General features: G+C 48.9%; 5 protein-coding genes, 2 long non-coding RNA genes and 1 other non-coding gene across 28 annotated transcripts; 2 read left to right on the top strand and 6 right to left on the bottom strand.

Moving 5' to 3' along the window:
* Window positions 1-6,325: 6,325 nt before the first annotated feature.
* On the bottom strand, window positions 6,326-50,424 carry ZC3H11A (zinc finger CCCH-type containing 11A). 7 transcript variants are annotated; one of them, XM_058701724.1, is made up of 19 exons: window positions 50,275-50,424; window positions 44,373-44,426; window positions 42,901-43,356; window positions 35,527-35,725; window positions 34,287-34,406; window positions 26,133-26,256; window positions 24,962-25,165; window positions 24,728-24,844; window positions 24,384-24,464; window positions 23,464-23,574; window positions 21,868-21,930; window positions 20,665-20,763; window positions 18,425-18,493; window positions 13,513-14,016; window positions 13,092-13,171; window positions 10,573-10,903; window positions 9,182-9,348; window positions 8,750-8,817; window positions 6,326-8,313 (listed from the first exon to the last, which is right to left on the bottom strand). In XM_058701724.1, exons 4-19 carry the CDS (start codon window positions 35,578-35,580, stop codon window positions 8,055-8,057), a joined length of 2,451 nt encoding a protein of 816 aa, XP_058557707.1. In that variant the 5' UTR covers window positions 35,581-35,725; window positions 42,901-43,356; window positions 44,373-44,426; window positions 50,275-50,424; the 3' UTR covers window positions 6,326-8,054. The 7 variants fall into 7 exon arrangements, with proteins under 7 accessions (XP_058557707.1, XP_058557709.1, XP_058557708.1 ...); XM_058701726.1 differs by having other exon boundaries at window positions 42,901-42,960; XM_058701725.1 differs by having other exon boundaries at window positions 50,294-50,416.
* On the bottom strand, window positions 10,081-10,184 carry LOC131496651 (U6 spliceosomal RNA). The gene has a single exon (XR_009254592.1). It is a non-coding gene; the product is annotated as a U6 spliceosomal RNA (small nuclear RNA).
* LOC131496281 (uncharacterized) lies at window positions 43,742-43,849 on the bottom strand. Its single transcript, XM_058701728.1, has one exon. It carries the CDS (start codon window positions 43,847-43,849, stop codon window positions 43,751-43,753), a length of 99 nt encoding a protein of 32 aa, XP_058557711.1. The 3' UTR covers window positions 43,742-43,750.
* Window positions 45,394-49,466, bottom strand: ZBED6 (zinc finger BED-type containing 6). The gene has a single exon (XM_058701720.1). It carries the CDS (start codon window positions 48,538-48,540, stop codon window positions 45,598-45,600), a length of 2,943 nt encoding a protein of 980 aa, XP_058557703.1. The 5' UTR covers window positions 48,541-49,466; the 3' UTR covers window positions 45,394-45,597.
* Window positions 50,425-67,946: 17,522 nt separating the features above from the next.
* LAX1 (lymphocyte transmembrane adaptor 1) lies at window positions 67,947-78,218 on the bottom strand. 7 transcript variants are annotated; one of them, XM_058700518.1, is made up of 7 exons: window positions 77,976-78,217; window positions 76,603-77,528; window positions 76,197-76,374; window positions 73,420-73,529; window positions 72,868-72,978; window positions 72,212-72,297; window positions 67,947-69,930 (listed from the first exon to the last, which is right to left on the bottom strand). In XM_058700518.1, exons 3-7 carry the CDS (start codon window positions 76,289-76,291, stop codon window positions 69,136-69,138), a joined length of 1,197 nt encoding a protein of 398 aa, XP_058556501.1. In that variant the 5' UTR covers window positions 76,292-76,374; window positions 76,603-77,528; window positions 77,976-78,217; the 3' UTR covers window positions 67,947-69,135. The 7 variants fall into 7 exon arrangements, with proteins under 7 accessions (XP_058556501.1, XP_058556502.1, XP_058556506.1 ...); XM_058700519.1 differs by lacking the exon at window positions 76,603-77,528 and having other exon boundaries at window positions 77,976-78,218; XM_058700523.1 differs by lacking the exon at window positions 76,603-77,528 and having other exon boundaries at window positions 76,197-76,368; window positions 77,976-78,218.
* Window positions 78,219-86,159: 7,941 nt separating this feature from the next.
* ATP2B4 (ATPase plasma membrane Ca2+ transporting 4) lies at window positions 86,160-184,527 on the bottom strand. 9 transcript variants are annotated; one of them, XM_058701359.1, is made up of 22 exons: window positions 183,108-183,229; window positions 137,446-138,106; window positions 125,943-126,140; window positions 125,051-125,308; window positions 124,480-124,605; window positions 123,397-123,522; window positions 122,242-122,277; window positions 120,493-120,654; window positions 117,026-117,240; window positions 116,451-116,693; window positions 115,676-115,917; window positions 112,097-112,328; window positions 110,984-111,163; window positions 109,805-109,892; window positions 107,910-108,016; window positions 104,253-104,444; window positions 103,566-103,779; window positions 102,523-102,734; window positions 101,412-101,519; window positions 99,043-99,219; window positions 95,699-95,806; window positions 86,160-90,844 (listed from the first exon to the last, which is right to left on the bottom strand). In XM_058701359.1, the coding sequence occupies exons 2-22, from the start codon at window positions 137,636-137,638 to the stop codon at window positions 90,530-90,532; spliced, it is 3,732 nt and encodes a 1,243-aa protein (XP_058557342.1). In that variant the 5' UTR covers window positions 137,639-138,106; window positions 183,108-183,229; the 3' UTR covers window positions 86,160-90,529. The 9 variants fall into 9 exon arrangements, with proteins under 9 accessions (XP_058557342.1, XP_058557335.1, XP_058557336.1 ...); XM_058701355.1 differs by having other exon boundaries at window positions 90,672-90,844; window positions 95,626-95,806; window positions 183,108-183,228; XM_058701352.1 differs by lacking the exons at window positions 95,699-95,806; window positions 183,108-183,229 and adding an exon at window positions 184,394-184,527.
* LOC131496124 (uncharacterized) lies at window positions 138,104-140,177 on the top strand. Its single transcript, XR_009254327.1, has 2 exons — window positions 138,104-138,404; window positions 139,861-140,177. It is a non-coding gene; the product is annotated as an uncharacterized LOC131496124 (long non-coding RNA).
* Window positions 184,528-201,416: 16,889 nt separating the features above from the next.
* On the top strand, window positions 201,417-207,442 carry LOC131495441 (uncharacterized). The gene is made up of 4 exons (XR_009253948.1): window positions 201,417-201,699; window positions 202,144-202,271; window positions 206,780-206,867; window positions 206,997-207,442. It is a non-coding gene; the product is annotated as an uncharacterized LOC131495441 (long non-coding RNA).
* Window positions 207,443-276,352: the final 68,910 nt, after the last annotated feature.

The raw sequence follows: 276,352 nt of genomic DNA, 5'->3' as shown, positions 1-276,352 counted from the left end.
TCCACCCACACCCACACCCACACCCACCCACCCACACACACACACCTGCCACTAGCAGCCACAGATGATCTGAATGCAAAAATCAGGCCCTGTGGTTCGCTCTGATCCCACTCTCGTCCCCTTTGTTTTCTGAACACTGTAAGTAAGGGGTTACTGCAAGGTGGCCGCAGGGCCCGGCTGGCGGGAAAGCCCTGAAACCTGAGGACTAGGCCCAAATAAGGGTAAGTTCCTCAGCCTTGCCCTGTCTCGGCGGTGGCATCACCAGGATAGAGATGAAAATGTCCTTCCTCACCGGGTTGAAGATGCAGTGAAGCGGTGCCTTGTGTGTGTGCTCAGCAAGGCCTCCGTGTTGAAACACACTGTCGCCCGGGGGACAGAGCTGGAAGGAGAGGAGCTGGAATTTGTAAGGTTTTGTCAGGGGCTTGTGGCCTGGCAGAAATGTTATTTGATCGGGATACCCATTTCACAGATGAAGAAACTGAAGCTCAGAGTTGCGGGGACTCCTCTAAGGGGACACCCCTTAGGCAAGTGGCAGAATCATAACTTGCCTGAGATCATCTGCTGAGTAGAATATCGATGCTTGTCCTTATAAAATGTTGTGATTAACAGATGTGAAAATGAGCTTTACACTATAAAGAGCTGGAAAACGCACAAGATAATTACTTGTTTTAAAAAAAAAAAGGTGTCCCACCCAATCCCAGTAGAGGGTTAGATTGTCCGGAGAGTAAACAGGAGATTTGTTGAATTCAAAGATAGCATGGGTGGAATAGACTATCATACCTGTCTCATCTCAGAAAACAAAGATGCTTAACTACTTTTGCAACTTCCTGGCTCTGACGTCATGATGCCTAGGCTTTTGGAGATCGATCCCTATAACCTATTATCACACAGTTCGTGAGAAGCGATTTTAAAAAAAAAATGAGTTTGCTTGGGCGCCTGGTGGCTCAGTTTGTTGAGAGTCCCACTTCAGCTCAGGTCACATCAGGGTCACTGCTGTCAGTGGGGAGCCAGCTTTGGAGCCTCTGACCCTCCCCTGCTCGCGCTTCCTCACTGTCTCTCTCTCTCTCTCTCACAAAAATAAACATTTAAAAAAAAGTAAAAATGATTTTGCTTTTTTACATTTAAATTTTTGAACCATCTAGAATGTATCCCAGTATATCCTGGAACGGATACAACTTTATAATATCTAGATGGCTACCCAGTTTTCCATTACTATTACAAAAAAATAACCCATTGTTCCCCATTTAATTTAAAATGCCACATTTAGGGGCACCTCGGTGGCTCAGTTGGTTGAGCGTCGGACTCTTGATTTCTGCTCAGGTCATGATCCCACCAGGGGCCTGTGATCAAAGCCCAAGTCAGGCTCTGCACTTGGGATTCTTTTTCTCCCTCTGCCCCTCTCCCCTACTTGCACTCTGTCAACCTCTCAAAATAAATAAGCATTAGAAATAAATAAAATGCCACGTTTATAATATACCAAGTGTGTGTGTGTGTGTGTGTGTGTGTGTGCGCGCGCGCGTGTGTAGTTTATATTTTGCTCAATTGATCTTTGTGTCTATTTATGGGCCAGTGTCACTGTTGCAAGTATTGTATGATGTTTATTTGCTAGGACTAAAAGTCAGTAGAACTTTGTTAGCTATTCTTGTTTGTTTCTTATAAACTTTAGAATTAGCTTATCTGATTAAAAGAATCCTTTTACAATAAACTTGAGAACAACTTAGAATCAGTTTTTTAAAACTAAGTACCTGATGGCTATTCGTTTAAATTTTCCTTTTGAGTTTTTGAAAATTTTCCAGTAAACTTTTTAGTTCCTTCTTGCTAGCTTGTCTGGTGTAATCATAGATATTTCCTCTTTCTTGTACTTAACAATTGCCTTTTCCTTGCTTGTATGCTCTAGCAGGGTTTTAGAAGAAAAAGTGATAGATTCAATTACATAAAAATTACATAAAGTTTTGGGTGACTAAAAAGCCACTGTAATAAGCAAAGACAAAAGATCTGGGAAAAGTATGTTTGCACCACATCAAACTAATGGCTAGTTTTATTAGTATATAAAGAACTTTTTAAAAATGCTCTTCTGGTTCTCTATTGCTGTGAAAGAAATATTTCAAATAGTACCTTAAAACAACAAGTATTGTTACAATTCATGATTTTGTGAGTTAAGAATTTGGGCATTGCTCAGCTGGGCAACTTTTTTGCTTCAGAAGACAGACATATTCAAGGGCTTGGCGTGTGTATTTGGAAAGCTGGTCTCACTTGGGTCCCCCTCCATGTCTGTGTAGCCTCGGGGCCTCATCCATGGTCTCTCTAGCAGACTAGATGCTTTTCTTTTCTTTTCTTTTCTTTTTCTTTCCTTTTCTTTTTTTAAATAAAGTTTATTTGGGGCGCCTGGGTGGCTCAGTCGGTTAAGCGTCTGACTTTGGCTCAGGTCATGATCTCACAGTCCGTGAGTTTGAGCCCCACGTCAAGCTCTGTGCTGACAGCTCAGAGCCTGGAGCCTGCTTCGGAATCTGTGTCTCCCTCTCTCTCTGCCCCTTCCCTGCTCATGCTCTGTCTCTCTTGGTCTCAAAAGTAAACATACGTTAAAAAATTTTTAAATAAAGTTTATTTATTGATTTTGAGAGAGGGAGAGAGAGAAAGCATGAGTGGGGGAGGGACAGAGGGAGAGAGAGAGAACCCCAAGCAGGCTTCATGCTCAGTGCAGAGCCCGACAAGGGCTCACAGTCTCAAAAACTGTGAGATCACGAACTAAGCCAAAATCAAGTCAGATGCCTAACCAACTAAGCCAGGCACCCCTAGCAGAGTAGGATGCTTGCTCACATGAGGATTCAGGCCTCTAAAAAAACCAAGGCTGAAGCCAACAGTATCTTTTAAAGGCCAGACTCGGAACGAGTTTATGGTCCACACCCCCGGTCAGGTTCAAGGGCTGGAAAAATAGAACCCACTTCTGTTAAAGGCTAAAGACTTTGCAGCCCCAATCTGACCCAAAGATCCAAAATACAAATTGGCAGAAGTGAACAATTAGTTTATAGTAAAGGAAATACAGATGATCTTCCCACATATGAAAAGATGCCCAACTTCACTCATTATGAGATATGCACACTAATTTCCCCTGAGAAGCATAGACAAAGATCAAAGAGTGGTGGTAATGGCAATCATTAAGCTGCACTATTAGGTATTTAATCCTATAGATAAACTTACATGTGTGATATAATGTAATCACAGCAGCATCATGTCTATCAACAGGGAGTATCTCAATCACTGCATATTCATATAGTATGATACTGTGCAACTGTAATTAAGATCAAAGAAGCTCCTTGTGTCCTGATATGAAATGGTACCCCATATACAGTAAAGAGAAAAATCAGGCTATGGTATATCTGAGATTTATTTCAAAATGATTCCATGGGGGCTCCTGGGTGGCTTAGTTGGTTCGGCGTCCGACTCTTGGTTTCGGCTCAGGTCACGATCTTGCGGTTCGTGGGTTTGAGCCCTGCGTCCGGCTCTGGGTTGACAGGACAGAGCCTGCTTGGGATTCTCTCGCTCCCTCTCTCTCTGCCCCTTCTGCACTCGCTCTCTCACTCCCTCTCAAAAATAAACATTAAAGAAAAATGATAATCCCATGGAGCGAGCAGAGCTGAATCTCGGATGGGGTAAGCCTAAGGAGCAAAAGTAATCAATTTATTATTATTATTATTTTGTAAACACTGCCCTCAATGTGGGGCTCAACCCCAAGATCAAGAGTCACATGCTCTACCAACCGAGGGAGCCAGGTGCCCCTAAGGAGAAACATTTAAGGATTCACACTCACACATGCAAATATAACCCTGGGAGCGAGCACCTCCTTAAATTGCGCCCAGGCACCTTACCTGCCTCATCTTAGTCTCAGCCCTGGGGCCCAGAATAAGGGGTGGATAGTGGGTATGGGCGTAGATGAAACAGGATTTGTCACGAATTTGTAATTCATAATTTAAAACTTCATAGGAAAAAATATAATAAGCAAGGTGCAGATCATGGATTTAAACATGATACTGTATGTAAATGTATTTGCATATATATTTGCATATATATGCATATACATGCATATATGTATATATATGCATATATATATATACACCTAAGATCTCTCTGGAAGAATACCAACTGATAACATTGGTTTTGGAGGAGAACTGGGTAGCTGGGGCAGGAGTAGGAAGGAGAATTTTTTATTGTATACACTTAATACGTTTTCAATTTTGGTAATTGTAAATGAATATACAGTTGATCCTTGAACAATGTCAGAGTTAGAGGTGCCAACACCTCAGCCCCACCGTGCAGTGAAAACTCTGTGTATAACTTTTTACTCCCCTGAAGCTTAACTACTAATAGCCTGCTGTCGACGGGAAGCTTTGCTGATAACGTGAATAGTCTATTTATGTATTATATACTGAATTCTTAAAATAAGCTGGAGAAAAGGAGATGTTAAGCAAGTTGTAAGAAAGAAAAAAAGAAGAAAGTCACCAGAAAGAGAAAATACACTTACAGTACTGTGCATACATTCACTGAAAACACCCAGAGTATAGGCTGGCTAGGCTAGGAGGGGATAGGGTGGTGGCAGGCTGGCCCCGGCATAGTGATATTCTGCAGCCTGGTGGCCTTGGTTTAGCAGGGGTAGCCACCGGTGGTGGTGGTTGGCGGGGGGGGGGGGGGGGGGGGGGCCTGTGGGTGGCCACAAGGGCCTGAGTGCACAATACATCTGCCCCAACCACCTGGAGGTGTACCACGGGCCCGTGGCCACCAGCAGCTGCCTCCCCGAGCCCAGTGCACAGAGGACTGTGTGGCCAGGGCTCCCTCTGCAGTAACGTCCTTGCCCTTTGGGCCTCTGCCTCAGCCCAGCCTCCTGCCTGCTAGCGGCCCCCAGCTCAACCTGACTACCTTGTAGGGACACAGGGCGACCAGCCACCCTGCCCAGTCCTGGGGCTCCCCGAGGCCACGGAGGGCCCCGGAGGCCTCCCCAGGAAGGGCAGCAGGTTCAATCTCTGCATCAGTGGCCTTCTCATGGGTCCATTGAAGACCGGGGTGGGCATCTGTAAATAAATGCCACGTAGCTTTCGCTGTCAACTCAAAAAAAAAAAAAAAAAAAAAAAAAAAAAAAAATGCACGTGTAAGTGGGCCTGTGCAGTTCAAACCAGTGTTGTCCAAGGGTCAACTGTATCACCAACTCCATCAATTCATTAAATAGTGGAAAGTACTATGAAACCTGTTTCCCTTTTTAAATTACAACTAATGTTTTCAATTACAGCTAATCGTAATGTTGTTGGAAAACGCTGAGATTTTCACAACGCTCCCCGAGTGTCTGCAAAGTGGGCTTGAGAAACACTGGTCTAGAGAAACACACCCTGAGTGAAGAGTCAGCTCCAGGCCTCAATAGTCAACAGCATCCTTCCTCTCAGCTCAACTTCCCTGCGTCTCCACCAGAAGCCTCACAGCTTGCTGAATGACTAGGACAAATGAGCATTCCTAAGAGTGGGGTTGCAAAGCCAGGGGCAGTCTAGCAAAGATCAGCAGCCCCTGATATGGCTCAAGAGCTTTTTCATTCATCTGGCCACTTATTTTATGCCTTTTGTCATGGGCTGAAGTGTGCCCCCTGAAACTCCCATGTTGAAATTCTACCCATTCCCCAACGGCAGCTCAGAATGTGACCGTAGTTGGAGACAGGCCCTTAAACGGGGTAATTAAGGTTGAATGAAGTCAGATGGCTGGGGCCTATCTTGAAATTTCTGGCTGTGGCCAAACTCTGCAACATTTGGGCCCTCTTCTGTTAAAACTGCAAACCATCATCACTCGAACCTCAACACACAATCTGTTTGCTATTTGTGAAAAGTTGATTGGACTTGTTGGAACTACTTTTAGACTATTAGAAAAAATCTATGTTCTCTGGTAACAAACTTATGTGTATTCCCTTGACCAAAAAATTGGCATATTATATGAAAAAACTTGTCTGAAATTTTTAGGACCTCATGCTTGAAAAAAAATTTTTTTTCATGCTCGAAAATTCTTAATGGAACCCATTTAAGATCATTTCTAAACCCTCTCTAAAAAAAACAAACGGCATTATTTGAGTTACAATGATAATGGAACTCAATTCAATTAATGTTGGGCAACCCTATGCAGCTAAAACTGAGCATACTTGTAAGTTTGGCAATACGTCCTTGTGAGAGTTTTCTTAAGCAACACAGTCATCTGTGAAATTGGAGCATTTAAACAAGAGGCCAACGACGTTCTGACTGGGGCCCCTATCGAGACAGACCCTAGGCTGAAGTGACGTATGACCGCTTGACTCACAAGGTCCAGACTTTCCTACGCCGGCTTTATTTAAAACACAAATAAGTATTTCTCTTTCTTGTAATGGCAAATGGTTCAAATAATGCTGAACATGAATCATTGACTAATACAAGGACTTTAAATATGAAACAAAATTATTTTTAAAAAAGCAAAAGAATAAAGGTTATATACAAAAGGGACCTGGAATCTTTAAGCTGATTCCAAAAATGAAATGAGTAGAAAATCTGTGGTGAAACCAGAACATTCCACCCCTGCTTTGGAGAAGGGCTATTATACAACATTCAGTCAGCTGAAGAAGGATTGGTAGAGAGGTGTCTATACATAAGTTTCAAGTCATTTTTGCTTGTGCAGAATCATCCAGATCTTCCCAAGACTGAATGGGCAGTCCTGTGGCTTTCTTCCTTTTCCATATTCCCAACAAGGCTACATGAAGTTCAACTCTTGATGAGCCGCTTACAACAGCAGTTCCTTAGGAGCCAACACGACAGGTGGGTCAGATTTCCCTATGAGAAACAAACTGGCCACCCACAGCAAAGTATCAAAATGGACAAGTCCTCCTTTCCTCTTCCTTCCGATTATGTACAACATGTCTCCTTTTAAGACTCTTCTCCCCATCACGCTTGTTCCTTCACACGTCTAAACCTTGAGGTGATACGAAGGAGACCGACATCAAGAAAAGAAAATTCAATTCCGAAATGAAGAGAACTGGAAGGTATACAATACACCCCCAGAGCATCTCAATAATCCCTGCTACAGTACGGTTCGGCGTACTGCTACAGTTCGTAGATAAATATTGGCAGCTTGGAGGAGTTCCATTTTTTTTCCCCCTGGCGGTTAACGAGTACCAAATAAATACTGGGCGAGACGAGTTTGCTGGGAGAGTTAGAAATAAAAAATTAGCCAATTTTTATCCCTGTGATAATTCAATGCCAGTAGGAGGCAAGTACTGAAGAAGAGAAGGGACAACTTTCGTGCTAAAAAAAGAATTTCTCTAATCATTCTGTCACCATCTCTTGTTAAGAATCCAGGGAATCCCAGAAATAGAAAATTAGTTTCAGAGGACCCCTGAGGCACTTTAAAGCCTTAAAAAATTACAGTAATAATAAATTAGCTATTGCTCTTTAGAGGCTTACAGAGCAGCAGAAGCATGAAAATCAGGTTGAAAAAGTGATGTCCAGATTACAAGCTTTCTGAGCTGCTCAGCCCTCTCTAAAGCTTAGTTGGATCTCCAAATACCTTTAAAAAGACATACGATTTAACACAGACTGAGTGGATTTTTTGTTTAGTGGTAGTGTGAAATTTGGTCCTTAATGGCAGCAGCTGTCTTCATCCTTTTCAAACTCAGGTAACATTAAGTACATTAAGACAAGACATAAAAAGAAATCTACAGCAAAGGGGAAAAAAGCCCAAACTGACAAACACCTCAAGGAGTCACTAAGTTCTCTCGCACCCTTCGACTTGGAACTCCCTCTCAGTTTTTTTGTGGAGAGGTGTAAGACAAGACATTTTTCTTACAGATGCTAGACAATGGCATCGAATGGACAATGGTTATCAAGGGACTTTAAAAATCTGACCCCAAGGAATCCAGGACAGGTAATTCGGAGGTATACTTCTGATACGGGGCAAATTCTAGACTAGAGAAATGATCATCTTGGGTAAATGTCATAACAGAGGAAACTAAGTCCAGTTTTTCGTTTTTTGTGGTTTTTTTTTTGTTAAGTGTTCTACCGCCTTCAGCTATCAATCATCTCTGACAGCTCAAGCAGAAGGTCATCTTCATCTTTCCCAGGATCCAAGTCGATCTCAGCTTCTAATTTGCCTCCCGAAATCTCCCATATTAGTTTCTCAAAATCATCCTCCACTGAAAGCGGGGGCTTTCCTGTTGAGGCAGAGCTGAGTCGGCGAGTTTTGGTAGCCACCTGGGATGAAGAAGGGCCAGATACTTCCGGCGGGGAGGGATCAGAAGAGGACTGGACCGGAGGCAGCGCAAGACTGTAAGAAAACCCCCAAAAGATTATTAGAAAACTGCCTTGTCAGTGGTCGGCTGAATGGTCCCCCCATTCAATGGTCCCGCCCACTGAATGTCTCAGGAACGCGAAGAGTTAGCAAAGAGCTGTTTCTGATAAAAAACGTAACACAGAACTGTTTTACTGATTTGGGACAAAGCATTTTCATCCTTTAAAGAAGCGGAATTCAAACAGATATTTAAAACATCAAAAAAAAATAACATAGTCAATATATGAACAATGGCACCAAAGGAGAACAGCGACCCCGAGTATCATGTTTTCTTGCGATTAACTGGAAGCTTACATTTACTTAGACGTGGCTAAATCGGCAATGTTCAAATGTTTATTAAGCAGTGTTATTCTCCAGAGCATAAATAAGAAGAGTGGCCTAACGTCTGCTTAGGAAGAATCGCAAGCATTACCTGTCTCTGGGTTTTTCTGTCTCAGGCAGAGCGACTGACTTGTCCTCAGAGAGGAGTGGGACGACAGCCTGCAAAAGGAAAAGTAAGGCGATTCAGTGGGAGGCAGGCTTTTTTTATTTGAACATATTCACGTTCTTTTGCCACTTTCTCAGAATCTTGGTTATTATTCTGGAAATCCAAGAATAAATAGTCCCAAGGCTGAGTGCCGAAACAGACAAAATATCTTGCTGCCCAAGAATTCGCTTTAAAAAAAAAATCCCATTCTGCCTCCCCATAAAGGTGTGCTTGTAGACGGGAGACTACGGTCACAACCTAAACTACCAAGATGCGGAGGCAACGGCAGAAGCGCCAGAGGCAGGGAGCTGGCAGAGCTCTTCTCCCGGCTTTCCTCCCACACCGCTCACAGCAGCATCTAGTTGGATCCACGCTTACCACAGCTGCTTTCCTGGTGGGGCTTTCCTGTAGGACGCTGCTGGAGCCGAGTGGCTTCACAGCTGCAATGACAGCAGGGTGCACCTCCGCCGCCTTGCGCTTGGGGGCCAACTTGGGGGATGAGACCGCTTTAACGACAGATGGCTTCACGTTGACTTTGGGTTTAGCTACAAGGGACAGAAAATATCTGATTAAGAACTAGAGTAATTCCTCTTTTACGTGGAGAATAATTTAGAATATCGACCTTCCTTCACAATACTGGAAATAACACACACACCCCAAAATGAAAATAACCCATGAACGATCTGCACTATACATGTGGGCATAATGTAGATGTATACTCAAATAATCCCTTCCAGTGGCTCTTGAATTTGCTGTTCTTCCATTCCCTGGTGTTTTCCTTCTTCAAAACCAGAGGAAAGATACACCACAGAAAGATTTTTCCCCCCACGGAGATGTAACTGACATATTAACATTATATTAGCTTAAGGCATACAACATAATGATTCAATATACTGTGATCGTATGACGGCCATGGTAAGTCTACTTAGTACATACACAGTTACAATTTTTTGTGTGTGAGAACTTTTAGGATCTACTCTCCTGGCAACTTTCAAATATGCAATACGGTTTTTTTTTTTTTTTTTAATTTTGTTTTCTAACGTTTATTCATTTTTTAAGAGAGAGAGTCAAAGTGGGGGAGGGGCGGAGAGAGACGGAGACACAGAACCTGAAGCGGGCTCCAGGCTGTCAGCAGGGAGCCCTTTGCGGGGCTCGAACCCATGAATCGTGAGATCATGACCTGAGCTGAAGTTGGACGCTTAACCACCTGAGCCACCCAGGTGCCCCTGCAACACAGTAGTAATTAACGATGGTACGTTACGTCCCATGACTTGTTTAAAAACATGCAATCCTTCACAAATCTGCATGCCAGCCTTGCCTGGGGGCCATGCTAGTCTTCTCTGCAGCGTCCCAATTTTAGTTACGTGCTGCCGAAGCAAGCTTTAGATAAAGCTCTTTCTCTTTTTTTTTTTTTTTTTTTTTCCAGTTTATTAACTGATTTTGAGAGAGAGAGAATCTCAAGCAGACTCTGCGCTGTCAGCACGGAGCCCAATGTGGGGCGCGAACCCACAGCCCGTGAGATCACGGCCTGAGTCGAAGTCGACGGCTCAACCGACGGAGTCAGGCACCTCTAATAGCAACTTTAGATTCTGAGAAAGGAACTCCTCTAGTTTTGTCTTTATTTTAAATAGAATTATCAAAACTCCTACTCTCCACCTGTGTGACCAGCATACAACACAACCGGAATCTGATTCAACTGTTGCCAGGAGTTACTAGAAACTCGGTAATTGTGAAATCCTAAAGCAACACACTTTAGCAAAACCACTCACCTTTACCCCTTTTTTCCAAGGTCTGTGCTGCACATTTCACATTCAATATTGAGTCCCCAATTCCTGAGGTTTCTACCTCTGCTTTTTGGGACGACTTTGTGGGCAGCCGCTTTGTCAGGTGCCGTGTGATGCCTGGCGCAGCCGCGAGCAGGGCCTTCTCTCCTATCTGAGTGTTGCAGGAGTCTACATCTCCCCGAAGGGGTGTCAAAACTGATTTTTCCTTCTGCATCGTTCCCCTCTCCAATTGTTTCTGCATGTGCTTCTCTCTCATGGTCTCACATCTCTTGGCTTGAATTTTAGGGATGCCAACTCCCGTGGTCTCTTCTGAAGCCTGTGGATAAATTTAAATGACAGATTTGAAAACTTAGTACCCCCAATAATCTGCATGATAATTATTATTTGTAAGTTACCAGGCTTTCTTTAGATCTCAAAAACAAAAACAAAAACAAAAAACCAAAAAACAAAAAACTTAGGGCACCTGGCTGGCTCAGCTAGTAGAACATGCAACTCTTGATCTCAGGGCTGTGAGTCTGAGCCCCACATTGGGTATACAGGTTACTTAAAAATAAAATCTTTATCTATCTATCTATCTATCTATCTATCTATCTATCTATCTATGTATCTAAAAGTAGGCTTCACACCCAGCACAGAGCCCAACGTGGGGCTTGAACTCATGCCCAAAAGTCAGATCCAACTGAGCCACCCAGGCACCCCAAAATTTAAATCTTTAAAAAAAACAAAACAAAAAACTTGTTTCAAAGAAAAAAACTAAAGCTGAAACTAATATAATACTATGTCAGTTTTATTTCAATTAAGAAAATCTTATTTATAAGTTACTAGGCTGACCTCTAAGTCTAGCAGAGTTTGACGTGATCTAGAACACAAGAGCTGATATTAAACGGAAAATGCCAAGCTGAAGATGAACGTTAAAGATACATGGAACAAGGGGCACCTCGGTGGCTCAGTCAGTTAAGCGACCGACTCTTGATTTCCACTCAGGTCATGATTTCCTGATTGGTGGTACTAGGCCCTGCATCGGAGTCTGTGCTGACAGCACGGAACCTGATTGGGATTCTCTCTCTCCCCCTCTCTCTGTCCCTCCCCCGTGCATGTGTCTGCATGCTCTTTCTCAAAATAAACAAACATTAAAAAAAAAAAATGTGTGGAACAAAAACCCCAATGTTATAGGATAGATGATCTTGACCCTAAGTCAACTACAAATGCCTCCTAATCAGACACTGGCACAAAGATTTATGTTCAATGATATTCATCCTCTTAACTGTATAAAACTACATCTACATGTCCAGAAACAGACAATATTGACATAATAGAACATTATGTGGCCAACTAATGTCTTGAAGAATTATGAATACAGCATAATTAAAGCAGGCTGCAAAATGATACACTGTAGAGTTCTCAATTACTTTATTTTTTTAATGTTTATTTTTGAGAAACAGAGAGAGTGGGGGAGGGGCAAGAGAGACAGAGAGAGAGAGAGAGAGAGAGACAGAGACAGAGAGAGAGAAACAGAGAATTCCAAGCAAGTTCTGTGCTGTCAGTCCAATGCAGGGCTCAAACCCATAAACTGTGAGATCATGTGACCTGAGCCAAAATCAAGAGTCAGATGCTTAACCAACTGAGCCACCCAGGAGCCCCTCAACCATTTTCTAAACATGAGTTAAACACTGAACAAGTTCACATATACATGTGTATATAAACAAAAGGCTTGCAAGAAATCCATGAAGAAACCTAATGGTTACTACATCTGAGTTGTGGAATTATAAGCATTATTCTTTATTAAAAAGATAAAAGTTCCCAAGTTTTGTACAATGGGTGACATTATGCTTAATTTAAAAAATATTAAATGGGTGGCTCAGTCAGTTAGGCGCCCGACTTTGGTTCAGGTCATGATCTCACGGTGTGTGGGTTCGAGCCCTGCACCGGGCTCTGTGCTGACAGCTCAGAGCCTGGAGCCTGCTTCAGATTCTGTTCCTCTCTCTCTCTCTCTCTCTCTCTCTCTCTCTCTCTGCCCCTCCCCGGATCACACTCTCTCTCTCTCAAAAATAAACATTAAAAAAATTTTTTTTTAAATATTAAATGGGGGTGCCTGTGGCTCGGTTGGTCAAGCATCCGACTTTGGCTCAGGTCGTGATCTTGCAGTTCATGAGTGAGAGCCCCTCATTAGGCTCTCTGCTGTCAACATGGAGCCAGATCCTCTACCCGCCCCACCTCCCCCGCTTGTGTGAGCTCTCCCACACTCTCTCTCTCAAAATAAACATTAAAAAAATATTAAGCGGCCAATTAAAAACAACTTTAAAGGGGTAGAGAACACGGATATACACAGAAGTACAGAAAACTCTCACAGAAAATTATAAGCACAGTGAAAGCTTGTTTCCCTAACTTATCAGTGAAATGTTACATAGAAATTTATTATGCTAAAACTAAAAGGCACATTTTACCATTCATTTGGCCTTTGCTTGCCATGAACAAAACTATACAATGATCTAAAATAAACTCACCTCTTTAGCCTCTGTTCTAGTACCAGTGCTCTGAGAAACCACTTCACTTCCTTCTTGAAGTTTCTTCTCTTCTTTTATACCTATATTCACATTAAACACATCATCAATTCTCTCACTTAGGCTGCAACTTCAGTAACAGATTAAAGCAAAACTTTTCTTCATAAAAATAAAGATAAGATAGAACAACTAAAATTGTAGATAAAGCCCATCGTCCTCATAAAGCTTAGAAATGCGTTAAAATATCAAAGGTCTACAGAGCGCTCCTGTAAAGAAACAGCTTAACTTCATCGGATCCAGTGGTCTTCAGTTATCGGAGTACAGTTCTGGCAGAACTCCTACGAACACAGCGCGCACCACCACCCTCTGACACACGACTTGGGGAAATGGGGAAATGGCACCACAGACCGAACTGTGTCCTTACCTGGTTTTTTTGTGATTCGGAGAAGCCGCCTTGCCCCGGGGGTGGCCTCGGGTTGCTGCTGGGAACCGAAGCTGCTCTCTGAGCTCAGCTGCCCCCGCAGCGCCTTCTCCTGTTTAATCTCCTCCAGCGTCTTGATGTGCACTTCCTGCATAGACTTGGTTCTCCCTGCGGGCTCCTCCGACGGCACTTTGCTGATGACTAGAGGCGGCAAAACCACCGTTTTTTTCATTTCGCTGTCGGCCTTCAGCTTGATGCAAGTTACATCCTTTTTGTTTTTTTGTCTCTCTGCTTCCTGCTGCCGATGTTTCTTTTCTGCCAAGACCTCAGAGAAGGTTTTGATTCGGATAGTGGAGGGGCTTCTTGTTCCTAAAGTAGAATCATCGGCTTTTGAGGGTCCGTCTGTCTTGAGTTTAGGTTGTAATTCTCCACGTTTCTGACTAGCTTTTTCAAGAAGAATTTCTTCTAATGTCTTCACGTGAATCTCACCAACTTTAGTAACTCTCTCTGTTTTCATGGGGGAAAAACAAGTCACTGTATTTGGAGTTTATCTCTTAACAACTTACGATCTTTCTGTTCTTGGATCAGGACAGAGTCCTAATAGAGTAGTATCATTTAGGCACGTAATTAAAATGATCAAAGTATTATTAGTCTCATTTTCAGTTTCAGAATACTCCAAGTTTCAGGAAGTGGCCCTCAAGGAAAACTCTTAGGTGGCAAAAATTACTGATTTGTTAGAGTTCTATTCAGAAGCTTATTCCCGAAGAACCTCAAAGCCACTTACTAGCTGGAGAAATCTGTCATTGTAAATCTCACCAAACTAGTAATGAACTAATTCTTCCATTCACTTATAGATCTAAACATGTGCTGGACACCGTGCCAGAAAAAGAACGGTAAGCAAAACACAGTATCTACCCACATGTAATTTAAAGTCTGAGAGACCAAACAGGCAACAACAAAGTGTGATAATAACATTGTGATATGTTGTTGTTTTTTAAGCAATAAGCTCTACACCTAACACGGGGGCTTGAACTCATGACCCTGAGATCAAGAGTCACACTCCCTCCCCTAAGGACTTAGCCAGCCAGGCGCCCCTACAATGACAATCTGATACAGGAAGTGTGATGCTAATACATAGGAGCAGACAGCAAGAACCCCAACCTCTGCCCAGGAACCGGTGAAGGGAAGCTTTTCAGAGGAAGTAATATTTAAGTGATATGTGAAGGATGAAAAGGAGGTGAGACGGGTCCAAGACAGAAGAGAAATGGGAAAGGCTCAGAGAGTGGCATGCCCCTGAAGAGCTATTTTTAATGACACATTCATCATTCTACATCCGTGTGAAGAGCAAATTCACACTGACAGATACGCCTGTCCTCACTACTGAAGGCTAGGCTAAAATAAAGAATGATGTAATGTGGGAAAATTTGGAGGCTGTACACACACATTTGATAAGTGAATGACAGCTCTTCATGCAAGATCAAAACCCAAAAATATCCTTTAACAACCTTAAACACATCACACTTGGTTTCACCTTTTGAACCTTTGAATGTGCCGTCCCTTCTACACAGAATATTCCCTACTGGTCTCATTCTCCTGCTGCCTAGTTAGTTTTAACTGAGTTCAGTTTAGAACCTGACACCCTCCAATCTAGCTGATTTCTCTGATCACAGCACTGCTCACACAGTACTTCAAGTGTGTGTATTTCCAACCACACCAGATAGATACTTCATAAAAAGGGGCTATAGTTATCTGAAATATGTCAGTACAGTAGCTGTACATAGACAGCACTCAAACAGATACTGAATCACTTCCTTAGGTTTCTCGAATACAAATTCTTCCATTTGAAGACAGTGGGCTGATCTCAGAATTACCACTCCAAGGGAGCGTGTAAACGGGGACACGAAGACCTTGTTTCCCCACTCTACCAACATTTTATCAAAACGACAGAGAAGATAATAAAAGTAGAAGAAATCCACAGTGCTGGAAAACAAGGCTACCACTGGCAGAGCATAAATCTTGAGGGATTTCTGAGATAAGACAGCAGCTGTCTGAATTTACAGAAAAACAGAAAAAGAACAACAACAAAAAAAACTGTAGGAGTGAGATCTGTTCTTCCCAGCAGAGCCAAAGAAAACCAGCCAAACTAGCAGGAAAAGCAACAGTGGGTAGAAATGTAAGGATGGGAGGCACCTGGATGGCTCAGTCAGTTAAGCATCCGACTCTTGGTTTCAGCTCAGGTCATCATCTCAAGGCTTGTGAGATTGAGCCCCACATTGGGCTCTGTGCTGACAGTGTGAAGTCTACTTGGGATTCTGTCTCTCCCTCTCTCTCTAACCCTCCTGCTTTCACGCTCACACGCTCTCTCTCTCAAAATAAATAAACTTAAAAAAAAAAAAAAAGGCACTTTCATGATGAAACTTAAAAAAAAAAAAGGAAAAAAGAAATTTAAGGATGACTTATAGAACAGCTGGACCAGTCATGACCTTCTCCTGAGAACTGCTCCCTAAAACGAGGAGAATCCGCTGGGGCGGGGAGCACATTAGGAGGTCGGGGCTGAAGGGAGAAGATGAAACAAATGACAAGCAGAAAAAGAACAGGGGACAAGAAGAAAAAGTACAACTAGGGAAGGAAAGAAAGTGGCTGTGCTCTGAAAGTAAAGAAACTTCTTACTGCGGCAATGGTATGAGCCCCCAGTCTTCTAGCCTGCAACCCACACAACTGCCTTTCAGTACACCTTCCCCACTTAGGCGGACCTTACTTGTGTCTCCCAGTCAGGAGGGAGGATCACCTGAGGACAAGGTGGTTAGAACCCACACAGGAAACCCAGGCTAGAAACTTACAGCTATGAAAAAGCAGTAACATTAAAAGTGAACCAGAGACGCCTGGGTGGATGGCTCAGTTGGTTGAGTGTCTGACTCTTGAATTGGGCTTAGGTCATGATCCCAGCGTTGGGGGACAGAGCCCTATGTCTGGCTCTGCACTGAGCGTGGAGCCTGCTTAAGATTCTCTCTTCCTCTCCCCTCTCTCTGCTTGTGCACGCTCTAAAACTAAAAGAATAAATTAAAAAAAACAGTGAACCAAAATAGAAGCGACGAAGATGACCAAATAATATACTCACACATTTTTTAAAAGGTTCAAATTAGAAACTCCAGAGCAGCCTGAAATCAGGCTGTAAAAGACGGAGAAATCAGAGAACCAAAAAAGGGTCTTGGAAAACAAAAACCCAAGTGCAAAAATAAATCCAACAGAAGGAACTAATAAAAAAAAAACCCACCAACCTGGTCAAAAATCAGCCATCTAGAACAGGTTTAACAAACTATAGTTGCTGGGCCCAATGTGGCCATGATCTCAATTTTATAAATACAACTTTATTAGAACATAGCTGCACGGACGCATTTACATATTGTACAAGGCTGCTTTCACACCACAACGGCAGGGTGGAGTAGTTGCAATGGAGACCACAAACCTTTGCAAAGCCTGAAATATTTACTATATTCCTGACCTAGAAAATAAAGCCAAGCAAAGACCATAGAAGGTGAGGCAAACCCCCAAAACCCAAAGGAATGGAGAATATGAAGACAAGATTAAAAGACATGAGAGGCCTATGTCCAAAAGTTGCAACCTCTGTCTAGTAAGAATTCCACAAAGAGAAAACTAAAAAGAAGGGTGGGAAAGGCATACTCAAAGAAACTGGAAGAATGTTTTCTAGAACTAAAAAAAGGTAAGTCCTTAGATTTGAAGGGCCCACCTGAATACTGGTCTGAATGAACAAAAAGTTCCACGTTTAGAGCCACCGTACTAAAGTCACAGCATAGTAGGGAAGGGTAAAGAAAATCCCAACTAAAAGTTTCTGAAGAATAAATTCAGGTTCTTTACGAGGGTAATAATGTTTGACATCAGACTCCCTTTTTATGATGCTGGCAAAATCTTAACACACAAACCAGATGAAGACAGTATGAAAAAAGAGCACATGCCAACACGATTCATAAACAGATATAAAAACTAAAAAGCATCAAAGTGAGGAGCGCCTGGCTGACTCAATCAGTAGAGTGTGCAACTCCTGCTCTCTGGGTTGAGAGTTTGAGCCCGACTTTGGGTACAGAGAGTACTTAAAAAACAAAACAAAACAACAAAAAAAAACAACCAAACATCAAACTGAATCTAGCAATGTATAAAAAAGCTGAAGGGCTAGAGTACACATTCATTTTACTATTCATTAAACTGTATACATGTATATGCTAAGTAGTTAGACTTTCAAATTTAAAAGGTTTAAAAATTACGGGTGGCTCAGCTAGTGAAGCATGTGTCTCTTGATCTCAGGGTTGTGGGTTTGAGTCCCATGCTGGGTGTAGAGATTACTTAAAAATTAAAATCTCAATATAAGGAAGAAAATTAAAATACTTAAAACCTCAACACCCAAATAAAACAAATGTTAATATTTTGGTGTATTTTTTGCAGTGTTCTTTGTAGGCATATACTTTTATCTTTACAAAACTGGAGTCATCTCATATATATGGATGCTACTCCCGAGAATAAGTTTCTAGAATAAGAAAATAAATTTCATCACTCCCATAAAATAAGGTTCCTACCCTACATCAAAAAGTCAAAAGCACTATGTGTTCTTTTGTAACCTTTCTTCATTCAATATAATGTGAGAAATTTTCCACATCATTATTGTTAAAGCATGACTTATGACAATAATTACGTTAGTACATAACTAACTACCTTAATTGAACTGGATTTCTTTTTGTTGGCTATTTAGGTGGTTTCCAGTTTCCTACTACTAATGCTATGGTGAACTAATGATTTTGCCATCTTTTAAGAAGAGGATTCATACCAGTGAGTAATTAATTACTTAGATTTGTTACGGCAAGGAAAAAAAAAACAACAGAAGCTGGTTTTAGAGTTCACTTACCTGCTGCCTCCTCACTGTTTGGACCAGCTGACATGCCTAATCGCTCCTTCAGAGACTTGGAAAAGTGAACTGTAAAGAAAAGAGAAAAAAAAAAGCTGAACCCAGACTTTTTTCTTCATTATTATTATTATTATTTTTTAATTTAGAGAGAGAGCATGTGCACGTGAGTGGGCAAGAGGGAGAGAGAATCTTAAGCAGGCTCCATTCTCCATGCAGAGCCTGACACAGGGCTTGATCCCATGATGTTGGGATCATTATCAGAGCTGAAATCAAGAGTTGGACACTTGACTGAGCCATCCAGGCGCCCCAGAACTTTTCCCCCCAAAGTTTACAAATTGGGCTTATGCTTCTCTTCTAATGCAAATTCTTAAAAAACAAACAAAAAAAACCCTCTTAAGATCTTAAAATTTTTCTTTTCCACAAAACAGACCTATGTGAATCATGAATTCCCTAGAGTATTCCAGAAAGCTTAAAAAAATTTTTTCTTAGATCTGAAAAGCAAAAACTACTGAATTCAGGGAAATAATTTTGTTATTGTACAGCCTTCTAAAGTCTTAGTGGCATCAAAAGGCTCCCATCCCTCAAATCTATTTTACTTATTTAAAAAAAAGTTTTTTTTAATGTTTATTTATTTCTGACACAGAGAGAGAGAGGGGAGGGGGAGAGAGAGAGAGAGAGAGAGAGAGAGAGAGAGAGAGGGCATGAGTGGGGGAGGGGCAGAGAGAGAGGGAGACACAGAATGTGAAGCAGGCTCCAGGCTCTGAGCTGTCAGCACAGAGCCCGGCGGGGGTCTCGAACTCATGGATAGTGAGATTATGACCTGAGCTGAAGCTGGATGCTCAAATGACTGAGCCACCCAGGTGCCCCTCAAATCTATTTTAAAATAGGCTTCTTAGTTATGAAAATTTTCAATATGATCAATAGGCCAGGAGAAAAAGGGTATAGCTGCATAGAAAAAGAATAACTTCTACTCGCTCTGAGAATGCAAGGAAGACTCTAAATAAGAACAGCTACCCATCAAAGCCTCTTGGAGGGTGCCTGGGTGGCTCAGTTGGTTAAGCGTCCAACTTTGGCTCAGCCCATGGTCTTGCGGTTCGTTGAGTTCAAGCCCCGCATCAGGCTCTGTGCTGTCATTGCAGAGCCCACTACAGATTTCCTGTCCCTTTTTCTCTCTGCCCCTCCCTGCTCATGCTCTCTCTCTCTCAAAAATAAACATTAAAAAAAGAGAGAGGGGCGCCTGGGTGGCGCAGTCGGTTAAGCGTCCGACTTCAGCCAGGTCACGATCTCGCGGTCCGTGAGTTCGAGCCCCGCGTCAGGCTCTGGGCTGATGGCTCGGAGCCTGGAGCCTGTTTCCGATTCTGTGTCTCCCTCTCTCTCTGCCCCTCCCCCGTTCATGCTCTGTCTCTCTCTGTCCCAAAAATAAAAAAAAAAAAAAAAAAAAAAAAAAAAAACGTTGAAAAAAAGAGAGAGAAGTTAAAACTAAACACAATAAAAAAAAGATTTTTTTCTTTAGTAATTAACACCAATGTTTCATTGCTAAGTCATAAAAGGAAAAAAAAATTCCAACCTTGATTTCTTTCCATAAATAGAACTTCAACTAGGTAATCACTCTAACTGCCAAACATCCTCAAGTTAGTCCATATCTCTCCGTACCAACTTCCAGGACCACTACATCTATGCCACTAACTCCTCTCCTCCAGATTATTTTAACATCCTGCTAACTAATATTCTGGACAGCATTCTTGTCTCCTTCTAATCTTTCTCCATATTTTAGGCAGGGTGATGGTTCTAAAATGCATATCTGAGCTTTTGATTCTCCTTCATAACCTTCCCATGGATTGCTCCTAAGCCCAAAGGCTCTACAATGGCTTAAAAAGCTTTATATGGGGGTGTGTGGGAGGCAGGAGTCGGACACATAACCGATTGAGGCACCCAGGTGCCCAACACCGTGTACTTTTTCTGTCACAGAATTTATCACAATATATAGAAATATTCCCATCTGCCATTATACTATAAACTTCTGAGGACTGTGATGGTATTTATTTTATCCAGTGGCATCTACCTAGAATCTAGCAGAGTAAACACTCAAATGTTTGTTGTTGAATACAGACACACGATAATCTGATTTACCTGAACAACAACCACAAAAAATACAAACCATCCTTGATAACATTACAAGAGAGAAGCGTCATGATTACACACACACGCACACACGCACACGTGTATTAGAATGAAGGTACCTTTCTTTGGTGCTTTGTCAGTGTTTGTTTCTGTAGCTTCAACTTTCTTCCCTAACCTCTGTGCAAGGCTACGCTTTAATGGAGGATCGCTGTCACCACCTACAAACAGACAGAACTTAGTTTAAGAGTTTAAATCCATCTTCAACAAGGTAAAGAACTATAAGCAAACAGACAAAACAGAATAATTGTTAAGTTTTCTGCGTTTATATGGTGTGTTCATTCACTAGCTTCCTTAGAATTCAGTGTTAGAGAATACAAAGGTAGCAGAAAGAAAAAATAAGGAACAAAAAATTAGAACACACAAATCAACACCTACCAAATAACAGACTAAAACTACAAATGGCCCTGAATGATAAGCCCTGATTAAGGCCAAAATTCAGAATTAGGAATATGTGGGGAAAAAAACAAAAACAAAAACACGTACAAACAAAAATCTTATTTGGCCAACTGCTGAATTCTAGGCCTATCTGGGGTTAAATGCACCTGTGATGATTAGGTGACGAGCAAAGCAATCATTACATTTTCCTGTGACATGAAGGCTCTGAAGACTAAATAGCCCTCTCTTCTAGATAAGAAATCTAAGGTTATGAAAGATTCTGTAGGTTACTGAATATCAATTAGTGATGGAGCCAAGACCTGAACCAGGTTTCCCGCCCCCTGGTTTGCTGTCTTGTACTGCTCTACACAAGGTGTCTACGTGTCACCAGCTGAAAGTTGTTTTTCAGGTTGCCCGACTGAAGGTATCATCTTTGCAGGGTCCCATTAGAAACTGGAGAGACGAGACACAAGGTAGGATTTTTCTCTCCATTCTCATTTGTAATTTAAATGTGAAACCATAAAATCACAAAATTTACATGTACGCTGACATTTAAATAAAAAGTCGTATTTTTTAGCTAAAAAACCCAAGTTCCAATCTGTCCATAGAAACAAAGAGATATCTTCTTTACTGTTTTTTCAACACAGTACCTTCTAAAAAGCTGGTTATAGTCTAAATTGTAACACTACAAATTTCTGTAATCAATAAAAGGTATTAACGCATACGTGAAAAACATCAAGAAATTCTGTAAGTTCTTGCAGCCAAGAATTCAGAAGGACCAGCAAATCAGTATCGACAGGACATTCATGCAAAGGGAGTTCTGGAGGACATATCATGTTAATGCACAAACAGAAAACCACAAAGGATCTGCCCCAAATTTATCTCACCTACTGAAAATTTTCGTTTTCCCAGTCTCTCGGTTAGACTCAATCTTACCAAGGGTTCTTCTCCTGAAATGGCAAAAACAGGATTTCTCTACCATTAGTCAATTTTTCTGTATTCAGTAACTAATAATGGGTTACAACGTATGCTCTGATAAGTCCACCCAGGAAGTCTCTTGAAAGTCAGGTCTCAGTATTAAGACTATATCTCACCGGAATTAAAAAATAAATCAATTATTTAAAAAAAAAAGACTATATCTCATTGGGAAAAAAAGATTTAACCTGTTAAATAATTTTTTTTTTAAACGTTTTATTTATTTTTGAGACAGGGAGAGACAGAGCATGAACAGGGAAGGGTCAGAGAGAGGGAGACACAGAATCTGAAACAGGCTCCAGGCTCTGAGCTGTCAGCACAGAGCCCGACGCGGGGCTCGAACTCACAGAGTGCGAGATCATGACCTGAGCCGAAGTCGGCCGCTTAACCGACTGAGCCACCCAGGCGTCCCTATTAAATAATTTTTTAAAAAGTTTATTTATTTGAGAGTGAGAGCAGGGGAAGGGCAGAGAGAGAGGGAGAGAGAGAGGATCCCAAGCAGACTGTGCTGTCAACATAGCGCCTGATGAGGGGCTCGAACTCATGAATCATGGGATCATGACCTCTAAGTCAAAACAAAGAGTTGGGTGCTTAGCTGACTGAGCCATCCAGGTGCCCTATTAAATAATAATTTAAATAGCCAAATGCGCAGCCCAAAGGGAATTAATAACACAGTCCTAATTCTAACAGTAGCCAAGCATATGAACACAGGCTGTGTTCTGACCAACTGATTATAAAACCCAAACTCTTCTTTTTGCTTGTGCACCTCGATACGCTCAATGAAACCACAGTCTACTCCATTGCTAACCGTTGTCCAGAACTTTGATTACCAGCAAGAAGTGAGCTCTCTTTCTTCTAATTCTTTGTTGTTTCAACAGCACATTTAAATGTATCTACGCTACACTTACTTAGGTTATTATTTCTTACCACATTTAAAACTATTAAGAGAGGGGCGCCTGGGTGGCGCAGTCGGTTACGCGTCCGACTTCAGCCAGGTCACGATCTCGGTCCGTGAGTTCGAGCCCCGCGTCGGGCTCTGGGCTGATGGCTCAGAGCCTGGAGCCTGTTTCCGATTCTGTGTCTCCCTCTCTCTCTGCCCCTCCCCCGTTCATGCTCTGTCTCTCTCTGTCCCAAAAATAAATTAAAAAAAAAAAAAAAAAAAAAAAAACTATTAAGAGAAAAGACTTCCATTTTTCTACAGCTTAAAGACTTTATTATAGTTCTTTACTCACAATGGGCGGTCAATAAATTTGTTGAATGGATACAGATAAACGGTAAATGTAAAACTGAAACCTACATAAATGTGAGAGCTGCTTGAATAAGAATTTTAACCTTTTATAAGTAAGAGTCAAAGGCACTGATTTTTCTTCTCATCCTTATATGTGACCAACATACTAAAGTCTTCCTGCAAATCCATCGAAGGTACACTACACCCTAGGACTTAGCTCTCTCAGTTATACGGTAGTAGTAGCCTGACAACTCTCAACCCAGACCGACCTATATCTCACCTTGTTTGCTGGAAAGAGTTACTGTCCTCACTACTGTCCGGACATTCTCTTTTTCAGGACCAGGAATGGGCTGAGGTTCGAGTAAAAGACTTGAAACTCCGGAAGAACCTTCTGAATAAAGCAAGTCAGAGAGCAGCAAATAATTTAGGAAAAAATAAAGCCATTACAAGCCAAGAAATTTTGTTTTTGTGACCAGTTACGTTCAACACAGACCACTGGAGGACTATGGGCCAGTCTTGTATAGGCAAACCTAGTTGCCTTTGGTGAATTAGGGTGGGGCAAGAGAGGGGAGAGAATCCCTATTTCTTCTCTGCCTTGGTCACAATGTAAAAATAAAATATAAAATTGTTTCCAGCGACTCAGGCACTGAATCTACTTTTATTTACCAAGAAGGCTAGCTCCTACAGTTAACCTCAGAAGCATGCCAGCCACCAAGTGTGTCGACTCAACCTTTTAAAATCTGTCTTTTAATCATCTGCAAAACACAACTCCAAGAACAAGCCTTAGCAACGGAGTACTTAGAACCAACCATGTGATCCTCTCTAAATACTACTTTTCACACTGGATCTGTAGTTTTTAGGGTTGGAAATATAGGCCAACCAGGCTGAGGCAAGCTCTAGAAGACAACAGCTCCTGAGAAGAAGTCAAACAACTCAAAATAAAGTTTTTCCTCGCCTTAGTGTGGTTTATATGCCATTCTTTGGAGTTGTCTTTCTCAAGACAGAGCAGTTCTTCCCAGTACACTGTTGTCCACGTCTAGCTCTGAGTTAAAAAAGCCGCCCTGATTTCAAGAAGTCTGTGCTTAACTTCAAACAGACCACATGTGCTCATTCTGGCTGCTGCCAAGTGTCCTCATCAGAAGGTTCTTGTTATTCTCCTGTAGTAAAATCCGACCACCCGTGTCAAAACTGATGACTTACCACCTTGCTTCTTGGATTTTTCCTTCATTTTCTTTGACTTAATTTCCTCAAGGGTTTTTATTCCAAAATTCAAACATTCACCTGAGAAACCCAAACAGAAACCACATGAGGAAAGAACACCTCACGCCCTCTGTGTTTTATTTGAGCACAGCAAGCAGGCAAATGTTTTCTGGATGAATAAGAGAAAGTATGTGTAAATCCGCTTGTGCGTACAGTGGGGGTGGAGGAGAGAGAGGTGGCGGTGATCGTGATCCATTCCCAAGTTATTTAAAAGAGTTCGGGCATATTCAACAGCGCTGCAAGACTCATGAGCAGGCACCAGCAACCAGACGGCCTCTTCTTACCTTGCTTCAAACTGACCCCAGGTTTGCGGGCAGAAGCTGCTCGTAATCCATTGTGAACTTCGGGAGTTGGTTGCAGGATGGGCGTTTTGCTTTCATCGCCTTCCTCCGAAAACTGATCTATGTATCAACATGTAAGGCAAATGTACAATTAACAACAGGCTCTAATTCTGATTTCTAACTCACTAAATGACCCCCAGTCACTTATTTGCCTTAAAGGAAGAGCTAAAAACTCACCATCATCATCTTCGTCATCATCTGCAGCATTGATTACAACTGGTGGATGGGTGGGGCTGGGAACATTTTCCGAACTTTCTACTTTCATGACACTTCGCAGCTGGGGGGAGGGATTAGACTGGACAGACAGTTTGTTCTGTTGAACTGTGAGCTGGTTAGCCTTCACTTCCTCTTCTGGTGACTCAGGCACACTGGGGAGCACAGCTAGATACACAACATCAGTCAGAAGTTAAAAATAGAAGATAAAGTCCCACTTCATCAAAAAATCTCCAACCGCATAGAAGTTTGGTGCACTTTCCTTATGAGCACTTATGTCCTTTTATACCGATTTCCCCATTTTCATACTTAAGTTGCATACTCCCAGGGAGGGAAAACAGGGCTTTTAGCTAGTAACTCCTCACTGTACATAAACACACTCGAAGTAGGTGTTCAAAACACAGATTAATCTGGAGGCTAGATGTATAAAACTGGTTGCAAATTCTAGACATTTAATACTGAAATCTGAGGCTTTTTGCTCAGCAAATAAGAGACAGTAGATATAACACTTCTGAACCAAACCAGAGAGGAGCAAAGCCACTTTTTTCTCTTAAACAGGGGCCAAAATGTGTAGCCATCAAATTTTAATCACCTAAGCAGGGTTGGCAAACCCTTTCTGTAAACAGTTGGACAGTAAGTATTTCAGGCTTTGCAGATGGCTGTGTCTCAACTATTCAACTCTGCAGCAGGAGCATAAAATCTGGCCATAGAAAATATGTGAATGAATGGGCATGGCTTCCTTCCAATAGAAGGTTATTTTATGAAACAGGTGGGGGGCCAGTTCTGTTGAACCCTGGCCTGGAGAATCAAGTTTCTTTTGGAAAACTCATTGGGTCTGATAAGAAAATGGGAAATGAAGCTATCGTAATCTAAACTGTCATGCCGAGAAACATTTGTGAGGCAGCATGGCTTTTGGCGACAAAAGCTTATGATACTTACTGGTTTATGAGCAGGGCTATCTAGGTATAAGTCATTTAACCTTAAAGAAGAGTTCAGCTCCCTCATCTATAAGGTGGAAATAAAACTGTTCTCTTGCAGGACTAAAAGGTCACATATGTAAAGTACTCTATATACTGCACACAGCAGGTGTTCATTAAATAGTAACTATTCTTTTAAAACTAAAAACACATCTCACTTTTGCTTGGAGGTAGGAAAAGGCCATCAACGTAACGTCCTCTGTTGTGATGGAAAGCGCAGTTCAGCTTCTGGCATCCCATTGGCTGATTTTCCCAGTAACACGGAATCTCACTACGTTTTTTCTAGAGGAAAAAACACAGTGTTTTCAAATAAAAAATGTTGTGACCTGTGTTACTTTGGTCATTTGTGTTCTGAATAATAAAGTTCATCACAGGCTTCAAAACTCTGAGGTATGTGAGCTGACTGTGAGCACGAGGGTTGCTGAAAGTGACGCTCTTCATGCTTGATGGGGAGAGGAAGTGGGTAGGGAAGTAGTTCCTCTGCTGTTGTCTCATCCTAGAACCTCTAAATGCCTACACTTAACTTACAGATGCAGGGTAATATATTAGTTAAGATTATGGAATCAAAGATAGTATTATGCTACATACTGGCCATGTGATGGTGGACAGGTAATTTAATGCCTCTAAGTCTTAGTATCCTCAGCTATAAAATGGCAAGAAGAGTAGCTATTTAAGTTTCGTGTAAGGATTAAATGAAATAATGTATACGAAACACTTAGCACATAGAAAGGACTCACTAAACTGCAGTTATTATTTGAAGCTGCGAGTTCATAGCTTTGAGATCGATTTTCCCTTTTGTGACTTCTCCAAGGAAGGCACATGTAACACACTAAGGATCGGTATTTTCCTTCGCAAGCTACCGCACCCTTTTGAAGGGGAATGAGAAAAGAAATACCCTCACATCAAGAATAAACTGCTGGGTCACAGGATATATGCTCGGCAGAAATACATACGTTACTGCTAATGCATACACTAGATGTGTACATGTACACGTGTGTAGGTGTGTTCAAAACAATACTGTTTGTTAATAGCTCCAAAATGGAAAACCAAATGTACACAAACACCAGAATGGATAAATACACTGTAGTTTTTTCATACAAGAGCACTCTACCCAGTACACAGAAGGAATAAACCAGTGCTACACTTAACATGACAGTGCAAAAGGAAAGAAGCCAGACACAAGAAGAGTACACACTGTGTGGTCGCACTGATGTAGAGATCAAAACAGGTAAAATTTCTCCGTGGTAGAGCAGTCAGGTTAGTGAGGAGTTTCGAGGGCACAGTTGGCGACAGTCAAGAGATAAAGGGGGAACACAGAACTGCATCTGTTGGATTATGCTGGATCACTCATCATAATAAGCAACCTAAGGTTTAAAACTGTAGGAAGAGTGGGGCTCCTGGATGGCTCAGCTGGGTCAGCATCTGACTCTTGATTTCGGCTCAGGTCATGATCTCACGGTTGTGAGGTGGAGCCTTGCATCGGGCTCTGTGCTGGGCAGGGAGGCTACCTAAGACTCTTTTTCTCTCTCTCCCTCCACCCCTCTCCCCCTCGAGCATGCACACAGGTGTGCTCACTCTCTCTCAAAAATAAATTTAAAAAAATTCTACGAAAGAATAGCAGCATTGCTTCAGAAAGCTAAAAATATGGGAGAGAGAAACAAAAACAATTACCATTATAAAAAGATCCTTAAATGTAGCAAAAAGGGCAAAGATAAAAATAGACGATTTTGAGAAATTATTTGATAATACACTGTGTCAGTGGGAATGTGGAAGGATCATACAGCCCTGTGTACTGATAATGGAAATGAAAATTAGCTCAACATCTCTCAAAGGCAGTTCGGTTAGAAAAAAAAAAAGTACTTACAAAACTTATGTCCTGAGTTTACTGCCACATGTATAATTACCTATTTTTGTTTTATTTATTTATTTATTTATTTATTTATTTATTTATTATTTTTACATTTATTTTTTGAGAGGGAGAGACGGAGCACAAGGGCAGGGAGGGGCGGAGAGCGAATGACACACAGAATCTGAAGCGGGCTCCAAGCTCTGAGCTGTCAGCACAGAGCCCCATGCAGGGCTCAAACTCACGAACCATGAAATCATGACCTGAGGCAAAGTTGGACACCCAACTGACTGAGCCACCCAGACGCCCCTATAATTACCCATTTTTAAACAGTACAGCAAAGGGGCGCCTGGGTGGCTCAGTCGGTTAAGCGTCCGACTTCCAGCTCAGGTCACGATCTCATGGTCCGTGAGTTCGAGCCCCGCGTTGGGCTCTGGGCTGATGGCTCAGAGCCTGGAGCCTGCTTCCGATTCTGTGTCTCCCTCTCTCTTTCTGCCCCTCCCCCATTCATGCTCTGTCTCGGTCTCAAAAATAAATAAAAACATTAAAAAAAATTAAAAAAAATAAACAGTACAGCAAAAACCTTTACCTTTCAAAGAAATGGACAGAATTTATTAGTCTCCTGGCACACACAAAAGGGAAGCATAATAGTACTGTTCTCTTTTAGACAGAAGTAACAATTATTCAATTACTCCTTCCTTAAGGCAGAACCTCATGCTCCTGGGTCTGTCTTTGCTTAAGTTTTTACTTCTTTCCTGGAAGCAGTTTTCAAATTACTGGATGACTTCTGTAACGATATCCTCTATACACATGACACATGTATATAGTCACATGACATTTACTTGCTCTGTTTAACACACTTACTGGATTTTGTTTCTTTTTTAAAAAATGTTTATTTATGGGGCGCCTGGGTGGCTCAGTCGGTTAAATGTCTGACTTTGGCTCAGGTCATGATCTCGCAGTTCATGAGTTCAAGCCCCGTGGCGGGCTCCCCGCTGACAGCTCAGAGCCTGGAGCCTGTTTCCGATGCTGTGTCTCTCTCTCTCTCTCTCTCTGTCCCTCCCCTGCTCGTGCTCTGTCCTTCTCTGTCTCTTAAAAAATAAAATAACACGTTAAAAAAAAAAATTTTTTTTTTAAAGTTTATTTATCTTTGAGAGAGAGAGAGAGAACACACAAGCGGGAGAGGGATAGAGAGAAAGGGAGACACAGAATGTGAAGAAGGCTCCAGGCTCTGAGCTGTCAGCACAGAGCCCAATGTGGGGATCGAACACATGAATCTTGAGATCAAGAACTGAGCTGAAACCAAGAGTTGGATGTTTAACCAACTAAGCCACCCAAGCACCCCACTGGATTTTGTTTCTAAATGAAAAGTAATACACAATGAAAACCACTTGGAAAATGGTAATAAATGCTTGCTATGCTATTACCCAAAAAGAAATACAGAATTCTCTCTCCAAATATATATCTATATCTGTATCTATAACTAAAGGTGTGCCTGGCTGACTTAGTTGGTAGAGCAACTCTGGATTCTGGGGTCATGAGTTCAAGCCCCATGTTGGGTCTAGAGTTTATTATTTAAAAATAAAAAAGAAGAAGAAAAATTATAAATGTCTACATGTATACTTAAAAACTTAAAAGTATTCCATAAGTGTACCCACTTTTCACTTAGCAACAGATCCTCCCTAGTAACATTCTCCTACAGAATTTTTTTTTTTAATATTTAAAAGGTAATACAGCACATCGTCCAAAGACATACAGCTGATTCTCATTATTTGCAGTAGTTATAATCTATGAAGTCACTACGAATACTAAATTAGCTAATAGTGAACCAGACTGCTCCTAAGGGAAATACAGAGTTTAAGTTAGTCAGGTTCCTGCAAGTTTCTGGTCACATTTTTATCAAATAATCAATATAGCACGGTTGAACGGGTGTTTGTGGTTAAAGACACCTTTTTTAGTGTATTCATTAACACAGAACTCAAGGCCAAGGGCACTATACCTCACAACTGAATGAAGCTTATCTAATACAGGTATTTTCTACATAAGGCACTTTAAGAACTTTGTTGCACTTAGTCACACTACACAGCACTTCAGCACCACACTTGGGAACCATTTTAATCAGCAAAATCACCCAAGAAAAAGGACAAAAATGCAAAACACGTGGCTTTAAACAGACCACAAAAAGGACACTTGCTAATGGTATGAGAACTAAAACAAGCCAGCAGAGTGTCACCTTGTTCCATCTCAGCTGGGAGTGTGTAGGTCACGTGACTCAAGTTTTTTAATGCTTTGCACATGTCTGCAGATGGCCCATGAAACACCACAAGTATTGATTTGGGGGTTACAAATAAATTTTAGCAAGGAGGTGAATTTGCAAACATGGAACCCATGAATAATGAAAATCAACTGCATGTAGAGGGGGTTACAGTAAAAACGCTCCTTTCCATTCCTGTCCCCACTCCCTGACGACCCATGTTTTAAGTTTCTCTTTTATACCCCCCGAGATTTTAAAAATACATATGCAAATGAAAAACAAATATAAATTCTTCTCCCCTTTTTTTTTTTTTTTACCAAATGGTAGCATATTATGCACCTTATTCTACCCCCTTGCTTTTTCACTGACAATATATCCCAATCTTTCCTTATCAATAAAGTTTCCCTTTTAAAAAATTTTAACAGCTGTCCAGTACTCCACTGTATGAATGTAGCAATTTACTTTATTAACAAAATTTTTTTCATGTTTTATTTATTTTTGAGAGAGAGACAGACAGAGTGCAAATGGGGCAAAAGCAGAGAGAGAGGGAGACACGGAATCCGAAGCAGGCTCCAGGTTCCGAGCTGTGAGCACAGAGCCTGACACAGGGCTCGAACCCACAAAACCATGAGACTCATGACCTGAGCCGAAGCCAGACGTTTGACCGACCGAGCCACCCAGACGCTCCTAATTGTAGCAAATTTATTTTAAATGAGGGTTAGATTATTTCACATATCTTATCATTACAAATTATGAGTAATTCTGCATCTATCTCCTTTTGCACATATGAGCACAGATGACACAAAGCTAAAAACACAAAAACAAAACAAAACAAAACAAAACAAAACCCCAGCATACAGTATTTTTGAAGATACAGCCCAAAGACTGCTATCCTTAGGTAGCCTGCTTGCTAAGTTGGCCCTTGGTTGGCATGTGGGAACTTGGCTCTTGGAATGTTCCTAGTCAGTTAATTGATCACGGTGCCTAGACTGTGCAAATAACATGTCTTAGGCTGCCATCCTTCTGGGAGTCTAGAGTTCTGGAATGTGATAGGTAGAGGGTGCTTACATGATTAGCCCCATTAAAAATCTTGGATGCTGAGTTTCTAATGGGTTTCCCTGGGCAGGAACATCCCACACGTAGTGCTGCACTTTCATTGCCACGGAAGTGTGTGCTCTGTGTGACCCGTCATGAGAGGGAGATCATAAAAGAAAACCGCACATGGATTCCTCCAGACTCTGCCTGTGTCTTTTTTTCATTTATAATCAGTGTACCTCCCCATCACTGTAATAAATCTTAGCCATGAAATACAACTACATGCTGAGTCTCCTGATGAGTTCTAGAGTATATCTAAATGTAAATTTTTTTTTCAGGTTTATTTATTTATTTTGAGAGAGACAGAGAGAGCATGAGCAGGGGACAGGAGAGAGAGAGGCAGAGAGAATCCCAAACAGGCTCCGTGCTGTCAGCATGGATGACAAGTGGGGCTTGAACCCACAAACTGTAAGATCACGACCTGAGCCAAAACCAAGAGTCTGACGCTTAACCAACTGAGCCACCCAGGTTTCCCTCTAAATGTAGATGTTCTTAGAGACTCTGACACACCACGCCTTTTAGGGAGTTGTGCCAATTTATACTTTGCCAGTACTACATTAATTTTCAAAAGCTGCAGAGTATTTCTCTGAATTTATTTAGTGAATTCCCTGCTCTTTGGAAGATAGGCAGCACAGAATGCAGTTAAGAGGCCATAAATCTAGAACCTACCTGGAGTAGCTCTGTAACCCCAGGCATATAAAGTGCATGGTCAGTCTTCCTTCCTTCCCCACCTCCCCTCAAACAATGTAGTCCAAGGGCATTAGGTGAGGCTGAGAGATGAGAGGTAGGCATTCACGCTGGGCATGTGGCCCAGAGCAGGGTGTTGGAGCCTGACTGAATGAGGAAGGCATCACGTGACAAGGTGGAACTGGCCTAAGGTGTCAGAACCCAGAAGGAGTTGGGAGGGTGGACAGCACAGTGATGGAGCCCAAGCAGGGTGAGCAAGGCTTCCGTGCAGAAGGGATCCCAGGGAAGGATGGGGAGTGTGTGTTTATGGAGGGCCAGCGTAGAATGGGCAATGACCAAGCAGGGTAAGGAAGGTAGGTTCTTCCTAAGTGGGGACCTGCTACAGAGTCCGAATACACGCAGGGTGAGAAAGTAGGCATCTCACATAGGAGGGCTCTCCAACACAGATATCAGAGACCAAAGGTGTGAAAAGGGCATCCGCGGGGAGAGGAGCAGTATGTTGGGGTCCAAGCACGGTGAAGATGAGGTCCTCACAGTGGAGCAAGGAACAAGGCCTGTTACAGGGTTGTCGGAACCAACACAAGGTGAGCAAGATGTCCCTGTGGAAGAGCAGCAGCCTCATGTGTGATGTCAGAGCCTGAGAGGAAGGAGGAGGCTGTGATACGACACTGGCTTACGGAACCAGGGGACTGATAAAATCAGCTGATGTTAAGGACAGTGGGAAGCGACTTTCTTACTTTTGGAAAAGAGAGTTACAAGTATGGAAAAGGAGAGCCTAGACTAAATAAACTCTGCAGTGCTGGTGAACTGAAGGCATCTTTGTGAACTCTTGATTCAATACACAGACATAAAAAATAAATAATGAGGTAAATGTGTCTATATGAATACACTTATATACTCCCCTGTTCTGACCATTGCAGGCCTGGAAGCAGTGAGACTCCAGGAACTACCCAAATCTTATTTCTATATACATATAGCATTCTTCACTAATAGGATCCAGGGCTCCTTAGAGAAATGGTTGATTCCAGGGCTGGAGGAGGAAAAATACAGGATGAGCCTAATAAAAAATCTTGTTAGGCTAGAAAGCAAAAAGGTGTTCAAAGAATGATGTAAACATCAAAAGGACACAAAAGTCAGCTTGAAGGGCAAATCTGGGTCAACTTGATAAAAAAAAAAAGATACTAATGGAGTGTAACACATTGAATAAAAGAGAAAACCTTGAGTTCACACAAATATAGGTAACTAAGTGGAAAAAACGGGTAGTTTGGTAGGAAATGGGGCAATGACAGGGTCTCAAAGTACCTCTCCACAAAATACATATTAGGTACAAAAAGAAAAACTTTATAGTGAAGCAATCCGGTACCACCTTAATGAAGGGATCAGGGTTAATTTAACATCACCAGTAATGGGATAATTAAAGACTATAGGACTGTGTCACTAATGACATGCAATGAGAAGAACTAACACTCCCGTCAAAGATACATAACTCGAAGTTAGTAATGAGGAAATACCAGACAAACCCAAACTGCAGGACATTCTAGAAAATACCTGGCCTATACTTACCAAAATGTCAAGGCAAATGAAAAGTAAAGAAGACTGAACAACTGTTTTAGACTGAGGGAGAGTGAGAGCGAGGACAACTACATACAACACTAGATTCTGGACTTGCTCCTTCTGTGTTAATGGACGTAACTGATACAATGGCGAAACGTGAATGGGGTTTCTGGATTAAATGAAGGTAATATACCAATGTTAATTTTCTCATTTTTAAAAAACATATATCTACTTATTTTGAGAGAGTGAGAGAGCGCATGTGCATGTGTACGTGAGAGCAGGTGAGGGGCAGAGACAGAGGAGAGAGAGAGAATCCCAAGCAGGCTCCACGCTGTCAGCACAGAGCCTGATGCGGGGCTCAGTCTCATGAACCACGAGATCATGACCTGAGCTGAAATCGAGTCAGATGCTTAACTGACTGAGCCACCCAGGTGCCCCAATTTTCTCATTTTGATGGCTGTATTATGGTTATGTAGGAGAACGTCCTTCTTGTTTGTAGGAAATACTCATGAACGTATTTGGAGGTGACAGTTTACTCCCAAGTGGCTCAGAAAGACGTTTTATACTGTACTTGCAGCTTTCCTCTAAGTTTGAGATGGTTTTAAAATAAACATAGAAACAAAAATACTCCCCAGTGACACATACAAAATTTTTACACTTTCGACAGATTACCAAACTGCCTCCTAGAAAATGATACCAATACTCCAAAATATCAAATTAGGTGAGCATTATGACAGAAATTTCACTATCTCATCAAAAAAAAAAAAAAAAAAAAATGTAACCTGCGTATTACATAAAATGTCATTTCCCCCCTGTATTTTGCATTGGCCCATCACAACACCAGACTATACATTACAGTACAAACTGAAACCTTACATCAATCTCCATGTGCCGAAACCTGCACACCTGTCGAAAACAGCGCCCCTCTTGCCACAGTGTGCAAACAGTTTCATTTCCTAGTGCTGCTTCACAGTGACGGAATGGACAGCTGTCACCCTGTAAACAAAGAGAATACAGAAAAGAACTGTGGTACCAAAACAGAGCCTACGTGAAATGTTCATTGTAACAGTTTCCTGGCATCTAGACAAACACAAAGGAGTAAGGAGACAGGCAAGGTAGAACACAGTGCAGGGGGAAGACAAGAACAATCTGAGGTCAACAAATTTATAACTTCCTTGACAGTATCCTTCATCTGATTTTATAACATAAGTGACATAAGCTGAGAGATGGGGTTCAAAAAGATAAGTGGGAGTATTTAAAGTGGTACACTTTAAAAATACATTTTACAGTTCTTCAAAACTGTTTCAATACATCTTGACTTGTGTAACTAGCTTTTGATGGAAAATCAGAAAGTTAATAGATTAGCATTTCAGTTTAAGTCTATGCTTCATTATATACTTTATACAATGGTAATATCTTAAACAGAACACTACTGCTGTGCAACCTGCGATGTGATCAGGGCTTTGCTCAAAACTGATCATTTTAAACACAGCACCAAGATGATTTTAAAAAAGGTTTTTTTTAACAACATACACAATTATAGAATTAGTCATAAAGGCGCAGAAAAGTGGATAGATCTGAATGAAGCCGCAGAAGAATCAAGCAGAAAAACAGGAAGTCTGGACACAGAAAAAGCAAAAAATGCTGCAAAAGTGTATTTGGAAGAATGGCTTGATGACTCAGCAGGAAATCTGAAGAAAAAAAGTCAAATTCAACCCACGATAGTTTCTAGAAGTATAATACAACCCACACATTCATTTAATGCAAAGTAAATAAAATCAAAGTTTGCAAGCTGGGCCAAAGTGCTCCTCATTCCGAAATCGCCCCGAACAGATTAATTATCAATAAGAGAACAGTGAGTGATGCCTATGCGCTGTAAACCTTTCCACTTTTGTAGAACGTGAAGGGCAGTGAAGAGCATACGAGAGGAGCAAAAACAAGGATGAACGATGAAGTCTCCCAGGACTGCTATTCTCTTTTTAAACAATGGTAGCAGGTAGCAGACAATGAACAGTTGAGGAAAACAAAACATAAAAACTTAGTATACGGGGTAAATCTTATCAAATTTTATTAGAGAAACTGTAGAAAGAACTGATTTAGAGATGCCAATTCTTACTTTGGTACATGTAGAATAGAAAAAAAAATAGCAGTCTTCTCCTTGATTAGGCATGCTGGGTAGATCCTCAGATTAGAAGTGGCTTCTTGAAAACAAGCCACTGCTTCCTCAAGGCGAGGACCAGCTCCAAGTCCTCTTGAAATGGGTTTAATCTTCCAAAAGACCACTCAATCACAGAAATCGTCTTTAAAATGTAATCCTAAAATGAGGAGACAATGAATTAAAGTACTTCAGATAAATTCTGCCAACTTCCTCCTCCAAATCACCTTGACTGAGATCACGTTGTTAAAACCAAATTTTAATTGCATGAATATGTCCTTACCTGTGCAGGGCTTAGTGAGCACTGGTTAGTATTTTATTCTTATGTGAATATTATACTTTCTCATTTATAATGTAGAATTTTTGTTAAGGATAGCCATGCCCTTCTTTTGTATTCTCTACGGTGCTCATTACATGACTTCAGCATAAAATAAGCATTGCTAACTCAATAAATAATCTACATTTTATTATTTTATTTTTAATGCTTATTTATTTTGGGGGGGGGGGGAAACAGAGCACAAGAGAGGAGGGACAGAGAGAGAGGGAGACATAGAATCCGAAGCAGGCTCCAGGCTCTGAGCTGTCAGCTCAGAGCCCGATGAGGGACTCGAACTCACAAACTCCAAGATCATGACCTAAGCCAAAGTTGGACACTTAACCAACTGAGCCACCCGGGTGGCCCAATAATCTAATTTTAGATTATTGATGGGATTTACGTTATTTTACACAAGATATTTGCTAAATCTACGTATCTGACAAACTAGGTTTTTTTCATCTGACAAAAGTCCCAATATTTTCACAAGCATTTTTAATTCAAAAGTATACAAGTAGGTGGGAAAAGCTGTCTCACTAGAATAACTGATGAAACAATTACCCCTGAATACATCTGTAGAGCTAGCTTATGGAATTAAGATGGCTAAAGAGTTGCACCCCAGGGCGCCTGGGTGGCTCAGCGGGTTAAGCATCCAACTTTCGATTTCAACTCAGGTCATGATCTCAGTTTGTGGGATCCAGCACCACATCAGGCTCCACGCTGACAGCGTGGAGCCTGCTTGGGAGTCTCTCTCTTCCCCTTCCCCACTCACACACATGGCCTCTCTCTGTCTCAAAAATAAACTTAAAAAAATTAGGCAAAATTAAAAAAAAAAAGAAATCATGGTTGACAAAAACAGAGTTGCACACCAATTGTAACAAGGTGCAAGTCGTCCTTGGGATTCCTTCCATAAAATACACAAAACTACCAACACCCCACCCTCTGCTCTTGCCATACCCTGGCCCTCACAGTGAAGTACTCAAGAAAGCTTCTGCAGAAATAAAAACACACGGTAAGAGCACCTGCCAGAATTTGGAAAGGGTTTCTATAAATTCATATATACCAGAAGACCAGGTTTCAGAAACACTGATCTACAACTTGAAATGAAATCAAACTCAATCATATCTCCCACTAATAATCCTAATCCAAGAATAGCAGACCACAATAAAAACCAGCCTTGAAGTCAGCAACCTAGGTTAGGAATTAAGAGTGCCACTAAACATATACTAAAACCTTTAAATGTGCATATGCTGTGATGCACAGTTTCATTTCTAGAATTTGTCCCGAGGTAAATATTCAATCAAGTTCATCATCACTTTGCTTCTAATAATGGAAAAAACACCCACATGTTCAAAAACTGGAGTCGTTTTAAAAAGTTATAGTACTTCCATGTGACGTGATAATATGTAGCGTTATACAGATTTGAGTACTGGGAAATGGGGTGTGGCTGAAAAACCACCTACAAATGTGGAAGAAGCTTTGAAACTGGGTCATGAATAGAGACTAGAAGAGTTTGGAGGCACGCCATAGAAAAGCCTAGAAGAAACTGCTGCTGGAAATATGAATGTTAAAGGTGCTTCTGGTGAGGCTTCTGTGGAAACACTGTTAAGAAAACGGGACACAAGGGGGTGCCTGGGTGGCTCAGTCGGTTAAGTATCTGACTTCGGCTCAAGTCATGATCTTGCAATCCATGGGTTTGAGCCCCTCATCAGGCTCTGTGCTGACAGCTTGAAGCCTGGAGCCTCCTTCAGATTCTGTGTCTCCCTCTCTCTCCCCCTCCCCCACTTGTGTTCTGTCTCTCTCACTCTCCGAAATAAACATAAAAGAAAAGAAAACGGAAGACAAGTGACTGGCAGAAAATCTTTGCAAAACATGTAACTAACTGAGGGGCGCCTGGGTGGCTCAGTTGGTTAGGCGGCCGACTTTTGCCTCAAGTCATGATCTCATTATGAGTTCGAGCCCCACACTGGGCTCTGTGTTGACAGCTTGGAGCCTGGAGTCTGCTTTGGATTCTGTGTCTCCCTCTCTCTCTCTCTCTGCTCCCTAGCCCCTGCTCACACTGTCTCTCTCTCTCAAAAAAAATAAACATTAAAAACAGCAACAATACATAACTCACAATGGACTGGTATCCAAAATATAAAAAGAACACTTAAAACTCACCAATAAGAAAATGAACAAACCAATTATAAACGGGCACAAAGGCGTGCCTGGGTGGCTCAGTCAGTTAAGTGTCAGACTTCTAACTTCGGCTCATGTCATGATCTCACAGCTGGTGGGATTGAGCCCCGTGTCAGGCTCTGTGCTGACAGTGCAGAGCCTGCTTGGGATCCTCTCTCCCTCTCTCTCTCTGCCCCTCCCCTACTCAAGTACACAGGCTCTGTCTCTCAAAAAAAATACGTATTTTTTTTAAATGGGCAAAAGATCTAGAAAGACAGTTCACCAAAGACACACAGATGGCAAATAAACACACAAAAAAATGGTCAACATCATCCCTCATTAGGGAATTGCAAATTCCTTTTAGAATGGTGAAATTCCAGAACACTGACAGCACTAAATGTCGGTGAAAATGAAGCAACAGGAAGTTTGGAAGAACAGAGACCAAACTATTAACAGTAGTTACCACCAAGGTGATTGGCAGGATTACAGGTGGCTATTTATTATATTTTATTTTATGCTCATAAGAACATTAAATTTTCTAATACAATGCAACACAGACATAATAAAAAATTTAAGTCTGGGGGCGCCTGGGTGGCGCAGTCGGTTAAGCGTCCGACTTCAGCCAGGTCACGATCTCGCGGTCCGTGAGTTCGAGCCCCGCGTCAGGCTCTGGGCTGATGGCTCGGAGCCTGGAGCCTGTTTCCGATTCTGTGTCTCCCTCTCTCTCTGCCCCTCCCCCGTTCATGCTCTGTCTCTCTCTGTCCCAAAAAAAAAAAAAAAAAAAAGTTGAAGAAAAAAAAAAAAAATTTAAGTCTGTCCTAACCGGCCCGCCCATGACAGATCCACTACAGAATTGGACAAGGATTGGACCCTTCATAGCACCTCACTGATCCACTAGTAGGATTCCCCTGACCCTAAACACGGGGAGTGCATTCTGTAATAGCAGGTACACCAAAAGGTAATTTAAAACACTACCTCCAATGGGATCAAGTCTCTAAGGGATATCCAAATAATTACAATGATACATATACAAAAAGAGAAAGTATTAATGAGACAAGAATAAAAACGTTTTACAAAAGAAAAAAAATGTTAGAAAGGAAAATAAAGGGTTCAGGGGTCAATTTCATTCCTGAAAACATCCCAATCAAACAAAATGGTACTTAAGAAATAATAGCAAAACAGCATGAATTGTTGCAAATTAGAGTGGTTTTTTGTTTGTTTTAGTTAGGCTCTACAAAACTCCCTCACAGGGGCACAGAGCACGGAGACTGAACGTTGAGTAGATGGGCACTGCCTTACTAATGTTTCAACAGAACAGTTCCTTCATATATCTGTTTTACACACTGAACTTCTGTAACTTTCACTAGGGGGGAAAAAAAGAATATAACTGCTATTCAAGAAAACAGCCCAAAACAAAACAAAAGCCATCTCCAGAGATTAAAAAAACAAAACTTGACAGTAATCAGCACTACCCCAACTTTGCAAGGACCTAAAACCAAGATGCACACTGATAAATTTCTTAAGTTTTAAAAGAAAAAAACTTTTCATGATGCCAAGAAAAACCGGATTACTTTTCAATAGTGAAAGGAAGCCAAGAGGAGTAACTCTCCTATCCCACTCCTGAATTAATGTAGGAAAAAGAAATTCTTTTAAAATCTTCATGCTAAGGACACAGCTTGATACAAATGAATATATTGCTATGAAACAGAGGAGAAGCAAAAGAAAGTGCAAAAAATAAGAAAACGCAAATTTCTAGCTTCTTCCCCCGAGATTTCAAAAGAAGAACAGGAAGCAGAATAAACATTGATGAAAAACACAACTCAATTGTACAGTATCACCGTCAGGATATCTTCCAGAATGAGGAAAGACATCAACACAAGAAAATGTATACAACATGGAAATAATTCCAGGAGATTCAATTTCTATACAATGGAAAATCTTAAAAAAAAAAAAAAAAAAAAAAAGGAATTGGTAGAGATAATAAAATACAGTAAAATTTCCCTACACTGAATAAACTTGAGGTTTTTTTTTTTTTAATTTTTTGAACCTGAGTCTGTAAATTAAAAGGGGTTCATCAAATGCCAGGCAGAAAATTTCTTTAAAGACATCTCTACTGGGGCTCCCGGCTAGCTCAGTCAGTGAAGTGTGCGACTCTTGATCTCAGGGTTGTGAGTTCAAGCTCCACGCTGGGTGTACATATTGCTTAAAAAAAACCTTAAAGATATCTCTACTGTACCAGAGATAAGCTGAAAATGTCAAATTCCAAGGAGTGAAGATAGAATCACACAGATTTCTAGGAAAAAGCAGACTGACAACAAAGAAAATCAGACTTGACGTGACATCATCTGAATCTCTAAATGACGAAAGACAAAATGCTATGCACCAGAATTTAAAAGGAAGATTATGACCTTAGATATGTCCTTTCAAAGTACACTTCAAGATCTCGGGACTTGAAAGCTTTAGATAGTAAGTCTCCAAAAGTAAGGAGCCTGCTTGGATTCTCTCTCTGTCCCTCCCCTACTCGTGCTCTTTCTCTCTCAAAATAAACAAACGTTAAAAAGAAAAGAAAGAACAACAAGACTTATTGCCATTACAGAGTGAAATAGAACATTTAAATGTAGCATTCCCAAACAAGTGAATGTAAGATCCACAGAATTCAAGCAAGTCCATGGATAAATGTGACTTATGAAAAAAGTGGCATTTGAAATTTAAAAAACTTTGGCCTCCCATTTGAAAAAACAACAACAACAAAAAAACCTTCTGCTTTATACAAAAAGGTTGCAGGGTAATAAAAGCAAAGAGAGCAAAGAGGCTTTAGCTCGCTAATTAAAGCTCTATACTAATAAAGATTCTAAATTGGTAACTGTGCTCGGCAAAAAGGACAGCTGCCCTGTTTATGGGACGGAGAGGCAATGCCACATTAGTATAATCCCTAGATTACATTTTTGGTTTTTAAGTTCCTATTTAAGTTCCAATTAGTCAATGAACAGTGTTTCATGTATACAAAAGTGACTGAACACTTCCATACGTCACCCAGTGCTCATCCCAAGTGCACTCCTTAATTCCCATCACCTATTTCACCCATTCCCCCACCCATCAGTTTGTTCTCTATAGTTAAGAGTCGGTTTCTTGATTTGTCTCTCTTCCCACCTTTGCTTGTTTTGTTTCTTAAATTCCACGAGTAAAATCACGTGATATTTGTCTTTCTCTAATTTTCCCTAGCATAATACTCTAGCTCCATCCATTTTGTTGCAAATGGCCAAGATCTCATTCTTTCTTATGGTTGAATAATATTCCATTGTATACATTTACCACATCTTCTTTATCCATTCATCAATCAATGGACACTTGGGCTGTTTCCATAATTTGGCTATTGCAGATAATGCTGCAATGAACATTAGGGTGCATGTGTCCCTTTCAACTACTATTTTTGTGTTCTCTGGGTAAATATCTAGTAGTCTGATCGCTGGATCATAGGGTAGTTCTAGATTACATTATTAATATAAAAAAATATAACCAAGCACTGGAAAACAAGTGCATGGTATTTTTTAAAAAATGTTTATTTACTTTTGAAAGAGAAAGAAAGCAAGTCCGAGCGAGCAAGGGCAGGGCAGAGAGAGGAGACAGAGGATCTGAAGCAGGCTCTACACTATCAGCATAGAGCCCAGTGTGGGGCTCGAACTCACAGACCATGAGATCATGACCTGAAGTCAGACGGTTAACCAGCTGCCAGGTGCCCCTAAGTGAGTGATATTTTTTTAGTAGGCTCAGGTTGGGCCGGGAGTAGTGGTGGGGGGGAACCTTTCCTAGCATCACCATAGTTAAAAGGATATATCAAGAACTTTTACAAATTCAAAAAACATCTTTACTCACGTAAACTAGTACACCCTCTTTAGAGAATTGTATTAATTCACATCTGAAAACTGTTTTTAGGGAAAGAGTTTACACAGATGTGTGTACAGGGCCGTTAACTGGATGGACGGTTATTATTTTTTTTAATGGCAAAGCCCCAAATGTCTATCAGTGAGAGATATTAAACTACAGCACTTCCATATAAAAGAACACTGTCACGTCATTAAAAAAACAGATGAGGCAGATCTACGTGCAGGGACATGGAACTATGTCATGATAAACTACAGATGGTGTTTTTGAGAGAGAGAGAGAGAGAGAGAGAGAGAGAGAGAGAGAGAGAGAGAAAGCACTCGCACAAGCTGGGGAAGGGGAGGGGGAGAGAGAGAGAGAATCTCAAGCAGGCTCCATACCCAGTGCAGAGCCAGATGAAGGGCTTGATCTCACCATGACATCACGACCTGAGCTGAAATCAAGAGTCCAATGCTTAAGTGACTGAGTCACCCAGGCACCCTTTGATAGTGCTTTATTAAAAAAAAACAAAAAAAACAAAAACAAAATTTAATGTTTATTTTATTTTTGAAAAACAGTGCATGCATGGGGAAGGGGCAGAGAGGGAGATACAGAATCTGAAACAGGCCCCAAGCTGAGCCATCAGCACAGAGCCCACAGTGGGGCTCGAACTTGGAACGGCGAGATGGGAGACACAGGCCGAAGCCGGACGCTTAACCGACAGAGCCACCCAGGCGCCCCTGATGGTGCTTTTTTAAGAGGACATGGAATCACCTCTTACTATTAGGTGGTATATTGTTTTTACTTTTTTAATAATGTGCATGTATTATCAAAAAAGGGAGGGGGGGGAGTTTTTCCATCCCCAAACCAAAAGCTTGTAAATAATTACAAGAAAAAAATGGCTTGACAATGGCTTTTTAATTTCTTACTGACCCAGGAAAATTATGCCTTAAATTACAAAATGTTCACTCCCTTAATAAGAAAAACCCCATTCCCACACTTACATTAGCTGCTTGCTCTCAACAGGAACCTCTGTGTCTTCACTGAGTTCCAATCTATTACGCCTGTAGGTCGAACCAACACTCAATCCATGAATTAATAATAATGAGGCAGAAAGAATTTTCCTCCTCACATTGCCAAGGAAACCTCTCAGCCACAATTCAAACACAGGAGGTGTTTTTAAAACATCTCCCAACTACTGGGAGATTAAGTCCATTTGAATAACCTTTGTCAGACTGGAGACAGCTAGGGTTAGTTATCTCCTCAAAAACAAAAACAAAAAACCAACAAAAAGAGAGTTCATTTAAAGATGAACTTGAGATTCAAAAGATTATTGGGAAAAAAAAAATCCATCTTCCATAGCCGAACAATATAATTTAAAAAGAAAGAAGAAAAAGAAAAAAGAAAAAGAACACCAAAATTCAATAAGATCCAATTTCTGGTCTTCAAGATTTCTTCACCTATTAAGAAAAAAACAGAAACCTTCCCCCATCTTTATTATCTGTATAATAAAAGCATACTTGTATGAAAAAATATAGTGTTTTATGTATATAATATACATACACATACATACTAACTGGCTTATACACACACACACACATATACACAAATGTGTAGAAATAAAACATTTGGGTAAGTTTTCCCTTTTAAAATACACTATAAAAGCCTTCAGATTTGGGTTCATTATAAAAATAGTGAACTTACTCTTATACCAAAGTATCATGATGTGTACCAGTATGTTACACTAAATTTCGCCCAGCCCACAGAGTAAACATGAAGGGAGATCCTTACACATGTATCAATGTGTATAATACTAATACGGATGTATGTACATCATTATCATCGTTATCATCTTCAGGGAGTGTTTAACCAAAAAAGATAGAAACGTATAGTTATCGAGTAACTACAGAGTGGTGCAGCAAGCTGTAGAAGGCAGAGCAGCATTATAGCCATCCTGAACTGGGACTGTCAAAATGCAGAAAGCTTCCATCCAAGGGAGGATTTTCTTTTTTCTTCTTTTACAGCAACACCAGTGTCACTGGTATAACATTCAATATTGGCCCTGCAAAGGCTTGCTTATGCAGCCCGGTTTCATTTTTTTTTCTTTTCTTTTTTTTCTTTCTTTTTTTTTTTTTTTTTTACAAATGATGGCTACAACTAAAGACTTGGTAATTATTCATTTACTCCAGTTAGTAAAAGGGTAAACTTTGGGAGTTGAAATTTCATTGCACAATGGTACATTTACCATTTAAGAATTTAAAAAACAAAAACAAAAACAAAAAAAACCCCAAAAACAAAAAAAGAACAATTTTGATACAGAGAAATGAGTTCTAAATTTTGAAACCAGCCCCGTAACAAAGCAATTTTGATTCTCATGTAATAAGTACTACATAGTTTCTAGGCTAAATCTTGCCAAATACTATCCAAGACAAAACTAAAATCAAAACTTAAAAAAAAGTGGACACCTTTTACTCACACTTAATACTAGTCAATTTTCCAGGAAATTTTTGGGCAGGGAATATCCCCAAATCTAAAATGAAAAAAAGGAAAAATTGGGATCTTACATTAGTTATTCAGTCTGAAACTTGTAATAGACTTTCACTAAAAGTCATCATTCTCTGGCCTCCCACTCAACCACAGAAACATACTTTAAGAGTGGAAAGGGACTTTAAAGGTCACTGAGATCAATTCTCTTATTTTACCAGTGAGGCAGTGATTCCTAACACCTGAAAATACTGAATGCTTATGTTTAGCTAAGATTAAAAGCCAAAGAACAATCTCACAGTTAAGAATACAATATTATGGATCATTCAGCATATATATCTTAAGACACTTAAGATCACTTACAATGAGAAACAGTCTTTGGGACATGGACACTGCATTTGTCAAAAGTATGCTCCTGGGGCTTCTATTCCAATTCCCATTCAATCTTTCTCAATTTCTGTAAACCTATTATGTCATTTGCCCGTATGTGTAAAAAGTACCCATACAATCTTTATTTTATTGTTTTCCCACTATTTTATAAAGCTTTAAAAAGGCAACTCAAAGACTAAAAGTAATTTTAGTAATTTTTCCCAATTGTTTTCTAATGTTCCCCTTCTACTTAGATCCAATCCCTAAATATAAAGGGTAACTCTATCACACTCAGTAAGTTGAAATTATAAAGCTGACCAGTATGAGGAGGCAATTAGAAATTTCCAAATTTCGTGAGTTTTGGTTTTGCCAACTTGTAAGTATGGATGAGGGTTTTTAAAGGAACAGAAAAATGGGAGAGACGGGGAGGAATACCAGCTTAGTATGTTTTCCCTTCAATTTCATTGGTTTCAGAGAAATCAAATTTCCCACGATGGGAGAAATTTTTTTTTACTTAAAACCAATTACAATTCAATCTACCAGCCAGAAATAGCCTAAAGCCTTTCAATGCTGCACTATATTTTTTAAGTTAAAAAATGCCTTTTCTCTAATTGGTATAAACAAAATTTCAAGTAACAGCTATATTGAGTTACTACTGTGAAATTTTTAATCTTCACTCTGTCAACATTATTACCTCTGAGGAATTTTCAGCACTTTTTGTGTTTTCAGGTTTCCCCAGATGTGTGTATTAAGAATAATTAGTGTAACTATGTTTAACAACTATAGCAATTAGGATACAGTAACATAGCAACAAGTTGCCCATTTCAAATGGAAAAAGGAAAAAGAAATTAAGGTAATATTTCTTTTTCATTGCTTTGAATAACTTCATTCCCAGGATCCCAGCTCAGAACCAATGTAGAATAATCATAGTTAACATTTTTCAAGTTCATTTTCAAAAACATCAGCTGTTCTATATTGTCAAAGTCCAGGCTCATGATCTGTTTTGGATGAAACTGGCTATTTGCAGTAAAGATACATTCAGATTGCCAACTACACATGGGGCAGCTCAGATACTGAATGGCAACTTGGGTCAAAGCTGGCCATATGCTCACCTTCCTCTGCCAGTAAATCAAAGGGTCACCACCTCCTGAGATCTCTGAATACTTCTCTTTGAAGTATTCATCCACTACTGCTATGGCAGAAGGAAACATGAAGCTTTTGCTTCCAATGGCAACATTATCTGCAGCTGAGCTATCAAAAGACCCTGAACTGGAGGTGCCTTCTCTTATAGATGAGGTAAACGAATCAGCTCCTACGATGCCTGAGGGACCAGAAGCATCTGAAGTCGCAATATGGCAGACCTCTGACGATTCCATATAGTTGCAAACTTCTTCTGCAAGGATCTGCTTGTAAGTTTCTAAATCAGCACCTTGAGGGAAAAAGTCTTCCAAACGGTTTTTAAAGCAAGGGTCTAACAAAGCAGCCAAGATACAAGGCTTGGATTTGAGCATGGCGCTCAGGAGGGAATCAGTTTCAAGTTTCAGAGATAAACTGTCCACCAGATTGAGTGCCTGAGTAATACCTCTTATTTGAAAATCTTCTCTGAGTTTCTGCAGAGAAAGAAGTAGATGATGGATTAGGGGTAGCACCTGATTCAATCCTGTGGTCCTGACACTCACTTTCTGGGTGGCCTCCTCAAATGGTTTCAGAATATCGCAAACGTAAGTCATTAGAGTCCACTGAAGGGAGGTGAGCACAACTCCACTGGCTCTGCCAAGGCTATGGTGAACTGAATAGCAATGCTCCAAGAGCCATTTTAACATATAAAAGGTAGAAATCCAATGGCCAGTTTCATCCTGCTTCAAATTCTTCCACGGGAGCTGGTGATCGTTTTGGAACTCTTGCAGTATCTGACGGGCTTTGACTGAATGACTAAAATGATGACAGGTTTTCCTAGCAGCTACTAACATATTCTCAATGCTTTTGTGCTCACAGAAGAAGTCCTGAATGACTATATTTAAACAATGCAGGAAGCATGGCACATGGGTAAAACCACCATCTTTGATTGCGTGTACCACATTAGAAGAATTGTCAGAAACAATGAAGCTAGGAATGAGGAAATTAGGAGAAAGCCACAGACCAATCTGGTCATTTAATTCTTGTAAAATGTTGGTTATCAAACAGTCTTTGGCCAAACCTGTCACACAAAGTACTGCCCACTTTCTAAAATTGGGGATCCTGCCGTTACTAGAAGGTGCAGTTTCCAAAGAGACCCAGTGTACAGTCACAATGAAATAGTCCGTGGATGGGTCGTGGGTCCAGATGTCCACAGTCAAGTGGATCTTTTGGCTTTGAACGTTCTCCAAAGTTAAGAAAATTTTTTCTCTGACCCAATCATACAATTGAGGTACAGCCTTCGTGAAAAAGTAAGTCTCAGACGGTAATCTATAGTCGGGGGCCACAATCTGCATGAACCTCTGAAAGGCTGGGGTTGAGAAGTAGTTGTAAGGATGCATATCCTCCACAATCATCTGAATAATTGCCTGACTTATTTGACTTGAGACTGAATTTTCGGAATATGTTGTTTCTCTCTCCTGTGCATGGGTCAGAGTGTCTTGCTCTGCAACAGGATTAGGACTCTCAGATCTTCTACTATTTTCCACCTCTAATACAGGAGGTTCGTCTGAATCAGAGTCACTGAGGTCCTCGGCTGTTAAACTGTGGCTGCCTGTAGACTTCTCTCCATGCAGAGGATCGCTTAGGAGATCATTTCTCTCAGTCTCAGTCTCATCTAATCCATTCCCAGCCGCACCACCGTCTTTGTTGGCAACGGCCCAATGGATGGGATGTGTGGCCTGCAAGTGTCGTTGAAGCGTTGAAGTTCCCAAGTGAGAACCTGGCCTACCCCGGCTCACGCTCCGTTTACATATATTGCACACGGCTCTTGAGATGTGCTGAGGATCAGTATAAAAAAAATTCCAAACCGCAGATGTCTTGGCTCTTGTCCCGGGAATTAAGGCATGCTTGACAATGTTACTTTTGATGAGAAATCTCCCTCTTTCTGCCCTCAGGGCATCAGATACCGATTTATCGCGTTTCTTACCCATTCTGTTTTCATCTAATGGATCAGTAGAGATATATTCAAAGCTTCCACTGCTTCCAGCAGAAGAGGGAGATAAAGGCACATCCAAAGGAAAATCCTCCTCCCCACTAGTGACTCCAAATTTGTTGGCCCTGGTCCAGTGAGGCGAATGCCTTGCCTGCAGATGTCGTTGTAGAGTAGATGTCCCCAGATGGCTGCCTGGTTTGCCCCTGCTGACACTTTTTTCACAGAGGTTACAAATAGCTCGCCAGGTATACTGGGGGTCAACGTGAAAGAAGTGCCACACAATGGAGGTCTTGGCCCTGGTGCTGGGTAGGTAGATCTGTTTCTCTATATTGCTCTCGAAAAGACTTTCTTCATCCTGCTCATGGGCACTGGAAGCTAATAGAGCAGGCGCATCCGCAACAGGCCTCCCGGATGCCAAATCCTTACTAAACTTTTTTGCAAGGAGCAGTTTTTTTCTTCGCCTTTTCCCCTTAATCCGTAAACCCTTCTTCCTTTTCTTTTTAGCAGGCAATCTTGCCTCTTTATCCATTCCTTCGGCCACCATCTTCCCCTCTACCACACCATCTTCATCTGTGTTAGAATTAATAGGAACACATCCCAGAATCCCAGCACCGCTAAAAGTGCTGCATCTTCGGCCAGGAGCGAGCGAGGAAACTGGTGCACTTAAGGTACATACACTCATTCTCTTTATGTCTCCAAAATTCGTCCCAGAATCTCTTAGTGGGTTTATCACTCAAGCAGAAATACAGCTGTTCCTCTCTAATCGCATTACCTTGTCTCCAATTTCTATGGGGAATCAAATTCCCTTTGGAACAATGACTTCCAAGCCAGGTTATTTTTGGAAGAAAAGTGACAGCAATGGAGAACATTCCCAAACTCTTTCTTATAGGGCTTTATGATCCCTTCCAGCTTCTGAGCTCTGAATCTGAATTCAAACAGTCCAATCTCTTCGTGTTATAGAAAAAAGGAACCGAGGGCCACCTTCCCAGAGTCATAGAGTTAGTAGCAGCTAGAAGCCAGGTCTTCCAAATCCCAGGTCCATGTTCTGTCTGGTTCATCAAGAACTATCTCTGCTTGAAATGCCTTCAGCTTTTAAAATGTGTATTTTTAGGATGCGTCATGGTAGCAACATCAATTTCCCTTAGTTCTGAAATTATTTAATTTCAGGAAACCTCACTTAAACAAAAACATAGTGCATCATTCAACATTCATCACTTAGGACTGTGATTTGACAATACAACCCAAAAAGTCAAATCCGGGAAATATAAAGCAAACTCCACATACTGGTCATTAACAGCATACGCTAATCGAGCCCTCTCAGCTCTAAATAACAAGAATTCAATTTTTAAAAATGCAGGTGGCTAAAAAAAAGGAATTTGGGAGTAAAAATGTGTAAGGTTCACAAGCTGCATTTTCAATTTACTGTTTGTATCAAGAGTTAATCCAAATTTCGTTCTGCCACATTTTTAGACTGGGGAAGCTTTACTGCCTGTAAAGGAGTAACTCGCGAGTTGAACTCTATAGGAGCAGCAAGAACTGAAATCTGAGCTGTAAACCACTTTCATTGCTTTTCGGTTGATCCCTCCCCTTCCCCCAATACCTACATACATTTACCCTAAAAAGCATCGCTATCACTAGTTCCACAGCCTCCTTCTCAAGGTCCAGAACCAAGGCCTGCAAGATGTCAACAACATGGGCCTTCCCCATAGGAATCCGCACCGATTATGGGAGCTTAAGGGGTGTTCTTCATTACGGTTTCATCAATCCTACAAGGAGAACGGAAGTGTCCCTGTTGTTCTTGACTCCGATGCGGAGGGCTGGGGTGGGAGTTAATTAAGGTAAGGAAGGGGTGTAGGATACCGGATTAAGGTCGGTGGCTTTCTGTATGTGGAGTTTGAGAGTGTCTCCCAAGTAGTGGGACCCTGGAGAGGAATGAGAGTAGGTAAATTCAGCTCCTGGCACTCAGTTTGATTTAGGCAGTGGGGGACCGCTAAACTGGGGAAACTGTTGTCGCGAAGAAAGCGATCTAGTGTCACTTCTCTCTTCGGGAGTCGGGAACAAGCCGGCTTTCCGGGGCTGCGGCGGGCTCCTACGGTTTCGCCAACACCGGATGTGGGGGAGGGGAGGAAGGCTGTTGGGAAAGGAGCAGGCGCCGTGGGGGTGGGGTGCAGCGGGTGGGGGTTGGGTGGACGGGAACTGTGAGCGGGAGCCCGAGGCTCCCAGCTCGCCCCGGCGAGGGCGGCGGGCCGGAGGTGGGGGAAGGGGGGGGTCGTTACGGCGGGGCCAAAGGACCCGCTCTGACTTCCCGGGCTAGGCCGCAACCCGGGGGCGAGGGGAGGCCGCGGCCACTCCCCTCGCCCTCTCCCCCACCTCCCCTGCCCCGAGCCACCGGGAATCAAAAAACGGGTCTAGTTACCAGAGAACAGAAACTTTACCGAACCGCCGACACTGTCCCCGACTCCCGCTTGCTGCCACGTCTTTCTTCTTTCTTAGCCGCTACCGCCCGCCGTCCTCACAGCAGCAACACCAGCAGAAATCCAAGACTGCCAGCGTCAAAGATGGCGCCTGGCTACAGGCTCAGCTCTAGGACCCGGCCAGTAAAAGTGCCAGCACGACGCAAAGAGAAAGCATTCTGGGAGATGTAGTTTCCTCTGTGAGGCGAGGCTTAAGATGGCTTCCCCGAGTCGCAGGGTCACGTGAGAGGGGAGGAGCTAGGACGCGGGGTAACTTCCCTGGCGAGGAACGCGTTTCAGGAACTTACGGGTTTCTTGAAACCGTCTTTGGTTTAAAAAAAAAAAAAGTTTTCCTTTTCATTTTTAATTGAGTGAGGTAATAAGCGCGAAAACCGCGAGAACTGTGTCTATGGACAGTAGGTCCTCAGTGTATTCTTACCAAAGAATTTGCTTCATGAATAAACCGCCTCAACCGTGTAGAGTTTTAATTTAGAAATAAACTACTTTCCCCACGCAGCGTGGAAGCATCTGTGCATTTATTTTTGTTTGAAGAGGTGAAATTGAGTTTGGATGGGTTTCTGTTATGTTTTTGTATTGAAAAAATAATTCTTGCTCATTACAAGGCTCATGACGGTTGGAGTATGGAAAGGGAAAAAACATCTGGCCACTTCATTATTAACATTATCCTTTACTTTCCAATTTGAATGTGTTTACCTTTTTTTTTCTCTGATTATAAAAGAAATACATATGAGTCGTTTTTAAAATTTTTAAATAACACAGAACTGTAGAACGTTTAACTCAACATTAATTTCATTCCTGCAAAATCATCTCTCACTAATTTAGCATATATTCTAATGCTTTTGTGTGCAAATATATCTAAATCCATTACTCTTGATACAGTAGGAGCCCAAGATCCCCTCTGGGTTGGTGGCTCAACAGAACTTCCTTCGATGGCAACATTTTACCAAACTTGGGTAAACAGTGCTGCTACTAAGAAAGCATACGTTTGACAGTCTAAAGCGGATGGGACTGCAGGCACCTTTTATTTCCTCTTAGGCTTGTTCTGCCAGCTACCGGCTTCGTGTGGGAGCCTCAGCTAGTCCAGGTCAGAGCGGTCCGGGGGCTCCTCACTCTTGGGCGTTTAATCTCCTTTCATAGTGAGAAGGCACATTAGAATCCCAGTCCCATCCCTGCCTTACATGACAATACTCTGATTGCCATGTCAACCAGGCCTGCCAGGCAGGTTCCTGGTAACCAATTCCTGTCTGTGCCACAACACCTAGGGTTTTTCAACTTAGCAGAAGGCTTGCCACACAGCTGAAGGGTTTTTCAGGCTAGGGCTTTACAAGCTCCAGTCCTGGTCTGATTGGTATACTATATATAGTTATATCATATTTCATCAAATCTAAGGGATCCTTGATTGTAAGACACATCTTGTTTTACGGAACTCTAAGACAAAAAAACCCGCCAATTAAACTCTGACCGGCCACTGATCAGAGATATGAACAGCTGAAAGGATGTATGTTTTGCAATGAGTGAAACACAGTATTTTTGAGATATGAACAAGCCAACGCTATGCATATTGTTTTGCAGTTTGCTTTTCTCCCCCCACTTTACAATGTATCTTGAATATGTTTTAATGGTTGTCAGTGCTTAGAGGCCTGGCTTCTTTTTAACAGTTCCCAATGCCTCTGTAAAGCTGTTTTGCAGTAAGTTTCAGCAGGGTATGAATAATGGGAGGCAGACATCACCGGGGTCTATCTTGGACGCCTGCTACTGTAGGTATTAGTGACGACTGAATTTTTCACTTCCAATTTTACACGTGATGACTGAATGTTCCAGAGACTAGCTTCTAACTCCATACATTTCAAACCTTGTCTCTCCTCCGCAATCTACATGCTACTTACATCAAGATGGGACCTCAGGCCCTATGGCTTTGGGTCATAATGCCAGATGAGTCCGCATCGTGGGTACTAGGGCTATTGGGTGATGGATCATTTAAGAAAAGACAGACTACTTCTCATTACTATCACCCTCCTCATTTACCTTACACCAAACATACTCCTAAGTTTAAGTTGCTGTGCTAGGCATTGTGGGGCATCCCAAATGGGCCTAAGATGTGGAAAGGCCAATGTGGAACTTTCCTGGAAGACATGATAAATATAAAGGTAAATACCAGGCAGTGCACCCCAAGTGTCCAACCGTGGTTCAGACTTGGGGTTACAAGCGTAAATACTTACACGAGCCAGGCGCATGTGTATGTGAGTATGGCGAGTGGCTGTAAAGATAAAACTTGAGAGTGCACGCCTCAGCAAAAGGGCCAGCTCTTACCGCTCGGCTCCCGCCCATTCTTGCCAGGAGGGGATACAGACACAGTGTCACCACATCTTCTGATTTTTTTTTTTCCATCTTCTGATTTTTTAAGAGAAACTAGAAATTTAGGGTGTTATGTGAAAATTTCTGATTTGTCAATTGGGAAGCTCATTGCAATGCAACAACAACAAACAACCACTTTGTGGGCCGGTCTGCACCTTCTACTTTCGTTCTAGGAGGGTTAGAAAGGCAGAGGTGGCCATTGAGAAGTGCAGTCTCTCAGGAAATGGTTTCTGGAGGGAGTGAGACTTGAGTGAATGGAAAAGAGGCCAGAGGTGAGAGGTAAGTGAAGACAAGGGAAAACCCCTCAAGGGGGGAGGAGAGAAAATCAGCTGGAGGAGTCTCCAGGTTATAGAAAGAGAAAACCCCGCAAAAGTAGGTTGGAGCAAGATTCTAGAAGACCCTGAATGTTGGGAAGGTATTTGAATACTATTGCCTACATAGTAGGGATTCCTTGAAGGCTTTGGAACAGGAACAAAAAGGTAGAAAGTTTGTAGAAAGGTAGGAAGTTTGCAAAATTGTGTCAGAAAGGCTGTAATAGTGGTGATACTCGGTCTCTTGTATTTTAAACCTGTCTCTCCATAGTTGTTCTCCAAAGCCTAGTAACATATAAGACTCTCCCTTCTATTTAAAAAAAAGAAAAGAGGGGCGCCTGGGTGGCTCAGTCGGTTAAGCGTCCGACTTCAGCTCAGGTCACGATCTCGCGGTCCGTGAGTTCGAGCCCCGCGTCAGGCTCTGGGCTGATGGCTCAGAGCTCAGAGCCTGGAGCCTGCTTCCGATTCTGTGTCTCCCTCTCTCTCTGACCCTCCCCCGTTCATGCTCTGTCTCTCTCTGTCTCAAAAAAAAAAAAAAATTAAAAAAAAAATAAAGAAAGGAAAGAAAAGAAAAGGAAAGGAAAAAGAAAAGAAAGGGTGGTGAGGAAGTCTTATGCTCAATTCCTTATTTTCCTCTGGCACACCTGATTTCTCACCTTATCTTTATTGCCAAGTTCCTTGGCTATTTTTTTCACCTCACATACACTCTTCAATGTATTTCATTTAGATTTATATCCTCACGGCGTCTCTGAAATTGCTGCAGTGGGTTCATTCGTCTTCAATTGAATGGCTCTTTTTCAGTGCTTCTTTTCCTTCTTCTTCTTTGCAACCAACTTATATTATTAGTAGACTATTATTATTATTGTCATTATTATTTGCCAGGCACTATGCTAATGGTTTTATATACATCATCCAATTTAATACTCAAAATAACTCTGTGGGATTACTGTTATTATCTCATCACTATTACTTAAGTAATACTATTTTTTTTAAGTTTGTTTCTTTTGAGAGAGAGAGAGTGAGCAAGTGGGGGAGGGGCAGAGAGAGAAAGAGGGAGAGAAAGAGAATCCTAAGCAGGCTCCACAGTGTGAGCACGGAGCCCAATGCAGGGCTTCAGTTCACAAACGATGAGATCATGACCTGAGCTGAAGTTGGACGCTTAATTGAGCCACCACCCGGTTAAGTAATATTATTTACCTTTTTTTTTTTTTTTTTTTTTTTTACAAACATTTATAAAGTTTGACTGATGAGTCCAAGGGGTCATTGCTGGTATGTGGCAATACTAACCACACCCACATCTGTCCAACTCCAAATCATTACACAATCATTTGACCTTCGTTCGCCAATTTTCTCTCTTGAAACTCCCCCTCCCATGGTTTAAAGGACAAAATTCTATCGGTTTCCTTCCAAATTCTCTGGCTGCCTGTGGTCTAGTTTTGTCGCATTTCCTTCTTTCTCTATCCCTCACTTAATCATTGATGGTCCCTGGGATTCAGTCCTGTGGCCTCATCTTTTCCCACTCTGCATTCTCTCTGGGTTATCCCTCCATTTCCTTGGTTTCAACTGGGAATTAGATCTATGTTGCGACTCTCAGATCTGTATCTCTGACCCAGATCTCTGTCCAACTGCCTACAGGAATCTTCACTTGGATGTTCCTGAGTCCCTTGAAATTCAGCATACCAAAACGAAATCATCACCTCTCCAACGTCTCTTCCTCTTCCGGAGGTCTTTCTCTTACCAGATGGCATCACCCGCCATCCACCCAGTTACTGAGCTCAGGGATCTGGGAGTTAACGAGGACTCTTCCCTTTTCCTCGCCTCCCATATCCAAATACTTAGCAATCCTATTGGCTTTACCTCCTGCTATCTCTCGAATCTGCATTTTTCTTTTCCGTTCCCACTGCCTCTGCTTAGTTGAGGCTTTTATCGCTTGTTGCTTCTTTTCCAGATCACTGCCACACCTCTTTGTTGGTTTTACTGCCTTCCCATCTTGTCCTCTCATGTCTCCCTTCTAAACAACCACAGAATTCTCTTCTAAAATGCAAGTATAGGGGCACCGGACTGGCTCAGTCAGAAGACTGTGCGACTCTTGATCTCGGGGTTGCGAGTTCATGTCCCATGTTGGGTGCAGAGATCACTTAAAATAAACAAATAAAATTATGAGGCCCCTGGGTGGCTCAGTCGGTTACGCATCCAACTTTGGCTCAGGTCATGATCTTGCAGCTTGTGAGTTCTGTCTCTGCACTGACAGCTGGGAGCCTGGAGCCTCCTTCAGATTCTGTGTCTTCCTCTCTCACTGTCCCTCCCCCACTCGTGCTCTGTCTGTCTGTCTCTCTCAATAATAAACACTAGGGGCACCTGGCTGGCGCAGTTAAGCATCCGATTCTTGATCTCACAGTTCATGAGTTCAAGCCCAGCATCTGGCTCTGCCCTGATGTTGTGGAGGGTCAGCTAGAGGGAGAGACAAAATGGTACTAGTTAGAATTTTGTATATATATATATATATATATGTATACATATATATGTATATATATATATATATATATGTATACATATGTATACGTATATATATATATATATATATATACACATATGTTACTTTTGTTATAAAAACTAGCTTCAAAAAAGACACCTCTATACTTTGACCCAGCAATTCTACATCTAGAAGTTTATCCCATACTTGTACTTACACGTGAAAATGACATATGTACATGGATATGACTTCACCTACCTATAAATATGATAATGGCTAAATTTAGAGTAGTACAGCTCTATAATGCAGTTCTATGCTGTCATGAAGAACAATGATGTGCTTTATACTACGTACTTTATACTGTGTATTAATGTGTATAGGCATGCAAAAGAGCATTATTTAATGTTACCGTTTGTATATATAGAATGGTCTTTGGAAGGGTTTCTAAGAGTAGCTGCCTCTGGGGCGTCTGGGTGGCTCAGTCGGTTAAACATCCAACTTTGGCTCAGCTCATGATCGCACGGTTCGTGAGTTCGAGCCCTGAATTGGGCTCTGTACTGGCAGTGCAGAACCTGCTTTGGATCCTCTGTGCCCCCCGCCCCTCCCCTGCTCACACACACACTTTCTCTTTCTCTCTCAAAAATAAACAACAAAAAAGAAGAGTAGTTGCTTTGGGGAGGGTCAAGGGAACAGGTATGGGAAGAAACTTACTTTTCGCTGGCTTTTAGTGTTCGAATTTTATACTGTGTTTACGAACTAATCTACTAATTTTTTTCAATGCGTATACTTTGAATAGGTAATATAATCCATCTCATGAGAGGAGGCAGAGTTTACTTGTATTGTCCTACACTGACTGGAAGCCATAATGCTTTTCAAGCTTGTCCATCGCTGTGATGAATGAATTAATACTGATTCTTTGTAGATATACAGTATTATGCAAAATGAAGAGAGACTATACAAGTAATGACTTTCTTGCATTCCCTGATGAACTGCCTAACTATTGTTTTATGTAGGACAGAGCCTGATACATAGGGTATATTTGAAACTATACTGGTCACTCCTCTTAGCTTTTCTTCCATGTTCACAAACACATGATGTCTCTATATTATAAGATCTTTAAAACACATTTTTTTTGTTTTTACTTATTTTTGAGACAGAGCGCAAGTGGGGGAGGGGCAGAGAGAGAGGGAGACACAGAATCTGAAACAGGCTCCAGGCTCTGAGCTGTCAGCACAGAGCCCGATGGGGAGCTCGAACCCACGAACCGTGAGATCATGACCTGAGCCGAAGTCAGACGCTTAACCGACTGAGCCACCCAGGCGCCCCTAGAACACATTTTAAACATGTCCCTTAATTTGGACTTATCTGTGAATCAGAACAATTCCAAACCTGTATATTAAGATTAAAATTTACAGGGTGCCTAGGTGGCTCAGTCGGTTAAGCGTCCGACTCTTGATTTCAGCTCAGGTCATGATCTCGAGGTTCTTGAGATAGAGCCCAAGACAGGCTCCGGGCTGTTAGAGCTGAGCCTCCTTGGGATTCTCTCTCTCTCCCTCTCTTTCTGTCCCTCCCCCGCAGGTGCACCTGTGTGCGCTCTCCCAGTCTCTCTCAAAATAAATAAACATTAAAAAAAAAAAAAAGATTAAGCGTGCCTGGGTGGCTCAGTCAGTTGAGCTTCCGACTTTGGCTCAGGTCATGATCTCACAGCTCATGAGTTAGAGACACAAGTCTAGCTTTGTGCTGACCACTCAGAGCCTGGAGCCTTCTTTGGATTCTGTGTCTCCCTTTCTCTCTGCCCCTCCCCTGCTTGCGCTCTGTCTCTCTGTCTGTCTCTCAAGAATAAATAAACATTTAAAAAATCAAGAGAAGGGCTTATAGTTGCAGTGCGTGAAGGCATTTGATATGTGTTTGGATGAGTTTGGGGGAACACATGCTAAGACTGGAGAGTTAAGGGAGCAGAGTTTGAAGGTCAGGGAGAGGAGTTTGGATGATGACAAATAGGGACGGGTTGTTTCTTGTGTAAGGGAAGGGCAGGACAAAATGGACTTGGGGAGAGAGATGCTAGAGGGACAGAGATTAGGTAGTCAAGTGTTGGGCACAATCCAGGTGTGAAGAAATGAGAGCGGAGATCAAGGTTGTGGCCCTGGGATGGGCGGGGAAACCTGGGGGGAAACTGGGTTGGGGAGAAGGATGAATGTTGTAGGTGGACTTTGTGCCCTGCCTGTGCTGTGTCTGTTTGCTCTGGGGGCTTCTTTGCTGTCATCAGTGAATTGTGGTGCAATCCCTTGTGCCTTTCAGCAGCCACAAATTTATACAGAAACTAACCCATCCCACAAAAGACAGGGACCAGGAACATTGACACCCCCCACCCCCCACCCCCCCCGCCGAGATTTAAGGCTACAAAGACATGACTGATGAGTGGGGAAGGCCCGGCCGAAGTCAGACTTCAGGAAAGGAGGGTCAGTTTCTCAAGAAAAAAAAATCCCTATGAGGGAAAATGGATTTGGGGCCAGTGACCCAGACTCAACTCAATGCCCTATGGGACAGCCTTTTTTTTTTTTTTTTTAATTTTTTAATGTTTATTCATTTTTTGAGAGGGAGTGAGAGCACGAGCAGGGGAGGGGCAGAGAGGGGGAGACACAGAATCCGAAGAAGGCTCCAGACTCTGAGCTGTCAGCACAAAGCCTGACACAGGGCTTAAACTCATGAAATGTGAGATCCTGACCTGAGCTGAAGTCGGACGCTTAACCGACTGAGCCACCCAGGCGCCCCTGGGATAGCCTCTTTAAGAGTGTATATTGTGTGCCCTGAGAGCGATTTCAGCTGGAGGTAGAGGGAGGTGACCCTAGAGTAGTGTATGTGTGTGAACTGAGTGAGCTCACACCTCGGAAAGCCGGGAAGCTCTGCAGTGGGATGGCTTTGACTGGGTTTACAGGAGACAGAGCATGTTCCTTCCCATGGCACCAGAGTTTACTGTCCAGGAAAACCTACAGATGCCTATAGTAAGGCCTGCAGGAGTCAGAAAACTGGAGTTTTATTCCTTCAGGACTCCTGGGATTTAAGCCAAGAAACTGACACCAGTGACATTAACAGAGTTCTAGTTCTCCTGAGTGGTGGATCTGTGGTTCCATTATTAGCAGCGGCAGCAGGTGCTTGGCTGCCCACAGCTGGGCAGAGGCCAGCAGGCACGGGTGACTTGGTCAGAGTGGCATCTCCAAGGAGCGATCAGGGACCAGGAATTGCAGAGCCTAGCTCAAAGGGTATTCTGGTCTCCTTTTCACCAGGGCACTGAAGTAGCGAGCAGTGACCAGGCTATTCGTGGACACACAGGCACCATGGGGATTCTAAAAAAAAAAAAAAAAAAAAAAAAAAAAAAAAGAGCAGAAGGTAATTCCTGGAAAAGACTGTTAACTTCCTGTTTGTCCAACAGCTTGAGGCTCAGCGATCCCCGGAATGTTGTTAGGAATGCAAATTCTCAATCCTAATGAATCAGAAAACCTGTATTTTAATAATAGAATATCACTACAAAAGTAGAATTAGTTACATTCAGACTAATGATGTCTTGGATACAGTCTCTCCATAATCTGTACTCCCCAGAACAACCCACTTTGCTAATGGAGCAAGTGAAGTCACTACCTCCCCCGCGTGGGCAAATCCAGAGACTGTGTGTATGTCCCTTCTCACTCAGCCTCTCAGCCTCACTGGCTGCAGTGACCAGTCCTTCTTGGAAACACTCTCTCCACATGGCTTCTGTGACAGCAGACTCTTCTGGTCTTCCTCCCAGGGCACACGGGAGAACGGTGAGAAAGGAGGATGGAGACAGGGCCAGGGCACGTGGCACCTTTTAGACTACAAAAAGACATCTGGGTTTGGGTTTTATTCTAGTTGCCAAAGGAAGCCACTTAAGGGTTGTAAGCAGGAGAGTGATGTGATTTCTGCTTTAAAAGCTGCTGTACAGGGGCACCTGGGTGGCTCAGTCGGTTAGGCGTCTGACTCTTAGTTTCAACCCATGTCATGATCTCACGGTTCATGGGGTCGAGACCCACACAGAGTGTGGAGCCTGCTTGGAATTCTCTCTCTCCCTCTCTCTCTGCCCCTTCCCTGCTCACTCAGTCTCTCTCTCAAGAAAATAAATAAATAGGGGCACCTGGGTGACTCAGTCGATTAAGTGTCCAACTTCGGCTCAGGTCATGATCCGCATGTTCGAGCTCAGGTCAGGTCCGCGAGTTCGAGCCCCACATTGGGCTCTGTGCTGACAGTTCGGAGCCTGGAGCCTGCTTCAGGTTCTCTGTCTCCCTCTCTCTGTCTGCCCCTCCTCCACTCTCACTCTGTGTCTCTGTCTTCCAAAAAGAAATAAACATTAAAAAATAGATAAATAAGCATTTAAAAAATAAAAATAAAAGCCGGTGTACAGAGAACGTACCAAAAAGGAGCAGAGGAAAAAGATGCAGGTCCCAGCCCTGGGGTGCCAACATCTGAAAGTCGGAGAGATGAAAAGCCAGGAAAAGAAACTGAGTGCCTAGTGAATTGCTTGGTGGTCCCAGTGGTCCCAGGCACACAGACCGTGCAACTTAATCGGCCTTAAGACACAGAAAACAGGGGATAGAAGAAGAGAGAGAATCCTAAGCAGAATCCAGGTTCAGTGCAGAGCCCCGCACGGGGCTTGATCCCATGAGCCTGGGATCACGACCTGAGCCGAAATCAAGAGTCGGATGCTTAATTAGCTGAGCCACCCAGGTGCCCACCACCCCGCCCGCCACTCGCACTCTCTCTCTAAAAAAAAATTCTAAAAGAAAAGAAAAATTAATAACATCTTAAAAAAAAAAAAAGTTCTAATGTGTATGTTGTTGGAGTTCCAAAGAAGAGAAGAGACAGACTGATGCAGAAAAATGTTAGAAGAAATAGTAGGTCAGAAAAGACAGGCAAAAAGGAGACACTGCCACTGACTGGAGGAGGTGAAGAAGTTGTAGAATTACACGTTTTATGGGGTCCTGGGATGGATCCTGGAACAGAGAAAAGACATTGGTACAAGCTGATGAAATCCCAGTAACGTGTATAAGTTGGTTAATAACACTGTACCAATGTTAGTCGCTCCGTTTCCATCATCCTATCATTTATTTATGTAAGGTGTTAACATTAGGGAGTGTTTGGAGGAGTGTATGTGGGGAATTGGCGCCTTATTTTTGGAGCTTTTCGGAAAGTTGTAAATTATTTCAAAATAAAAAGGGTTTAACTTTTTTAAGTGCAAGGAAAGAAGGAAGGAAGGGGTAGTGGCTATTTAATGTCAGATAAAGTAAACTTCAGCACAAAGAATATTATCAGTGATAAAGAGGGTCATTATGTAACAACGGAAGTCAATTCACCAAGAAGACATAACAATCCTAAATGTACATGCAACTGACAAGAGAACTTCAAGATACATGAAGACAAAATGAGTACAACTGAAAGGGTAAGTCAACATTTATATTTGAACACGACAGCACTCTTGTCTGAGTAATTGCTTGAACCAGCAGAAGGAAAATCAGTAAGGATATAGATGACCTGAACCATACTGTCCATCAACTTGACCTAACTGGCGTATTCAGAGCATTCCATTCAATGGCAGCTGAACACACATTCTTTTCATTTAAGATTCTGCAAAATTAGAATACCCTTGAAGAATTATGTCTTGATCTGGGATTATCAAGAATGCATTTCCTCTCATAAATGCGTGCTGTTTGGAAGGGGCACATGCACCCCCATGTTTATAGCAGCACTATCGACAAAAGCCAAAGTATGGAAAGAGCCCAAATGTCCATCGATGGATGAACGGATAAAGAAGATGTGGTATATAGATACAATGGAGTATTACTCGGCAATCAAAAAGAATGAAATCTTACCATTTGCAACTACGTGCAGGCAACTAGAGGGTATTATGCTAAGTGAAATTAGTCACAGAAAGACAAATACCGTATGACTTCACTCATCTGAGGACTTTCACAGACAAAACAGATGAACATAAGGGAAGGGAAACAAAAATAATATAAAAACAGGGAGGGGGACAAAACAGAAGAGACTCAGAAATATGGAGAACAAACTGAGGGTTGCTGGAGGGGTTGAGGGAGGGGGGATGGGCCAAATGGGTAACAGGCACTAAGGAATCTACTCCTGAAATCATTGTTGCACTATATGCTAACTAACTTGGATGTAAATTAAAAAATAAATTCCTCAAAAAAAAAAAAAAAAAAAAAAAGAAAAAAAGAAAAAGAAAAAAAAGAATGGATTTCCTCTCTTATAGAGACTCAGAATTCTCCAGGACACCTGAGACAAACCTGAGCTTCTGTCAGAGTCTCGGCATCTGAGTGCAAGTTACCTAGGAAACTTGTATAAGTTTAGCCAATTGGAGACCTCCTCTGATTGTCTGCTTGGTATCTCCCAGGGCACTGGTGGCCCTAGGTCTGCCTTCTGCTTTGATGTTTTCTGTGACTTCCAGGAAAGGAGGCACCTCCTGTAAATTAATACCACATCTGGGGTATGATCTAAATCAGTTTATCAAGAAATCAGCAAATGTACAGGCCCAACAGCCTTCTTCTTACTCTCTCATCTTTTGAAACCTGGATGTGTATATGTGTGTGCGTGTGTGTGCACATATCTTTGAATCTTATAACATGGCTTCAGATATTTTCAGGTTCATGTCTCACCAGAGATATTCATCTGTTATGTAGTTGTGGTGGACAAAATAATGCTCCCCTCCCAAAGATGTTCATGTCTTAATCCCTGGAACCTGTGACTATGTTACCTTCATAAAAAGAACTTTACGGTGTGAGTAAGTCAAAGATTTTGAGATGGGGAGATTATCCCAGATGATCTGAGAGGGCCCGATATAATCACAAGGATCCTTAGAAGAGGGAGACAAGAGGCTAAGAGTCTGCATAGTTAATTTCATTTCTTGACTCACCACATTCTACCAATACTTTCTGCCTTTAACTTATTGATGAGGAAGGGAAAGACCGAAGGAAAAAAAAGCCCTATGGATTACCTTATTTTCCCCTTTCTTGCTATGTCATTTTCAGCATAAGTGGTTAAAGTTAATATAAAGATAATGGTAGTAAAAAAGGATATGATAGGTCATTTGTGCCTTCTTTCTGTAATACCAGCTTCCCAAATGGTTTAAGAGTTAAAGTTTCTGGAAGTATTTCCAAGTCAGTATAGGCCCTCAGCCCACAGGGAAACCAGCAGTGATGATAAAGCACCGTGACACTAAGGGAGTCCTCAGGGAGGGGGCATGACAGAGAGACAGCAAAATCCTGTCTTCTGCTCACCATTAAAGGGTGAATCATAAAGAGGGAAGGGGGCTTAGCGACCTCTGTATTTCATACTAAACAGTGTTCCGAGCGAGGTCGCAATCAACATAACACAAACGTGAATGATTAATTTACTGTATTTAACTAACTCGGGAATCATGATGATTAGTTATCTTGATATCTACTTCCTCATCCTAATCTTGAAAAAATTTCCCTCATACTTAGCATTGTCAGCTTATTGAGATGAGATGGTTACTGCAGTCTGGGCGTTCAGCTTAACGCAAAATTTCCTGGCAACTAATATGAGAAAATAAAACTACGCAGGGAAAGAAAGAATTGTAATGTAATAAACAGCCTTTCATTCACTCATTTGTAAAAATTCTCAGAACAAGAAAAACAGAAATGTTACTCTTCGGTATGGGACAGTCTGCAATTTATTCCTCATTTTCCCAATTTGGGAGAATGTCTGTAAGTATAACTGGCTTATTGAGGTATAGACATGAGTTGGCTTTATTTTTTCCAGGGCCTGTCCCCTGACTGTGGTTGGTTGAACCGCCCCCCCCCCCCCCCCCCCGCCGCCTTTCATACTTGGTGGTACCTCTCTTTACAAATTCTCATTTTGATCTCTTAGTTTTTCATTCTCTTTCTGGTTGCCAGAATTCTCTCATGCTGGTATTTAAGATCTGCTCGAACCTTCATTTTCACCTTGGACACTCACATCTTCTTCCCTGACCACGTGAGGGTGCCACCCTCTCTGTGCTTGTCATTGCTTCCCTGGCTAGCCCTGGCTGGCCGTCAGTACCAGACGTGGTGGCAGGAATTTAAACACTCGTCGCTTGTGGGGTGAATCTGAACACCCTGCAGGATTCTGCCCACAATACCATCCCCAGGTATGGGAGAATTAGATCCTGGAACAATCTGCCTTGATCCCACTGTCTGAGTCTGTTCAGGCTCTAACAAAAAATACCATAGACTGGCTGGCTTAAACAACAATTTCTCACAGTTCTGGAGGTGAGGAAGTCCAAGATCAAGGTACCATCAGATTTGGTGTCCAGTGAGGCCTGCTTCTCGGTTCACAGATGGCCTTCATCTCCATGTGTCCTCATGTGGCAGAAGGGACAGAGGAGGGGCGCCTGGGTGGCGCAGTCGGTTAAGCGTCCGACTTCAGCCAGGTCACGATCTCGCGGTCCGTGAGTTCGAGCCCCGCGTCAGGCTCTGGGCTGATGGCTCGGAGCCTGGAGCCTGTTTCCGATTCTGTGTCTCCCTCTCTCTCTGCCCCTCCCCCGTTCATGCTCTGTCTCTCTCTGTCCCAAAAATAAATAAAAAAACGTTGAAAAAAAAAAAAATTTTTTAAAAAAAAAAAAAAAAAAAAAAGAAGGGACAGAGGAGCTCTCTGGGTTCTTTATTTATAAGACTACTAGTCCCATTCCTGAGGGCTCCACCCTTTCGATCTAATCATCTCCCGAAGGCCCCACCTCCTAATACCATCACGTTGGGGGTTTCAACATACGAATTTGGGGGGCGCGCAAATGTTCAGTCTACAGCACCCATTCAAGTGCTTGTGAGGCCACCTTCAGATGGTCTACACCCGACAGATGCATCCCAGAGACCCCTTACCTGGCACCCTGTTGAGTGGCGCAGGCCCAGTCATCTTTCCCTGGCGACACTCATGGCTGTGAGGCCCAACAGTGGGGGGTTAGTGGCTTCACAGCCCTCTCTCAGTTCTGACACCACTTCCTTCTTCCTCCTTTTCCTAGGGTATGAGGCACTCTGCAGAAAGAGGTGGTTACCACTCACCCAGGGATGGGGACAGCGAAGGAGGAAAGAACCTCTCTTCCTGAACCTCATACTCCTCAAAGGCCAGCCTCCAACATGTTAGTCCTTGACCGCGGAGCAGGAACAAGGCGTGGTGGAGAGCGGCACTTGGTAGGACTGATTTTCTGCTCTCAGTAAGCCCTGAGAGGGGTAGGCTGACCCCTGACAGCCCAGAGTATGCTAAATTCAGAATGTGAGGTGTTTTATACCAAGCTTGAGGCTCTCGCGCGGATTTCTGAACAACAGAAAAAACCTCCCTCAACATTTTATGGTATGAGTACAAGCGCTGAAACCACATCATCAATCATCAATAACTTGCTTTTATCTTGGGCAGTGTGCTAAGATCCACAGTGAATACAAAGGGCTCCAGTATATTTTCCTGCAGGCAAAACGGTACAGATTAATAGGGAGGCTGATCATATACATCAACCAAACAATGCAGAAAAAAAAAAAATACCCAGAACAATGACACTAGCTTACGCTTCAATGTCATATCCGTTTCGCAGAAGAAGGAATGAAGGCGTATTTATTTAAATGGGATGAGACTAGATGTCTTCGCTCCCAGCTTTATTCACGCTTTAAAATTATTTTTTTAGGGGCACCTGGGTGGCTCAGTCGGTTAAGTGTCTGGCTTTGGCTCAGGTCATGATCTCACGGTTTGTGGGTTCGAGCCCCACATCGGGCTCTGTGCTGACAGCTCGGAGCCTGGATCCTGCTTCCGATTCTGTGTCTCCCTCTCTCTCTCTCCCCCTCTCCTGCTTGCGCTTTGTCTCTCTGTCTCCCAAAAATAAAATAAACATTAAAAATTTTTTTAATTATTTTTTTTATTTTGAAATAATTTACAGAAGAGCTGCAAAAATAGTACAAAGAATTTCTGTATACCCTTCACCCAGCTTCCCCTAATGTTGACATCTTACATAGCCATGGTACAATGATCAAAACTAAGAAACTAACATTAATGTAATACTATTAACTAAAATATGGATTTTTCGAATGTAATCATTTTCCCCCACTAATGTCCTTTTCTTCTACCAGGACCCAATATGAGGTACCATTTTGTATCTACTCAACATATCTCTTTAACACCCTCCAATCTGCAACAGTTTCTTAGTCTTTCCTTGTTTTTAATGACTTTTAATACTTTTAAGAGTCCCAGTCAGGGGACTACCTGGGTGGCTCAGTTGGTTAAGCATCCAGCTCTTGATTTCAACTCAGGTCATGATCTCATGGTTCTGTGAGAGTTCGAGCCCTCTGTCGGGCTCTGCACTGACAGTGTGGAGCTTGCTTAGGATCTTCTCTCTCTCTCCCTCTCTCTCTGTCCCTCCCCTGCTTGCACACACACACACACACACACACACACACACACTCTCTCTCTCTCTCTCTCTCTCTCTCTCTCAAAATAAATAAACTTAAAAAAAAAAGAGTTCTGCTCAGGTATTTGTAGAATGTCATGCAATCTGGGTTTTCTGATTTTTTTTTTTCACATTATAAGAATGGGATTTTGTGGATTTGAGGGAAGAATACTACAGAGGTGAAGTACCCTTGTCCTTGATCATATAACAGCATGACTTATTACTGGTAAGTTAACCTTGATCACATGGTTCAGGTGATGTCTGTTGAGTGTCTCCACTCTAAATTTACTCCCCCGCCCCTTCTATATTTAAGAAAAGAGTCACTAAATCCAGCCCTTACTAAAGGGGAGGGGAATTAAGTTCCAGGGTGAGTATTGAATAATTTGTGGACATGTGTTAAAGTCATTACAGTAATGTATAGATATTTGGGAGGAGATCCCTGAAGCTATGCAACTGTCTTATTTCTCTTTAAAGTGTCATCTACTAGGGGTGCCTGAGTGGCTCAGTTGGTTAAGTGTTTGACTTCAGCTCAGGTCATGATCTCGTGGCTTGTGAGTTCGAGCCCCGCGTCTGCCTCTGTGCTGACAGCTCAGAGCCTGGAGCGTGCTTGGGATTCTGTGTCTCTCTCTCTCTCTCTGCCCCTCCCCCACTTGTACTCTGTCTCCGTTTCCCTCTCAAAAGTTGAAAAACATTAATAAAGGAAAAAAAAAAGTGTCATCCACTAATTTTAGCATTCATTAGGACTTGCTCACAGCAATTATTCTGTGGTATCTTTTTTTTTTTTTATTATCTTTTAATTCCAGCATTGTCAACATACAGCTCTGTGGTGTCTCAATAGTGATTTTCTTTTCCCCTCATTTCTCCTATACTTATTATTCAGAATTCATCTGGAAAGACAGTTTATTCCTTTCTTCCATTTTATTCATTTATTGGTATGGACTCAAGAATATTTTGTTGAGCTATAGATTTGTATCATAATTACTTGTTTTCATTACTTTGCCCCTGGGCATTCTTTTAGTTGACTCCTTTTTTTTTTTTTAATTTTTTTTTTAACATTTATTTTATTTTTGAGACAGAAAGGGACAGCATGAATGGGGGAGGGTCAGAGAGAGGGAGACACAGAATCTGAAACAGGCTCCAGGCTCTGGGCTGTCAGCACAGAGCCCGACGCGGGGCTCGAACTCACGGACCGCGAGATCATGACCTGAGCCGAAGTCGGCCGCTTAACCGACTGAGCCACCCAGGCGCCCCTAGTTGACTCCTTTTGACATGCCTTCATCTTTTCTTGTCTTTTCTTCCCCCCTTCTTTCTTTTTCTTTCCTTCCTTCCTTCCTTCCTTCCTTCTTCTTTTCTTTTTTCTCTTTCTTTCTTTCTTTCTTTCTTTCTTTCTTTCTTCTTTCTTTCTTTCTCTTTCTTTCTTCTCTACAAGAAGGTCAAGCTCCCCATGTGTTTTCCCAGTCCCAGCTCTAGAACTAGCCATTTTTCCAAGGAGCTCTGTTTCCTTTTATTGAGAATGATATTTAGAAACCAAGACCTGAGTGCTCAGTGTGTCCATCCATCAGTGTGGCATCCATCCAGGGTGTCATTGCTTCTAGATGTCCCAGTGGACAGAGCTGAGAAATATATGTATACTAGCCTATTTCTATACATATCTATATTTATTTCTGTATCTATTCATACCTATATCAAAATAAACAAGAGTTCACACTGTGCCTCCAACTCTAGTTCATCAACACCACAGAGTTTATTGTACTTGTCACCTCTTTTTCTGATAGTAAGAAATCTACTTCTCCTTATCTATATTTACTTATTTGTTCAAACTTAGTATACGTTTAAAGAGTTTCAGAATCGCTAACCTGTCCTCCTCTGAGATACAAACTTACCAACTAGAGTACAGTGTTATGTACAGGTTATTTTTGTGTGTGTGTCTTTATCTTACAGTTTCAAGTGAAAACATTATTTTGCAAAGTTAGTCAGCTCCTTCCCCCTCGGCCCCACCTTCAGTGAGGCTATATCATACATTCGTAAGACAGTTAGGTTTTATTTGTCTTAATCTGCATTCCATCATGGCTTCCCCTGACAGCATGGTTAATTACAAAAAAATTACATACAATAAAAGTCACTCGTTGGGCTGTATAGTTTTTTTGTGTTTTGACAAATTTATAGAGTCATGTATCCATCACCACAGTACCAATACAGAATAGTCCCATCACCCTAAAAATTCCTTTATAGTAAACTTCTCTCCTTTCCCCAAACCTGACAACTACTGACCTGTTTTCCTTCCATATAGTTTTGCCTTTTCCAGAAGGTCATAGAAATGGAATCATACAATACGTAGATTTTTAGGTCTAGCATCTTTCACTTAGCCAAATGCACTTACGATTTGTCCTTGTGGTCACATGAACCAATAGTTCATTCCTTTTTCCTGTTGAGTATAGACAACCTCGTGTGGATATACCACAGTTTGTTGTTCCATTTACCTGTTGAAGGGCATCTGAGTTATTTCTAGTTTTGGCATTATGAATAAAGCTGCTATAAATAGTCACGTATGGGCTATTGCATGAACACAAATTTTCAATTCTCTTGGGTAAACACCTAGTAGTGGAATGGCTGGGTTGTATAATACACGCGTGCTTTTAAGAAACTATCAAATAGCTTTCCAAAGTGGATACTATACTTTGCAATGAATGACAATTCCTGGCGTTCCACATCTTTCTCTAGCATTTGGTTGTCCACACTCTTTTTCAAGTGGCAGCTGCTGCCCCACCCCAACTCTGACTTGTCCCTTCTTTTTGGCCTCTGCCTGGATTACAGACGAATCTGCATTCTTGCTTTGCAGCCTGCTGGTATTTGTGAAGGTAATGCTTTTAGGCTACTTCACGTTTCCACTGTGCACTAAAGTACTATCGCATTTTTAATCTGCTAACCATCCTATAAGGCGGTTTCAGCAAACATTCTTAGGTTGGTATGAGAGATAACAGCACCCTGCTTCAGAAGAATTCCTTTCTGGCTTTCCCAGACCTTGGCTTTTGTGACTTCCTTAACTCCTGTGTATCTCGACCTCTTTGTACTACTCCACCTGAGAGAACCCACTGAAATACAAGGATGTTCAAGGGTCTTTACCAGACCCTGTGGTGGCTGTGGATCTGGCAGGATAGACTACTCCCCATAGCTCTCCAGCTGGGTGCCTGGGGCCTAATTCTTCAGGAAGGAGCTATGCGTCTGGCCCCTTGGGGTCCACGTCTCCGAAGTTGGCAGCTAACACATTCTCGTAGTCATCAGAGGCCTCATTTGGCATCTCTTCTCCATGTTTCACCTGACTAGTCTCCTTCTGTGCAGATGGCGGAGAGGTCACATAATCCCCTAGAGCCAGGAACCTCCCTGACTGCATGACAAATTGGGCGTGGGTCCCTGGACCATCTGTCCTGCCTTCTACATGGTCTGTGTTTGAGGATGTCACTTCTTCCTCCGCCTGCTGCTGGCTTCCACTGGCATGTGCCGATGGGACATTTTCATAATCTCTGTAGCACTGAGAAACCATCCAGGGCTGCTTCCCGTGGATGGCCTCAAGGTTCAACCCTGCCATGTTGACATAGTCATTTGAGGTCTCAGAAGAACTTTCCTCATCGCTGAGCGGATCATCGCTCTCAGACCTTGGAGACCAAACACTGGTGTGGTCACTGGCATTCCCACAGCCCTGCTCTCTTTCCTCAGTAAGCTCCAGCTTCTGAGCATTTGGGGGGGCAAAACTGTTCGTGGGGGTGGCGTTGGCAGAAGCCAGAAGAGTCTCAGCTATCTGTTCCGCCGTGGGGACATTGATGTAATCTCTGGAATCCTCTGAAGAAATGCTCAGGCAGTCTCTGGCTGCTGTGACATTGACATAGTGTGCTGAGGGAGTGAGGTCCCCACGCATCTGGAGCCCTGTGGCATTGTCATAGATGCCCACTGCATAGCCGTTGGCAGGATAATGGTCTCTGTGCACCCAGAGGACATTGCCTGCTGGGGAGGGCTATGAACAAGAAGAGAAGTGTAGTGATAGGATATGGAAGCGGAAATATGGGCAAAGCCTTTCTACTTCCCCAGCCAGTACCACTGTCTGATATTTCTTTTACTTGTTTCTTCCCCTTGGGGGAAAAATCTCTAAATCTCTAAATCGACTGCAAGGCTTTGATTTTTTTTTTTTTTTTTTAATGTTCGTTTATTCTTGACACAGAGAGAGACAGAGCATGAGCAGGGGAGGGGCAGAGAGAAAGATACACACAGAATCCCAAGCAGGCTCCAGGGTCCAAGCAGTCAGCACAGAGCCCGACGCGGGGCTCGAACTCACAGACCGAGAGATCGTGACCGGTGCCGACACTGGACGCTCAACCGACTGAGCCACGCAGGCGCCCCCCGGACTGCAAGGCTTTAGATGCCAGGCAAGTATGAGAGAAGCGGAGAGCAACCGTGTACGTGTAACAACACAGAGTAAGTGTAAGTTTAGCAACAGTGTAGATGTGTAAATTGCTGCTAGTTTTTGGCCACAGCATGAGTGTTCACGGGGGAGTGTGTGTGTTGGGGGGTGGGGGGGAGTGTGATAAACTGGACACAGCCTGCTGCCTCAGAACCCACTGAGACAATGTAGCTAAAAGTAGCGACTCAGCCCCGGACCCAGGGTGCAAATCCCAGCCTCGCTACTCTGTGCTGGGTTTGGGCAAGTTGCTTAATCTCTCCGTGGCCTTACTTTCCAGCATGGGAAATGGGGATAATCATAATACCTATATAATACAGGTGTTTGTGAGGAGTAAGTGTATGACCATGTGCCAAGTGTTTGGAATAGCTCCTGCCGCGTCAAAAACACTAACAAATGCTTGCCGTTATTATTAAAGGGGCGGCTGACCTAAAGGCTCAGATGATTCTGGCCATTTAGGGATGCCGGTCTGAAATTTCCAGAGCTTCTGACTTTTCAAGAGAAGCCTCCAGACTTGAATGCGAAACCTTTTAGATTTTTACCTGTTGGCAATTGGTTCAAAATGTTCGTCACACACTACAGAGCCCAAGCCAGACACGTGGTGGCCTTACTTGGGTTTGGCACTCTGAATGCAAAATCCCCTCAGGATTCCCCACCCCGCCTCGCCCCCACCCCCAAGGGCTGGAACTCACTTTGGCAGCGGAGTTTCCCCTTTCCTGCCCTTCATCGGCCACGCAGGCTTGCTCCCCCAGGAAGTCTTAGAGGTGGGAGCAGAGCCCAAGGATGGGGTACAGGGGAGGATGGCGGGAAAATGGTCGCATCGTATTCGAACCCTAAATCTTTGGGTTTTGGGTAGGCTGGAGAGCAGGGGGTCAGCAGCAGCGGGACTGTGTTCACTTGAGATGATCACAAACCGATTCTTCGACAAGCAAACAAGGACTTATCTATGGAAATGAGCCCCCTGAGTTTCAAAGTCCTCCCTTTACCGTGTCGGGTGCCACAGTGTTGTGGGAGTCCTCCCTGGGGGCTGCCTTCCGAGCCTGATCACAGGACACGTGGACTTATCGGTACTCATTATACTACTCCCCTGGTCACCTCAAAAACGATCCCACATTTGGGGCGCCTGGGTGGCTCAGTCCGTTAAGCGTCCAACTTCAACTCAGGTCATGATCTCACACTCCGTGAGTTCGAGCCCCACGTGGGGCTCTGTGCTGACAGCTCAGAGCCTGGAGCCTGCTTCGGATTCTGTGTCTCCCTCTCTCTCTGCCCCTCCCCGACATGCACTCTGTCTTTCTCTCTTAAAAATAAATAAACATTAAAATAAAAATTAAAAAAAAAAAATCCCACGTTTGATCAAACACTTTTGACGCCAGCTACGGGGCTCAGTGACCTACAAATATACCTGCCCCGGAGGATAATTGAAATAGTTTGGCACAGGCCCCAGAAGTTATTACCACGGCAGGGCTTTTAGGGTGTTTTGAGCACCGACAGCCTTGTTGGAATGCTTGTGTGCCCTCCTGAGGTGATCACTTGGAAGGGGACAGGACTCCTTTGGATAAAGAGTTACCTGTCTTGGTGAAAACAATCCATTTCAGTCCTTGAATATATGTGCCCTGGTACCTTGCTTAACATCACAAACACTTGTGCCTATCTTTCTTCATTTCTCTCCCTGGGCAGTAGGGAGGTCCCCAGGCTAGTCTTCCCAATGTATTAATAGGGTCACAGGGTGACTGCCAAAGGACATGTGGTTTCCTCTGTGGCCTGAACTCCTTTCCCCCAATTCTTCTGCCAGAGACACATCCTTTCTCCCAAGGGACTTGTCCTTCCCCTTGACTCTTACCACATGCTCAGAAGGAGGGGTCTCAGAATGTCTGGAGAGGAGGCTCTCGGTACTGAAAATACGGTTACTCCTTGACTGACGTCTCCCTGAAAGGACAGAGGACAAACCCTGAGGATGGCTGGCCGGTGCCCTGAGTGCTCCAGCCTGAGCAGTCCCTGCATCGTGGGTGAAGTGGGTTTATATGGCGTCTGGTAGTTGGGGCCTGGTGTTCTTTGGTAAGAGAGTCAGAGCTACGGGCATGATGTGCTCTGAGCCCGGGAACTGCCCTCAGCTTCTAGCAGAGGACAGGAGGACACTAACTAGCACAGGGGCTGGGGAGGCTGGGAAGTTGGCTCCTGGGGCGAACCTTCCCTGCCTGTAATGCCGGAGGCCATGTTCTCCTGTCTGTCTTCCCCATCCCTAGACACACTCACCTGTCCTTTGCTAACCTCACATCAAGGTGAACCAAACCCCCCAACCTTTGTAGAGCCCCCTACCTCCCTTTTTAGAGCTTTCTAGGCGCCCAGTGTTTCCTCCTATCCCCTCCTCTTCCATGCTCCCTGAAGGGCACAACGTCTGAAAATTTAAAGAATGCTGCCTCTGGGTGGTGAGAGGTACATTCTGGGCGTAGAAGGTCAGTAACGTCTGCAGTCCATGGATTAGAAAGAAAAACCTACCCAGGTCTTCTTGCCTCTGGGGCAAGGAGTCATAAATATTTTTGGCTCCTTGTCTGGGTCGAGACAGAGTCAGTAAGGGCATGACGGTAACTCGGAAGTAAGGAACTTGTCCTGCAAGGCAATGACAGAGATGGAGATCGTGGCAGAGGCCAGTGGCACAGAACGTGGGGACCTTTGGGGATGAGGTGGTCCCTGAAAATATTCTCCACCCTCACTATGTATCATAAAATATACATTTTCACAGTTGCCCAATTCCATTTGAGCTAGAAGACTTGGTAGACAGAAGCAGGAGGAAGAAACGGGGGCGGGGGGGGGGGTGGCTGGGGGCGAGGGTTGGGACACAAAAGTCCCAGGGCAACGGCTTTCAAAATGGAGACACAGCGTAGACTCTCGAGTGAGACAAGGACCAACGTGTCAGAGAAGAACAGAGGATCCCCCCAGTGTGATAGTTTATCCCTGGAGAATAAACTGGGCTTTAAACGCCAGGCTAGATTATCGACCCTGGGTGGGTGGGGGGGGTGGGTCTCAACTTTGGGCGAGCAAGGGACTCACGCTTCTTCAATTTATTCCAGTTCCACAGGCCGTAGAAAATCATGGCGGTCAGGAGGATGGCGAGGAAGCCCGCGAACCCAGAGAAGATGGCCCTGCTGTGGTCTTTATGTCTGTGAGGAAAACCGAGGGGCAGCTGTAGGAGGCCGAGGAGGCTGGAGAAGGTGCTTTCAACAGGAATTGGAGCCCGAGGACTTGGAATGGGAGCTGAGTGCCGGCAAGCGGAGGTGGGTAGGCTGTTTGGCTGAAGAGAGGGTCTTCTCTATGGACAGAGGGACACTGGACACAGGAGAAGGGAACTGTCCCTTCCGAATGCCGGATTCTAGACTCAGAAAGGCAGAGTAATGTATCAGAGATCCCACGGGTAGGAAGGGGCAGGGATAGAATGCGAGTTGAGGTCTGTTTGGACCCAACGGTCGCGCTCTTTCTACCGTACCCCATTATCCTCCGAGTTTGCAAACCATGCTCCTCTGCCCTTACTTCCCCTTATCCCCTACTCCTGGGCTTCCTGTCTTGTGGGGAAGAGGGGTTACCCCACGCACAGTGAGGGAGCTCTCTGTGCCAGAGTCCAGCCTGCAGGCACTTGAGTCACCCCCGTGCACCAACGTGTGGAGCTGGCCGCCAAGCAACATTTGCTGTTTCGTGGGGTGTAACCGGTACAAAGGCAGGAGCCGGTTTGTGCTGCTGGCGATTCCCTGACAGGACTGGGGCTGCTGCCACTGTAACAAGAGCCAACAGAGGTTACGGCGGGAATCGCCAGGGGACCTGCTACCTCCAAATATTGGAAACCCGATCAGCTACCAGGGAAGGGTTTTGTCCTCCCGAGGCCTAGGCTTGTTTACCCAATTTACACTGGACATTTCCGCCAGGCTCCCCAGTGGACGTCTCCAGCCAAATGGGCCTCAAACAGAATGCCTGTTCTTCTCTCATAAGCCTGCTTCTCCTGTGGTGTCTCCCGTCATCTAGTGGCTCAGTCAGAAACCTTGGAGCCGTCCTTGAGAGCTCCTTTTCGTTCACACCTCACTTCCGGTCAAGCAGCAGATTCCGTCTGCTCCATCCTGGGCATCTTTCCCGAACCCAGTCACCTCTTGCTCCTCCACTGCCAACGCTCGGTCCATGTGGAGGTTTGCAGCACCCTCCCGCATGCGACACCTGGCTTTCCCTCTTGACCCCGGCCTATTATCTTCACGCACGAGCCAGTGTGGTCCTCCTGACGGTAAACCAGGTCACGTCCCCCATATTCTTGTGACCTGCATCACACTTGGGAAGACAGCCACAGTCCCTACCCAGTGAAGACGTCCTGGCACCTTATGTGCTGGCCTCTGTCTGTCTTCTGACCTCGTCTCCTACCACTTTCCATCTGACTTTGACAGCTAGGATTCGAGGCTCTTCTTTGTCCGTGCAAAGCATAGTCCTGCCTCTGACCTACAGGGCCCTCTCCCAGGTGTCTGCGTAGCTCGGTCCATCATTTCACTCAGGTCTCTTCTGAAATGTCACCTGTTCAGACAGGCCCTCCCAGTCCACACTCTATTACTCTCGGTCCCCTTAACTCTGCTCTCGTTTTTCAGACTTAAGGCTGACTGGCATTATATTATATATCGATTTGTTTATCTGTTAAGATCTGACTTTTCCACTTGACTGTAAGCTCCAGGAGGCCATGGACTTGTCTATCCTGTTTATCTGGTGCCTGGAACAGTGCCTGATATTTACTAAGGGCATGATGAATATTTGTTGAATGAGTGCGTAAATTAATAAACACGAAGGAATGTAGAAGTGATGATTTCTGGGGGGATTCCGAGTTCTGACAACTTTATGAATTCATTCCCCATCAATGCTCCTATTCACCTGCAGGTGACATATATTTGTTTGTCATGGTAATAACATTTATTTCCCTGAACGACAGCGATTTTAAATTGATCATTTTTGGGGCGCCTGGGTGGCTCAGTTGGTTAAGCATCTGATTTCAGCTCAGGTCATGATCTTGTGATTCGTGAGTTAGAGCCCCACAGCTTGGAGCCTGGAGGCTGCTTTGGATTCTGTCTGTCTGTCTGTCTGTCTGTCTCTCTGCCCCTCCCCCATTCACACTCTGTCTCTCCCTCGCTCTCAAAAATAAAAGGAAATATTAAAAAAATGTGTTTGTTACCGCAGCACTGAGATTTATACCCACCAGTGTTGCTAAAGCTTCAACTGCTGATGGGTTGTTTTTTTTTTTTTTTTATTGTGAGTATGATACTGAAAGTTTTAGCAGTAAAATTTATACCCACGATTAGTTCTGTGAGATTTTATATGCTAAAGATATAGCTTTATCACATCTATGATTGCATTTTTCATTCATGGAAAGTTTTTAGGACCTAAAAACACATCATTGAAAAAAGTAGGCCTTTTGTTTCCATTATGGGAGGGCCTAGTTTTTTGTGTGTTTTTTGTGGTGGGGGGACTGGTGGTTGGGACCTGAGACAGGAAAGATTGGGGACAGCGATGGACTGGGTCTCTGGGAGGTCAGAAATCCAACCAGGCCAGGCAGCGAGCTCTAGGGAAATCCTGTGTTATCACAGCCACCCCCTGCGACTCCTTTTTTCTCGTCAACACCAATTCCTTTCCTCCCAGCAGCCTTGAGAAAACTTCTCTAAGCCTGGAGTTTGGTGGTCTCAGTGGACCTGAGCCTGGCTGTGAGGGCTAGGAGCACTGCTGGGGTAGAGCCCTCCCCCCACCCCCCCCCCCCCCCCCCCAGGGTCCACCAGGGATGTCTGTCTAAATCTGGGGAGGGTGGAGTCACTCACCTGTCCAGGCTGCCACCAGTTTCCTGCAGTGTCCTGGCCTCCGAGGTCCCCCCTCTGATTTCTGAAAGGGTTGGGGTGATCATATCCATTGCCATGGGAACCTCTCTGGCTTCAGCTTCTCCTTCTAAGCCTTCTCTTAATTCTCATCAGCTAGTGCATGTGGCCACTTCTCCTGGATCTTCCCAAGTTGTCGACCCCCAGGAGAAAAGGCAAAATTGGTTTGTGTTTTACATATCATCATGACCACTTTTTTAAGTAGATAAGAACGATGGACACCCTCCCCATCCTCATGTTTTCCAATCTTTCTAGAACTTTCTTTCCCCCCGCCAACTTTCTACCTTGCATCTACCTTGCAACTGTCAGGCTGCGTTGACCCCAAATACAAAAACAACAGGTTCGCTTCTACCTGGATGTGGCTACAGTGCCGGAGGCGAGACCTCAGCCGGGTATGGTGTCCCCCAAGCGACGTGGCTCAGGGAGACGCTACGCTCTCTGCCTTCTGGTGGAAGTATGAGGGGCAAGGAGGGGGGAACTGCCAAGAGGCCCGAGAGAGAGGCTCTGTGAGAAGCCCATCCTCCCCCAACCCTCAAAGCAGACAGAAAAGAGCAAACCTTTTGCCAGAATGGAAACAGAGTCGTCACAGGAAATGACACCACCAATGTGCTAATGAAGCTTGGGGCACAGGAAACGCTGCTCAGCTACAATAAGATAGCAGAAACCATTTCTTCACCCCTGTTCCCTGGGTTGGCTGGGTGCGCTGTGGTCTGTGGGGAGTGTGGCTAAAGATGGGACAAGGTGGAGGGAGATTCATGACTGTTCCTTTGGGTTCTGAGGCAGGGAGGCAGGTTATTTTCATAGACACTTCCCTGAGTGATTTTGACAAAGCTGGTCTGTGTTTCACGTTCTGAGACTCTCTGGGTATTACCCTAAGGATGGAGCCAATGCTGGGTCAGCAGGGCCCCTGGAGGCCATTCCCTCCTGAAGCCCTGCCCTCTGTGGCCCCTGTCTGCTGGCTGTCTCCCTCACAGGACTCTTCTGGAGATCTGTCACAGTCCTGCTTATTGTGTGGCTATCTCAGAGGCCAGAGACCCCATACCCCGTGTCTACCCAAAGTGTCCCAAACTTACACAGCTGTTCAATATGTGTTTCTAGCTCCCTTCTCCTCTTTCCTTTTTTCCATCTCCTAAAACTCTCTTTGCATCTCGGGAGAGTCCAAAAAGAAGGGGCCGCTAAGACTCTTATGAGGATGTGAAGAAGGGCTTCTGAGGGGCGCCTGGGTGGCTCAGTCCGTTAAGCATGCGACTTCAGCTCAGGTCATGCTCCGGGAGTAGTCTGTGAGTTCGAGCCCCACGTCAGGCTCTGTGCCGACAGCTCAGAGCCCGGAGCCTGCTTCAGATTCTGTGTCTCCCTCTCTCTCTGCCCTCCCCCTGCCCCACTCACGTTCTGTCTCTCAAAAATAGTTTAACGTTAAAAAAAAAAAAAAAAAAAAAAAAAAAAAAAAAAGCAAAGAAAGAAGGGCCTTTGACTTGGCTTTCCAGAAGGCAATGGACTCCCAGAGGGATAGCACGGAATATAGACAGTGCCTCAGCACCATGTCTCTTCTGCCTCTTCCCAGTGGACCCTGAGGCCCATGGCCTCCCGGGGCTGCTCTCCCCTGCTTTGCGCGTCCAGGCTCTCACAAGGCCCTCAGGGCAGGGGGGCCGCTGGTGGGTCCTGGCTGGCTGTCCCCAGAGCTCTGCCTTTCCAGGTGCCCGCTGCCCTCCCTCCACGCAGCCTTACCCGGTAGGAAGCAGAGGTGGTTCAGAGGCCGCTGGTTCGAGAGCCGGAAGCTGGGTGTCTGCCTGCTTGTCCTTCGGATGGGGTTTGCGTAGAGCTAGGACTCCTCAGGAGAAGATCCATTGCTCCATGGCCCTGGTGGCCGGGACCGGTGGAAGAGAGAAGCTAGGCTCCCAGGCCTGTCCTGAGCCTCTGGTGCCAGAAGGCTGTGTGCAAACTGGGAACTTGGAAGGCGGTCCAAGAGAAGGGCCAATGGAACCAAACCTCAGAACAGCTACTTTCAAAAAAAAATTTTTTTTTTTTTTTTTTAAAGAAATTCTCTTGCGTGATCATCTCAAGACCTTGGTTCTCTTATCTACCCAGAATGCTTGAGTCAGACTGATCTTCCCTCCGGGTCTCCTGACTCTCTCCTCCCCCCCCCCCCCCCCAGCTTGAGGGAAACAGCCTTCTGAAAGGAGGCTTTGCAGACAAGCTCCAGGTTTTCAGACCCAGCTGTGCCCTGTCGCCCTGTTCTCCTTTCCCTCCCCGTCGTGCAACAACCAATCAAACCAACAAATGAGAACACAAAATAGGTGTGTGAAATTATGCATCACAATAATGGAAGAAAACGACTCACTCCTGGGAAATAGGGTATATGGTTTAAATCTGATTGCTCTGGTGTTTCCCTCTAACGGCTTTCCAAGATTTCGGGGTTGAACGTGACACAGGATTCTAGAGTATTGAGATTGGTTTTAAACAGACGGAACTTACGCATCCAAGTGAGCAAAACCCGTTGATGGGGAGAGGCTCTGTGCTAACTCAGCGGATCTTGCTAATACCTGAAACCTTTCAGAGTCCTCAGGCAAGACAGAAGCACTGCGTTAAGAGTATCAGTTCAAGTTCAGATCCTAAATGACCTACTTGGGTGATCTTGGGCAGGTCCTCTAATCTTTCTGGGTGTTTCCTTGGGTGTAAATTGACAGTATAATACTACTTAGGTAATGCTGTTGTGAAAATGAATCGGGCTAACCATGAAACATGCTTAGCTTAGGACTTGGCATATGTAGGAGCTCATTAAATGGGGGCCACTATTGTATGATTATCTCATTATGCATTAGGCTCATTTCTTTATACTTCAATGGACTGCCCCCTTTGGTCTTTTTCTCTCCCTCTCTTGACGTTTAGCCTGCCTACCTGCCGTGTGTCACTTTCCTTTTTTTTTTTTTTTTAATATTTTTAAAATTTTATTTATTTATTTTGAGAAAGAGAGAGAGACAGCACGTGTGGGAGAGGAGCAGCGAGCACCGGAGAGAGAGAATCCCAAGCAGGCTTCATGCTGCCGGCACAGAGCCCAACGTGGGGCTCAAACCCACGAAACCACGCGATCATGACCTGAGCTGAAGCCAAGAGTCAGGTGCTCAGCTGACTGAGCCCCCCGGGTGCCATGCATATTTATGGGAAGTCTCCCGCCACGTGGCTCTAGATGCTTAGCACACCGCGCTCAGCCTCAGCTGGCACCCCTGTGCGGGCACTCTGCACTCCACGCAGCCCTGGCTCTGGTCACTTCCACGTCCTTGGCCCTTGTGCTGGTTTCTCCACTGTGACGGACAGACTCCTCTCTGTCTCGTAAAATTCCAATAAAATCCATTTGAAGAGTTTTATACTGGTTATTTCTGGGTTGTGGGCCTTGAGGCGTTTTGTTACTTCCTTCTCGGGATTTTTATCGCTTGCATTATTATATAAAGCAAGTGTCATTTTTATAAAGAAATAGAGTTATTTTTTATTTTTTTATTTTATTTATTTTTTTTTTCAACGTTTTTAATTTATTTTTGGGACAGAGAGAGACAGAGCATGAACGGGGGAGGGGCAGAGAGAGAGGGAGACACAGAATCGGAAACAGGCTCCAGGCTCCGAGCCATCAGCCCAGAGCCTGACGCGGGGCTCGAACTCACGGACCGCGAGATCGTGACCTGGCTGAAGTCGGACGCTTAACCGACTGCGCCACCCAGGCGCCCCTAGAGTTATTTTTTAAAACAATATGTCTTGTCACCACCTCTGTGAAGACTTCCTCTTCTGGACCTGGGTTTGCTCTTCTGCGTTCCCATGGCACCGGCCCTCGATTGTTGGGATTAGTTGCTCAAATGCCTGTCTCCTCGAGTAGCCTTTGAACCTCTTCAGGGCAGGGACTTTGTTTTATTTATTGCATCTCTGGCATTTGGCACGGTGCCTGACCATCATCAGAATGCGGTGGGTCCTCTGAGAAGTTCTCTCAGGTGCTTATTGTTGCTGTGAGTTTATGACCTAAGTGTGTAACGGGGTGAGATATTGGGAAAGAAATCGGTGTCCAGCATTTTCTCCCGCCGTGTGCTCATCCAGCCAAAAGAAAGAGGCAAGCCCTTCACTGTCCTCACTGCCCCTTGTAGGAAGGGGGACCCAGCTCCCGTGTTGGGTCTCCTTTGCCCTAGGAAGGGGTTAACAGTGGCGTTTGTATTTCTTTTTCCTCTTCTTTTTTTAATGTTTATTTTTTGAGCCGGGGTGGGGGGAAGGGCAGAGAGCCAGAGACAGGATTTGAAGCTGGCCCCATGCTGGCTGCAGAGAGCCCCAGGCAGGGCTTGAACTCACGAACTGTGAGATCATGACCTGAGCCAAAGTGGGGCGCTCGACCAACTGAGCCACCCAGGCGCCCCACAGTAGCTTTTGTATTTCTGGGCCAAAACCAAAACTAAACAAACACACAAACAAACACACACAAGCCCACGTTGCCCTGTGTGAAAGACAACTCCAGTCAGGCTTTGTTTGGGAAGGTTTGGGGGCCCGCAGCAACCACAACCACAGCAGGGTGCCGCTGGAGCCTTAACCCCCCCCCCCCCCCCCCCCCCCCCCCGTTCGCTTGTTTCTGCGCTGGAGGCCTTCTCCAGTCCAGGCAAGTCTGAAACCCAGAACAAAGGCAGCAAATACTTTCCTTTTAAGTTAAACTTGAGAGAGAGCAGGGTTAGGATAAATAGATTTAGAAAGTATGGAAATAGTTCTCTGCTCCCCCGCCCCCCGCTCTGCCCAAGGCCCTTGAGGAGAGAGAGGAGAATTTGGAAGCAAGAGGGTTGTCCTCCAGTGAGGCTAGGCCTTCCTGGAAGAGGTGGCTTGGTGATGGGCAAGAGAGCACTCTCCTTAAGTCTGGCGGGCAGACCGTCTGCCTTCTTGGTCCCTCTGGAGTTCTGTGTTTGGTAGCCTCCCCTGGAGCCCTAGCGGCTGCAGAGCCACGAAGCAGAGATAACTGTGAGGTGTTATCTCTGATGAGCAAATGTCTGCTGACCACCCCAAGTCTCCCCTCAGCCCCAGACATCCCACACAGAGAGGTTCTGACCCCCCCGGGGCCCCGGGCAGGAAGGAGGCAACTCCTCAGCAGGGCTCAGAGGAGGCCCGCCCCCGGGGACCAGGCAGCCAGCGCGGTGATGGGAGTGGGAGGCTGGGACAGGGAGGGCACAAGTCAAGATGGTCTCCTTTGTTCCCTCCTTGCGTGAGGGAGGAGAATGTCATTTCGATCACTAACCAGGGCGCGAATGAACTAGGGTGGCAAACGATAGGTCTCAATTGTTTTTGAACAAGCATTTTCTTTTCACTCTTCTGTGTGTCCTAAGACAACAGCGGGACGGAGGGCTGGGATTTACCTGTGTGCCTCAGTATTAGGCTGGGCCCGCCGGTGGCACGCGAGCTGGCCAGATCTGCCTCGTTCTAGACTGCAGCCTCACGACAGCTGGCGTGATCCCCTTGAACTGTAAGATCATCATTGCCGTCCTCAGTTCAAACCTTCCGATGGTTTCCCACTTCCTGGACACCAACCTTAGGCTGGCCTCCAGGCTCTGCCCTGCTCCCAGCTCCTGCCTGCACTTCTCTCCTCCACTCCCCCTCAGCCACTCAGTTCTAACTCTTGTCTTCCTTGTGTGTCCTCAAACACATCACGATCTCCTGCGTCAGGGCCTTTGCACTTGCTGGGGCCTTTGCCAGGAATCTCTTTCCTCCTCGTATCGCCCTAACTCACTCTCTGACTGCCTTCGCATCTTCACAAACGTCCACTCCACAGAAGGGCCACCCTCATGCCCCATGCGCTCCCCATTTCCCTTACACTTCACCCTCCTCCCTGGTCCTTGTCACCATGTGACGTGCTATGCATTTGCTTCTTTGTCTCCCCTCTGTGAGACAAAATTCAGAGAGCAGGGACTTTGTTTCCTTCCCTGTCGTATCCCCGGTGCCTACAACGGTGCCTGGCACAGTGTGTGCTTGTTGAATGAATGAGTGGACCAGTGTCCAAGGCTGGGGAGGAGACGAGACTATTAAAAAAATGACAGGCCTCTTGTCGATCTTAGCTAGTTTGGTGCTAGGCTTTATTTAATTAAGAAAAGAAACAGATTTCCTGTACTTTAAGGGCTGCGGAGCAATTTGTCTTTGTTGTAGGTATAAGTGGCTGAGCCCCGGGTGAAGCCTGCCCGTGCACGTCCCGGTATGCACCAACGTCCAATGCACGCACGATAATGCTACATTCCAGGGGAGATCAAGCAATGAAACAGAAATGCCTCTTAGGCCTTCTCCAATGGCTATTAGTAGCAATTTTTGACACTGGACTGAACATGGAAAGAGTGTCGGAGTTGAGGAGACCCTCAGGTCACGCAACAAATTAGTAGCAGAGTCAGGGTTATATCCTAGGCCTTCCCATTCCCCGGCCGGCCCTCGCCACCGTGGCTTCAAAGAGACAGCTTGTAACTTTATGCCATTCCGCTGGGTTAGATCTCTGCATCCCCAGACTACTGCTGTTTCCACAACAAATTCCAAGGGTGAATCAGCGAGGTCACAATCTCAGCAGGATGGACCACAATCAGTAAGTTTTACTCTAATGCATGTGTGTTGATGTTGGTAACTGTAACGGGAGCCAATGAAGACAGCATGCAAATTAGGCTTGCTGGTGTGTTTAATCACACAAAACTTGTGTCTCCCGTGTTTGGATCGTTTCAGTGTGCTAGTGGGGGGCCTCAGAGAGGACTGGTCCACAGTACCCTTGGGGCAATTTTTTTTAACAATAGTTTTTTAACATTTATTTATTTGTGAGAGACAGGGTGAGACAGACCATGGGTGGGGGGGGGGGGGTGTGCGGAGAGAGAGAGGGAGACACAGAACCCGAAGCAGGCTCCAGGCTCCGAGCTGTCAGCACAGAGCCTGACACGGGGCTTGAACTCATGGACCGCGAGACCGTGACCTGAGCTGGAGTCAGACGCTTAACCGACTGAGCCACCCAGGTGCCCTCCCCCCTCCCCCCTCCCCCACTTAGGGCAATTTTTTAAAACTACCACTGACCTAGAAGCCAAATACCTTAAAAAAAAAAAAAAAGGGTACTTGTGTTGAACACCTGTGGGCTCTGAATTATCTCTGAGGAATCCCTTTCGGATCTTCAAAGGGTAACCTGAAAATCATTGATGTAGCTCAACTGTCCCCTTGTTGAGGTGGAGAATCAAGCCCCTCAAGCAGCGGAGTGTGGGGCGCCAGTCTCTTGCCTTCTGGGCTGCCCGCACGTCAGGATCCGACTCCACCTCTCGAATTTCTGTTTCAGATTCTCCGTCAGCGGGTGAGCAGACAAGATTCCAACCCCTTCTCTCTCCTACCTGAAGAGCAGCAGTTTCAGTTCAAAGGTTCGGCAGGAAGACGTGGGGATTCTTGACGCAGACGAAGGGCTTTGGATGACCACAGGTGTATTTGTTCTCCCTGTCACAGGTGCTGAAGGCAACTGTGGGTCCCCAGCCCTGCCTTCCTCGGGCTCACTTCCTCTTTCAAGTCAGTTTTCATGTGTATTTGCTTTCAATCAGGCCCAGCCACGAGGATCTCGAGTTCTAAGACACAGATCAGTCGTTCACGGTAGTGTTCCTGGGTCCAGCACGCAAAAAAAACCATCACCCAACGAGTGTGCCGTGTCTGGAGGATGGTCCATGTAACAGAGGACGGCCTCTGTTACAGGGGATATCAGAGAAACCAAATGTTGGCCGACCCTGAACTCAGGGACCAGGTCTGTCCAAGAGCAGAGACGGATACACCTGGGTCTGAGTATGAAGGCTCCGACTACTCGGACGGTTCATGGGGCTCCCCTTGTTCAGACTGTGTGAGCAGAAGCCAAGCTTCTGACGGCAATTTGGCTTTTCCAATATGCGGACCACTTAAATTCTCATTGGAGGCGTCCAGTGGCCTTCTGGTTTTGACACCAGCCTCTGAGGAGGTGGCAGAGGCAGGCCATTCCGAAGAGGCCACTCCCTTCTATGTGTGCGTCTTCTGAGGACAAGGATTAATCCCACGTCAGCATACGGGCAAGCCCCGGACGCAGAAGCCACTCCCTTTCACGGCGAAAAGTCTTACAGTCCAAGGGTCTAGCAGGTTGTTTTCGCTCATGGCTTAGGTTCATGTTGGCGACAAATGAACAGAAATGGCACCGCAAACATAGGCACATGTTGACGTGTTTTGTTTACATCCGGGTTTCCGGATTTATCTGCCGGTAAAGGACGTGCCATTTCCACCTTCCTTCGGGCTTGCAGTAACATGAAGGCCATGCCCTAACGGAGCCAGGTCAGGGGCTGGTAACGAGTTCGCTGGTCCCCAATGACTGATCTTTGGATTTGCCACAGATCAAGTCAGGGGGTTGCCCAGCTGTGTGTGTGTACCTGGGAGGGGACCAAGTGAGTCTTGGTGGAGAGTTTCCAACAAAGCCAGTGACCACAGGGAGAGCATATGGTGGCTGAGAAAGGCTTGCAAACCATTATTAAAGACCATATACCACATATAAGGCCGTAAACCATATATAAAGGCAGAGAAATTGTGCTTTTCTAGAACTGGGGGTGGGGAAAAATGGAAGAAAAGAGCGAACTCTTTTTCTTTTGTATAGTAACTCAGGCCCAAGGAGCTGAGCTGGTTTTATTCTCTATTAAAACAATACCTCGGGATTGTTCGTCTCTGCCAGAGAGCTGCTTTGAAGCTCATGCCTCTCCAGGCCTTACCACACGCTGGGGTTAGGAGGTGAAAATGAGAAAGACCCAGTTTGGCACAGCAGAGGCACAGATCTCAGGTCCAGCCGAGACAAGGTGAGAGTGAGGGGAGACACAGGGCCGAGCCTTAGAAAAGACTCAAGGTGTGTGTATACGTGTCTGTGTGTTTTGCATCCCTTTCTAGCAAAGGTAATGAATGGAGAGGGAATCTGTAATGGGAAAAAAAAAAACTGGGTTGTTTTGCGAATGATTTCTGTTATCAGACAAGGCCTAGCCCCCTGTTAGTTACTACTCGTTTTTTTTTTTTTTTTCTCCCCTAGCCCGTTTTAAAGACCCGAAACAGGCAGGGCGCCTGTGCCTGTGGAGGGCAACCGGGGACAGGCAGAGAAGTAGGGACAAGACTTCTCATTACAGAAGCCGGCTTCATTCAGGGCTGGCTCCTCCTTTCAGAAGCAGCCTGTTCAAACAGCCAGGAGAGTTTGGGCTGTCCTTCCCTATCATACTTTACCTAAAGGACCCTGGGGAGCCGACAAAGTCCTTTCCTCCCTTTGATGTTTCCAGAGAGATCTGTGGAACTTGATTGGGCGCCTGGATGAAAGGCGCAGGGAGTTAGGAGTTCTGAAATACTGAAGCTCAGAGCCCAAGTGAGCTGCCAGGGAGCTGTTTTGGCCCAAACGTGGGGCCTAATCAGTCATGCTAGAGACTCACCGAACGGAACGGGACAATTAGCAGAACAGAACAGAAACCTTGGGAAGGGAGGGACTGGAGAACCCCAGAGGTAAGGTAGGTAAAAAAGTGCTAATATCAGGGGAATGAATTTTTCCAAAGGGCATTTCATTAAAAAAAAAAAAAAAAAAAAGGATAAAGGCAAAGAAAAAAAGAAAGGACTGCCAGGTCGGACTCTTAATCCTTCCAAATCTCCTCTCTCAAAAGCTCTAGCTTTGCAGCGCCACCAACTGTGGATTCTGCCTGAAGCAAGGGGAGCAAAGCTCCTACCGTCGGCGCAGGGGCCTGGCAAGCGGGGCCACGAGTCACCAGAGGGACGTGCTGGCAGAGAAGCATGTCAGGGTCCAGTGACAAGCTGAGCTCCGGGCTTGCACGGATGGGGTTCCTGATGTGACGGTGGCAGGTTCCCCTTCCCACGGACCCCCGGTGACACGACCCCCCCAGCGGAGACACATTGAGGACAGCGCAGTTACAGGTGGGCATGGGTTTTTATTTTCAGTGCACGGCAGTACTGATTCTCATCAGCAACAAGCTTTATTGGTTCCAAAAAATATATATATATATCCCTTTTTCTCCCCCATCTTTTAAAACTCCTCTTCTTCCCGTCTCAGTGGACAGCGTATTTGAATTTCAGATTTGCCGGTTTACGGCATTTTTTTTTTCCTTTAAGAACCATATAAATACATGCAAAACGTTGTACAGAGAGCTTCAATAATATCGGAACGCAAATACAGATCGGGTGCACTGTTCGGCTGAACTGCGAATTATGGTAACACACACTGGGGCGCACACTGCTGCTTGGCTGTCGCCATGTTTGTTGACGGCATGCAGACCACACTAGTCAATCTTTTGTTTGTTTTTCTTTTTTATACAAAAATACCAGTGCTTGTTATACTAATTACTGAAAAAAAGAAGAACAAAAAAAAAAAAAAAAAGAGAAGAAGAAACTCAAAGTTCCTACCTGCGTGCTGATCGGAAAAGAACAACGTAGATAGATTTGTTGGCACATATATATGGCATATTCACATATGGCATAGATACATATGGGGAGCAAATCTGAACCAAAGGCCAGTTCGGTCACGGGGAGCTCACTTCCCTCCGTCTCTCCTCGTCAAGAGGAAAGGGGACAGCAGGCCTAACAGCAGGGCTGGGAAGGCAGAGCACTGGCACTGAGCTAAATGGAAGGGCGTCTGGTCTATTCTGAGGAAAAGGCTGGAATGGCTTCAGAATAGCAGGCATTTACAAGCGCCTCATCCCCACCGCTGCAGCGGGTGGTCCCTAGATACGGAAAGTGAGGAAGTGTGCACTTTGTGATGGTATTCCCAGGCTGCTTCAATCGTTAGGCAAAAGAAAGCAGGAAAAAAAGGAGGTGAGGCATTTAGAGGTTGCAGGACACATGCGAGCTTGCCACCCCCCCCCCCCCGCCCGGGATTTCGGCAGCGAGGTCAACGCTCAGATGTAACAGTGCAAACTCTCCCCTCTGACGCTCAAGTGGAAGAAGAAACCTAGACCCTAAAGAACCCACAAGTGTCAGAAGGATTGCTCGGTGGTCTAACACCTTTAGGGATGGGGGAGTCACTTCAGAGGGCACCTATGGGAAGGACCTAGCCCCAAGATTACCACCCGGGGTTAGAACCAGCCTTTGTTTTTTCCACTTAGAAATCTATCCCCCGTCTAATATATTGCACACAACATTTCTAGGGGAGGGGAAGTCCCGAATCAGATCCTTGCACAAAGACTCATTAAGGGAAAACTCCTGGGACAACAGGAGGTGAAAGAACCATAAAAAATGCAACCCCCAAATCAGAGCATCCTTGCAGCCCGAGAGATATTCGTGTTGTGGGTACCACTCTGCCAGCTACTCATCAAGAAACAAAATCCAACCAAGGCCCCTGATCTTAATTCACCAGTCACTAAAAAGCCTGGCACCCATCTCCATGGGGGACATACCCTCATTTTCTGCTGGCTACCCCTTCTTGCTGGATGCTTTCCTTCCCATTCACAGTCTATTGCCCCATTTTTCTAGGTTCATCTAGGATAGTAATTTCCCCTTCTCCCCATCAGACCCTTTTCAGATCTAAAGCACCATATTGGGGGAAAGCTTTAGTAACTTGTGCCATATTGACTCACTGCCAGTTGGATCACTAAAACTGAATAGAAAAAAAAACTTATATAAAAAACATATGCACATAAACACTTAAACTTACTCAATTCCATATCAACAAAATTTATATTAAAAAAGTCTAGAACCCAACAAATTTTTTTCCCCTAAGTATAAAGATGGCTGTTTGGAGAAAGGAAGTACGGTGCATTGGTTTTAAAACCAATTACAAATATACTAAGTCACCTGTCATGTCAAACAGCTGGTTATATGCTCCTTCCACAGGGTAACATGACAGCACTTAATTTCGAATCCTTTAAACAAAATACATATGGCTGACTCAAAAATATCAGTTTCTGATCTAAAGAAAACTATATTTTTTGCATAATATTTCTCTATTTGTTTTTTTTTTTTCTCTCCTACCACGGAAAACCACAAAAACCATTGAGCTTAAACAAGTAGACGCAAGCTCTCAAGAGTAACCTGTCAGGCACCATGAGAGTCTTTTGGGAGCAGGAATGGTAAAATAGCCTCCAAAGTTTGTTATTGGCTTGTTTTTCAAACTGATCTGAGGTAATAAGAGACTTGACAGAACTAAATCTTCCCATGTACTTAATAAATATGTATGTGCACACCTAACACCTTGGGTGAGCTGTTTTGTCCCCATAGGAGTATTTAAGACAGAGAAAAGATTGCTGAAGCACGTGACCCTTATAAAAACCCAAATCAAATTTGGTGGGTTGCGTAGGAATGGGGATGGGTAGGGGGTATTGTTTCCTTGCTCTTTCTACCTCGGACAGCTCAGATGGAAGGGGTAAGGGAGGAGGGATCTAGAAGAGAAGGCCAGAGAGCACAGGTTCAGGCCACCTTACGGTCACAAGTGGACATTTGGCAGTTCATAAGAGCCTCGAGCCCTACTCCCTACTCCCATCACTCTTGAAAGAGGGGGACAGGCCTCATTTATTTAATGGGAACTGGTAGACATGAGCTAATAATCCCTGCACAGAAGAGCTGACGTCCACATCAGCAGGGATAAAAATGAAGCTCCTGCAAACGTGGCTCCACCTTGTCCCTTTAAGGAATACTTAAAAAAAAAAACATCTCCTGGCAAAGTCCCCAACTCCTGAGAGGCAGGGAGGAAGGGGATGCTTTGGGCAGTGTTCGGGGAGAGAAGGCACAGGGCTTTACAGTCGAGCACATTCTGGGGAGGGCCTTGAGTGGGTCATGTGGGAGAAAGGGAGAGAGGAAGGAGAGACTTTCAGGGTGGGTCTTTTGCTCCTTCAAGTCAGCAAAATGTCACTGGAGTCCACTTGGGATGTGTATTTTCAAAAGCAGAATATTTGAGAAAGGTTGGGACCTGTTCAGAGACCAGACGAGTTAGGGGCCACGAAAGAGCAGAACAAGAAAGATGAAGGATAGGTCAAAGCTGGTACTTGGGCACCTAACCTCAGAGTGTCTGGTTTTCTTGGACGAAGGGTTTCTCTGATCCTGTTAGGATGGCCCTTTGGCCTCTCCCAAGGCTTCTCAGTACTCACTTCCCCAACAATCAGGTCCTGTCCTACAAGAGCCTTGGCAGAAGGCCTTGAAAGCGGTAGTGGTCAACCCAAGGAGGATTGCACAAGAGTTGGCTTTGATGGTCTGTCTTGTCCTAGAACTGCCAGCTGTTGGTCCTCAATATCCAAGTCCACTTAGGAGGCAGGGCCGGTCTCAATTAATTCCTTTGCTACCACTTTGGGAATAGGAGAACAATCAGGCTTATGGTAAAAATTGCATACCAAACATATGAAAGCCTCATGGTCAAGGCTGAGCTCCCTGGCACTTAGAAATGATACACACCTGACAAGATGGCAGTTTAGAAGTGGAAGGTAACCTGACAACAACAGAAACACATTCTTACCAGCTCTCAATTGCTTCAAAAGGATCTTATTAGCAGAGAAACCTTTCCTCCTCTAAGACTAAACCAAGGGTTCCACTGGGGCCAGAAGGGAGAATGGCCAAAGTTGACTCAATTCAGCCATGTCCTTTCCAATTTCTCAATCATCATGACAAAAAAAAAAAAAAAAAAAAAAGAAAGAAAAAAGAAAAAGAAAAGACAAAAGAAAAAGAAAAAAGAAAAAAAGGGGGGAAAAAAAGAAAGAGTGAAAGTAAGGAAGACAATGGTCACAAAAGACCAAAAGAACCTTGGGGAGGTTTGACTAGAAGGGCAGAAAGAGCTAGAGGGCTTTAGGTGTAAGGTTTGAAAATGGGAAAGTCATTTTAAAAACAACCACTCTATAAGATGATTCTATACATTCCATTCCTATCTCAACACATTTCGTTTGGGGATATTTTCTCTCTCTGAACCCTCAACCTCGCTTATAAATGGCACAGACTCATAGGGTAAAATCCAGAAGTCAGGAGTTGATGACATATGTATACATACCGGGAAGAGTCTGGGTTGGGGTAGATGCCAAGAGGATTGTCATCATTTCTTTAAAAATGACAACTGATACACCCAAGGGATAGATTCTACCATTCATTACCTGCCTGGGGTTTGACTGGGTCCTGCTACAAACCCCAACTCAAGTTTAAGTTGAAATCCTTGTTGGTCTGTACTCTTGCCTCTTCATGGTCAGGTGGGGGTTCACACATACTTGGGAGCAGCTGACATGACAGTGAAAAGTCCCATCGTCACCTTAGAGATGGGACAGATGAGAAAGGAAATGGGGAAAGCGGGGACGGGAGCCAGAGAATGAAGTTCAAACTGATGTCTCCAGGCTGTGTAGAGGGCTGTCCGCATGGGAGGCAACGATGTGCACTTGGCTGCAGTCCACTGCATTGTTGTTCTTGTTGGCATATGGGGTGACCTCACCATCCAACAGGAGCACCCTAGTCCCAGCCTTAGGAGCCTGTTCGAGATCTTCCTCCTCATGCTCATCCAGGAGTGGTGTTCGTGGCACCTCCTCATCTATGGCGAATTCAGGGTGGGTCATGAAGTTGTGGATGGAGTTTTGGTTCTTGGGTTTCTGAATGCTTTCGTGGAGGGAACTATGGAACGCTTTGACCACTTTGATCTATACCAGGGGAAGGAAAAGGAGGACGAGAAAACACGAAGGTGAGAATTGGCCAGTAGAACAAAGAACTGGTGGTTGGAGGAGAGAAACAAAACCCAAACTACAAGAAACTACTGCTCAACAATCAAAATCAAACACATAAGAAATCACGGAACACCAGGAACATCAACTTCCAAGCACGGGGTTGGGGTGGGGTGAGTAATGGCAAACAACTGAATATTTCAAAAGCTGCATTAAAAAAAAAAAAAAAAGAAAGAAAGAAAGAAAGAAAGAAAGAAAGAAAAAAACAAAAGGCAGAGAACCCAAAGCAAAGTTAGCGTTCCCAAACAATCCATTCTTAAAACGAAACAGAAAACAAAGATTCATTAGTTCTTCTGGATGGAAGGCAAGGGCATTGGACCCAGGTGCAAATTAATAGCCAAACTGAAAAGATGATTCAGACACGTGGCTTTCTGTGTTGAGGCCAAACATTTTGCGAACGTGGAACGGAAAACTCACACACCGACGTTTAGTTATCTGTTTAAACCCCTTAAAGAGCCAAACACATACAGGATATACTTTGGGTGATAAGTGACCATGGATACCGTGCAGCAAGGCAGACAAAACAATCTTCGTTTGTGTTGGCAGCATGCAAGAAATTGAGACTCTCCAGCTTAATAGTTGCTCTTTCAGTCAGGGAACATGCACACGCTTACATCCTGCCACCTCAACCATGTCCCCTTCCCCGAAAGAAAGCAGAGCTCCGCCGTTCAGGCCCTCCCCTGGCAGATGGGGAGGAAATACAGGTATCGGAAGATGCCTTCCTTCTGACTACTGACAGAAGAGGTGGCCTGCACGATTCAAATGCATGTCGTGTCTCTGATGCACAGCACCTGTGCCGGGCCTTGTGGCTCTGTCCAGCTGTTTGTAAGTTGGAAGAGGAGCACGACCTTAGGCGGAGAAGGGAGAGGATGGGACCCGGAGAGAAGGCACCCAACCCGGGAGGCCGTGCTACAGACAATTTGTAGTTTTAACGGGCAGAGGGAACCGCACTGTCCTAGAAGGGTCAAGGTCTTTTTTTCTACCGCACAAAAAGGGAAGGGATGCAGTCAACTTAGAGAAGAGAGAAAAATAAACAACTGATTCCCATGACCACCTGGCGCCTTGTCCACAGGCACTAGCTCTTTTGGCGGCCTGCTTTTCTGAACCGTAGGCCTCTCGCAAGTATGGTTTAGAACCTGGGTTAGTAGAATTGGGGTAGGGGCAGGAGGTTGGATCCCGAGAGGTTGGAGGGAGAGGCTGGGGGGAAGAGACGGTGGTGGTAGGGCAGTTTTAGTTGTTGGGAGGTGGCTGATTCTAGTCTCGTCCAAAAATGGTTTCATCAGAAAAGAAATGGGGGCGATGCGGGAGAAACTGCTGTGTGGGGGAGGGGCAGGGCGAGGAATGATGAATGTCGGCGTAAGGCACCTCTTCCACCCCTCTGCTGTTGCAGCAGAGAATGTGTCCCTGGAGAAGAGGCAAGAATGTGCACACAGCAGAGACACAAAGAGTCAGGCCGTGCTTTCGGTCATTGTACAGAACCTTTAAGACTAATGCGCCAGGAGGATCCACTAAAGTTGTGTCTTTACCAGCCGAGGCTTTCCTCCATCCCAGAACAGCACGGCAGGACCCACCCGGGACTGAGGGTGCTCAGAGCTTAGAAGGCAAAGGACTCTCTGCCACTGGGTCGGATCAGCTCAACGCTTCCGCCAAGAAGAAGCAAGGAACCTGGGCACACGTTCACCATGCTGAACGGAAAGTAAGGACCTACTTTTCCACCCTGCTAGGACTTTTAGTGACCATCTGATGGGTGAATTTTACCTGTCATGTGCTCTTTGCTCCAGATCTAGGTCAGATCGGATGGAACAGAGGCTCAAGAGGTGGGTTCAAAGCCATGTCACCCCCCTGTAGGAGTGATGGCATGGCCCACGCTTTCCACCTGCTCTTGAGATTTCAAAGTGTTTAACAAGTGCTGCTGAAGAACAGGGACCTTTATACCAACAGTTGCTTCTCTTCAGTATCAGTGATTTTCAAACTTCCTGCTTCTATTTTTTTTTTTTAAGCCACTGAATACTTAATGAAAACAACTCTGTGTGAAGTCCAATACAGAAAAGAGATTTTTAAAAACGGGGGTTGGAGTCAGGGTCTGGAGCCCTGTTTTCTGGCTTTTCCTCTCACCTGTTGGGGTGATCAATAACATTGTTACAGGTAAACCGTAAGGGAAATAAAAGTGAATTGGAATGGGTAGATGGAAAAAGAGGGATGATTTCTTCTTTGGGGGAGCAAGGAACAGTCATCCGGCTAGACTGCAGGGCTTCTAGAATCTAAAGGGAAACCAGCATCCTGCATAAAGAGCTCAAAGGAAGAGGGGTCAGGGAGCTAGGTGGCACCATCTAGTGGCCTGGTGGCAGAGAGAAGGGAGAAGGGTGCCAGAATGCTCCTCAGCTCCAGCACTGGCCTCAGAGAGTATGTAACACAATCGCACAGATACATCGTCACCAATCCACCCCAAGCAGAGGTGGGATCCTCCTTTCTTGATGTCTGGTGCGTGAGCCGCGTACGGGGAACAAGACATAGCTGGTGAAGAGGGTGCTGTGAAAGCCATTGACACTCTCCCCTCGGCCAATCAGCCCTTCCTTCCCCAGTTTTCATCTCTCAAAACGGCTGGGAAATGACACTTCTGTGGCCCCTGTCCTATGGGTGGAGTCATGGATTGAACGGTAACTCTTTCTCATGTCTTAGGAGTCCCAACCAGGCTGGACTTTCCATTAGGTGTGAGGGTTCAGGGCCACTCTCTGGAGCTCTACGAAGGGGCAGATGAAGACTCCGTTTCTTCAGCTATATTCTACAGTTTTCTGTTCTCTTTTCAGAAACCAGGGGAAGAGAAGGGAGTAGGGCTTTCCTATAGAGGGAAATCTTAAAGATTTATCTACAGAAAGTTAGATAAATAACTGAATTCACTTAGAGATCTGGAGTGGGGAAGGGGGTCTTCAAATGCGTGACTATTTCTTCTAGGGCGGCCAAGTAAGAAGGCACACAGCTGGAGAAAGAGCAGGCGTGGCTGTGTCTCTTGACTGATTTTCTATCTTTGAGGGTGTGGACCACACCTTCTACCGGCAACTCCCTAAGAGCCCAATGGGCTCTGTCTTCTGCTTAGTCTCTTTCTACCTTCACATCACAGGGACGTCTGCCACTAACCCTTCCTAAAAGAAGGGCATAATTAAAAAAGAACAGATGCTAGTTAGAAGGACAGGGAAAAACTAGATGAAAAAAGGAAATAAGAGAGGAATATGGAAGGACCAGAGAGAGAAGGGTAGGACTTATTTTGTTCTTTGACTGCTTTGGGGCCTAGGAAATATGTATCTATAGAAATATGTATCTGTAGAGAACCCCCTCCTATATGTCACCCCACAACCCTTAGAGTTGGCTGAAAAGACAACAAATAATCTAAGTCTGGTCAACCTGCACAGGTCACAACCACGTGAACCATAGACAATGCAACTGTTCTTTCTTCACCTCCCTGTTCCAGGGTTTGGGTGGGGGGGGAGGTTGGAAGTGGGGGAGAAAGAGATAAATGAAACACTCAACTATCTGAAGCTCACAATAAACTTCATACACAGAGACTCCTTCCCCACCAAGTACCTTGCACTATCAGCAAAGAGCCTTCTCTCACCTCTCTGTCCCATCGGGGGAAGGTAAAGTGACCAGGAACAGGAAGGCAAAAGCATTAGCAAGAATCCAGTAATCTACCGAAGGGAACACCAGATCTTAGGTTAAACACTGGCAGCATTCCAATTGACAGTCTGGCTGCGAAAGGGGTTCCTAAAACCTTATACGCACAATAAAACGCGAAGGGCTGGCTACGGCCGACACAATCAAACTAGAGGAAAGGAAAAGCGAACAAAAACAAAACAAAGCAAAAGCTGCTCTTCAGAGATTCCTTAAAAAAAAAAAAAAGTTGGAGTGAAGAAAAACATGTTATGTTGACCTTTGCCTATACATTTCTCCTGCCCACATGTGAATTCAATTGGTTTAAAGTCCCTGAAAAGTTTGGTTTAAAGTCCCTGAAAAGTGAAACCTTAGGGACACTTAGCCCTGTGCATGTGAACTGAACACCTTCTTTTCTTCACACTCAGCTACTCTATGCCAGTATGACCAGCTCACGACAGAGAGGTAGCCTAAGCGACCGACTTCAACACTGGCTCAATTATGACAGATCTACTGGTAAGAAAACCCCATGGGAATGTAGCTCTCTTCATACTCATTTTCAGGAGGTCTGAAACTTGCCCCCAAATGAGGCGAGTGCAGGGTTTTCATTGGCCTAAGCTCACATCTAACCTTAGGAGATAAGGTTTAGATTCCAAGGAGCAGGAGGAGAGGAGAGGAACAACATATCCAAACAAAGCAGAACAAACAAACAAAAAACTAAAGTAAAGCAAAACAAACCAACACAAAACTCCAGGAAGAAACGAGCAATGCAGAGGAACAATCAGAAAACAGGATTATTGCCTTTAAAATGCCTATGGTTTAATAGTTTTTCAACACTAAAAAAAAGTAAATAAATAAAAGGGCACACAGGCTGGTTTGGGAGTGGGATTTCTGTCCCATTTTTCTTCCCTTAAGTCAAAGATCAAAGGGAAAAACCAAAAGGAAAAGATAACCACGGTTGGTTAAAGTGGATGCCACGGTTGGTTAAAGTGGATGCCACGTGCTCTCTTGTGGTCATTTTAGCAAATCATGCATCATAATAGACTGTCACTCACTGCCCAGAGTAGGAGGTGGAACAGCAGCAGGAACAGAAGTGGTGGGGGGAGATCTGACTGGCGCAACTGTTACATAGGATGAGCTAGGAACATGTTTTACATCAAGGTGTTGACCCATGGTCTGTCGCTTTAGGACTCCCTTAAAAGAGGCTCCCGTCTGGAATGTGTTAATTACGTCGATCTGCAAAGAATCAGAGAGTGAGACAGCTTTGCTCCACAGTCAGAGAGGGGTGAAGAAAGAGGCAGGGGGCGGGGGTCCTGGAGGGTCAGGGAAGGGGGGTGGAAAGTGCTGGGAAAGGGGGACAGGAGCCGGGAAAAAGAGCGACATTCCCTCAGACACAAAGCAAGAGTGAGGAGAAGGGGGGAAACCGTTATTTGCATATTATACTTCATTTAAGGAACAATTTGCCGTGGAGTCCAAATACCCAGCCAGAATCCAGTCTTCTCTTCCCTTTTAGCCTATGAAGGACATTTTAGGTGTGTGGGTGTCCAAATGTATCTAAAATGTAAAGGTACTTCTCCACCCCATGACTCCTGGCAGATGTGACAGCTTATTCACTGTGCTGACCTGTCCTCTGAAAAAATAAGGCACGGAATTTAAGACACAAGGCAAAGTATAGATTACTGAATTTTGAGGCTCTGGAACCTCTGAATCAATGAAATCGACGACCTGTTTTTGCAGGTTTTGCAGGAATCTAACTCCTGTGTTTAAAGCAAAAACAGAGGCGTGGAGTAGCCCACACACAGAGGGCCGGTGGAAAGCCTCCCAGGCCACGACGGCTGGGCTCACCTGCTTCTGGGTTTCTTCTCTGGGACACCCTCTCCCGGGGCTGAAACGGACAGAGCCCCTGAGAAGGGAGCTGAGGAATCCAGCGGCCAGGCTCTTGAGTGAGAATGTTACTAGCTGCGGTCACACACTGGAGATAAATGTCTGACAGATGTCTGACAATGACTCAGTAGCCAGATCCAGGGAGGGGGAGGAAGCTGGCCGGTGGTGGTTAGTGGCTACAAGTCTAACCCACACAAGTGGCCTCTGGTGTTCTGTGTGCTACTTCTCAGAGACAGAGGTGAATTCATGCCATTTCGTTTCCAGCCACGGTCTTGGTCTGGGGCCTGGGGCAGACCTCCCGTCCTTACCCCTGACCCCGAGGTGACAAGGAACAAATCAAAAAGAATTCCTTTCTCCTTCAGGATCTGGTTGAATCATCTCAAAAATGCCCACAGGCTTAATACCAAGGGCTGGTTCCATTTATGTGACTTCATTTCCCCAGGTGGGAAGGTGGGAGGGCAGGCACCTTATGAGTCAGACCGTTCTTCTTATTTTTAAAGCTTCCCGAGAAGCCGTGAAATGGTTAGGGCGCGTTTCTGGATTCAGACCAAAGTTTGAGCTAAACTATCATCCCTTCACCACGTTATATAGTTTTTAGTTCCAGGGGACTGAGGAGTCCAATCCCGTGGTAGGAAAGGGTTTGCACGTGGGGAGGACAGAGCTACGGTGCACACTCCTTCCTTAGTGCCTGTTAGTGTTACAAAGTCCCAACCTCCAGAGTGAAAGTGGATCCCAGGGTTACCTTCCCAAGAGTCTAGCCCTTACGTTTCCCAAGCTTCGGCTCTCTAGTGCTTTTGGGTCTCCCTAAACTAAAGGGACCAGGATGGGACAACAGCTGGGCAACACCTGTCACCCCCCAAGTGTGCCAATGAGAATGACAATGAGGACCAACAATCAGATGGCGGGGGTTTCGCTAGAGCCCTGCTGAGGCCGACGGGCTGATGCCAGGAGAGAGCGTCAGGTGTCTGTGACTCAGGTGAGCACAGCCAGGCCCATTTGCTTATGGGGTCAGGTGCACACCGCCAATGGCAGGGATTTGGTCATGGTGGCATCTTTGAGGGTTGCCTTTGCTGCCTAGGCTTTCATGCCATTCTGGCCCAGCTGCCTCAGGCCCCCACAGGGAAAGGCAGTTTCCTAGAAGCTATGCAGGCAGGGAACCGAGAGGTATAGAGTTGAGGGAATGGAAATCGGTAGTGGAGGGGAAGGAAGATCCATGATTCTCAGCCCCCCAGGACAGAAGACTCGCAAGGGGCCAGGAGACGCTGGAACGAGGGAATCCTGGCTAAGAAAAAAAAAATCACATAGGAGGAGGCAGTAACCCTGAAGGAGAGAAAAGCAGACAGGTTATTTTGAAAGGAGCAGACCTGAAGGAAAGCACCGGGCCTTAGAGACAGGAGCCAGTGGCCTGGAAGGGTGGGGGCGGGGGGGGGGGCTCGGTTTTTGCAGGTCCCGTGGGAATTTCCCTCTCTGGGAGGAGGAGCGCGAGGGAGGAGCCCCCATGTTTCCCTACCTAGCCCTTCCTTCCCTTCCTTCCCATCTCCATCATTGTCTCGTCTGTGGGAGACAAGTTCCCAGCATATTCAGTTGTGAAGGTTCATTTGATCTCTCTTCCCTATGCACTAAGGAGGTGGGCTTGACTAGGGAACTTTCTAAACCATGTGCAAGGCTAATTTTAGAGAGTGAACTTGTTTCTGGGCTCTCCAGCCAACCAGCAGAGAGGAACAGGCCTGCTCTCCGGGGGTGGGAAATCTCAGGACTAGGACAATAGAGGCATATGGAGCAAGGACAGGGCGAGAGATAGGATGACTGGCCTAGACCAGCTCGCCCACCCAGGAGAAGGTGGGTTACAGTTGCTGCGTGGAAAGGGAGGGAACAAAAAGTTGCTCTGGGGCTTCACAGGCGGGGGGCTCAAGCAGCATCGAGGCCATTTTACAAATTTCGAGAAGGGAAAAGGTTTGGGGAAATGATAGCGTCTTCCTTCTTGGGAAGCAAGTCTGAATCCTGCAAAAGATGCTTAGGCAGTGAAAGACTGTTGTCATTTATACACACTTAGCCCCCAGATTCCCCACCATGGCCTTAAAGTTTGAGTGGGGAAGAGGATGGGTTTCTTTGACCAGGATCCCTCTGGAGAACAGCTACATTAGCCTAACAGCAGCTCGAGGATGGGCGTGCAGCGTATGCTGGAGGTGCTGGCTGAGAGCTATTGTCTAACTCCTTCCTCCTCAAGGGTGGGGAAGGACTCTGAACGTCTCCCACCTTGAAGTGAGGTCTGGTGCTTGCAAGAGACCTTACACGGGAAGCTTGCCGGCCCAACGGGAGGGTGGCAAAGTGGGGTTTAGAGCCAACCTGAAGCTAAAGGACTATGCTACCAGTTGGTGTCCCGTGCTCTAGGCCCTCTGACTATGGAGCCCCCGCAGCAGCTGCTGCCCGATCTGTCCTGAAGCAAGGGAGCCCGGGCTGTCCAGCAGCAGTGAGCCTTAGGGAGGGAAGAGATGTCGGCCACCAAGAACAGCTGCTGCCCTCCCAACACCTCCCAACCTGGAGACATTTCTTCTCCCGGAGGGAGGACAGGCCACTAGGAAGAGTACCTGAGTCTGGATGCGGTTCAGGCCCCGGAACCAGAGGATCTGGCCTCGGCGCAGCTCCATCTCCGCGTGGTCAATCTCATCCAGCCCCTCCGCGTCCTTGGTGATCTCCTCTTTCGTGGTGCCATGCCCGGCCTCCTTCAGGAACTTCAGGGATTGCGTAGGTATCGAGGAGATTATCTGAGAACAGGGGCAGCAAAAGGGGAGACACCAGAATCAGGGCGGGAGAGCTGTCACTCAGCTTGCACGGTCAGGCCCCCGGGTAGGTCAGTCTTCACCCTATCACCCATGGTGGGGAGGTAGGCGGTGCCTACCAACTGGCAGACCATCACGAAGGCCTTCTGTATTTGTGGACATACAAAGGAGAACTTCCATTCTGGTATCTGACCAGCCAGCTGCCTGGTTAGTTGTAGACTTCATTCTCCTTCTGTCTCAGTTCTTCCTTTCCATTTTGCCATGGATCTTTTAAGGGAAGTAGAACTGTAATGCATGATACAGAGTAGCAAGGGACAGAGACCAGACCAGGGGGAAGACAAGTCTGGGGACAGGACGGTCACACTGTGTGTGTATGGGCGAAGAGAAGAGTGCAGGAAGAGTGCTGGGGCGCCCTCTTCTAGTTACCACGGGCAAAGTAATTCCTGTGTATGACACGGGGGTGAAAGGCTACTAGAGGTTTTCTTGGGCTTGGGATGAGGGAGTGGGTGGGACAGGCCAAGGAGGGAGGGACAGAGGAGTATTACCAGAAGACATGGGGCAGTGGGTTGGGCTTGCAATTCAAAATAAACCACACAGGAAGCTCAATCACTTCTCTTCCACAGACAGACGAGGAGCAGACAGGGTTCGGAGGAGACAGGGACTGTATGAGCGTTCCGATGCAGAGTCAAGTATTTTGAAATAGGAAGAATGTCAAAGTGCAACTTTTGGATGACTGGAAGGAGCTCCGTGGTACAGAAGGGAGGCCATTATCCGGCACCAAGGCTATGTGGCCACACGTAAGACCAGACGCAGACGGGAGTTTCTGATAGTGAAACAAACGGGCTTTACCCAAGTATAAAAGGGACCCCCTGATCCATAAACACCGGCAGACAGATGGGGCGGAACGACTTGTGTTAGGAACTGGGATAGCAATTAATCAGGGAGGCACCTCGGGGATATGAAAGAAGCAACTAGCAGGTTTATGGGGGAAGGCCTGCGGTCCCAGGGAAGGATCTCTGGGGCCACTTAGAGCAAAGCCACCAGGGGGCCAGATGCCAGTCAGTAGAGAGTGGGGGTCTGCAAAGCAGAGCTTAGCCCGGGTCAGAGACAGGGATGAGGGGGATGCACACGGTGGTCATAGGGAAGGAACAAAACTTAACCAGACGTGATGATATTGTTATGATATTAACAGCTCACTCTTACTGGGTACTTATGGGTCCTGGACATTGTTGTAAGTCATTGGCTGATCAACAACGATGAACAATGATCCTATTATCTTAAGTTGAGGAAACTGAGGCACAGAGTGGGTAAGACACTTGCTCGAAGTGATTCAGTTTGTAGAAGGGAGATGGGGATTTAAACCCGGGTGGCCAGTACCAGAATCTATGCTCTGAACTGTGTGATCTGCTTCTCTAGAGACCTTGCGAGTCTGGATATATCTTAGATGAGGGTCAGGCATGCAACCCAGATGAGGTCGGGGTGAAAAACAGGATGCTGGGGAGCCCTTAACTATGTCCGCACAGTGGGGCGCCTGGGTGGCTCAGTCAGTTAAGCGTCCGACTTTGGCTCAGGTCATGATCTCAACAGTTCGTGGGTTCAAGCCCCGTGTCGGGCTCTATGCTGACAGCTCAGAGCTGGAGCCTGTTTCAGATTCGGTGTCTCCCTCTTTCTCTCTGTTCCTCCCCCACTCACACCCTGTCTCTCTCAAAAATAAACATTAAAAACAACGACGACAACAACAACAACAACAACAACAACAACAACAACCAGACAAAAACTTTGTCAGCACAGCAGCTCACAGCCAGACTGTGGCTTCATCAGAATAAAGACTTCTGCTTGGTAAACTCTTCTGCTTCTAAGACCCTCAATTTCTTTTTTTTCTTCTTAGCAAAATCCCATTGACAATTTCCACTCCCATCTCAGAGAAGCTAAGGGACGTGCCTGTCTCTAGGCATGGTTAGAGAAGAGATCCGAAGCCTCTGAAGGGGTGGACACTGATCAGTCCCCTCTGGGATCCTGTAAGATGGGAAGATCTTGAAAGCTGTGGGTAGGAAGGGGTGGGAAGGAGAAGATGACGGGGACGATCTGGGAGTCCCCGCGGTGCGTGTTCCATCTCCTCTAGAGGAAGGGGCGTCGCTGGCTGTGTGGACCCACACGGCGACCCTGCCGGTACTCACCTGGCCCCACAGCAGTTCTCCGATGCCAATGAAGAGACACCAAAACCACTGAGACAGGGTGAGCTTCGTGCAACTGAAGGGTTTACCCCCGAATTCCACAATGAGAATCTAGAACCGAGAAAGAGGCAGCCTACCGTCAGGTTGATGGGTAACAGGTAGCTAGCTGTCCAGCCAAGGCCGTCATGGCCACATCAACCCCTGCCCCGTGATCCCTGTGGTGCAAGCCCTGATCGGCTTGTTGGAGAAGGAGAAGGAAGGAAACCAGAAGAGGAGAAGGGAAGAGAGACACAGTCTTTACAGAGACCCTGATGGAGGGACAGATATCGTTACTATGACTATTATTAAGGGACGAGCTGGTGATCCAGGGGGGCTGGGGGCTTCTTGTGACTAAAGCCGGTGGGTGACAAAGAGAAGGCAAAGGGATGGAGAAGGGGAATTGAGGAGGGGGGTAAATAAGGGAGATACCTGCTGGGAGAGACTCAGGAGCCCTTTGTCATAGGGCCAGCTCATAGTCTCCTGTATCTGCAGATGTTTTAGTCTACCTCTGACTAGGGCAAGGAGGAAGGAACCCAATCCTTTTACCATCAGGGCAACTGTGCCCTTGACCCCAGTTCTACAAGAGGAGCCTAAGTCAGGCTTATTGTCAACTGCATGTGAACCACGTACTTCTCTTTCTCTGTGAATTGCACAGCATTTTCTGCCACGAGCCCCTCGTGAACAAAGGGGCAGGGACAAGGGGAGACCCCGTACAGCACGTATTTGCACCTTTCACGCGTGCTGGCAGGAGGCATGGAAAGGACCTAGGAGAGTGGCCCTCTCTTTGGTCACTTTGTGAAATTTCTGTGTTTTAGAAAGATAAGCAAAGGATCCCACAAGTCTTATTTGATTGGCTACCGACACGTTGCCTTGCCCTGGAGCACCTGACCCAGCAGGCTCCAGTTCCAGAGCCATGTGCAAATGGAAGCCACCTGGGAATCCGAAAGTGTTCAATCTACAGCCCGAGTGCCCATCATTCCCTCATGTCTTCTCCTGCGTACCTAGGGAATCCTGTTCTCAGCTTCTGGCCTTTGCCATCCCAGACCTCCTACCCCAACTCCAGCTGGAGGCTCACCTGGCTGATGAACGTGCCCAAGACCACACAGCAGAAGATGAGGTTGCGGAAGATGCCTGCAAAGACGTTCCTCTCTCCGTGGATCTTGCGGGAGTTGATTTCGTTGAAGAGCTGCATCAGCACAAAGGTGTTGAAAATAATGGTGTAGTGTTGGCTGGGTGGGGAATGTAGAGGCGCCTTCCTCCCGCTATCGATGTCAAAGAATTTCTCACCTAGTGGGGAAGAAGGAAGCGTTAGTGGGTGAAGTATGGGCTCCACGAGGGCTCAGGTTGAGTGAGAACACGCTGGCATGGCCAAACTGCTTGCTGACGGCCGGTGTCCGTTCTAATAGGTTAGTATCTGAGCTACACCAGTTATCAAATACTTCTAAGTGTTAGCTCTCATCTCAACGCATCTGACCCTCTTTCTCAGTTTGCTCCATTGAATTCGACTTCTTGTAGTGCAGCGTGGGGGTAAAACTGTGGACCGGGGTCAGGGCAGACACAGGTTTGACCTTAGTACCATTATTTATTCATTATGTGACCTGAGCTTCAGTTTTTATAATCTATAAAAAAAAAAAAAAAAAAAAAGCTATAGAAAGCCACCCTTGTGAAATTCTTTTTCTTTTAAAAAAAATTTTTTTTTAACATTTATTTATTATTGAGAGACAGAGAGAGACAGAGCACGAGCAGGGGAGGGGCAGAGAGAAGAGGGGACACAGAGCCTGAAGCGGGCTCCAGGCTCCGGGCTGTCAGCGCAGAGCCCGACGCGGGGCTCGAACTCACACACCGCGAGATCATGACCTGAGCCGAAGTCAGGCGCTCAACCGACTGAGCCCCCCAGGCACCCCCACCCTTGTGAAATTCTTGAGAGGGGTACATCAAATAGCATAATGTGCCAGGTAGTGGGAAGAGAGGACACACTCAGTAAACGCAGCTGTTATCACTCCCAGTCTGGTGCTCAGTGTGCCCCACTGCTACCTTCTTTCCCCGGGCCATTCTCTGCCCCCATCTCCATTTAGCCCTCCGACCCTTCCCCCAGCCCCAGCCTCACCCTCGGCTCACCGGCAAAGACAAGGAAAAAGATGACAGTGAGCTGATAGACTGCGTGGCCCAAGATGTTCTTCATCATAGTACGTGAGATCAGAGGCTTATTGCGGCCATAGGGGCGACGCTTCAACAGAGACTCCGTAGGAGGCTCGGTGGCCAGGGCCAAGGAGGCAAAAGTGTCCATGATTAGGTTAACCCACAACATCTGCACGGCTTTCAGTGGGGAATCCTGGTGGGAAGAAGAACCAGTCCTTTTAGCTTTCCTTGGAAAACACCCCCTACCTCCCTCCTCAGCCTCACCTTTGCCCCTGCAATGGCCTAGCTCCCACCATCCACCCGGACTTTGGATCTGGCCATTTCTCAGCTGAGTGACCTCGAGAAAATTACTTAACCTCTTTGAGCCCTGGTTTCCTCACCTGTAAAATGGAGAGAATACCCACTCTCCAAGATTGCTTTTGAAGAAGAGAGATAACACATAGGAGTACCCATCACAGCGGCTGACACGGATGTGCTAATTAATGGTAGATGAGTTACCATCCTTCCACACGGGCAGATGGAGACTCAGCAGAGCTAACTTCTGCCCCAACGCCACCGGGGAAACTCCTGCCCGTAATCCTCAGTAGACAGTACCCCGCCTCCTACGTTCCCTAGCCCCCGCCTCACCTCTCCCATCTCGCCCACCCCGCACTCCGCTCCTTTCACCTGAGTGATACAGGCTCCGGTGAAGGCCACAATCACGGCCACCACGTTGACAGTGAGCTGGAACTGCAGAAACTTGGAGATGCTGTCATAGACGTTTCGCCCCCACATCACTGCCTTCACAATGCTGGTGAAGTTGTCGTCTGTTAGGATGATGTCTGAGGCCTCCTTTGCCACATCCGTGCCTGCAATACCCTGAGTAAGAAAGGGAAGGAGAACAGTGAGAAACTGGCTAAAGCAGGGCTTATCTACGCTCTGGACCAGGGCTGCAGTTCCTGACCTCCAAGAAGCTTCTGGACCAGGCAGAAACGCCAGAGGGCGCACTTGCCTTGCTAATAACCAAGCCGGCGTATTTTGAGTTCTCGCTTCCAAAGATCAAGGGAAAATGTGACGTTGTCAGTCCACAGAAAACAGGGCTGGGGTCGGATGCCACCGTGTTACTCCTGAACCCAGGCTGGAAATGACAGTTATCTTTTGATATTCCTTTCTCCCTTCTCTCCTACTCCCCCACCTTAGAAATGAAGGAAAGGATAGGGAACACATCTATCTATTCTACCTCCAAATTCATACATTTCTTTCTTTCTTTCTTTCTTTCTTTCTTTTTTTTTTTTTAAGATTTTATTTTTAGGTCATCGCTACCCTCAACGTGGGGCTCGAACTCACAACCTTGAGATTAAGAGTCGCAAGCTCCACTGACTGAGCCAGCCAGGTGCCCCTAAATCCTTATACTGCTTTTCCCGCTGCTAGTATCTCACTCAAGTCCTTGTCCCTGCCCCCCCCCCCCCACCACCTCTAAGTCACCTTACTTTTTTTTCCAGGAGGAGTAGTCTGGCAGCACAGTTCAGATGTCCTATGCTTGTTCAAAATTCTGTTCCTGGGGAACCACTAAAGGTTTCTGAAGAGACATTATCAATGGTTGAAAGCTGTGCTTTTAGAAACAGTAACTCTTCTAGACTGACGGTCAAAGCCCTCAACAGGTGAACTCGGATGGATTCATTCTCCAGCCTACTCCTATCTAATCTTTCTGCTCAAAACCCACTGGTTTATTCACAGTTCTCTGAATCTTTTATTCACTTCTTGAATATAGACTTCTACTTACACCATTTCCTTAAACCTGGAACATCCTCCTTTCTCATCCATTTAAATCTCATCGGTTGTCAATGGTCCTTGCAATTAAGCCCTACTTGCTTTGCAAAACCATCCCTAACACCACCGGCCCATACTTCTATCCCAAGTCTTGCAAATCCTACAATCCACAGAGGAGAGTATTCATTACTTGGGCTTCTAGTAGTAGACGATTTTGTTCTCTTTACCAGGTAATAATATATTCCCTTTCGGATTGCAATAAACAAATACCTGTCATAGACTATACCAGTCGGTTTCCCCATCAAAAAGTTCTCTAATAAATCCACACAATGCCATAACATGCGCTGTAAAAAGGGGGAGAAAAAGGAAGGAGGACTCTATGTACTCACTACTATGGAATAATCTCCAGGTTACATGAAGTGAAAAAGCAATGCGGAAGAAAGAGTGTATGGTGTGTAAATAGATAACCATAGATAGTAGTATAGATAATATCACTCAGCTAAGAGAATGGGATACAAACATATTACGTGTTTGATTATGTTTTAAAGGAGCAAACAAAGGATACACCAAAAACAAGAGAAGTAAGTTACTTAGGGTTAAGAGGGGAGGAAACAGGGTGGAGGTGAGCAGAAGCTGGATTTCTTGGTGTAGACCTTGTTTTGTATATTTGACCTGAGAACTAGAGAACTACTTTATATGAGTATAAAACGAAATGAAGTTTAAAAAGCAATTTCCAAAAGGCAAAGCAACACGATATAAATGAACTGGTATAACCAGTTGGTAGCACAACTACACAAAGGAAAAATGTTCCAGGGGCGCCTGGGTGGCTCAGTCGGTTAAGCGTCCGACTTCGGCTCAGGTCATGATCTCGCGGTCCGTGGGTTCGAGCCCCGCGTCGGGCTCTGTGCTGACAGCTCAGAGCCTGGAGCCTCTTCAGATTCTGTGTCTTTCTCTCCCTCTCTGCCCCTCCCCCGCTCACACTGTCCCTTTCTGTCTCTCAAAAATAAACATTAAAAAAAAAATTTTAAAAAAAGTTCCAAACGACAGTTTGAAAGACATAGTCCCTTGATGGCAGAACCTGGTAGGATATACCTCCAGGATAAAAAAAAAGAACTGTAAGAAAGATCTTGAACTGTTTGTAGTAGAGTAATTGTATTATTATTGCTCTTTTGAGACTATCACCTATATTTTAGGGTAAAGCGAATTATGATTATGTTAATGACATTAGGATCAGAATTTTCAGCTTAAGAGATATAAATATAAAATCAAGGAAGTTAAATAAAATTAGCAAGTTAGAGTTCTATAATTCTAAATTTGCATTGGAAATACGAATATGGATTCATGAGGTATTTTACTTTAAAACAAAGAAACACAAAAACAAAAAAAGAGGCATAAAAGATATATTTCCTAGCTTTGCCCATTGAAAAGATCTAGAAACAAAGAATTACTCAGTAGTCAGGAACACCCTGACATGCAGACTGTGTTCTCTAAATACCATTTCTCACCAAAAAGCAGGACTCCTTTGAGAAATGGATGATTCCAGGCAGGACGAGAAATATGCATGATGATTCTGGAACCTTTTATCATGCCAGAAACCAAGTAAGGTATTAAAGACAATTGCCGTTGTATCTAAAGACCCAGCAATATTCATGAGGCTAATGATGGGTCAATGTGAATGTCAAAATAACAACAAGGGCAATGGATCAAAACACATCAAGTATACTTAAGTCCATGAGTTCATAATGGTATTAAAAAAATAGTTAAGTGGTTTTTTTTAAATACTTATTTTTGAGAGAGAGAGAGAGAGAGAGAGAGTGAGTAAACAGGGGAGGGGCACAGAGAGAGGGAGACATAAAATCCAAAGCAGGCTCCAGGCCCTGAGCTGTCAGCACAGAGCCCGACGCGGGGCTCGAACCCACGAACCGTGAGATCATGACCCGAGCCGATGTCGGATGCTTAACCGACTGAGCCACCCAGGTGTCCCTTTTGGTTGCTTTTAAAGAGAGCACCCCAAACACAGATTATTCTTGAATATCCTTCCACGGCTTAAAAAAATCACCAATAGTGCAATACATATGGGAGGCTTACAATCATAAGCTACTTGAGTGTGAGAATGACATTTGCAATCCGGGGGTTTCTACATTTGCTGGAATGTCAGAATGAACCAGTGTGCCTGCTAGGAAAAGCCAAACATTTCTGGGACCCACCCATGTGCTACTGAATCAAGATATCCAAATGTGGAACCTTGGGATATGCGATTTTAAATAAACTCTCCAAGTGCTTCTGATGCGCTTGGCCTCACGAGCGTAAAGCAGAGTGATGAACAGTGCTGGCGAAGGAATACGTGCTTGATACGTCATGGTTTCCCTGCCTGTGTCGTCTAGTCTTCACCCTTGATGGCTCTCCCACTACACATACTCTCACTGGCTGGGTCGTTAGGACAGACAGAGTCAGAAAAAAGAGCGCAGTGTGGGACGTGGAGGCACGGGAAGCGGCAGGCTAAAGAAGCCTGTCCTGGCTTCCTGATGGAGAAGGCAGCTTGCAGGCAGAGAGCCGGTGTACTGAGCTGCTTACCATGGCAAAGCCAACATCTGCTTTCTTCAGGGCCGGCCCATCATTCGTGCCATCGCCAGTGACAGCCACCACCTGTCGCTGTTCCCCAATAGTGCTGTCGATGATGCCTGGGAGAAACAGACACACCCCGGTGAGTCCACATGGGCCATCTCAGTCCTCTGCTCCCCTCGAAGGTGCTTTTGGGGTTTTCCTCCCTGGTCCCTGCTACCACCTCCCTTTCTTTCCTTTCTTCTTTACGTTGTGGGTTACAAGCTCACTTGATAGCATGTTGAAAGTGTAACCATCCTTCTGAGCCCTGACAGATCTGTCAGTTCCTGAGAAGCTGCTACTGCTTTGCCTTGTTCTGTGCAGGCATCTGAGGTAAGGAAAGGCTAGAGGAGCACCTTGTCCAGCCTTCGATGTGACAGCAGGCACGTAAACACCGGTAATTTACAAATAGAAGTGCAGCTACTAGCTGAAAACAACCACAGGAAGGGGTGAAGACCAGGTGAGGTGGACTGATCCGGTCTTGGGCAGCCACTCTGGCAACGAGAGCAGACAGTGCACTCCTGCCCTCTGGTGGTCGGAGGAGAGCAGTGTCTCAGCCTCCAAGGCCAGGAGGCAAAGCACTTTGAAGAGGGAGGAGCAAAGGGCACAGTGACAGCCAGCCTGAAGCCACAGGTGGTATAGACTCAGAAGGCTGGAGAGCATCCAGATCATCTACGCCACTCCCATCACCCTCCAGAGGAGAAAACTGAAACCCAGAGAGAGGAAACGCCTTGCAGGGTCCCGAAGCCAGCTGGGGAAGCCCAGCCGTCCTTCCATTCCATCTCAGCCAGCGAGGGCCATGTGCTTCCTGAGCAGGAAGAGGAAGCAGAACAACGGGAGGGAAGAGTTAAAGCAGAAAATGATACTTCCCAGGAGGCTGGCTTCTTCCGGCCAAGGAGAAGACAGGAGAAAGATCGGGAGGTCAGAGTTGGGACACCAGCATGCACACACGTGCACACATCTACATGCACATACGTGATACCTGGATGCCTTTTCTCTGGCGTCCAGGCTGGTGTCCAAGTGCGAGTGTGTGTGTGTGTGTGTGTGTGTGTGTGTGTGTGTGAGACCAACTCCCTTTCTACTTTGTTCTTTCCTTCTTTCTTCTCTATGCTGGAGGTTCTACAGCATCACCCCAGGGCTGTGATTGTTTCACAGGTGGCACCTTGACCTATGAGTCTGTCTTTATCAGGTAGCCTGTGGCAGCCCAAGGGCCCTAAGGCAGCTGGTGTTTGGTGGAGAAGCCACCGGTTGAATTAAGGACAGAGACCTGGGGGTTGAACTGTACCACTTGCATTTACCAGTTGGCCAATTTGGGTAAGCTACTCGTCTTCCCAGCCTCGAACTTCCTTATGTGCAAAATGGGAATCATTTAACCTGCCCTGGTCGAATAAGGTATGGTGTCTATTTTATTTATTTATTTATTTATTTATTTATTTATTTATTAAAAAAAAAATTTTTTTTTTAACATTTATTCACCGGTGAGAGACAGACAGAGCACCGTGAGGGAGGGGCAGAGAGAGAGAGGGAGACACAGAACCTGAAGCAGGAGGCTCCAGGCTCTGAGCTGTCAGCACAGAGCCCAACGCGGGGCTCGAACCCACGAACCGCGAGATCGTGACCGGAGCCGAAGTCGGACGCTTAACCGACTGAGCCACCCAGGCGCCCCAAGACATGATGTTTAAAAACAACTTTATTATATGTGTTGACTACAGATGTTGGCTGAGCTGTCTGTTCCCCCCACGAGCTGGAGAGCGCTCCTGGGACCTTCCTGTTCAGGACAGGAGAGTTGCTTTGGCCAACGGTCCTCGTCTGCCCTGCCCCAGACTGCTGTCTTCTGCCCCAGGTACCTGGCCAGCAGCCAAGCTTACCTTTTACCAGGGTGTGCTTGTCAGTGGGGGACGATCGCGCCAAGACTCGAAGCTTAGGCCAGATCTTGTCCAGCTTCTCTTGCTCCACCTGCCAACGTGAGGCCACACCAGGTCAGGCAAGCCCAGAATAGTCATCCAGAAGAAGCTTACTTCTCCCCACGCTCTGAGATTCTGGGGGAGCTGGCATTCCACGGCCCATGGCGGCTGCTACCGTGGCCTCCACGGGACATGAGACATCCGGCTGAGTCTCCAAGGGCAGATTCATTGATGGTGACCATTCAGGCTCCACGTGTCTCTTTTTTCCTCCCGGTTCCCTACTGCGGAGCCAATCCCCTACTTCTTGGAGCCTTGACAGGAGGTGGGCAGGGGTTAGCTGTTGGCTCCAGGGGCTAACGTGCTTCTAAGGTCTTAGGTGTGGTTTCTATGTAGACCAGGAAGCTCTGGTCTGCTTCACACCCAGACCACATCCTTTTTTTTTTTTTTTTTTTTTTATTTATTTTTGGGACAGAGAGAGACAGAGCATGAATGGGGGAGGGGCAGAGAGAGAGGGAGACACAGAATCGGAAACAGGCTCCAGGCTCCGAGCCATCAGCCCAGAGCCTGACGCAGGGCTCGAACTCACGGACTGCGAGATCGTGACCTGGCTGAAGTCGGACGCTTAACCGACTGCGCCACCCAGGCGCCCTTTTTTTTTTTTTTTTATTTAACAGACCACATCCTCTTACAAACCTGTGCCAGCATTAGTCACGGGGTGGTGACACAGGAGGGTGAGGATGGAGGGAAATCAGTACAAAATCACTCCTTAACTGAAAAAAATCGGGAAGACGCGAAAAGTTAGCGAGGCTGTCTGAAAAGTTAGCTTATGAATGAAGATAACGAGGAGACAGGAAACTCGCAGTTTTACCCCCTGAGCAGCTTTGGTAGAAGGAACGTCTCGCTATGAATAGATTTTAGTTTAAAAACCACCCACTTGGCGGTACAACTCCTCACAGCTTCCCCTCCCTTCTCTATGGGCTGCTGCCCGATTCATGAAACCATTTAATAAAGCCGATTAGATCTTCCAAAAAAACAAAAACCAAACAAAAACAAACACACGACCACCACAACAAAAGCCAGCCGCTTTCTCCCGCGCGTCCCAGCTGCGCCACACGAGACCCAGGCTCCCCGGCCGCGACCCACCTCGCCCTTCTCGTTGCGGATAAGTCGGTTGAACTCTTTGCCTTCTAAGCACAAGAAGTCATCCCCAGGTGTGACAATGCCACATTTGGTGGCGATGGCCCGGGCTGTGTTGATGTTGTCACCGGTCACCATTCTGACAGTGATGCCAGCTTGTTTGCATTTGGCGATAGCGTCTGGGACCTATGGAGAGTAAGGCAAGGGGAAAGGAGGAGGTGGGGTGGTGAGGCCTGCTAGGCTGTCCCCGTTCAGGGTCCCTTCACTGTACACAGGAGACAGGTACCCCAGGAGAGTGCCACGGGGCACTGGCTACGTCCGGTCATTTTTATATTGTCCGGTGTCACCTCCCTTCTGTCCTACCCACGGTACTACATTTGGATTTGCCTTTTAGTGTAACTTGAGTTGAAGAGGAAATTTGCTTCAGGAGCTGGGTGTGAAAGCTTACTCTCCCTGCGATCTAGACTCCTTAGCAGGGCATATACACAGCCCTTTGAGATCTGGCCACTGTCTTCCTCCCCAGCAGACGTTTTTTGCCATTCTCCACCCCCCTGGCCCATACTCCAACCATATCAGTTCTTTGCAGTTTCCCCAATGCATGCTGCCCTCTCCTGCCTGGGGGCCTTGACAACTAACAGTCCATCTGTCTGAATTTCTTTCGAGCAGAGACTTTTTCCGATGCCTTAGCGTCTAGAATAGTGTTCAGCTACCCTAGGGGCGCTCAGCAAGAATGTGTTGCTTGAAAGAAGGCGGCTGGAGGCGGGGATGGTGTCCCAGTTAACTCAGCCTCCTGGCTGTTCTAGGTATCAAATCATAAGCTCAATGAAACCTATACTTCTCACCCCTCAGACGGCATTAACCATCAGAATGGCACGTTCTAGCAGTTCAGCACTCTAAAGCAGTTTTGTGAAGCTGGAAGCCTGGGAACATCTATCCCTGCAAGTGAGAAGCTGTTAGGTAACACGCCTGGGGTCACAGCTAGAAATGGAACCAGTACCCCAGTTCCTGTGACTCCTGGGTGGCTTTCCATTGGACCATGCTCAGCTTGCACACGCGCCAGGGGCTGTTGGAAGACTTCCGTTCACGTTTTCTTACCCTTTGGCCAAGCCAAAGCCTCACCTCTGGGCGCACGGGGTCCTCAATGCCCACCACCGCGACGCAGGTCAGTTCGGTGAGGATCTCACTCTCGTTGTCCCACGGGGGCTCTCCGTCATTGAAATCCCGGTAAGCTATGCAGATAGTTCGGAGGCCCTCGCAGGCCATGGGCTCGATGACAGTGCGCACTATCTCATCTCGGTCCTTGTTCTTGAATGGCACCACTTCCCCTTTCTTGTCCAGGATTCGGTTGCACCTGGGGAGGCACACGGTCAGGAAGCGGCACCCCGTCTCACCCAATATGTCTCTACGGTCACCTGCAGACATTCTGGCAACTGTTCTGAGGCCAGACACCGTTCTGAGGCCAGAAATCTCTCATCCCTCTCCCCCAGCTGAGTCCCTTCTTCCAAGGTGGGGAGGTGTGTAGGTGGATAAGGTCCACGTAAGCGGAAGGTGCGGTTCCCCCCTATCATCTGTCCCTACTCATATGTGAAGTCTTTTGGGGATCACCTGCTCTTTTGAACTTCTCAAAGGTGGAGAGACAGTTTTAATTCCCGTGACCTAGGATAGTACTCAGTGCATAGGGCGTGTTCCACGGGAATGTGCTCATTGTTTGTTTTTTACAAACTGAAGGTTTGCAGCAACCCTGCAGCCAGCAAGTCTGTTGGCACCAATTTTCTAACGGCATTTGCCCACTTCCTGTCTCTGAGTTACGTTTGGGTAAGTTTCACAATACTTTAAACCTTTTCGTTATTATTATATTTGCTATGGTGATCTGTGACCAGTGAGCTTTGATGTTACTGTTGTAATTGTTTTGGGACATCAAGAGTCGCGCGCATGTAAGACAGCAAATTTAATCGATAATGTTGTGTGTGTTCTGACTCCACTGCCCAGCTCTTTCCCCTTCTCTCTCCCTATCCCCTGAGAGACAACAATATTGAAATTAGGCCACTGATAACTCTACAGTGGCCTCTAAGTGCTCAAGTGAAAGGGAGAGGTGCACATCTTTCACTTTAAATCAGAACCTAGAAATGATTAGGCTCGATGAGGAAGGCAGGTGGAAAGCCGAGAGAGGCTGAATGTTAGGCCTCTTGTGCCAAATAGCCAAGCTGTGAATGCAAAGGAAAGGTTCTTAGAAGAAACGAAAAGTACTGTTTCCGCAAAACCCAAGTGGTACTCGCGTGAAACAGCCTTGTTGCTGATATGGAGCAAGTCTGAACGGTCTGGATAGAAGACGAAACCAGCCACAACGGCCCCATAAACCAAAGCCGAATCCAGAGCAAGGCCCTAACTCTCTTAAATTTTATCAAGGCTAAGAGAGGTGAAAAAGCTGCAGAAGAAAAGTCTGAAGATAGCAGAGGTTGGGTCATGAGGTCTAAGGAAAGCGGAGATCTCCGTGATATAAAAATGGAAGTGCTGATGTAGACTAACGGTGTTGGGAAAACTAGACAGCCACATGCAGCGAGTTCTCCAGAAGGACTAGCTCAGATGGTTAACGAAGGCGGCTACACTGAACAGCAGCTTTTCCGTGTAGACGCAACAGCCTCATACTGTAAGAAGATGCCATCCAGGACTTTCACAGCTAGAGAGAAGTCAGTGCCTGGGTTCCAAAGTTTCAAAGGACAGCTTTACTTGCTCGTTAGTGGCTAATGCAGCTGGTGACTTTACATTGAGGCCAATGCTCGCTTACCATTCTGAAAATCCCAGGGCCCTGAAGAATTATGCTAAATCTACTCTGTCTGTGCTCTCTACACGGAACAACAAAGCTTGGATGGCAGCACATCTGTTTATAACAAGGCCTACTGAATATTTTAAGTCCACCGTTGAGAGCTGCTGCCCAGAAAAAGACTCCTTTGAAAATATGGCTGCTCATTGACAATACACCTGGTCACCCAGGAACTCTGATGGGGATGTCCAACGAGATTAATGTTGTTTTCATGCCTGCTAACACAACATCCATTCTGCAGCCCATGAATCAAGGAGTAATTTCGACTTTCAAGGCTTATTATTTTTAAGAAACACATTTTGTAAGGTTATCGATAGAGATTCCTCTGGTGGACCTGGGCAAAGTAAATGGAAACCTCCTTCCAAATGCCATTAAGAACATTCATGATTTATGGGAAGAGGCCTGCATATCAACATGAACAGCAGTTTGGAAGCAATTGATTCCAACCCTCATGGATGACTTTGACCCTCAGGGTTCGAGACTTTAGGGGAGGAATTCATTGCAGATGTGGTGGAAAGAGCAAGAGAAATGGAAGGAGCAGTGGAGCCTGAAGATGGGACTGAATGACTGTGATCTCGCGATCAAACACGGACAGATGAGGAGTTGCTTCTAGCGGATGAGCAAAGAAAATTTCTTGAGATGGAACCTACTCTTGATGAAGATGCCGTGAAGATCGTTGAATCACAATAAAGGATTCAGAATTGTGCATAAGCTTAGTTGATAAAGCAGTGGCAGGGTTTGAGGGGAAGTAACTCTAATTCTGAAAGAAGTTTTACTGTGGGTAAAATGCTATCAAATAGCATCTCTATATAGCATCTCATGCTATAGAGAAATTGTTCATGAAAAGAGCCAATCTATGCGGCACACTTCACTGTCCTATTTTAAGAAACTGCCACAGCCACCCCAACCTTCAGCACCCACCGCCCTGATCAGTCAGCAGTCGTCAACATCGAGGAAAGACCCTCCACGAGCAGAAACATTATGATCACTAGGGGCGCCTGGGTGGCTCAGTCAGTTGCGCTTCCAACTCTTAATTTCGGCTCAGGTCATGAGCTCACGGTTCATGGGATTGAGTCCTGCGTCAGGCGCTGCGCAGAGCCCGCTTGGGATTTTTTCTCTCCCTCTCTCTCTGCCCCTCCCTAACTCATGCACGCGTGCACACACACTCTCTCTGTCTCAAAATAAATCAATAAACGTGAAAAAAAATAAAAAAAAAAGATTATGATCACTAAAGCTCAGATGATGGTTAGCATTTTTTTAGCAATAAAGTACTTACAAAATAAATTATGTTATTTTTTTTTTATATATATATATACATCATGCTATGGCACCCTCAATAGACTCCAGTCTAGTGTAAGCATGAGCTGTAAATGCCCTGGGGAATCAAAAAGATTCATTTGCCTCACTCTGTTGTGGCGATCTAGATCCGAACTCGCAACGTCTCTGACGTAGGCCAAAGTTACACTGAACCATTTAATCATAGGAACCCCATGGGCATTAATCTCTGTTTTCAGGCTAGCAAACGAGAGCTTGGATCATTGCGGTCTGAATCCTGGCTGTGCCACTCTTAGCTGTTATCACCTTGAGCAAGTTACTTCACCTCCTGGGACCTCTGTTTTCTCATCCGTAAAGGGGGGATAACAACAGTATCTGCTGCACTGAGCTGTGAAGACTAAACGCAACAGGCCACCCGAAGGCACGTGAAAACTGCGTGGCTCGAGCAAGCGCTCAGATATGGGTTCTGCGGTCACCGCCCCAAAGCGGGGCTCACGTATCATTCGGCGGGGCTCAGCACGGCGCGGGTTGCCCGGACCTTCCGGGGGGGGGGGTGGGGGAGGATTTCGCAGGGAAGGAGAAGCGGGGAAGGAAGTGCTCACTTGCGCAAGATGATCTCCGAGGCGCCCTTGCTGTACATGCGGTAGCCCCCGCTGGGCTTCTCGATGACCGTGCTCATGGATTTGCGCACCGAGTTGAAGGTATACACCTTGTAGAGCTTCTCCTCGGGCACCTCATTGCGCACCGCATGGTAATCCTGCTTCAGGTCTGTGACAAAGCCCAGCAGAGCACATTCGGTCTTGCTGCCCACCTGCCGCGGCAGACCTCCCTCCTTCTCTGGAGGCTGAGAGAAAAATCATACGTGGCATTTGAGTAACGGGCCTCGACTAGGGAGAGAGCTGAGGAAGGAAAGGACAAAACTTTCATGCGTTTTCTTCCCAAGGGTAAGCGGGTGGTGGGCAGTGGCGACTGTGGTCGCTGGGCCATCCGGGGCTCAGTTTACCCTGGGGGCGGTGCTGGTATCTCACCCTGTGCGGGTCTCATACTAACCCCCTCTCTGAGTTTCTGGGCAATGTGTACTTTCCTCCTGGTAAGCCCAATTCCGCTACCAGCACGAGGTCTCTTCCAGAGATTCCGCCCTCAGATGGTGCCTGGTGGGCGCTTCATGGCCGTAGATTTCTACCTGCCTCCCAACCTCCGCTCTCCTCCCATGGATCATTCCCTAGTCACGCCAAACACGTTCAGTGAGGAGTAGGAAACGTGACGGGGGATGGCAATTCAGGCAGAACAAACAAGAGAAAATTGCTCTGTCCAGAGAAGATTGACGGTCCCTTCCGACCACCCCGTCCGAAGTGTCCAGGCAAAGGGAGAGCTTACCAGAATCTTGGAGGTATAGGCACTGTTGATAGAAATGCCATTGACAATAAGGTCCAGGACCTTGGGCAGGAGGACATCAGGGCTCGGGATCTGATGGTAATGGGTGTCTCCAATATAAGCCTGTACCACGGTCATGCGGTTCATGGTCAACGTGCCGGTCTTATCAGAGCAAATGGCTGTGGCGTTGCCCATTGTCTCACAAGCATCCAGGTGCCGCACCAGGTTATTGTCTTTCATCATTTTCTACAAAGGAGATGAGAGCAGACTTGAGAGGGGACCGAATACAAGTTAAAGGCCATGTTTCAGCCAACATGTCTCCACCTCTCATCCTCTTGTTGGCACAAAAACGCAGGATACCATTGTTGCGAATCCTCTTTAGATTCCACTGGCTTCCCGAAACACTGATGCGGCTGATCAAGAGGGTCTTTCACCTGTGAGCAGTGCCAGCGGCCTCTGCCCCTGCCAGGTGCCACGCAGGGTCTGTGGAGATGGCCCGGCCTTTCACCCCAGGCTACACGGCGCCCTCCCTTCCCATCTCTGTCCTGAAAGAAGAGCCAGCCTCGTTCCCGTCTCACCTTCACGGAGTAGGCCAGGGAAATGGTGACAGCCAGCGGCAGCCCCTCTGGCACAGCCACCACCAGCACAGTGATGCCGATGATGAAGAACTTGACAAAGTACTGGATGTAGATGGGAGTGCACTCGGGCAGCCACGCTCTGCGGTGGATCACGAAGTTGTCAATCACAAAGTACAGGATCAGGATGAGAACCGTGAAGGCAGACATGATGAGGCCTGTCCGGGAAACAAGTCACATGAACCCAGGCTCCAGGGCCTTCCCGGGGCCCTAGCCAGAGGTGGGCTGGCAGAAGTTAGAGGCTTTGCTACCAGTGTTTAGAACCACTCCCTCTAGGGAGTCGTACCCAGATCCCCTATCCATTCTCTGTTGCTTATACATTACTGTGCAGGGGAAAAGACTCTGGTTTTGTCTCCCACAGACACAGGCTCTAGTCTCGGCCCTGCGCTAACCGGACTCGTGGCTTTGTCCCTCTCTGGGCCTGTTTCCTCATTCATAAACAAGGAGTTGGTCTAGCTTTCTGTTTTCTTTTGGGCAAGGTCATCTAATACTTTCTGTTTTTTATTTTTATTTATATTTTTTAAAACTTACATCCAAATTAGTTAGCAGAGAGTGCAGCACTGACTTCGCGAGTAGATTCCTTAGGGCCCCTCCCCCATTTAGCCCATCCCCCCTCCCACACCCCCTCCAGCGACCCTCAGTTTGTTCTCCATATTTATGAGTCTCTTCCGTTTTGTCCCCCCTCCCTGTTTTTATATTATTTTTGTTTCCCTTCCCTTACGTTCATCTGTTTTGCCTCTTTAAGTCCTCAAATGAGTGAAGTCATACGATCTTTGTCTTTCTCTGACTGACTTCACTTAGCATAATACCCTCCAGTTCCATCCACGTAGTTGCAGGTCTGGTTTTCTAAAACAGCATTTTATTGGGGTGCCTGAGTGGCTCAGTCAGTTGAGGGTTTGACTCTTGATTTTGGCTCAGGTCATAATCCCAGGGTCATGGGATCGAGCCCCACGTCGGGCTCTGCGCCGAGTGAAGGGCCTGCTTAGGATTCTCTCCCTCTTTCTCTGCCCCTCCCGTGTGCGTGCACATGTGCTTTCTCTCTCTCCCTCTCTCAAAACACACACACACACACACACACACACACAAACAAACCCCAAAAAACAAAAACCCAGCATTTTATGACTCTATCTCAGACCTACCCTCTTTCCACAATTCATAACGTAGTGACTGTATCTGCCTACTTCCTAGTAGTTTATCAATTTGGGTTTCTCCCCTATCAATTCATGACTTGTTCACAGCGATGTCCCTAAGGTCACCTGCATGACTAACTTTCAGAACAGTGTTTCCTGACCTTTGTCTTGACACGGCATAGAGAGGAGATGACAATAATTTGTATGTTTACAACAAGCAAATATTTCTATAGTGCTTGCTATAGGCCAGGTAAGCACCTCACGTATACTGACCCATTTAATCCTCACGAAACCCCTGTGAGGTAAGTTACTATGATCATCCCCTTTCATGGGGAAATCAAGGCACAGAGAGGTGTTTTTTTTTTTAAAGAAGATCAAAACAAAATTATGATCTTCAAATTTTATTTATTTATTTATTTCGTTCATGATAAGTGTACTCTTTAATCCCCATCACCTATTTCACCTATCCCCTCACCCCCTTCCCCACAGAGAGTTTTCTGGAATGGACACTGGCTGGGGGACCAACTATTCTGGTTTGCCTGAGGCTGTGCAGTTCCCTGGGATGTGGGACTTTCAGAGCTAAAATCAAGACAGTCCCAAGCCAACGGGGACAGCTGGTCACCTACAACACTGATGTAAACGGAAGAATCTTTTCAAGGTCAGAAAGCACCTGGCCCGGGTGCTGTCTGGCCACTCTGAAGGCTGAGGGAATCACTATCCGGGCACCCTGCACCTCTCTGTGGCAAAATATCTGGGAAGAGCTTTGCTTCAAACCCCAGTCTAGTTTGGGTCTTTGCTTTTCCTGAGGGCCTAATGATTCAAGACCATCAGAGCAAGGCTAGAGGTGATTATACCAATAAAAGCATATTCTTTTGAGCTTTGCTTCAGCAGGGTCAGGGCTGATGTGAGGCAACCTGGGTGCGTAGGGCCCAAAATTTAAGGAAGTGCTCCCTCCCAGGGTGGCACATTGCCTCGCCCGACTCCCGGCCTAGCTTGATATGTAAACTAAAACAAGAGAGGAGACCCGGTGGCCGGCCCACCAGGTAGCTCGCACTCCCTAAAGAGCAGGGCAGGGATCCGGAGGACAATAGAAGGGGTTAGGCGGGGTCTGTTTAATGTTTCACACCTATGCACCAGGCTCAGGAACGTGATTCCACACCCGCAATTCATCTCATCCATGTACAGTTTATACGCGAGAGATGTCACAGTGGTCAAAATCAGCCGGGTACTAGAACTGAAAGGATAGGGCTAGACTAATGCGGTCCAGCAGAACTCTCTGCGATGCTTCAAACGTTCGCTGCATGGGCTGTCCTATAAGGTAGCCACGACCTGAGCGTGGACATTGACCAACTGAACTCAGGCTGATGTGACCAAGGAACCGAATGTTTAACTGTATTTGATTGTCAGTCGATGTAAGCGGGAACAACCACACAGGGTTAATGGCTCCGGTAGCGGACCGCAAACCTTCTGGCTCCCCAGTGTGTGGTCAGCCCATCGGCGGCACTGGCATCGCCTGGGGGCTTGTCAGAGATGCAGACTCTCAGGCCCCGACCTCCTGACTCAGAATCTACGATTTAACCAGGTTCCGGGTGAATTGTCCACATAGAACGTACTGGTCTAGCCTCTGATTGTGGTAAAGAGAGGGGTGGGGTCAGAAGATAATTAAACAGTGGGACAAGACAGTACCTGGAGGGCTCTGCCCACTGAAGGCGCAATATTCCTTCTGTTTCCTCCTCCAGCCCCGCCACCCGCCTCCCCCCCCCCCCCCCCCCTTAACCCCCAACAGAAGGTAGAGGGAGAATGTAGAGGCAGTCTGGAAAGAGCCTCTCCAACCACAGGCTTCCTTTTTCCTCCAGTCCTTACTCTGAACTTACTGTCCTGTGCCTGGCCAGATGCTAGGACCACACTCGGGAACTGCCTCCAGGAAACAGGAGCCTTCTCTGCCCTTAAGGAATGTATAAGTCAATACACGAAACAGGTGGGTGGTTACCAGTCTTCCGTCTCCCTGAAGTAAATCTCCCCTGTGTGACAGAAGTTCTTTATTTCCCACTTGGCGGCAAGAGACCATGGGGCCTTTAACCCTCGCACGCTTCTCCCTGGAAAGGCCCAGGGAGTGGCCGGAGGGTGGCAGGGAGAGGGGGCCTACTCCCTGGGCTGCACGAGCCCCTTGGAAGTTTCGGCTTCTTTCTGCCGGCCCGGTTGGTAGGTACAGAAGGGAGACAGGGAGGCCAGGATCCAGAACAGCACTAACGAACAACAAGAAGCCGCCGCCCTACTCACCAGCTTTCCCGATCTGAACAGCCAAGCGCGTCAGCTTGCCCTGCAGCACCGACTTCTCCTTTTTGGGCAGCTTGGCCGCCTTCTTCTCCTTCTCCTCGTTGTCGGTCCCCTCCTGGCTGTTGAGTGGCTGGATTTCCAGGGCCACCCCATCCTGAGTTTTTGCTAGGGTGCGCACAACAGAGAGGACAGGTGAACGCACAAGGTGACGGCAGCGAGTGGCAAGCACGTGAGAACCCCAACTCCTCTGTCTCCTTCCTGGAATCCACCTCGGACCCCCGATGTCGATTCTGACCACTCTCACCCCGTGCCAGACGGGGCACTTGCCTTGCACCCTCCACTGGGGCCTTTGGAATGATATTCTGACAACTGGAGACGAAATAGGAGTGCTTTCGGGGTACGGGTTTCCTCTTCAGTGGCAGCTTCCTGGCACCACCTCAGAGCCCCAAGCCAGGCTTATTCCAGCAAGAGGATTAGTCATGCCGCTAAGTGCTATTACCAACAACCATCCCTCCTGGAATTCAGTGCTTAGAATGGTGAATCTTCACTGCAGGAAGGGGCTGACGGGGAAGGCTGGAAGACGTTTCTAGAGCGTAAGGGCCCTCCCGGTCTGCTCTGTTAAATGGTTCATCTCTCTCTTCCTATAGACGGTCAGGGGAGAAACACAGACCCCCCCCAATACAAGATGTTTTCCAGTTCCTCCTCATATCAGTCGAATGACAGCGGAAGGAAATGCCCTTTCTCCCCTGTCTGACGAAGGTGGGGAGGCACAGAGTGGGGAGGTACAGGGGTAAGTCTTTTGGTGGGGAGAGGGAAGAAGCTGGTATGAGGGACCCTCTGGAATGAGAGGGATAAAGACAGACATATAAACCCATTTTGCTTTCGAAAGAAGAGTTAAAGAGACCTAAAATTAAAGAATTATTTCTGTGGAGCCCTGGTTCTCCGATGGGATGACTTTATTCCTGAAGACTCCTATGACACGGGTCCAAAGAGCAAAATAATCACTAGTGGCTGTCTCAAGAGAGCCATTCTCGCTGGGTCCCAGCACCCCTCCAGCTTCACCCCTGTTGGAGCTCAGCCCTTTTGCTTAGGATGCCCTTCCTGAGATACTGTCTCTGTTGTCAGACTCACAAACAAGACAGAGACGGGATGTAGACACAGCCACCAAAAAAGAAACACACACCAGATCGGGAGGAAGAAAACAGACTGAGGGGAGAACAAAGAAAGAGGTGGGGAGAGGTACAGAGAAAGGCTCTGTCCAAGCACCCCCGAGAAGACTAGAAGAGAAGATCAGACCAGAAGAGGACACCGATGAGGCAGCTAGCAAGAGGAGGGTGCAGGGACTGCCCACCCCATCTCCCTCCACCGTGAGGACCCTGAAGTCTTCCAGCCCGGAAACCGATGACCTTTGGCGTTTAAATCTGGCCGAGGGCAATGAAGCAATGCGTTCAGCGCCCAGAGAAGAGCTGATCCATCCCCCACACTCCCCAAGAGAAACCTTGACAGGAGATTCCATGAGACAACAGCAGAGGGTGCTGTTGTCCCATTTTGGATTGGGATTGGGACCCCCCCCCCCCCCCCCCCCCCGAGACCGCCCCCAAATCTCTGCACCTTCCTCAGGATGAGGCATCCAGGCCACAGCAGCAGATAACAGATTTATGGAGAGGACAAAGGGAGAAGGCAGATGGCCTGGAAAGGTCTGATTTGAGTGTGGGCAGGTAGAGATGGTAAATGAGTGGGTGGCAAGGTTACCTTTGTTGCGATTTTCAGGGACTCCTTGTTTTTTACCTGTTTGAACAAGAAAGAAAAAAGTGGGGTGGAGACCCAAAGCGACTATCAAGAGATCAGATATCAGGTATCTGTTGGTCCTGCTCAGAGCCCAAAAGGGCGACAGCAAAGGGGCTGAGCGGCAGGGAAGGGACTATAAAGGAAGTTCACGTCTCTGCTCACATCCATGCTCACGAGGGGCTCTCCTGAATCCTGGGGGTGCAGACCAGCCACTCGTGCAGGTGAGTGCACACCCACACCTGAGCTGCGTTCTCGCGGAGCCCAGGCCGCTGCTGGGAGGCTGCTCCCGGCCTGAGTCACATCGCTGGGAGAAATGGGGTGGGGGTGAGAAAGTGAGAGGCTGGAACTGTTTCTGCCTAATGGCGAAGGCTCTGAAAGGGGTCTCCGTGTCAATTCACCGGCACCAGGCAAGCTTCCTCCTTACTCATTTGCAGGTAGCTGCAAAAACCACCAGTCTAGCTCCTGGGGGAACGTGTTTCATTTCCTTTTGATAACCCGCCCTCCACGAAACAGCCTGAGATGGTCCTCTAGCCAAGGGACAGAAATCCTTCCCTCCTCCAAGGAAAGAAGGAATGCCTAGGGAAAGGGGAAGACTTCTTTTTAGTATCTCTTCTTCATTCACCCTCTGTGTTTCCTCCCTTCAGGAGCACGTGAATGGCAGAGACAGGACTAACTCTGGGGGGAGACATTACCTCTCTGTTCCCACTCTCCTAGCTGGGTCTCTCTTCCCCTGACAGCCCACGGTTTTGGCGGTTTACCCTCAGCCTTGACGGGTCATTTAATCCCCCACGTTTGCGGAAGAAGGGTTGGGGGGTTGCACGGAGGGCATCTGGGGCCGGAGCACCTAGCCAGCTCCCTTAGGGCAAGCTTTACATCTTGCCCCTGCACAGCCATTAACAGACACGGGAGTTGAGCCTCAGAGGTGACCTGACTTGGTTTTCATCAGAGCACCCTGGGGAGCCAGGCTTGACATCTTCATCTCGGCAAGACGTTCAGATATCTGTGCTCTTCATCCAGCAGCTTCTTCCACGCAGATGTTCCATCCGGGTCTGTTCTCTTGCTTCCCGCTTTGTCCACGGGCACGGGTGGGAGCAGAATGTCATCTCAAATGCCCCTTACCTTTTTTCTTCTTCTCTTCCTCTTCTCCCTCGCTGGCTCCCAAAAGGGTAAAGATGATTCCAGTCTGAGAGTTGATACCCACAGCCGTCACTACCATCCGGCCAGAACCTTCCATGACATGGGTCCCTATGTGAGAAAGGAGAAGGTGGGAGGAGTGTTGTTTTTTATACCTAGCCAGGCTTTGGTGTGGAACGCAAACTTAGAAAACAACAGTCCCGGGGCGCCTGGGTGGCGCAGTCGGTTAAGCGTCCGGCTTCAGCCAGGTCACGATCTCGCGGTCCGTGAGTTCGAGCCCCGCGTCAGGCTCTGGGCTGATGGCTCAGAGCCTGGAGCCTGTTTCCGATTCTGTGTCTCCCTCTCTCTGTCCCTCCCCCGTTCATGCTCTGTCTCTCTCTGCCCCAAAAATAAATAAACGTTGAAAAAAAAAAATTTAAAAAAAAAAAAAAAAAAAAAAAAAAAAAAAAAAAGAAAACAACAGTCCCTCTTCCTTCCTTCCCCACGGATAATGATCCGCTCGGCAGATAGTGGGAAAAGGTCAAGAGCTGGGCCCATTTAAAATAGACCAAGCACTCCAGCTGATTCCAATGGGTAGCCAAGGTTGAGAATCACTGTTCTAGAACGCTGGTTATCTTTACTCATCCAAGTACTGCTGCTCCCAGCTTTAGCTAATATGGGTGACCCTTGAACAACATGGGTTTCAACTGCACATGGATTCTTTTCAATAAATATATGTACAGTTAAAAAAGAATAATCAAATCAAATCAAATAGACCAAGCAGACTGGGGGGTAAGGAGAAAAGCGAGTCTTACTGCTTTAGGGTAAGACTCCTTCCCCCACCCCCACCCCCACCAGCAGCACCCTACCGAGGCTCCTAGAGCACTTGCTGTAGAGAACCTCTTTTAGGTTGCCCGATAACCCTGTATTCAACCCACCGATATGCTGCTGCCCCAGATGAAGCTAGGGGAAGGAGAGGGGGTAGGGCCAGAAGAGAGAGCGAGGCCTGGAGCGGGTCTCCGTAGCCTGGCTGGCTGGGGGAGGTAGAATGGGAAGTAGAATGAGGGCCGAAGCAGCCAGAGGCCATACCTGAGAGCAGCATTGGGTCCCTTTCCACAGACTTCTTGACATGGTCTGATTCCCCAGTCAGAGAGCTCTCGTCAATCTTGAGATCGTTCCCCTGGATCAGGATCCCATCTGCGGGCAGTAGGTCACCTAGTGCACAGAGGGGAAAGGACAACAGGGAAAGAGGGGAGGAAAGAGCTTGGCAGAGGGTAGGAACCATCCAACCCCATTTCAGGGCTGCTTCCATGGGCCCTGCCCATAGGGCAATGGCCCAGGGGGGGTACCTGAAGAGCCTCTGAAAGATGACTTCATCTCTGACAACCTGTCAACTCCTTATGAATTAACGGTTACTTCCCATGGCCTCAACATTATGGATTTTTAACCCTAAGACACACAGGGTACAAGTCTGACACTTTTTGGGGAGAGTTTCTTCTTTCTTTAGGTCCTTCTCCACAACCTCTTTCCCCTGACCTAGAAGCTAACACGACTGCGGTCTTATCTTTTTGGGTCTTCGGTGATTCCCAGCCCCCTATCCCAAAGGCCCTAGCCCTCAGATAGGGAGGGTGCCACAGGTACAAGAAGCACGAGTTCTCACCGTATTTGATTTGGGCGATGTCACCCACCACGATCTCAGCCACTGGGAGCTGGATGATGTGGCCATTTCGGATCACGGAGAATTTCTGTTCCTTTTCGATGCGGTTCTGCAGCCCCCGGAATTGCTTCTCTTTGCTCCAATCATTGAAGGCAGTCACCAGCACCACGATGATCACGGAGAACAGGATGGCTGCCCCCTCAATCCAGCCGGCTTCTGCCTCTCCTTCGTCTTCCGGGCTACTTACGGGTAGACCACACTCTAGCCCAGGGAAAGGAGAGAGTGGAAGGGTCAGCTGGGGGCCTTTTGTTAACATTCAAAACGGAAGTAGTGTCTCCACAATCCCCAGAACGGCAAGTCAGGGAAGGAGAATAATAGAAAATAAAACCCTTGGGTAGTAGAGCCATCCTCTGAGGGTACTGGAGGGTGGCACGATTGGGCACCGTCTCGTTGCCAATAGAATTATTTGCGTTAACCCAAAAGGACTTCGTGACTAGATAGCATGAAACATGTCATTGCCAATGACTGGCCAGTCGCATGTGCAGAACTTATGATTCCTCACGTGGTCAGGCTCCAGGTCGCTGCTCTTTCCCGTGATGCCAAATAGCTGGCGGGAGGCACTGGGAGAAGCAGGTTTTGTTGGTTGGGTGAGGGTAGAGGACTCCTGATACTCTGCATGAGAATTTGATAGGAGAAGAGGAGGGAGACCCTGGAATCAGGATGGGTTGGAAGAACAGCTTACTAGCTACTTGCTGGTTTTCTTTGGAGAGCCCTGCCCAGCCCCCCCCCCCCCAAACTTTTAAGCTACACCCTGCCAACTGCTAAGACCAGTGCTTATTGGAGGTGCTGGAAAGAACGCCGATCAGAGCCGCGCTGGGCTGCTGTGGACACTCACGTTCATTTTCTTCACCGGGGGGCCGATAGAAGGACAGGACGAGGGAGATGATGGCTGCAATCTCCAGGATGATGAGTGTGACATCTTGAAGGGCTTCCCACACTAGTTCTAAGAAGGTCTTGGGCTTTTTGGGGGGGATAAAGTTCTGTCCGAACACGTGCTTACGTTTCTCCAGGTCCGCAGGGTTCCCAGACAGACCTGGGAAGGAGATACGAGTAGGATGAGCAGGTGAGCAAAAAGGGGAAGAAGTGAGGGACAGAAGAAGGCAGTTGAAAGACCTAAATAAAGACCCTCCGCTTCCTGTTCTGCCCAAGTATGAGATCCAGCCAGGGTGACCAATCTCCCCACTTTGCCCAGGACGCGGGGGGGAGGGGGTGTGTGTGTGTGATACCTTCAGTCTCAAAATGGGCAAACCGGGACAAGGTGGTCACAGGCGGCCACTGGCTGCTCTGTCCCCAGGGTAAGCTAACCTAGATCTAACACCTCACCGCCTCCTCCCAAGGATGCTGCAGGCTCCAGCTCTGAGAACACAGACATTCAAACGGTCCCTGGGGCTGACAGAACTTTCCTCTCACATTAACATGTAACTACTGGTGATGATTCTAAAACAGAGTTAGCGTCCATCCACTGGCTCACACACAAAGGCCCGGAAGAATAAGCTCTCTGCTCAAGGTCACGCTAGGAAGCTAGGAGACAGCCGGACCAGTTGTCCCGATTGGAAGTTCCAGGGGCTTTAGGAGAACAGGAGAGGCTTTTGGACTCCCATCTGTGGCCATCCCCTTGAGGCACATGTTCCCTTGTTTTGTCACCTCCCCCACAGACACAGACACACACCGCTAAGAGGTGCTACCATTCTAGTAAGTACTGTGGACTTATAGGTATTAAGAGAAGCACTATTATTCACATTGATTGAAAAGAGAACACAAAAGTGAAGCGGCAAAGTCAGACGGTATGCAGTCCTTGATTACCAGCATGCTCCCCTCTAGCACATATGCTTATAAACCTGTACGAGTGTGCACCCATATTCCAGACATGTTCCAGAGAGAAAAGGGATAGGCAGAATTATTCCCTATTCTCAGTGCCGCCTTTATTTCAGGACTTTTTTTTTTTTTTTTTTATGTCTATCTATTTTTGAAAGAGAGAGAGAGGGGGAGGAGGGGCAGAGCGAGAGTGGGAGACACAGAATCCGAAGCAGGCTCCAGGCTCCGAGCTGTCAGCACAGAGCCCGACGCGGGGCCTGAACTCATGAACTGTGAGGTCGTGACCTGAGCCAAAGTCGGACGCTTAACAGACTGAGCCACCTAGGGGCCCCCAGGCCTTATATTTAGGCTCCTCTGCTGGGCCCCAGGAGGGGGTTATACTGTAGGGGAAGGAGGGAAATCCTAAAACTTCAACGGATGCCAGGTGGCATTTCTCAAGTTGTTTGCCCAGAGCAGCAGATAAGCCCGGGGCTTGGCACCTGGAGCTGCACTGTTCCATGGGTTCCCACCCACAGGCAGGGTGGGGCGAGCTTTGTCTGGGGAAAAGAAGGTCCTAGCAGAGGAGAGTTAGAATCAGAGGGCAGGGACACTCCACGAAGCCTCACGAGGGAGAGCAGGGGACAGGAAGCTGCAAGGAGAATTGGAGATGCTGATGCCAGAGGGCTGCTTCACACTTTGGTTAACAGGAAGGGCTATTCCCCCGGTGGGGAGGGGGGCGTGGCGTGAAGGCAGACCTCTACTCTCCGTCTCCGCTCAACAGGACCCAAGAGTGGTATCTTAAGTGGCAAGAGGAGAGATTTGGGTCAGACCTCGGGAAGGTACTCGGACAGAAAAAGACTTGGGAAGGGGGAAACCCGAAGGGGTGTTGCTTGTAGGGTCTGAGATGGCCTCCATTTCTGCATCCAGAAGACAAAAACCATCAGGAGGGGTACTCAAGATACTCCCCTGTCTGGGAGGGTAGACGAAGGACCCTGAGTGGAGGGAAAGTGTGTGTGTGCGTGTGTGTGTGTGTGTGTGTGTGTGTGTGTGTGCGCGCGCGGGGTCGGGGGGCGGTGGTGGTGAACTGGCTTCCACACTGGTGGAGTTGGGGAATAGAGACCACTCTCACCTGCCAGCGCTCAGTATGAGAGGGAAATGGGGAGCCGGTCAGGGAAGCGGTGCCCATATTCTAATCCAGGGCCTCCTGCCTCCCAGTGCCCAGATATGCCACCCTGGACTCTGGCTGAGTGGCGTAGCCAACTCTGTGGGGGAGTGGGTTTGGCCAAAGCACTAGAAGCAAGTTGGGCTGCTTCCCAGAGGCTCCCTGCCTCCACCGCACTGCAAAGTCGGGTTCCCAGTGGGAAGGGAAAGCAAGGGCCCGGGAAAGGAGTGTTTCTGGGCAGGGCATCGTGACCCCCAGGCAGGCAGAGGCGGAGCAGTCGGCGGATCCTGGCCGGTTCTTTCTCCCCGAGGACCTGACAGAGCGAGGCTGTGCCAGTTTGGGACCGCTCTACTGGAGGGCCAGGTTTGCTCGAGGGAAACAGGAGTTCTGATCATTTGTTCATCTCCCCGGGGACGTTTCTCAAGGAAGCAGCGAGGAGATGCCATTGCCCCCTTACCAAGGTGAGTAGATGACTGTGAGGGCAAACCAGATATCAGATACTAGAGGTCATCTTAAGGGACATCCCAAGACCCCAACGGAGGCCAAAGCCACAGCAGCAACAACAATCTAGCTGAAAGCACCCATCTGAGGTCATCCTGCCCTCTCTGTTCTCAGATTAATACCCTGTGACCTCCCTCTCTCTCTCGTGCTCTATCCATTCAGCCAGCACATCCTGGCAGCTTTATCTTCAAAATATACCCAAGGTCTATTCCCTTCTCACTTTCCACTGTCACCATCCTGGTGTGAGCTGGCACCCTCTCTTGCCTGGGTGATGACGACTGTCCTCTAACTGGTAACCTTGCTCCCACCCCTGCTGTCCTGTGCCCCGTCTCCTCCCAACACAGTAGCCAGAACGATCTTTTTCAAACCCAACCCCTGGCACTCACCTACTGGTGGCTTTTACCTGGAGTGAAAGCGGGCACCGGGGCCTTTATGATGGCCTGTAAGGCCCCTCAAGAGCCCCCCGCCTCCCACCCCTCAACTCCTACTATTTGCTCCTTGCCCAGCGAGCCTTCCTGCCGTGCCCTGAACGCGTTCGAGAAGCTTCTATTTCAGCCCTGCAGTAGCTCCTCCTTGGCTCAGCTTGCTGTTCACTAGCTCATTCTCTTACCTCTTTCCGGTGTTTGTACACCGACCCTGACCTCACTGATTTAATAACATGGCTTCTCCGCTCCCGCACTCTCGATCCCCTTATCCTGTGTCACTGTTTCCTTCCACAGGTCTTCTCCCCTAATATGTTATATGATGTATTCATTATGTCCGTCCACCCCGCCCCGCTCCACGAGGGCGGGAGCTTTGTCTTTGTTCCTTAGGTCTACAACAGTGCCCAGCATTGTACGCATACAAATGTGCTGAATGAACTGAATGGATGAGTAATAAATCAGGTTGCTAACGTTTAAGTGATTACTAGGTGCCAGATGCTTCACCAGGCACATTGGTGCCTTCTCGTTCAGATGCCGCAAACCCCTATGAGACAGTTACTGTTAACCCCATTTTACATATCAGCAGACTGAGGCCTGGAGAGGTTATGTAACTACTCGGGCTCGTACGCGACACAGTCTATTCCACTCCCCAGGAAGCAGCTGCACGCCCACCTACACGCAGAGGGGGCTGGGGTGTGGAAGCGGCTTCGTTCCAGGGTGACTAACTGGTCCCGCTTGGCCCGGGACTTCCCAGGTTTGGGCCCGAAGCTCCCACCTCCTGGAAACCACCCGGCATCCCCTGGGTCCCATGGCTGGTGGCCCGCGTGCCGCTTTCCTCTGCGCCTCTACGCCAATCAGCCCTGATCCCACGGTTTACAACCGGGCCGAGTTAGTGTCTCCTTCCTGTCCTCAGGGATGGTGCCACCAGGTCTATCAGAGTCCAACCTATGAATCTCGCACTCGATACAAGGTTCATTATGGCCTTTTTTGGATCCAAGCAAACCAAACGACACACATTACGGAAAACAGAAAGGTCAGGCCTTGCTCTTGCCTCGATGGCCTCGAAGTCACACACGAACTTCCTGTTTGCCATTTTCTCTCATCTCTCTGCTCCACCTTAAGTCACCCTAAGCTGTTGCAGTAGCTATCTTAAGAAGTCAAGTGGCCGTCCCAGTTCCCAGTGTGCCCTGAGGCAGGGAGGGGCCTGTGGGGACTGTTAGCAAAGTAGCCTTGGGAATCCTCACTCCGACTTGTGGCAGGGCACGGGAAAGCCTGCGGGCCTGGGAGCTCAGCCAATCCCCAATTTTGGGCTTTTCATTCCATTCTTCCTGCCCCCAGAGGCTCTCAGGCCCTGCTCTCCACAGAGGTAACTTCGCATAAATCCTTGTCTAGCCGAGGACAGGGTATTAGACCCTGATCTCTGCAGTGGCTTCTCAAATATGCAGCTTCCTGGAGAGAAGCTTGGCAGGGAGAGAATGCTGGAAACACAGGAAAAGGATTTCCCTTAGAAATACATCAAAAAAAAAAAGAGAGAGAGAGAGAGAGAGGAATCTTTGTCCCCAAGAACATGGGAGAGAGAAAGCCCCACCCAAATCAGGAGTGCTTTTGGCTCTAAGAACCAGACTGAACACATGAGCTGGGAGAGGCGACAAAGAATGTCAGGCTCTGAAGTCATCGCCCCTACCCCGTGTTGGGGAGTTTCATGGCCCCTGCCCAGGCTGGCAGGAGACGGAATATGCAGCAGTGGAAAATCTGTGTCTGCTGTGGGTCTGTGCGGGGAACCAGGGCTTGGGAGGAGAGGCGGCAGCCCGGCCCTCAGTGGCCTGGCTCCAGCAGGGAAGGGCCAGGGCCAGCCTCCCTGGGACGCCAAGCGCTATCGGCAGTGGCACCCCTCACGAGAACCAGCTCAGCCCCAGAAAGGGTGGGGCTGGGTCAGACATCACGAGGGACTTCCCAGCTGGCTGAGTTATGACACCTTGCCAAGGAGAAGCAGACTCATCTCCCACACACATATTACCAGGGACAGGTTGCCCTGGGTGGGGTGGAAGGCAGCCCTCTTTGGTACAGGAGAACAGGCAGCAGAATACCTTTCAAGCCCTACCTTAAAAACCTTGTGTTGGGGGGGCTGAGGGGAGGGGGAGCTTGACATCAGCACAGGGACCGCAGGCTTTCGGCAAATGCCACGACCTCAGCATCTCTAGCTTAGCACACCCACAGCTCGGAGATGTGCTCTCTGGCTGCTGGACTTCCAGACCCTAGAGATAAAGCCATCGCCTCAGGGTCACCGCAAGAGGATGCCGGACTTGGGGAAGAATGGCCCCTTCCTGATGCTTAGTGCACACAGCCCGGCAGCGTCAGCAGCGTCTGGCCCTCCTCTCCACGCCTTTTCTGAACACCCCAAAGCTGGCGCAGAGCAAGAAAGCTCCCTGGTCTGCCCTCCGCAGCCCTCTGCTCGGCCACCTGCTCCCACACCGCACGCGTGTGCTTCCCTCCAGTGTCACGCTCCCCGGTGCTCACACGTCAGAGCTAAATAAAAAGAGTGAAAGCCCTACTTCCAAGGGTGGATGCGACATCTGCCTCGGCCCAGGAGGGAGTGCTATCTCTCTCCCCCCGCCCCTAGCTGATGTTCCATGCAAGGCAACAAGAAGGTCCAGAACGAAACAGAACTTGCAAGCTTTTCTGCTGAGCTGCGAAAGGAATGTGGCACAAAGGGTTCCCGGCCTGGAAGCGGGGGCAAAGCAGTGGGGGGAGGGGGTGGTTCTCAGGCTCAGGAAGACTCATCCCCTCTCCCCATCAAGACTGCCCTGTCCCCTGCCTGGCAGCATTATGCCAGCCATCCCAGAAGCTCAGCTCTGGGCAAGGAGGGGCTGAACAGAAAAGAATTCACAGAGCCTGGGGTTGGGCTGGGGAGGGAAGGTCCAAAGCTGTCACGCACTGTTGGCCTCACTCAGCCCTGGGTGCACAAATCACACAGGGGACTCCCAGGATGCAACATGGAATCCCCTGCAGGGGGTGGAGGGGGGGAGGCTCCGGGAGGGCGCTTTCACTCTCTTTCTCAATCACCTATCTTCCTCATTCCAGCTGTTGAGACTGCTTCCCCTGGGGTTTGCTGGAAACCTTTCCCACCCCTCCGTAAAGTACTCCGTATTTCTTTGAAGAAGTTACTAGACTTGCCTCAGCTTCTCACATCACAGCATAGCTGCTTTCTGGCTGTTTGCGCTGGCCTGCCCACCTTCTCTTCCCTTCCCTCCAAGATGTTCTTCCGGCTTGAGTCTCTCTCACATCTTTTTTTTTTTTATTAAATTTTTTTTTTTTAATGTTTATTTATTTTTGAGACAGAGAGAGACAGAGCATGAACGGGGGAGGGGCAGAGAGAGAGGGAGACACAGAATCGGAAGCAGGCTCCAGGCTCTGAGCCATCAGCCCAGAGCCCGACACGGGGCTCGAACTCACGGACCGTGAGATCGTGACCTGAGCTGAAGTCGGACGCTCAACCGACTGAGCCACCCAGGCGCCCCCTCTCTCACATCTTAAAGTAGCGCTAATAGGTGTCCCCGAAGCACGATGGGCAGAGAGGGCCAGACTGTCAGCCTCTGCAGCCGTGCCCACGTGCATTGCTTTCAGGATCACTTATCTGGCCTCTTTGGTAGCCAGTCGGTTGAGTGTCTGGACAAGAGTTGAAGGTGATGGCTGTGGGTCAGAGGGCCAGAGGAAAGAGAGGTGGCTCGGCTATGCTTCTCTTCTGGAATTGACGAGCTCCTAAGAACAGGTAGTCTTTTTTTTTTTTTTTTTTAGTTTATTTTGAGGGGGGAGTCAGAGAGAGCAGGGAGGGGGCAGAGAGAGAGGGAGAGAGAGAATCCCCAGCAGGCCCTGCACTGTCAGTGCAGAGCCCAACACGGGGCTCGGACTCGCAAACCGTGAGACCGTGACTTGAGCTGACACCAAGAGTCGGCCAATTAGCCGACTGGGCCACTCAGGTGCCCTAGAAGCAGGTACTCCGAAAACACGCGATCTGCCCTAAAGACAGGGAGGAAGATATCAAAGAGGCCAGTCACCATCTTCCTCTTATGTCCGTTGTATCTCATATCCACTCCCCTGGTTCTGTACCCCTCCCCAGCCCTACGCTAACATTCTCTAAAGCAGCGGCCTCTAAGTAGGGGGCACGCATCCATCTGCTGGAGCGTGGGAGAAGCACCAGAACTTTTTATATGACTTCATCCACTTCGATTTCTTGCATCTCTTTCGATGTAAATAATACTAGTGTTAGAAGCATTAATAGTAATATAGTAGAGTTGTGGGTAAGCATGTATTATTTATCATGTCCTCAGCTTTTTTCCAGATTGAAAATGCTACCGGAAGGGCACCTGGGTGGCTCAGTCGGTTGAGTGTCCGACTTTTGATTTCGGCTCAGGTCATGACCCCAGGGTCGTGAGATCAAGCCCCGCATGGGGCTCTGTGTTGACTGCAGAGTCTGCTTAAGATTCTCTCTCTCTCTCTCTCTCTCTCTCTGTCTCTCTCTCTCTGCCCCTCTATCCAAGTTGCTCTCCCTCTCAAATAAAAAAAGCAAACAAAGAAAATGCTACTGGAAATTTCAGTCTGCACATGGAGGAAGAGCCCATCCTAGCGTGTCCCAGCTCGTGGAAAATGGACGATGCTTGGTGGGACACGCCACTGACCTCAGAAGGCTTGGGGACAGGAACACAGTTAAACCCCAGAGATCTTAACATGGCAGGAAATATTACCCTAAACGTTGCCGTTAATGAACCAGGATGGTAATTCAGGCGGGACTGTCTTAAAACAGATTCTTTCCCCTCTTGCTTTTTACTCCCCAAACTTAGTGGCTGTCCAGTAACTATGCAGGGCGAAGATGCCGCCATTTTCTGTCAGGAACATTCCGCAAGTGCTAGCAGCTGCCGTCGAGCACCGCCAGGCCTCAGCTTCCCCAGGCAATCAGAGGTACAGCAGTCCATGCTCCCAACTAGCCACGCCCACTGACGGGGCAGAAGCCACGGTTTAATGTTAGCACTGGGTCACAATTAGACATTCTATCAGGCATTGAAACACAGAGCAAAGTTTTGAATTACCTGTGCTTCTGAGACTCTCTGTGTTCCTGCTCTAGCCTAAGAATAGTCTATTCTGTTCTACCCAGTCGTAAGAACTTAGGGGAGGCATTTAAACCTTTGGACCTAGAAGGAGGGGAGGGGGATGAATAAAATTAAATCCCACCTGCCTCGAGAATTGTGTAAATCCAGTATAATAAAATCATGCTCGTGTCATAAATATTATAAACTCCCAGTTCCAAAGGCCCCTTAAAGCTATGGTTTAAAAAAAAAAAAAATCTGTCAGATCTATATAGGTGATGCTATCAACCCAACAGATAATAAAAAGGAAGGGTCATACTCTAGGAACCAATTTCCCCAGCCTTACTTCACCAGGTTACCAACTACCAGAATTCAAGTACCAGGTGAATTTCTTTATTCTTTTTTTTTTTTTTAATGTTTATTGATTTTTGAGAGAGAGAGAGAAAGACGCTGAGTGCAAGTGGGGGAGGGGCAGAGAGGGAGACACAGAATCCGAAGCAGCCTCCAGGCTCTGAGCTGTCAGCACAGAGCCCAATGAGGGGCTTGAACCCATGAACCGTGAGATCACGACCTGAGCCGAAGTCGGACGCTTAACCGACTGAGCCACCCTGGCACCCCTCTTTTTTCTTAGTCTGCAGGGGCCTCCCACAGGGGACAGGACTACAGTAGGTTGTCAGGCACCTCAGTGCGGTCTCCTGTGACCAGGCTGGCTTTTTACAGCATCAGCTCTTTGAGGCACCTGGAGAGTGAAGCTCTTTTCTCAGCCCTGCCGCACGAAACAGCTCAGCATCGCCTTTGTCTGGGGAGTGACTTCTGTGTCACAGCTCCTCTGTGCTTCCTTTTCTATGCTCGTATTCCTCGCACACGCGAGGAGGTCATTGTTGGCACGGGGGAATAAACATTACTCATGGAAAAGTTGTTTTCGGACTCCCTGCCTCCCCAGCTCCAGGACCGGCCCTATGATTAAGTCTTACACGGAAACAAATCAGGATACAGACTTGTGATCTAAGGAAGCAGGAGAATGGCGGCAGACAGCCGCCCCACTGGTAGGGGGACTGGCGTTGGGGCATGGCCGGGGCCCGTAGCAACAGAGGCACCTGCCATCAGAAGCCATGGCTTCCCACCACAGGTCGGAAACTAGGAGTGGGGAGGAATCTAAGGGCATTAGTTACATCAACAACATTTGCTGTCTGATGGTGAGATTAAAGCGGCATATATGATGGCCTTTGGGAATCGAAGCTGTCTGGGAATCAGGGAGGAGACAGTAGCAGCTATGAGAAATGGATTAGGAAAACTGGGAGGAGAGTCTGGATCTTTCTATCAGGAGCGTCCCAGGTTCCAACTGATTTGGACTCCTGAGCTTTGCTTTGTGAGAGAAACGACTGGCCAAAGCCATCAAGAGTGGTATAGGAAGGGGAAAAAGGAAGATCCTGCCTGCATTCTGATGGGTGTCTCTAAACGCCTGCATTGCTCAGTGAAAATAGAATGCGAATAGCCTCTGTTTAAGGTCAACACTACTACAAAAGTGGCAGAATAAAGAAATCTAGCTGACAAGAAGCAGTGCCCAAAGGGCAGTCATTAGATTCTAGCTAGAGGGCAAAGACTGAGCCGTGGGAGAGCGACCAAGCCCTGCCATGTGAACCAGATCTCTTTGACATCCAGAGGTGAAAGGACGCAATGGCCATTGGTTGCAGTCATACAAGCAGGAACCTCTCCAGAGGAAATAATACATCGCACTCCACGGGCACTCATACTCTGGCAGATACCTTCAGACATGTGGGCTCCATTTTAATCTGAGATAGCTCATTAATTGAATACCCACCATAAGCTTGAGCGCTGGATGCACATGATATGTACGTGGAATCCCAATATTTTAATCCCGATAACTGAATGGGCTAGGTATTAACATCATTTTCAAAGAAGGAAGAGACTCAGGGCGGTTAAGTGAACTGTTCAATGATACTCAGTAAATGGGGGAGCTAGTGTTTGAACTCATGCGAGGTAGGAAACTGGATTCTAGCAGTCAAGAGAACACGGAAGGAAGCTCCCTCAGATTGCGAAGAAAACAAGACATGTTAATGTACAGATATCTAGATAAAAATCTCTCGCTCGTTCGCTCTTGCTCTCTCTCAATCCTAAAGAGTCTGGAAGAGAGACTTGGACTCTTGTCCAAGTCCAAGTCCAAACTTACAGCACTGGCTGGGGGTCAAAACTTCTTAGACTTGGCAAGAAATGTGATGTAGGTTCCAAGGAAGGCTAGAGAAATAGTCTACTTCAAGAGGCTAAAGGCATCTGAAGGACAAGATCTTTTTTTTTTTTCTTAATATTTTTTTAATATTTATTTTTATTTTTGAGAGAGAGGGAGACAGAGACAGAGACAGAGACAGACTGCGAGTGGGGGAGGGGCAGAGAGGGAGGGAGACACAGAATCCGAAGCAGGCTCCAGGCTCCAAGCTGTCAGCACAGAGCCCGACACGGGGCTCAAACTCAGGAACCGCGAGATCACGACCTGGGCCCAAGTCGGATGCTCAACCAGTCGGATGCTCAACTTACTGAGCCACCCAGGCGCTCTGAAGGACAAGATTTTTGATTTACCTAATGCTACTCAGCCATGTCCTGCCTCACTGATGGGGCCAAGTAAGACCCCGTAACACAGATGCTATAACCCTGCATAAGTGAGAAAGGAAGGTTCCTTTGATTCTGTCTCCATTCTGATGAGGCAAAATTTTATATTACCATGGCTTATTGGGCAACTGAAGTGAGCCAGGCAAGCACGAAGCCAGGTTTTCCGTTCTCTTTTAAAAGCACATTAAGAAGAACTATATTAAAGTGTGCCAGGCAGGGTTGAAAAAAGTCATCAATAATTCCCTGACACGAAGCAAAGTGAATAAGGTACGGTAGGTACTACCCTGTGATTTGCCCCCCCTATTTCTAACTCTACACGATAGAGAGATGCCATGTTGGGCGGATGCACTGGGTCACTTTTTTTGTGCCCGTTCTCCCCAGTTACACTGTGAGATCGGTGTGGGGCAGAACTGTAGTTAAGTTCTTCTGTAATCAAAGACCGATATTGAATAAGAGACTTGATCACTTACTGATAAAAGCGTCTCTAACACAAACACTTGTAAAGCAGAGCCAAATCCTCTCCTTTCTGTACATTGACACAGAAAAAGGGAAGAAAGTCCGACCGTCAGCGAACACCATCACTGGGAAAGAGATGGCTCTCCGTGGTCTCACCTCCTTTCAGAGGCCATGTTTTTCTCAAACGACCCAGATACACCAGCGAGGTCTCTTACTGCCCTCTCGAGAAGCCGGGAAACCATAGTTTTGAACACTAGCCACCTTCCTCTGATTCCCCACCCCTGGTGTGGTTTTTACCTTCCACGGGGTTGGTTTTCAGTCTACTGCAGAGATTCGTTACACCCCCGTAGTGGACGTTGATCTGGTTGATTGCGTCGGTCGAACGTAGCTCCATGAGCTTCCGCAGGTCCATTACTGTGCAGCCAAACTCCCGCTCGTGGCTCTCAACCATCGAGTTGGCCGGCAAGGTACGTTCTGTTGGGTTCGTCATTCTGCCTGCTGTTACCAAGCCCCTCAACCAGAGAAAATGTGGCTTCCCTTCAACTGGTCAGGAACTCCTGCCCTTCTGCCTCACTTCTTACTTCTTGCTTCTCTGGGAGCCTGGGTAGGAAATAGTTGGGCTATATCCTGTGCAGTGAGCTTCAGGGTAGCAGCCTCTAGCCCAGATCCTTTTTTGTGTATGAAGCTCGGCAGCGAGGGGAGGAAGGGGATGGGGGAGCCGAGTGGAAGCCGGACCACGTGTCACGACGATTGGTGTCCCCAGGTGGTAATGGAAGCCGTTGTCCAGGGTAGGTAGGTTCCTAGCTTAGACCAGCTTGCCCAGATGGAGGTGTAAACAGGATGTGCATGTTACCATGGAGGCTACCTTAGCAACAACCGGCAACTGCGGTGGTAGAGAGGCGGCAGGAGGAGGAGGAGGAAGAGGAGGGCTCCCTGGATACCGCTGACAACTGGATCTCTGGAATAAAGATTCGAAGACAGACAAAAACAATTAGAGCAGCCATGAGGATCCGGCACCTGCGAGGCAAGAGGTACTCATTTTAGGGCTTAGATGACAGCGGGTGCTTGAGCTGAACCGATCGCCGAGGCCTGAGCTGAGGGATCGGACTCAGGAGGGGCCCGCCTCTCCCTAGGAGGCCCCAGCAGCCTGTACACCCCCATGGAGAGGAGTAATTTCCGATATACCCCAGTCTTCACATCACACCATTCTCAAGCCAAGTGACAATCTGGCGACTTCAGGAACTTGGAAATAAAAGGTTTGTAACCCCTAATGGCTCTCACGCTCTCCACGTCTATCCATATGAGGGCCCCACTATGAACTCCTTTAGTCTGATCTTAACTCTAACTGGGGAGAAGAGGTCAGAAGAGGAGTCCAGACCAGAGTGGCCTGGAGGGTGGCCTGCCAGTCTGCCCCCCGCGCCCCTGAACCCTGCGCCCTGTACCCAACACCCACATTGACAAACCAGGAGGGCAACCTGATAGAAGATGCCCAGATGCTCCGGGGCCCCTCCGAATGCTCAGCCTCCAGCCCGCTGCAGCTGTGAGCAGGTTGGGGACTACGTTCAGGTCTTGGAGCTAATAAGCCCCATCCCTCCAAAAAGCTTTCGCCGTCTCCAAAAGGGGAGAGTAAAATGCTCTGGCAGTTGGCAATCCAGGGTGCAGCCTTTCTACGTAAACGGGACAGAAGGACCTCTGAGAAGGAAGTTTGCAGCGTATGGTTTCAGTGTTACTTGGGGTGGCGGGGATAAGGCAGCTATCAGTTCAGATAGAGCCCAGGGCCATGGCAAGGTCAGCAGGAAAGCAGGGTTAGCCCGCGTGTGAGTCAGCATCGGAGGGTCTCAGATCAGCATTTCTCCCCTCAGAAAGGCATGTGTGCCCCCTCTGAGTGGGAGGAAGGGCGGAGCTACGTGCAGGTGAGGATCTAAAGGGCTGAAGGTGGCCAGGCTCCCCCTGCCCCCCGCCCGGCCCCGTTCTTAGCTTTAGAGAGCAGCTCCTGCGTGTCGTGGGGGACCCATCGTCACACAGCAGCCGTTTAAATGTGAAGCGGCTCTTTCTGAACACGGCACCAGAACATGGGGGCCCAGCCCTGGTTAAACAGTCCCCAGTGACTGGAGTTCAGTTACCAGGGAGTGGCAAGGATCTCGGGACAGCCCCTCTCTAATACATAGATGACATCCTCACTTGTAGAAGGCAAGCAAAGAGGCACAAGAACCATCAGAAAAGAGCTGGGCTCTTTTACCGGTTACTTTTCCCCAAATCATGTGTGGCCAAAGTTTCCTACCAATCCTGTTTCCTGCGGGTCCCCTGGGATGGAGTTGGGTACTCCTCCCTACCCCAGTGTTCACTCTGTCTCCTCCTTTTATCAGAGATTTTTAGAACTACTCTGACCTACAGAGGGCTAAGCAAGCAGGGTTTTGCTTTATTGTTGCTATTGCTTTTCAAACATCACACTGCCTTTTGCTTTTTCTCTTTTAAAGAATTTTTTTAAAGTTTATTTATCTGAGAGAGAGGGAGAGAGAGAGAGAGAGGAGGGAGGGGCAGAGAGAGGGAGGGAGAGAGAGAATCCCCAGCAGGCTCCATGCTGTCAGCACAGATCCCGACGCGGGGCTCGAACTCCCGAAACCGTGAGATCATGACCTGAGCCGAAACCAAGAGTTGTTCACTTAACCGACTGAGCCCCCCAGGCGCCCCCTCCTTTTTTTTCTTTTTTAGATGTCATCAGAGTAGCCTGGGGAACAGAGGTCTGGAGAGAACCTGAGGCGGCGTGTCAAACTCCCTTCATTTAGACTGGCCCAATGATAGGCGGTACGTACGACAGAATTTCCCTCCAGTTCAGCTTCTCGTCGAAGCCTGGAAGCAGTGGGAAGGGCTACAGCAGTCAGGAGCCCATCTTGACCCTTAAGTAGAGCTCCTTAACCTTTCGAGAGGATGTTGACAACAGTGCTGACAGAGTGCTAAGCTGGAAATCAGACTTTACTTTTTCTATCTCCACCCACTATAGTGTCTGTCCCATGAAGGCTAAGCTTTGCGCTTGTCGTGTTCACGGCTTTATCCCCGGGGCCATAAGGGCGCCTGCACACATGGGCATTCAGCTCATTTTGTTGTCGTGGTTGTTGTTGTTGAATGACTGGTAGCAGACTCAGAACCAATTTGCCATCTTCCCAGGCACCCTTGGGCATGTCACTTGGCCTTCTTAGGGCTCAGTTCCTCCCACCTTCACCTGGGGGAAAAAAATCAGCCCTACCCCTTCACACCATCTCAAGAAAGTGACAAAGGACTAGAATAAGAGATAGAAATAGTGCTGGAAAACTTTTTTTTTTTCCTAATGTTTATTTTTGAGAGAGAGAGAGAGAGAGAGAGAGCAGGGGAGGGGCAGAGAGAGAGAGAGGGAGACACAGAAAACGAAGCAGGCTCCAGGCTCTGAGCCGTCGGCACAGAGCCCGACGCGGGGCTCGAACTCACGGACCGCGAGATCGTGACCTGAGCCGAAGTCGGACGCTTAACTGGCTGAGCCCCTAGTGCTTGGAAATCTTAGATGAAAGATGACCAGTGTCCAGTATGTCCACTCTCAAGTGATGGGAGAAGGCTTAATTTGATCTTAATGAACTTTTGGTATCTAGCCCTTTAAGCAGAAGGACAATAAGCTCCACGTCCCCCTCCATCTCTCCTTGCCAAAGGGAATGCCCAACCCTCAGAAAGAATGGAAAATTCCAAGGCAGCTCCATTAGCAATAGCCATTAGCTACGTTATAACCACTGGCAACACCACTAGGCTATGCAGCCTTCGATTTCTAGAAAAGAAGAAGGGACGGTCTGAGTCAGAGTTCCTTACTTTGAACCTCTCCTCAAGGTATGAAAGGGGAGAAATTTTTCACTCACGGAGGCAACCAGTGAGAAAAGGTCACTTGAGATTAGAGCACGTGGGGCCATGTGGCAGAGAATGAGGTCTGTCTGCTTTGGGTTGCTCTAGAGACGCTTACAGAGGAGGTCACGCACTAAGCCGTTGACACAGAGTCAAGGGGGCAGTTGTCAGCTGGGGCCCCCAGCTTAAGGTGGGATCTCTAAGGACGTTCTTCCGGAATTCGGAGGCCTAGCAGGCACCCATACGCCTCTCTGAGCTCTCAGAATGTGAGCGTTCCACAGCTGCTGAGTCTGCCTAGCCCCTACCCTTATTAGGCAACTGGCAAAGAATAATCTGTAAGTGCTCTCACACCCCCCTCGGCCACAGCCTCAGCCTCAGACGCAATGCTCAGACGCCTGGGAGGTACCACCTCTTGTCAGGTCAGGATTAGTCACGCAGCCTGGGGCATTCTGGGTAAGGTATGTGCTCACTCCCAGTTTCTAGCATTTTGCCAACTTAAAGGACGATAGGACGGAAAAGCAAACACTACCATCACTTCCTACAGGGGCAAGAAATCCTATTATTGTACATGATCATTGAACCATTTCAATGTTCTTCGGCCCAAAGTCTTGTAACGTCCATTGTACAATTGGTAATGACGGTGAAAACTTTAAACTTTGTCTTTGATCAACTCTACATACGACAGCTTTGACCCCCCCCCCCCCCATCCCCTTTACAGATGAAGCCACTGAGGTCCAATGAGAAAAAAAGTGATTTAGTCTTTCGCAAGTCAGCACCCTTGACCATCTGGTGCTCCTTTTGTTATACCTTACTCCCTCCCTCGAGTCTGGACCTCCTCATTTTCTTCCTCCTTCTCCTCCTCCTTGTCCTCCTCCTCCTTCTTCTTCTTTTTTATATTTAATTTCATTTACTTATTTAAAAATTTTTAATGTTTACTTATTTTTGAGAGAGAGAGAGACAGAGTGCAAACAGGGGAGGGGCAAGAGAGAGAGGGAGACACAGAATCTGAAGCAGGCTCCAGGCTCCGAGCTGTCAGCACAAAGCCCGACGTGGGGCTCGAACTCACGGAACGTGAGATCATGACCTGAGCCAAAGTCAGACGCTTAACCGACTGAGCCACCCAGGTGCCCCTTTTTTAAAGTTTATTTATTTGTTTTGAGAGAGAGAGAGGGAGAGCAAGCGGGGGAGGGGCAGAGAGAGAGACAGAGAGAGAGAGAGAGAGAGAGAGAGAGAGAGAGAATCTGAAGCAGGCTTTGCACTGGCAGTGCAGAGCCTTACGTGGGGCTCGAGCTCAAGACCCGTGAGATCATGACCTGAGCTGAAATCAAGAGTCAATCGCTCAACTGACTGAGCCACCCAGGCACCCCTTTTCATCTTTTATTTTACAGAGAGAGAGAGAGCATGCATGAACAGGGGAGGAGCAGAGAGAGAGGGAGAGGGACAATCTCAAGCAGGCTCCATGCTGAGTGCGGAGCCAGACTTGGGGCTTGATCCCACAACCCTGGGATCCTGACCGGAGCCACAATCAAGTCAATTGCTCAACTGACTGAGCCTCCCGGGCACCCCTGGACTTCCTTATTTTCTGACACACATCAGAAATGCAGGAATCTCTGGAGTGGAGAAAATAACCGTTTCCACTTAGAGGAAAGGTTGACTCTTCACCAGCTCTTTCTCCTTCACAATCAACCACATCGCATCACAACTACATCACATCACAGGGGCTGAAACAGACCTTTTCCTGCTCCCGTACATACCTGAGAAACAAACAAACCACCCCATGCTTCCAGATAACTCAGTCTGCAGCGAGACTTGCTAGGAAGTTCTGAAACAGGCAGCTGCCAGAGACAAGGACCTCATGCCCTAAGCCACCAAACCATAAACAATAGCCAGACATTCTGTTTCCTCCAATTTTGTCCACGGAATCCCTTACTCTTGGATACCTTCCCGGGCGCTAAAGAAGCGATACATCCCCAGGCTACGAGGAGAAAGGGCAGCTCCCGTGTAGGGATAGAGTAGGGTCTTCTGAGGACCTGAAAGTGAGCCCACACCCTGACTCTTCCCTGCCAGAGGCTCCTATTGAATCTGGCACGATGCATGGGAAATGAAGTATGAATGGAAACAGGAGAAAGGGAACAGGAGGGGCCAGGGCCCAGGGAACCAGGCTGGCTCAGCACTGCAGCCGGACCTGCCTAGAATAATAAGGGCTACGCTCAGCTCTGGCCTCCAGGCTGCAAGCGAGGGCTGCCTTGTAGAGCCGCCTCTGGTTCCCTGCTCTACCCTGGGTTGACCTCTTCACCAGGCTGAGAGCCTCTGCTCGGGAGCGAGTCGGGAGCGCTCAGAGATGCTGTGGTTGGAGTGTCAGCGTCACTGCCACGCAGGACATAAGGCGTGAAAGAGGGAAGACTTCGAGGGGGGTGGAGGGACAGGCCGGTCCTCCTCAGGAAGCACCAAACTGAGATACGAAACCTGCTCCAGTCGCCTCTTCTCCCCAAACCTGTGCCCTTCTCTCTGATCCGGAAGCTCCCTCTCCCAAGTGAGGCTCTATTTTTCTCCCTATCTGCAAGGGGAGGGATGGAGTGAGGGAGAGGGGTTGGAAGGGAGGGAAAGAAGGTTTGCCAGGTACCTTAGGAGGCACTTCGTGGGGAAATGAGAGAGACATCACACACGTACGATATTTAGTGCCTAGGTGGCGGCTGATACGTACCGGCTGGTCATTGCTATGTATATTGTCTCACTGAATCCTCACCAACAGTCCCACGGGGAGGGCACCAGCATTTTATAGCAGGGAAATCAAGATTCAGAGAGCTAGGGTTTGTGCTCTAGTTGAATCCAAGCCACCTTGTCTCAAGTACAAGGACATTGCTGTTACAAAATGGAAAAAACAAAAAAAAAAACCAAAACCAAAAAACCAACCGTGGCTTTACTTCCTAAAGCCTGATGAGAAGGTCCACGTGAACCTTTCTGTCCCTTGCCCACGAGCCCTAAAGGCTCCGAAACAGGTCAGGGGAACACCTCCTCAGTAGTGACTTGAGACCGAGAGGTCCTGCTCGACATTCTCTTCTCTGCTGTCTCTGGCAGGGGCACTTCCTTTGCCATCACCCACAGTTTCTGAGGTTTGACTTCTTCTCTCAGGCATTTCCCATGCTTCTAAGAGGGCCATGCCCTGTCAAGGAAGCTGGCAAGCACTTGAACATGGCAGGCTGCCTGGCTGGTGTGAAACATCCCTGGCTGGCCCTTCTCTCTGAAGGTCTAAACCCCACACAGAGGTCTCTCTCCTCCCTCCTCATTACAGGCCCCTTATTTCCATGACCCAGATCCTAGCTCACTCTTGCCAGTTCTTGCCTCTTGGGTCTGGCAGCCATGCCCATCATGGTGCCAGGCTCTTCCTCCCCACCCCCGCCATGCCTGCCCTGCCCTATTGCTTCTCCAGTGCCTCCTGGCTTGCAGAAGCAGACCTGGGCACACACCCTCCTTCCGTCTACTGAGGCCCTTTGGAGGCATGTGGGAAGAAAGTACATTGGCTAAAGTTCAGGTGGTGGGGATTACCACCTGTCACCGTCACCCAACAGCCGTGCCCATGCCAGGAAGCCAAGTGAGGGCTGGGGAACCAAAACCAGGCCTCCGCACTGACCACAGGATGGCACAATGTGACCCGTGGTCCTGGTCGAGGTCCTGGAACCTGATGCTAATTCTCAGCCAGCTCCTAGGACCAGGGTTCTAGAGGCTACGCCCTTCCTGAAGAGACAGCATCACTTCCCGGTGAGGAAGCAGGGACACATGAGGCTCTCGTGCCCGCTCTTTTCCTCCCCAAGTTGGCCACGCTGAGGAGTCTTCAATTCAGTAGCAGAAACGCAGTGCTAGCATCAAAGGATCTTTCTGGAGAAAATACATCACCTTTGACCCCTAAGCCTCAGGAATCCAGAATTCTTCCTTCTTTTCCACGGTCGCCTGGTACTTCTAAGTCAAAGCTAAGTCTATGCAGCGTGCCTGGGTGTCTCAGTTGGTTAAGTATCTGACCCTTGATTTCAGCTCAGGTCAGGATCTCACGGTTTGTGAGTTTGGGCTCCGTGTGGGGCTACACGCTGACAGTGCAGAGCCTGCTTGGGACTCTCTCTCTCTCTCTTCCTTTCTGCCCCTCCCCTGCTCACTCTCTCTCTCTCTCTCTCTCTCTCTCTCTCGCGTGTGCGCGCACGCGTGCTCCCTCAAAATAAGTAAATAACCTTAAAAAATAAATAAATGAAACTCGGGACTTCATTAAAAAAACAAACAAACCAACGGAGCCTATGTATACCCTGGGTCTAGTCATGTACTACTGGGTGCATCTCCCAAAGAAATAATCATATAGGTTCAGGAGGCGGCACGAGTGAAGATGTTCACAGGGACATTACTGGTGGTGACAGGAAGTGGTAGGCAACCTGGGATTCCCTGTCCCAATGATGGACAGGCAAAATATGTGTGCTAGACAACAGGGGATATAATCCAACAGTGAGGCACAGATCAGATATATACACACAAGGACACTTGTGATCTTAGAAACAGTGTTGGGGGGGGTGGGGAAAATGCTTTAATAGTTTTTACACAAATTGAAAACACATCATCAAATCAATGCTCTATATTTTAAGGGACATATTTATTTTTTGATGAAGAGTTTACAAAGTCTTTTTTTATTAAGCCTCTTTTTGAGAGAGAGAGAGAGAGAGAGGGAGGGAGAGAGCACGAGTGAGTGAGGGGCAGAGAGAGGGAGAGAGAGAATCCCCTGCAGCTTCCGCACTGTCAATGCAGAGCCCAAAGCGGGGCTCGAGCTCACCTGATTTAGGGCTTCTACCTCACGTGAGATCATGACCTGAGCCAAAGTCAGATGCTTAACTGACTGAGCCACCCAGGCGCCCCTTTAAGGGACACATTTAAACAAAAGATACATATTAGTCCACTGAAATGGGTGAGGACAGGGATAGAGGTGGCATATGGGGTAACGGTGAACACACAAAGGGCCCCTCATGGACCAGTGATAAAATGAGCCATGAACCAATGGTATGGTCAGCTCCATACTCTGCACCTGACGCCCCAACAAATAAAACCAAAACACATGGTGATCCTGAGACCGTGCAGTCCTTGAGGGGCTATACTGTCTAAGAGACACTAAAGCAACGGTGACCAAACTTATCGGTTCGGGCCTGATGCCTTCAGGGCGCAGGAAAAGGTAGGGCCCACCGATAGCACAAACCTCCTCTACATAGCGATACCAAGAATTGACCCACGGTTGGTAGCCTGTTCCTAATCATCTGGCTTGTTGAGAGTCAGCTCACGTCAGAGACTCCAGGAACCGTCAAGATGGAGACAGGAGGCTTCATGGCCTGGGTCGGGACACTAAAGCAGACTGTGCCTGAGAGGGCAATGTCACCCCTCCGGTATTCTCCTAAAATAGCATCAATAGATCAGGATGAAAAAGGGCAGTCCCTCAGGCTCGGAGCCATGGGGAATGTACCCGCTTCCACATAATCTGAGTCATACTGGCCCAGGTCACCTCCGTGGCCTCCTGTGACCCAAGGGCTGTGGGGGAGTGTTCGCAGCAAGCCAGAGCTCAAAACAATGTGGAGGACGAAACAACGCTGACCATTCCCTTCAGTCGACTAAGGACGACGAGAGCCGATTGCAGGCGGGAGTGACGGTGCCGCGTGGAAGAAGGCCTGTTGTTTAATGGAAGGGGAGCTGGCAGCCTCCCCCAGGCCCTCCCACTTGCTCATGGGAAATGCTCAGGATATGGGGCAGCGAGGGTGTCTGCTTCTCACTCCTAAGCAGGGAGCAGCTCTTCAGAACTGGGACAGGACGCAGACCTTGGCCGGTCACACGCAAATGTCCAGTATGTATACTCTCTCGGACAACACACATTGCCTTTCTTGGGGCTGCTTTCCGTGGTTTTTCCACATTTTGGTTCCAAGGGAACAAAGGGGCTTTTTAGCAGCTGGATTGGATCTTGGGTTATTTTTAGAAATGAATTTCAGCAGAGTCATGCCAGGCTGGTGGAGAGGGAGAGGAGGGTCAGTCTCCCTTGGCTGCTGGAGCAGGACCTCGTAGCTAGCTCCTAGGCCTCAGGTTCTGGCAGGGGCCCCCAGAGGGGAGGGGGGAAGGCCCTGGCCTCGGCCTGAGAAGGCCACAGCTCAGCCACCAGAAGGGAGTGTCACAGAGCTGCTCTGTCCCCCATAACATTCCTGTGTGACCCTAGTCAGAGTAGGCTGGACATCGTGCCTGGAAGACCGTCCCATCTCCTCCCTCCGCTCCATGACAGCGTCCCCTGGACAGAGCACAGAGAATGCCCTCCACCCCCCAGCTCTTCTCCCAGCCCAGCTGTTTCCTGGAAGTCCCAGGCAAGGACCCCACGCTGAGAAGATGACGTGCATCAGGAAAGAGGGCCGGGGCACTCCCTGATAACATGTCGTCCCATTCACCCGGCTTTGTCCGTCCTTGTCCACAAACTGCACACACAGCGGCCACCACGGCAGCCCCCGGCCGTAGAAAGCGAACTGGCCATTCTCCTCTGCCCTCGCGGCCCGGTCTGGAGCAGTGGTTCTCAAACTCAAGTGGGCATCAGGAGCCCCGGGAGGGCTGATGACAACCTATGGCTGGGCCCTGCTGCTGCTGTGGCCAGAGTTTCTGATTCCGGAGGGGGGAGGGGAGGCCTGGGAATGTGCATATCTAACACGCTCCCTAACAAGGGTGCCGCAGCTGCGGGTCTGGGGCCCACATAGAGGACACCGCACAGGTTACGAGGCATCTCTGCAAGGAATGTCAGGAACCCCTCTCACAACCCCAGGTTAATGCACTTTGGGGGCCTCGAATAGGGGCCCGGTCCGGAAGGTGCTCTCTGACCTAGGCTGACAGGGGAGGCACAGGAGGGTCACGTCACACATCCCTTCCTGCCTTTCCCTCTCCCAGGGTGCTGATCTCTGCTTCCATGCATCTCAGGGCACCCCCTTTCCCAGACACCCGTGATCTTCCCCAGGGAAACCTCTCTCCTGTCAGTCCTTGAGAAAACGGACTCGAGAGGACTCCCCAGAACTTGCCACAGGAGCCAAGGTTTATTCGGTAAGTTGAAACAAGCCACCTCGTCAGCTCCAGAGGACACCCAGGCCTCTCCTGGGTCCAGCTGGAGCTAAGTGCCCTCTGCGCTCCTGTTTCCTATGACTGACCCCAGGTGAGAGACAGAGGGGGCCGCCTGCAGGTGACGGGAAGCCTGGGAACAAAGGACACCCAACCCTCGCCTTGGGCTCCCCCAGTGTTCCCACCACTGGCCCATCCGGACCCCAGGCTGCCTTCCCCCGCCACCCCCCGCACCCCCTCGGGGGCACCTGCCCGCTGCTCTGGGGTGCGGCTGGCGGGGGGGCGGGGGCAGCAGCTGTTTTCCAGTCGGGGTGACAGGCTGCTATAAACACCCGCTCCAGGTTGCTATGGCGAAACAAGGGTGCAGCCTGGCTACAGTGAAGCTATTTATGTGCCTGTAACGGCAGAGTGGTCTGTTTTTTATTATTTTACTTTTCAAGCTTTCCTTTCCCAACCCCCTAGTATGGCTTAAAAAAAAAAAAACAACAACAAAAAGAGCCACCGCAACTTTCTCAGGAACAAAAAGAGTGTGCAGCTGTAAAACAGAGCTTGCTTGGGACTTGAGCCAGGAAAGGGAAACCTGAAGTGGGGGATATGGCCCGTTCCTTTCAAGAAGGGAATGTGTGGCTTCCTGCTCATACAGGTGTGTAGGCACCCCAGCCCCGCAAGGAGAAAGGCCAAACTCGGTGTCCCCCACCTCTGTACCACTTACATTATTAAGTGGAGGCAAAGCCACTTCATCTTCTAGCTTCCTTTCAAAGGCAGGCTCCAGCCAGCAACGTTCCTCACATCCCCCTCGCCCCCCCCCCACCCCCGCCATCGGCCCCCATTGGCCGCCAATGTCATCAGGGCGAGGACACGGGAGATTCCACCAGGAGTCACGGGAATGGAGCCCAGCCCCACGGCGTCCCCCTGGCTGCAGGTCTGCAGGGGATGGCCTCTAGAGGTACCTCTGAAGGGGACCCGTGTTTCCCCATTTCCACAGAGAACTTTCATCCAATTCTCACCCCTCAGGGAGCTCTGGGGTGAAGGGGTATCCTGCACAAGATTTAGAGTTGTAGTCAACGTGGCGAGGGCCCCGAGCTGGCACCAAGGAGTTGGCAATGAAGGCTCAGATGCTGAAGGATGATTAGGAGTCAGATTGATTCCTCCTTGGACACCCATGTCTTCAAGGCGCCAGGCACATGGGGAAGAAAGGTTTTTGGCAGAAGAGGTAGGGAGTGACCAGAGATGAGCCCCTAGATGGGGCACTATTGCCCCCTGCCTTCTCCACTCGTCCAACCCCAAATAAAATAACAGAAAAGAAAAACGAAATGGGCTGTGGGTCATAGGCATCTCAAGAAGGGCAAGAGAGTGGAAGGAACTAGCCCATGTGGTAATCTCCTCTCTCTCTCTCTCTCTCTCACACACACACACACACACACAAAATGTGTACCAATTTTGATAAATAAGCAATAGGTTGACAATTACTAAATAGCATCTAAGTAAGAGAGTCACCTTCCAGAAACAGCTGGTTGGAATACAAACGATGCTGCAGAATTTTATCAGCCCTCTTTTTCCACCTTATTCCAGCTCCTTTCGGATTTGGTATATCCTTAGGAGGAGGAAAAAAAAAAAAAAAAACCTTCCCGCTGATGGGCGTGTGAATCAGATAAAAGTGAAGTTGGGGCAGTGCTAAGAGCAAATCCCACGAACTGTTCCCATTTCTTCCATCTCAGATTGTAACTGAATGTTTCCAGCTGCCACCATAGCTCTGAAAGGGTATTGAGGAAAACAACCCCATGAGGAGGACAGAGGGCAGAAGGGGGCAGCTGCAGCTTTTCCACCAGGGAAGCATCCTCAGCTGCCCCAGGAGAGGTCGAAGGCCTAACTGACAGCCTGGGTTAGCCGACAAAGTCTTGCTGGGAAAATCAGAACCTGGGACGGAAATCAGTCCTGGCAATACCTTGGGGTCAAAAGAGCAGAGTAGTCATGGTTGCTAAGCCTGTCAAAGCAACTCTCATCAGCATCCCATTGTTCCTGTAGGGTACAAAGGGAGGAGGGAGGAGGTGAGGAAAGGGTCCAGTATGGGGCACTATCCTGGACGGTTGAGAGTAGGCTGAGGGGAAGGCTGGTGTCCCAGACGTTAGCGTCTCTGTTCCTAAGTCTCAGGGTATTAATTCAAGCAGAGTGGCCATTGCTTAGGAATACACAGAAAGACAAAGAGAAGCAGACACCCCCAAGGTAGAGGAAGCTTCCCAAAAGTCATGGACTAGAAAGAACATCTGTTCAAGAGAGCTCAGATCCGTGGTGATGGACACAGAGCCCATTGTTGAAAGAGACAAAGGGCAGGCGAAGAGGTGATTCAGCCTCAGCTGGTCACCGTAGCTGGAAGAGGAGAGAGAGTGGAGGGTACGGCGTATTCTTCCTCCAAGTGAGCAGAAAGGTTGTGTCATCTCTCTATCCCAACCCCTGCCCTAGTGCCTGACCTAACATGTGGACTTGATGAATGAATCACCCTCCTCTGTTCCAGTGTGCTTCCATTTCCAAGGGAAGGAGAAGCACGGGATTCCCAGAAGGGGACCCAATCTCCAGAGAGAACCAGGTACCTATAAGTCCCAAGAACCACTCCTTCGCCATTTGTCTCATCTCCCCCTCCTCCCTCCTGGGGCCCTGGTAGACCGAACGGATTGGCACATCTCACTTGTTCTCCAGGACACCATCCCAGGGCTCTTCTGGTGCAGGTAGAGGGAGACCAGCCGTCATTGCAGGGGTCCCCCACTCTCTAGGGAGGAGGCAAAGGTAAACACAAAGAATTTCAGTTCTCCCAACACCCATTCGATCCCAAACTCCCACACACAGCATTTTAAACACCACTGCAGTACCTCCAAGGAAAAGTCTGGGAGAATATGGTGACGGTGGTAGGGGGGAGGCCTGGAGGAAGTGACAAAAAAGGCTTCTTTCTGGATTCTGTCTGAGGTACTGTGCTGCCAGAAATCATAGGAAAAATACCTCGTTCCAAACTCTTTCCATCTCATTTTCTTCCCTATACCTCATTTCCAAGGTTCTCACTTTATTTTTTTTTTCTATCTGTGTATATCACTTTCCCCATCTCTCCCTGTCTCCCTGTCTCCCTCCTTCCTTCTCTCTCTCCTTCTCTATCACCCCCCCAGCACCCCCCCCCCCCCATCTATCTGTCTCAGTCTCAAAATCCCTCTCCTTCTCTTTTTCACAACTTTAGCAACAGCCTGATTGGATGGAGTTCCATTCTCTTTATGTAGTCGTTTCTGGAATCCATCAGCCCTGTCCAGCGCCCCACTGGCTCAAGCAGGGGCAGGTACAGATGTGCTGAGAAGCAGGTTGGGCACTTCCGGGGCTCTCACGGTGAGCACCAACACAGCGCCAATCCATGTCACTGGGGTCACAGATGGTGGACCGAGGGCACACAGGATGAACTCTGTGAGTCTACCTGCCCCCTCCCACAGCCTTCTGGAGCTTGCCCGGCCAAGCCAAATATGTAGCATCTAACTGTGCCTGAGGTATAGGCAAATGGCTAACACCAAGGCCCCAGAAGTGAGGAGCTCTAACGAGATGGGGGAAGAGAAAGGATAGGAGACTATTCCATGGACTAAAAGCTAGAGTTGGGATTTAGTACACTCAGCCAAGTTCCCAATGTGGCACAAATAAGGGAGCGGCCCGATGGAGGAAGGGGCTGGGAGCCTGGACAGACTGAAAGGCACCCAGGACTACAGTCTGACTCTGGCTCCTTTCAAAGTGTCCACAGAAACGGAAAAGTCCAGAACTGAACACAATAAGCTAGTCCTACCCAACCACAAGCTGCAAGATATTCCACTATCCCACCTCGCCTCCACTCTGAGCCTAGAGAACGTGGGTAGGGAGTAGAGGCTGGAGTCCAGCTTCTTGGCCACATGGCTGCCTTCTGCCCCGCCACTGTGCGAGGATTCGAGGATTCACAGAGGGACCCAGGCCCAGCAGAGCCAGACCTCTGCAGGCAGTCTCACACTATTTGCCCAACACTTGCTTCTGCAAAAGTCCCCTTGTCCCCCCCCCCCCCCCGCCCAGGGCTCACACACCCTGGCCAGCTGTTCCAAATCTGTAAGCTCTCCATCACCAGAGAACAATCCTCTTCGGTTGGAAGGTTGGAGGGAGGGGTCCATGCTCTCCCTTCAGGGTCTCAGCCACTGAACCCTCCCTCTGCAGGCAGCCAAGTCGAAAGAGAAGCTAAGGACATACCGCCAGGCTCTCCCTCCCCCCACCTCCTCCAACAGGCAGGGCCAGAAAGAGAACTCCTCCGTGGGGGAAGTCCCAGGGCGGTGAGGCCTGGAAACTTTGCCGTCTAAGGCTGTGGAATTCTCCTACCGGGCTCCTGCAGTTCATCACTGTGGCTCCCTGGATTCCCGATTTGGGCTTTAAAAGGTAGCACCAGAGTGAGAAGGCCAAACATGTTGAGGAGAAGAAAAAGAAAAAACAGCAGTTGGTGGCAGCTCACAGATAACCGCCTCCGACATTCGTCTTCTGAGTGACTGAGTACGTGTGGGGGGTGGGGGGGGGAGAAGAAAAGAGCAGAAGGAAAAGAAGTGTCGACCACACCCCAGAACACTCTTCAGGGTTCCCAGCTAATGTTGCCTTTTTTCGCACTCCAGACCCTAACCTGCTTGTGCAACGATCACCTAGGGCTTGGTTGGTTTGAAACTTTCTCCTCTTAGCAGATCTGAAAAATCGGAGGATCTTGTCCCCCTTTGGAAAAAAGAGAGCCAGAGGGCTCACAGGTGTGAGTGCAAGGCTTTGGGACATGAACTTCCAAGATTGAAGAAGTGGCCTCTTGGCCAGGTTGCCATGGTTTCCATGAGAACAAACAGAGGTTTGGCTCTACAGAGGGGTAGGAGGGCGAACTGCCTTTTTCTCCCCATGGGAATAGTTTCAAGGGCTAAGGCAGGAGGGGCATATGGTGAAACACACCGAGACGGTTACAGAAAGGTTCTAGGGGAAAGACAATGGGCAGTCTTTTTTTTTTTTTTCCTAAATTTTTTAAAATATTTATTTATTTTTGAGACAGAGAGAGACGGCGCGAGCGAGGGAGGGTGGGGCAGAGAGAGAGGGAGACACGGAATCTGAAACAGGCTCCAGGCTCTGAGCTGTCGGCACGGAGCCCCATGCGGGGCTCGAACCCACGAACAGCGAGATCGTGACCTGAGCCGCAGTCAGACGCTCAACTGACTGAGCCACCCAGGCGCCCCGACAATGGGCAATCTTGACGGTCCCCATTCTTCCCGGGGAGACTAGGGTGGAAGGCCCCACTAATAGGATGATAAGACACTGCTCAGGCGGTGAGCCAAACCTAGGAAGGAAATCGGAAGATAAAATGCCCAGCCAACCCAACCGTAGGAGGCAGGGAGAACACAGCAGAAGTTGAGCTGCTTTGGGAAGGGCGAAGACTTCCAAAGACTCTGAGTTTTGCTTTGCAAGGAGGGCAGGGAGAGGACTAGGCCCCCGCAGTGATATGTAGAGGGGCTGCTCCCCAGGACTGAGGCCCACCCCCCTGCCCACCCTCAATGCCAACATTAGCGCACCGCCTTCCCAGGCCCCTGGGTCAGGACTCTTTCCAAAGGAGCCAGATGGGGCAGAGGACTGCCAAGTGCCAAAATCCTGCCACGTCCTCCTAGCAGGAGCTGTCTGCTGAACAGGGCCACCTGGCCAAGGAATTCCCTTTCAGACTCATGGGCAGCTCTCTGCATCGTGTGAGAACCCCCTTGGATGCCTCCTCCAGAGCTGGTGCCAGCTTGGCTCACAGTGGAGAGACAGAAAGGAGACAGAGCCGTGCAGGACTCTGCTACACCCAGAAGTGGCAATGACTGCACCTCTGTAGGTAAGTCCCACGTACGCCCTGCTACCTTCTCAGAGCCGCGCGGGGCCAGGTCCTGACTGATCACAAGCTGGGAGGCGGGCCGGACCCAATCCTAATTTCATCATCCCTGGCAACCGCACTAGCCAGTCAATTTCCCGGCCTTTTCGGGGAGGAGACCCTCCGCTTTTCCTACCAACTGTATCAGACATCTCACAGAATTCCAGAATCACAGTCGTGAAGGGAACTTGAGGGACAATATAAGACAAACCCCTTCATTTTACAGTGAAGCATGTCTGAGTCAAACACGGGGCTGGGCCCTGGGACAAAAAGGCTATGCAGTCTCGGCGGAAAAGCAGGGTACAGGGAGAGGCACACGATACAAAGAAATCCGTATTCGGTGTCCAATGAAGGGTGGAAATACCTCCTTTACCTGTTCGCCTGTGTGTATCCCACACCGTCAGGATCTGCCCTGCAGGCCGGCTTGCCAGCTGCCGCCAGGGAGAGCTCCCTCACAGCCTGGCCTTTCCCTGCTGGGCTCGGCCCACACCACGAGGGGAGGGGAGCTTTCTCGAGGCTTTCCAGAGCTGCCCCTAAACATGGGTATCAAGTGAAAAGGTGGTTGGGACATGAAACACCCTAAGTTTTGCTGGGTAGGTCATGCGCCCACGAGCCGTATTCATCCGAAGGGGGCATGTGTCGAACATCTTCATAAAGGTGGCTTATGGGCACTTAGCTGTCAGCCTGGCACATGGCCCCGGGTCACTAGGCCCTAAGAAATATCTAAGAAACCCAGAAGGGAATCCAGTTTGACCAGAAGGGCTCAGGGCACCACGGCAGCCAGTCTCACGGGCCCCGTCCCTCCTGGAGCTCTGCCTGGGGCGCCTGGGTGGCTCCGTCGGTTAAGTGTCCGACTTCGGCTCAAGTCATGATCTCATGGTTCGTGAGTTCGAGCCCTGAGTCGGCCAGGCTCCTGCCCCTCTCAGCCCACAGGCTCTCCCGTGACAGCTCTTCCCAAGCAGCCCTAGGCTTGCCTCTGCCTCAGCACACCCTTCCTCCAAATCCATTCTTCCTGGGCCTTCGTATCCTCATCTGAAAAGTAGAGATAATGAGAACAGCCAACCTCAGACAGAAGTTGAGAGGATCATCACTTCTTTAGAGTACAAAGGCCCACCGCTCTTGGATGAAGATGAATTGCCTTACTATCGAACAGGGGCGCCTGGGTGGCTCAGTCTGTTAAGCGTCCGACTTCGGCTCAGGTCATGAGCTCACAGCTCGTGAGTTCGAGCCTTGCGTCGGGCTCTGTGCTGACAGCTCAGATCCTGGAACCTGCTTGGGATTCCGTGTCTCCCTCTCTCTCTCTGCCCCTTCCCCGCTTGTGCTCTGTCTCTCTCTCTCAAAAATAATAAACATTAAAAAAAAAAAAAAAAGAAGCTACTCAACAATGAAAACAAAGTGACGAGGCTGCTTCTCTGTCAGAGGCCCCCAGTGCCTCCGGCCACCTTGTTCCCATGGTTCCTAGCCCTGGGCCCTGGCTCTATGTACCAGGAAGACAGTGGTACTCCCCATTCACGGACTTCTCTAGAATCTCCAACGTTTGCAAGCTGTATCCGGGGAACGGCCTGCCTGAGGTTCCTTGTAAGTGGTATCAGCAAGACTGAGCAGAAAGGCAGTAAAGTTCATGAGAATCAAAGAAGATTGTGGTAAGAACTCACATCCGGGCAATGCCTCACCATTTCAAAGCACTCTGATGTGTGATCTTAGGGACGGGCTTTTAAGGTAGACAGGACTGATGATAATACTCCTTCTACCAATTAAAAAAAAAATTTTTTTTTTTAACGTTTATTTATTTTTGGGACAGAGAGAGACAGAGCATGAACGGGGGAGGGGCAGAGAGAGAGGGAGACACAGAATCAGAAGTAGGCTCCAGGCTCTGAGCCATCAGCCCAGAGCCCGACGCGGGGCTCGAACTCACGGACCGCGAGATGGTGACCTGAGCTGAAGTCGGACGCTTAACCAACTGAGCCACCCAGGCACCCCTCCTTCTACCAATTTTATAAAACATGATCTGAAAGGTACATGACTCAGTGAAGGCCAGGCAACCGCAGGAAGAGCCAGCAAGAAGCTGAGGCACACCACATGCTACCAGGTCCTATAAGGCAGGTGGCGAGACAGGAAAAGGGACCAAGAGAGGAGCCCATATAAAACAGTCAGATCATTGTTAGGCCCCACCCAGGACTCTGGAGCTGGGGATTCCTGTCCTGATGACCTCAGAGGATTAATATAGGCTCTCCCACTTCCTCCCAGAGGTACCTGTGAGACATGCTGAGGGTAGGTGTGATGTCAGTATGTGTCACCCTCTTAGCCTGTGGACACCTTGAGGGTACAGATTGTGGCCCAGACAGAGACAGCGCAGCTGCTGGTGCACTGAAGGGGTGTAGGAGGGAGAGAAACAGAGAAAGGAGAACAGAAAAGGGCGAGGAAGATTCAGGGAAAGGAAGGAAGGGGGCCCTTCCTGAGGGAAACTCCCAGAGAAGCCTAAATAAAGACAGACATGCCTGTATCAAGAAGCCCCCAGGGGCGCCTGGGTGGCTCCGTCGGTTAAGTGTCCGACTTCGGCTCAAGTCGTGATCTCACGGTCCGTGAGTTCGAGCCCCGCGTCGGGCTCTGTGCTGACAGATCAGAGCCCGGAGCCTGCTTCGGATTCTGTGTCTCCCTCTCTCTCAGCCCCTCCCCCACTTGCACTCTGTCTCTCTCTTTCAAAAAAATAAATAAATGTTAAAAAAAAAAAAAAAAAAAAAAGAAGAAGCCCCCGACTTCTAGCACAGAGCACACAGAAATCCCCAAGTGCATCGAGCCAAGCAGAAGACCAGAAATGACAGAGATGGATGAGAAGAAATCCACAAAACAAAAACCAAAACCTCAAAAACATATGCACGTTAAACAAAAGTTGTTCCGGAGCCCCCAGCCCCTTTGTCTCCAGTACTGGCAACGGAGCACGCCTGGGGCCACAGCAGGCTGGGTCCGCAGGATAAGGCAAGGTTGTGGCCCCAGATAATCCCTGCTCTCCTTTCCAACCAGCACATCTAGGTTCCGGGGTTTGTTGCTCACGTCAAGTATCTGTTGAGAAGAGAGACCTACAAACAGCACCCTGGGGGACGCCTGGGTGGCTCCGTCGGTTGAGCGGCCGACTTCGGCTCAGGTCACGATCTCGCGGTCCGTGAGTTCGAGCCCCGCGTCGGGCTCTGTGCTGACGGCTCAGAGCCTGGAGCCTGTTTCAGATTCTGTGTCTCCCTCTCTCTGACCCTCCCCTGTTCATGCTCTGTCTCTCCCTGTCTCAAAAATAAATTAAAAAAAAAAAAAAAACGTTAAAAAAAAATAAAATAAAAAAACCCCCAGCACCCTGGGCTGCACCCTCCCCCACCGCCTGGGACACTGACCCCCCCCTCAGCTTCCTGCTGCCAGGAAAGAGACTGTTCTCTCCATATTACTGCAAATTATGATAGACCCAAGGGAGTTTGATTAAAGAGAGCATCCACCAACAGATGGATGGATGGATGAACAAAATGTGGTCTATCCATACAAGGGACCATTATTCAGCCTTAAAGAGGAACAAAATTCTGATACCTGCCACAACATTCCTGGACCCTGAGGATATTACGCTCAGTGACAGAAGCCAGACCCGAAAGGACAAATACTGTATGATTCTGCTTAGATGAAGTGTCTACTCTAGGCCCAAATTCAGAGGCAGGAAGTAGAGCAGAGGGGGCCAGGGGCCGGGGGAAGAAGGTGGGGTGCTATTGTTTACCGGATACAGAGTTTCTGTCTGGGATGATGACAAAGTCTGGAGATGGATGGCGGTGACAGCTGCACAACAGTGTGTGCGTAATTAACGCCACTGAACGGTTCACTCCAAATTGGTTAAAAGGTTAAATTTTGTGTTCTATTTTACCGCAGTGTTCGTTTGTTTGTTTGTTTTGGGTTTTTTTTTTTTAATGTTTTTTATTTATTTTTGAGACACAGAGAGACAGAGTGCAAGTGGGGGAGGGGCAGAGAGAGAGGGAGGCACAGAATCCGAAACAGGCTCCAGGCTCTGAGCCGTCAGCCCAGAGCCCGACGCGGGGCTCGAACTCACGGACCGCGAGATCGTGACCTGAGCCGAAGTCAGACGTTTAACCGACTGAGCCACCCAGGCGCCCTGTTTGTTTGTTTTTTAAGGAAGACAGGAAAGCCAATGGCACAGTGCTGGTGCAGACAGGTGAGACAGGCAGAAGGCAAGAGCAGAGGGAGGCTCAGGACCGTGGAGCCCAGTTGCTGCTGCCATCAGGAGCTCAGCCCCACCTTGGTAACGGAGGTGGGGGCCTAGTGGCACAGCGGTCAGTTAGTCCAGACAGCGGCCTCTGACACGTCCAGGGCTGGCAGCCCACGGAGGGCCTGGAAAAATATCACATCACCGAACAGGTGGCGTGGCAAGGCAGAGGGGCAAGGCCAAGGGGAGGGAAAATAGACGAGGCTCTGCGTGTATGTGTGTGGCGGGGTGGGTACGGGTGGTGGTGGAAGGGTGTTCAGGGCCATGGACCAGTTCTTTTTCCAAGCAGAAGGGAAAATGTCAGCTTTCACCTACTCACTCTCCCAAGGTCACCCCATCACTGGCTCAGAGCACACAGGCATCAGCTTAGAGCTGGTACAGCGAAGGCCTTCCTGACTCGCAGTGGAAATACAGGATCTCCAGTCTTTTCGAGGACCTCCTATATTACTCATTTGATCCTCCCAACAAACTTGGGAGGTGGGTAATACGGCCCCCATTTTACAGAGAAGAAAGCTGGCTAAGTACCTTCTCTAGGGCCACATAATAAAGCAGAGCCAGAATCAGAGTTTGGCAAAGGCTACACTTCTTCCACAATATTGCCTTGAGGGTGCTTTCCGGACATGAGGGCTTGTTGTCTCTTAGAGTACAGTGCAGCGATCAAGAGCCCAGGCTCTGTGAGCAGGCTGACCCAAATCCCAGATCCACCGTCACTACCTGTTTGACCTTGAGAAAGTTAGTTCGTGTCTCTGTTCTTCGGTTGGGGCAGTGATAAATGGGGGATAATAGTAACCTGGTGTAAAATGGGTGGCCAGATTTTGAGATAAGTGAATAATCCACATAAAGACGCACAGTGCTGCCTCATAGTGAGCCCTCAAATACAATTATTGTGGTTATTATGTCATGCTGTCTATCAGCCCATTTGACCTGTTGGGTGTGGGGCCACTAGGGCCTGCTCACCAGTCAGAAGGTGACTGTGGAAGATGGTTGGAAGGGACTTAAGGTCATTTGGACTAATCTTTTGCCCGGTGTTAGAGGCCATTCTCTTCCTACTCATCCCTTGGAGGCAACTCATTAGCTCTTACTCCCTCGTACATTAAATTGGGCTCTAATTTGTCATCTCCAGCACAATGGTTGGCACGCATTCTCTGTCTTACAACTCCTTTTGTGATAGCTCCTATTATCCCCTCTCAACAGTTGAAGAAACTGAGGCCCAGAGTCCTACAGTTAACTAGCGCTCAAGCTGGGCCATGAACACAGGCCTGCCTGATTCCAAAGCTCATATTCTCAGCTATTACATGATACTTTTGCGTTAGAGAAGAGAGAAAAAACATCTACTCCATGGTAGAGGGGAAAGTAGCTGTGGTCAAATTCCAAATCTACCATTTAAGTGAGCACCTAGCATTTAATGGGCATTATTTTGCGTCAAGGACTCCATGACTTACTTTTACAGAGAAGACGACTGAGGGCCATTAATATGTTCAATACCATAAATTTCCTAAGTAAGAAAGGCGAATTTCATACTCATGTTGATGCTTTTCCTCTTACCATGCTGTTTCTCAGAACCTCAGTTGACTCATCTTTAAATAGAATCAGGGGCGCCTGGGTGGCTCAGTTGGTTGAGTGTCCGACTTCGGCTCAGGTCACGATCTCGCGGTCCGTGAGTTTGAGCCCCGCGTCGAGCTCTGGGCTGATGGCTCAGAGCCTGGAGCCTGCTTCCGATTCTGTCTCCCTCTCTCTGACCCTCCCCCGTTCATGGTCTGTCTCCCTCTGTCTCAAAAATAAATAAACTTAAAAAAAAATTTTTTTAAATAGAATCAATACTCACTCCCATTTCATTCATTCTTCAGTAAATGAGTGCCTACTGAGTTCCAGACCTTGTTCTGAGCACAAAGATACAGTGATAACAGAAACTACAATTTTTACGCCTTCTTTTGGCCTGGCACTCTTACACATATTACGTGAAATTAAGAATGTTAACAAATCAAAATGATTCCAGGGTAGCCACTCAATAAATGGTGATAGTCATTCTTTTTTCTATCTAGATTACAACTCAAACAACAAAAAAGATTGTAATGGCCACATTTTCCATTGTCTTCATTTACGTTTCCTTTTCTTTCTTCCCATCATCTTCCCTAGTTTGAATTTATATTATTCCTAGTTTTTCAGTGTAAGCCTAGAAATTTTACTTTGAAGTTACATTATTCCTAGTGTTTCAGTATCCTTCCTGAATTTTAGACTGCCTTTTAGGTAATTTTTCTTCTTTCTGAACTATTTTCTTCAGAAGTCACTTTAGTGAAGGGCCTATTGGTAGAAACACGTTTTTGTGTGTCTGCGAAGGCTTTTGCAAGACATTCTTGGAAGACTGTCACTGATGCTAAAATTCCGTGTTAGCACTTCTTTTCTCAGTGCTTTGGAGATATTACTCCACTGTCTTCTGGCTTTTATGTTGAAGTTGAGAAATCAGTTGTTGGTCTAAATGTCAGGCCCTGAAAAGGAATTTACCTTCTGGGTTTACTCTAAAGGAATTTATCCTTGGTGTTCCGTAGTTTCATTCTGATGTATCTAAGGGTCATTTTTATTTATCGCTCTTGGGATTCATTAGGTATCATAAATATAACGATGGTATTGTGTCAATTACTGACCATTGCTTCTTCAAATATTGTCACATTCCTATTGTCTCTATTATCTCCTCCTGAAACATTAATTAAATGTATACTGGGATCTTTTTTAGTCTGCTCCGGGGATGGGTGGACCATAACACATGAGCCACACCGGGCCTGCTGCCCGTTTTTGTAAAGAATAATGTACTCTCTGGCCCTTTGAAGAAAAGGTTTGCCAACCCCTGCTCTATTTTCCTGCCTCTATACATTTTCCACATTTTCCATCGTCTTTTTCATCATCTATGTAATTTCTTCAGATATATCTTCTGGGGTGCCTGGGTGGCTCAGTCGGTGGAGCGTCCGACTTCGGCTCGGGTCATGATCTCGCAGTCTGTGAGTTCGAGCCCAACGTCGGGCTCTGTGCTGACAGCTTGGAGCCTGGAGCCTGCTTTGGATTCTGTGCCTCCCTCTCTCTCTGCCCCTCCCCCGCCCACGCTCTCTCTCTCCTTCAAAAGTAAATAAACAGTAAAAAAAAAAAAAAAAAAAAAAAAAATCCCTTCCAGTTCACTAATATTATCTTCAGCTGTGATATATTCTTTTTTAAACTATTCATTGAAATCTAAATTTCCTTTACTATATTTTTTCATTTCTGGGAGTCCCATTTGGGTATCTGCTGAATTGAGTTTCTTGTCCATCATTCTTTCAATACCCTCTTATTTCTTATAACATATTAAGATATATATATATATATGTATATATATATATGTATATATGTATACATACATATATAATTTTTTTTAACGTTTATTTATTTTTGAGACAGAGACACAGCATGAACGGGGGAGGGGCAGAGAGAGAGGGAGACACAGAATCGGAAGCAGGCTCCAGGCTCTGAGTCATCAGCCCAGAGCCCGACGTAGGGCTCGAACTCGCGGACCGCGAGATCATGACCTGAGCTGAAGTCGGACGCTTAACCGACTGAACCACCCAGGTGCCCCAGTATAACTCCTATATCTGCAATTTTTGTAGGTCTGATCTATGCAGTGTTATTTCCATTGCTGGGCTTCACTGGTGATCGGGGAAATGCAAATCAAGACCATTAAGAGATACTATATTTACACTCAGTTGCCAAAATTTAAAAATCTGAGGATACCCAGTACTTAAGAAGACATGGAACAACAGTATCTCTTACACCTCACTTGTAGGGGCAAAACTACAAATATATTGGGAAACAGCCTGTCATTATCTTGTAAGGTTGAATATTCATATACCAAGACCTAGCAATTCCCTACTGAGATCTATACCCAGGAGAGATTTGCACATACACACCAGGGGACATGAATAGGAATGTTTGCGGCAGTACCATTCATAATGGTGGAACAGAGTGAGAACTTCACCAATAGAATATTATGTAGCAGTGAAAATGAATAAACTACAGCCACACCCAACAGGGATAAGTCTTAGTATCCTAATATTGAGTGAAAATAAACAAGCCCCAAGAGACCCTACATAGTATATATTTTTAATAAAGAATATAAAGCAAAACTAAGTAATATATTTGCGTAGGCGCACATAAATTTATCAAGAGTATGATGAGCACAAAATTCAGGATAGTGGTTGGACTGGGTGAGGAGGCGAGGGCATGGGATCGAAAGGGCACATAGGTGGATGCAAATTATGGTAGTGATCTTATTTTTGGCTTGGGTGGTGGTTTCAGGTGTCTTTGTTAGGTTGTTAGTAAATAACCTATATAAATAAGTAGTGAAGAGAGACATGCATTAACCAGTGAAGAAAATGGATCATGAACTATGGGTTTTGATTCATTCAATTTTGTGCATCTGAGAAATAAAGAAAGCTGGAGATGAGGGGAAAAGAAAAATAGGTTTCCACTCTTTCGGCCAGCAACATTTTTTAATCTGCAAGATCAAAGATAGTCATGGATCTACAAACAGCCTGTTTTAGATGAGAACTTCTATTGTCAATTTCATGGTCTAAAATGGTCATTGAACAACACAGTCAGTATACTGCATTTGACCATATTATCCTAACAGGCCAGTATCAGTCAACTTAGAAATTCTGATTCTGGGGTTGTGGGTGCAGGTGGGGTGGGAGAAAAGGGAAACAGGGCACAGGGGCTGATATTCCTGTAGGGACCAGAGAGCAGGAAGTGAGAAGCCACACGGAAGGAAAGTGGGAGGGAGAAGGCGGCAGTGACCTGGTGTCCTGCTTTGGTGGTGGCTAGAGGTGGAAGAGAGGCATCATTTAAAAAAAAAAAAAAATTGTTCTTAATGTTTATTTATTTTTGAAAGAGACAAAGACAGAATGCGAGTGGGTTAGGGGCAGAGAGAGAGGGAGATACAGAATCCAAAGCAGGATCCAGGCTCTGAGCTGTCAGCACAGAGCCCAACACGGGGCTCCAACTCAAGAGCTGTGAGATCATGACCTGAGCCCAAGTCGGTCGCTCAACCCACTGAGCCCTCCAGGCGCCCGGAGAGATCATTTCATAAGGGAGGGAGACTCAGGGAATTAGCAACTGGGGGCTCAGGCCCATGTGCCCCGTCTCCTCTTGGACGCAAAGTGAAACAGCTAGGGAAGAGCGCAAACCCCTTCCCGCTGAGACTTCCTGGGTCCTAAAGCTGGAGCCAACCCCAGCCGGACAGGGGGCTCTGGGCCCAGGGCTCGGAAGGGGGAAGAGCCGCGGAGCCTCCTCCTGGCACCGCGTCCCGGTCTGCCCCCCACGCGGTGACCTCGGGCCGGGTAGGCGGGCAGGAGGAGCCCGGCAACTGCGTGCCCAGGGTGGCGGCCCTGCAGCCGGTGTCCGCGCGGCGGCCTCCCCTTCCGCTAGCCCGGCCACCGGGCCCCGCGCTCGCCCTCGCCCTGGGCCTGCGGGTTCCGACGACGTGTCGGCCAGCTCCGCTCCGGCGCGGCTCCCAGCCCGGCCCCGGCCCGGCCCCGGGAGCAGCTGGGGTAACTGACGCCTCCACCCTTTCCAAGTCTGGCTCTGCACCAAAGCCCCCCAAGAAGGCGGGCGGCTCCGCCCTGGCCAGCTAGCGATTGCTCACAGGGGGGGCAGTGACTCACCGCAGGCCGGGCAGCCCCACTCCCTCCCTCCCTCCCTCCCTCGGGGACCCACGTCCTCCCTCGCGCCACACCCCGGGGAGGAATCTCCACCTTCCAGCCTCAGGACGCGGCGGGGGAGCCGGCCAGTTCTCACCCCGCCCTTCCCTTCCCTTGGCCTCCCTAACACCCCAAGAGCAACGCCCTGTGGTTTCAGTGGCTCAGGCGATGATTCGGCAGGGTTTCTCCGGGAGAGCCCTGTTCCTGAGCTGCCACGGGCCCGCCAGGAACAGGACCCAGCTCCACACTTTGCCCTGCAGGCAGGCGTCCTAAATGTTGTCTATCAAGACGTGCATGATGTCCGAGGGCAGGGACAAAAACTGGGGTGATTCTGGGATGTTAGCATGAAAGGCACTGTTCACATCCCGCTTGAAGGGAAGGCAGAGGTAAATCCCAGATGCTCTAACACAGGATATTACAGTATATACAGAGTGAATAGTCTCAGTCCTCACTCCTCGGTGGTAGGATGAGGGAGAGGTAAACTGGAGGGTGCCCCACTGACCATGTGGGGAGCCTGGGCCCTAGAGTAGAGCCTGACCTGGTCAGGGTACTTGCGGGAACCACAGGCTTTCCTTGGCTTCACTTCTTCTGGTCAGTATAATTGAGGGGCTCGAGTTATGGCTCCTTCCAGTACTGACGTAATAGCAGGATTCTAGGACTTCTAGTCTTAATGGAATACTGGCTTATCTCCGCATCCTCAGGAACACCTCTGAGCTCTAACAGTGTACTTTCACACGTGGATAGTGCTTTCAACTTCTCAAACACTTGTATATAGATTCCGTACTCTCCCCTTAGATTATCATAATGGTTCTTTGTGATTAGAAACCAACAACAAATGAGGAAACTGCTGCTCAGAGGTTAAGGGGCTTGTTCAAGGTCACACTGTTGGCTGGTGGCATGGTCAAGAGTGAAATTCAGCTAAGGGGCTCTTTAAAAAAATTTTTTTTAAGTTTATTTTGAGGGAGGGAGAGAGAGAGAGAGAGAGAGAGAGAGAGAGAGAGAGAATCTCAAGAGGCCCCACACTGCCAGCACAGAGCCCGACTAGGAGCTCGAATTCACAAGCTGTGAGATCATGACCTGAACCGAAACCAATAGTCTGATACTCAACCGACTGAGCCACCCAGGTGGCCCCTCAGCTAAGGGACTCTTTTAAATCCCTTGAGAGCCCCAGATTTTTCACCTACGTTGAGAGACTCATTCATACTTGCTGGGACCCACCCTCCATCTACAGCATAGTGAGAACCCACTGCACCCAAGAAAGAGGGCTCAAATTTTATATGAGCTGGAGAAACAGCCTTCCCGACCTCAGAGGAGTCAGGCGAATGAGGAGGGCCTTCCTCATTCAAGAATCTTCATAAATTGTAACCCACATACTTGTAGGCACTCTATGGTGTACAAAGCACTTCCACATCCATTATCCCATGTGATTCTTGTAATAACCCTATGAGGTATTCAGGACTGTATTATCTGACACATTAAGTAGAATGAAAAGGCTCAAGTTTAGCAGTTAAGTGACATGTGTCATGATAGCACCCTGTTCTCTTCCTGTGTTGCTGCAGAAGATTCTGGAGCAACCAATGTAAGAATGAAGATCCCTCTACATTCATCATGGAAACCCAAAGCATCTCCCTCCATTTTTCTCATCTATCTTCCTAAGATGGCCTAGGAGGGAGAAAGGTGCATGGATAGATATCTCCCTGTATGCCAGGGGACGGACTAGGGGCACAGTGGTGGGAGCCTTCCCCAGAGTCACACAGTGAGGTGGTACGGGCACATGGATGAACCCAAGACTTCGTACCTCAGCCCTGGAGCCTGCACTGAACACATGCCAGTATTCTTTGGCTAAGACTGTATCTGTCATGGAGACCGCCAGGACTCTGTCACTCTTGAATTCATAATAGGCAGCTGGTGCAACCTTTAAAAGGCTGACAATCCAGGCTGTCATTCCAAAGAGGAGTCACCTAACGCAAGCGTCACTCTGTCCTGCCATATACACTAGATGCTGTCTTTGCCCCCAGCCCTGCATTTGCTAATTATCTTAAGGCTGGTGGCAGCCTTCTGTTCTTCTTACCTCCTTCCTCTGTGCTCCTCGCTGCTCTCTATTCTTGGATGATTAACCAAAAATTTCTTTAAAAAAATATATATCTCTATATATCTATGGATATATATATATCTATATATCTATGGATATATAGATATATATATATGGATATATATATCTATATATCTATGGATATATATATATATCTATATATATAGCCACAGATAAAATCTACCCAGCCTCTTTTACACACACAGTTAAGAGAACGAAGGCAGGAAAGCCTCACAGTTCTTTCCAACCAGAGGCCAGTATGAGAGCATCAACCCAGCAGGCAGAGCCAGCCTCTCGGCCATTAGGGAGTAATTCCACTCAGGTTTATAGGGGGCTTGAATTAGGGTGTTCAATATCTTCTTCCAGAATGCCTGGCCCTCAGCTGAGCCTGTTGTAAAAGCCACCTTGCATTTGTAACTCTCACTTCAAACACAAGATGGCCCGCACCTCCACGTGGGATCCAGACACACAGAGGGAGGGAGGGAACTTCTCAAAGGCAATTCAAGAGTTGTAAGCTTTCTGCCCTCTCTCTGATCTCTTCATCCCAGGTTCGGACCTCTGCGCCCCACCCAGGCTGGCTCCAGACTGTCCACTTTCAAGGAAAAGGCCTCAGGCATTCGTATCTTTCTTTCTCTTCTAAAATCACACCAACCTTTTGCTTCTCATTGCCTGCTATTATTGGATTCCCTGGACCATATTTGAGACTGAGTTGTGGTCAGTTCCTTATAGCGTAGGAAAATGGTCACAATACAGTTAGGATTGGGTAGGAAAAAATTGGAATCAAAACCACAATATTTAAGGGTGGCTGCCTGGCTCAGTCAGTGGAGCATGTGACTCTCGATCTTAGGGTTGTGGGTTCGAGCCCCACGTTGGATGTAGAGATTACTCAAAAATGAAATCTTAAATGGGGCACCTGGGTGGCTCAGTTGGTTAAGCATCTGACTTCGGCTCAGGTCTGATCTCACTGTTTGTGAGTTCGAGCCCCACATCAGGCTCTGTGCTGATAGCTTAGAGCCTGGAGCCTGCTTCAGATTCTGTGTGTGTGTGTCTCTCTCTCTTGAACCTCTCCTGCTCATGCTCTGTCTCTTTCTCTCTCTCAAAAATAACTAAACATTAAAAAATAATTTAAAAATGAAGTCTTAAAAAGAAAATCTTTAAAAAAACTTCAATAGTTAATGTGTCCCCAGTTTTAAAAGGGTATATACTTGCCTACATATATAAAAGAATATAGAGAATATATCAAAATGTTAACAGCTATCTCTGGACTTACAGACATCTTATTTTTTCCTTTATGCTTTTCTGAATTTTCCAAACTTTCTAGAATGATCTTGTGTGGAAGCAGTACAGAGCTCAGGTGTCTAGAATCTCAGAGGCATGGTTTCAATTCCACATCCCCCACTTCGTAGCTGTGAGACCTCAGATAAACTATTTTATCTCTCTGAGCCTCAGTTTCTTCTTTGGAAAAGAGAATAGGAATGACACTTTGCTCACAGGGTTGTCCTGAGGAGGGAAGGAGGTCATGCGATTTCAGCATTTGGTGTGGTGCCCGACATAGTAAATGCTCAGTAAAAGTTACAGATTTTTATGCATTCCTTTTATAATCGGGAAGGGGGGGGGGTCTGTAAAAATATTAAAAAACCACTTTGCTCAAAATCCACCATTTGGATTAAAGGACATTGGGAAAACCATAAAAGCCTTCCAGAACATACAGTCTCACTGCAAGTGACAACATAATCGTCATGTAAACCAGAGTTTAGGTATGTCGTGTCCGTATGAAAAGGGAAAGGTGTCAAATGAGGAATGATGAGTAATTCATGGCTGGGGAAAGGAAGTAGAGATGTTTTTTTAGAACAACACACACACACACACACACACACACACACACACAAGACTAGATCAGACCGCAGAATAACTGATCAAACTAAAGGTAACAGCTGAAGAAAAGCATACAAACTAGAAAGTCTGAAGAAAAGATTCTGTGAGTGAGGAAGCAGGGGATGTTCTCCCTGCAGAAGGTAACAGAGAGGCAGGGCTGCCTGGGGCTTGGGCAGGATGACTAAGGAGTTGGGACATGGCCCTGACTTCACGTGGGTCACAAGTTTGCTCCCGGTCAGACATGGGACTTTGGATTCGGGACCACGGACGGGGCGAGTCCCGGGGAGCTCTGAGGTGCAGCTGTTCACAGCAATGGTATAGGAGACAAGCGAGAATGTTCACTCCACCCATCCAAATAGATTGGCCAACCCGGACTGCCTCATGCGCCCTGCCCCGCTTTGTGCCAAAGAGACTAGTGGAGGCTGGACAGCAGAAAGGAGTGGAATGGGAATTATCACCATTGTCAAGAGTCTAAAATGGAGCCCCGGCCCTCCTCCCACCTCTGAGCCATGGCCATATAGTTACATAGAGTTATACAGTGTTATCCTCCTGGCATGGGTCCTGGGTCTGAGGGGGAGAGAGGTAATGGAGTGGGGAACAGCTAGGCTCAACAATTCTGGGCGGGGGGGGCAAGCAGAGTCTCCTGGGGCACTGGCTACTGTTTCTTTTCACACGCCAGTCACCCAGCTTCCCAGGAAGCTCCCACCCCCAGTCTCTGCCACCTGAACCCAGCTAAGCACGAGCTGCTTCCTGGGGCTGTCACCCCATCCTGGGTGCCCTTGCCTCCGCACTGAGAAGCTTTATTTTTCCTACTCTAGGTTTGCAAATTCAAATGCCTAAGGGACCAGGCAGGCACAAAAATAAGCAAAGCAGGCTTAGGTGATGGGGGGGTGGTGGTGGTGGTTAAGGAAACCGGCAAACACTTGTCTGAATGGGGCAGGAGTTCCTCAGCTCCTGCTAAGTGTTGCCATGAGGAGTAGGTTGGCCAGTGTCGTCAGCGCTTCTGACTTTTGAGACAAAGCAAGCAACGTGGATTTCTACTTGAAATCTCCTGATTTTAAAAATTTTCGTAACCAATCACAATTAATCTGCAGGGCTGTTTGGTAGGAGGAGACAGAGAATTGGAGAGTTGAAATGTCCCTGAAGTGCCTTTAGGTCAAACTGCTCATGTGACACACGAACGAATCAAAGCCCGGAAAGGTTCAGTGATTTCCCAAAAGCAAGAGACCGGCCTGATGGTTCCAATCCCAGGTCTCCCAACTTCTAATCTAGAATTCATTCCCCTAAATGCCCCTGCTTGTCACAAGGAAGCCTTTGCAAGTATTCAGGCGCGAGATGATGAAGTGTTGAACAGAGATGGCGACCCCGGGAAGGAAAAGAGTAAACTTGGCTATGATCTCGACTCGAGTCTAATGAAAAATTTCTATTTGTTTATTCAGTTATTCATCCATCCATCCAACATTTAGTGATGATCATTCCATGAACCAAGGGCTGTGCTAAACACTGGGTGTTCAGAGATGACTAAGGCAGCACCCCTCTTTCTGAGTAGCTCCCAGGCTGTGAGTGGGCTTGGCTGACGCTGAACAGAACCAGCCAACTGATGGGAGCCTGGCAACCATGCTGTCATAGGCCCGCTCGCATCGACTCTTAGCTAATATTCACATCTTCACTTCCTCTGAAAGCACTCCCCTTACCAGATGCCATCCTCGAGAAACTGGGAGGGGACTGGAGAAGGTCCCCCCATTCCCAGAGGGCCTGGAGCCCTTATGGGTTCCATAGGCAGCAGCAGGAGCAAGGACCAGGACCCAACCCAGTCACTCAGTGCCAAGCCCCTTCGGGCTCAGGGAAGGTATGTTCTTTATGCATTACCTTGGCCAAGCGGCTATCTCATCCCAGCTAAAGTGTCTGTGTGGCTGTGTGCTGGGGAGAGAGGAGGAGCTCCCAGACCGGGACTCTCCTGCCTGTTTATCAAGGGGCCTGCTCAATTCTAATGGCAGTGGGCAGCTGACCTGGGTGACTGAAGAGTAATGGCATCCTCGGGTCACAGCTTCTACAAGCAAAGAGAGTATCATGGCCTAGTCTGCCCCCCTCCATCAACAAGAGACTTCCCAGCGTTGGCTCCCATAGCACCTACTTCCGGGGGGAGCACTACAGGGCACGAGCAAACAAGGTAACATGGTCGCTGCCATTCTGCCTTCTTTTCTAGGACTCTTGTTGCGCAAATAGGAAGCACAATCTGGGAACTGGCATCCAGAGGGTAACCGGTCACAGGAAATGATGGAACCCACAGTTGGCCCCTGGGGGCCCCTTGGTGGAGAGTTGCAGGAGGTTGGGGCCTCCGGGCCTTTCAGTTACTGGAGGATAATGGGCTCTGATCCTTTTATAAAAGTACTGAGCCCAAGGGTTAGCAGGAAGCAGGTAGGCAGGCTCATGGCGGCATCCACGGAGACGAAAGAGAAATGAAGGAATGGAAGAGGAAAAATTTAAATTCAGAAAACGCCTACTGTGTGTCAGGGGCGTACAACGTGAGAAAATTGAGTCCAGAAAGTCAAATAATTTGTCCACGGTCATACGGTTGCCCAGGCAGACTTGTATCCAGTTCCACCGGACTCCCCCAAATCCTCACTCTTATAGAATACCATGCTGCTGGGCTTGTGAATGCTGACCGGATGACTGAGGACACAGGGCATGGCTACCAAGAAAGGCATGGGAAGAGATCCAGGATTTGGTAAACTCCAACCCCTGCGGCTGAAAACCCAACAGAAATTAGCATTCTTGTCTCTAGCGATGGAGCACCTTAGCATTCCATTTCCTAGTCCCAGGAAACAGATTTTCCAGTGTCAGGGAAATCTCCTCCTGCCCTCACTGGACCAAATATCTTAGGTCAGATGTGCCAGACAGGAAACACAGATGGGTCAAGGACCATACTTTCCTTTGGACTCCTCCACATTGAGGGACTGTTCCTAATGTCCCCCATCAAAGCGGACTATGAGAGTTGAGTGGAGATCAGAGGCACACTCAGTTGGTCACCCCAGTGTGTTTCAGTGGACAATTCTCCAAGGATTAGAATGTGCCCTTTTTCCCCCTCTAAACATGGGGAGCCCAGGAGTATAGAAGATACCAAGGTAAAATTCACTCAACAATTTTTTACTGAGAACTTACCACGGGCCAGGTACTACTCTAGCTGCTTGAGAAACATCAGAGAACAAAGAGATGAAGAACGTTGCCCTCTTAGAGTCTACTTTCCAGCTGAATCAAAGTAAAACAGTTCTTTTTCTTGGTAAGGGTTACATTATAGAGAAGGCATGAGTCTTGGTGTCTGACAGGCCTGGGTCAAAGATTAGCCCAACCCTGGATGATCCAAGCCTGGATGATCTCTGGATGATGATCTAGGAGCAAGCCACTTAACTCACTGGGTGTTAGCTTTCTTATCTGTAAAATCGGGACAATAACATGTTGCAGTAATGCTGTAAGGATTAAAAATAATGTACATTCAATGCCTGGCACGTCACAGAGTTCACAAATGGCAATCTTATTTTTCCAGGCCCACCTGAACCCACAGATTCTGGGAAAACTCGCAGAGTTTGAAAGCAGGGCATCATCTCCACAATGTCCTGGAGACAGTTTGGTTTGGTGAAGAGCACAGTTGGGTTTGAACCCACCACCTGAGGTCAAGGAATGTCCCCTCTAGAAACATCTGCTCCTACCCGTAGCCCCTGTGGAAGGGCGAGGCCTGGGTCATCATGTTTGATTAGTCCCCATTTCCCTCCAGCAGGTCACAGGTAATTGGAGCAAGGGTGGACACACAGGACCTAAGCTGGAATCTGTATCTCCTGATATCTCTTTGGACTGAGAGACTGGGTTAATCTACTTGGAGAGCTAAGAGGGAAGGTCATATGGATCTGGAGGCTGAACCCACTGCTCGGGTTAACCACGATGGGTGCTGAGCACACGGACACGGGAGCAGACAAGGGAATGCGTGCAGCCCCGGAGAGAAAGCACGGTCCACCCAGGGGCCACACTTGCCCCCACCAAGTTTTGTGATATTTCTCTGTCAACTTCTAGTAAGGCCCCTTTCACTCTTTTTTGCTGCTTTGAGTGGGTTTCTGCTCCTGCAACCAGATGATGTCGAAGACGAATCCTGCACCTGTCTCAGAAGGTGGTTGTTGTGACATAATGTGAAAGCAGCTGGCATTTAGTTGACATTCAATAAAGGCTGTCGAATCTCTCCGTGTTCTTGTCAGTCCGTCACTTGGCAATGGAGAGAAGAAATCTATAGACGTTCTAGCCTAGGGCTGGACCTCAGCCTTATGTTATACGAATGTCTTCATTAAGCTGTAAAATGAAGACGCTGTTGACTTTATTGCCTGCTGGAAATATTAAATGCGATCATCCAAGTTTAGTATGTAGCACATGATGGATGGTACGTCAGACGATCACTTCTACTGTTGTCATTATTATTTAAGATGCGTTGTGTTGGGTCTTGATCTAGGCAAGGAGGGAGGATGTGGGAAGAGCAGCCTCTGGAGTGGGCAGTGAGGGAACAGAGAAGGATGGGCTCCGTAGTGGGGTCAAGGGGCTGGGCAGCAGAGAGAAGGAACAGAAGTGAGCAGTGGGGGACGAGCAGAAGCCCTAGAATGAGAAGCCTTACACTTACCTAGCACTTCTGTAGCCCTAGCAACTTTAGTGTTGATGCAATGCTCTCCCTACCCTATTTCGTCTGCCCATCAAAACGCTCCATCGGGTAGATCAGGACAGGTGACAACATATACAGGTTATGGACGGGAAAGTTGAAGGTCAACAGAGATCTGTGTCCTATGTGCCACCCAACTCTAAATCTACTCTTTTAGGGGCGCCTGGGTGGCGCAGTCGGTTAAGCGTCCGACTTCAGCCAGGTCACGATCTCACGGTCCGTGAGTTCGAGCCCCACGTCGGGCTCTGGGCTGATGGCTCGGAGCCTGGAGCCTGTTTCCAATTCTGTGTCTCCCTCTCTCTGCCCCTCCCCCGTTCATGCTCTGTCTGTCTCTCTCTGTCCCAAAAAAAAAAAAAAAAAAAAAAAAGTTGGAAAAAAAAATTAAAATAAAATAAAATAAAATAAAATAAATCTACTCTTTTATCCTGTGACACCAGGCTGCCTCTGGAAAGTAGGGTGGAGGGGCTGAGATGAGAAGAAGCATGGGAGGAGAAATTGGACAGTTTCTCTGGAAGGTTTGCTTTTTCATTCCAGGGTTTCATTCAGATCCTTTCTGGGCTGGGACAGCTCTGCCCCATCAGGCTCAGAGGCTCTAGGATGTAAACAGAGGACTGCAAAGTCAGACAACACGGGGATGCCAGCCTAAGGACCGGATATACAGGCTAGATGACTGCCCAGCTTCAGCATCAGGCCTTGGCCCAGGAGAAGGCTTCTTCTGGCAAAGGACAAGGGCATGTCCCTCACCATCTGGCCACAGGGCCATTGGTAACACGGTGCTGCCCTACAATGGTCCCCAAGGCCCCTCTCAGCTCAATTGTGTATGGAGTCTAGGCCTTATGTCTCTAAAGTCAGGAGTTACCTTTCCCTGTTCTCCAAGGACACAGATTCAAGTTCTCTGGGACACTGTGCCATTCAGGGCTTGCTGTGGGCCCCCAGGCTCAGGACACTTGTCTTTGAGCTGAAAGGAGTGATTCTTAGCCACTCTGCATCCTGGAGACATGACTTCTCCCCAGATCCTCACACAGTGCCCGGCATACGGTTTGTGCTCACTTCATGTTTGTTGGATGAACAAACGAATACGCGAACAAGCAAATGAATGACAGATTGGCTCCGGCAATAACATTAGCAATAAAACCAGCCTGTGCTGTCACATTACAGTGGCCCCACCATGCTGCCTCTTTGTTCCCAAATCAGAGCTCGGCAGCCAACCCGGCCCAGAGGAAGGTGGAGGAAGATGTACAGGGCTTCCCCTTCAAACTTCCTCCGACCTTTCGGAGGAGTCACACCCTGTGTGAAAGGGCAGGGCCGGGGACACCCGGGCAGGAGGAAGGTTCTGCCCACCCCTTTCCAGGACTTCTGCTTCCGCTCTCAATCACCCAGCTTCTCCCAGCTCCAGGCCCACTCTCTGGGAGGAGCTGCGGAAAGTACCAGGAGAAGAGACCCAACTCCATTAGGAGCTACACGGCGATCAGGGCGGTGCAGGAGCGCTCCTCCTTTGCATTTTCCTCACTGCTAATGACCCAGATTGGTAAGAAGGGTAGCAGCAGTTACAATCGTGGCAAAGCACTTTTATGGTTTCCGGCATCTTCCAAAGTGCTTCTATCACACGACCTCACCACGCCACACGTCATCCCTGGAGCAGCTGGGGTGCTTCTGCCTGTTACTTGGGTAGAGAGACTGGGCAGTGGGGAGGCTGGGTGTTGAGCTGGGTCACGAGTGCTGCACGGATGGGGCCAGAGGCTCGGCCACCGACTTGGAGTGGGGAGAAGTGGGGTCTGACGCTGGCTCAGCATCAAACTATCAAACTCGCCTGGCGTCCTTGGGCAAGTAAGTCTCCGGGTTTCAGGTTTCTCACTTGCCAAAGAGGATACATTGGACCATTTTTCCAACTCTGTCCATCTCAAATGCTCTGGCTCAATAGCACGAACACCCACCCCGCCCCCCCAGCCAAAGCCTGGTAACTGACCTCCCCTGCACCAAGGTCAGAAAGCCCCTGGAAGTGTGGATGCCAGCTGTGTCTGTCCTAGCGATGCTAACAGATGTCATCTGAGTGCATCCCACAAAGAAGGCTGTGGTACAGACGGCAGGCAGGAAACATCAAAAAAGCATCCTAATGGTCCACAAGCACCAGGAGAGCAGGCAGGCAGCAGGCTGCTGCTGAGGCCAGACACCATCCTGCTGCCACACGGGTGCTGGCTCAGACACAGGCCGGAGCCATTCCAGTGGGGGGCAGCAGACGGACTCCCTCACCTGCCAGAGCATCTGACTCTCCAGGACGCTCAGTGTCCTCTGCTGTCTGCCGGATGCAGCATCTCAGCTCTTCGTCCCAACCCGCCTCCCCTCCCCCAAGCTCTCCTCCACCTAGCCTCTCTCCTCCTTCAGATCCTGTTTGGCAATCACCTCCTCCAAGAACAATTCCAGGTGAGCCCTGCCAAATTCTGGCCTCCACATTCCTACTCACATCCTTCAGACCCCAGCATCACCAGGTCATGTGTCCCTGTGCCAGATGAGGCTTCCTGTGTGCGATCCTGCTCTAGTCTGCCCCCAGATTGGGGGGGGGGGGGGAAGAATAGAGTGGATATTCCTGAATTCCTCCTTTCTGACAACCCTCCATCCTCAGCTCTTAAAATATGAGGCAGGGCAGTCAGGGCACAGGAATAGGGCACTACGGATGGACAGCACTCTCCTCTCTCCCCAGGGGCAGCTGACCTGGCCAGTTACCAGAAATGCTAGTGCTAGAAACTCACCCAGAGTCTGGACAAGGGTTTGGCCAATGTGTCTACCTCCAAGGCCAAAAGTCTGGATGGAGAGGGAGGACAGGCTGGCCCAGCAGCTGGCCACATTTCTCCAAACCCAACCCATAGTTCGGATGAAGACCTCGTCTCTCTATCCCACGGCGCTGACTGTAGTCACTGATTTCCAGTATTTCCTAATATTAATACGAGGCTGAACCATGTGAAAAGCCATCTGTAGGTCAAAAGTGGTTGCATATTGGCAATTTTGTATGGTTCGTGGTGCAATCTAATCACTCTGGGAAAATCATGTTCTCTAGGAGATGGTAAACTCCCCGAAGGCTTGGACCTCTGTATCTCTCTCTAGCCAGTCTTTCTTAGTTTCTGGCCTAGGACACAGCAGAATCTTAGCTTCGGGAGATACTGAGCAAGAACTTCTTAATTGAACATCCAAGGCAGGTAAGGTGGGGAATCTGAGGACCCGTCCTACTCCGAAACCTTAAAAGTGGTTGTCTACAGGACAGGTTCCTTTATGACTCCCCACCTCTGGTCATCCTGGATAGAGGGATGGAACTTGGCCACAGGCTACTACCTTGTGCTAGACTCTAAGGTAAAGACTTTGGTTTGAGCATTGAGAATTTTACCCCTTTGTGGGAAAGGAGTCTTGAATCGGAAATGCCTTTGTCCAAGCTTGGCTTCATTTTACAGTGGGGGAGACAAAGGCCCAGAGACATCACCACCTTAGTCAAGGTCACACAGTAGGCAAGAGTCCAGGTCACCAGTTTTCTGACTCCCAGTCCCATGCTCTTCTGGCAGGGGTGGCAGCACATGAGAACAAACTCTGCCCTGTCTGCCCCCTTTCAACTTCCTGTCTCGCGCTCTTACAGGCTCCCTAGCAAGACAGAAGGGGAATTGATGAAGGTATCAATAGCCCCCTCCTGCGTGAAAAGAGCCCTGAGTCATGCCAGGGTTTCCAGGGAGGGGAGAGAGAGAGACAGACAGAAAGAGAGAGAGAGAGAGAGAGAGAGAGAGAGAGAGAGAGAGAGAATGGCAGTCCTGTAAACCTGATCTCTCTCCAGAGCTGGGACTAGGCTGGAAAGGCGGGGGTGGAGAGTATGGTGATCTGGGTCACTGACAGTGCAGCTGGTACACGGTCCTTGCCAAGAAGGGGGGCCAGAAGGCCTTGCTTAGCCCAAGCATGAAGGCTTGGGGCAGGCACTGCCGAGTTCTTTCAGAATCACCGAATTACAGAATTCAGAAGGGATGCGAAAGCTTGGTCAGAAACAGCCTCAGGGCGATTGGTGGATTCCTCCTCTTACAGCCCGGGCATCCCCTCGAAAAGTAGGTGGGTGATTCTGGAAGCCTGCAGCTCTTAGGCTTTCTCAGCTGGCCCGTGGCCTGGTGAGGAAAGTCCTGCTCCCACCTGTTGCCCCTGGTCCAGCTGGCCGACCCATTGTGCCCCAGCTGCCCCCACCAGGAAAGGGAAAGCCCAATGCTGACAGCAGCAGGGAGAGAAGGAAGCCTCCCAGGGGCAACTACGTCATCAAGAAGGTCCCTCCAGGGGCGCCTGGGTGGCTCAGTCGGTTAAGCATCCAACTTCGGCTCAGGTCACGATCTCACGGTCCGTGAGTTCGAGCCCCGCGTCGGGCTCTGGGCTGATGGCTCAGAGCCTGGAGCCTGCTTCCGATTCTGTGTCTCCCTCCCTCTCTGCCCCTCCCCCGTTCATGCTCTGTCTCTCTCTGTCTCAAAAATAAATAAAACGTTAAAAAAAAATTAAAAAAAAAAAAAAAGAAGAAGGTCCCTCCATGTGCTGTGTGGGGCTGGAGGAGCTGAGTCACTTGCAAACCCCTTTGCCCCTAAATACTTTTGCATAATCTCTAAGCACAAGGATATGCTCCTATAAAACCATTATCATTACCGCTATGACATATTCCACAATTAACAATAATTATATATCATCTCATATCTGTATTAAAAGTTGTCCAATTGTCCCCAGGATGTCTCTTACAGTCTTTTTTTTTTTTTAACCCAAGGTCCAGTTAAAGTTTACATATTGCAATTGGCTATTACGTTTCTTTTTTTTTTAATGTTATTATTTTTGAGAGAGAGAGTGCGAGCAGGGGAGGGCAGACAGAAAGAGAGGGAGACACAGAATCTGATGTGGGCTCCAGGCTCCGAGCTCTCGGCACAGAGCCCGACGTGGGGGCCCGAACCCAGGAAACGCGAGATCGTGACCTGAGCCAAAGTCGGACGCCTAACCGACTGAGCCCCCCCCCCAGGCGCCCCTGGCTATGATGTTTCTTTAGCTTCTTTACATCTAGACTGGTTTCTGTCTTCCTGCCCTTCTCCCCAAGCATATCATTTCAGGGCTTCTTTTAATGACCTTCACTTTTTTGAAGTCTCAATCAGTTGTCCTGTGGAATCGCTCACATTCTAGATTTGGCTTTGGTCTCCTCGTCATTAGGCTCCACAGACACATGTTTGGCGAGACTATAGCTGATGTGGCTGCACGTAGAGCACATCAGGAAGAACTCACGCCAGGTGGTCCCACTACTGCTGATGTTTGGTCGCTTGGTTAAGACGGTCAGTGCCGGCGGGCGCCTGGGTGGCTCAGTCGGTTAAGTGGCCAACTTCAGCTCAGGTCATGATCTCATGGTCCGTGAGTTCGAGCCCCACGTTGGGCTCTGTGATGACAGCTCAGAGCCTGGAGCCTGTTTCAGATTCTGTGTTTCTCTCTCTCTCTGACCCTCCCCCGTTCATGCTCTGTCTCTCTCTGTCTCAAAAATAAATAAAGGTTAAAAAAAAATTTAAAAAAAAAAAAAAAAAGACAGTCAGTGCCGGATGTCCCCGTTGCAAAGACAGGTCTTTCTTTTTGCAAGGAGTAAGTAATCCACCAGGTGATACATTGAGATCAACCTTTCATCTAATGACTTTTGTCATTCATTAGCAAGCCCAGCCTGAACCAGTGACTATATGAGGGGCTGCAAACTAGTACATTTAAAGTTATTGCCTCCACCTTTCATTAGCTGGCATCCCTGTGTGAAGAGTGTTCCCTCCCTGCTCCACTTTCGCTGTCAGAATGGACATCTTTTATTCAGCGTCTTATAATCTATTACTGTTATTCTTTTCAGCGTTCCGTGTGTCCCAAAATTGCCCTGTGGGAGCCCCTTGAAGCCAACTCCTGAGTCTTTTTGCCATGAGCACATGCTAGCTTTCTGGCATAACATGATTGAGGTGTACTTTCTCAGTCCCAGATTTAGAATCAGCCATTTCTCCATGGAGCACTGCTTCCTCTTAGGGGCAAGTGGTATTTAGAAATAAACATCTGGGCGTGAGGTGTGTTCTGTGCTACCGGGTAGCAGTACTTCTAGACCCTTCCAGCGAACAGACCTAGGAGATACATAAAAAATCACAGGGTTCTGCCTCACCTTCCCCCATTCCATATTTTTGATTCCCTTCTTCCAGATCAAAACCCTGACTTCCAGAGATGTCAATATACTCATCTGATCTATCCTACAACAAACAAAAAACCGTTTCCAATTTATGATGCCAACACCATGACCAATAACACAATTAGAGAGTAAAGTCCAAGATTTTTTTTTGGTAGTGCTTTTTATCCTGAGAATATACATTCCACTAAGAGTCAAGGCATTAAACAAAAAGATTACTTGAATTAATCATTTTCTTTGTAGAGGAATCAAATTGATACTCAGGTTCATTGTTTCTGTTGTGGTTGGCTTTAGGGTTTGCTTTTTTCTTTCTTTTGGATCTATGTAACCAGGTAAACTATTTACCTGGTTCAGAAGTCAAAACTGTCTAAAATAGTAGCATTAGTAAAGTTTCATTGCCATCTCTATCTTCTCTATCTTGTTCCTATTCACCCTACAGGGAACCATTTATATTAATTTCTGGTTTATCCTGTGTGTGTGTGTGTGTGTGTGTGTGTGTGTGTGTGTGTGTGTGTGTTTGCAAAAAGTATTCTGATTTCTCCTGTTTTCTCAACAAGAGTGCCATGCTCTATACACGCACTCTTTTGCATCTTGCATTTTGCATTTAACAACATATCCTACAGGGATGCCTGAGCAGCTCAGTCAGTTAAGTGTCCGACTCCTGATTTCCACTCAGGTCATGATCTCGCGGTTTGTGGGCTCAAGCCCTGTGTCAGGTTCTGTGCTGACAGCATGGGGCCTGCTTGGGATTCTCTCTGCCTCTCTCTCTTAAAATAAGTAAGTAAATATTTAAAAAAATATATATCCTAGAAATCACAGCATGTAAGTTCACAGGGCTCCTACTCTTTTTTTTGGCTGCATAGTACTCCACTGTGTGGCTGTACTCCTGTTCATTCAGCCAGTCTGTTAAAGACGGGCATTGGGTGGTTTCCAGTGATTTCCTTTCCTGTTGCAAATATACCTTAAAGAATCACCTTGTGCATATGTCTTTTTGTATCTGTGAATGTGCACTTTCTGGATAAATTCCTAGAAGCAGGATGGCTGGGTAAATGCATATGTTGTTTTGTTAGATAGTGCTAGCTTGCCCTCTGTAGGAGTTGTACCGGTTTGCACTTTGAGCACTGATTTTGCAACCTAGGTGGATCTTGCTAGAGGTGTTCTGAGCTGAGAGTTTCCCTGAGTCTGAGAGTCCTTGGTCCCACCAGTAAACACACTGCCTCGAGATCCTCTGGTCCTAGTGACCTGGCAGAAAGGCAAGAGCAAAGGGGTCTCACTGATTCCATTCCAGTTCATCATTCTGAACGGTCCCAGAGATTTCTTTTTTTTTTTTTTAGTGTTTATTTATTTTTTGAGAGAGAGAGAGAGAGAGAGAGAGAGAATGTGAGTGGGGGAGGGGTGGAGAGCGAGGGAGACACAGAATCCAAAGCAGGCTCCAGGCTCCGAGCTGTCAACACAGAGCCAGATGCGGGCCTCGAACCCACTAACAGTGAGATCATGACTTGAGTGGAAGTCGGACGTTTAACTGACTGAGCCACCCAGGTGCCCCATATGTGAATGGTCCCAGAGATTTCTATACTTGGGAAACCAGAGCACAGAGAAGTGATGGGGCTGAAAACTTCAGCCAGAGAGGAGCTAGAGTGGAGAAGAAAGGACGGATCCTTGGCCTTTGGTCGCCTGAGTCCTCACCTCCCTTTTCTCTCCTTTGGCCTCTGCACCATCCCACCCACCACTCCCCAACACAAATTGGTTCGAACCCCTCCTGTGTTGCTCCTGGGGAGTCCTTGGCTCTGGTCCTAACTTGATCCTGCCTGGTTTCCCTCTTCAACCCACATTCCTGTGGGCTGAACACAGAGAACTGGCTTCAGGTGGAGGCAGAATTCAAAAGTCCCTGTCATTTCTCTTTTAATATGTGCAGAGGAAATAAGTCAGTGGAACAAGACTGGCTCATACAAGGGAAAGAGGAAAGAGGAGACAAAGGGATGTTGGAAGAGGAAGCACCAAACATTCCACACAAGCCTTGGGGACTCCAGCTCAAGGGCCTGCTTCATTTCTATGACCCACTCTACAGAAAGGGGAAACGAGTGGGGCAAGGATATCACCCCGTCTGACCGAGTACCATTTGCGGATGATAGGAATGAACGCAAGTCCGAGGCGCAGGGAACCAGGCTGGCAAGAGTACTGTCTGAGGGTTAGGCTGGGGGAAAGACATCAAAGGGCTGGAAGAATTCCTCCACGAAGGCAGTGAGGCCCAGGGTAGAGCATTTTTCTTCAAGGTCAAACCGAACACCTGGGTCAACCTAAGCCAAACACGACTCTTAGGTCCTGAGGAGCCAGAAGGAACATCTTCCTTTCCTCCCTCCAAAGCTTCCTGGATCTGGAAGGCCCCACAAGGGCAGGGCTTATCCATGTCTTTGGGTGCTGGGTCCAAGACAGAGAACACAGGCAAAAAAGAGAAAAAGGGTCCATGAGAATTACCGGGAGAAGCTAAAGGGTGGCAGTTTCCCGTGGAGGGTTGAGTTGCCGACAAGGGGCAGCTGAGTCAGAGCCAAGCAGCCCCCAGTGCCCCTCTTCCTCTGAAGACCCTCCAGCCAACGATGCTGGGGAAGAGTGAGGCTCTCCAGTTATCATGGCTCAGGGACCTCCACGCCCTCCTCCTCACCGCTTTCGTCTTCCAGCACTCATACCTCGGGCAAACTAACTGGGCGTTCCCATTTTGACTTCTCTTCAGACACCCAAGATCACAGAAATCGGACAAATCTGACTCAGCCACGCCCTCCCACCATTACAGCGGGTGCGGGCTTTCCATCGTGCGGCGGGGAACTGAAGCCCACAGGGCAAGCTAGGCAATCGGTCCCAGGATCTCCCCAAATGTCACTTCCTTCTTTCACCAAACATTGCCCAAGCACCTTAGAACGTGCCAGGCACCGCGCTAGGTGCTGGGAGCCCCGGGGCTAAGCCCGTGCCTCCGTCGACTTGCCCTTGAATCCGGCCAGGGACGCGGAGGAGGCAGCCGGACGGGGAGGGGACGGAGGCTCGGAGAGGCCGGGAGGCAGCAAACCTGAGCTCCGCGGCGGCTCGGAGCGCCTCCCGCGCAAAGTACTCGCCGGAGCGCGGAGCCGAGGGGGCGGGGCCGAGCTGCAGGAGGGGCCGCGACGGGGCGGGGCCGCCGGCAGCTTCGGGCCCCGGGGCCGCGGGTTTGGTGCGGCCAAGGCGGGAAGGGAGAGAAGGTGCCCCCCGCCTCCCCCGCCCCGCGACTCAAGGCCACAGCGGGTGGGGGGGGGAGGGGTAGGCAGGCGCCTCGGTGTGCGCTAAATAGGGACCTGCTCCTCAGCGAGAAGCCCTCCCCGAGCCCACCAGAATCTGACCCTAGTCAGAAAACTGAAAATAGGAAGGCCAACTGCTGGGAGGGTGGGATTATGGGCCCCCGCCATGGAAGGGCGCGCGCGCGGGGGGGCGTTGGTGATTTCGAGGTTGTACCTCGGCAAGATGGTGGCAGGGAGGATAGGGCTCCCCAGCAGGAGAAAAAAAAAAAAAAGGACTCCCCTCCTCCGCCCCCCCTTGCCTACAGAACAAGGGCATGGATCTTGTCTTGGGTCCTCGGCCCCTGGGGAAGGCCTCATTCCCTTCTGGATCAGAAGACAAGGGTGCCCTTGGGGTGCAGTCAGATCAATCATCCAGCGCCTCAAAATGAAAATTGATTCCTGTTGTTTCCTGGGCCCCCACTTAAGCTCTCCTCTAAGAGTCCTTTGCTTCCTTCTTCCCAGTTTCTAAGCTCCCACCTTTACCACCCCTCCAACCAAACCAGCTGGGGCAGAGGGCAGGTGCTTCCTCTCCCTCCCCACCCCAGACTGACCCCACTGATCTGTGGGGTCCAGGACCCACCTCCCGGAGCCCGCCCCCCATGCCACCACCCCTAGCCAACAGGGAACCAGTTTCACTAAGCCATCGGAGCTACCACCGCCTCCTGTCCTCCTCCTCCTCCACCTTCTCCCAGCCGGTCCATCCGGACCCCTAGGCCCCTCTCCACGGCCTGTCCCTGCCTTGGATGACCCTCTCTTCCCTTTCTTCCAGAGAAAGAGGGCCCGGCGCTGAGGGGGCTGAAGCGGGGCTCGGTATAGGAAGGGCGAGAAGGGGCATCTCTGAGGAGGAGCTCCAGGAGGGAGAGGATCTGCAGCCTCCTGCCAGACACCCCACCCAGAGGAGGAGATGGCGCTGTAGCCTGGGATTCACTTCCCCTCCCCCGCCGCGTCAGTTGCGTGCCCGCGATTTCTCCATCTGACATCCCCCCTACCAGGCCAGCCGGCGCCGACACCGCGTCTGCAAGTTGTTGTAAGTCCGGAAGGAATGCCCGGGGGAGGCGCCTCTGGCCAGCCGAGTGCCCACTCGCTCCCAGGATGCGCAGGCCACTCCCGCGTTCCCCCCTCCCGCCCCCGCTGCTGGAGAGGAGCGGTGGGTCCTTCGCAGACCTGGGGGAGTGGTGAGGCGGGCCTCGCCTTGGGGAGGGTGCCAGCCGGCCTCCTCCACCCCAAGAGCCAGCCAAGTATGCGAGGGAGCGAGCGGGTTGCAGGAGAGCAGGAGCGACCAGCCCAGCCTTCATTTCCAGCTCTTCTGCAAGGGCGCAGTGGCCCAGGACGCTGAGGGACCCTCCCAAGGACGCCGGTGACCAACCCCCAGCCGCCCAACGCTCACCGGCCCCACAGGCACCGGCCTTGGATCTGCAAACTTTCCAACTTCACCCTCTGCTCTTTCCTCTCCTCCGGGACCCGAGATGTGTGGGGCGGTGCCCTCAGAGACACTCATACAGTTGGTTCTTGACGCTCGGCACACACTCAACAACAGTGGGGCGAGGGAACTCCCAGCTTTTTCCACAGCTAATTATAGACGTGAAAGTCTGAGGATGTTTTGCAAGCGGCAGAGAAACTGCTGAGGTTTCTCTACAAAGCTAAAGAAATTTAATTTGTGCACTCCCCTTCCCCATTCCCCTCCTTCTCGGACCTCCGCCCACCCCCCAGTGAGCCCCTCGGCCGGTCCCCACGGCAGCCCCTCCTTCCTGTTGAAGATTTCTTACTCGGTTCTTTCTTTTCTTTCTTTCTTTTTTTTTTTTTTTTTCCATCTCTCTTTGGGGCTTCGGAGAAAGGGAACAGACGCGGAAAATATTTTTGCAACAGTTTTCCATTCTGCGTCTCATTCCCAAGCCAAGGGGGAGGGGGAGGGCAGGAACGGATGGGGGAAAATAAATGCTTTTTCCAAAAGCTCAGTTTGGGTGTGAAAAAGACAGTCCCTCCATTTCCTTACCCCCACAGCCCAGGAATGACAAAAACTAGGAAAAGAGAAAGAAATCACTTGTTTGATTATATGGTTTCTCAGAACGGAATCTAGGAAACACAGTATTTGACAAATCTGTGCGCGCGCGCGCGCGCACACACACACACACACACACACACACACACACTCCAAACCCAGTCGCAAAAAACATGCCTAGGAAGAGGAAATTCAGGGAGTTTTTAGAAGCCATTGAGAGCAAAGAAAGAAACAAAGTTTGCAAATCGCGACTCAATTCATTCTCTGCAAGCCTACCTCTCTTTCTAGCAAAGATCCAGGCTTCTCCAAGCGGGACTCTCCCTCCGGGTTTCCATGGACGGGGTGGGGTGGGGGTGACCACCCACCGGTCTCCCCAGTGTGGCAACCACGCTAGAGATGCTGGCTTTGCTCTCTTGCCTTTCCAGCTACGGCCGGGGAGTGGGCTGGGTCTCCTCCCCCAGCCCTCCCAAAGGGAAGGACCTCTCAGGTTCCTGGAAGAAAATGGGTGCAGGGGAGCTGGACGGGTGTCTCCGGCCTAGCTCTCTTCGGAGGGATCGTTTCCCAGGAAGTTCGTGCTCCCCTCCTCAACCCCCAGCTTTGGACGGTCTCAACAGCAGAGCTTTCTTAAGAAAATGCTTGTCATGGCAACAGCTCTAGCCAACTCGGGCCAGACTCCGGCTCACCAGCTCTCCCGGAGCAGTGCGGGAGGAGAAGGGGGAGGAGCGAGAGCTGGAACGGAGGTGGGGCTTGGCTGGAGGCCAGACCATTACTCTACTGTTAAGGTGGCCCGATTTGGAGCCGCAGCTGCTTCCTGGTTTGTCTTAAGGGGGAATGGCGAAATGGAGGGGAGAAATCCTCTCTCGGATTTCCACCCTGCCCTTGATGTCACTTGTGGGAAGGAAAGTAAGGGTGGGGGGTTGGAGGTGGGAAGTGGATGTGGGTGGCGGTATTCAACCGTTGCTGGGTGGAGGGAAAAAAGGAAGCCTCTGCCGGCGGTTGGCTTCCTGCAGCTCCTACCGGGCCTCTCAACCTCTTAACTCACTCAGACCCAGAACCCAGAAGCCCAAGGTGTCTGCGGAAATTGTGCCACCCGCCGCCCTGCTCCGAACCCTTGCAGAAAAGGGGGCTCCCTGGAGGAGAAGGAATCGCCTTGGATGCACACAGGTACACAGCTTTGCTTACCCATAAATCTTAGCACACATCTCCTCACCCAGACTTCGCACACACAATCCTGGGTCATATTCTGCTCCCTCTTGCCTCTTTGCCGACCAGAGGCCCATCCACAGTGCACGATAACAGCTGTCCTCTTTTCAGCCCTGCTATGTGTGGGCTAAAGCACATGGCATTGTTTCCAATACTCCTAGCCATCTTGGAAGGTACTTATTGTCCTCATTTCAGAGTTGAGGAAATTGAGGCTCAGTGGCTGGACCAAGGTTACACACCTGATTAATGACAGAGCCAGGATGCAAAGTCAAGTCAGACTGACTTCAAAGCCCACGGACCTTCCCGCTCTTGTATCATGCTCCGACACACATTTCCATTTTAATTTGCACACACGCAGACATCCACGCACACTTATATACAGCCTAGAAACTGTTAATCACACCTCCACAGCCACACCCCCACCAACATTGTGCAAGAGTACCACCCCTAGCTCTTGCCTGGATTTTGCTTGTGGCTTTCAAGTACAAACATGCACCATCAACTGGTTCACAGAACACATCTGTATTGACTGATATATTCCCACACCTACCTCAGCACACCCGTCATTTGTATTCATATGCTTGTGGAGGGCAGGTTGACATACACTTCACAGGTTTGAGTTGTACACTGTGTAGTGAAGAAGGTGACCTACCAGAGCTTCAGGGGTTGGGGAAGAAGCCTCTTAGATCCTAACCAGCCCCTCAGGCTGCACCTGTCCTGCTTTGTATCCTGTCCTCCGGCCCCAGGATGAAGAACCTTTTGCACATGCAGAAACCGACTTGTGAATTACACTCCTAGGGTTTACTTTCCTCCTGGCCTTTACCATCCTCCCCAATTTCCTAACATTTGGGTCCTTCCCCCCGCTCCCCCCTCTTTATTTTCCTATCCTACTGTTTCTCAGTAACCCATCTGCATCCAATTTCTGACCTTGGGAAAGTTAAACAGATCAAAGGAAGGACATATTTTTAGACTTGTTGCGCTGGGCTCAGCGCTTAGAACTCCCGAATGTGGTGCGGGAGACTGCCTGCCACCATGCCATCACCATCTATCTTGGGAACCAGGTCTGAGATAATCCCCTGCCTGTCCCGTGCCTCTCCTCTCCAGCCCAGCTGGTGGAACGTTGCAGGGGTGTGGAGGGGACTTTAGGGTCACCTTCTAATGGAAACCATCCGTGGACTTCTTTTCCAAGTTTCACCCTCCTTGGCACTTAGAGGACTCCAAGGGTGAGATGTGTCCTCTTTCACTCCCTGGCCCCCTCCCAACTTCTCTGGGCCCTCCCACCCCACTCCCCAGGGCATTTCCATGGAAGAAGCAGTGATAGAGACCATACCTTGTTACGGTTCAGAAAGTCCTACCAAAATGTCGGCTTCAGGAGCCCAGATCAATTTTGGGGGGGAGGAATGGGAAATGGGAGGAAAGGAATCAGCCGAACACAGCTTCAGATTTAATGGCTTGTCAGGCTCCCTGCTGGATTGCAATAACTTGACATTTTAAAGCCCAATGAGTGTCGGTGGGTCGCATCTTTATCATGAGAAAGCCGGTCTCCAGGATGGTGCTTTAAATGTATTAAAATATATTTTAAGCTTCTCTGCAGTGGCTGTGCGTGGAAGCATTGCCTAACTGTTCAGTAAACTTGTCTTGGGGGAGTAACAATTTAGGCCAGACGTGTGGTCCCATTAAAGGAGAAGTCTACTTTGGCCGCCTGGCAAGTGGGGGCTGGAACATGCTGCCAGTTCATAGCCAGTTAGTATTTGAAAGGCAAGATCCTTTCTTCAAACTCCCTGGGTCCCAGGGAGACAGGCCCTGTTGGGGAGGTGCCACCAAAGAGGATCTTAGGTGTGTCCCACCTCTGGCTGGCTAGGATTCATGGGCAGACCGGGAACATGGCTTCCATGGTAGCCTCTAGGTAGATCCTCCCTTCTCTCAGAGCCTAGTGCTCCCCCTGCCCAGGTGGGGGCTGTGGGATAAGAGAAGAGGAACCTTCCACCCTATTCCAACCCCCCAGCCCTTGTGTAGGCGGGAGACAAGGATGTGAGAGGGTAGGTCAAGGTGGCTCTAGGGCAGCTGCAGCCTGGTGTCTATAGCTGAGCCAGCCACCGAAACCTGTATTTTCTGGAAACCAAGAAGCCTCGGTGCCTTGTTTCTTCCAGCAGCAGGCTTGAGGTCTATGACGCTGGAGTTGCGCCCCTTCTCCCTACCATGGCAAGAGGGAGGGCACTGCCTCCAACACCAGAAGTTCCTGATTGGGCTGTTGTGTATGGCTAGCTGCCCTAGCCTCTGAATAGCCCCTTTTTCTTCTTATCCACACTGCCCCCTTGACCTTACTCTGCTTCATTAGTTCCAGCCTGGCTTTCCTCAGCTAGGCCATGGCGTCCGCAGAGCAGGCCGGTTGTGGCAGGGAGGCCATCACTGTGGACCCTGTCCCCACTCCTCCTCTCACTTGAAGAAAATGCAGTCGACCTTGTCTCTCCCTTAGGTGCTGAACATAATATGCTCCTCTGGCCTCTTGCGAGCTTCCATCTTGAGGTTCCCAAATCACACTTGCTGTTTGCCCTCACCTCCCTGGAATGCAAGCTGCATCTCTCCCTTCTGGAGGCATCTGCTGTCTAGAACAGCAACCATCCTCCCCGCACCCAGACCCGCTTCTTTAAGACGCTCTTTCTCCTCACTGTTAACATGGGGACTGTCATTTTATTAGAGGTCCCACCACTACTTGACCCAAACTGAGCCAGCTGCATCCTTTCCTGAGGTTCTTGAACCTAAGACCACAGAGAGGACAAGTCTTGATTCCCTCCAGCAGTGTGCATCGTGAGGAGTGAGGCTCTGGAATTATCAGCGACCATGTTTCCTGCACATGGAAGAAGGTTGCCAGTGGGAAAGAACAAAGCTTACGTGGGGAGAGAGGCCAAGAGGAAAGGTGAAGAGAGACCTGGCAGCATCTGAGTCAACTGTATCTCATATCCTACTGTGCCCTCCCTGTTCCTACAAATGAGTTAGTTACATGACTCATTTATGCATGCATAAGCTACACTAAATTGGGTTTTTGTCCCTTGTATTAAGTAATATAGAAAGTAACGTAGGGGGACCTGGGTGGCTCGGTCGGTTAAGTGTCTGACTCTTGATTTCGGCTCAGGTCATGGTCTCACGGTTGTGAGATCAAGCCCCGAGTCTGGCTCTGTGCTGGGTGTGGAACCTGCTTAGGATTCTCTCCCTTTCTGTCTTCTCTGCCCCTCCCGCACTTGCACACATGCTCTCTCTCCCTCTCTCTCTGTTAAAAAAAATTATATTATATATAAAATATTATAATATATTATATTGTAATATATATAATATATACATACACGTATGTATATGGGTTAGGGTTAGGGTTAGGGTTTAGGGTTAGGGTTAGGGTTTAGGGTTAGGGTTAGGGTTAGGGTTATGTATATATTATATATATATTATGTATATATAATATGTATATATTATATATATTATATATATATATATTATATATATATATAATATGTATATAACGGAAGGAAAGTTATATAGAAACCTTTTGAGCTGGTATCTACCATTTAAGTACACTCATTTCAATGAATTTTATTTATTCATTCTATTCATTACTGCATATGTACTATTCAACTCAGTATGTCTATTGCTTCAACATCTATTGGGTCCAGACAAGAAATACAGAGATAATAAAGCTTATTGTTTAGTGGAGGAAAAAGATATATTCGTAGCATAAGTACCCACAATAGAAGGTGTTATATTCTTTGAAACATATTTGTTGAGTGCTTACTATGTGCTAGGTAGTACTTATTGAAAAGTGAAGTTGCGGGAGCCCCTGGGTGGCTCAGTCGGTTTAAGTATCTGTCTTCGGCTCAGGTCAGGGGTTCTCTGCTGTCCACACAGAGTCTGCTTCAGATCCTCTGTCCTCCTCTCTTCCTGCTTCTCCCCTGTTCATGCTTTCTCTCTCTCTCTCTCTCTCTCTCTCTCTCTCCCAAAAATAAATAAATGAAAACTTAAGAAAATATCTAAAAAAGTAAAAAATAAAAGGGAAGTATGAAAATACAGTAGTCCCCCCTTATACATGGAGGATATGTTCCAAGACCCTTAGTGGATGCCTGAAATCATGGATAGTACTGAACCCTGCATACTCTATGTTTTTTCCTATATGTACCTACATATATACCCATGATAAAGTTTAATTTATACGTTAGGCACAGTAAGAGATTAACAGCAATAACTGATAACAAATCAGAACAATTATAACAATATACTGTAATAAAAGTGATATGAACATGGTCTCTCTCCCTCTCAAAATATCTTTAAAGAAATTTTTTGTTGTTGGGATGAGCACTGGGCATTGCATGTAAGCGATGAACCATGGGAATCTACCTCCAAAACCAAGAGCACACTGTATACACCGTATGTTAGCCAACTTGACAATAAATTATACTTTAAAAAGAAATACATGAATAAAATAAAATAAAATAGAAATTTTTTATGTTTATTTACTTTTGAGAGAGAGAGAGACAGAGCACCAGTGGGGGAGGGGCAGTGAGAGAGGGAGACACAAGGCCTCAGCAGGCTCTAGGCTCCGAGCTGTCAGCACAGAGCCCGATGTGGGGCTCCAACTCATGAACCCTGAGGTCATGGCCTGAACTGAAGCCGGACACTTAACCGACCTGAACCACCCAGGTGCCCCTCTTTCTCAAAATATCTTAATGTACTATATTTATTCTTCTTGTGTTGATATGAGATGATAAAATGTCTATGTGATGAGATATGTGATGAGATGAAGTGAGATGATTGACATAGGCCCTGTGACATGGTGTCCAGGCTGCTATTGACCTTCCGGTACATCAGAAGAAGGATCATCTGCTTCCAGAGTGTGGTTGATTGTGGGTAGCTGAGATCGTGGGGAGGGCAACTGTGGATGGGGTTGGTGGGGGAGGCTACCACACTTCCGTGGAAACTCCAGGGAGTGACTATTTCCGACAGGAATGTGAGAAGGCTCTAGAAAGGAGACAGTATTTGGAGGTACCGGAAGAACCTCGAAGAGTAAGCTGTAATCTGTTTTGGACAGATGGGAGGGGTGAAGCCATGAGGGTAATGGCGTGAGCAAGGGTACGGAGGTAGGAATAATGGAGTGAAGGCTGGCGAGACCGGCTGGGGCTGGACTACTGAGGGCCCTGAGTGGCCTCTCCAGGTCTGCATCGAGCCCGCTCGCTGTGGTAACAGTGTGGAAGGTAGATTGGAAACCTAGGTGGCAGGCAGGGATGGTCCATGCCCAGGGCAATTCTGGGCAGTTTCATATAACATAGTTCTATATGACACTGTCCCTGTGTTCTAGAAGCATCTGATCGAGTTGTGGAAACACATAAAATAGATAGCAACAAAACACTGTGTGATCATGTCTAAAAGTTGGATCTAGGTGAAAAATCCATAGAAAGTCTAGTGGAGAAGCTGAAGATGGGCTGGGAGCCTTTGGGGGATAGCTTCTTACAGTTGGTGGGGCTCCAGCTGGACTTTGAAATTTTTCTCAGTGTCTCTCTTCCCACTCCCCTGCAGAGGAGTCTGGTGATAGCTGAAGGCAGGCAGTATCTGTTCCATGCCCTTAGTCCTTGTCATACATAACCCAGGGCAAGGGGAGGAAACCGGATCCAGGAAGACAGAGCTTGGGAAACTAATGTAGCTCCAGGTTGGGCCTAAAGGCTTAGGGACAAAGGTGCCCCTTTAGGGACTGGGAGTAAGAGGGCCAGGCAGATATATCGAGACAGAAGGCCATAATATCGGCCTGGGCCAAGATGACAGGAGATAAAAGGAGGCTGCAGCTAGGTGCGAAGACAGCCAAGGTTCATCTCCCAACATTCTGTAATCAAACAGCTAACTCTCAGGTCTGTGGTGAGGGTTGCTTCTGGAACCAGATAGGGAGGACTCTGCCCCTGGAAGGCAATGGTGACTTCAGCTGGGAGGGTCCGAGGGAGACAAAGGATGGACAGTTCCGGCTGTATTTTTATGAGAGAGGAGCAAATCTCAGCAGCTGTCTCAGCAGCAAGCCGGCCCATTTTTCCACTGCAGGAACCTTGCTGGGTCCTCCACGGGAGGCCTGGCTCCCAGCTCACCCCCTTGCTGGGTGTGGGTGGTCATCTACTCTTGACAAGCAGCAATTTCATTTTTCCCACTTCCTGCAATTCCTGTGGAGAGGACTGGATGGGACAGCCTTTACTGAGCTCATTAGAAAGCGGGGTGTCTGAATCTGCAAGGGGGTGATGCAGAATTAAATCACAGCCCTCTTTGCTGGCTTAGAGGAGCTGGACTTAGAGGATCGCAGATCTCTGTCACCACAGAGGTCTTTGTGGCTCGACTTTTGTTGGTTGGGGTTTTGGGGTTTTGTTGTGTTGACGGTTTCGTGCTCTGATTCTGGCAATAACGAGGTTTGGTGGGGGTGCTAAGAGCTCCATTTTACTCTGCGATCTCGGGCAGAGCAGTGTTGATGATGGGGAAGGCACTCGAGCTGGGCAGTCGGAGTGTGTTTGCAGAGGGAAAACCTGCCTGTTGGACCATATGCTCCTGGGAAATGGACGAGTGCAGAATCCGATGTGGGAAAGCCAGAGTCCACGGAGGTGAGGTCCAGGAACATCTTTTGAATGCAGGGCCTTTGATGATATGTGGTTCCAGTTCTCTTCTGGTTCAGTTGGTTCGGAAGCTGCAGTGGTTTGGTTTTAATTTCGCCTTGAACTCAGTAACCAGGTTTTTGTTGTTGTTTTTTTTTGAAACTCAAGTTTGGTTCGTGATTTGTCTTTCTAACGAAATCTGTGTCTCTCATTTGTTTCCACGTATAGCAAATTAGTGTCCGGCAAGGGATCACACAATTCATTTGGAAGGAACAGAACAGAGGTCCTCTGGTGGCTGGCCCAGGGCTCTTCTCCCCTACTTTGAGCTGATGGGCTTTCTCACCCTACGGAAACTCAGGCCGATTCCTCAGGCTGCAGGATCCATAGACCGGGAGGGGGTTGGGGAGACCTGTGGGAGCAGCCTTGCTGGGAGGGGCTGTGGGGAAGAAGAGACATCAGTGGCATCTGCCTCCATTCCAGGAATTGAATTCTAGCCCTTCTGGTTTATTCTCAAGCTGAGACTGGATTCTGGATTCCAGAAATTCCCCTTCCCTCACCTTCTCACCCAGCGAAGACCGCGGGAGGTGAGCCCTTACAGAAACCTAGAGTGGAATTTGCTTTGTGGCACAGGTGAGGGCCCTTTCCCCTGGCATCTAGCATTTTCAGTCTCTCCCATTATTTAAGCAGCTCCTTAGCCACCCCCCCCACCCCCACCCCCATGTTCGAGACTCCTAGAACAGAGGCTTCCCACTGTGGCCTGGGCAAGTGCTTGAGTTGGGCACTTACCTTTCAGTCATTCATTCAACTACCATTTATTGATCTCTATTACGTGCCAAACAATGGGTAAGCCACTTCTCTCGCATTATCTCCTTCTACTCTGGCCATCCTAAGAGGCCTGTGTCCTTACACTGATTTCATGGGAAATGACGCCCAGAAAGGCCTGATGACCAGTAGTAAGTCACAAAGCCAGGGGCCAGCTCCCTTCACTCTGCCTCTGCCTCACCCCTCCGTGCTACTTGCAAAGAAAGAAAAGACAAAGGGGGGGGGGGCGGTATCCAGGCCCAACCCAGAGGCGGGGAGCAGGGAGGAGAGATTTTAAATGTCTGGCTCCTCTGCGGGTCCTTCTCAGTTTAACAGCTTCCAGAAGGCAGGAACTGAGGATGGCAGAACCTTCCCCGCCCCCTGCAAAGGCTCCTAGCCGAGGGAGAAGGAGGAGGGAAGGGGATCATTATTTTCTGTATTTAACCTGGGAAGTAGGAAGGGGTGAAGAGAGGAGAGCGGGGGTGGGGGGGGGGTGGGGAGGGAAATGGAGGGGCAGACCCGAATGTGAAGGGAAGGGTCCTGAGAACCCTTCCCTCTGGAGAAGTTGGTGCCCTCTGCTCCGGGGAAGTCACTCTGTCTGTCTCAAAGCAGACTGGCGTATGAGAACGCTCTTCTTTAAAATCCCCCTGGGAAGACTGCTGCCTTCTTCGGTTACACACTCCTGCTTTTATCCATAAGGAGCGAGCAGATTGTTCAGAAGGTCTAACCGGAGCCCTTCTTATCACAAATTTCTGACAGGCACCCACCAGAAGCAGAAAGAGGACGGTAACTGAGATGTGGGACACTTGGGGACTTTTGGCTGAGTCTTCCCCAGCACCTCGCTCCCCACTGACAGCTGTGGCCAGGGGTTCTACCTTAGAGGCACCTTTGTCGACTGGAACTTAGGGTGGGGATGATGGCAGAGGGTGGGGGGCGGGGGGGGGGGGACCCGCAAGAGCCAAGGGGAGGTGAAGAGGGATTGTTTCAACTGGTCGTTGCAATCTGCCTTCATTTATCTTCTCTGTTTTTTTTTCCGGGATTTGGTGTTTGGGGCGGGGCGAAAGTGTGTAGGCAAGAAAAGCTGTTGCTTTTCGCGTTGAACAGAGGAGCGTAGCTTCTCTGACCGATGCTAGTGGCCAGCATTCTTTTTTTTTTTTTTTTGGTAAGTTTAATATTTATTTATTTTTCAGAGACAGAGCGCCAGTGGGGGAGGGGCAGAGAGAGAGGAAGACACAGACCCCGAAGCAGGTTCCAGGCTCTGAGCGGTCAGCCCAGAGCCCGACGCGGAGCTCGAACTCACAGACCGAGAGTTTGTGACCTGAGCCGATGTCGGACGCTTAACCGACTGAGCCACCCAGGTGCCCCGCCAGCGTTCTCTTTATGGTTTGCTGAGTGGCCTTTTGCAAAGTGGTCAACCTCTGAAGGCTTCTGCGGGCTCCCCACATCTTCAGCCCCGGGGGGGGGGGGGGGGGGGGGGGGGGGTGAGCCCGGATGCCTTTCCTATTGTGGTGTAAAATCTGGCTGGTTAATTGGAGGGGAAGGAGAACAGCAGCACCTTGAGCCAAGATCCTTGGGGTAAGTTAGAAATAGCCAGATTCTTTAAAAAATTTTTTTTTTCAACGTTTTTTATTTACTTTTGGGACAGAGAGAGACAGAGCATGAACGGGAGAGGGGCAGAGAGAGAGGGAGACACAGAATCGGAAACAGGCTCCAGGCTCCGAGCCATCAGCCCAGAGCCTGACGCGGGGCTCGAACTCACGGACCGCGAGATCGTGACCTGGCTGAAGTCGGACGCTTAACCGACTGCGCCACCCAGGCGCGCCAGAAATAGCCAGATTCTTAAAGGATCCTCTCCCCTGATAAGAAGGGACCTCTAGAGGTCATCTGGTTCTTCCCTTCCGTGTTCTAGGCAAGATGGCCCTTGTTACCATCCACACCGTAGCTGATTCTGGATCAGGAGAAAAAGGTGATTCCACGCTCCACCCCAGCAAGCCGCCCCTCCCCATCTCTGTGAGGACCCGGCTTCCATGCCCACACTTTCCACTGAAGGTGGAGTCTGCCTCAACCTCTATAGTGCATCCCGCTTTCAGGACTGTAGGACATCGTTCACCACAAGAGGTCTTAGTGCCCAAACTGTCATCACCCTGGAATCACAGGCATGGGACCATAACTTCTGCTGGGTAATTACCCCCGTGCGGTCGATGCGATATCCTCTCCATGTGACAATCAGCTCAACAATAACCAACGTTTGGCTTCTTATGTGATAAAGGCTGAGAAACAATGGTTGCAAAATAACTGTTGCTGGGATCTGTTTGCTCAGCAGTCCCTTGAGACTCAGCTCGAGTGTCACCTCCTCCAAGGAGCCTTCCCTGAGTTCCCTCTCCCAAACCCAGGTTAGACGCCCCTTGGGGTTTCCCAAGTGTTCAGAACTGACCTCTGTTAAGGTGCTTACTGTGTACTACAATTTCTCTCCATGGATGTGCTCCTTCCTTCTAGACTCCAGGCCCTTTGAGGGCAAGAGCATTTTACTCAATTTTGTATTTCCGGTAGCTGGCATGGTACCTGGCATAACAGGAGCCCAATAATTACGAGAGCAAGAACGAATCAACGACTCATGAAGTTGAACGACTTCATGAGTAGATGTAAACTGTGGTTGATGCTGGAGGTTTTGGAGTTAGTCACAAGGAAGAACATCCTACCTAGTGGAGTTCCAGAGACAAGGAAGCCAAGAAATCCATTACCTGGAGGTTTTTAAGAAGGAACGACATGCCATCTGCCTGATCTGAGCTAATCCTGGGTTTAACCAAGCCTGGGGACAACGCTGTGGGTCTCTGATGCCATTGGGAGATACTAAGATACTAAGCAAGAAAGTGAAGAGTAGGGTCAATGTCTCTCCCTCTAAGAACTCAGGCTCTTCCCTCATCTGTTTCTGAGGCTGCCTGAGGCAAAACAAATGTCAAAATCTTAAAAAAAAAAAACCTTTGAAATAGGAAATCTTGGGTGGAGTCTCTACTTATCATTGATAATATACTTTCTGAAGTTCCAGATACTATGATAAAGGTTTTAGTTATGCTGTTGTATTTGAGCTAGGACAATTTGAGGGATTAGTATCATTATCCTCATTTTATAGAAGAGGAAACAGAAGGTCGGAGAGGCTTAGTAACCTACCCAAGGTCACATAGCTAGAAAATAGCACTACTAGGTTTCAAACCTAGTTTCCTCACTCTAGAGCCTGTATTTTCTCTTCCAAAACCTAGAGTTCATGGCTCCTGGACCTCCCCCTTTTTTCCATCCCTACTCCCTATGTCCACTTTCCCTCTTAATACAGAGGATGGACTCAACCTGTGAGCTAACTAAACAGCTTCCCTGACTTAGGGAAACTGGGATTTTCCGAGTCGTTTCTGCCTCTTTTAGACACCAAGGAAAAATGACATTTTTGCTAAACATTCTTCACTTTTCTTGAACTCCGTTTTCCTAAATGCCTTGGAGGCAGTTCGTCAAATGGTCTGACCTCATGTTTTAAGACTGTATTTTGAGACTGAGCACAAAGGTGGATAAGACTGCCTTTAGCTCTTGGGGAAGTATGGCAGTATGGTAGAAATTCCTCATGTCACGTACCTGCTTAAATGCTTCCCCTAACCCTGACGCATATTTACGTAGGTTAATTTGCTGTCCTCCTATCAGGAAGCTTAACTCACGGATCCGAGATGGGGTCGGAGGTGGATATTTTTTGCTTTGTCTGCTTCTGGTAACAGCACTTTTGACTTTTATTTGAAAAACTACTGCCCCCCCCACCCTCCGATCTTGTAGTGTGGGAGCGGATGATCCCACACCTGACTCTAGGAGCGGGGATGTAAACCCGAACTGGGCGGTAAGACTCAAATCTGGGACTTTGGTCAAAATTCCTTCCAGTAGAATGAAAGCTAGTAGGGTTAACACCTGGGGTTCCTGGGACCACCTTGCCAATGTCTGCCGGAAAGTGGAGCCAATGCAGATGGAAATCTAACTATAAGTTGGAAAGAAATCGGTCTTGACCACGCTGAGAGCTCTGTATGAAGCCAGCCTGATATATTCATCGATTTAGCTCAAGCCGGGGACAGTTGTGTTTCTTTTCATTGCAATGAAAAAAAAAAATCCTGACTAATTTTGGACTTGAGACCCATCCTCATTAAAATATGTATATTGTTTCTTTCCACTAGTCCCAGGGAACAAGAGTGAATTTCTCCTCCTCCCCACCTCTCCTGTTATACACTGACCATTTTTTACTTCCTTGCCCCTTCTGAGTTGTCCCTGGAGTTTGGTTTAACCTGATTTCATCAGGAAAAGCATGGTGGAATGTGTCAATGATGGAGGAAGGCCAAGCCTTCAGGCAGTATTGTCCTGATAGGACAGGCAAGGCCATGGGGATTCAGAGGCAAAGCAGCGTCCCTTGGGAGCCCTCCTTTTGAGGTGACCCCAGCCTGCATTGAATCCCAGGAACAGCCCTAAGGACGTTAGGTTACCAGGGTTAGGTAGGGGAGTGGCAGTTGGTCAGTAGACAATCGTACATCCTCCTGAGAAGTTGTCCACGCTGTACCTTCTCATTCCCAAGATCGAACAACTATCTTCTTTGCCTCGAGACCCTGGGGCACCTGGAGGCCTTGCTCCCCTCCTTTTCAATCCAAGGCTCCTCCTGTTCAGAGAATCGGTGGGGGGGGGGGGGGGAGATTTTACCCACAAGCGCAAAGGGACTTCAGCCGGTGTTGTCATCAAATCTCAAGGCCACATCTTAGGTCACAGATTTCTCTACCTGTCAGGTAAGATATTGCTACAATGCATGAAGCCAAAAGGACCCTGCTCTTTGGTGTATTTCAGCGCAGTGTGCCAGTCATTCCTGTTTGTTCCCTCCCTCTCTTCCCTGGCACCTGCACCCATCTTGGCTTCTGGCCAGCCCCAGTTTCTGAATTACCACTGGGAGAAGCAGGACTTGTATTAATTACCTCCACAGTATTCTTCCCCTCTGGCCTCCTCTTCTTCATGTGGAGATTCTGTGCTTAGATGAGAGGAAGAACATCCTATCCCAACTAGCAAATGCCTGAGGGAGGCAAGCTGAAGAATGTTCCAACCTAGGATTAATGAGGCAGCCCTGCCTGCCAGGCTCCTGTGTCCCCTCTGAGAGCCCCTTCCAATCCGACAGGGGACCCGTGCTTTTTCAGTCTTTCGCTTCATTCTGGCCCAGTCCACACTGCCTCCCCAAGGCTGGATGCCCCCTTGGCTGGGCTCCTTCTGCATTTGAACTGTTCTCCCAGTGGCCACCACTTCTCATAGGCTCCAGACAATTGGCTGTCTGTCTGCTATGCCCTATTAAGCTGATTAAATCCCCAGCACCAACTCCTTTCATGTTAGCACAGGGAAACGTATTCGCTTGGACTGTATTTGTAGCCTGTCTGAAGTTTTCCCCAGCCTACCCCCTACAGCAGCACCTCTGTTGCCGTCTCAGTCTGGTTCTATCTGGTTATTTCTTTTCCTACGTGGCCCCCGTCACTCTGAACTAGATCACTATCGCAGAATGCAGTAAGGTGAAGGGGGGAAAGACTCTGGACCCCTCTGCAAGGCACATGCCGTTGTTCCGGCTGTGTGGTGGAAGGCCCATGCACACTCGCTCATCCATCCCTGATTGACCAGCAGCACAGAGCAGCAAGGGTGGCCTGGACTCTGAGAGCCACTGAGAGCTTGAACCCCAGACACTGATCTCAGCAACCTAATGCTCTAAGCTCAGCTCATTCACTCTTTCAAAACAGCATTAGTGTTAGGTGTGTGCCTAGCTTTGTCGTAGCCACAGGAAGAGTTATGGAAGGCTGTGGTGTCAGGGTTGATGCAGGCCCTGACTCTTTCGAAAGTCTGGACTCGGTCATCTGGCCTCCCAGGGGATGGCTGAAACCGAGGCAGGAAGGCCAGAGCTTTGGGGGATCTCCCCTCCAAAGAGTGTCAGAGTTGAGGTCAGTCTAATCGAAGCCAAGGGCTCTTGCCAGAGGCAGTGGAAGACGAAGAAAGAACGGGGCCCTTCCCTCTCCACCCCCCCCCCCCCCGCCGCCAACTTTGGGTAAATCAAGAACTCGGCTATCAAAATAAGTCATGTGTATTGCTAAACCCCTCTACACAGATGAACTCATTTAATTCCCAAACAAGGCGATGCAGTCAGCGTTTAGATCATCCCCATTTTTGAAGATAAAGAAACCGAGCCTCAGAGAGTGTAAGGTCTCAGCACTGGGTCAGGATTCGAAACACTTGGTGCCCACCCCACCCCACACTGTCACCGGGCCCTCTTTCCTGTGGGTCCTGGTGACTCACACTCTTGCTTGGCAGACATTGTGGTTTTTGATAACTTGGTAAATGAAGTCATCTTCACGCTGCTGCTTGTGCCTGTGCTGTGCCCACTGGCCCCTTGTCCCTGTGCTCCTCGGGCTCCTGGCTGCCGGGCTGGAGCTCTGCAGCCAATGGTGCTGTTTTATTATTATTATTATTATAGTCTTCTTTGAAAGAATTTGGACTGGGTTCCCCAGGAGCTGTGCCAAGGCCATTTAAATGACATGCTCGGTTATCCGAGGAGTCTTTCTTATGTATCAAGGACCAGTGTTCTTATCTCAGGGTGAGTTTCCTGCCTTCCTGGAGCCTCCGATACTCACAGTACTTGGGGTAGACTTGCATCTTTCCATTTGAAGCCTTAAGCCTGGTATGTCAGCAGCCTGATTATCATCCCAAAGCCCTTTACCTTCTTCTCCACGTCCTCCTAGCCCTTAAGAATACGACGCCTTGGTTGTCAGTGTCAGTCTCCCAGAATCCCCAGGGTGGGTGTGCAGGTAGGAGCACGCTGTGTCCCTTGCCGGGGAAGATGTGGAGGGAAGTCATAGGAAGGAAAGCTGAAGGAGGCTAACGTAGACTGAATAACTTCTTTTTTTTTTTTTTAATTTTTTAAAATGTTTATTTCTTTTTGAGAGAGACAGAGACAGAATGCGAGTGGGTTAGGGGCAGCGAGAGAGGGAGACACAGAATCCGAAGCAGGCTCCAGGCTCCGAGCTGTCCGCACAGAGCCCGACGCGGGGCTCGAACGCACGGACCGCGAGATCGTGACCTGAGCTGGAGTCGGACGCTCAACCGACTGGGCCACCCAGGTGCCCCTTCTTTTTTTATTTTAAGTTTCTTTATTTGTTTTGAGAGAGAGAGAGACAGAGAGCGTGTGAGCAGGGGAGGGGCAGAGAGAGAGAGAGGGAGGGAGAAAAATCCCAAACTCAATCCCACGAACTGTGAGATCATGACCTGAGCCGAAAACGAGTCAGACACGTAACTGACCGAGCCCCCCAGGCGCCCCTGTACCGAATAACTTCTCTGACCTAGGGCACGGTGCCTCCACACATTGTAAGGTTTTATCACAGCAGAACAGCAGTGCTCTTGGCCTCATTTTGCCCTTGAGGAGATAGACAGAGGTTGGAGCAACCTACCCATCGAGGGCAGAGCCAGGCTTCTCTTGATCCCGAAGTGGTTTTAACCCTTGTGTCACACTGTGTCGCCCTTGAACTGTATCCATTAGACGCCGGGGAATGACCGACGGTGCCGAGCAGGAAACTGAGATGCTAAAGGAGGGTTTTCGAAGATCATCTGACAGCAGCGGGTGGGCTTGGGGGGGAGAGAGGCAAGGCCAGAGCTGTGGGGACGAGTTTGGAGGTTACTTCAACAGTACCACCCTGAAGCCCCTCCAGGGGGGTGGCAGGAGCGGAAATGAGGGACAGTTGCAAGGGACACTGAGCTTTTGGCAGCCGAGTCGTCCCAGAGGTGAGGAGGACACCCTTCCTTCTCTCTGATCATTTGGGGTCCCGCTGGGTGTTGGTGGCCGGTGCCACGGGTGACACCCAGGTGTCGCTTCTGCTCAGGTGAGTTCATCCGGGAGCAGAGGAACACAGAGATGATGCCTTGCTCTGCCCCCCCCCCCCCCCCCCCCCGCAGGGCTGGTTGGGAGCCCTTCCCGGGCAAGGCCTACGCCTTTGAAAGGTCTGTTTATCCAGCGCGGAAGACCGAGTCATGTGTGCTCAATAAACCGTAATTGGCGGTGGTGAGCTCACAGCGTCTCTAAAAGAGAGAGAGTGAGCAACCGTCATTTACGAGCAAACTCCTCTCAGCTGGAGGAAGGAGATGCGCCTAATGACTCTTTCCTTACTGATGGGGAAACCAAGGCTCAGAGGCCCCACGGCTTTCCCACGGTGGCCTGGAGAGCCAGAGGGCAGGGCTGGCGTTCAGATGCGCAGTCTCCATCTTTGACCTGGAGTCCCGTCGCTTGCCCCAGCTCTCCTCTCTTTGGTGCCCGAGAAACAAGGGGAATTAATGACCAGCCTTCCCTCAAGCATGGTAGTTTACCGTTCACAAAACAGCTTCCGGCCCATGATTGCATTTGACCCTCACAGCAACTGGGTATTATTATGTTCCCTTTGCAGATGGAGAAACTGAGGCTCGAAGAATCTAAGGCTGTGCCCGTTCCTCTGTGAGCGATAGAGCTGGGATTCAGAATGAGGTTTTCTGACTCCCAAGTCCTCGCCTCTTCCCAGGAGCCATGGGAATGGGGAAGCAAATGGAAAACAGAACAGCAAAGAAGAGAGAGAAAGGGGTCAGTGGAGGAGGGGGGAGGGTGGCAGACACAGCTTAGCTGATGCCTCGGGGCCTTCGGATTAAACATAGTAAAAGCTTCTCGGCATTAAAGACTGTTCACTCCAGGCGTGAGCTACTTGCGGGAATCGGTTTATCCGCCTGAGGAGTGAGTGTGGTTCTTCCTAGAGGGAGATGGAGGGATGAGGTGACTTCTGGAAAGTCTTCTTGCTTCCCACCCACGCATCTTGTGAGGAAAGAAGCAAGAGGAACAGGAAATGAATGTCAACAGCTGTCTTGTAGTGCGGAGTGAGAGTGTTTGCCTGGATGCCCGGATGGGGGAACTGCGCATCTACTCAGGTAACACCCTCCCTATCCCATGGTCCCGTTGACAACTCTCTCTTCCCCTGCCCTTTAACGCATCATTATCTCATTGATGGCCATTGATGGCCATCCCATTATCTCATTACAAATGGCCATCCCAGCCCAAGAGGAAACCATAGGTGTAGCTTAAGAAGCTAGGAAGTAACTTCCTTTGTCCCAGAGGGTTGAGGAATGAATGGAATGGAATGCCTCTTCCCACATGTCCCCTGGTTGGCTTGAAGTCTCTCAAGCCCTGCTCTGGATGAAGAGTCTGGACTCCTGGGTCCCAAGCCCGGGGGAACAGCCATCCTCCCACGGGGGGGTAGATATGGCTTTTGCGGTTGGGTTCAGAAAAGTAAAGAACCTAGAAGGGCCCAAGCGACCAAGAAGTCTACTGACTTGGGTTCCCTTTACTCTGCTTCTTCTTTGCCCACCTTTCAGAGAAACATGGCAGCGGGAGCCCCGTGAAGCTGGTGAGAGGTAAGGCCAAAGGGTTGGAGATGGTCCACATCAGGCTGTTTCTTGGCTCCGTGCTCAGCCTCAACCACCACTTCTCACCACTTGAACCAGTAAGTCTGGCCCACAGGCCACAGGGGGGTCTTGGCATAGAGAACTCAGAGGACTGGGTATTCCCACCCTGTGTTCTGGGTCTGCCCAAGGTATAACATAGCATCTGTAGGTCGTAGGCACTCACTAGATATCTGATGAAGGAGTGAGTGAAATAATTCGCTGTGATCTTGAGCAGATTATTTCCCCTTTCTAGATCTTAGTTTCCACACCTGTAAAATGGGGATTATAATTCTGACCCTGTCCATCCTTCCAAGCCATCCTCCCACCCCTAGGAGCAAATGAACAGATGGACGTGAATGTTGTTTATACGCCACAGGTTTTTGGGCCACACCAGGGGCGACACAGCAGTTGGCATTTGAGCCGCCTCCACTCTGCCGCTCTTGTGCACCTGCTGTATGCGAACCAGGTCGCCGCTCACCTACCCCGCTATACTCCACACCTGGTGGACCCTGTTATGCTCCACCTTGAAATGTGGCTGTCCCATGTCTTCTGCCTTCGGGGACCCATGCCCTACGTTAACCTACCAGGGATACCACCTGCCTTCTTGAATGCCTAATATGTGCCAAGCATTTAGAACATGATCTCCTTCGATTCTCACGTGAGTCCTCTGTGGGACTCACACGAGTGAAGGGAACTATCCAAGGGGGCTCAGCATTGAGTGGTAGAACCGAATTGTATCCAGGTCTCTGGGGGGGAGAGGGGGCTCTGACCTTCTGGTTGTGCTTCCTGGTGGTTGATAGCCTGTGGGGGGCGGGCACTCACTGCAGCAGAGAGAACACAACAGTTAGAGGTGACAGACCTGTGTTCAAGTTCAAGCTTTAGCGCATACTAAACTGGGTGTCCTCAAGCAAGCTATGTCCTATGTCACCGTATTAGCTCTCTCTCCTGATCTTGTAATTGTGAGGATCAAAAGCAGGGGTGTGTTCAAACCACGTAGTTAGCGGGGAAAGTGTCCTTCAGATATCGATAGGATTTTTACAGATCTTCTAAATGTGTTGGTGTCACAGAAAGAAATGGCTGTAGTGGGGGGATTTCAGAGTCCATAGCACCCTGGTGTCATACTGTGGGAAAAGGTGTCTTTTAAAGTTCCTCAGATCGGGGCACCTGGGTGGCTCAGTCAATTAAGCGTCTGACTGCGGCTCAGGTCATAATCTCATGGTTGGTGAGTTTGAGCCCCGTGTCGGGCTCTGTGCTGACAGCTCAGAGCCTAGAGCCTGCTTCAGATTCTGTGTCTCCTCTCTCTGTCCTCCCTCCGCTTGTGTTCTCTCTCTCTCTCTCTCTCTCTCTCTCAAAAATAAATAAACATTAAAAAAAAAATAAGGTTCCTCAGGTCACATTAGGAGAACAACTCTTTGGTCCACCTTTTGTTAGGAAGGGCTCTGTCCTCAGTCTCCCCAAGGTCCTAACCTAGGACAGAATCCTAACCTGTGCTGGAGCCTGAGCGCAGATCCACTCTGTAAATGAATCTGCACTTCCTTTCTCCCTTGATGAGCTGGCCCACCTCTGGGGAGAGCACCCCAGTACTTGGAGGTTCCCTCCCTGCCTCCATTCCCTGCCCCCCCCCCCCCCGGGGGCCTGATGCTGGAAAAAGAAACAGCTCAGTTATAAACTCATCCCAGCTGGGCCTCTTCATGGAAACACTGACAGACCCTTCAAGACTAGCTGCCAGCCCAGTGTGCCTTTCCAACCCCCTGGCTCTGAGCTAAATATAGTGGTAGGAGGGAAGGTGGGGTGGGTTTGCGGGGTGGGGAGGGACTCAGGAGAGGGAGGGAGAGAGCATGGAGGAGAATGGGAAGGGAAGGGTGGAGGGAGAAAGAAAGGAGGCAGCGATCACTTAGGGAGAGACAAAGAAAGAGAAGGGAATGTGGAACGTGCACAGGGTGACACACAGGGGGCTCCAGGCTGGCGCCCGGCCCACAAACCCCAACCCTCGGCGACTGCTTACCTGCTGCAGCGATTAGAACAGAGGCAGCCGCCTCTCTGCATCCCTGCCTGCCGCTTCCCCACATCCTCATCCGGAGCCAGGCCTGCCATTAGCTGAACCCCAGGGCAGCATTTCAGGCAGCTTAGGGTCCCTCGGGTCTGCCGGTGGCCTTGGGTGGGTGGGGGGGAGCACTTCCTGGTAATGGAGGTGGCTGGTGCCCTCTGAGTGGGTTTCCAGCACGGTTGAGCGAGAGGGTGCAGCCTCAGAGACTCTGGGGAGAAATCTGCTTCCCGGCTCCCAACACCCGCCTGGCCTTGGCCGTGGGGGTAACAGGCAGGTTGAAGCGCTGACTTGGAACCCAATTAGGAGGGTCTGACTCAGCCGAGCAGAACCAGACCAGGCTGGCAGTGTGAGTGGGGGGTGGGGGGGTGGCGGTGGGGGTGCTGAAGCCCCAGCACAGGGGAGCCGAGGCAGGAACTGGGGGACTATCAGAGAGGTTTGGGAAACTCACTGCACTTTGGTCTAAAGTCCAAAACCATGCTCCCATCAGATGCAACTAGGTTTGCCTTCCCATCAAGTCCTTTCGAGTCTATCGCTCTGACCCCTCGGGATGTGGAGTGAGGCTCCGATCAGGGCCCCTGGCTCCCTGGGGCAAAAGGTGGATTTGGGGTGTGTGTGTGTGTGTGTGCGCGCGCGCGGGGGGGGGGGGGCGGGTAGGGAAGGGTGGGCAGGATTTGCTGCTCTAAGTGAGCAGCGCTTAATAGCTGCTCAGTAAACATTTGGGGGCAGTGGTGTGGGGCAGGCATATCGAAAGCCTCAGGGGAAGCAGGCAACAAACTCGCCCCTCTTCCTCATCCCAGTCCCTCCTCACAGATTCTGGGAGGCAGAAAGGGGTAAGGGAAGAGGGGGAAAGAGGCAAGAGGCACGTGCTCGCACCAGCAGGAGAGCACAGGAGGAGATAGATAAACGAGCCTTGTCACCCTTCTCCCAGGCTCCACGAGAGCGGAACAGTTCCTGTCCCCCGCGGGAAGATCAGCCATTATTTATGAGCTGTCTGGAGGGGGCACTGCAGGTATATCCAGCTTGGCTCCCCTCCCCCACTGGGGAAGGGGTGGGGGAGGAGCTGGTGGTGCCGGAGGCTTGTGCTTTCTTAAAGGCACAGGAAGCCACCGCAGGTGGGCCTGGGTCCAGCCCACACGGGAGCCCCCGGGCAGCTTCCAGTCAGAGGAGAGAGGTGAAGCCCTCTGATGGCAAGTGAGCTGACTGCTTGCGTGCAGGAAGGAGCTTGGGGGACCCAGAGTCCTCAGGGACAGCTCCTCTGGGCTCTGCTGGTGCTGGCCCCACACAGAAGGAAACTCACCCGACCAACTGGCACGAACCAAGAATTGAAGGCTGGGGGGATTCGGGAAATGGGTAGAAGTCTGGGTACAAGAGGAAGATGGGATAAAGAGCACCCTATCCCAGGAAGGGGTGGGGGTGGTCAGGAAATGTCCACCCTCTGGACAGCCAGAGGGACAGGCATTAATGGAAGAGGCAGAAAGTGACGGTGACAGAGCTACAGGCAGCAGGCCAGAGAGGAGCCCTCCTAAGGAGCAGGGGCACAGGAAAAGAACAAAAAGAAGGAAAGGCAGGTGAGAGGAGAGATTTGGGGAGTGGGGGGTGGGGAGAGGGGTGGGCGCCTCGGGCCCCAAGTCTAGCAGGGGAAGGTGGAGTGGGCGGGGGAGGGCCACCTCCCCAGCAAAGCAGAGATTGCTGCTTTCATTTCAATCGCTATCAATAATACATTCCCGAGGAGCTGCCTTTGACAGCAATTAAAAAAGCATTTATGCTCCCAGAGAGAAATCAAAATGATTTCCTCCCACCTCCCTACGCTCTCTGGGCAACGGTCCCTAGCGATGATCATCTCCCTGATTGTGCGCAGTCCAAACCGGGGACACATGAGGGAGGGGCTGAACAGGGGCCAGGGAGTATTCTTCACCCCCTTCCCCAGAGGTAGAATATCTGAATGCTTTATACCAGGCTCTGGGTGTGTGGGTGGTTTGTGGGAGATGGGGGTGCAGAGGCTGGGGATTTTAAATATGGCACAGAAACCTTTCCCGATTACCCAGTCTCTGTGAGCCTGCGACGGAGGCCGGCCGCCTCTTCAGCCTGCTGGCTGCAGGTGACCCTTGTCTCTCTCTGCTGAAGTACCCAGATTGGGGAAGGTTGAGCTGTGAGCGATACATTCCAGAGCTGATTTCAATTCAGCAAACCTTTACCAAGCCTCTACCAAGCCTGAGGGTGTTTCAGAAGTGATTAAGAGGGTCTGTGTTTTCTAGAAGCCTATTACCTGGTGGGCAAGAGACACAGTGAACTCCACGAAGAACCGGGGTGTCGGGCAGATGGTGTAAGGAGTTACGGGGAGCACGGTGCATGGGAGAGGAGAGGAATGGGGAGGGCAAGAGGGCCAGTCAGTGCGGGAAGTTCCTTCCCAGGCCGGGGGGGGGGGGGGGGGGGGGGGGGGGGGGGGGAGCAGGGGAAATGGTCATTGCTCTGTCTCCTCGGTACTTCCGTGAGCCAGGCTTTGTGCTTGAACCCTCACAGCTACCCTGCAAGGAAGCCAACACTTTAACAGACTAGAAAACCAAGGGGTAGTGAGGTTCCATTATCCTTGCTGGAAGTCACACGGCCGGTAAGTGACAGAGCCAGGGTGAAGGGTATCTGTATACCGTTCACCAGTCTATTTTGCTTCCCACTGCTAATGTTGAATTCCAGACCCTTCCTTCCTCGGCGACTTCACCTCTACGAATTTATCCCACAGGTGTCCTTGCAAATGGGCACAGTGACATTACCTACGCAGTTTCTGGCAGCAACAACTTTTTTACACAGCAAAAGATCGGAAACAACCCAAATGCCCATCACGGGGGACTGGTTACATGGATGGGTAGACCATACAATACTCTGTGCAGTCTTCGAGAGAAATGACGAACGCTTGATGTATGGATATGGAATAATTCCCAGAACACAGTGTTCGGAAGAAAAGGCAAGCACGGGGCAATGTGTGTAAGATCCTGTCGTTTTTTTGAAAAGGACAGGGGAAAGAATATTCCAGACAACGGGGCTTATTTCTGGGAAGAATAACTGCAGCTTATCAAGAGCGAGAATGGGAGGAAGACTTCATCGAATATGCTTTTGGCGTGTGTGAGTTTGGGACTTTTTGAAGGCATGGCCCATTCAAAATAAAGGAGTAAAACGAAAAATAAGTGTTCCGGTATAAACCTGTTGGATGGCTATGTTGTACACCTGAAACTCATGTGACATTGTGTGTCAACTATATTTTTAAAAAAACGTCCTGATCTAGGCAAGCAGTCTTTTTTCTTTTAAGTTGCTTTATTTATTTTGAGAGAGAGAGAGAGAGAGAGAGAGAGAGAGAATCCCAAGCAGGCTCCACACTGCCAACGCAGAGCCCGACATGGGGCTTGAACTCAAGAAACGTGAGATCGTGTCCTGAGCCCAAACTCAGGAACCTGAGATTGTGACCTGAGCCAAAACCAAGAGTTGGATGCTTCACTGGCTGAGCTCCCCCACTCCCAGGCGCCCCAGTGAGGTGCAGTCTTAATGGGTGGACAGGTGGCAGTTCACGGGAAGCAGGTCGTGAAGAGGCTGCGGGGGTATCGGCTTTAGAAGGACTTACATTTCGATCTGCAGGCTGACAGTTAGTAGCTACAAGTCTTCCCGCAAGTTACTTAGTCGTTGAGTCCCAGCCCACTCCAGTGGAAATAGGGATTCTCCTTCCTCCCAGCCTCTTCTAAAGGGGAAGTCACACGGTGAGGTAGTGTCCGTCTGAGCTATATGCTCAGGCTGTGGCAGCTGTGACCACCGTGGTCACCAAGAGAAGGATGCTGGGTGCTTCTCGTGTCAGGGTGTCTGGTCAAGAGTGAGGACGCCTTGCTGAGAAGGCCTCTCAGATCATCCCTGAGTGTGTCCGTGCTGCTTGGCAATCTGCTGTCGTCCCAGTTGCTGGCGGCTGGGAGGAAGCATGGTGCATACTTGACCTCCATCAGGGACCTGCAGGCCCCACCCAAATCTCTGGCTGGCCTGAAACCCAGAGAGCAGCACTGGGTCTGCACAGACACGAAGGCTCTCTCCATTTTCTTTCTTGCAGAGAGCTTTGGATTATCCTCAGAGACCTCTCTATCCAGCCTAAAGGCATCGACGCCTTTCCTGGAGGCTGTGTTTTGTGGCATCCAGCGTGGGAAGGAGAGAGAGCCAGAGGGGGGGTCAGGGCCACCTGGGGGACTCGAGTCAGAAGGCCTGTGTCCTCAGCCTCAGTTTCCTCATCCGTAGAATGGAGCTGCAGCTGTGTTAGTGTGGACGCAGGAAAGCCACACGGAGCATGCTTTCATTGTCTTAGGATGGTTGGGATACAAACACTTGGGGAGACCGGCAAGTGAGTAGACAAACCCTCAGATCAGGCCCATCAAGCCCAAACAGGATCAGCCAGGGGGTTCAGAGCTTGAGGAGACTGGTTGGTGCTGCTCCTTCTGCCTGGAAGGGGCCTCTGGGTGGGCTGGTGAGCGGTGGGGGGAAGGGAAGCTGAGTGGGTTGGCCGCAGAGACTTTTCTGGGGCTTTCCTCTAGTCACTCAACAACAGGAACGGGTGCCCCTTTGAGTGTTTCTACTGGGACATTCTGAGAAAAGATAAGACACGGGTGGCCCCATCCTCGAGAAACCCTCAGGCGATGTGGTGGTAGAGCTCATTGAGTCATTCAACAAACACTTATGGAGCCACTTGTGAACATGTGAAAGATGCCCAGGATGGGTCAGCCATGGCCCCTGCTCTCTAGAAGCTCATAGTGGGGCAGGGAAGACCATTCATAGCTCACAAGGCTCTCTTTTCACAAGAGGAGATTGTGCCAGTTGATTGTGTAAGAACTGAAGGAATATGGGGGCGGGGGGAGTCCGCGCTCAGGGCCAGGGAGGCTTCCTGAGGAGGACGGGGCCCAGCCAGTGGGACGAGAACCAGGAGGCCCGCTGAGAGGGGTGCGGGTGGCCCGTGCAGAATGCGGGAGAGCAGGTGTCCCTTTGGGACTGTGATGTGCATGTGATGAGCTGGAGAAAAGAGCGCTGCTGGTGGGTAGGCTGGTACCCTGGGGGTGCCGGGGGTTCTCTCCCCAAACTCCCCAGCCAGGCAGCTGTGTTGCTTCTTGCACGGTAGGGGCTATAAACCTTTTATTATTCTCTCCGTGGTCTCAGCCAGACACTTCGCCCTGCCTACTGCCAGAGCAAACAGGCACAAAGCTCAGGCAGGGACGGGAGGAGACGCCCCCCACAACACAGGGAGCACACATCAGACGCAGGAACTGGCCAGCCCCTGGCCCAGCCTGAGTGCCAGGCTCCTGGGTCACCTGCTTTGTGTCTGGGTTACAGCCTGCCCATGTTGGGGATGGGGACCCTGTCTCTGTCCGCTGGGCCTCCCTGTCCGGCAGGCCTGGTGGATTCACATAAATATTGATTGTCTGCTTGGCCATCCAGAAAGGGGGAGAGAGAGAGAGAGAGAGAGAGAGAGAGAGAGAGAGAGAGAGAAGTGGGGTGGGAGGGGCATCCCTAGCAGGCAGCCCTGGGTGAGTGGAGTCCTGATGCCGAAGACTGACCAAAGGACCTCTTTGGCCTGTTCCTCATGGAAGAGGCAGGGATACTAGGGTGAAGAATACTCTGGAGGGTGGTAAACACCAAATCCCAGAGAATGGTCATCTTAGGGAGGAAGAGGAGAGTGAGCAGGGCCTACAGTGGTATTCACAGCAGTTTATTTATGGAAGCCAAGAGCAGCTACGATGTGCATTTGTGATCCTGTTCTTTATGTTTTCTGAATGTCTGAACAGTTCATAAGGCAGTTTGTTTAGTGACCTGGAGAGCTCATGGAATCCTTCCACCAGCCTCGAGGCAAGACCTCAGTAACCCCCTGGAAACTGGTCATGTTCTAAGGCTAAAGGAGTTCCCAAGACCACAGCACAATGTAGTGCTAGGTGCCCTTCCCCCAGCTCAGGGGACGGTGTTCCTTCTGTGTGTGAGGAGGGAGAGCCTCTGCAGGGGCCTCTGGGCAGCGGCCCCTGTAGGGTTCCTTCAGTGCCCCTCAGACTCCTCTGGGTCATGCTGGTTCCTACCCCTGCTCCACTGGCCCCACTGTGTGACCAGCCAGCAAGGCAAGGGATGTCTGTGGCCTTTTGGGGAAAGTGGGCCTTTGGGAGAGAAGGCACAGCCTCCAGATGACCTTCTGACCACCCTCTTTTCCTAGTTTATTCCCATCATCCCGAGACAATGCCCTCATGAAGGACTAGGGACAGAGCAGATTAAGAACTTCCATGAGAAAATGTCCCTATCTGGTGGATCCGGATCTGGTGACCGAGAAAGAGTTTGAGATCCCCTCTGTCTCTGTCAGTGACTTGGGCATGACTCCGAAGCAAAGGGACAGCTATTTCCACTGTAGGAGGACCCTACCGGCCTGGAGATTCAAGACGAAGCCATCAAACATCAGAGGAACTCTGGTAATCCCAGCCGCACTGTAAATTCTGTGGGGGCAGGGACCTCCTCTATGATGCTGCTGGGCACACAGCAAGCACTTAATTAATGCTCGTGTCTTGCTGGGGAAGAAGTCAGCCTAGGTGAGCGTGCTTTCACAGCTGGAGAAAACTGAGGAAGCCTGCTGCAAAGCGCACGAGCTTTGGAGTCAAACTTGGACTTGAATCTTAGCCCTGACGCGTCTCAGCTGTGTGACCTGGGGGATGTCACTTCACCACTCTAATCTGGGGTTCCCTGATCTGTAAAAAGTCATTAACCATAGTGCTTACCCCCTAGGGGTGTTACAAGGCTAACGGGTCCAACAGAATGCCACTGACCTATCACGGGTGCTGAAGTCCCCAGCCCCCCTGCTCGGACACTTGAACTTCCTGAGAACACTTCCTGAAGCTTCAGGTGGAGAGAGATGTTCTTATAGTTTCGTCCCGGTCTTGGTATGTTTTCTGGGCCATCTAGTTTCTCATTCTGTCATAGCTTTTTTTTTTTTTTTTTTTTGGTCATTCCTCATTTTTCCCTTTCTCTGTTTCTCTTCTCCTCTTACCTTTTCCGCAACATTTTCTGCTGTCTTCCACTCCACGCTTTCTCATCCTCCCCCCCTTCTCCTTTCTGACGCCTGTCCTCAGGCCCTCCGAGTGTGTGGCCCTCCTCCCTGCTCCCTGTTCTGCCGGCACTGCTCACCTTGCTGGCTCTGTTCCATGCTCCTCTGTTCCACGGCATAGGATGACTTTCCTCAGGGAATTCACGGAAATGAGTGAGAAGCATCTCCCGCCTCAGAAACCAGCTGGGGAGCTGCTCTCCACAGAGAATTACAGTCATTTCTGGGCAAAGCTTTTAACTCTTGGAGCCAAATCCATCGGGGTCTTCCGCAAACCAGCAGCAGAGGTCTCGAATATCGTGCTGCCCAGACAGCGGACGCCCTCTCCTGAGTCTGCTCCCAGGACAGGATTCGGCAGGACCCTGGAGGGTGGGGACACTGTTGTCAGGATCAGGACGCCCCCATCTCATGGGGGAGACAGCACTCACCTGAGTCAGACCTAACACAAGCAATAGACAACAAGCAATAGATAGAAAGCGGTTTTCTTCGGGGGTGCTTAGGAGCCATGACATTTAGAACAGAACAGATGGAATCAGAGAAGACTTCTTGGAGGAGGCAGGTATAGGACAGAACCTGAGAGAAGTTGCTGGGAGGACATCCAGAGAGAGAACAGTGGCCTGGATCCTTTCAGAGGGTGGGTCGGGGTACCTGGGTTGTGTTGTACTCAGGGACTGAGGATTTAGTTCGACAGGCCAGAGCCAAGAACCATCGTGAAGAAATGAGACCCGTTGGGAAGGGGCCGGGGAAAGACATGTCTCCCCCGAGCAGCTGGGTGAAATCCAGGGATGTCAGGCTGTCAGGCTGTGGCAGGTGCAGTCAGTTACTTCCCCATGGCTGGCTGCTTTCTGGAAGAAGCCCACCTTGCAGGAGGCAGGGACAAGTGGAGTGGGGTGGAAGGTGTTTGATCTCCCATGACTGTCTAGTATGTGGCAGGGTGCGGGGGGGGGGGGGGTGGGGGGGGGGAAGGGGAGGAGGGGGGAAGAGGGGAGGCGGGAGGGTACGTCAGGACCTGAAAGTGCACGTCCATGCTTTTATGAGGGTATATGTGTCTTCATACCTGCAAAAGATGTGCTTTGGCAGATCTGTGTCAATGGGTGGGCATGTGTGGGTCTATACACATGTATGTGTCTGTCCCAGGGCCACCCCCCTACTGTTTTTATTAACAACCCCTTTTGGTTATGCCCAGGCTTTCTCTTTCAAGGCCAGCCCTCCAGCTGAGCACGGGATGGGATCTGGGAACTTGGAGCGGGCCAAGCCCAATTGCATTGCTCTGCTCTGTAAGGCCTCAAATTGGCCAAATTGGCTGCCCAGAGCACCAGGCCCAGATCAAATCGAATAAATCATCGAATGGGGAGAAGACCTGCTGTCCTCTCTGACTAGGCTGGTGACAGACAGTGTCTGCCGGAGAGGAGGGCCCGAAGGATGGGTGGTTGTTTAGGGATTGATTCACCAAAGCTCATCCAGCGTGCGTTTTCCAAAGCTTCTTTTGTGACCGGTGCAGGAACTCCTTACATCTGAAATCTCCCTGGCTCTCTCTTGAATTTGCCCTTTCCAGAGGAGCTCAGCAGCCAGGCCGGGATCCCCAGGTTTGCACCTTCCCCCTTCCTCCCCATTCTTCTCTGGGTCTCCCTCCGTCCCTCCCTTTGCCTTCTGCCCCTCCTACCGCTGCAGCCCGGGCTGGGTGGGCAAGCACTTTGGCTCGGGGAGGGAGTGGGTGGGCTAGCCCCGTAGCAAGCACCAGCAGCCCAGCAGCCCACTCTGAAGTCAGAGGAGGCTTTGGTTGCCCTGGATGAGAAGAGTAGTCTAAGCAAGCTTCTGGCCTTTTGCCCTCAGGGAGCCTTTGGTTCTCTGCAGGCAGCAGTCTCCGAAGGCAGGGACCGGAGGTCTGAAGCTGTCTTCCTGAGTTTCCCCATCTGTTCTCTTGGGAGAGGACAGCTGTGGGCCAGGGGGTGATTTGTGGATTCTTACCGATAGAGTCAACAGGCTGGGGGTCGCTGCCCAGGAGCAGGCTGGCGGCGGGGGGTTGGGGGGGGTCGGGGGGGGGAGCTCGGGGCTGTGTGCTCACATCTGTTCCCATTCCTTGCTTTTGCCCCCTCCCTGTCCTATGCATGGTCCACAGAAGTGTAACTATATTTTACTTGCCGTTTAGGGGGCTGTGTGTCATTATTATTTTGTTTTGTTTCCTGGTGCCTTTCTGTGCTCCCAGACCAGAAATTGCCTGAGGGCAGAGACCATAAGTCTTCAGAATGGAGCTCCCTAAGGACTACTTACCTTTTCCCTAATACCTGCCTTCTGTCCAGGGGCTTCATCTGGTTTTGATGCTTAGGAAACTTGCCTCCTGCCTGGAGTCCCCGGGGTTGGCAGGAAGGTGAGGAGAGAACATAAAAGCATAGCTTTTCCTTCAAAAACCTCCCAAGAAACCTCTAAAGCACTTTATGAAGAAGATCTACATGTCTTCCTATGATGTCTGGGAAACCGGAGGACAAAGTCACCCTTTTTTCTCCGTCAGGGTAGGGAGCCCCTGAGAAACCCAGAAGTTTAGCCAAACATACAAACCGGGGAGTAAGAAAGTCCTGGCTTGACACATAGCCCTTTTGTCTCCAATCGTCAGCTTGCCCCCCCCCCCCCCCCCCCCCGCCTCCTATTTGGTAGGATGTTATTAGCAAGTTAGGAAAATAGCTCAACGCATCGATAAGATACTTAAATAGCTCACCAAGCCCTCATCGGTGGTTTTATGCAGTCAGTTCCCTGGCTGGCTCCTGCTAATGAATAATTCAGTCTGGCTGTGTGGGGAGACAGGTCAGACAAGGGGCTACATGCATACAGAACAGAAGCACTGGTCTGGCTGAAAACAGGTTTCCAAACACTGTAAAAGGAGATGGACCGATAGAAGAAAAGGAGAAGGGGAGTGAGGCGGAGGGGCAGGGGCAGGTAGAGAATGCTGTCGAAGGGGCCACGCGGTGACTTGCAGGGGCTACTGCAGGGAGGCCACTGAGCCTAGGGATGGACGGGTCACTGCCATTTGAGACCAGAAGGCAGCTGTGGCCACCAGAGCAGCCGGTGAGGAGAGAGGGTCAGGTGGGTTACAAACGTGGAAGGAGGGATGGGGCCTCTCCAAGGCAGAAACTGAAAGATCCGGCAGAACAGGTCAGGGAGGGCTGGTGGGGAAGGGGACTGAGGTGTCCTTGTCACTCAGTCTCTGGCTTCTGACAGTGACATCCCTCAAGGTTTTAGGAGTAGGGCCGGGGAAGGGGAGAAGTAAATTGATGCTGATGAGGATGGGAAAGGGGGGTGGGGGAGGGACAGAGGGAGCCCGGGAGAGGCACTGTGGCCCTGTCTTCTGGGGCACTGAGCCAAGTCCTGAGTGCACCCCATGGGGATCCGCTTTCCACCGCTTATCATGTGTCCACCTTCACTTGTGGCCCAAACTGGGGGCCCCGGGGGTGGTTTCCAAAAATGGAAAAAGATGGCATCTACTGATTTCTTCAAAATGTTAACTCTTCTCTCCCACTCTCTCCAGGAAGCACACCGCCCCCCACCCCGTCACCTTGACACCCTTCTTCCCAAAACAAGCCAAGGCAGCCCTTGGTCTTACTTTCCCGGGGAATGGGGACAACAGTTGCCTGCACCAGAAAGAACTTGTTAAGTGCTCGGAATCCCCCCCCACCCTCTCCGGGAGGCTGTCTGGTTCTGCGAGCTGGAGCTATTGTTGGATCACATTAGAGTTTAAGCTTGCTGTTGTCGGTATCTTTAAAATCGATGGCAATACATAAAGGCTTCATCCAAATCAATGCATACATCTGCGGGTGCTAAGAATTCATGTGGGAGAGATCCATTAGCAGTAAATGAAGAGCAGAAAAGGGACAGAGAGGAGGCCGGGCCTGAGATCAGATGCCAGGACCCTGGACAGGCACAGGGAGAGATCCTTGGCATCTTGTCTGACGCCTGCCACGTGGGGCCCTTGGAACCGCAGCCAGAGAAAAGCAAGAATCAGGGGCCTAGCCGCGGTCACCTTGTCTGTCGCCGTCTCAGCCACGTCTGCATAGATGAGACGCTTGCACTGATACCTGGGTTTCTCAAGGACACCCTCAGGGGTGGGACAATCTGAATTAAAAGCCTAAATGGGGGTGAGAGTTTGCCCCCTTCCCTAGCGGAGGGCGAGATGTGTAGTAGTTCTCTGAATCTGAAGCCAGAGGCTAGAGCGATGCTCCTACACTTTGAATTTTTATGAATCTTATTACGATCGGCGATGTTATAAATGATTAATAAGGCATCTGAATTGGAGGTATTGTCCAGTGGAGACAGGGAAGGAAGGAAGGAAAGAAGGAAGATTAATATTTATTGAGTGGTGACATACATCAGGCTTTCTCTGCTTAAAACTTTCACACACATTATCTCCTTTGCACTTAACCCAGACATCTGCAGTCCTTGCCTCCCAACTTCTCCCTGTTTGTTTACTTTTCCTCTGTCTGGGACTATCAGAACTCAGGTCTGTAGCCCCTGTGACTTTCTGTCCCCTAGGGCAGCATTGAGGGAACAGGTTGTCAGGACCTGTTGGTCAGCATTGACTAAGACTCTAAGCCAGGAAGGGAGCAGAAAAGCCAGTTGGAGGCTTATGGGGCAGGCTGGGAGAAGGAGGAGGGGAACAGGGAGAAGGGAGGGGGGAGGCACGGAAGAGGGAAGGGGGAAGGAGAGGGGCCTAGGGCACTCAGCACTTCTCATTTTCCCCAATGGACACAGGGACCCTGGCTCTTGACAGGCCCTCTGGGAAGGATGCGGGGCTGGGGTCACAGCCTGTGCCCAATCTTTCCTCTCCTGGGTGCTGACTGGGAGGCTGGGGGTCTGGGGTCTAGTCCCCGCTCACTCCTCACTCACTTTTCCTCTGGAGGCTTCATTTTCGTCTCAGTGGGAGCCCAGGAGCTGTCTCCTCAGGCCTGGGCCAGTTCTGACTTTCTATAATCAGCTTCGTGGGAGCAGGGACTTGGCCTGTTTTGTACGAAGCTGTGCCTGGAACAGTGCCTGGCACACAGTAGGCACTCAGAAAATATTTGCTGAGCGAGCCCGCTATCCTTTCTTCCCTGGGAGAGACATCGTTTTCAAGGAAGCCCACATCTCTCTGCCCTTGGACTTGCTCCCAGCTGCAGTGTGGGGAGCCGGTGGAGGTCCTGGCTTCTCAGCAGACTCAGTAACCTGCTGTGGAAATACCAGCCTGTCCTTTTCTCCGGCGTAGCAGAGCAGGTTTGGGGAGAGAGCTCTTCTTGGCAAACTCCAAGCACAGGCGCTCCCTTGAGGCTTGGCATCACAGAGGATGTGGTCACAGGAGGAAGGGGGTGTGGGGGGCAGGCATCGTGCTGCGTAAGGTGAAGGGGCAGGGGTTTGAGAAAGAAGGCAGAAAGGGGGGCGCCTGGGTGGCGCAGTCGGTTAAGCGTCCGACTTCAGCCAGGTCACGATCTCACGGTCCGTGAGTTCGAGCCCCACGTCGGGCTCTGGGCCGATGGCTCGGAGCCTGGAGCCTGTTTCCGATTCTGTGTCTCCCTCTCTCTCTGCCCCTCCCCCATTCATGCTCTGTCTCTCTCTGTCCCAAAAATAAATAAAAAACGTTGAAAAAAAAATTAAAAAAAAAAAAAAAAAAGAAGGCAGAAAGGGACCGAGGAAAGCCTGCCCTCTTCAGTGGGAGATTGATTGATTGATTGATAAAAAGATTTTATTTTAAGTAATCTCTACACCCAAAGTGGGGCTCGACCTTACAACTCCAAGATCGAGAGTTGTACTCTCTACCAACTGAGCCAGCCAGGTGCTCCTGGTGGGAGTTTTAAGTTATTGCAAACAAGTGTTTCCCCTGAATTCCACAAAGGCTTTAGAGACAGTTGGGCTGTGGTATAGGGCGCCTCTTCTGGAATGACCATGGTTCCCTCCTCCCCTTGCCCATGTCATGCTGTGAAGTGCTTTAAAACTTTAGAAGTCCCAGGACCCTTGGGCAGGAAGAGTTCCCCCGAAGTCATCTAGGTCATCCCTCTGCTGCAGGCCCCCTGGGTGTCTCCAGATTGGCAAGCTGGGAGGGAGATCAGGGTCCACCCTGGTCGTTCAATCTCCGTGCTTTCCTTATAAGGAATTCCTCTCCTGGCTCCCCCATCTCCCCTTTCCAGCCAGGTCAGGACCTGAGTGAGGTTAAAGGTCCATTCTTTTAACCGGGAGAAGCTAGCACGCTCCTGGACTTCTGGTGACTTTGGGTTCTTCTTTATTCAGAGGGAACGCCTGAAGTCTGGACCCTACGCTTTGGCACGGAACAGCCCTTGGGGCTGGGTGCCAGTACCATGGTCAGAGGCCAGAGTCTGGGCAGGAGCATTCCTGTTTGCTGATGGCAGGCTGGATTTTCCCTGACAGATCCAGAATGAACCTTCTTGTAGATGGAAAGAAAACATGCCTGCATTCTGCGTGCTCTTCTGGAAATGCTGCCCGAGAAGGAAAATCAATGTTGACTCCTCCTAACATGGCACCCATTTCATACCAAAATTCAGGGAACTGGTTATGGGTCCTGGAATTTCCCTGTTCATTATTAGACCCCTTCCCCCATGGTCTTCCAGGTCACCCAGCTGATCCAGCTCAGAACTCCAGGTTGGGAAGCTTTCCCTAGGGGCGGGGGCACTGGAAGCTTCCATCATATTAGCCATCTGGTCTCTGGGGCAACCCCCTCAGGAAGGCCACAGGTTGGGAGCTGTTTTCTGCCCATTTGGGATCTTTGCTTGGGTTCCAGAGGACAATCATGTTATTTTCATTAGCTCTGGCTCACTCCTACCCATCATCCCGTTCCTTCCAGGGGCTTCCTCTCCTTCCTCCTTGCACCTCTCATCTTGGTGATTAGCGGAGACTGGAAGGGCATCCTGCCAATAGACGGCCAAAAGGCAGAGCAGGCAGCCGTGGCAGTGGGAGTGCCAGCAAAAGGACGGGCGATTAAAACAAAATGATTCATCTTGGGAATGAGTGCAAATCGCTTTCCATTTACAGGAATCGGGGCTGGGCTCCAACAGCCTCTGTGGGCTCATGGGGGAGATGGGAGTCTGGGCCATTGACCGTTAAGTAATGAGCTTTGCTGAGTGCTCCCTGCTGACTCTGTGGAGAGGGGATCTGGCCGGTAGTGTGGGCGGGTGAGCTAGGGAATGGGCAGGAGAGGCCTGAGGCTGCTCAGCTCAGTTAGGACACAGGGAAAAGTGGGGCAGGGCTCTCACAGGCAGTGACCCGGGAGATCCAGAGTGGTCCCAGGCACCCTTATTTCTAGAGGCCTCTGGAAACAGGGTGGGGCCACCTAAACTGTTGCTTGCCACCAGAGATTCAGAAGTCCACAAGGCTATTTGAAGAGAATTGTCCGGTGTGCCAGGCACTGGGGCATCAGGGATGCCTCCGGGTGGATTGATGGTGGGGTAGCAGGTGGAGTGGGGAGTTAACATAGCCAAAGAGAGGAGTCTGAGGAAAGGGCGGATGAAATGCCTATTTGGAAAGTGCCAGGACTGGAACAGCCAGCCGTGGCTGAGCTGGGGGTGGGGAGGCAGTGCAAGCTGAGAGGGGCCTGGGGTTCAAGTGCCTGGGAACGCCATGTGAGATGGAGTTCAGACTGACCCTAGAGGCGGTGGGGAGCCGTTGGAAGCATTGAGGCAAAGATGTGATGAGGTCAGGTTGGCATTCGTCGGCAACTTCCGGGCACCCTGGGTTTTTCAATCATATCCCATTCAAACAAACCTACTCTAGTCTGAAGAAAAAAAAAAAAAAAAGAATCAGAAATATGTATGTCAAATGGTTAGCATTTATCTTAAAAGGGCAGTGGGCACATGGGTGTACGTTATTTTATTCTCCATGCTTTGCTTTGAGTTTTTCGATTTCAAAGTTAATCCTGGATTTTCGTACATGACGGCATACCGCACAGCGTTGAAGAGCGAAGGGAAAATCTGTCCTCTGTCGCGACTAAATGCCTGCAATATGACTTTTAAGTCGCAAAACAGGCCGCACAGCACGATTCCATTCCGGTGACAATCACAGCAGATAAAGAAATAAAATGAATCTGGAAGGAAACCACCGACTATTAACAATGGTACGGTGACCCCTGAGGGTGGGATTTGGAGGCAGATAGAGAAAAGGCAGAATTTTCATTTTCTGTTTGGTGCCTTTTAGAATCGTTTGATGCTTTCCAATGTACCTGTGTTCTTTTCAAACAAAACACTTTTGTTTTTTTGCTAACTCGTTATTTTGATGCAATTTCAAGTGCATAGACGAGTTGCAAGCATGGTAAAGAGGCTCCCCCTGTAATCTTTACCCAGACTCACCACTGGCTGACTTCTTGCCCCACATCCCTCCCTTTTTTAAAAACCAGCATCCACGACCTCCATTTTGCAAATCCCAGTGGCCACCGTTCAGTCTTGACCTCCTGGACTGTCTCCTGCTTGGGACCCTGCTGTCCTCTCCTTCCTTCCCCAACAGTTCTGTCCTTGGCCTGGGCCCGCTGCGTGGCTTCGTGTGTTTTCTTTCTGTGAGAGCCCATCCACTCTCATTGACTAAAACTGTTACCTCCCTGGGGATGAGGCCCAAATGATGTCTCCAGCCACCGTCTCTTCCTTTAGTTTCAGAGGCTCACGTTCAAACGCCTGCGTCACACACATGCCTTTCAACGGTTCACAAATACTCGAAATTCACTTGTCTCAAACACGCCATCGTCTCCCTGCCCTCCCACTAACTGTCCTCCTCCTTCTGTGTGATCCGCCTCAGGTAATGGCCCTGTCATCTTTCACCTTGACAACCCCAATCAACTCCTAATGGGTCTCCCGGACTGCTGTCTTCCTCCAGATAAATCCTTCTCTCACACTCCAGTCAAGCTGACGACCTTAAAAGGCATATCCTACCGTGTCACGCCCCAAGAAAACCTGTCAGTGGCTCCCAGTCACCTGCAGTTCCCCCGCTCCTCAGCTGGGGACACGTGGCTCCTGTCTCTCCAGCTCGTTCCATGTCCGGGCCTGCCACATTGGCCCATGTCCCCGTGTCTTTGCCCAGGTTGTTTCCCTGGCAGGAACCCACTTTCTCCCTTCTTGCCTTGGCAAACCCGTCCTTCACCAGCCAGCTCAGTGGGCACCCCCAGCCCCCAGGCTAGGAGAAGCACTCCATTAATGTGTTCTTGTATTCTTTCTCACACATGCCTCTATACATCTACCAAACGGTTTTTAAAATCTCGGCTTTTGTGTCTGCTCCTTAACTGTTCTGTAAACCTTGGAAGGTAAGAGGTTTACACATTGAAAAAAAATTTTTTTTAATGTTTATTTCTGAGAGAGAGAGAGAGAGAGAGAGAGAGAGGAATGAGCGGGGAAGGGGCAGAGAGAGAGGGAGACACAGAATCAGAAGCAGACTCCAGGCTGTTAGCACAGAGCCTGACGCAGGGCTCGAACCCACGAACTGTGAGATCATGACCTGAGTTGAAGTCCGGCGCTTGACCGGAGCCACCCAGGCACCCCTACATATTTTTAATGCACAGTTATATACCTTTATGTCCTTAGTGCCTTACCACAGTGCCTGGGGCAGAGTAGGCACTAATCAGTGGTTGCTTAACTGAGGGAACCACTCACTGCTGACTTAGCTGCGTCTCTGCCTCCTGCAGCAAACCCAAGCACATACCTCCAATTCCACGGTCAGTACGTACATACGTACGTTCCCGCCCGTGGCTGGAGCCCCCCCGCCCCCCATCACCAGCTCTCTGTCCCTGTCCCTGGGCTTTGCTCCTTCTTCTTCTCTTCTGCTTCTTCCCTTCTATTTTCAACAGTTCTCACTGCCTTTCCAGATGCTTCTCTCCCACTCTTCTCCCCTGTGGGGGCCATTCAGGGCAGTTCCAGCCCACTCCTGGCCCAGGTGTCTGCCACAGGACTTGATATAATTACCTTCACAATGGGGCCTAATGACGGTAAAGCATTTTCATCTCAACCCACCTGATTCCGGATTTACAGCAACTAAGACCTGGGTACAGTGGAAGGCGTATCCCATCGGGCCGCTCTTTGGAGTTTCTTTTGGAGGGCGTACCTTCACCTGCCGATAGGCTTTTTTCTCTGATTCCTCTAACAAGGACCTAGCTTTGCTCCTGGGCTCTCCTCGGCACCCCATCTCTGTAGCAAGGACCCCACTTTTTTCATCACACTCAGCCAGGCCTCTAAGGTGTGGTAAGCTGAACTTCTACAATGCGAGGAGCCTCAGGGACACACGTATCCATTCAGTCATGTGCTCATCCGCTTACTGAGCTCCCACGAACACTACCCACCAGAGTGGGGACAGAGGATACAGACAAGAGGTCACGGATGAGGGCGCCCTGCTGTGAGATCCAAAGGAACTCAGTCTGGAGAGGAAGACATACCTGCAAACAAATCTTTTTTTTTTTTTTTTTTAATTTTTTTTTTAACATTTATTTATTTTTGAGACAGAGAGAGACAGAGCATGAATGGGGGAGGGTCAGAGAGAGGGAGACACAGAATCTGAAACAGGCTCCAGGCTCTGAGCTGTCAGCACAGAGCCCGACGCGGGGCTTGAACTCGCGGACCGCGAGATCATGACCTGAGCCGAAGTCGGCCGCTTAACCGACTGAGCCACCCAGGCGCCCCACCTGCAAACAAATCTTAATACGGTAAGAGAAGTACCAGGTGCTGTGGGAACACAGAGGGAGCGCCGGAGCTTGCCTCGGTAGGAGGAAGGGCTTACAGAAGAGACATTTGAGGAATGAATGGGAATTGATGGGGCAGATGAGGCGGGACAGGGGGGTGGGGCTTTGTCATGTATGTGATTGCCCAGGATCTGAACCTCCTTCCTGTTTCAGAGGGATGCCCCATCACATGGGTCTCAGTGGAGATGGGACTCCATATTCGACACCACATGCTGAGGAGGCAGATTTTTAGTCTCCAGGTGTTCCCCGAAGCACAGGCACGGGCAGGGGGAGGGCGGAGGGAGGGTAGAGGGAGCGTGGGCCCTGGAACTTGAGCCCAACCAATCTGATGCCGCCTTTGGGGTCTTTGGGACTTCGAAACTCCGGAGAGTGACAGGGAGGGCAGGGACAGTTGGCAATCAGTCACAGCAATGGTGGCTTGGTCTGGAGTTTTAAGCAGCAAATATCTAGTCTGGGGGCAGAGGGATATAGGCAGGGAAGGGGCAGAACCGGCAGGCGTCTCAACCAGATGCCCCCTGTCACCGACCTTCTCTGCCATCCAGCCTCCCTTGGTTCCTGTCTGGGGGGAGCTACTGTTTCAACCTGCCCATCCATTCTTGAGCCAGGATTTCGCTTTCAGGATATTCCTTATCTGCTGAAGCTGGTGCGAGCTGGTTTCTCTTGTTTGCAACCAAGTTCCCTGCCTCGCCTGTGCTGGGAAAAGTGTCGAGGAAGCTGGAAGAGAGGAGTTTGGGGAAAGCTAGGTGGGATGATGTAGCTGGAGTGCAGTAGGATGTAAAGAAAACAGGTTAACCAAATCTGGAGGAGGGGCAGGGGTTCATGGTCTTGTCAACCAGGCAAAGAAATCTGCCTTTTCCCTCATAGACCACTATTGAAAACTTTAAGCCGGGAAGGTCATGGTGAGACTTGTACTTTAGGAAGATCCCAGGAGATCAATGTGGGGCTGGGAGTAGAGCAGGGCCACTACTTGGGGAGCTTTGGCAAAATGGCACCTCCTCCAGGCAGCACCTATCCTACGGGATGTACTGCTTGGCTTGCAGAGTGTGACTGATTTCAGCCCCACTTTGCTTGCTCTGTGGGGTACCCTTGTGCGGGGCACAGGTGCTACGCCGTTCTCAATAGCCTGGGTTGTGAGACACTTCAGTATCCCTGATCCCAGGGGGCTTATGGTATTGCCTCTACTTTGCTTTCTTCTCCTGACAATGACCCTCTTCTCTCCCGGCCAGAGATACCGCCTCTCTCCGTCCCTGGATCTCGGAGAAAACAAAGCCACTTTCTTAGCTGGTTCTCAAGAGACACAACCCTTCATTTCAACCAGTACCCTAAGTGGTTGTCCTAGCCTCTGTAATTCCTCTTCCTGTTCCCAGAACAATTGGGGTTTTCCTTAGGTGTCTACTCAAGTCCTCCAGGAAAAGTCATGACCAGGCCACCTGGCTGATCAGGTGAAGGCCGGCTGCATCAGTGAATGCAGAGCGTGGAAGGAAGGGTCCGCCCCTCTGCCCTCAGCCCCTGGGCCATCAGGCACCGAGAGGGCCTGTTGCATGCATAGACTCTGAACCACGGATTTGGGAATCTTCCTGCCAATAGAGCCGCAGAGGTCATTTGGCCTAAGCTCTCCCTCAAAGCAGGAGCCTCCTTTACAGCAGTCAGTGAGCACCCAGCCTCTGCCTGAATACCTCCAGCAATGGAGGACTCACTACTCAGGGTAGCAACCTGTGCCTTGGCTGGACAGCTCAAGTCACTGGCAAGTTCCTTCTCTTACGGTGAGCTTCGTCTTAGTTCTGGGATTTGAGCAGTACTGAATGGTCAGCGTCACAGCCAGTGGCCCTTTACTGAGGTTTTTTTTTTTTTTCTTCTTTTTCTAAAAATTTTTTAACGTTTATTTATTTTTGAGACAGAGAGAGACAGAGCGTGAACGGGGGAGGGGCAGAGAGAGAGGGAGACACAGAATCGGAAGCAGGCTCCAGGCTCTGAGCCGTCGGCCCAGAGCCCGACACGGGGCTCCAACTTACGACGCAGGGCTCGAACTCACGGACCGCGAGATCCTGACCTGAGCTGAAGTCGGACGCTTAACCGACTGAGACACCCAGGCGCCCCTGCCTTTACTAAGTTTTATTGGCTGGCCTCTGCCCTCTCCGTATCCCAGTTCACGTCTGGAACGTCAGGAGTGGCGGAAGCCTGTGTCCTCTTTCACAGAAGGTGACTTTGAACCGGTATGGGAATGACCTTCGCAAGGTCACACACCCCCCTGACGCTGCTGTGGAGCTTCTGGGTTATTCCTGCATTCCCCTTTGTCCCCTTGGGGTGCCTCCTCCCCCTCCGGCCCTCAGGTAGCCTGACTTGTCAGCTGTTTCTGCACTGACCAAGCCCAAGGGGACAGGGAGCTGTTGCATTGGGTCGGCTGCCCCTCCCCCCCCCCCGGGGGGGGAGGGGCAGCGACACAGAGACACGGGAGAAGAGCATGGCGACACAAGTGGTTCTCCTGGGGGGGCAGGCAGGGCGGGTTGTTCCCCCTCCCCCCCCCCCCCCCAATTTTGTGTTTCATCTTCTCTCCTCCCGTTGGGTTGGCCGGGCGGTTGGAGCTGAGGCGTGTGTGGGCAGCGGGAGCCTGCGAGTGTGTGTGTTTGTGTGCGACGTGTGGGAGGGCATCCGTGCAGGAGGCAGCAAGGCAGAGCGGCCTCTCCTTGCCCGCCGACGCGGGCTCTGGCAGTGCTCCCACCGAATAGACCTTAGAAAGTTTCCCGGGTTTGACGGGAACAAAACAGAAGCCGCAGATAGGCTGCGCGGTTTCCGTGGCAACCTGGAAACACGGGTGGGGGAGGGGACGGTGGGAACCAGAGAGAAGGGAGTCAGTCGTTCGGCTCCACCGCCAACTCCAGCCAGCCCCCCTCTTCTCCCCTCAAAATAGCTCAGGATAAAATGTTGAGCTGGTCCCAGCGTTCTCCTGGGAAAGCGGGAGGGAGCACAGGCAGCAGTGAGGGAACAGAGGTGTCCCTCGGAGGAGGGAAGCAAGAGCCAGGCTCCAGAAACTTGCCTTCTGGAGGAATCTGGCACCCCTGCTTCTCCTTTTCTGCAGGGGGGACTTACCTCCCGCCGGCGTTCCCTACCCTCACCTTCTTTTCCTGGCAGCTGCAAGGACCCCCATCCCTCCTCCCCCCAAACCGACCAGAACCCCAGACTCCCAGGTTCTCCCCTGCACTGCAGGGAAGTGAGGAGTGGGTGCCTCCCCGGCCCCCCACCTGTGGAGCCTCGGGACTGCTCCATTCCTAGAAAGCCTGAGACTGAACAGAGTCGGAGGCGGAAGGTGGAGTCTGTTCATTAAGAACAAAAGACGTTTATTAGTAATTAGTAAAACTGTCTTCCCTACACACGACGGCACCATCCCCTCCGGAGGGAATGTGCTCCCTGCATCCACCCTAGAACCAGTCCCCCAGGGCTCCGCAAGACCCACGCCCAGCAATCCCCTGACAACCCTCTGGCCTGTCCTGAAGTGTCGGCTCTGGATCTGATGAGCCCCTTCCCTGATCCCCGGTCCCTTGTTTTGGGGGCTGGAATTCTTTTACTTGAGGACTGTGCGGGTGCCGAAGACGTTTTCGCATGCACTTCCAAAACCAAACGGCGCCGATGCAGCCCTAGCCCTGCAATTGAACTTCAGTGGTGGCCACCCAGGCTGCCCTTGGCACGGCCCGGACCCCAGGGAAGGGGACCTTCCTGTGCTCAGGGAGCAGCCTTTCCTGCTCAAGATGTTGGATGTGCACACGGAGCAGGTGGAGGGCAGGAGGAGAGCCGAGGGGCCCTACGGTCCCATGCTCTCCCAGTCTCCCCTGATGAGTCAGTCTGGAGCTGGAGTGGAGGAAGGTCCTGGACCGGGAGTGACGAGGCCAGGGTTCTAGTCTGGCACAGGCTCCGAGCAGCTGTGGGTGGGAGGAAGACAGCCATGCGTCTGGTAGCCACGATCCCGAACCAAGCACTGGGACACACAGTCTGACAAACACTTGGGGGTGGGCAGGGACAATGAAGCAGATTTGCAGTGAAACAGATGGTTGCCATGACCATGATCCTTTCGCTGAGTCTGGTCTTTCCCTTCTCCCTGCATGCCTGCCAGGGCCCACACCTCCCAGCATGTGTTTGTCAAGATTTGCTTAGCCTTCTGCCTCCAGGGAATCAAAGGTTCCAGGACACGGTCCTGCTGCCCTTCCCCACTGGCTGCCCCTTCACTCTCAGCTCCCTCCCCCCACCGTCTCCCCAACCTGACTCAAGCCTGGGGGAAGAGAGGACGGGGCTGCCCTAGCAGGCAACAGAGCTGGAAGCCCACCAGGGAGAAGAGGGAAGACCGAGTCTTGGGACAGCCAATCTCCCACAGCTCTGAGAAGTGGGGCAAAGCAACTTTGAGACTGTGATAAATGTGAGATGCTCCAATGGGTGGCTGAGAACTGCTTACAAGGAGGGCAAAGTGTCCTTCAAGAAGGAATAGAATACGGGAGAGGGAGAGAGAATGACTCAGGGGATCCACTTATTCCTAGGTGGTAGTGTAGTCATATGGGTTGCCAGCATCAGGCCCTTTGTCTACTCTAGAGTGTTCTTTCCAAACATTGCCTATGCACAGACACCCCATTTAAAGGAAGGAATCTTTCCCGGGTATCTTTATGGGAGGAACTGGGGACAACGGATAAAATAGTGCCTTCTCCACATGGACGCCATGTTTTGGGGGTTCTCTGAGGTCCCTAATTTGAGTGCTGGGATCTTAGTTTCTACTGGTTTTGACCTCCCTTAACCATCTGCCTAGGGGTTTCCTGCTTCTCCCAGGCCAGAGAGGTCACTGGGTGTTTTCTGCGACCGGCCATCCCTGGTTGAGAATGAAAAGCGGGCTCTGGAGGTCAGACAGGCAAGGGATCTGTCGTGGCCGGTCACCTCTCACACCGAGCCTCTGAGGGAGGGAGTCTGGGAAGGACCAGACAAACTGAGGCCAGAAGACGCGAGCAGACGTGATGGTGCAGAAGGGGGCAGGCGATCCCCAGGCTTGGCCTGAGGCTCACACGGAGTGGGTGCAGAGGGCAGTTCAAGTTGGAGCTTGTATGTGCCTGGGTGGGGAATGAGGGAGCAGGAATGGCGGGGGGTACAGAGTAGAAGCTCTTAGTTCTGAAGATGCTCCACTGAGAGGCCCTACAGACGCTAAAGTTAGGGCCGTTAAACTAGGTGGTACTCTGGGGCGCTTGGGGCACCTCTGGAATTCTTCAGTCCAACTCCCTTGTGTTGGTTTCCTGGGGCTGAAGAAATGATTTACCACAAACTTGGAGCTTAAAAACAGAAATTTATTCCCTCATAGTTCTGGAGGACAAGAGTCAGAAATCAAGGTTCTTTCTGGAGGCTCTGAGGGAGAATGCTCCATGCCTCTCTCCTAGCTTCTGGTGGCTGCCGGCACTCTTTGGCGTTCCTGAGTTTATAGATGCGTCACCCCAGTCTCTGCTTCTGCCTTCACATGGCTTTCTCCTCTGTGTGTCTTCTCCTTTTCTCATCTGGTCATCAGTCATGGATATAGGGCCCACCCTAAAATCCAGGATGATTTCGTCTTGAGATCTTTAACCAATTACAAAGACCTTATTTTCAAATAAAGTCACAGCCCGGGGTTCTGGGTGAGCCCACAGCAGCCCTTAACTCCAACCTTACGCCAGAGCTTGAGGACAGGCGAGCAGACCTCCGCAGGTTCGTTCACCACCCCACTCATTGAGTCACGGGTCGGGTGATCGGGGGACACACCAGAACTTAACCCAACCTCCCCAACCTCCCCCGCCTCCTTGTTATCCTGAACTTCCTAGAAACTGACAAGGCAAAACCTATCAACCCACCTCCCCATCTCGGACAGGGGTGTTTCTCCATCATCGAAAATAGGGGCGGATGTCCAGATGTTTCCTTGGAAAATAATGTCCCTCCTGCACTGCTTTTTGGTAGCTGGACAACTATCTTTTTTAAGCCTTTCTTAATCTACCTTGCAGCCTCTCGGCCATATTTCCTCTTGCTCTGTCCTTGAGGGTGATGTAGAACAACCCCGTCCTGATCTACTGCTCTGCTGATGCTCAGGTCACATTTATTATCATGTCTTTCCCTGTTTCGGTGGGGGATGTTTTTGCCTGGAGAGGATGTGCCAGAGGCATTCAGATGAAACAACCCACCGAAACGCACGGATTTTGAATTTTCTCTGCCAGCCATCTCAGCTGACTATTAGTTTGCACCCCTCTCTGCCCTCACGCCCCAGGGTTGGTAACAAGCGGCACAGTGACTCTCTTCTCATCTCAAAGCCCTCAGCCACCCCCACCTGCCACCACTCTGCACGACTGCTCTCTAGTAAAGAGAAAGCTCTAGGTGGCACGGCCATCAGTCACCATGATGCTCTAGAATCAGCAATCATTACCGTGACAAATGGCTTTGGAGTCCCCATCAAACAGTGCCGCAGAAGAAAGTCAGATTTAGACACCAGCCCCCAGCTCATTCGTCTCCCTTTGGCATTTTTAAGGAGAGAAGGGGCCAGCCCTGCAGTGTTGTACTTCCTTCTTCAGAGAATGAGGGCGGCCAGCCGTCAAGGGGAAGGAAATACTGTAATCTCAGCATGGGCAACTCTCAGCGCGGTCTTACTTTATAGGATCGCCGAGGCTATAGTGCTTGGGGGTCCCATGGTAAGAACAGCTGGTACTCAGGAGAGCCCAAGAGTGGGTGAAAACCGAGGAGACTGGAGCAGGGCTCCGGGGAGAGGAAGTGAAGAGAGAGGGGCCCGGTCTCTATCACAGATCAGTGTCTAAACTGGAATGAGGGTCCAGGCCCTGGCTGCTGTAAATCCCTGCCAGGGCCATGAATTTCACCAACCAACCAACTGCTATTGTTTTGTGCTTGACGCATTAGCGAATTGAATCCTTACAGCGCCACTGTAAGTGTAGTTAGGCATACTTTATTGGCTGGAGAAATGAAGCTCAGAGAGGTTAATTTGCCCAAGGTCACACAGTTAGTTGCTGGAGTTTGGATTTGAACTCAAGGTTGTCTCATCTCAACGTCAGCAAGCGCGCACAGGCAACGCCCAGTCCAGCCTCCTTGTCTCCTTATTTAAGGGCCAAGCTGAGGAAGTCTGGGACTGTGAGATGAAAAGAGGGAGGGAGGGTGAAAAGAGGGGGGCGGTGGGAAGCAGGAGTCACTGGGTCAGGGCAGTGGGTAGGTTTGCTGATGGAGAAGAAGCTTCCAGTGACTTGTCCTGGGCACCCATGCAGCAGGAGAGGGGATCTGGCTGAGTCCCCGACATCAGAAACTTGTGGACATTGGAAATGTGGAGTCGGTAATTGACCGATTCAAAGTCCACCTCCTGCTGGAGCTCAACTTTCTCCCCACACATAGGGACCCCTTCTTCTCTTAGATAACACAGAACTAGTCATATTCTTTTTTTTTTTTAATGTTTTAAATGTTTATTTTTGAGAGAGAGAGAGAGAGAGACAGAGCATGAGCAGGGGACGGGAAGAGAGAGGGAGACACAGAATCCGAAGCAGGCTCCAGGCTCCGAGCGGTCAGCCCAGAGCCCGACGCGGGGCTCGAACTCATGGACTGTGAGACCATGTCCTGAACCGATGTCGGATGCTTGACGGACTGAGTCACCCAGGCGCCCCAGAGCTAATCATATTCCTTAAGTCATTGGTCTGTGGAAGGCCTGTGTTGTCTTCTATTTTATTATTTTCCTTCATTCCTGTTAGCCCTTCACTCTAGACGCTCACCCCAGTGCATTAAGTCTTTATCTTTCGAGCCCGCCTTTCCTACGCTGAGGTAGGTCTCCACGTATTCTTGAAAAAAGATCTGTGATAGGAGCGCGTGTGTGTTAATTGGTTCTGTGCTCTACAGCACGCTGTTCACTCCATGGCAGTTATTGGAGTTGTTAAGTGGGCTTTCCCAGGCACCTCAAAAAGCATCTCGGAAGCAGGGCCTCAAAAAGCATCTCGGAAAAGCCCTCGTATCCACCTGTGGGCGGTTCCTCTGGAACAGGGAGGCTGGGCCACAGGAGATGTGGAGACACCCCGGTCTTCCCAACCTCTCTTGGCCTTTACCCCCTGTGACCCACGCTCCTCACTACGTGCTGGTTTTTCATTACTCTTTAGGGCTTCGTGCGTGCATGTCTTACTTCTCCTGCTAGATCATAAGCTCTTGAGGTCAGAGACCATATTTCACCAATTTTCACGTTCTTCACAGAATATATATCTTGTACATACTTGGTGCTTAAGAAAACCTTTTTTTTTAATACATTGAATTACCGTCCTTTCCCACTGGGACGTTAACTTCTGGAGAGTAAGCGTAGCTGTGCTTTATTCAGCTCAGCCAAGTTCAGAATCTGACCCTCTGTAAACTCTTCCTCCTAAATATCACCATGGGGCTTCCTTTGATATAATGCGTGACTTTGTCAGACATGGGAAGACAGCACAGCTCTGAGTGAACCAGATTGGGAGTTAGGAGGTGACCAGCTTTCCGACCTTGGACGGGGTGAATTTCTCCTCTGAGGCTCAGTTCTCCCAAGTATACGACGTGGGGGAGGTGTTTAGTGGCCTCCTGGTCCTAGTCTGCACTCAGGGAAATGATGAGCTGTTAATGATGAGTGTTACCTCCATCTCCTGAGAAAAACTGCTGGAGGAGATGGGGGACTGAGGGGAAGACCGGGCCAGGCACATGGCTGGGGGGGCACTGTTCTTCCCCTTTCGGCTTTCCGTCATGCGGTTTGGCTTTACCCATTTCAAGAATATTCATCACTGAAGACTAGGGTCCCGCAGAGGGATTAGGGCTCTCTGGGGGAAGAACCAGGATATGAACCAACAGAGAAAGAGAAGCGAGGGGTCAAAGGAAGGTTAAAGGCATACAGTAGTAACTGGGGAACAACTGGAATTCACGCGGTGCACCACTCCTGTGCCACCAGGTTAGAAGACAGAGGAAACGGGGCCGACCTGTAGCTCCTTGTCACCTCGGAAGTGGGCACCGGGACTGATCTGGGGATCCTGCCACGGTCTGTCTCGAAATATGTGTTCAAGGAGGGGTTAAGGTGGTAGGGGACGGAAACAATGTGGATGCAGGCTACCCTAAGAGAAGTCAAATGGGACATCTATGGCAAGCGCAGGATCGGATGGGTTCCCAACGAGGATGCAAGAGAATCGCTCCTGGGGGGGGCATTTTGGAAGTGAAGGCTACCCTGGCAGAAAAGGTCTGCAGCTCTGGGAAATGGGGCTGGTGGGGGAGGACACCAGTACTGGGGTCTATGGTAACCTATTTGGGTTCAACTGAGAGATGCTGGCATCTCAGTGGTGGCAAGCTACAGGTGATCAGGATTGAAGATAGGCCTGCTCGGGGCTCCAGGAGACCTAGGAGGAAGTCCCCAGTCTTCTTAAAGGCTGGGCCTGGAAGTGATATAACATCACTTCGGCTGTATTCCATTGGCCAATGTAGTCACGGCTTCCTCATGGGTAGGGTGTCAAAGAACTCCTGGTTGTCTTTATTCTCCCATTCGTGTTACAACAAAATTCTCCACTCAGCTTTTTCCCTCCGCACCCCCCCCCCCCACCCATTACCTGTTCCTAACTTGCAGTCATCTGCCTGAAGCTCAAACTCCTCCCTTTGATCTCTGTGTCCAAGCTCCCTGCAAGGTCATTACCACCCTCCAATGTCTACCCCCCCCTTCCCTGTCCCCCACCTCAGTCCCTCTGCTGGCCCCTTTCACGGGGCCATTTGGACCCCCTTCTATCGTTAACTCCATCTCAGATGATCCTTCCCCTCCCTTTCCCCAAATGAAATTCAATTTTTCCTCTGATAGAACCAGGTCTTTCTTGGCACTTTCTGAGGGCAGTGGCTGCTTCTGTCATGAAGAGGGCTCAGCTTCCTCCTCGCTTCCTCTTACAACTTCCAGACTCTGCACACAACAGTACATAATTGAAATTAGATTATTTCATTAAAGTCTCTCAGTGCAAGTGGAGACTGAAGGTAGATACAATTAATCAGTCAATAAACATTTATTGACTGGAATGCCCAGTCCAGTGGGGAGCCAACTACATAACAGATCATCAAGATACAGTGTGCAACTGGCAAGTAGGAGAAAGCAGGAGCTTGCACCAGATGGTGAGTTCCTTGAGGTCGGGGAGCAAGTCTTACTCATTTGTGTCCTTGGAGCCCAGAACAATGCCCAACAAATGTTAAGTGCATGAGTGAATGAGTCAATGAACGAATGATTGCGTACCTATCATGGATGTAAGATTACCCATAGAAAGTCAACTTCCCTTGGATTAACAAGAATTTACAAGAGCCACGTACAAGTCTCTGGAGGGTATTGGCGATCAAGAATTAAGATTTCTCGGGGCGCCTGGGTGGCTTAGCCGGTTAAGCGTCCGACTTCGGCTTAGGTCATGATCTCGCGGTCTGTGAGTTCGAGCCCCATATTGGGCTCTGTGCTGACCGCTCAGAGCCTTGAACCTGTTTCAGATTCTGAGTCTCCCTCTCTCTCTGACCCTCCCCCGCTCATGCTCTGTCTCTCTCTTTCTCAAAAATAAATAAACGTTAAAAAAAAAAAAAAAAAAAAAAAGAATTAAGATTTCTCTTTAAAAATCTTTGCCATCTGGCCATCTGCTTATCCTGGCTTTTCCCCACCCTGGCTGATGGTGCTCATAACTCCGGACTTTCTAAATGACCTCAGCATCTGACTCACACCGTGAGTGCATACCCTGCCCTCAATCTCAGTAATTCAATATCTATGTATAGCTGTTTCTTTTCTAGCCCCCTGATCTAATGATTCTTGACCTTGGCCCACTTTTTTGTGTGCTCCTGCTAGCTCAGCTTTCCAGCCTTACCTCTCAAGCACACTTTTTACCACACCCTCCGCTGTCAGATTAGGTGGTCTTCTTCCCCAACATAATTATTCACATTGAATGGGCACCATCCCCCTGAACCAACATCCCACCCATGCTGCACACAGTTCAGCTCCGTCGCTACCCTCTTCGTAAGACTTGCGCTGATTCACCCAGCAAGATATGATCTCTTCTTTCCTGAACATTGTAGGGAATCTCAGTTGTCCTTCTCTTACGGTACTTGTCATCCTCTGCTGTCTCTGTCCGTTCAGGCCGCTGTAACAAAAAATTCCATTCCCTGGGTGGCTTCAACAACAAACATTTATTTCTCACGGGCCTGCAGAGCGGGGAGTGCAAAATCAAGGTGCCAGCCGATTTGGTGTCTGGTGAGATCCTGCTTCCTGGTTCGTAGATGGTGGGTTCCAGCCATAACCTCACATGGCGGAAAGGGCAAAGGGAGCATTCTTGTGGCCCTTTTATAAGGGAGTAGTCCCCAGGTGGGGAGTAGCCCCACCTCCCAAATGCCCGCCTTCTAGTATCATCCCATTGGGGGTAAAGATCCCAACACATGAGTCTGGGGGGACACCGGCACTCAATCCTTAACATCGGCCTTCTGGTGGGGTTGTATGTGTCTTTGCCTCATCTTCCCTACTTTGTCATAAGTTCTCACGGAAAGGAGGCTGTGCCCACCCATCTTCTCATCACGCCTTTTCAATAGCACTCAGAGCTATTGAAGCAGAGCACTCAGAGCAGAACGCTGGACATACGTTATTTTTTCTTCGCAGCATCCATCTTTTTGCTTTTAATTTATTTTTATCAAAAAAATATTTTTTAATTTTGTGAGAGAGAGAGAGAGAGAGAGAGAGTGAGCAGGGGAGGGGTAGTGGGAGAGAGAGAATCCCAAGCAGGCTCCACTCCCAGCGTGGATCCTGACGGAGGGCTCGATCCCACAACCCTGGGATCATGAGCCAGGATCATGACCCGAGCCGAAATCAAGAATTGGATGCTCAACCAACTGAGCTACCCAGGCGCCCCACAGCATCCACCTTTTTTTAAAAAAAATTTTTTTTAGGGGCGCCTGGGTGGCGCAGTCGGTTAAGCGTCCGACTTCAGCCAGGTCACGATCTCGCGGTCCGTGAGTTCGAGCCCCGCGTCGGGCTCTGGGCTGATGGCTCGGAGCCTGGAGCCTGTTTCCGATTCTGTGTCTCCCTCTCTCTCTGCCCCTCCCCCGTTCATGCTCTGTCTCTCTCTGTCCCAAAAAATAAATAAAAAACGTTGAAAAAAAAATTAAAAAAAAAATTTTTTTTAATGTTTATTTATTTTTGAGACAGAGAGAGACAGAGCATGAACGGGGGAGGGGCAGAGAGAGAGGGAGACACAGAATCGGAAGCAGGCTCCGAGCCATCAGCCCAGAGCCCGACGCGGGGCTCGAACTCACGGACCGCGAGATCGTGACCTGAGCTCAACTCGGATGCTTAACCGACCGAGCCACCCAGGCGCCCCAGCATCCACCTTTTTAAGAACTCTTCCTCCCTCTACTTCTGGATGACCCAAGTGGGGCTGTTAAGCATGGGGTCTCACATGGTGCAAAGTCAGTCAGACACAGTCTGGCCAATGAAAATACTCCATCTCCAGCCTCCGAGATGGCACATGACCCGAGCAGAGCCAATCGGAGTCTGCCTTGAGATTTGCTACATGCATACACAGAGAAAGCCTTCTTCCTCTGAGACTGGGAACCGAGAGGATGCTGTAAATTGAGGTTTCTGTGGCCATCTTTCCGGGTCACGTGGAGGAAACTATCTGCCACGAGAGAGAATGAGGCCTTCTCAAAAGAAGCAGAGACAGAAACAATAAAAGCTGGCGCACTGGGAGCTGACTTTGTGCCAGAACCTACCCCAAGTGCGTTGTGTAGATAATCGCATTAACTCCTCGCAAGAACCTATGAGGCAGGCACTATTGTTTTATCTGTTTTACAGGATGAGGAAGCAAAGGCCCTGAGAAGGTAAGCAATTTGTTTAAAGTCACCCAGCTAGTTAGGTGGCGGAGCCAGGACTTGAACTCAGCCTGCGGGAGCCCCAAACCGTCACGCCGCCTTATATATGAGCCGGGATGAACATAAATGAGAGAGAGATGAATTTATTCATTTATAAGCACGAATAAGACAGAGCTGACAGCATCCTTTGAGCTCTGGGATCTAACTGTGCCTGCAGCCAGCTGACTCATGTGCTTTTTTAGTTAAAGGAGCCAGTGAATTCCCTTTTTTGCTTAAAATAGTTTGCGCATCAGTCACTGCAACCTCCTGGACTCACTGAGGAACAATGGGTCTCGGAGCTCGAGCACGACTTTGGGCTTTGCATCCAGGCCCCACCCCTTCCTTACCACCTAAACTTGGACCAATTACTTGACCTCTCGGGGCCCTGCAGGTAAAGGACCCTGACTCTCAGGGCTGAGGGAACTAACACTCTGCTAACACAGTTTAAGTACTCGATAATTGTTAGATCTCATCTCTTCCCCTTTCCCTTATGAGGACTAGCTGTTCAATAAACATTTGTTGAATTGAATTAAATCCTCAAGAGGCTGCAGGATGTGGCCGGAGCTTGAAAGCAGCTGGATTTACAGGGTCTCCAATCGGGGGAGGCTCCTCAGCCCGAGGGGTCATCTAACAGCTTCATTTGGCCGTTAAGAAAAAAAAAAAAAAATCTGCCCTTCTCCCATCACCCTGACGGCATCATCCTTTCTGGCTTCCAGATCTCTCCAACCAACCGGGAGAACAAAGTCCGTCTGGCCCCCACCATGTCCCTTTCTCCTCATTCTTATCGTTCTTATTGTCCCTCCTTATCTACCCACTTACCAGGTGCTTCTGATTAACCTTCGAGATCTTTCTCAGACCTGCTCTCTCCTCCTTACCCCTACGGACAGGACCCTCGTTCAGACCTTCATCACCTTGCTGGATGTTTGCTTCAACCTTCTCCCTGGCCTCCCTCCCTGCAGCTTGCTGGCCCCACGGCACTGCCAGGAACACTCTTGTTCAAGGTGATCAAATTACTCTTTGCCTGAAAACCGCCATTGCCCAAAGGATAACAGGCAAACCCTTAGCAGACACGGAGGCCCTCTTCAGCTGGAGGCTACCTGAACCCCACCCCCTGGGTCTCCTGACTGGAGACCATCCTGACCGCTGTTCCCTCCAGCGGCACCCCTGTCACCACACCCTCCCTCCTCGGAGCCCCCTCCCTCAACACTCCGTCATCCTTTCAGACTCTGATCAGTGTTTTATTTTTTATTTTTTATTTTTTTTCCCTTCTGGAATCTTCCCTGAACTTCCACCTCACTCCCTGGGCCGAGTGTTCCTCCTTGGTATTCCCACCGTGCCTGTACATCATTCTGACTTCCCAAGTTTCATTTTACAGGGATACGATCCCTTTCTGCATCTGCTTTGAGAACTTTGAGGCCAAGGGGTTTGGAACCCTGGCACCCAGTAGGCCCTCACCTGCAAACGTCACGAAAGCCGATGCCAATGGACTAGAGAAGCCATTACATTTCTTGCCGACAAATCCCGACTGGCGTTTGTTCCCATGGTTGAGTTCCTTGATCCCTAGGTTGGAGCCAGCGCTTCTTTCAACAGCAAACACGACAGCCCCAGGGTTTAATTGCTTGGGGGAGAGAGGCCAGTGTCTTACCTTCAAAAGTGGGTAGGGGTGCTCTCTCCACTAGCGGTGGCAAACAAAAAAGATTCTTCTCTGGGCTCCCATGTGGTTGTAGGATTGTTTGTGAAACTGCGTAATTCTCCATACAGCTTTGCATGTATATGGTCCACGAATAGGTAACCTTTGGCTGCCTTAAAATAGCCCCCGTCTCAGTTTTAAAAAGGAGAACGTTATTTCATGACATCTAAATATAGGCGGAGTCTGTACTGCTGCATAACTTAAGCAAATCCATGCAAATCCCTGGCAGACTGGGGAAGGGGGTGCCTGGTGAGATCCTCCCTGCAGGTACATCTCAGCCCCCGCCCCCCCCCCCCCCCCCCCCCCGCTCCCCCTCCTTCTGCTGCTGACCTTGAGCCATCCCCTAATCTCTCAGAGTGTTAGGAGGCTCCCTGACCCAGTGGGCTAGTGATTCCCATCAGCCAGCCTCGCAGGGCCAGTGGGAGGACGGAACGAAAAACAGCCAGTGACGGGGCTGTGCACACGGAGGTGCGACCCTGTGGCTGGCAGGAGGGGACCTGGAGGGGTGCGGGGCAGGCCTGTCGTGGGAGGCCACGCTGGGCAGGTGTCCAGATGCTCCGTTGGGATTTCTGGGGTTTCATTCCTCTATAATTCTCATTTCTTCCCCCCTCTCAAATCTGTTTCCCATTCAAAAGAAATGTGTTCTCCCTCCCTCTCTCCCCGAGCTCTCAGAACCGGCCGCATCTGCTCTAGCTCAAGGCACCCATTAATTCAACCAAAGAAGGCGGGAGGCAGACTGGCCGCGCAGCCCGCGCCCCTGCTCCCGCCCCCGCCTTGCCCTTACTCCCGCCCTTCTCCCCGATGGAAAAATCGGCCTCAGACTGCCCTTGTGACTGGAAAAAGCAGGGTCAGCTCATCAAAGCAGAACAGGGGTTGTTAGCTGGCTTTCCTCTTTCAGAGGGTCATTAGGAAGGCTTGGCTCGGCCAGGGAGGTTGCCTGGCCTGGCCGGCCCTTCCAGAAAGGTGGAGGTACGTTTGAGCAGGTGGGAAGTCCCACCAGGGGCAGGGGGAGTTTGCTAGAGGATGCTGAGAAGCCAGGGAGGTTGGGGGCAGTGGCTGTGGAAGGGAAATGTGTGCTGGTAAAAGGGTCGCTGTCCCCTCTGGGCCCCCGCCAGAAGGGAAGGGATTTGTCCTAGGTCGGGCCAGTTGTCTCTTAGCAGATGCTGAGGCCAAGCCCACTGCCCCCTCCTCCCGGGTTGAGGGAGGAAGAGGAAGAAGTGTGTGCAGCCGTGAGGAGGAGGGCCCTGGATCTGAGAGGGGGCCTGGGTGCTTGGGAGTCCAGTGTTCGTGTCCCAGTAACTGCAGAAGACGCCCTCTTTCCAAGAGGCTGTTGTGATATACTGCCACTCAGGAAAGTCTGAGCTCCCATTCTGAGTTGGGGATTCTCCAGCAGTATGGGGGGGCCTGGAAGGGAACCCGGGCTGAGAATGGAAACAAAGAGACTGGCTTGGAGTCCCCTGACTTGAGGGACCACAGAAGGTGGGGTGGGAGGGAAAGCAGGTGCATGTGAAAGCTCAGTGGGCAAAGGCTGAGGAAAGAAGAATGTGGTGTCCCCCAGCCCAGCACTGTCCGCCGTTCAAGTGCCCCAAGCTTCCCCATATTCCTGGGTTACTTCGAGAGATCTGGGGGGTTTGGACTCTGGGAAGTTCTGGCTCTGTGTGCGGGGAGACAGCAGAGTAGCATAGCAGGGCGTGATGAGGGCCCTGAGACATACGTGTTCCTCCTTTCAGAATTTCAGTGGGGCAGCAAGGCTAGATCTCCTGGTTTCCCTTGCAGCGAGCTTCAGCCTTGTGATGAAGTTCTAGCCAGTGGGACGGGAACGGAAGGGATACCTGCCACTTCCGGGTGGTGCCTTCACGGGAAAGGCGAGAGAAATACACCTCTCTCTTGGCTAAAAAAAAAAATTTTTTTTGATGTTTATTTATTATTGAGAGACAGAGAGAGACAGAGCCTGAGTATGGGAGGGGCAGAGAGAGGGGGAGAGACAGAATCCAAAGCAGGCTCCAGGCTCTGAGCTGTCATGTCGGCACAGAGCCTGCCGTGGGGCTCGAACCCACAAACCGCGAGACCGTGACCCGAGGCGCAGCTGGACGTCCAACCGACCGGGCCACCCAGGCGCCCCAACACCTCTCTCTTGGTTAAGCCACTGTGAGTATAACTTTTGTTACAGCAGCTGAACTTGTATCTTAACTCTACAAATGACACCACCCACAGTTACGGAGATACTCCGCGTCTCACTGTTCCGAGTGTTTCCTGTGTGGCATTGAATCTGATCACCACAAGCCAATGATTTAGTGAGCAGCGTCCTGTCCTGACTCTCTAAACACCCCGACCTGTCTCCTCTCTCTTTGCCATCCTCAACCCAGGCAAGGCCAGGGTGCTGGGGACAAGTCCATGTACCCGTCCTCCAGCAGACCCTCCCTCGTCTCGGCCACATATCGGGTGTTGGATGGTGCACGCACGAAGGACCCACACCTACGAAGCAACTCCAGCCGAGCCGGCCCTGCCCGCCCCGACTTCACGGGGAGGCAACACGGCACGCGCCTTCACGTGGAGGAGTGGCAGTGGCTTCTGGATGGCAGCAGGCTGTTTGCAGTGGTCTGTGTTCTAGTTCTAACCCATCCCCCCCATCCCCCCATCCCCCCCCCCACAGCACTGCCACCCCCTGCTGAGGGTTGTGACACGCGGGGGTGGGGGGGGGAGGGGGTCAGAGTGATGTGATGGAGGGTTTAGTCTTGAAGTTGCTCGAATTTATTTTTCAAAAGGTAAATTCCTCCAGAAGTGTTTCGGGCACCGTTAGTAACAGATCTCTTTCTTCGCCCTCACACCTGACCGCCGTGGACCTGGTTGTCCTGACAAGTGCTGCGGAGAACCGGCCGAGAGGCTGCTTCGCGATTGGTCAGGTCTGCGGCTGGCCAGCCTTCCCACCCGCGGTCGGCAGCACCAGAGGGCGAGGAGGGTGGCGTGCCAGCTCTTCGGGATGGACAGGACACCCAGACGCCAGGGGAACAGGCGTCTGCTTGTTTTGCCTCCCTGAGCATCCCTTCTGCCCTTTTCTGCTCCCAGCACCTCGCTTGGCCTTCAGGGAAGTACCTGCTTACTGCTGTTCCATGTGATTAAGTTCTGTTCTCCCCACCGATTGGGCACTGGACCCAAGCCCGACCTGAGCGTCTCTCCTGGGCACCCAGTGGCGCGTCCCAGGCGACAAGATGGATGGCGGTTAGGACTGGCTGGTCTTGAGTCATGCGTTCTTCCTAATCTGAATATTGGGCAGGGTTTACGCGACTAATCAGAACAAATTCAAGGTTATCCTTAAGGGCCGTCACTCTCTCTCACGTTGAATGTACATTCCCGAGGTGAGAGAGGAATTGCACCAGCGTGAACAGGTAGGAAACAGGTAGGAAACTGTGCCGCTGGGTGGGGATGGCCCCAGGTCCTCTTCTCGGGTGAAGTTGCCCAAATCTCCCTCTTCCTTCTGGAAGCTCCCCTGCAATCAGAGCAGTGACACTGCACGACCTCAGGGGCACCATTCACATGCTCCCTCTGGAGTCGTGCAAAGAGGTGGCCTTGCCCCCAGCCTTCCAGTACGCTCTTTGTTGTTGCTTGCGTTAGCCCAAGCCAATTTGTGCGGGCGAGGGCCAACGAACCTAACCCGGAACGTTAGCCGTTCTTGTGCCACTGAGTACACAGCCACTGTTGTCAAAACTTCCAGCAGCCGGACCTGCTTCCCTTTTCCCTGAAGTGCCTCAGGAGTAGGGTTGTCGCTACAAATTGTTGTAAATACAGATATAAATATAAATGCGCTATTTTTAGCATAAATATGTCCTATGCAATGTTTGGGCGCCGGGGACAAAAATGATGTCACACCTTTTGGGGTTGGTTTGAAGACACTCCCCTCCCCCTTTACTTTGCTGCCCCGAACCCCGACATGTAAATGGCTTCTTTAGGTGGGGGCGTATTATCTTCCCTGCTGATTCACCTAAGACGAGCCATCTGATACAAAATGGATCAGTCAAGGTGGCTCCCCAGGAATTTTCAAACAGAAAGTAAGAAAGAATGACATGTTTTCGGGTGTTAGAGTTTGGAAAACACTAAGCCCAGGGACAGGACAGTTTCTTGCTGGTGGCCAGGACTTGGTGTTTATTGGGAGAACGAGTTGGATGATGGGGCGCAAGCAGAGAGGAGAAAGGGAGGCAGTTGTGACCGTGTTCAAATTCCGGGTTCCGGCTGTTCTTGAGGCCTCCTAGCCCTTGCCATGTTTTCATTTTTGATCCTTTCTTAGATGCTATGAACCATTAGGCTCTTTTTTTGCCCCAGAGATGAAACCAAATTCATACCTGGTTGTATTGGAGTAAGCTGGGAGCGTCTATCTTGCCAAGATGTGAGTGGGAGCCATGTCTTACTCATCTAGCCTCCCCAAGCTTTTAACCCAGCCCCTGGCACGGAGTAGGAGCTCAATTATATTTGAAATAAATGAATAAGTGACGCCACGCACTTGGAGATCAGTAGCATAATGTACACTTGACAGGTTTCATTTAAAAAATTTTTTTTAAATGTTTTTATTTTATTTTTGACAGAGAGACAAAGTGTGAACAGGGGAGGGGCAGAGAGGGGGAGGCATAGAATCCGCAGCAGGCTCCAGGCTGTGTCTGAGCTGTCAGCACGGAGCCTGACACGGGGCTCGAACCCATGGACCACAAGGTCATGCATGACCTGAGCCGAAGTGGGATGCTCAACTGACTGAGCCACCCAGGCGCCCCTGACGGGTTTCATTTCTTAAAGGAAAGTCACTGACCCCAGGTACTGTTCTCAGCAGCTCACTGTAAGCCTTGAGACTTAGAGTGTTGACTCCCCCGCCCTCCCCCACCCCCCAAGTGGGCCTGCGTGGGGGAAGGTATGGTCAGCTGCGCGCTTTCGCCTGGGGAGGAGAGTAATGAAGGCTTGATCGTGATGGAGAGTGTGGCTGCTGAAACAGCCTGACTTCAAAAGCTGGCTTCCTTGACTCCGCGGTTGTTTCGATTCCCTTCCAGATGGATGGGAATGGAGTAGGGGCAAGTCCCGTTGGGCCTTTCTAAAGAGACCCTGGCAAGATGGCCCTGACTCACCTGGCTCGTCCTGGTTCCAGGACGGCTCCGTCAGCAAGGAAGCGGAGGGAAGGGTTCCCGCAAGGCTTGCCCTTACGGTGTCGTCAGCAAGGAACTCAAGTTCAAGCGCTCAGGCACCACATCTGCTGTCACTGAGCTTCCCGCCTGGGCTCTGGCCCTTGGAGGCCCATTACCCAGGCTCTCTAAAGCCCTTGAATTTAGTTGTCTGGCTTTCAAAGTTCTCAAGTTACACCAGAGGCGGGGCACCTGGGGCACAACCTCCACCCCCACCTACCCAAGGCTTTCAGGAAAGAGCGGTTGGCTTTCAGCCCAGTGGCCAGCTCTCTGGAAGGAGGCTCCAGTGAGTGCGTCACCTTCCCTAGACAGCGGTGGGCCACCCCCTCCCCGTACTGTGCGGGAAGACAGTTCTTTCTGACAATGGAAGAAAGAACTCTGTCCCCTCCTGCACTCGAGGAATTCTGCCCCCCTCCCCTTGAATTATTTATGTGAACCATTCAAGCAGCAGGAGAATTTCAGAGCTGGGAGACTTTGTTTGTATTTTCGTGATTTATAATGCTCTTTTTGTCAGCCCAATTTGCCTATAACAAAAGGATGGCCTAACATTCAATTATGGAGAGAAGGAACACAAAAAGCAAACTAAGGCTTTGCAGCGTCAAAGTGAATATTATCTTTGGCAAAATGTAAAGAGATGTAGGAAAAAAGGCTGATCAGAAGGTTCTGTTAATAATGGGCTTGTCAGCTGATTCCTGAGGCCTCTTTCGGAGCTAAAGTTCTAAAGGCTTAGATTCTTTCCTGTATTCGGTCTATTTTTCTCTGGTTTTGTGCTCTCATCGTCGCGTTTCCTTATCCACTGTCTTTGTTGCTTCCTTGCTCATCACATTTGCATGCTGATTTTTGTAACAATAGTGAGAAAAGCCTCTCCCCAGTGGAAATGCTAGTGCAGAAACCTTCCTCTTAGCTGTCTTGTCTCCAGGACTGTATTCCTGCTGTGAACTTCTCAGTTGTTGGTCTTTATTCCTCAGAAGGATAACCTGGTCACTTACTGACCTACAGACCTACAGATTCGATAGCTATCACTTCTTCATCGTCAGCTACGGGTCACTTATCATGCCAAGTGCTTGAGATACATTATCTCACTTAAAATTCTTTGCGATCCTGTTAGGACATATTAGTATTCCCATGTGACAGATGAAGAAACTGAGTCTTGACTGATGTCACACAGCTTGTGAGTGTCCAAGCCAGGGTTGGGACTAAAACCTTCCTGACTCTGGAATCTTTGTATCTTTTTAAATTTTAACTTCTAATTTTTTTTTTTTTTTTTTTTTTTTTTTTTTTTTTTTTTTTTTTTTTTTAGAGGGAGAAAGAATGTGTGCATGCACTCACCAGCCACAGAGGGAAGGAGAATCCCGGGGTGCGTGGGTGGCTCAGTTGGCTAAGCATCCAACTCTTGGTTTTCGGCTCAGGTCTTGATCTCGCGTCTTCGTGGGTTCGAGCCCCGCGTCCAGCTCTGAGCTGGCAGCATGGAGTCTCTTAGGGTTCTCTCTCTCTCTGCACCTTCCCTGCTTGCACTGTCTCTGTCTCTCTCAAAATAAGTAAATAAACTAAAAAAAAAAAAAAGAAAGAAAGAAAAGAGAGAGAGAGAATCCCAAGCAGGCTCCGCTGAGTGCATCTTGATCCCACGCCCCCGGGATTATGACCTGAGCCAAAATCAAGAGTTGGACTACTCATTGAGCCGCCCAGGTGCCCCCTGACTCCAGAATCTTAATGAATTTATATAACTGGCTCTCCTCCCTGATCCGCTTTCCTCCACTGCTTCTCTTATCCTCTTCCTCTTTCCTCAAGACATTCCAGGGTCCCTGTGTTCTCCAATGGAGGGGTCTTAGTCTGGGCTTGAAGAAGAGCTTCAGGGAATCCATGAAGCCCCTGAAAGTACACACACCTTTTTTTTCTTAATATTTATTTGTTTTGGGGAGAGCGCCAGTGGGGGAGGGACAGTTAGAGGGGGACAGAGGATCTGAAGCAGGCTCTGTGCTGACAGGCTGACAACAGGGAACCCGACACTGGGCTCGAATTCACCAACCGCGAGATCATGACCTGAGCCAAAGTCGGATGCTCAACCGACTGAGCCACCCAGGCGCCCTAGAACACACCTCTTCTGTGTAGATGTCCGTGCGCATGTTTCTGGGAAGAAACACCACGTTCCCAAATGAGTACGAGACCCTGAGTGCATGAGGGAGCCGGCTCATTCCAAGGAGCCCTAGCTTCAGGTTCTAGGGCAGAGGTTCCCAAACTTCAGTGAACAGCAGTCTCATGCTGGGAGCTTGTCAAAGTGCAAATATATTTGGTGCATTTGATAGATCTGGAATCTACAGCCCAGGAATCTACATTTTAGAAGTACCTTTTCTCAGAGATGAGTTACTCTGTGGTACCCACTCGGTTTCCTGGTGACCTTAGGTCCTGTAGTTACTCCCACAACTTTATTCTAGTAATTGCTTTGAAAGGGATCCAGGCATCTCCCACTCCTCCCACAAAAAATGCTTGACCCTGTCCATGAATGGCAGGGTTGTAGTCCATAGATAAAAGAGGTCCAGAGAGTCAGGACAAATCAAAAGGAATTTCAACAAATTCTCCCTAATGGAAATACTCAAATTGTTGGGCACCCCAAGACTGGTGCCATCAAGACACTACCTACTCAATATTAATCTTTCCCTCCAGCAGAGAGTTTCGCAGACTGTCATTGTCCTCTTTCTACCCTTCATGAACACAATTAAGATGGCTGGAGTTCAGGGGTGGCTTCGTGGCTTGGTGGGTAAAGGGTCTGACTCTTGATCTTGACTCAGGTCTTGATCTCAAGGTCTTGGTCTCAGGGTTGTATGTTTAAGCCCTGCGTTGGACTCCATGCTTGGTCTGAAGCCTACTTTAAAAAAAAAAAAAAGATGGCTGGGGTTTAAAAAACTGCTTAGGAGGCAGCCTCAATGTGGCAGATTCCTAAACTTTCATGGCAGAAAGATGGGTCAGTTGGTCTGCTCTGCCCACACCTGTCCTAACCATTTGTGTCTTCTTTTAACACTCTAAGAGGAGCTGGTGATGTACGAACCTCCCTGACCCTTGTCGTTGCCTTTTGGACCAGGCATGGCTAGAGCGGCCACCTGGCTCATGCTAGGTCAATTAGATTGCTTCCCTCAGGATTTTGAAACAGGGGCTCAGAGATGCTAAACTTTCTGGAAGTGAGAAGTTATGTAAGTTGAGGTCTGAGGTAGCTGTGTTTGGTGTAATAAGCAAGTGGAATAGAAAAGGTCTATTAGGGAGTAGGACTGGGAGAAAGAGAGAAGTTGCCAGTTCCCATCCTCTCTGAGGCCCACTTGTGTTTCCTGTTTTGTTTCCTTGGCTTTATGAAACTCCTCCATAGTCTTTCAATAAATTCCTCTTTTTTTTTTTTTTTGCTAAGTCCGAGTGAATTTTACTTCTTACAATCAAATGAATTTTTACAGTGCTTCTAGAACTTTACTGCGGATAGAAAACACTAATACCCATATGGCATACTCTTAGACCACGGTACAAGCACACTTGTACTGTTCATGGCACCACATCTGGGGATCTTTGCTTTACTAAGACATCAGGTAGTATAAGGAAGAGGGTTTGTAATCAATGGACTGACAAAGAAAACACAGAATGGCTGTGGAATTGAGGGGGATATGGGTTCATGCTGAAGTGCAATGGGGGTGTGAACATCCCTTCCTTCCAGGACAGGTGACCAATGGCCTTGAGTACTGTCACTGTTACTGTTTTGGGACCTAGATGTGGTTTGGATCCCTGAGGTCAAAGCTTTGGAGGATTTCACAGCTGCAAACACTGGACTAACGGATCGTGCTGGGTCTTTCTTGCAGTCATGCACAGAGTGTAGCAAGAAAGGGACAAACTCCAGTCTAGGTTGTCCAGCTGAAAGCACGTGGGGCAATTATGTACTCATCCCCTTTATGGGATGCCCTTTCTGTTGTGCCAGTATCGAGAGTTCTGAGCTGCTAGGGGCCATATCAAGAAATTATTAATTTACTTTGCCAAATTGCAACAGTTTACTTCTCTGCCATGCCCTTTCTGTGCCTCAAGTTAGTGCCTTGATTAGAAAAAAAGAGGGATCCCGATAACTAGAAATGCATATAATTGAAAAGTAGGGGACTTGGGCCCCTCCAGAGAGCTTTCCACTGTATACCCTATAAACAAATGTTATGATGCATTCCATTGTAAAATGCATTCTTCTATTGGGACATCATAAACAAAATCAAAAGACAAGAAGCAAACTGGAAAAAAAATATTTGTAGCATGTAAAGCAGAGAATAGGTTACCATCCATTCTATGTAAAAAGTTTCTGTAATTAATAAGAAAAAGTCTAATTATTTAAAAAGATAATTTATGAAAGAATACAAACAACTTAGGAGTACCTGGGTGGCTCAGTCAGTTAAGCATCCAACTCTTTTTTTTTTTTTAAGTTTATTTATTTATTTTGAGACAGAGAGAGAGAGACAGCATGTGTGGGAGGGGCAGCGAGAGAGGGAGAGAGAGAGAATCCCAAGCAGCCTCCGCATTGTCAGCACTGAGTCGGATGTGGGGCTCCATCTCATGAACCTTGAGATCATGACCTGAGCAGAAATCAAGAGTTGTATGTTTAACCAACTAAGGCACCCAGGCACCCCAAGCACCTGACTCTTGATCTCAGCTCAGGTCTTGTTCTCAGGGTGGTGAGTTCAAATCCCTCACTGGGATCTGTGCTGGGTGTGAATCCTACTTAAAAGAAAAAGAGAGAGCACACAAACAACTTGGAAACTCATCTCACCAGCAAACTAAACTAAGACTGATTTACTATTTTCTATTCATCACATTCACTAAAGTTAAAAAGCAAAATGATTTATAATTAATGCTTTTGAAAAATGAGTGATTACATATATCATTGGTGGGAATGGAAATGTAAATAAATACCGAGTTTTGGGAAGGCAATACGTAATATCTGTTGCATTATAATTCCATTTCTAGGAATTTACACTATAGAAATACTTACCCATGTACAATCCTAAGTAATGGATGGGTACAGGATGTTTCCTTTGGCAGCTTATAAGAATAAAGAACCAAAACAAAACCAGGTCATTCCGTTTCTGTCACACCGTCTTTCTTTGAACAGGGTACAATTGATTAAGTTTACCCTCAACAAATTACAATTTTATTTTTCTGAAATGACGCCCAATTTATGCTGATTAGAGTCCAGGGTGTTTCTAAACTCTTGAGTCACACTTTCCAGAAGCCATCTCAGTTTATTCCCACATTCACTGTGGATGAGTTTTACTATTTTCACTGTCAGAGGGCAATCTTATTTTCTAGTACCCTTGTAAGAGCAATCAGAAATTGGGTAAAATGCCCCATGAATTCAGCATAGTATTAACCCTCCTTTTGCATTTTTAGGTCAAGAGGGCTGTTGCTCTAACAGACTCATTGTCTTGTTGCTGAGGCAGAGGAATCCTGGGTGGAAGGTGTGGACGTGGGGGATCCAGAAGAGAAGGGAACCAAACCATATTCAGTTACTGCTAAGTGCCCGGCACCATGAAAAGCAGACAGTCACACTCATGGGCGATTTTACTCCGCAAGAGACATTTGGGGACACGTCCCCCACGTATGGGGACATTTTTAGTTGTCACAACCGGGAAGCTGTTACTGGCATCCTGTGAATAGAGGCCAGGGATACTGCTCAACAGCCTACAATGCACAGGACGGGTCCCCACAACAAAGGATTATCCAGCCCAGAATATCAGTCACCCCAAGGTTTGCTATTGATATAAGGTGATATGAAGCATCTTACATGGATTATCTCATTAATATTCCCAACAACCCTATGAAATAGGAACAGTAGAAAGTCTCTTAGTAGATTGCACTAAATTAATTCGCTAACCCCATTAACTGTTGTTCTCTGTTTCCTCCATAAAACATAATGAGTGATGAGCATGGAACATAAAATGCTCAAGGCCGGCCACTGTCTACAATGCTCTACACTTCTGCTTTATCAACAGAGCTGTGCTTACCAAATTGCTTTTGTTACTGATGCTTGTAATTTTCTTATCATTGTAATTATGTCATTTAGTCACATATTACATAAATCAGAGTTTCTCAGTCTTGGCATTGACGAAAAAATCAGAATATGGGTGCAAAGATAGAAGGAGTTGTTTCTGTGATAGTGGATATGGCAGAGGTTGCCTAGCCCTTACAAACCTGTCTCCTCTGATTCCTGGGTAAAAGCTGGACTATATTTCCCAGATGCCTTTGCGTTGGATGGGGCCATATTTCTACTTCTCACCAATGGAACGTGAGCCAGGTGATACTCATCTCTTCTAGGCAGAGGTAGTTAAGGAGTAGGTGTGCCTTCATCACCCTTTCCCTGCTTCTCACTTGAGTCATCCCCAAAACAAGCCACGTGCTGAAGATTGTGGAGCCAAAAATGAAGGAGCTTGCATTCCTGAATCATGCTTGGAGGAGAGTCATTCACCAATTAGGAACAACTGTTTGGCCTTTATATGAATAAGAAATAAACTTCTATTGTTCTTGAACCATTATACATTTCTGGGTTTGATTGTTAGAGCCAATAGTGTTTCCTTAAATAATACAACTGGGTTGAAGACTTTGGAAATTCTTGTAAAAGTGAGTCCCTCAAAACTTGCCATTAAATTAGGTGTGAGGGAGACAATGGTAAAATCTTAGAAATAAAGTCATAAGCATCTCAAAGAATTTTATAGTCATATTTCTTTCCAGGAGTCTTTGAGTTCTTGCCCCATTTTGAAGTAAACACTGATTATGCATTGCTAGCATGGTTCATGCAAGAAAATTATCTTGGAATCCAATCAGCAAACCCCAAAGGCCTGGTCTTACATCAAAAGATTGGCCTATACAAAAAAAGGGGGGGGGGGTGGTGTATGGGTGGCTTAGTTAAGTGGCTGACTCTTGATTTCAGCTCAGGTCATGATTTCACCATCTATGAGATCGAGCCCTACACTGGGCTCTGTGCTGGTGGTATGGAGCCTGCTTGAGATTCTCTCTTTCCCTCTCTCTCTGTCCGTCCCTGACTCTCTCTCTCTCTCTCTCTGTCAAAATAAATAAACTTAAAAAAAAAAAAAAAGATTGACCTATACTGATCCTTAAAATAAACATTTAAAGTAACTATGTATTGTTTTTTTTTTGATTTCTTGCTTATGCTGACCACTTAAGATAACTTAATTACCACTAGTCTCAATGCCATCTAATGAGAGGACTTCTAGTGTTCTACCGTTTTACAAATGAGGCAAGTAGGGTTCAAGAGTCCCAGATCAAATGGCTAGCAAGTGGCAGAGTAAGAATCCACTTCCGGACTCCCAACCGTCCACTGTTAGACATGTGGCTAACAGTGGCTTTCTTTCCTCTTGAGAGCTCTGAGATTGCTGAGCCAGACACGGGCAGTGGTGACCTCTCTGTACAGTGGAGAAGCCAGCTCTGGCTTCAGAAGCTTATTACACACCATGAGTAGCAAATGTTCCCATGGAGTTTGGTCATTTGACAAAAGCTTTAGCTATAGGGTATTTAACAGCATGGAAAATGGAGCCCAGAAGCACAGGCCCTGGCTCCATGTCAGAGCCCTCAGCCTTGGCTCCCCACAATGTGACTGGTACCCCTGTCCTTCCAATGCTATGGCTGTCAGTCCTCAGAAGATACTGAGTCTTGGGCTCCCTCTCACTGACACAAAGCTTTCTTTACAGTTTACATGTTACTTTGGTTAAGACTCTCAGCCTGTAAGGTAGGTGGGGGGCAGATTTAATTTCATTTTACCAAAGATTGAGCCTGAGGAGGGTTTAATAATTTCCTGAAATCCCATGGCTACTGAATGGCAGCGTTATAGCTGAGATACAAAGCCAGGCCTGCCCTTGCCAGTCCCATGATCGTTCTGCCATCACAACCCAATCCCATTGACCCAAACCCTGCGTCTCTTCAGTGGAGGCCACTTGGTGACGGTACACCTTGGGAGGCGGCCATGCCTGGATCAAGGCAGGGTTCTCTGACTCTTATCAGCCTGAGCGGCATTTTTTCCATCTTCTGCATGGGAATGGAGAATCTTATCAGCTCATACATGGCGTGGGGAGGGACGTGTGTACATTTGGTGAAGGCCACAGTTTTAGCGCCTGGCTCCCATTAGGTGTTCCGTCACTGCTCGCCCCTCACCCACGTGCTCTCTACAGTTGTCCCGTGTTTGCCCATAACGGAATGTTGGGGGTCTGCACTTTGTGCTTGCTTCTGGCATCCCACCCTCACAACCGGCTACCCGTGAGGCCTTCTATACCTGCCGGGAGGTTTCCTAAGAGCAGGGACCACGCACCCTCCACGACAAATGCTGTGAAGTGGCTCACGTCGTTGACCAGGAGCCAGGAGATTTCGCTTCCAGTCTTGGGTCACTTCCTCTGAGCTTCAATTTTCCCATTTGTAAAATGAGGGGATTCGACTAGATGATCTCTCAGATCCTTTAGAATGAAGGTATTCTATGGTTTCTAGATCTCTCATACAGAATGGGAGCTCCTGAAGATAGAAGAACTGTGGCTCCCCACCCCGCCTCCCCATACGCTCTATACCCAGACAATTGATAAATGTTTGGGTGAGCTGAGCCTGGTGCTATAATCTTGAAAGTGACTTAAGGAAGACAGAACAGCTACGGCTCAGGAATCTTCTCTCCCTCAGGAGTCCCATGCACCAGACACATTGAAGAGACCAAACAAATAGACATGGTAACACTGAGGACCCTTTGTTCAGGCCCTGGGCCTCTCTCCCTTGGGCGAATACAAAACAAACGATCTTCTAACAGACCTCCTTGCTTCTAGCGTCTCCCCTTGCTGACTCATCCCCCACATGGCTGCTAGGTATACAAAAGCCAAACCTGGTCAATTCACTCACCTGCTTTGAATCCTTCAGTGCTTCCTTTCTTTCTAGAGAAGTCTGAATTCATTACATGGTACCAAACCCTTTGCCAGCTGATCCCTGCCTGCCTGGCAGGACTCCAGGTGTCATCGCTCCTCATTGGCACCCTTCACACTGGTCATTTGGAACCACCTGCTCCCATCACCTTCCCTGGCCCCTCCCCCAGCATGCTGGAAAACCCCTCAGCCACAGTGACTTGCTTGACCAGCTTGGGTACAATCCGATCACATTTCTTTCACTTATCTCAACATTTCAGCCTAAGATGCCCTTATCAACAGGAATTCCAGAATGTTCCTCTTAGGGCTTCTCCTCCCCCACTCCTCTGCACACAATTACCTAACAACCTGGCAGAGAGTCCAAAGAGATTAGTGTGTGAGAAAAAGCAAAGTATAGGAAAGACCAGAGCCACGCAACATAAACCAAGACAGGTTTCCTGGAGAAAGAGAACTTTCATCAGGATTTAGAAATGGACCAGAACTTGGGCAGGTAAATTGTGTTGGCGACGGTGATGGGAGGGCCCTTGAAGTATAGCAGCAAGAGTGAAGAGGTGGAAAAAAAGCAGCATCCCTGGATCAGAATTCAGCGACTTGAAGTTGATAAATTCCAGTCTGGTAAGGCTTTCAGGAAACGGGTGCACTCATTCAATGCTGATATTGTTCCAAATTGGTGCAGTCCTTAAGAGCCATAAACATGTTCATGTCTTTCACAAGTAATCCTGCTCACGAAAATTTAATGCTTAAGGAAATAACTCAACAGAACACCAAAAGCTCTTTGAACAGTAGTGTTCCTAGAGGCATTCTTTACAGTAGAGAACATTTGAAAGCAACCAAAAGTTCAACAATGGGAGCTGGTTAAATAAAATATGAACCGTCCGTATAATGAAGTGGAAGGAAGACATTAAAAACGATATTTCAAATTTGTATTATTCGAAAACAATTCAGCGAGTGTTGATGGTGGGGGTACATATTGGTCCGCTAAGGCTGCCGTAACAAAATACCACAGACTGGATGGTTTAAACAACAGAGAGTTCTGGAGTCTAGAAGTCTGAGGTCAAGGTGTTTGCAGGCCTGGTTTCTTTGGAGACCTCTCTCCTTGGCTTACAGGTGGCCGTCTTCTCCCTGTGTCCTCACATGTTCTCCTTCCTGTATGTGTTTGTGTCCTGATTTCTTCTTCTTAGAATAACACCAGTCTTTAAAAAAAAAAAAATGAAACAAACAAAACAAGAACACCAGTTTTATTGGATTAGGACCCTCACTAATGGCTTCATTTTAACTTAATTACCTATTTAAAGATCCTATCTCCAAATACGGTTGCATTGTGAAACATGATAGATTAGGACTTCAACCTATGAATTTGGGGAGTACATAATTCAGCTCATAACAGGCTTATTCTGGGTCTGGGACTGTGCTATGGGTTTGGGGGACTGATGGGAAAAAGTCCTCGCCACCGGTTGCCAAACATCTGTGGGAAAGACTGGCTTTAATGGAAGGATAGAACTCCATCAAGGCAAGGGGGTGAGCTGGGCAGTTTCCACAGGGAACAATTAAGGCAAAGATCCAGAAGTAGAGCTCAGATCACATTTGGCCTCTATGAAGTGGGACCTGGATGTAGTATACACAGGACCCAAGGGCTATAATCACAAAGTGACTTTATTTTGTCTCCCCTTTCACATTCATTCAGCTGGGAAATTTCCTGCTTTGCTCCTGCACAAAAACTCTTATGACTTTCTGATCACTTTGAGGTAATAAGTCCTTTGGGTCATGTTATGTTATTGAACTCTGTCCCAATTTAGAAATTGATATAATAGTCAAGGCTTCTCCCTTAAGTTGCAGCTCCCCCCTCCCTGGCTGGGCCTGCTATCGGTGGGCTATCTGGGGCGGAGTGGGGGTTGGTAATGTTAACCTTTTCCCTCTACTCGTCCTCCCTCTCTGCCTCTGTTTCTGGCCCCTGCTAGCCTGGGGTTGAGGGAAGAGAAAAAGGATAGACCACTCCTGTGCACACATCATCTCCATGGATAGAGGAAGATTCGCAGGCTCTCATTTGGGGAGTGGTAACACTTACTGGGCTGTGGAGGATAGAGTGTCCTACAAGAGGGTTTCACCAGGTATGGACCAGTCTGCCAAGAGCAGGAAGCGTAGGGGGTCATCACTCAAGGTCTCTTGGCTCCTAAAGAGGTGACACAGCCTGGTCTGTGGTTTCTTAAATGGCCACCTGAAGTTCAATCTGCTCCAATCACTAATTATCTTATGACTGTAGCTAGCTCTCTGAGAGCCTTTCAGGGCAAGAAACAAAGTCACTCCAACAGAAACTGCAATGGAAATTGATTGGGCTTCTGGGACTATATATGGTTTTCCATTCTCCATGGAAGTGGTAGGAGAGGTCAGAGGTGGTGACACTCGTGGAAGAGAAACAGGTTCAGACTTTGTTTGAGGTCTCACAGTGGATAGGAACCAGACCTACAGACCTCTGACCCCTAGAGTTGCATTAGTTGCTCAGATGAGACAGCATGGTGTTAAGAGCGTAGGCTTTGGGGCCAGGCACCTAAATTCTTACCCCATCTCTATGTTAATTAGCTCTGTGGCCTTGAACGAGTCACTTGGCCTCTCAATCTTATTTTATCTAGTAGATAATAAGTTCTCACTGACAGAATTGTCATGAGGATTGCAACATATGAAATATACAAAAGCATCTACTCTGTACCTGGTCCGTGAAAAAACCAGAATTAACATTATTTTCTTCTCCTTCTCTGATGAAGGCTGACATGCAACCTTCTCCCTGGTCTAAATGAAAGACCACTGAGACGGGGCTGGGTTGATTCCCCAGGATGCCAGATCATATTTAGAGTTCCCAGGACCTCAAGTCACCCAGGTAATACCAGAGGGAAGGATGGATTAGGAGTTGTGTAGGTAGTGATGATGCTCGAGGAATCCCTATCAAGACGTTCCTGATGTCTCATCCCAGCCCTCTCTTACCCTGAGGAGCAAGGGTGTGACCCCCCTGAAGAAGGGGCCGCACATGAGTGCTGAGCCCCTCCTAGGTTCTGTCTCGAGATCCACACTCTGCGTTGCTGTCTCCTCTGTAGTGAATTTAGCAGAGCATGTTCTGGCTCGTGCTGCTTGGGGGTGGAAGTGGGTCAAAGTATACTTTTCGGAAAAGTGAAGACCATTACTTGCATGCAAATATAGAACGAATATGTGTCAAAGATCTGTTTAGCTCATTAAGGAGGAGACATTAAAGCTGGTTCTTAAGACGAAAAGATTTACATAGCTTGGAAAGGAAGACTGAACGTTTATTAAATTAGATGCACAGCTGGTTAGTATCCTACGGAGGAAAAAACTGTGGCCCCTGCAGTTATCTTTCCCCCAAAGGAAACCATTTGCACCTCTGTTAGACAAGGATCTGCACACTGACATGTACTGTTAGTGACTGTTAATGAATCTGGGCCCTAAAACGTAGTCAACAGAAGTCAAGCAAAGACTTGTTTCTCCTAGAGAATTCAATAAATCTTGGTGGGGCTGTTAGACAACTGTCCAGTCTAACATTGGGAGGACAAAGCAGTCATGTTTTGCATTATTTTCAAGTTTTTTATGAGCCAGGGTAATTTTTGACAAGGGATAACTTCCATACTGGGGGCGGGGATAGTAACAAGCATGTGTGAATATTTTGTTAAAATAGTGTTTTGCGCTCCCCATCTTTGGAAAGCCTGGGTCCATCTCTCCTCAGGCGTGTTCATTATCGGCCTCCCTGGTGGCCCAGACCTTGCTGTCCCACCCTCCCAGGCTAGGAGGCAACAAGGCTCATTCAACTTTCAGACTAGGAAGGCACAGGAGGAAACACAGACTTACTCATTTTCGGCTATAAATTTGTGGAGATGCCAGTTTAATAAACAAAATAAATATCTCTTCCCAGCATTTTCTCCCCTTGTAAATATGCATGAGCTCTTAGAACTTAGGGAAGAGGCAGCCTTCTAGGGACAGCTCCTGGATGTAAACGTCCCTAGACAGAGAGTGGCAGAGGGCTTGGCTGCTTAACCTTCAACTCTCCACTCTTCCATTCACTTACTAGGCCTCTGAAGATGCTGAGGAGGACACAAGAGGAGGTGAATGGCCGTATTATATAATCAATCGCTAAACACCCAGTGAATGCCTACTATATGACAGTCATAGAGATAGGACCAAGATGCATAGTCCAAAATGACCAAGACGTATAGTGTCAGTACTTTGCAAGTTCATGGTCTCCCAGGAGGGAAACCCAGAGACAAGCAAATTGCAGGTGCAATGTGACAAATACAGCCACAGAAGCCTGTGTGTGGCAGAGGGATTTGTTTATAAGGTAACTCACCGTAGAGAGAAAACCTAGACTGTGTAAGCAGGCACACCTATTTTCAAATTTCAGCTTCATCACTTAGTTAAATGTTTTGGACAGCTCATTTATAAAAGGGGGTCGGTGCCTTCCTGTGTTTGTGATTATTGAAAGTAATGCATTTAAAGCACTAAATATAGTAAGCAGCACCTTGTTGGCACTCAGTAAATTATAGCTATTAATAAGAAGCATCGATCTTTTTTTCCCCCCGTAGTTCCAACAAACAGCTCACCAGAGAATTGCCCTTTGCAATGTATGAAACGCTTATCCATCACCTCAACACTGGGAAGGAGGTATTTGAGGCCCCATTTCACCAAGGAAGGATCTGGGGCTCAGAGAGTTGAGGTGTCTTGGTCAAGGCCCCAAAGTTAATGCAGAAATGCTAAGAAAGAATAATGCTTAGTGACAACAGAAACTAAGGGACCAGGTGTCACGCAGAGGGATAGGAACTGTTGTGCCTGAGCCGTCTTTTCAGGCCCAAGTGCCAAGAGGAGAGACTTACAGGGGACAGGGATCAGGGTGGTTTGGGCTAACGTAGGGATGGTCGGCTGGTGGCGGAGGTCACGTAGCCCTACCTGGGGAAGTACAAGCAGAGGACAGAAGCAAGCGGGGCCCCTTTCTTTTCTTACTATCTTAGAAAAGAGCCTCAGACGGGAGAGGCCAGACTACCTAAATGCCCACAGGTTTTGGAAGCGTTGTCACCTTCCCTTGCTTGATAATTTCAGCTCCATCCTATTCCCATAAGAGATGAGCAGTAAAGTCCTAATAAGAGAAATCACTCTCTGCATAATTTGGGGGCAGCAAGGAAACAAGAACTAAGGAGACAGCATCCTATCCCATGGGAAAAGGGGAACCCCGAGGGATGCATGGGTGGTGGCAGCTTTTCAGCGGAAAAGGAGGCAGCCTCTGTTCCAGAGGCTGGGAATGGGAGGTGAGCAAAACACCAGAGGTGGGGCCAAAAGGAGTCCTGGGGCAACACAGTGGAACAGCTGCCTGGATGTCCCCGAGGTCTTCAGATTCCAGACTTGTCATCACACCATCTGCCCCCATACAAATGCTCCATCTCAGCCATCACCACAGGAGGGAGGGGCTCAGAAGCAGAAGACCTCTGGGAGTTTCCAGAAAAGTTCTGGGAAGGGCGGCGTAGGGGCTGAAGAATGTTCCCTTCCTCCCTTCTAGGTTCTTGGGCTGGTCTAATAGTTAAATTGATATAAGACAGATTAACAGGAGAAAAAGAAATTTGATTTCATTCGTACGGGACCCCCAAAGTTATGAGAGTCCAGGAGAGTTGAGGCTCATATGCCGGCCTGAGCCAGGGAATGGGGCAGGAGACTGGGACTTCCAAGGGGAGGAGGGTCATTCAAAGGATGATAAGAAGTGCAGGTGCTTAGTAATGAGATATTTGCCTTTAGAGACAGGTCCTTCAGATAAAGAAAAAGTTATATCTGCTAATAGCTCTCTTTCTGGGCCAGGCCCCCTATCTGAATCCTTTCAAGCAGTCAAGGGAGAGGTCAAAACTCTTCCAGGGTCTTTGGGGCTTGATCGGCTTTAGATCAAGGTAATCCACGGGCCCAAGTGGCACATTTCAGGATGGCATAGTTTGCTCCCGTTCAGTGGAAAAGTGGGGTGTTGGCTGGATCTTCTGCTGGCCAAGAGAAGAGATGATGGCCCAGAGAAGATGACCCAGAGGTTTGCAGCTCAGAGACGCGGTGCCCAGTGGCAGGAGCCTATCTGGCTGCGAGACCTTTGGAAGAACAGTGGCGTCGGGAGCCTCCTGGGTCCTGGTGCCTCCACTGCCACTGACTAATCTATGCTGCTCATTTACACAGCTTCTCCAGCCTCAGTGTCTCCATCTGTAGATTGGGGACAAATATTTCCAGCCCTAACCATTCCATAGTACTGCTGAACAAGAACCAACGGAAGGGATGGGTATAAAAGAACACCGAAAATGGTCACCCAAGTGCCGAAGTGCCAGGGGAGAATTTTGTGTATCCAAGATTTTAATTCATTAGGTTTTTTTTTTGCTCACTGTCTAACCCACCAGTGGGGTGTCTGCCATTTACTGCTGACTTGGATCTCGCTGATCCTCGGTGCTCCAGGTGTGTGTCTCCATCCAGAATGCACACGGGCAGAGAAGACCAAATGTCATACTTTTCCATTTTTCTCCCATCCCTGTCCCACCCCTGCCCCCGCCCCAGAAGCTCAGCAGGACAGCTGTGCCACGGTGGCTGCTGAGTGGCCGACTGATAGTTTGTCAGGAGGGACGCCGAGGCATCCGGTCACTGCCTCCTTGTATGTTTCCAGGCCTTGGTGGGGTGGGGTGGCCGGTGAGCGGTCAGTTTCCATGCCAGCCATCGTCAAAACAGAATGGCACCTGCTTCCTCTGCAAGGGTATGGATTTAGGCTAGACTTTACATAGATTAAAGTAGCTAGAAGGTGTGATGACCGAAAAGGGAGAGACCATGGGTAGTTTTGAGGATTCTCATTGAAGACTTTTTTGGTCCTTTTGATTTTTTTTCCCTTAAGCATCCTGGAGTAGATGACAGATATTACGATTTTTCATTTCTAGATGTTTCAGTTTGCACGTGTAAAAAATTAGGGCATTTTTGATGACGGTGATGTCGGTGGTGGTGGCGGTGGCGGAGTGTTTGTAAACGCAGGCAGCTCTTTGGGGGAGGATTTGGAAACCGCTCTACTCGGAGGCAGGAGAATGGACCGCATACGTTCTCTTTGCATCCTTCCTGGCTTTCGGAGGCTGCCATCTCATGCCCGGCCAGGGTGTCCCCACGCCCTCAAGGAGGTGGTGAGGGGAGAAAATGGGGGAGCCGACTCAAGGGAAAGGCCCCTGGTTCTGGGCCTCTCGGCACAGCGTCTCCCTGAGGCCCTTTGTACCCACTGCCACCAACACCACTTTGTCTCTCACTGAGAACCCTGAACCAAATCAAGTGCCAGAGTGTGGGACCCAAATTGCAAATCAATGAAGTCTGAATTAGATATTGATTTTCCCCCCTTTTCTTTCACAGAAGCTTCTTTAGAGTAATTGCCTTGCTGGTTTTGTTTCTTACTATTTAATTTTTCATCCTGATCTTTAAACACTGTAGTGCTGAGAGACTAATAATCCTGCAAGGCAGAGCTCAGTCCTCCCCACTCCCACTCCACCCTCCTCCCGACCCTCCTCCCTTCTCCTCTTGGTAACTTTCCTCTGCGAAGATGGAATGCCGGGAAGTGGGAGATACGGCTCATAAAGTATGAGTGTGTGCCATCAGCCCATGAGGCTGTGCTGGGCAAAGGGCAGCCGCCCCCACCCCCAGCGGCCCTCGGTGTGGATGTCTCTTCCCAGAAGGGAGGGCAATGCTCCAGCCCAGGCCAGGGAAGAAATGCAGACTAAGCCTTGCAGGTGCTTGACTTCGCTGGGATCCACTAGGCTGCTCGCTTTATCCCCCGCATCCCCGTGTCACAGAAAATGAAATATAAGATAAATGAAGAGCAAGGAACTCCCGAAGAGTTCTGATTTTCCCATAATGACGACGAGGACGTCAAGCAGGGAGTCACTTGGGTATGATTTGGGCGCGCTTGCTCTGCTGGGATTCCTTAAGCCTCTGGAACGCTGGGAGTGGCAGCAGGACAGGCCCACGTCTGAGGGGAGGCTGGAATCCAGGTGCCTGTTGCCTGGTGGCCTTTGGTCCTGGGGGCTCCTCTGACCTCCCTGGAGAAACTGTCAGTCCCGGGCTCCAGGGGACATGGAGAGCTTCCCCCAGCCCAGACCCCGCCATCTTGCCTGCTGTGTTCCAGCAGCTCCTGGGGCCTCCAGCGCTTCCAGTCAGCGGCTGGCTCCTTCAACCTAGCAAGAAAACAGCCAGGTCCCTATTCCCGGAGGACCCGTCTGGAGGGGAGGCTGTTCCAGGACGAGCTTGTTAGCAGAGAAATCTAATTACCCGCCTGCCGCCAGGCTGAAGGCTCTGTTTCTGTAGCATCTCCCTCCCGAGCACCCCAAAGTGCTTTATGAGCTGGTCTGTGGGCCTCAAGGTGAAGGAGTGGAGAATGGAAAGATGGTGACTGGCCCAGGAGATTTCAGAGTCACCCCAGGGGGGAGAATCCAGCCGTGTGCTCCTCCGGCCCTGCCTTGTTCATTTTGCTAGAAATCCCTCGGCCTCAGGAATGGGCCAAGTCACAGTCTGAAAGGCAGACAAAGCCTTCATCCACGAAACACTTGTTGAGACCTACTGTGTGCAGCAGCGTTAACTAATATGAAGGGATACGGAGATAGAAAACACAGCGTGTGATCTTAAAGACCCTGGTCGGGGAGACAGACACCTAAGCAATCCAATAATGTGTGCGGAGCGCTATGGAGGGTCCATCACGAAGGCGCGTAAAAGGGACACCTAAACCCAGTGTGGGGTCAGGGGGTGGGTACTGGGGGCCAGGGCCGATTTTGAGCTGACTGTTACAAATGGGTGAGCCAAGCCAGGAAAGGCTGGGGAGATAAGGAAGGGTGTTCCATGAAGAGGAAATAGCATAGAACAAAAAAGGGGGGCAGGGTGCTGTCTGGATTGGGGTACCTGGGGCCGTGAGAGATGATGGAGGTGTGCAGGTAGGCCTGGGAGTCAGACTGCCCGAATATGCACCCACGTCCCGTGACCTTGAAAAGTCCATAAATCGGGGCCAAATGGGACCGGCTTTAGGACATTTGGGGAGGAAGTGAGTAAATGAAATGATCTCTACGAAGTGCTTAACACAGTGCCTAGCATGTAGCTGGCAGTCTATGGTGCTAGTACCGGTGAATTGTATGACCTTGCAAGTTATCAAACGGCTCTTATCCTCAGTTTTCTCATCTGTAAAACGGATTTTTTAAAGGAGTCTATCTGGTCGCGAGCAGATCGAGGGCCTGTCTTACAGACTTTGACCCCCTGGCTCCTGGAGCGGTATACCAGTGCCGGTCTCTTTTCCTTCCCTTGCTCTTTCATTCTTCCAGCCCCACTTGAGGCTGAAATACTTGAAAAACGGTAGCGGCTCCCTGTTTTCCTTTCAGTTCAGCGTACCTTATGCTTTATACTCACCTTCCAAAAATAGATCTGACTCCAAGTTCAGCCCTGATTCCACTAAACCCAAGTTGCCACAACGTATTTTTAGTCTAACAGTGACGTATGGATTTTTGCCCAACAAATTAGCAATGCGTTTAAAGAAAAATCCAGTGGTAGTAAGAATACAGAGCAGTGGGCACACGTACGCATTGCTGGTGTCACGCGCTAGATGTAATATACAAACTGCTAAGCTCCTTTAGGTGAGATAACTGACAATATGTATCAAAACGCTAACTACGTCTGAGTTACGTTTTGCCCAGTAATTCTTGATTTTGACCATCAAACCCAAGGTAATAATCCTAAATACATATTATAAAAAAAAAAAAAAAAAGCTGGCTGCACAAATATATTTGTTGCTGCGTTACGGATGCTAAGAAGAAGATTGGAAATAACCTATTTGATCAATCCCGAGGGGACAATTAAGTAAAGTACGGTAGAGCCATCTGCCCAAACTTAGGCAACTATGGGCTACCTAGAGTCACCAAATTCAGAAAGACCGGAAGTGGAGCGGTGGCTGCAGGGGCTGTGGGGGAGGAGGGAATGGGGAGCCGCTGGCTAATGGGGACAGGCTTTCAGTTTGGGAGGGTGAGACGTTCCGGAGACGGATGGCAATGATGGCCACACAGCACGATGAATGTGCTCCAGGCCACTGAACAGTACACTTAAAAATGGTTATAACAGTAAATTTTATGTTATTTCTCACAATGAAAAAAATGCATTGGGGGCACCGGGATGGCTCAGTCAGTTGAGTGCCCAACTTTGGCTCAGGTCAGGATCTCACGGTTCGTGAGTTCAAGCCCCACATTGAGCTCTCTGTCGTCAGCACGGAGTCTGCTGCGGATCCTCTGTCCCCCTCTCTCTCTCTGCCCCCTCCGGCTCTCTCTCGCGCTCTCTCAAAGGGAAAAATAAACGTTGAAAAAAAAGCCCTAAAAAAAATGCATTGAAGAACACTAAAAAGACATCAAAAATTCTCTCTCTTTTTTTTTTTTCTTTCAACGTTTTTTATTTATTTTTGGGACAGAGAGAGACAAAGCATGAACGGGGGAGGGGCAGAGAGAGAGGGAGACACAGAATCGGAAACAGGCTCCAGGCTCCAAGCCGTCAGCCCAGAGCCTGACGCGGGGCTCGAACTCACGGACCGCGAGATCGTGACCTGGCTGAAGTCGGACGCTTAACCGACTGCGCCACCCAGGCGCCCCAAAAATTCTCTTTTCTAAGACCCAAATAGAACTTGTCTGGAGTCTGGAATAGGAGCCAATGAATGAGACCAAGGAGAACATTCGTTCATTCATTTGTATCGTGGAATAAATACCTATGCACCGGGCACTGTGCTGGGTACGGGGCGCACAGTGAGGCACGACAGAGCTGGACCTGACCCCATGTGCTCCTCAATATTGATCTGAACTGGCGGAGTTGCAGTTCGAGGGAACCTAGAATTTAGTTAAGCTGAGATAGAATATCAACTCTGTCTTGCGTGCTTTGATTTTGCGGGTTGGGGCTGGGTTTCTCTGCCAGCTAGGCAGCTAGGTCTCAGGTAGGTAAGGTGGGCCAGGCCATTTCCAGTGAACCTCTCTGTGATGTCCCATCCCCAAGAAAACTCCTCTTGTTGAAGAACTCTCAAAACTCCTCTTTTGAGAGTGGGTGAGACACATGGGTTGACTAGGCACGTAAATCCAAAGAGAAACACTCTGGGGGACTTCTGGGTTAGTGTCATGGACCCAAAGCCATGAGGAGGGCGTGGCCAGCATTCAGGACCTAGCCAGAATGCAGGAGGAGGGATGGGAGGGTGCTCTCCCACAGGCCAGGGCCTCCGGCTCACCGATGCTTGCTAGAAAAACATTTTAGAACATCCCCAGACTCTGGAGTCAGGGGCGAGATATGATAAAAGAGGGGATGCGTAGTGCTAAAGGTCATAGTTAGGAGGGACGGCGAGAGCACGTGGAAATAGGATCCCGGGGACCTTACTGCTCCAGACAGCCAATGACGCGTGCGAGGCACAGGGGGCGGCAGAAGCCACACAGGAAAGGGGTTTAAGTGCAGAGAGTAACGTGGGGTCCAGTTCGAGTCCTTGATCTGCCACTTAGCATTTGGTCAGCTCGGGCCGATTCCTTAACCAGCTGTGACTCAGTTTCCGCATCTGCAAGAGGGGGCTAAGAATAACATCTACCTTGTGGCTTATTAGGAGGATGAACTGAATTTATATTTGCCAAATGCTCAAAGCAATGCTCGGCAGGCGGCAAGCACTACGTGGGTTTCTATGAAATGAGGTTCAGTAAGTTACTGGCTCCACAGAGCTCACAGAGAAAGAAACTCTTACAGCCCAAACACCAAGCCCCAGACTCAGACCTGTCCGTTGCCCCGCCCTTCTCCCTGTATCCTTTTTCTTTCCCTCTCCTTCTTCCCAATCCTCCTCCCTGCCACCACCCACCCCCCTCCCCTAGCCTCCTCAGAGATTCCCTTGGCCTCCTCCCAGCCGGGCAGGAAGCTTTCATCCAAATCAGTGAAAGAAGGGGGTGTTGGGGGCTGCGGAGCCTGCAGAGGCTGGGAGCGGAGTGAAGCCAGGCTGCCCGTTTTGGCTGGCAGTCCCTGCCCCTCGTGGCGGGCTCCAGGGGAGGGCATGCCAAGAGCAGACGGATGCGGATCGAGATTAATATAATCACTATATTACCAGCCCCGCTCACTCCCCCACTCTTTCCCTTAATGGTGATGATTATACTTATTAGAGGCTCAGCTGCCAATGGTTACTGATTCCCCCCGCTGCAGCATTTTAATCGGAGATGTGCAGCTATTGCTGGCAACATAAGTCTCCGAGGACCCCAGGACAGGTGTGGAACTAGGCACTGGGACCTTTTCAGCCAAGGCAGGCGAGGTCCCTAGGGTTCCAGAGTCATGCAGAGCACTTAACTCAGAAACATCCAGCTTCAGCCTTGTGGCAGCTGGATGGCAGAAACGGGGGGTTGGAAAGGGCAGCGGCCCCACGCTGGGCTTCTCTCCGCAGAGGCCGATCGGCAGTGTTTTCCAGCTGGGGCGTGGCTGGCGCTGGCTCTGCCGGATGGACGGTCTCCTCCCCTGACGCATGGGCCTTCTCTTCCCTGCATCCCTTCTTGACCATCCAACTTGCTCATTCGCATCCCTCCCAGCTGGTGCAGAGGGGTGGGCTGAATGGAGCTCGGGCGACTGCAGAGCCAGTAAGGAGCAGTGATCGTGGTGAGGTGGGAGTGGTCATGACACCCTGGCCCGGTGTCTTGGGTTAAGGGTGAGGGTAAGAGAACGTACATTGGTTGAAGTCCTACTATGCGTTAGGCACGGTATTAGGAGCTTTGCCCCTGTTATTTTCTTTAATCTTCACATCACCCTTCCCAATGGCACGTTACTAAACCCATTGTACAGAGGAAACTGAAGCTCAGAGTATCAAAGTGACTTGCCCAAGGTCACTCTGCTAGAAGGGGCAAAGCTGGGCTTGGCCTCAGGTCTTCAACTTTGTAGGTGAAAAAAAAAAAACATTTTTTCGCAGATTGGTGGTGGTCGAATCTTCCAGATCTTGGTGGATGTCAGTTCTGCTCATCCCCACCCTGATCTGTGTAGGCACCGAAGATCTTTGATGAGCTTTAGGCTCACCACACACTTGAGCCCAGGCGAACGGAACCTGTCCTGTGTGCGGGCCGCTGGCCTGGGCCCTGGGATTGGGCAATAGCCCTGGGTTGCCGAAAAGAGCTCGTGGGCCCCCCCCACCCTGGGCTTCAGCTCTGGCTCCTGGTGTGCCCTCCAAGCCCCCTTCTGCACTGGTGTCCTGTGGCTGAAGCCCTTGTCCCTTACTGCCTGGGGGCCTCCACGGTCCCAGGGTCCTGCTTCTGGCTGGCACCTATCGCTCCCCCACCGCTCAGGATGCCATCCTGTCTTCCGGCTGCCTCTGTGCAAACCACGGCCACGTGAAGCTCTTGAAGCAAATGCAGAAGGGGAGAGGGGCCAATAAATGTCAAGTGACAATTCGATAACTCAAAAATATTAAACAATATGAAAACGGATTTCATACACCCACAAACAAATGAATGTATAATGTGACCTTTTTTCAGTTCAAGTGAAAATGTTAAGTGAATTAGGTGTTAACAGTTAAAAATGATTGCAGGCCTTTGTGGTTGGTGCTGGCGAATTCTGGGTCCTTCTGGGGGCCTGCCCAACCGCCGGCTTGTGCCTGAGGGGCCAGGACTAGGCAATGTCCCAGGCACAGTGTTGCTGAATGCTGGAACTGGAAATGTCACAGAAACCCCGTAGCAGGGATTTGTCCTGGCACACGGCTATGCTTTGGTGCTCTTTTGACACGGGGGCCTCCCTACTTTCTGAGAAGGCGGGATGGAGGAGGGAACATAAATGTCTCCAAGCCGTGCCCCTCCACCCCACCAGAGGGGTCCCTCTCTGAGCTCCTGCTTTCCTCCTTGTCTCCCTGCCCCCGCCCCCCTCATCTCCTCTGAGAGTTGCCTCAGAGCCTGGTGCACTGGCAGGCCCACGCTGCTATCTCTGACCTCCCGCTGCAGGCGACTTCTGCGCCTCGGACAGGATGGCCCACGTCCAGGGCCCCTGCTCCACCGGGGGCGGCTGTGGCCTTGCAGCCGAGGCTGGGTCTCTTCGGCGCTGGGGCCCGCCCTGTTATTCTTGTTATTACTATTTTGATTGGTCTGTGCCCCTTTCTCTGCCCACCCCCCGCCCCATCTCTCAGAACACTGCACACGCACCCTAGACCCAGCTCCCCACTCGAGGGGCCTGGGGTGCTGGTTGGCCCCGACACCCTCCTTTCCCCGCAGGGTGCGGCTCCAGGCCTCTGCCGTGCAGGCCCAAACGCCACCAGCTGGACCGGCCCACCGAGCTTCACCCTGCTCTTGTCCAGCGACCTCCATCGTTCCCCTGCCCGAACCCCCTCTATGCTCGTGGTGATGGTGCATTCTTCCCGAGGAGGACGCAGCTGGGCGAGTAGAGGGTCAGGGCTGGAATCCCGTGGATCAGCTGTGGGTCATGCAGCAAAGCACATCAGCCTTCTGAGCCTTAGATCTGGTCAAGGGTATGGATCAAATAAGCACCTCGCCTGGCATCTGGTACACGGTGCCTGAGTCCGTCCTACCTCTCCAGTCCCCTTTCCTCTTCCGAGTTAATTTATGTCCTTCTGGCATCCAGTCGGGACGGGGATGTGCCAGGCCTGGGAGTCAGCAGCCGGGGCGAGGGGTGGGGGGCTGATAGTGGCCGGAGTGCCGTCACCTCGGCCTCACCTGCGTTACCTGAGCAGGCCTCAGTTCCTGCTCCTAAGAAGCGACGTTTCTGGAGCCACACAGCCCCGGTGGCTCCTGATGCACCCTGAGACTTGGCGCGTGAGTCAGAGCAAGCTGATACCACAGAAATGAAAGGAGCCAGCCCTGTGATCTTGCTGTGATAATGAGCATTTTATGAGCTTCTCCCGTGGAACTTGGAAACGCATCAGAGAGGCAGGCTGCTCTCGGTCCCTGCGCTGGATGCTTGGGATTCCAGCACAAAGGGCCTTTGTGAATTTTCTCTCCCCTTCCACACACCTGCTGCTCCTAGGCTATTCTAGTGGCACCAGGGGGGAGGTAGGGGAGTCCTGCGAAAGCAGCCTTTCAGGGGAGGGGGATCTGGCCCCCCCCACCCAGTTTGAGAACTGTCCTGTGGTCTCGCAGAGGCCCCAGAGCAGCTCCTTGGGCACCACGACTGCTGGCTGGGTTCTGGGAGGGGGGGTCCCAGAGGGAGAGGTTAGAGCACGTCATATTTCTCTTACGGCACAATTAACAATGGCTTCTGTTCGTCGAGTCCCGCGTGCCAGATAACGGCAAGCACGGTGTGTGCATACATTAACTTAATCCTCGTTAAGAACCCTGAGAGGGAGCGGTGTCCCCATTTTACAGACGAAAGAAAGGAAACGCGAGAAGGGTAGCTTACCTGGGGGCAGAGCGACGATTCGAGCCCAGGTTCCCCTCCACGAGTTACCCAGACGGAGCCTTGTCCCAGGGACTATAAGTGGTCTAGGAGTAACTTTTCTCCCTCTTTCCTCCTGCTGGTGAGGAGAGCGGGGCCTACTGCATATGAGTTGGGGTGTGGTGGGAAGGAGCTGGTGTCTATAACCAGGCAGGGTGAAGGGAAACTGGCGAGGGGGTGTGTGGGTCAAAATCCCCTGAAGGGACGCGGAGAAGAGCCACGATAATCCTAGGGCCTGGCAGGGAGTGTGGAAAGCGGAGGGATAAGGACCCTCAGCCTTATCCCCCCACAGCAGGTGTCCAGCAGCTGACCCCGCAGGGGGGCTGGAGGTCCAGGGAGCCTGGCTGGTGGTGCCTCAGCAGCCAGTCTTCCGGGCACAGGGCACAGAGCAGGGGGATGTGGTGGAGGGAGCGATGGAGACTGTTGGGCACAGGGAGCTTCTGGAACTTTCTGAGAAATGCACGCTGCTTGATGTTCCAGGACGCCAAGACAGGGGTGGGCCAGGAAAGCAGATGGTGCTGGTTGGCCAGCAGGTTTCACCTAATGTTCTCGGGGAGGGTCCCGAGGGGAAGAACAGAGGCCTGCCTGAATAGAGAGGGGAGCCCGTGGAGAGGGGAGGAGTCGGAGAGAAGATGAGGGGAGGGAGAAGGAAGGGAGAGAGGGAAGAGCCAAGGCAAGCCCACCCAGGAGGAGGGCTTCCTGCTTTGCACAACTTCAGAAACACTGTCAACAGTCACTCTTTCTACAAATGTGCCCCGCACTCTGACGGCAAGGCGTTCCCTGCCATCCTCCTGGGCTGCCCGGCCCACGAGAGCTGGCTTCCTGCGTGAGCGAGGAGGAGGTGTTGCCTCTTCCAGGGAGTCTTCCTCTGGCTGACCACAGCCCGAGCCCTCCTGAGCGTCTGTGCTCACGCAGTTAGCATTGCTAACATTACTGACGTTACTAGTTAACGTTACTAACTAGCCTCTTCAGGCTGCAAACTCTCTAGAAGGGGGTACGTGTTTGATTCGTCAACATAACCCTCACGCCTGGGAGTAAGGGAGCCACAGGGGGTGGAACGCTCGGTTGAGAGATGTTCTGTGACCCTCCCCTTCACCTTCAGAAAAGAGAGCTCCGCTACCCAGCCAGTAAGGTAGGCCTCTTCTGTCTGCTGGCCAGGCGATCCCAATAGGGCCAGCTGCCTCCAGCCCCAGGCCCTCCTCCCCCAGAGCCCCGCATCTACCTGCTGCCGGCAAGGGTGGTCCCCATGACTGTTTCTTTGTTCCCCCTCCCCCCCAGCACAGCTGATGCCGAGTGGTGGGGTTGGGGGGGGCAGTGGTAACCTGCTGGCATCCTTGCTGGCCTGTGCGTGCCTGGATGGGATACCTTGCAGCCCGGAGGCCTGAACAAATGGCATGCGAGGCCTGGGGGAAGAGTTGGGGAAGCCTGACTCATCACCCCTATGGACCACCCAGCCTGCCTGGCAGCTCAGCTTCCAGAGAGATCACTGCAGCTCTACTCTACCTGGGACCATAGAATGGAGTTCTGATCGGATAGACTTCCAGGAGATGCGTCTCTCCCTCTGCTAGCTGCTGGCCCCGGTGTCTTTTACGCCTAAAGGAGTGAGGTGGAACGGAGCCTGAATCCATGCCAGGAGAGCTGGGGGTTGGGCCCGTTTCTGGGGCACTGGCACAGGGAACAGGGCTCAGCCGCTGGGTAAGCCACTCCTCAAAGCACCCCAAGGCTTTCCAAATCAATGTCCTGGAAAAGAGGGAAGAGATGACCTTTTGGACCCTTGATGGCTCACCTTGCCCTGTCAGCTGTTCCCTGTCTGTGTCACCTGTGTCACAGAACTTAGGACCTGGTTGGAGAGACAGGCCAGGGGAGATGGCTGAGAGAAGGAGCCAGTTCCCCACTGCCCCCATCCAGCCCCTGGGGGAACCTCTCTTGTGTCTGAGTTGCTCTGCTGTCATATTTCTCTCTGCTCGGCCCCACTGCCCTGGCTGCCCTGAGCAGCCTTTGCCTGCCCATCTCTCATCCTGGCTGCAGGGCCCCGAGTGCATCTTGCAGAGAAACCTTCCTGCCCTAGGCCTCCAAGGAGATGGAATTAGCTGTCAGAGAAGAGAGGGGTTTCCGAGGGGTCAGCGCGCCGGGCCCTGCAGGATTGATCCATTATGAGTTATGGATGGCACATCCCACTCAGTCCCAGGGCTCCACAGCCAGAAAGGGGGTCCCTGCCTTCCTTCCCTGAGTCGCCCCCTTCTCTCTGGCATCCCTTTAGTGTGAACTAATTTGACAAGTAGGTGCATTCCTTGTTAATATTACTTGGTTGCTTTTTTTAATGAATGGGGATTTTGTGCCCACCTCTCCCGTTAGAGAGCTCTCTGAGCAGGAGGGTCGTGCATTTTCCATCCGCTGGAGCCTGCCTAGAGGCCTGGACTGCCAAGTGATGCTCAGCGTGCAGGCGGCACTGTGACTGCTGATGGGTGGCGGAAGGAGGACCCAGGGGATGAGGGGAGAGGCGGTGCGAGCTCAGACTGCTCGCAGAGCACTTGGGCTGTGCGGTGCCCACACTGGCTCCACGGGAGGCCTGACCCCTCTCCTTCCCTTCTGGGTGGTTCGCCTCTGCTGTTGCTGCCTGTCTGGTGTCTCTTCTGCTTGAGCGCCCACCGGGCCGTCCCGGGGCCGGTCCCTGGCCAGGGGTGATCGGGAGTCTGTCCCATAGCCACTCCTGGATCCAGTTCACCCCTCTGCCCAGAGCCCCATATCCGCAATGTATCGCAGGGCTCTGAATTCACACCCTCAGGCCGGCTCCCTGCCCTAGACCCCAGGCTCATCTCCTTCAAAACCACCTCGCACAGGACTTCCCAAATACCGACCCCAGCCCTCCAGATCCCCGCCCCTGCTCAGCCCTGCACGCCCCACCCTTCCCCGCTCCAGCCTTGCCCAGCACCACATGCCCAGCCCACCGGTTGTGCCGAGCTAGAGCCAGCCATGGGCCTGCAGGACGTGTCGCCCGCCCGCCCTTCATCCCACCCCCACTCAGCCACAGGTCTCGCCTCCAGCACCTTCTGGACCACCCTGCCTTCAGAGCACCTTCCTTGCTCTCTGTTGCCCCGGGGCACCGTGAGTGGCTCCTGCCTTGGCTCTGTGCATCACCTCTGCAGCCATTACCACTCTGTATTTTGATGATTTGTTTGGGTACCCACGCACTCCTGCACCAGGCCTTCTCTTCCCGGAGCCTGAGGTCCCCCGGCACCTGAAAGAAATGACTCTGAATTACTGAAGGAGTAGAATGAGGACTGATTGGACGTGGGCGGGCCCCGCGGGCAAAGGCTCACAAGTGAGGGGCAAGAAGATGGAGCGGGGGAGGGGGTGGGTGGGGAGAGGGGCGGTGCAGGCAGGGCAGAGGAGCAGCGTTGGAGGGAAATGAGAAAATAGGGCCCGATTCAGCCACGGAGGTAATAATGCTTTGAATATACAATGCACCCTTTCCCTGGCTGTCCCGTCGGCAGGCACCTTCTCACAGTGAAGAAAATAAACCTGTTTTCCTTAGGCCAAAGCCTGATTTGATGATAGACCTTCTCAGCTTCCTAGGAGGCGGCAGTGGCTGTGCTGGGTGGGGAGGAGGCAGGCAAAGTAAAGGGTAAGGGAGAGAAACAGAGAAGGGAGGAGAGAGACAGGAGCGGGGGAGGAGAGGAAGAGAAAGCTCTTGTTCTGTGCACTGATTACTAATGTGGTGGAAATCTCAGCAGGTTCTGTGGGGAAGCATTTATTGTGCATGAGAAAGCAGGCAGTGTATTAAAGGAGCTGTCCCCAGGCTCCTGCAGCCAGCTAGAGGGAAGGGGCCAGGAAGGACAGGGCTGGCCAGGCTTTGGAGGCTGGCCCCAAAGCACCAAGGTGGAGAGGACAGAGGGCCTGAAATCTTGGCTCTGCCCTGGTCCCTGGTCACCCTAGGCCCTCTCACAAGGGGACAAGGCTCTTCTGCTCCCCAGGGGACATTTCTCCCACTCAAGTCACAGACTCCTTCCTTGGGTGGGTGGTGGCGTTGACATGGTCACTGGGGCCCTTTCTCTGCCTTGCCGTGGAGGGAGGGGGCGGGGCGGCTGCATCCCACCCAGTCTTGGCATCAAAAGATGCCAAGAAGCTTCCGGGAATTCCTGTCCCCGAGGGAGGGGCCATTCCTGGGAGGTGGTGGGCCTGGGCAGTGTGCAGATGTCGCGAGCGAGTGGGCCTGCCCCCGGAACTGTGCCCCGTCTGCACCAAGAGGAGCAGAGCAGCCCCCCCCGCAGTGGGGGGCAGCTGTTCCCAGAATGTCATGGGGGGGGGCCCTGAGACTCAGTAGCTGGCCTCATCTTTAAGCCCTATCTTCTCATGTCTTTGTCAAGAAAACAAAAGGACACGAGGCATCTCAGAGTCCCAGACTGTACCTTGGGGATCATCTAAACCAACCCTGTCATGGCCCAGAGAAAAGAAACAGAGAAGTGTCTTGCCTGAGGCCACACAGCAGGGGAAGCTTCCTGCGGGGACCCTTCTCACCTGTGCTCCAGTCTCCTTGGTGCTCCCAGCACGAGTGCTTAGGTGACCTGACCTTACCCCTCTGGGAGCCGCTCAGTCCCTGCTCCTTAAGCCCCAGCCCTGAGGGCTTTCCTGCTGTCACTCCTCCCCCAGCTCCTGTCTCCCTTCTTCCTCCCCTTCACTTCCCCATTTCCACTCATCACCCTCTCCAAGCTACCAGGTTCTTCCCCCTTAAAAGATTACACTGGCTCTGATCACTGTCACCTTCCAGCGGGTGAATCGCACTTTGTCTCTTTCCTTCCCTGTGTTTTAGCATCTCGAACAGGGACACAAGGGGCGTAGGGGGACTTGAGCTCCTTGCAGAAGGACCCATGGCACCCCGGGTGAAACCCCGCAGGACCTTCATGCTCAGAACGGCGCTACCTCCCACCCCTCCCACCACCCGGCACTGGCTGCTCCCCTCAGGCCTCCCCTGTGGACCCACTTGCCCTGCTTGCTTCTTTCCGTGCAGAGCCCGGTGGTTCCCTCGCTTCTTATGCTGCAGCTGCCTGCTGGTCATGAAGGCCGGGGCTCAACCGTCACCACCTCTGAGAGGCCCTCCTTGACTACATTTTCTTTCTTTTTTAAATTTATTATTTGAGAGAGAGAGAGAGAGAGAGAGAGAGAGAGAGAAAGAGAGCAAGTGAGGAAGGGGCAGAGAGAGAGTTGGGGGAGAGAGAGAATCCTAAGCAGGCTCCCCACCGTCAGTGCAGAGCCCAGTGTGGGGCTCGAACCCATGAACTGTGAGATCATGACCTGGGCCAAAGTCTGATGCTTAACTGAGCCACCCAGGCGCCCCTTGACTACCTTTTCTAATGTCACTGGTCTCTACCATTAGTCTCTGGCACATCACCTTCATTCTGTTGCCTTCTAGCATCTGTCTTTGTCTGAATTATATTGTTTATCTGTTACAGTATGTTTATTCCATTACTGCCTGTCTCCCCCACTGAGAACAGGGACCTTGTCTGTCTTTATCATAATGTCCCTGGTGCTTGGCATTTAATAAAGGGTTGTTGTTCCAAGAGTCAACGGAGGGCCCTGGAGACGGCCAACACTGAGGCAGGGGCTGGATCTATGTAAATATCGCTGGTGGGCCTCCGGGGTTCCTCCGCCACCCTGCCCAGAAAACTGAGTCTCGGGCTCCATGTGAGACCGGATGGAGAGCTAGGGGATCCGCATCAGCCTGGGTGATGGGGGAGTCGCGGCTGCTGGCTTCGCCAGTGGGGCGTGTCCCCTTTCTCCAGCGTGGCGTCTCTGCCGTATTTATTACTGCTTCTTCGCAGGCTGTCCTAGACGGTCCTAGACGGTACTCAGGAAGCAAGAGACACCCACCCACCAGACCTTGCCCTGGGAATGGAGTGGTGGGAATTGGCTTGACAGTGGCTCAAAACAAACAAACAAACAAACAAACAAACAAACAAACGCTTTCCCTCTTCCGGGATTCCAGGCACACGATGAATGAATGGTTCCTGAGCTCCAGAAAGGGCAGAAGCAGTCACCCTAGTCTTCCAAAGCTGCAGTGTGCAAGAATGTGTGTGTGTGGGGGGGGGGGGGGGGGGGGGGTTGGGCAGAGAGGAAGAGAGGGGCCAGGCCACTTCTCCCGGGCTTTCTATCTGCACTGGGATGAGACCAAAGCTCACGGGGAGCTCAGCGCCCCTCCTGGACACACCCCCCCTGGGGCTAGTTGCGATTCTGTTTACCAATAAGGGAAGGAGCCTATTGTACTCGGGGTGGAAGGAGCGGAAAGAAATCCGTGAATAGGAGCTCTGGAGCCAAGAAGCCGGGCTCTGAGACAATAGATAGGAAGGGAGGGGGTGTGACAAGATCTGCATTGGAAAGGCTCGGAGGAGAAATCCAGGTGTGCCTGGGCCCCCATCTGGGGGGGTGGGGGGGTGGGCTAGGAGAGGGAAGGGGCAGAAAATGAGCCATTTACAGTCCTATTTCTATAGCAGGTCTGCCTCCCCCGCGGCCCCGGAGCGCGCCCAGCATGTGTTTATTACGTGTGTTGTATGTGCAAGGCTCCCGGAGGAAGTGTGAGGTGATGGTGTTTTAGCAGCTGTGCTAGACCCCCAGCACCGATCCAGGAGGGCCGAGGGCTTTGCAGTCATTTCCATTCTGCCCTACTTGTGTGACCTTGAACAAGGAACTTAACGCCTCTGAGCTCTTCTATAAAATGGGCAGTGCCCCACCTCATGGCCGCACTATGGGGACTGGATGTGGTAATCCATGCAACGCAGAGGGCTCGCACAGTTTCCTGCTGACGGGGGCGGGCTAGCTTGCATTTCCCGGACCTCTGGCTGTTCCTTAAAATCAGAGGAGATGGCCTTCTGCACCAGGTAAAGTCCTGCCTGGACACAGGGGCTTGGACCAAAGGACGCTGGGGAATCTCGGGGCCTGTGGAATATTGGATTTTTCTCACTTTCTCCTCTTTCTCTACCTTCCAGAATCTCTGCAGGGATGATGTCTGGATACACTGACTTTAAAGAAGACCTGATTTTCAGACCACCTTGTTTGAAAGGAGCAGCATCCACCTCGGCAAGCTGATTTTAACCAAGTACATGGATGCTCTGAAAGACTTGAATCCCAGAAGACTACATTGTTTTTTTTCTTCCTCTGCAGGGTGCCTTAGCTTGAAACATCTGAGTAACTGCTTAATACCTTCCTACTCTGCAGAATATTCCCAGCTTGGGGGCTGTTTGCATCTTTCTGGCCTGGTATTTTTCAGGACTACCCAGAGCCACTTCCAGGAGTCCCACCTCTCCTCTGCCCACCCCACTCCTCACTGCCCCCACCCCACCCTATAGCACTCCTCCAAAGGCCAAAGAGTCACCTGCCATTGCTTGTTTCTAAGGTTCAAACGTACCTTCCCACCTGTCTCCCAGGGCACAGTCTCCTGGGGACTCCTTAGATTCCCCCAAAGAGGTGCCGGGCCCCAGGAGCCTGTCCTGGGATGCAGGGGCCCTTCTGGGGGAGACAGTGCCCCTCCTGAGCAGGCATGTTGGTGATCCTTTGGTGGGGGTATGCTGATTACATACAACGTGTGGCTCAAGGCCTGTAGCATCTTGTCAAGATGGGTCAGGACAGGTGTCCCTGTCAAAGGTTCCTGGGCCCGAGTGGGAGAGTCTGGATTGTTCCCTCGTCTGCAGGGACCAGAGGAGGGGCTCAGGAGGGCTTGCAGCTAAGTCAGCTTTTAGTGTCAGAGTGCAATTGACTTCGGATCAGAACTTGGGAGACGGGACATGTCCTGTGCTGCCTGTTTTCCGTCCTTGCTTCTCTTTCTTCTCATTCACCATTGGTACCTCCTCGTCGGTGCTGGTCGGTGCTGCAGCCAACAGCAGGGAAGGGTCTGGTCTTTGTTCTTGGACTAGGAATGGGATGGGGCTGTGTATACATACGAAACCCCTCGGGCTTGGCTATGCTTTGAGCAAGGGAGCTGGGGCCCAGGGAGTTCCCAGGGGAAGGTGGACAGAGTGGGGTGCTGGTGTGACCCACCACACGTCACACAGCTAGTCAGGGCCTGGGGCTGTGGACTCTCCTTCTAGTGTTCACTCCCTTGTACCACGGTCCCTTTGCAGGTGGCTGCAGCGGGAAACACTGCCCTTCCTCCTGTGTATGAACCGTGTGTTAGACATACAGCAAAGGCAAGGATTCTGGAAGGCAGGGCTGGGACCGCCAGGCCAGGAGAACACTAGAAACTATTTGCTCTGGTGCCTGGGGCACGGAAGGGGACAAAGGGAAAGGAGACAGAGGGCTTGCAGGGGGAGGAGAGGAGGGGGAGTGTTCTGGGTGCATGCTTAGGGGGGTGTTTGCGGGGGGGGGGGGCGGGAGGTGTTCATGGGTGACCAGGGCCGCAGGGTTGGCCAAGTCGGGGAGGGGTGCACAGGGTGGTCTAAAGACAAGGAGGCCTGAGTTTGGAGAATTTATTTTAGTGCAGCAGGAAGAAGGTGGTCCCTTGGCGGCTGTGTCACCCCTGGAAGAGGAGGGAGACACGGGAGGGGTGGGGGGAAAAGCCACGTCCTCCCTCCATAGGGAGACCCTGGTTCAGGCTGGCAGCAACGGAGGGAGGGAGAGAGACAGTGGCTGCTGGACAAGGTGCAGGTGGGCCAGCTGGAGAGACAACCTTGAGAGAGAGGAGGGGCAAACCTGAGCTGGCGTGGAGCGTGGGGAGAGGGGAGGGGCGGACGGAGGAAGGAGAGGATGAGAGAGTTCCAGACGGCAGAGGGGGCGGGGCACAGCCCGGTCCACCTCCCGTCTGTCTGCCTCCCTCCTTCTGGCCAGAAGCAACAAGGGCGCAGACACGCAGACACGGGCATGTGGGTGCTGGGCCGCCCACGCGCCTGCAGGGTGGGGGCAGAGATGGGGGGGCAGTGTGTCCTTGAGCCTTAGGGCTTCCCTGAGCTCAGATCCTCAGAGGCCACCGCCACCCCCTTACCTCGTGTGCTGCCTCAGGATTCCGGCCGGACTGCCTTGAGGCGGGCTCAGGACTCAGGCTCTGTGAGCGACTCCCATGTTTTCAGCCTGGGCGATGCTCTCCTGGTTCCTGCTTTTCAAGGAGCCCTTGGGGGCTGCTGAGCGAGGGGACCAATCCTTTGCTCCTGCAGTTGGGGATGAGATTTCGCGTTTCTCCTACCGGGATTCCCAAGAAATGATGGCGATCCTTCCTCCCCACCCTCAGTCTTGTTTTTCCTTTTCCTTTTCTTTTTTCAAGTTTTATTTAGTTAAGTAATCTCTGCACCCTCCGTGGCGCTCGAACTTGCGACCCCGAGATTAACAGTCGCGTGCTCTTTGGTCTGAGCCAGCCAGGCGCCCCTGGTCTTGTTTTTTCTATATGTTGAGTCATCTTTCTCTTAAATCACTCAGCCTCCCATATTCTATCTGGAAACCAGAGATAATAATACCTTCCTCACAGAGTTGGTGGGACTGTAAATGAGATCCCATATATGAAAGAGCTCCGTAGAGTGCAAATTCACAGCGGCAGCATAAGAGATTATGATTCCCAGAGGGGACTAAAGGAAAAGGCAGGAGGAAGCAAGTCCAGGCGGGGTCAGGGGAGGAAGCCCTTCCTGGCGCCCTCCGTCAGTCCCTCCACCAGTCCCCTCTGGCCCTGACCTTGCCGTGGATCTGAGGGCGGGCAAGTGGAGGGGCGGTCACTGCAAACTCCCACTGCTGGGGTTCCCTGCCTGACCCCCCATCCCCGCCTCCTCACAGGACAGGGCAGGACAGAAATCTGAAGACTGTCGGGGGGGGGGGGCGGGCGGGGCTTCTTCCTACAGCGCTGGCTGGATGGCCACCGAGGAGCCCCCCGAGAGCAAGGGCCCTCACCAAGGTGGCCAAGGTTGAGCACAGGTGCCGATGGCCACTAACGACCCGGATGAGTGAGCCTTGGAAAGTCCTGCTCTTGAAAGACGTGGATTGGAAGCCAACCTTGGACTGCTCATCAGTAGTCGGTCCGGCAGTCAACGTGCCTCGGCCTCACTCTGCATAAAGAGGTGCTCTCTGCTCCCCTGCCGGGAGCCTGACCCTAACGCCTGTGGGTCCCTGAGAAGCCAGAGCCCCAGCTCCTTCTTGTTAAGATGTAACAGCTGCTGGGAGCCGGCTTGGATTTCTCTCTCTGCCCATCCTCTCTCCGGATTCCAGAGAGGCCTGGGGACAGATGCACCGTTTAGAATTTCTTCAGGGGGGCGGCCAGCAAGGGCATTCTTCCTATTCCTTGGGCTTCCCTTGCC

Source organism: Neofelis nebulosa, chromosome 15 (genome assembly GCF_028018385.1).
Source record: "Neofelis nebulosa isolate mNeoNeb1 chromosome 15, mNeoNeb1.pri, whole genome shotgun sequence".
NCBI classification, from domain to species: Eukaryota; Metazoa; Chordata; class Mammalia; order Carnivora; family Felidae; genus Neofelis; species Neofelis nebulosa.
The sequence above is the reverse complement of the archived record's forward strand: the minus strand, read 5'-3'. Positions and strand labels throughout refer to the sequence as shown.

Bases quoted from the DNA above. Each gene is read 5' to 3' on its own strand.
- ZC3H11A (XM_058701724.1), bottom strand. From the start codon at position 35,580: ATGCCTAATCAAGGAGAAGACTGCTATTTTTTTTTCTATTCTACATGT. The intron at 20,764-21,867 runs GTGAGATAAATT...GTCTGTTTGTAG, and splicing joins AAAACGAAAATTTTCAGTAG to GTGGTGACAGCGATCCTCCA. The intron at 13,172-13,512 runs GTAAGGACACAG...ATGTGAATATAG, and splicing joins CCGAATCACAAAAAAACCAG to GTATAAAAGAAGAGAAGAAA.
- ATP2B4 (XM_058701359.1), bottom strand. From the start codon at position 137,638: ATGACGAACCCAACAGAACGTACCTTGCCGGCCAACTCGATGGTTGAG. The intron at 126,141-137,445 runs GTAAAAACCACA...TCTCCTTCCCAG, and splicing joins GAAAACCAACCCCGTGGAAG to GTCTGTCTGGGAACCCTGCG. The intron at 124,606-125,050 runs GTGAGAACTCGT...TCTGTGCACTAG, and splicing joins CATCGCCCAAATCAAATACG to GTGACCTACTGCCCGCAGAT.
- LOC131496281 (XM_058701728.1), bottom strand. From the start codon at position 43,849: ATGGCTATAATGCTGCTCTGCCTTCTACAGCTTGCTGCACCACTCTGT.
- ZBED6 (XM_058701720.1), bottom strand. From the start codon at position 48,540: ATGAGTGTATGTACCTTAAGTGCACCAGTTTCCTCGCTCGCTCCTGGC.
- LAX1 (XM_058700519.1), bottom strand. From the start codon at position 76,291: ATGGCAATGGATATGATCACCCCAACCCTTTCAGAAATCAGAGGGGGG. The intron at 72,979-73,419 runs GTGAGTCCCTTG...ATTGCCTTGCAG, and splicing joins CTGGAATAAATTGAAGAAGC to GACAAGTTCCTTACTTCCGA. The intron at 69,931-72,211 runs GTAAGAGTCAAG...TCTTGTTCATAG, and splicing joins CCCCTCCTTCTGAGCATGTG to CCCTCCCCAGCAGGCAATGT.